The 247,500-nt window shown below is 42.4% G+C and overlaps 13 protein-coding genes across 21 annotated transcripts in view; 3 read left to right on the top strand and 10 right to left on the bottom strand.

Annotated features, from left to right (window-relative positions):
- The window catches only part of LOC308280952 (MHC class II regulatory factor RFX1-like), a 34,160-nt gene extending 12,224 nt beyond the window's left edge, over positions 1-21,936 (bottom strand). For 2 of the 4 annotated variants that reach the window (XM_080720980.1, XM_080720981.1), the window contains exons 1-7: positions 21,827-21,936; positions 19,752-20,104; positions 11,268-11,362; positions 10,277-10,342; positions 9,322-9,411; positions 4,393-4,469; positions 3,326-3,599 (exon numbers count right to left, since the gene is read on the bottom strand). In XM_080720980.1, the coding sequence (XP_080577106.1) occupies positions 3,326-3,599; positions 4,393-4,469; positions 9,322-9,411; positions 10,277-10,342; positions 11,268-11,362; positions 19,752-20,076 (927 nt within the window). In that variant the 5' untranslated portion in view covers positions 20,077-20,104; positions 21,827-21,936. Of the gene's footprint in view, positions 1-3,325; positions 3,600-4,392; positions 4,470-9,321; positions 9,415-10,276; positions 10,343-11,267; positions 11,363-19,751; positions 20,105-21,826 lie in introns of all 4 variants that reach the window. The other 2 variants (XM_080720982.1, XM_080720983.1) reach the window with 2 other exon arrangements.
- A 1,829-nt stretch (positions 21,937-23,765) lies between these two features.
- On the top strand, positions 23,766-29,517 carry LOC308282379 (relaxin-3-like; the record flags this gene model as incomplete). The annotated part of the gene is made up of 2 exons (XM_080722725.1): positions 23,766-23,925; positions 29,258-29,517. 2 exons carry the CDS (start codon positions 23,766-23,768, stop codon positions 29,515-29,517), a joined length of 420 nt encoding a protein of 139 aa, XP_080578851.1.
- mri1 (methylthioribose-1-phosphate isomerase 1) lies at positions 28,763-110,911 on the bottom strand. Of its 2 annotated transcripts, XR_013961810.1 has the most exons (7): positions 110,468-110,911; positions 108,720-108,943; positions 106,293-106,462; positions 104,313-104,489; positions 103,576-103,800; positions 98,558-100,290; positions 28,763-28,802 (listed from the first exon to the last, which is right to left on the bottom strand). XR_013961810.1 is itself a non-coding variant. In XM_080721151.1 (6 exons), exons 1-6 carry the CDS (start codon positions 110,597-110,599, stop codon positions 100,157-100,159), a joined length of 1,062 nt encoding a protein of 353 aa, XP_080577277.1. In that variant the 5' UTR covers positions 110,600-110,911; the 3' UTR covers positions 98,246-100,156. The 2 variants fall into 2 exon arrangements, 1 of the variants encoding a protein (XP_080577277.1); XM_080721151.1 differs by lacking the exon at positions 28,763-28,802 and having other exon boundaries at positions 98,246-100,290.
- Positions 34,546-50,841, bottom strand: dcaf15 (DDB1 and CUL4 associated factor 15; the record flags this gene model as incomplete). Its single annotated transcript, XM_080721876.1, has 13 exons — positions 34,546-35,114; positions 36,569-36,684; positions 37,547-37,651; positions 39,102-39,184; positions 39,284-39,406; positions 41,504-41,595; positions 44,862-45,536; positions 46,887-47,045; positions 47,579-47,724; positions 48,035-48,141; positions 48,569-48,707; positions 49,058-49,155; positions 50,743-50,841. 13 exons carry the CDS (start codon positions 50,839-50,841, stop codon positions 35,059-35,061), a joined length of 1,998 nt encoding a protein of 665 aa, XP_080578002.1. The 3' UTR covers positions 34,546-35,058.
- On the bottom strand, positions 52,037-67,174 carry khsrp (KH-type splicing regulatory protein). Of its 4 annotated transcripts, none has more exons than XM_080721863.1 (18): positions 67,072-67,174; positions 65,377-65,476; positions 65,227-65,280; positions 65,103-65,139; positions 64,896-64,963; positions 64,199-64,282; positions 63,624-63,681; positions 62,909-63,077; positions 61,708-61,806; positions 61,486-61,614; positions 60,525-60,627; positions 60,296-60,420; positions 58,923-59,219; positions 57,524-57,639; positions 56,437-56,534; positions 55,875-56,084; positions 54,995-55,185; positions 52,037-53,566 (listed from the first exon to the last, which is right to left on the bottom strand). In XM_080721863.1, the coding sequence occupies exons 1-18, from the start codon at positions 67,159-67,161 to the stop codon at positions 53,558-53,560; spliced, it is 2,037 nt and encodes a 678-aa protein (XP_080577989.1). In that variant the 5' UTR covers positions 67,162-67,174; the 3' UTR covers positions 52,037-53,557. The 4 variants fall into 4 exon arrangements, with proteins under 4 accessions (XP_080577989.1, XP_080577991.1, XP_080577990.1 ...); XM_080721865.1 differs by having other exon boundaries at positions 60,320-60,420; XM_080721864.1 differs by having other exon boundaries at positions 64,211-64,282.
- slc25a23a (solute carrier family 25 member 23a) lies at positions 71,855-84,033 on the bottom strand (the record flags this gene model as incomplete). The annotated part of the gene is made up of 11 exons (XM_080722724.1): positions 83,901-84,033; positions 83,089-83,334; positions 79,230-79,353; positions 78,634-78,721; positions 78,151-78,262; positions 75,879-76,037; positions 74,106-74,261; positions 73,771-73,884; positions 73,160-73,327; positions 72,565-72,712; positions 71,855-72,048 (listed from the first exon to the last, which is right to left on the bottom strand). The coding sequence occupies exons 2-11, from the start codon at positions 83,299-83,301 to the stop codon at positions 71,855-71,857; spliced, it is 1,476 nt and encodes a 491-aa protein (XP_080578850.1). The 5' UTR covers positions 83,302-83,334; positions 83,901-84,033.
- On the top strand, positions 84,909-86,853 carry LOC308281028 (regulator of G-protein signaling 5). The gene is made up of 5 exons (XM_080721084.1): positions 84,909-85,005; positions 85,118-85,210; positions 85,331-85,383; positions 85,693-85,856; positions 86,682-86,853. The coding sequence occupies exons 1-5, from the start codon at positions 84,962-84,964 to the stop codon at positions 86,844-86,846; spliced, it is 519 nt and encodes a 172-aa protein (XP_080577210.1). The 5' UTR covers positions 84,909-84,961; the 3' UTR covers positions 86,847-86,853.
- cUnh19orf53 (chromosome Un C19orf53 homolog) lies at positions 89,031-90,905 on the bottom strand. Its single transcript, XM_080721707.1, has 3 exons — positions 90,741-90,905; positions 90,149-90,204; positions 89,031-90,035 (listed from the first exon to the last, which is right to left on the bottom strand). The coding sequence occupies exons 1-3, from the start codon at positions 90,835-90,837 to the stop codon at positions 89,892-89,894; spliced, it is 297 nt and encodes a 98-aa protein (XP_080577833.1). The 5' UTR covers positions 90,838-90,905; the 3' UTR covers positions 89,031-89,891.
- Positions 110,912-116,391: 5,480 nt separating the features above from the next.
- On the bottom strand, positions 116,392-148,112 carry cc2d1a (coiled-coil and C2 domain containing 1A). Its single transcript, XM_080721051.1, has 28 exons — positions 147,987-148,112; positions 147,691-147,788; positions 146,682-146,817; positions 145,936-146,042; positions 145,468-145,698; positions 144,325-144,640; positions 142,589-142,698; positions 141,063-141,135; positions 138,520-138,624; positions 135,942-136,069; positions 135,257-135,329; positions 132,413-132,549; positions 131,024-131,123; positions 128,878-128,954; positions 128,204-128,299; positions 126,824-126,946; positions 126,013-126,071; positions 125,623-125,739; positions 123,784-123,857; positions 123,566-123,624; positions 121,968-122,119; positions 121,173-121,263; positions 119,785-119,940; positions 119,148-119,285; positions 118,152-118,278; positions 117,440-117,516; positions 117,142-117,189; positions 116,392-117,039 (listed from the first exon to the last, which is right to left on the bottom strand). The coding sequence occupies exons 2-28, from the start codon at positions 147,754-147,756 to the stop codon at positions 117,007-117,009; spliced, it is 3,009 nt and encodes a 1,002-aa protein (XP_080577177.1). The 5' UTR covers positions 147,757-147,788; positions 147,987-148,112; the 3' UTR covers positions 116,392-117,006.
- Positions 148,113-189,522: 41,410 nt separating this feature from the next.
- On the bottom strand, positions 189,523-203,755 carry slc26a11 (solute carrier family 26 member 11). Of its 2 annotated transcripts, XM_080722250.1 has the most exons (15): positions 203,557-203,755; positions 202,941-203,025; positions 202,403-202,625; positions 200,987-201,179; positions 200,053-200,138; positions 198,647-198,869; positions 198,171-198,349; positions 197,388-197,460; positions 196,483-196,594; positions 196,181-196,236; positions 195,132-195,272; positions 194,717-194,844; positions 194,200-194,299; positions 191,824-191,957; positions 189,523-191,202 (listed from the first exon to the last, which is right to left on the bottom strand). In XM_080722250.1, the coding sequence occupies exons 3-15, from the start codon at positions 202,622-202,624 to the stop codon at positions 191,098-191,100; spliced, it is 1,752 nt and encodes a 583-aa protein (XP_080578376.1). In that variant the 5' UTR covers position 202,625; positions 202,941-203,025; positions 203,557-203,755; the 3' UTR covers positions 189,523-191,097. The 2 variants fall into 2 exon arrangements, with proteins under 2 accessions (XP_080578376.1, XP_080578375.1); XM_080722249.1 differs by lacking the exons at positions 202,941-203,025; positions 203,557-203,755 and having other exon boundaries at positions 202,403-202,720.
- Positions 203,756-203,865: 110 nt separating this feature from the next.
- sgsh (N-sulfoglucosamine sulfohydrolase (sulfamidase)) lies at positions 203,866-213,851 on the top strand. The gene is made up of 9 exons (XM_080721276.1): positions 203,866-204,120; positions 204,944-205,104; positions 206,443-206,548; positions 207,762-208,141; positions 208,496-208,577; positions 209,048-209,251; positions 210,105-210,271; positions 211,103-211,320; positions 212,322-213,851. The coding sequence occupies exons 1-9, from the start codon at positions 204,036-204,038 to the stop codon at positions 212,503-212,505; spliced, it is 1,587 nt and encodes a 528-aa protein (XP_080577402.1). The 5' UTR covers positions 203,866-204,035; the 3' UTR covers positions 212,506-213,851.
- Positions 213,852-226,165: 12,314 nt separating this feature from the next.
- golga7ba (golgin A7 family, member Ba) lies at positions 226,166-230,711 on the bottom strand (the record flags this gene model as incomplete). The annotated part of the gene is made up of 5 exons (XM_080721000.1): positions 230,682-230,711; positions 229,422-229,547; positions 228,041-228,193; positions 227,821-227,922; positions 226,166-226,249 (listed from the first exon to the last, which is right to left on the bottom strand). The coding sequence occupies exons 1-5, from the start codon at positions 230,691-230,693 to the stop codon at positions 226,166-226,168; spliced, it is 477 nt and encodes a 158-aa protein (XP_080577126.1). The 5' UTR covers positions 230,694-230,711.
- Positions 230,712-231,044: 333 nt separating this feature from the next.
- Positions 231,045-247,062, bottom strand: zfyve27 (zinc finger, FYVE domain containing 27). Its single transcript, XM_080721869.1, has 12 exons — positions 246,760-247,062; positions 245,419-245,664; positions 244,945-245,015; positions 244,214-244,400; positions 243,275-243,370; positions 242,901-243,013; positions 241,800-241,927; positions 239,631-239,702; positions 234,469-234,610; positions 233,499-233,545; positions 233,304-233,385; positions 231,045-232,262 (listed from the first exon to the last, which is right to left on the bottom strand). Exons 2-12 carry the CDS (start codon positions 245,649-245,651, stop codon positions 232,192-232,194), a joined length of 1,242 nt encoding a protein of 413 aa, XP_080577995.1. The 5' UTR covers positions 245,652-245,664; positions 246,760-247,062; the 3' UTR covers positions 231,045-232,191.
- Positions 247,063-247,500: the final 438 nt, after the last annotated feature.

Here is a 247,500-nt window from a genome sequence, read left to right as displayed (position 1 = left end):
ATATAGGAAATCGGCCGCGAGGGAGAGTGCGATGATGTCATAGCACCCCCTCCCCTGCTGCATAACAGTGCAGTCTGTCAGACTAACCGAAAATGTATTATTATTATTATTTGTGTTGTTGTAGGCCTAATTAAAACCCAGAAAATAGCCTAAACTGAACACATAGTGATCTATTAGCCCAAACCTCATTTGAAAAATGTCAGGAGTATATGAAAGCCTTTTAAAAATGTCTATAGCCTATTGGCTATAAAACATTTATTGGTTTATAGACAAAATAATCAATTACAACTGCCAGCAGAAGGTCAGATCAATAATTACGCATGAGTCGCACCTGCGCTGGCCTGACAGAGTTGCAACAGCTCTCCTCTCCGCTAAACCATTAGGCTATGGATTGGTATTCAATTCTAAGCAAACTAATGATTAATGACTATTTTGCGTTCCCCTTTTTCAACTTCTCACCAAAAAATACTGGATTAATTCTTCATGCACCGGCACCGCATCACATCACAGAAGCAGCGAGCGGACTTCAGGTAATGAGTGAGTTATTGTAATATGCTGAGTCTTGCTGACAGACAGACAGACAGACATACAGACAGACAGACAGACAGACAGACAGACAGACAGACAGACAGACAGACAGACAGAATAAACAGTCCAGTGTCAGTCCACTGTTAGACTGAAATAAATCATGTCCATTATGAGCTTGCAGATCGGCTATTTCGCTTTTTTTCTCCAGTGCGTCCAGCCTCCTCTTAAGGCACGCATGTTGCTTTCATCATCATCATACCATTTAAATATTAAAACAGCGAAATTAAACAAATGTATTTGCTAATCAACATCAGACTCAGTAGCCTAAACTTGACATTTGTTTAAGACTGAGAGAGAGAAAGTAGGCAATTTACTTAAAGCCATAACAATTTATTCCGTTAGTTTATTTTGCACATAACAGACTGTCAGTGTGTATGGCGTCAGTTAGTTTTTTTTGCGACGGCTCATCATCCCCCATGCGCCGCGTCCCAGTGCACCAGTGCGTCAGTTCAGGTATGGCAGCATGACTGTTGTCTGGTCTTACACGTGTAAGGCACGCATGCAAGACAGTCATGTTGCCAATACTTAGCAACAGGCATGATGAATTTATTTTAAGAAGTACATTTTATTATTTTCCCTTGTAATCAAGGTATGGTAGACTACCATACCCATATGTGCCTCTGTAGGCTACTCCGTTCGACGCTGCCTCGCAGCATGTTGCGTTATAGGTCTACTTCTGTGTTGCAGATAGAAGACAGAACTCACTTTATATAGCCCATCCCCGTAGATAATGTCCAGAAATATGCTCCATAGGCTATAAATGTTCCGACCTTCATCTTCCAGGTGACTTTTGTTGGTGTTTCACTTCACCTCGCTAAAAACCTCCTTTTGCGGGACTCATTGAATATGCGAACAGACTATAATAATATGGATTTGGGAGCATAGCCTAATTACAAAGCATGTCTCATTAAAAACAATATATATTTTATAGTTGAAGGGTAAATACACAGTATAGGCCTATGTAGGCTGGGAACATGACACATTTTGCTTGAATTCATGCGTTGTCAACTTGTCGTATAAACACAGAAAAACGAACCAACAACCAGGTGTAAACGCGACGTTTTTTGGGTAATAAACCCAAAACGAGACCGGCAGCGTTTCCAATCGTCCTGGTATAAAGACCCCCTAATTAATTTCCAAAACTTTTCCAGAATATTTAACCCAATTTCCAGGACTATATAACAATAATTCAGCTCAATAACAGGTTGCTTACTCCTATGTGCAATGCCCAAAGACAGGTAGTGTATGCCAGTGGTTCTCGACCTTTTCAGGCCGTGACCCACAAAATAATCATGTTTTAACTGGGGACCCTAACACTGACGAGCACTAAGAGTTGATGAATTTTTTATAACACGGTTTTATTGTTAAAATAGCAGATCTACATGCATGTAGATTGGCTATTTTCACAATTTCTGCCTCTAATATTTGACAATTTGGCCCATGTTTAATTTGTAATTTCAGAGGTATTAACAAAATCAATAACCAAAGACAATGCATAGCTATTTTTTTCCAGTACTTTCCAGGACCCTTGATACATTCCAAAACCTTTCCAGTACTGGAAAAATATTTTTCTAATTTCAAAATATTTCCAGGAATTTCATGACCGTGGGAACGCTGTCTCTTCCATACATACAGAAACACAGTGCTTCATTTCTTCCATACAGAAAAATCTCTTTCATAAGTGACAGCAGACATACTTGACTTGACTTGACATACAGTATGTGTCTTTAGCACACTGACTGGAGGAAGAAGTACTCGAATGTTTTTTGTTTTTTTTTAAACTTAGCTAAAAGCAGCAATACCACAAGTATAGGAATAACTATATATAGGGTGCACACACACCAAAATATGTTCGCCAGCAGATAAACTCTTTTGGTGCACGGCTGACTAAAAACGCACAGAGCCCATTCTGTCCCAAAAACAGCTACACGCCTGTCAGTCACATTGAAATGCATTGGCGGAACGCGGATTCCACTCTCATAGGTACTTTGGTGTGTGTGCACCCTATAAGGTCTTTATACAAAAGTATTGTTGAGAAACTCTTTGTCACTTTATGTATATTTTGTCATTCACTCATTATGAATGGCCCTAAAGCAGGGGTTCCCAAACTTTCTTGTCTCAGGGCACCGTATAAATATTTTTTTAATCCGAGGCACCCCTACGCTATAATTTTCACTCCCAGCACCTTAAATTTATAGAATATCGTCGTTGTCGGGTGGAAACCTTGTATGTCCAAAAACCTTTCTTTTTGTATTTATCATCTATAAAATGTACTAAACTAGTGAAAACAGCAGATCTACAATCGGCTGTTTTCACTAGTTTTGTGCGACAGACGTTTCTGCCTGACAGTGACGATATTTTAGTGATTATTTTGCGAGGAAAACGTTGAGATAATAGCCATTTTGGTTAGAACTGACTGAAAATAACTTTGTACTTCAAGTTTAAAATGATACTAAATATTTCTCCAAGTGTCCAAATAAATTCCAAATATTATCAAATGATCTCGCGGCACCCCTGGACTGCTGTCGCGGCACCTCAGGGTGCCCCGTCACCCACTTTGAAAACCCCTGCCCTAAAGGTTTGAAATACTTGTAGTGGAATCAAAAGTATAATTGATCGAAAAATGGAAATATTCAAAGTAAAGGTACCTCAAAAATAGTACTTAAGCACAGTACTTTAGTAAACACACCACTGCTCTCCCAACATCACCTCCGTACATCTGCCAGGTTAAACTCACCGTGGCAGGAGGAGCGCGAGAGTTGGGGCTGGAGAAGCTCTGCCGCCCCTCTGCCGCCGCGGCCCCCAGCGCGTAGCCTCCCTGGATGACGTAGCCTTCCCCGCTCCCCGACCCTCGCGGCACCACAGACACCGCGACGGACTGCGGAGTCACCGACCCGCCGCTGATGACCTCGGAGTCTGTGGTGGGCGTGGCTTCATAGTAGGCGGAGGTGGACGTGGGAGGAGTCTGGGAGTAGAGGGGAGACTCGGAGTACGGGTAGCTGCTGGAGCGACTGGAGAGACACACGCACGCGCGCGCGTGCCGCGCAGACACACACACACACACACACACACACACACACACACACACACACACACACACACACACACACACACACACACACACACAGAGAGAGTAAATGAACTGCTTAGAATCATACATGTACAACTGGGGTAACCTGACTTTCGCCAGATAGTTGCAGCAGTGCGTAACGCTCTGCCTTACATCTGGGCTCTCTCGGACAGACTCGATGTAAGGGGCGGGCCATTTTTTGAATTTCTGTAGCAGGTGATTGGATGTGGCCGTTTCTATCACAGTCTGGGAGTGCCAACTCCAACCACTCATATTGGCCTGTCTGCATGACGTTGCACCCAGAATCCGCCTCCTGGGTTTCCACGTGGTCTGCAATCAGACTCTATTGGCTCAGAGCCGCTCAGAGCCCGCCCATAGCTGCCGCTGATTGGTCCGGCCCGGGACTTTACGAGTGTTATCAACTCTGGCCGAGCAAGCCCAGATGGTAAAGCAGAGCGTTATATACGCAATGCTGCCACCATCTGGCGAAAGTCAGGTAACAACTGGGGCACACCTTCACTTAATGCGGCCTGCAGGTTAATATCGGAATACTAGTATACTATTGATTTCACCTTTTCCAATTCCAAACATGCAAACATTACCCGCTTTAATTACTTCAGTATATATAGTAGCTTTATGACTGACGTTTTTTTATGTCCAATGTATTTGTATATACCAGTAAGTTCATAAGTAAATGCATTTGAAATTAAATTAAAATGTAGTTTTCTACTCACATAGTGGATGTGGCGGTGAAGTTGGGGTCTCCGGTTCCATCCACATACTGCACCTGGCCACTGTACACATTCTCCACCTGGACAACAGGAAGATAATTAACTCATTTAATGCCACCCTTTCACCACTAGAGGGGGCCCAGTGTGCCACAGACAATCCCATAGAGATATGCTGGTATATGCAGAAGCCCTGCAGCCATGACTTGCCTGAACACTTTCCTTTGTGCATGTACAGGAAGAGGATGAAGTTAGCTTGAAGTTAGCTATTGGCTACCAAGCATTTTAAAAGCCTTATTTTCGTCAACTTAGCCATGATTAAACCTTGCACACCTCATGCATGGGAAAAAAACAGAGAAGAATGAGCTCTAAAAAATCCAATGCAATCCTGGATTGCATTGTTGTGGGTTTGTGCAGTTTGTTCACAGCTTTCAAACAAAAAAATCCGATTGGAAATCCGTTCAGGCATTCTTGAGATAATGGCCATTATGTTTTACACTGTTGTGAGCTTGGAGGTCTGCTACCTGAGTTGTATGGGGGTTCTATGGGGGTTAAACATGCAAAATCGCGATTGAAATCATGTTCACTAGTTTTGATGGGGTCCAAAAAAAAATAAAAAATTTTAAAAATTTCAAAAAAAATTTTTTTTTTTTTTTTTTTTTTTTTTAAATCACGAGTATACACGTGATTGGCACTGTGGGATGCGCTAATATATCACGTGTATACTCGTGATTGGCACAGAATGAGTTAAGAGATCCCTTTCACCAACAGGAAGAGAATAAAGCCACTCCTTTCAGCAACATGAAGGGATCTAAGAGCCCTCCCAGACTACTGCGATATTTTATAAGATCCGGGAATGAAGCGAGATCGTAGGTCGGTGGTCATTTCAAATGACAGCGATCCTCTTTCTTGAATTCGGGGCCGATATATCCCGCTGTGCAAGTGAAATATCTGATACCTTTTCAATCGAGCCAGATATCCTGGATTGACCGCCCCTAGCGATCTCGGGCCGGGGTTGAGTGGAGAAAAAGTTTTATTTGATTTTTTCTGCGCAGATTGAATAAAGAAACAAGGCTCCAGCCTCCACGGAAAGACAAAGGGGCAGCGGTTCTCAAACTATGGGTCCCGACCCAACGTGGGGTCGCGGAAGGTGCCATGGGCTCGCACTAGTGATGCGCGGGCCGACCCGGTGCCCCCACCCGCCCGCCAACCCGCCCGCGTGCGGGTGGGTGGGTCAAGGTTTGAGACTCAATATTGGCGGGCGGCGGGCGGGCGGGTTATCACCACTCTCATGTGCAAAAAATAAATAAGAATAATCACCTGTTCTTATTTGCCTTTTATTCTTAATAAGAGTAGTCCTATAAGAATAAGAATATAATGTTTGAATACGAGCATGAGCGAGCGAGCATGTTTTAAAATGCGCCAGAGAGGAGCGAGGTTTCTCCTCCGCTCCTTGGTGCGAGGACCGTCCCAATTTCGCTCCTGTTGGGCCCGCGAACCGCATTTTGCCAACATTTGACACAACGTGAGCACAGCAGAAGAATGCACAAACAATTCAGCAGGATTTCACTTACCGTATGTGTCTCTGTCATCCACACAAGTCCGTTTATAGCTAAATACTTTGTGTCGGGTAAGTTATAGACTATAACCAGCCAGTCAACGGATACGATTTGAAACACAACTTTCGCAAGTGAGACGGATTTTTTGACTGAATGAACCAACCACGCTCGCCTCGAGAATTAAAAAAAGTATAAAAGCTATTTGAGATGTTTATAGATTAGAATCTTTACACACCTGCTCCCAAATAATTAATTATATAATTCCAGTTCACTGCGCATATATTATGTAGGTCATTTCAATTAAGCTCTCGCACTCAATTGTGTCAGTGCTCGTCTGAAGAGTCGAGCAGCTCCCGCCTCCCTTAGTTTAAACTAGGTTATAAAATGACATATAGGCTATATAGAATAGATTTTCAGCCAAGAAGTGAATGAAAACGTAGGCCAGTGCTTTCTTATTGTCCATGCTGGATTATTATTTCTTCAAATTGACTGCATCCATCCTGGATCACACAATAAGAGGTAACATCCAGGTCTTTATTATCCATCATGCTTTCAAATCAAACAAAGTAATCACTCATAGGCCTATGTGTGATGTGTGAGACCAAGTTTAACATCTTAAACATCACATGCTGCGCATCCAAAGTCAGCCGCCTCTCCTCCTCTTTCTCTCCTCCTCCTGTGTGTCTCCGCTCTCATAGCCTATAGGCTACTAAATTGAACAGCCTTTCGGACTTTAAGTCACTCGGACTTTAAGGCCATCGGAAAATCACCATGTGCCCACCTCGAGTCGCTCCCATGATCCCATCTCTCCAATCTGGTGAATCAATAACCAACAGAATGTAATATTGTCCGTCTTTTGCTGTCTGCGCTGTATAAATATGATTGACATAAAACCTGAAACGCCATTCTTCCCCGACGATGCCCCAGAGAGAATGAACGTCTTTGAATGAATGTCTTTTAGGCTAAACCCCAATTTGAACAACACGTTTGTTTATTTAGCCCATGACAATATTGTGCTACTGTAAACCTTTCTGTAAAGCGACGTTGGGTACTTAGAAGAGCCGTATACAGATGAGCTATTCTGGAGATGATATACCATCTTTTTTTTAAATGCGGGTTGCGGGGCGGGCGGATTCGTTGATTTGTATATTGTTCTGCGGGGCGGGCGCGGGCGGGTTACGTTTCGTGCGGGCTGTGGGTCGTGCGGGTTATGAAAAAAACCTGACCCGCGCATCACTAGCTCGCACATTGCAGACCAAAAAAAGAATTAATATATTTTTACCAAGAAACGCTTCAAAAAGTTGTTGCGACCAGCGTGAAGCGAACGGACACGTTCCCAGCCTACATATACTGTGTATTTGCCCTTCAACTATAAAATATATATTGTTTTTAATGAGACATGCATTTTAATTAGGCTATGCTCCCAAAATCATATTATTATCGTCTGTTCGCATAATGAGTCCCGCAGTGCTGCCAATCTGCTGAAGGTGAGAATCATGGAGGTTTTTAGCCAGAGAGAGAGGTTAAACTTGTCTGTGACTGTCCCACGCCAAATAATTTCCCTCATTATGGGGCCGTGGTATAGAACCCTGGACTAGAGTATCAAGACTAGAGTATCAAGGCATCTTTGGCTGTCAAAGAAAACAGTGATCCTTTCTGCCTATATATAGCCTATCACAATGTGGAAGTTTCAGTCTGCCTCTCTCGCTCGCTCTCCGGCCGTGTCCACACAGCTCCACACAGCCACTGTGTACTGTGTACTTTTACTCAAGTAAATTCTGAATTCTGGACTAGGCCTATCTTACTTGATGTGAGATAGACATGGTTACTTAACCATGTCTACAATGCAGTATTGATACTTTTACTTAAGTAAAACATTTGAGTACTTTTTCCACCACTGACAACAACATACAGCATGCATCACCGCACAAAGATGTTGTCGCATCCTATCTGCTATGACTCATACCCTCTTTACTGCCATTGAGGGAAAATACATGATATAAAAATATAAATCCGACCCCATGCTCATTTATACGTTCAGTCTCGTTAAACATGCTTGTCGCTCCTCTGGTCAAAGTGTAACTTTTACCTCTCCATCATTACGCATCGTGACGTGTATAAGAAGAAGGGCATAATAACGCAGCCATCCAGTATGATTTCAGTCACTTTACAGTCCTAACCAACGTATTTTAAGAGATTACAGTCTCCAACCCAGCCACTCTTCTAGAATGGTGCAGTTTGTACCCAAACTTTCGCAGTGTGCCATGCTGTGATGCGCATCCAGCAAGACACGGCTGAGACCCAGTGTCTCGCATCTCCAAAACCATTGATTTAATAAAATCCACTGCCTCATCCAATCCAAGCCTTCAACTAAATGTCCAAAAAGGAAAATGGACCTGTAGGGTTCATTTGGTAACTTCCATTACACTGTCAAGCTGCACTTGTATAGGTCAATTTAGAGCCCTTAATACACGTGTGTCTGCCATACATGTGATTTGACATCAACGTTAACGATGATGTCAAATTAGTATTACTCGTATATTGTGTGTGTTTTATTGTCAATCTTGACAAAATCATCGCACACTACGGCGACGCTGTCATTAAAAAGTAGCTTATATAGTTTCAAGCATGCAAAAGGCAGAGGAGGAGGAGGTGGCTTGGATTTAATCTGGAGTAATCCCGGGAGCTCATTCAGACGACAATAATTGCAACGGATTTCTACCCGATGGTGCGAGAATATCAAGCTTGCTAGAAATTCTCGGAGGCCCTTCCGAGGTCATAAAAAGTCCATTAACCTAATCCAATCGTGTCGGGGTCCCGTTCAAAACCAAGACCGAGTTCGTGGCCGAACTCACGATTTTCCCGGGGAGGTCATAAAATTCAGCCCGAGGTCTGATCGAGCGTCAAAAAACGAAAGCTACCCTAGGTTAGGTACCGTCACAAAAAGCATGCAGTAATCCTGGTCTCTATAATGCCTGATGGAGGGGAAAGGAACTGGTTGAGACTTTCCCCTGCCAGGTGAAGGAAGGAAGGAAGCATAATGTCAGGAGTGTAGCGCCCAGGATTACATTTGGGTTACAAAAATAGTGGGATAAAAATGTAGGTAAAAAATAAAAATAAAAAGAACGAAACAACAATGAAACAAATGTCATGTACCTCCTGGATAAGTCCATGCTTTTCTAAATATTTCAGGAATAGCCCATCAACTAAAAGAGCTAATTTATTTTCATAATTTGAAATAGCCCATCAACTAAAAGAGCTGAGAGGTTAAGGTTAGGGTGTGTGTGTGTGTGTGTGTGTGTGTGTGTGTGTGTGTGTGTGTGTGTGTGTGTGTGTGTGTGTGTGTGTGTGTGTGTGTGTGTGTGTGTGTGTTTACCTCCTGGTTGATATGAACAGGTTGAAGGTTGGTGATCTGAGTTGTCAGGCTCCGCTTGATTGTGTGAGAAACTGCTTGCAACACTGACCTCTGCTGGTCAAAATGCAAAATGTAATTTGGTGTTAGATGAATGTGTTTCCACTGGAATACCAGTACATTGCTGGGTAGAACCTTTTACAAATGAAACAAATTTCTTTTCATTCTTCATAAGCTCACAACATGATGTTTGTATATTGGCTATTTCTGCTACTTCTGTGTGATACTGTCATATGCCGAGATATAAAATAGAGCATTCATTTATGAAAAACATAATTATAAAATAAGGCATTCATTTATGAAAAGACCTAAAAAGATTAAATATGGAGATAAAAGGTTTCTGCCCAACACAGGGTTCTTTCAAAAGTACATTTTAGACCTTTTTAAGACCTCAACAATATAATTTAATACCCAAATAAATGTACATTACAACTGGCTAATGGGAGGGCAGGCCATTTTTGTCAGTCCAAGACTTAAATCTGTAATCTGTGTATCTGTGTGAAAGGAGCCTCTCATCTGGTTACCTTTATTCTGTTCATCTGAGGGTTTCCCTCTCATCCCCTTTACATTTGATATAGACTAATCTTAAAAGAAACACCGAATCAAGTATTTACTGAGTGGCAAGTCAGCAACGACAACCACATCAATCCCAACCACATGTGGCCTATGGCCTATGGATACACATTTTAGCACACAAGAAATAGCACCTGTACACAATATAACTGAATTGGTTGAAAAGGCTAAAAAAAAAAAGTATTATATGTCAAGGTGCTGAGGTGGAACTATCCCATTGAAATCTGCAGGGAGAGTCTAGGGGGCGGGGCCACATAACACACCGTGCTGATGCCACTTGTCACATGACTCCCAAATCATCAAAACTTGAGGGGGCACTTGCGCTAATTACCGCTCATCAACATACCGTGTATATGTACAGGGGTGGGCCGTCAGGACCTTCAAAGCCTTCTCTGCTAGCCCTGCTACTTGCCTGATGAAGACATTTATATTTGATAATATTTTTATTTTATTTTTTTGGGGGGGGGGGGGGGGGAAATGAAAATCGGGCTCCGTCACCGTCTGTATAATGCTAAGGGCCAATGCCATGTGAACTTTGGGATCAGTTGCTGAAGCGAGTGAATAGATAAACGTGGATGTTAGAGCGTTAGAGCGTGAGTGACTGAGTGAGTTTCTAAAATTATTATGTAAATCTGTTTGGCTAATATTGTTGATGACCGGAGGGGTGGCGGAGTTTAGAGTGCATTTCATTGTGAATCTAGCCACAGAGAGCTGACGCAGTGAGAATGCGAATTGTTATAACACAAATTTAAACTAGCAGTAACAGCTGTAAAAATCATTTTTTTTAGGTTTTCAACAAACAAGCGGTCAAATATTAGTATCCAGGCAGGGTCTGGCTTTCTGCTCCCATGCTCTGGACATATTTTGCGTCTGTGTCCGACTGTCTAATCGGTCTAAACAACCGGAGCGACCGTGGAGCTGTTGTTCACTGTTCAGCACTTCTCCTCTTCTCCCCACAACACTAACGTGTGTGTGTGTGTGTGTGTGTGTGTGTGTGTGTGTGTGTGTGTGTGTGTGTGGTGACAGAATATGACCGTGCTCCAAGCTCACAGCGCGTCGCGGACACGACACGTTGCGAGCTTGTAAAACGGCTATTTTGTATGTGCACGGCCCATGCGACGGACGAAGTATACAATACATTCACTACTAACTACGCAGTCACTCTGTGCAGAGGCGGATACGGTCCCGCCCCCTTTTCAGACTGTTTGCAGAAAGACCACGTGACCTACTGTAACATAATGATATTTTTCGGGGCGTGTCATCACATCTTAAGGACCTGTGTGTGTGTGTGTGTGTGTGTGTGTGTGTGTATTTATGCGTGTATGTGTGTGTGTTACCTGCGGTGGTGTGTGTACCTGCTGGACCACCTGCGTGGGGACCCCAGTGGGAGGGCTGGATTCTGATACACTGTCATTGGAGTGGGCAGAGCCCTCTGGGAAGAGAGAATGGAAAGAGACAGACAAAGAAAAAGCACATTGTCATGAGAATAGATAGATAGATAGATAGATAGATAGATAGATAGATAGATACGTTTATTATCCCAAGGGGGAAAATCAGTTGCCCAGAGGCAGCACAGCAGTATATGGTTATTTACAAAGTTACAGAGACAGACCTGCCAACCCTGGCAAATGTTTTTGAGTACTCATGCGCCCGCAGCGCCCGCGCAGCGCCCGCGGTGCAATTTTTGTTGTTTTCCCGCACAAAACAGCGTATATTTTGGGGGGTTCCATGCACCTTTTTGGGTGGGACCTTTACAGTTATGTTAACAAAATTTCACACCAGAAATGTAGCACATTGCATGTCTTGACTTAAGGCCACTTTTAACCGCACAGATTACACTAATAGGAGGAGGCAAGATAACAACCTTTTAAATAAAAATGCCATTTGGTCTGGAGAAAAAGTAGGCTAGTATTACCAGGCAATACAGTAGTTGCATTGGCAATATTGTTGACAAATCTTTAATAAAATATACTAACTGCACTTGCTCAGAGTTAGTTAACAATAGACTAGCAAAACAGCCGATCACCAGGAATGAACATACATCAATATAATCATGTTATTCAAATTGCAAAATAGCTTTTCATTGTCAAGTAGGCTATTTATTTACATAAACCTGTCTTTGTTAATTGAGCAGCCTAAATAAAACCACATTTCTGTGCAAGATCTGCATGAAGTTCAAAGTATTCAACTCATGTAGGTTTCTATTCCATCCATTAATTGACATATAGGCCTACATTGTGTATAGATCACATACAGCCTAGTCTGTATATTCATTCATATAGGCGGCAGGCTACTCATTGTTGATAGACCATTAATGTCTTCATATATTCACAGGTGATAAATAATTTGTTCACTGTTAATGTTTTTGACAATACACATAGGCCTAATATTCATTCATTCATACTCGAGTTAAAGTGGAACAGGCAGCCCAGTATTTTATCCAATCATGGCCAATGTATGCTTCAGTTCATTGTACTAAGAACTGGGTCACACGTTTTGACATTTTCCGACTGGTTGCTCGCTGCAACACCGTTGTATGACGGAGTATAACTCCAGGCGGACCGCAGCCGCTTGTTGTTTCGTTTCACCAGCGACGCCAGATAGGTTTAGGTTAGGCATAGTACAAGATTTCACCACTTCTCACCATCGTGGCTGCTATGACATATGAATGCACCTCAAAGGAGGGTTTTAAAAGTTTATTATTAGCCTACCTGTTAGATCGTTGGCAGCACTAAGAGGCGAACAGTCGCTGTGCATCGACTCGCACGACACCACGGTCATTCTCCGTATCGTCTTCTTTATACATTAATCTGATTAATATCGCCGTCATGTATCCGATCGATAACTCGTCGGCGTCGCTGTGAGATGAGTGCATGCTGAACTAAACCAAAACCACCTTCTTATAACTCTATGACCAAAACAAACAGACTCCGTCCGCCAATCGGTTCAATTCTTCTTCTGTTGACAAAACGAGCATCGCCTCTGTTCTAGTGCTCCCCAGCGCCATGCACCCCATTCACACACCATTCATGTGGTGGCTGGGAGGAACTACACGGCAAGGAGCAAAAATGTTTGGCTCACTTGAGCCACAACACAACGCAGAATGTGTTGTGTTACCATCCCCCGAAAATGCGTAGCCGTTAGAGGAGTTTGCGTACCTGCGTACAGAGACTAGAAATGCGTGCTTACTACGCAAAATGCGTACAGGTTGGCAGGTCTGCAGAGAAGTAAGAAAAAGATAAAAGAAAAACAAGAACAGAGTACAGTAAAGAGCAAGGTACATCAAGAGAGGGAACAAATAAATATACATAAAGTGTCCTTAAGCACAACTATCAAAATAGTATAGTGTCCAAATCAAAAGTGACCATAGCAGTCAATGCTAGTTAGTGCAACAAGTATCTCACTGTCATGTCAAACACAAGCAAAAAAAAAAAAGAAACTACTAACACAACCTAATAGTGCAGTGTCCAAAAAAGTCAGTGCGAAAAAAACAACTCGAAAGGAAAAGAAACTAGAAGGGTGTCACAGCCAGACGCACATGAGCACCCTCCCTGGAAGGTCCTTAGAGGTCAGAGTCAGTACAACTATAGTTCCGTCATCCTAGGTTAGGAAGCGCTGTCACCTCGAAATATTTATACTCACGATATACTGCCCCCAGCCCGTAGTAACAGCCACTATAGAACATTCTAGAGCACAGTTTGAGCTCTAGAATGGAGAGAGGACAGATAGAAAGCTGGATGGTGTGTTCCATCCTTATATGCTGCAGGTTGGGGAGGAGGCCGTGGACAACTAATCTCCCCAGACGGAGGCTGAAATCCCCCCATCATGTAAACACGCAGATCAGGTGAGAGCGGTCATTTAAAAGATAAGGATACGAGGGACGGAGAATGGAGGGCAGGTGGCAAGAGAGAAATTCAATTTCACTCTTTGATACACTCGCTCTCCACTCCACGGTGAGGCTGTGCGTTTACAGCTAAGACGAGCATGCCGATTGTTTTGCAGAACGTTGTGATTCATTGGAGCAGTTTTAGTTTCAACATCTTGACCATTTAGTCCTGCAGGCAATCTCAATCAAATCAACTAAAACGTTCCAGTATTGCTAATACTAGAAGCTGGGCCGCCCGAAGGCCCAGCTTCTAGTCAGCTTCGGCGACCTGGCCAACTCGGGAACGATGTAAATAGGGAATGAATCCCCCGCCCTTTAATGCAAACCCCATTATACCTGTTGTCATAGAACCTGTTTTGACCATCTGTTGTCCTGTGTCCATTTATGCCCATATATGGAGATATCTGTATCTGTCTGTCTGTCGGCGTCCATTTTATGTCCATATATGGAGATCACTGCAGATATAGTTCTGGGTCCATTTTATGCCCATATGCCCATATATGGAGATATCTGTCTATTTGTGTCCATTTTATGCCCATATATGGAGATCTCTGTATCTGTCCGTCTGTGTCCCTTTATGCCCGTATATGGAGATATCTGTTTATCTGCGTCCATTTTATGCCCATATATGAGATCTCTGTCGCTTTTTGTTTGTTTCTTCTTTAAGCAGAATACACAGCCTGCTTAAATCTGCATCATTCAAGTCATCCTCCCAGTCCCACGCTTTGTCGCTTGTCTTATGTTTGTTTTTGTCTCTTTTATTTTCTTTTTTGGAGCGGACCCCATGAATGCCCCATCCTTTAATGCAAACCCCAATATACCTGTTGTCATAGGACCCGTTTTGACCATCTGTTAGCCTTTGTCCCCACCCTTTAATGCAAACCCCAATATACCTGTTGTCATAGGACCCGTTTGCCTTTGTCCCCTTATGCCCATATATGGAGATCTCTGCACACACAGTACCGGTTGCGGAAAACTCTGATGTCAGACATCAGCTCCGCATTCGGGGATTCATTTTATGCCTATATCTGGAGAAAGCGTGTGCCGGTGGGAAGAACGGTTCTCGAGATTCACAAACATACATACACATTCACAGAGATTTTTTGTTGACTCATGTGGCGTACGTGATGTCACAGCCTTTTATGAAGTGATGTCACAATGAGTCAGCGCTTGCGCCGATTTCCTCCGGAACAGCCTGATGTCAACAATCAGCTCCGCATAAGGAGATTCCGAACGTTTTGCGCCGGTTTCGGAAAACCGCGAGTCAGGTCGGGTCGAGGCCCTGCACTGCACTCCGCGCGGCGGCGGGGAACGCGCGTGCCGAATCTGAAGCCGGTGGGACGAACGGTTCTCGAGATACGTGGATTACAAACAAACAAACAGACAGAGATTTGTCGCATTTATAGATAGATGCCAGTATTCTGTCATGTTTTATCTATCATGGAAATAAATACATAGAATTATATATGATTAATTGTCGATCTACAAGCACACAACGCCTCCCACCGCGAGGCGTTGTGTGCTTGTAGATCTAATGTTTTCACTACTGTTGTGCGACAGCCTTGTATGAGAAGCAGGGCTTTACTTTGCGAAGAAACGTACAAATTTGAAACTTGGAGATACAAGGTTTCTTCCCGACAGTGACGATATTTACACCCCCGTATTATGTTGGTGTGACCATGGATTCTTGGTACATGAAAAGTGTGCCCAAGCAGAAAAAAGGTTGAGAAACACTGCTTTAGAATAGCTTATTTGAAATCGATGTTAACCATCTTCTTCTGCTTAGATTAATGCCCAGCACTTAGTTCAGCTCAATAATGGATGGGAGTCGACAGGTGTTTACTTGATAGAATTAGCTGTCTCTTTGTGAGTCATCTTGGACCTCGACCAGAATGTTAATATGCTCCATGTTGCAAATCTTTGTCAGTTGTAGATCAGATTTCATGTGTTTGGTATTGTTGGTGCTAGCTTAACTTTGGATACATTCGCGTCAGGCAGTGAGGTGTAATTTCTCTCTGGCTTAATTTATACTCCATCTCACAACAACAGTGTTGCTTGCCTCCAAATTCTAGTCATAATGAGAGGCGTTATTAGCGTGATAATTTGTCCTTGTTGTCGGCAAGTGGCTCTGTCATACTACAGAGCATAATTTAGGCTTTACAATCATACATTGCTAGGTACCTCAGCACCATTGAAAATTAGGATTCGCCCTCAATGTATTTTCCAGGGCTTTTTAACCCATTTAGGCCTAGAATTATTGAATGCTTTAACCAGTGAAAAATAGCAGATACACAAGCTCACAGCGCTGCGAGCTGATCTGCTATTTTTGAAAAAGTTGTGAAAATGTGTGCAAATCTTTCAATATGTATTTTCAAAGCGAATGTTTGTAACTCAAATTTTGCTTCTGGGTGGTCCCTGGAACTAGATATTTTGAGATGTGGGTCCGTGGCCAAATAAATATCAGTTTGGGGGTCCTTCACATGAAAAGGTTTGAGAACCACTGACATAGTAGTCTCTTAAGAACAGACTAACTGAGCTCCATTTAAGTGAAAAAGCTTGGAAAAAGCTCGCAGCGCGGCACTCGGTGCCGTGCTGTGAGCTTGTATATCTGCTATTTTTCAATAGTTGAAGCATAAAATAATGATCCACAATAATGTGTACCCGACTACCCGTTCTAAATAAATAAACAACGATAAGGTAAGGTCGATCCATCAGCCAGGTTGGCTGTATACAACGTGTATAGTTTCCCTGTTGCAAAATGCAATCATTCCAGGTTCCTCTTTCTGAGGCTCAACATAGACCAGCAATCATTTACTGTTACTATAAATTATTGGAAGTTCATCCTCAACATCACAGGTCAACGTCTAGGAAGGCATAGCTCCAAACAGGTCTGTGATCCTCTCTCTCTCTCTGGGTGAGTGCATCTGCTACTTGACACCAGCTAGGGAAGTGATCTACTAATAGACAGTCCAAAAATAGACATACTGCCATGAGTCAATTTGGCTTTCATTTCAACCAGTTTAAAATAAAGGCAATTACGTGCGAGTGAGATTCATTATCAGTTCCTAATAACGTTGAGTCAACTGAATTGACTCAAATAAAAGTAATTTACAAATAATACTGAAAGCATCACACCATTTTGATTTGTCCCCATGTGTCTATTTATTAAATTAATGACCTGAGATCGATATGAAAAAACATAGAACCTATTTTGTCAAACAAATGTATTCTTTTGTTTTGGAAAAATGAATTGTCACCCATTTTCATGATCTTCCAAGATCAGATAGTTCAACTACTTTCATTAGAGAAATTGACATTTGAAAAACACAAACGACGACAGATATTCCAAGACCTTTGGTCTCCACTATTTTCTCAATTAAATAGTGAAACTTCTAATTGATATGGTATGTACAGTAAGATGTGAATCGCTCATTTGCCGAAGAAAGCATCACACCACCACCACCCCTAAATAGTGGATCATGTTGCCATAGTATGTGCCCAATATTTCTGGTGTACCAGAACTCCAGTTGCCATAGGAGTTGCTAACGTATGACCATGGTACAATAACACATAGTTCATTATACCACCAACTCCTTATCACAGCTGTACTGTAGCTGGGAAGTCTGCTAGAGTACAAGTGAAGCCTCGCTCAGTCACGGCCCACGGTGAAGTCCTTTACCCCGTCTAGACCGGTTCAGGTCGACCAATCAGTGAACGGGGTGTAGAGCCTGTCTGTCTGATAGTAAAAACAGAGATATGTGTTGGGACTCGCGGTGGAAAGCTCTCCACCGCGAGGAATGATGTAACGTTGTAGTTTCATGACTCAAAAAGACTCGAAAAGACTACACCGCGGTGGATAGCCTTCCACCGCGGACCCGACTATGATCCAGGCTTAAGAAACAGGTACTGGCTACACAGCGCTGCGTACCATTTACATATATGATCTACTGCAGCAGTGGTTCTCAAAGTGAGGTCTGAGGACCCCAGGGGTCATCGAGGGGGTTCCTGGTGGTTCCAAGCAAAAATGAGTTTATATAGCATAAGAATTTGGAATATGTTTTACACATTTTAACAACACAGATCTTGCATGAGGTTGTTCCCCGGCACAAAATATTTTCAATTTGGGGGTCCTTGACATGAGTAGGGTTGGGATCCTTTTATATTTTAACGATTCCGGTTCCTTTAACGTTTCCTATTATAGGGGGTTCTAAATGGACCCTTACGGGTCTCTAACTCTGGGAGCATACAAATGGAACCAACCAAAGGTTCCATTTGTACACTCTCAAGAGTTATGGTGGTCCTTGAAATGTAAAAGTTTGAGAACCACTGGTATTGTAATTGCATAGCTGACGTGTTCAAATTCACATAACCAGCTCTGGCGGTGTTCTGGAATCGGTCCTGGTTGCTCAACGTCGGCTCCGATTTCCGGATCCCAACCCTAGACCTGAGAAGGTCTGAGAAGCCTCTGATGTGATTGTGAGGTAGAGGGAACTAGAACAGGGGTTCCCAAACTTTTTTGTCTCAGGGCACCCCATAACATTTTTTTTTAATCTGAGGCACCTCTACATTATAATTTTCACTCCCAGCACCTTATACATATTTATAGCATATCGTCGTTGTCGGGTGGAAACCTTGTATGTCCACTCCAAAACCGTTTGTTTTGTATTTATCATCTATAAAATGTACTAAACTAGTGAAAACAGCAGATCTACAAGCACGCCTCACATCGTTGTGTGCTTGTAGATCGGCTGTTTTCACTAGTTTTGTGCGACGGTCTTGTATGATGAAGCAGGGCAAAAGACGTACACATTTGAAACTTGGAGATATAAGGTTTCTTCCCAACAGTGATGATATTTCAGTGATTATGTTGCGAGGAAAATGTTGAGATAATAGACATTTTGGTTAGAACTGAATGAAAATAACTTTGTACTTCAAGTTTAAAATTATACTAAATAATAATAAATAAGTGTCCAAATATTATCAAATTATCTCGCGGCACCCCTGGACTGCCGCCCATCGCGGCACCCCAGGGTGCCCCGTCACCCACTTTGAAAACCTCTAAGGTAACTAGAAGGATCTCAGGAAGCAGTCCTACACTCCAACCTGTGTCTGCTGGGTAACCCTGGCAACAGATTTCAATGAAGAACTGTGTGCCGTATCCAGACTGCATGCCACATCATGTCCTTCTGTTGCTAAAGTCAGCTCTAAAACCCAGTACTTCTCAAAGTGTGGTCCAGGGACCCCCAGAGGTCCTTGAGGGGGTTCTACGAAGGTTCCCCAAATAATGGACGCTTATTAGGTGTGTAAATTTTAGGGTGTAAAAAAGACCCTGAACCAAACAGTCCAAATCCACTGGTCTAAAACAGTGGTTCTCAACCTGTGGGTCGGGACCACCAGAGGCATCCCCAAATTATTTTGGGGGGGTCCCCAGATGATTAACTTAATTTTGCAACGTTGTTTTCTCACTCAACAGTAAACAAACCAACATAAAATGTACCGGTAAGTGTATAGAGGGTATCTGCACATTTCTAACGTGACAATTTAAGGACTTTTTAATACCTCTAAAGTTACAAATTAAACATTGACCAAATTGTCAAATATTAGAGGCAGAAATTGTGAAAATAGCCGATCTACACACTCACAACGCCTCGTGTTGCGAGGCGTTGTGAGCGTGTAGATCTGCTATTTTCACAACAGAATCGCGTGTTGTAAAAAAATGTAATGCCTCAACTCTTAGTGCTCGTCAGGGTGGGGGGGTCCCCAGTTAAAATATGATTGTTTTGGGGGTCACAGCCTGAAAACCACTTGTCTAAAAGGCGTGAGCATGATTTGTGTGTGTGAGTGTGTTTGTATGTGTGTGTGTGTGTGTGTGTGTGTGTGTGTGTGTGTGTGTGTGTGTGTCTGTCTGTCTGTCTACCATTCATCACTATCTCACCTGTAACCGTCACAATGATGTACTGAGGTGAACTGTTCTGACCATTATTCTTCTGGATCTCGGCGGACACGTACGGCTGAGAGTGAGTGGTGAGAATCACCGCCTTCTGGGTGGGCGTGGCTTGGGCAGGAAGCGCATCCTGGCCCGCCTTCGAGGCCGCAGCCGATTGGCTGGCCGACGCCATGGAGCTGGAGGCCGGCGAGATCTCAGACAGGAAGTGGGAGGGCTTGGAGGAGGAGGGCGCGGCGGCAGCAGCAGGTGTTGCTATGGCAACCGTGTTGGCCTGCTGAGGCTGGAGGTCCTCAGAGTATCCTGAGGTTGCCATGGCGACCAGTGCTCAAGACTCGACTCGGCTGGCGGAGGAGGAGAATATAAGTCAGTAAAGACAAGAGGGAAAAATGTGTTGAAAGAAACACGCGTTTTATGCATAGTATTTTTTTAATTATATTTGTCTGTGCTTTTACATCAGTGTTTCTCAACCACTGTGCCTGGTATCCTTTGGTGTGCCCCTGAGAAGGGTCAAGTGTGCCCCTTGAAACTGCTTGAAAGCCAGTATTGTATTTTAACATTTTAAAAATGATTTAAACTAGTGAAAACAGCCGATCTACAAGCACACAACGTGCGCTTGTAGATCGGCTGTTTTCACTACTGTTGTGTGACAGCCTTGTATGATGAAGCAGGGCTTTACTTTGCGAAGAAACGTACAAATTTGAAACTTGGAGATACAAGGTTTCTTCCTGACAGTGACGATATTTACACCCCCGTATAATGTTAGTGTGCCCATGCAGATCAGAAAAAAGGCTGAGAAACACTGCTTTACATGTCAGAGGATGTGTATGTGTATGCATGTGCATGCATGTGTGTGTCAAGGATATAAAAGGCAGAGACAGGAAGTAAGTCTTTTGTCTAAAGGCAAAGCATCACAGTAAAAACCTTTCCTGTTAGAGGAAAGGTCCTGTCTATTCTGGACACAAAACAAAGTAAGTGAGGTGGAACTATTGGATTCATTTTAGGATATGAGGCTTTAATTCACTCCAGTCACATGACGTAAACTTGCTTTAGAAAAACTACTAAAAGTGAAAAATGGATGGTGGGAGGCTACATACTACAATTCAGTGTTTGTTATTCATTTATTCAGTGTACAAATGTAGCCTATTTGTAAATGCATACAGAGTTAAGTCAGATACACTGAGGATTTCACTGTGTAACTGTGTAACAAATGAATGCCACAGTAAAAGAAGCGGCGGATGCACTTTAAAGCCAATATAGTAGCCTATGCAGCAGTACAGCAGCAGACAGGACATGGTCAGATGACCTGGCGACCTGGCGGGCACACTGTTCCTTAACGGGAGGCTCTCTCCATTCCGACATGTCGCCAATCCGAAATGGACTTCTTATTGTCGGAGCTGGCAGGTTCAATTACCGTATGTATGTCACACTGAAAACGTATAAGATATTACAAGAAGAAACACTGGCGGTATTAAACTTTAGTTTCCACGTATGGACCATCAGACACAACGGCGTTGGTTGCGTGAGCAGCACTTTTACAGATACAGTAGTAGGCTACAGTTCATAATGTGCAACTGACGCTAACGTTACTGGACGTTGAGTTGTGAAATCCACAGCTGCTGGCAGCTGTATAAGTTACAAAACCACTTCGTGTTGGTGTGTTGTTAGGTGTAAACACGTGACCGAGCGGCCGGGTTGGCCACGTCCCGTTGTTGTTTAGCACTGTTCGAAAACATATACACGGAACTGCTTTTAATTATGCTTAACGCGCTATAGAATTAAAGTACACGGATGTCGTTCCGTGACACCCGCCATTTTGTACTGTTATTATCAGAGACTTGACATCGCCATAACAACCAGCCGCTGCCGTCGCTCGGGGAAAGCAGCTGGGCAGCCACTTTCACCAGCGAACCGCCACGCGCTGCCACTTTGACCGTTTGTACGACAACGGCCAAAAAAAAAAGATGGGAAAAAAGAACAAAATTAAAGAAAAAAATAAATATTCACAAGTACTTAATTTCAGAGATATGAGACGATCGCTTTAGAAAATGTGTAACTTTTATCACCTCTGCTTTCCGTCAGCAACGTCCCTTGTTTTTTTGGTCGTTAAAGTTTTCCTTAGTGATTTTTAGGCAGGTTGTTGTTGTTGATTCTCGTTGCTTGGCTCTTGTCGCCAGGACTACCGTGTCTATGGCGCCCGCTCTTCACCGAGGCAACTGTTGCTACCCACCCGCCCTGGCCCCGCCCTCTTCGTCCTTCTCATTGGACAACTCGGGAGGCTGCTCGCTCTGTCATCGCGACTCCCGATCAACGATTGGTCGTCGATCGATGTCCCTCATTTTTCACCAGCCCATTTTCAGTCAAACATCACTTTTACTTTTAACACTCAACAACACAATATTCGAAATGGGTGACGTTTATTTTCTATTGCAGAATATTGTTTGTGAATATCAGTAGCTGACAGGATATTAACTTGGATCTAAGCTGTTCCCTAGCAACACAATTTCATAGTCTTCTTGAAGGCCAACTGTTGCTCATTCATCTCTCTCTCTCTCTCTCTCTCTCTCTCTCTCACGCACGCGCGCGCATGCACACACACACACACACACACACACACACACTTTTCTTCATCTGATGTTTCTACAACTGTAGCCTAATGTTGTTGACATTCACAAGAGATGGTGCAACACTGGAGTTTTCATAATTAATAGTTTGAGCTGAAGCCTGAATCTGTCTTGAGAGATTATATGTGTGGGGTGGTTGTGGTGTGAATGGGACTCGGGAGGGTCCCATAGCCTAGATACACTTGAAACTAGATTGAAACCCAAGTTTTAACAAAAGTTGGAGACAGATTTCTTAGATGTTTCCCAATGTTCCAAATCCTATTTAAACGCAGTGCAGTTCAGACACTGCTGGAGCAGTAAATAATGGATCCTGCATTGTTCCAGACTTCCAGTGTCATTGCCTCTGAAATCAAAAGATTTTGTGTGTGGAGATGAAGAATGTGAGATATTTACATGCAGTGGTGTAGAGGCCCCCCAGACGAAATGCGATATTGCATCAGATCAGAACTCGGAGCCGGGGGTTGATCGGTGATCATTTCAAACGACAGTGATCCTCTGTCTTGAATTCGGGCCCGGTATATCCCGCTGTGCCAAGTGAAATATCTGAGACCATTACACACGAGACCGACGTCTAGCGATTCTAGCCTCTTGGCGATCTCGGAGGGAATCTTTTTATTCCTCAAGAGGAATAGTATTTTTTAGTTTTTTTTATATTTAATGGGCCCAACCACCCTATTCTACGGTCTAACTAAACTACATTTACATAAGTACTGTAACAGATCTACCAGATGTAGATCTGCTATTTTCAAAAGAAAATTTCCCCAAACTTTTACTTTTGGTATAAGCACATTTTGATGCCAACATTTTGAATTCCTGACTTTTACTTGTAAAAGAATATTTCTATATTGAAGTATTGATACTTTTACTGAAATAAAACATTTGAGTAATATTTCTACGACTGTTTACATGTGTTTGTGAATGTGTGAATCATCCCAGTTAATCAAGAGGATATGTCGTCACTTTCCATCCATTGCCAACAAGAGAAGATAGCAAGACGGAGACGGTGGTGACCAAACTGATGCGTAGACACGCAGAAAAGGTCAGCCAAAGGTTGCAGGTAGATAATAGCAAACATCTCTCTTCCAACCACATACACATTTTATCATAAATCTTCTCTTTCCCAGGGCATTGTTGCCCCTAAAGGTCTCCTGCCTTATCTTTGGCAATGAATTTCCCTCCACCACGGGATCAAGGTTTATCTTATCTTTATCTAATATTAATATGAGGACGGAGGATGTCAGTCTTTGGGATACTAGGGGTATGATATAAGGGGGGAAAACCACACAGCAGCACTTGCAGGAGAAGTCACAGAGACTCACACGTAGCCTACACTCAGAATCACCTTCAAGCTTCCTCATCTTTTCTAATGTGGAAGGCTGCAATGTTAACGTTTGGCCTGTTGGCGATACTTGTTGACAGGACATGGTCGAATGAAGACCACCCGCCCTACTATGGAATGAAGCTGTGTGGAAGGGAGTTCATACGAGCCGTCATCTTCACCTGCGGAGGCTCTCGATGGCGAAGAAATGGAGTCGACTCAGGTGAGAAATGAATTGACACATACAGTACAGCAGGGTTCCCACACATTTTTACCAATTAATTTCCAAAACCTTTCCAGAATATTTAACCCAATTTTCCAGAATATTTAACCCAATTTCCAGGACTATATAACAATAATTCAGCTCAATAACAAGTCGCTTACTCCTATGCGCAATGCAGGTAGTGTATGCCAGTGGTTCTCAACCTTTTCAGGCTGTGACCCCCGAAATAATCATATTTTAACTGGGGACCCGGCACCCTGACGAGCACTAAGAGTTGAGGAATTTTGTACAACACGTTTTTATTGTGAAAATAGCAGATCTACATGCTCGCAACGCGAGGCGTTGTGAGCATGTAGATCTGCTATTTTCACAATTTCTGCCTCTAATATTTGACAATTTGGCTAATGTTTAATTTGTCATTTCAGAGGTATTAACAAAATCAATAACCAAAGACAATGCATAGCTATTTTTTCCAGAACCTTCCAGGACCCTTGTACTGCCCTCCTAAAGGTGTCCTTTAACTATTAGTAGACAGCAGCCAAACTCCCATGGAATAATACACAGAGAGTCAGGATGTAGCGTTCTAGCTCCGGTTTTATGACTTGATTTGTGCATGTACAAAGGAGTAAACTGAAATACAGAAAATAAAACAAACACAACATTCTGTCAGCAAACAAGACAAAAAGTAATCTTACATTACACATTCTTCAAAATGATGCAATCCAAATTAAAAACATTTACTTACAGACAATGCTTGCGCTGGTGTACACAGAATGCAACATGTGCTAAACAAACACTGGACTGGAGTACTGTTCTCTCCTCAAACTGCTGCTGAACTGACAGAAACTGGCCTGTGCCTTGATTACTCACTCACAACATCAGGTGCTACTCTAGAGATCAAACATGCTCTAAACAGGTGTGTACAAAATGACCCATCCCCCAGTCCCACTGCTGCTGCAATACCACACTAGAACCCAAAGGTGGTGCTAAACACAAAAATAACTGCCTGGAGGGCAGAACATTCCCCGTCTGGTATCTGAGATACCACTATCAAAAATGTTCACACACAACTTAGATTGAGTCATCTTTAGGCAAAAGAAGAATGACTTCTGTGACGGATCTTACAGTAAGAATGTCTTTGAACTCCTTTGAGTCTTTAAGTCGACCTTGCGGACCTTACCATACTGGCTTGGAAAGGTCGAGGTTTCCAGTGGTATGGGCCACTGGATTCCTACAGCTTGGCTGTCCTTCAACAGCACATCACCACCCTTCTGCAGGTTGCGGTGATCCTCAACCCACTTGCGGCCTTGATGTTTTACCAGCTTGTGGTGATGGCGTACTAGTAGAGTAGAGATGTGGCTGTGTTCGTGTAGAACGAGGGTGTTCTTCTCAGCGTGTTTTAGTCTGCCACCAATTCCCATGAGGTGTTCCTGGCACACAGAATTTAGCTTGAAGAGTGGACTACGTTTTGGCAAGGTTTTGCCATCCAGTTTGGGACTGATGAGGTCGAAGGACTCGGGTTCCTCTTGTATGTCCTCATATGGTCCATGAAGGAAAGCTTGTGCAGTCGACCATGGTTTTCCAAGGTGGGACGCTGAGCCTGCCCTGGGCGCATGATCAGCCGGCTTGTGCTCTGTTGCTCTCTCCAGGTTGGATTTGTGAGTGCTGATTAAACTACTCGGTTGTTCCCCGCCATGGCACACTTTCTTTTCCAGGTCCATGAAACTGTTGCAGGGTGTCAAGTAGGAAGGACGTCCATCTTCTAACACGTGAGTCTTGAAGGTGCTCGTGTTAGGCTTGTGGGCATTTCCAAGACATACTTCCCCAACCACTACCCAGCCCAAGTCCAATCTCTGTGCGAAAGGGGCATTGTCTGGTCCGTTAATGTGCTGTCTCACTTTGTGAACTCTGACAATATCTCTTCCTAGTAAAAGAAGGATTTGGGCATTTGGATCGAGCTCGGGAATGTGACCTGCCACAGATTTCAGGTGAGGATGTAGGAGAGCTGCCTTCGGAGTGGGTATTTCTGACCTATTGGAGGGGATCTGACTGCACTCAGTCAGTGGCGGTAATGCAAGGGTGTCTCCTCCGTTCACTGGCTCTATGTGGAAGCCTTCAGCCTTTCTACCAGACATTTTGATGACTCCGGCACATGTTCTTAATGAATAAGGAGAAGAGTGGCTCTTGACATCAAATAGCTCAAAGAATTCTGGCTTTGCGAGTGAGCGATTGCTCTGATCATCGAGTACGGTGTACATTGTGATCGCCTTGTCACGCTGTCCCCGGGGAAACACTCGCACCAGACATATTTTAGAACAGGACATTGCTGGCTGCCCGTTACCACAAATCTCTGTGCAGTGTGAGGTGACATTAGTTGAAGATGTAGGATCTTCTTCCTCCTCGCTGTGCTCCGGCGTCGTAGTTGGAACTGGTGGTACCTCAGGTGCAGGTCCTGGATGCATAGCAGTAATGTGGCGTTCACTTTCACACTCACTGCATTTTATAGAGGCTGTACAGTCCTTTGCTAAATGGGAGATTGATGCACAACACTTGTAGCATATCCAATGTTCACGGAGAACAGCCTTCCTTTCCTCCAGCGGTTTTGCTCTGAATTCGCGACACTTCCTTAAGGGATGTGGTTTGCGATGAATAGGACAATTCTTTCCTGGATCCTCAACTTGCTTTGGAGAGCTGTTTGTGTCAGATTCAGTATCTGGGGAGATGTTTGTCTTGTGGACTGACATTGAGATTCTTTCTGGCCGATAGACTGGTTTGTCTTTGGTGAGAGGATTGTTGTTACTGGGGAGAGTGAAGCTTGGGTCGTTCCTGACTTGTGCTTCATAGCAGATGAAGTTTGTGAAGAAGTAGAATGGAGGAAAGAGCCCCTTATGTTCTTCCTTGAACTTGGAACCTCGATACAACCACTTCTCCTGTAAGGCATGAGGGAGTTTCTCTAGTATTGGGCTAATGCCACGAGCATTGTCTAGGTAGCTCAACCCAGGTAGATATCCATCCTCTTTTGCAGACTGAATCTCCATGAGAAGGTCTCCAAGCTCTCTGAGTTTGATAGGATCCCTACTGGAGATCCTGGGAAACATGTCTAGTTTCTTGAAGAGAGCATTTTCGATTACCTCTGGTGAGGCATAACACTCGCTCAGTCTGTCCCATGCTTTCCTCAGTGCCGCCCCAGGATTATTGACATGCGCCTGACGAAGCCTCCTGACATGGTTGGATGATTCCTTGCCCAGCCACTTGGTCAAGAGGTCCAATTCTTCACTGGGTGAAAGGTCGAGACCTCTGATGGCGTTAAGGAAGGAAGACTGCCAAGCCCTGAAACTCTCAGGTTGGTCGTCAAACTGGTTAAGTCCTGTAGTCACCAGCTCCCGGCGTGCTAAGTACTTAAAAAAGTCTTGGCCAGATGGCGTGGTGTCGTGAGGAGGAGTATAGGACTTAAACGGGTTAGATTGTGTGGGGTGATGAGGAGAATAGGACTGAGCTGAAGGGTTCAAAAACGTAACTTGTTGTTTAGTATGTGGCTTTCTGTCATCCTGATAGGTATTATTGCCATGAGGAAGTGTTTTGGAGGGCGTGTGGTCGGCAACTGGGGTTTTAGTAGTGTGAGGAATTGACTTGGAGGGCCCGGGATCAGCAGCCGGGGTATGCTGATCAGGCTTTTTGTATGGGGTTCCCCATGTAACTAGGCTGTTATCAAGTTGGTCGGTCATGGGATCGGGAACATCAGGAGATGAGATAAACTCCTTCTTTATCTCATACTGCTGTTTTACATATGCACTAGTGCGATCTTCAATCTCTTCCTTTGAAGACTTCTTACTGTGTTTGCTGTGCTGTGATTTGTCCTCCCCTTCAGCTGCCTCCAACACCTCTGCCTGTGCGCTGGTGGCAGCAGCTTCTCTCTCGACTGCTAATGTTTCCAATTCAACCTCCACTCTTGCCTTCTCCAAAACATTGTATGCATCCTCCATTTTCTGTCTCGCCTCTCTCTCAGCCTGCTCCGACGTAAGCCTTGCTTCTCTCTCAGCCTGCTCCAATTTAAGTTTAGCCTCCTTCTGTGCATATAATGCACGTACGCGTGCTGCCTCTGCCATGGCTCGGGCCTTTGCTGCACCACTGCTTGAAGATGTAGATGTGTTCCTTGAGCTGGACATTGTGTAGCTTTACAAACTGTGTTTGATGTTGTATGTTGCAGTGGTTGATGTTGCACCAACTGGTCGCTTGTCTTTTACTGTACTGCCCTCCTAAAGGTGTCCTTTAACTATTAGTAGACAGCAGCCAAACTCCCATGGAATAATACACAGAGAGTCAGGATGTAGCGTTCTAGCTCCGGTTTTATGACTTGATTTGTGCATGTACAAAGGAGTAAACTGAAATACAGAAAATAAAACAAACACAACATTCTGTCAGCAAACAAGACAAAAAGTAATCTTACATTACACATTCTTCAAAATGATGCAATCCAAATTAAAAACATTTACTTACAGACAATGCTTGCGCTGGTGTACACAGAATGCAACATGTGCTAAACAAACACTGGACTGGAGTACTGTTCTCTCCTCAAACTGCTGCTGAACTGACAGAAACTGGCCTGTGCCTTGATTACTCACTCACAACATCAGGTGCTACTCTAGAGATCAAACATGCTCTAAACAGGTGTGTACAAAATGACCCATCCCCCAGTCCCACTGCTGCTGCAATACCACACTAGAACCCAAAGGTGGTGCTAAACACAAAAATAACTGCCTGGAGGGCAGAACAACCCTTGATCAATTCCAAAACTTTTCCAGTACTGGAAAAATATTTTTCTAATTTCAAAATATTTCCAGGAATTTCATGACCGTGGGAACCCTGGTACAGTACATCTATGTGTGTGCATGAGTTTGCCTTCAGTTCATGTTTTTGGTCTGTCTTCTGTCTAGTGTTTACTGCACTGGTTCTCAAAGTGGGGTTCATTGACCCTCAGGAGTCCTTGAGGGGGCTAAATGATTAATAGTGGATTGACCGTTATGAGTCTGTAACTCTACCAGAGTATTGGTCCAAATGGACCCATTTATACACTGTCAGAGTTAAATTGTCTTGACACTGAGGAATTTACGGTGTAGATTTGAGTAGCATAGAACACTTCATATCAAATGGGATCATATCTGATGCATATAAACCTGTGGGTCCCTGAAACTAAACGGTTTAAGAAACACTGGTCTGGTGAATCAGGCTGCCTGGTTACAAAATCTATAACAGGATTTTCTGTTATACAATGTACTATCTCTTTGGACCGCATAAATGCTAAACCAATGTATTTCTCCATTTTTTGTACAAGGTGGGGATGCAACCTTTGACCCATGGAACACAGACTCTGCCCCTGAAGTCAACAGTGAGAATCAACCCTCAGAATATCAAGTCTGGAAAAGAGAACCAGTGGATCATGTGGGTTCCAGTGCCACTGGATTCAGCCGCTTTACTCGCTTGCCCATCTCTCTAGGGAGAGCGGAGAGGGAAGGGCAGGACATGGTGGTGGGACTGTCAAATGCTTGCTGCAAAATGGGCTGCAGCAGGGGTGACATCAGCTCCTTATGTTGAAATCAAACTAGCTCTTCATTTTAACTTTCAACCACTCATTCATCCTAGTGCAGAACCCTTCTTAGTAAGAGAGGCTGGTCTGTTGTGTCTAATGGTTATCAACTGCTATGTCAGCTTAATAAAACTGCTTGGAATTGGTTGTATTGTTTGTGTCTTTCTTTGTATAAATATTTATTCTGTGTGTCAAAGATTCTGAAATGCAATATATCGTCGTTGTCGGGTGGAAACCTCGTATCTCCAAGTTTCAAATTTGTATGTTCTTTTGCAAAGTAAAGCCCTGCTTTATCATACAAGGCCGTCGCACAAAAGTAGTGAAAACAGCAGATCTACAAGCACACAACGCCTCGCAGTGCGAGGCGTTGTGTGCTTGTAGATCGGCTGTTTTCACTAGTTTAAATCATTTTTAAAATTATAAATGCAAAACGAACGGTTTTGGACATACAAGGTTTTCACCCGACAATGACGATATTCACACTAAGCATGTTCTCCCAGGATCCAAATTCAGGGGTCACGACTCACGACTTTTTTAGGATAATTTTTATACCTGTGTGGGACTGGGGAAGTGAACAGGGACTAAAGATCCACGAGGGAGGAAAAAGGGTAAAGGGATTGTTTTGTTTCAAGCTAATTGTTCATTCAAAACGAATTGTTCCATGCATTACTGTCTCTATGTTGGGAATAAAGGGAAAACACAGTGGTTATTAGGGATGGTCCGATCAGGTTTTTTGGAACCGATCACCGAGCACAAAAGTTTGATCACCCGATACCGATCAATCACCGATCCGATCAAGTTATTATTTATATATTATTTATATTTTCTAAATGTTAATGTTTTAACTTTAATTAATTCATTCACTCATGAATTCATTTATATATTTGCCTTATAGTTATTTACCAGCATTACTATGTATTTATTATCATAGCAGTAACTAATTATTCCTTCAGCACTGTGGAAATCAATACCCCAAAATGGCCTCAAGTGGGCATACTGAACGGCTGGTTGATCGGATGCACCGATCGGATCGGATCAATGAATTTACCTTTTGATCTAAACCACCGATTATCGCCGATCACGCTTTGATCGGCCCGATCCGATCCATTGCCGATTGATCTGTAACATCTCTAGTGGTTATGATAAACTTCCAGGAGAAATTGAGTTCCACTGTGCCTTAGCCAGGCATAGGCAGGTCTGTGTAATACAGAAACAAGCGTAAATGGTGCATTTATATAGCGCTTTTATCCAAGGTGCTTTACAATGATTGTGCATTACATTCCCACATTCCCACACACATTCATACACTGATGGCGTACTGTAGGTCGTAGGAAACCATGCAAGGCACCAACCTGCTCATCGGGAGCAATTAGGGGTTCAGCATCTTGCTACCAACTCTGGGGAAGCGGACGCTCTACCTCCTGAGCCACTGCCGCCCTCTGCATTGGAAATAAATACATAAATACAGAATCAGAGAGGTCTCTGATGATTATGTATTGACGTCGAAATGGTCTAGCTTTTTCTACCTTTTCTACAGTTTGTGTAGTCTCTGTGGGGAAAATAAGTTCTGTGGAAAATGTGAAACTGTATTTGTTAATACAAATGTAAAAAGGAAAAAGAAATCAATCAATCATGTATTTTGTACACTAAAGGTAGTCTAAGTTTTATGTTTCATATTATTAAGTGTGCCTGCCATGCAATGCAATGGCAAAACACTTATTGTAATCCGCCATACTTAAGTCAGTCATGTTCTGGCAAATTTCGGCGCGTAATAACTGCCGCACGATTTACACCACCCCCGCAATATATACATCAAAACGTGCGGCTCGGCCGGGAATGGGGTGCTATTACTTTTCTTTCCGATCCGCGTTACCATTGCGACGTAATTCGCAAAAAACGACGCCAAAAAACCCCATTCACTTAGAATGGGGGAAATTTCGGCACGTAATAACTGCCGCACGATTTACGCCACCCCCGCAATATACACATCAAAACGTGCGGCTCGGCCGGGAATGGTGTGCTATTACTTTTCTTTCCGATCCGCGATACGATTGCGATGTAATTCGCAAAAAACGACGCCCAAAAACCCCATTGACTTAGAATGGGGGACTCCGAAAAAAAAACAGAAACTTTGGCGCCACATAACTCTGCCATACTTTTGCCTAGCAACGTGATTTAAACTTTAAAATGCACACACAACTTTGGTCTTTTTCCGGCCAATAGGGATGAGCTGTAATTGATTAAGCCCCGCCCCCTCTGTAACAGGAAGTGCCTCTATAACTCATGAACCGTTTGTCGTACAGACTCGCGGCTGGTGTCATAATTTTTTTTTTTCTCAAATTTTTTTTTCTCAAAATTTTTTTTTCTCAAAATTTTTTTTTTCTCAAATTTTTTTTTTCTCAAATTTTTTTTTTCTCAAATTTTTTTTTCTCAAATTTTTTTTTCTCAAAATTTTTTTTTTCTCAAAAATTTTTTTTTCTCAAATTTTTTTTTCTCAAAATTTTTTTTTCTCAAAATTTTTTTTTCTCAAATTTTTTTTTCTCAAAATTTTTTTTTCTCAAAATTTTTTTTTCTCAAATTTTTTTTTCTCAAATTTTTTTTTCTCAAATTTTTTTTCTCAAAATTTTTTTTTCCTCAAAAAAATGTTTTTTTTCTCAAAAAACTTTTTTTTTCTCAAAAAACTTTTTTTTTCTCAATTTTTTTTTCTCAAAAAATTTTTTTTCTCAATTTTTTTTTCTAAAATTTTTTTTTCTCAAATTTTTTTTCTCAAATTTTTTTTTTCCTCAAAAAATCAAAAAACTTTTTTTTTCTCACAAAACTGTCGTTAAAGTGCGACCCGTGATAACGGCCAAAAATGCGCCAAAACGCCACTAATTAGTCGAAATGGCTGACTTCCTGTTTGGTTTCTGATTGGCTGCTGGCCTTGTGACGTGGGTAGAGCTGCGAGGGCCCGGTCATCGCTGCTTGCAGCTTTAATTCATTAATCGTCCATGACCTTAATTGGGGCCTATTTCGCCAAACAGGAAGTGCCCCTCACCAAACAGGAAGTGACCCTTGATCTCGTGAACCGTTTGTCATACAGACACGCGGGTTGCGTCAAATGACAAGATTAAGAGTCCTTAAACTTAATTGGGGCCTATTTCGCCAAACAGGAAGTGCCCCTCACCAAACAGGAAGTGACCCGTTTTCTCGTGAACCGTTTGTCGTACAGACATGTGGGTGGTGTCATATGAAGAACAATAATGTTAACGTTTATGCAAAAAAATGCTAATGTTAATAACGCTAATGCTAACACCAACCGCTACACAAGGTTGCACAGACTTAGCGAGCTGCAGGCACACTTAAAATTTCTTAGAAATTTTCTTTTCTAGTTTTCAACCTATCTTCATAATTGGTTCTCAATAATACTCATATGGTACCATTTTTGTCTACTCACTTTGTCTCTCAGAGGAGGGCTGTGGACAGTTCAGAAACCAGTGACATCATCGATGGGGAATCCAAGCCAATAGAAACATGCTCTCGCAACAAATAATGAAACTCACAAAAAATTTACACTGGTTTCAAATGACCAGCCCTATCGATGATATATTTATATTGAGATGTGACAATGTGTTGTCCGGACTCGACTCCGGAGGCCATAAAGAAAATATAAATATGTAAACATATAATATTAAATAACTCAACTCATACCCTTCTTTTGACCCAGAATCTTTTGTATTGCAAACTACCGTATTCATTTGATGTTTGTTATTCAGCTTTAAAGTGTAAAAATGTCATTCAGCATGACTGTCCGGGCTAAAATACATGACATAAGTAGTTTAAAAATAAGTGAACACCCATGGCATAATTGTTGGGGTTTACAGCAACATATAAATAAATTGGAAATATATTATAGAAATGTTATATTTTGTAGAATCACTTTAGCATAATAGCCTACAGTATGTTGTTAAACATGTGATAGTAGGCCATAACAAAGATAACCTATTGAAGTGTCAATGTACTGACTGTACATTTCCCCTGTAATATTTGATTATTTCACCCTTTAGTAATCTTTGGAAGAAAAACATAACTAGTAAATCAGTGCAAAGCAGAAAACACTTTCTCACTCGCACTCACACACACACACACACATCCCTATATAGCTACTAGTATATATTTAGTATTTGATGTTTTTATTTTCCTTTTTAGTTATATTTAAAATGGTCTGTACACTGAAGTTGTTTTAAGTAAACAAGTTAACATAGCACTGATGTCTGACGCCACCTGGTGGTCGTTTATGAATTACTCAGATATCTTGGTGATGAAACACTATTAGTGTTAATATCATAATAATGGGCACACGGTTTGATGAGAATAATATGAAAACACAGTATCAACTCGAGTTCTCAACGGGCCTGAAAATTAAGGGCTGGCCCAAACTGGACCCTAACTTGGCCCAACCAGTTGGCATAATAAACCCATCAGGCAGTCCTTGACATCTGGGTTGTCCTTTGTATTAAAATAGAACTTAATCCTAGATTATTTGATGCATATTGTTGCCTGGAACAAATAGGATTTTTCATGCAACAGATGTCTACATCAGAAACTACGGGATTCAGGTAGAATGAGTAGCTAATTTTGACAGTATTACATAAAGCACATACTATAAAGAACCTTTTATAAGGGACATGTTCCTTTCCAAGTTGTATTTTCTTACAAATTAGTTCTGTGTTGCATTTTTGCCATTGCTTACATGATCATAGATACTCTGTTCACAATATGCCAAAATGGTCATGTCAGTCCACACAGTGCAGAAAAGGTAAACCAGAAACGGCCAAACTATTGCAACATTTTATTTTATCAAAAATATCCCATGACCATACAGCGTGATGATGTGGGTAGCAATGGGTCCTTCTTTTTCAAATACCATGTAAAGGACTGAGCAGTCCAGAACCAGCAGAATCTCTGAGGCACCAGATCACACCTTCTTCATACACACACACACACACACACACACACACACACACACACACACACACACACACACACACACACACACACACACACACACACACACACACACACACACACACACACACACACACACACACACACACACACACACACACACACACACACACACACACACACACACACACAATGAAAGTATCTTTTGAATAACCCCAGTTGCACACAGTGAAATACACAGAAGACACGCTCACACGAGTGTAACTGCTCAAATTTATGTATAAAAACAAAAACTCATTTGTTCAGTCCAGCTCTTGGTTGACAGCTGCAGTTATGTAACACAGTAAACAATTACAAAACAATTTTGGAAAGGAACAAAAGGAAACAAATCATTTCCAAATCTTTATCTTTAAACTACAGTTTGCTCAATTGGACATATTCAAGTTGACAGGTGAAATAACAAACTATCAAAATGAAAAACATTAGTCGGTTTGCTCAAGATAAAGGTTATGTTCTGCACTTAAGATGAGGCAGTGTGTGTGTATCTTTTATTTCATTTTTTTTATTCTTGTGGTATGTTATATGCAAATGATCATTCTCCTTCATAACACAATCCAGGTGCATCGGTCGCTGTCTGCCAACACTTGCAGGGAAGAGCCTACACATCAGAGCAAAGGACATCTTTAGTATCACTACAAGCCCTTGAGCTTAAACCATTATGACCTAGATTATTTTATACCCCAACCCATTTTTGAAAAGTCGTGAAAATGTGTAGAAATCTTTTTTTAATTTATAATTTTTATCCCACGGTTTTTGTAACCCATTTTCACCCAGTGCCAATTGCCTATGTAATCTTGGGCTCTGCTCTCCCTCTGCCGTGCCTGGGGAGACAACGGACAAACCTCATGCTTCCTTCAATGCATGGGTAGTCCAAGTTGTTTCTTTTCACCTGACAGGGGGGGGGATCTCCCTGGGATGGACGTAGCACGTGGAAGGAACACGTTATTCCAACCAGTTCCTTTCCCCTCTATCAGGCGCCCCGGCTGGCCAGGGGGAGGCATTATAGAGACCAGGATTACTGCATGTTTTTGTGAGGGTATCAACCCTAGGAAACACGGGGAGAACATGCAAACTCCACACAGAAAGGCCCTATCGCCAACCCCACCTAGGGTGTGGGCGCTGATGACACGGTGGGAGGAACACGCCCCCAGCACCCACAGCGTCCCCCGGCGGGAATCGAACCCAGGACCTTCTAGCTGTGAGGCGAAGCGCTAACCACTGTGCCACCGTGCACCCAAAGCGAACATTTCTAACTCAAATTCTGCTTCTGGGCGGTCCCCATTACATAATATTTTGAGATGGGGATCAGCGGCCAATTACATATCATTTTATCATATCCTTGACATGAAAAGGTTTGAGAACCGCTGACATAGAAACATAGGCTTTTCAGAAACCTGTTAGGATTTAGGAGACATTTATAGAATCAGGTGAAAAATATTCAAAGACTTGCCCAAACTGTCACGATTTTTCAAATATTGCAGATCTACAAGCTCGCAGCACGCTGTGAGCTTGTAGATCTGCTACTTTTTAATAGTTAAAGGACAACTTTAGTTTTTTACAACAAGGGTTCATATTTTAGATTGTAATTAAAGAATATAAAAGATGAGTGTTAAATTGATTTCATTTACTTCTTTCTATTGTTTTAGAGATTCTTATTTCAGTGGTTGGGGGCAAGCGTAGTGGCTAAATATGTCATTTTACACAGAATAAGCCCATTCCCAAGATACCACGCAACCTTTCATGGTTGGATGTGACTTATGGGGGTAGAAGTGTTACTGTAAATAGCAATAAAGAAACTGCTGGCTTATTGTGTCTAAAAAGATATATTTAGCCACTTGTACGCATGCCCCCATGCGTACGCATGCCCCACATTTTAGCACGGTAAACGCGATAAAACAATAGAACGAAGCAAACGAAAATGTTTTAACATTCACTTTTTCTTTTCTCTAATTACAATCTAAAATATGAAACCTTGTTGTAAAAAAACAAAGTTGTCCTTTAAGGCATAACATAATGGTTAAAGTAATAATTAATAACAGTGTGTAAACTCACCTTTGTGCAGAGCCTCATTGGTCATGCGGTTGATATAACGGGAGCTGTTCTCAGGAACCAGCCACTTCATCACTGTGTTCACACAGGACTTCCTGTAGGAACTCCAAACACTCCCACTGACAGGGGAAGACAGAGAGAACTGGAATTAGACTGGGCTCCTCATAAATAACCCAGTGGTTGGGGCACCATGTACTCTGACATCCATTCAATCCCTTATTTCCACGACTTCTCAACTGTACTATCAACAAAGGCGTAAAAAGCAAAAAAAAACAAAAATTAGAACACAGATGTACATCTGCGAATAATAATAAAAAAAAAAAAAAAAAAAAAAAGATTCTCCAATTTATAAGATGTATGGTCCAAAACAAATATACGGTAGGTAATATCTAGAAGAAACAAGCTTTGTTGTCCAAAAGGTGTCTCCATGTTTATTATAAGGCATCTACTGCATTTTTAGAGTATCATACATTTGTCGACCCTTCATTTGACGTTCGGTTCATTAAAGCAGTGTTTCTCAACTACTGTGCCTGGGGACCTTTGGTGTGACCCTGAGAAGGGTCAAGTGTGCCCCTTGAAACTGCTTGAAAGCCATTATTGTATTTATCATTTTAAAAATGATTTAACAGCCGATCTACAAGCACACAACGCCTTGCGGTGCGAGGCGTTGTGTGCTTGTAGATCTGCTGTTTTCACTACTGTTGTGCGACTTTGCGAAGAAACGTAAACATTTGTAACTTGGAGATACGAGGTTTCTTCCCGACAGTGACGATATTTACACCCCGGTATTATGTTGGTGTGCCCATGGATTCTTGGGACATGAAAAGTGTGCACATGCAGAAAAAAGGTTGAGAAACACTGCATTAAAGACTGTTACTTGTTTTCAGGAATCCTCTTATAAATAAAACATGTTGAATTGTTAAAGAACGAGAGAGCAGTCGGAGCACAGAAGCAAAGTTGACGGTAATAACTGCTGCTCACCTAGTTTGCCCTTTGACTTCTGTGAGGTCCCCGACTCCGATGGTACGACACATGCCCGTGTTAAGGTCCCAGCTGACCTGCAGGTTGGAGTGGTACGTGTTGGGCCTGAGGACGAGGAGAACGCACCAACACTCAGAGAGGATTGAAGAACAGAAGTAATGCACCATGTAGATCAGTGGTTCCCAAACCTTTTAGCCTGTGAGCCGGATGACCCCCTTGCGACCCAAACAATCTTTGTTTTAATTTAATTCATGAAAATCTTTAGAACAAATGTTTGAATTTCTTTTTAACGTACAAAAAAAAAAAGATCATTTTTAGAAAATCGTATAAAATAAAATAACAAAGGGGGTATATTTACTCGCGAGTCGCGACCCACAACAATCAGTCAGCGACCCACAATTGGGTCCTGACCCATTGTATAGATAACATGAGCCAAAAAAGCACTATTGTGAAATAATGCTAAAAAGTTGCGCATAATAACTTCAAATGCAGTGCAACAACCTAGGAAGATAAAGAAGGAATCTGCAGAAGGGGTGTGTATCAAAATGTATTGCACATGCACAGTACAATCTGGCCAGCACCTACACTTTGGCTCAGTAGATGGCGGCGTGTGACCATTAAATGGTAGTGTTTGTTTTGTCCTACTTTAAGTGCCTGCTGGGGGCTTGCTCTTTGCTCAAATTAAATGTTCTTATGCCACAAAACAAGTAGGCTTATGGTGCCCTAATAGGCACAACTATGTGTTGCATATCCTGAATGAATATTAGCTCATAAGTTATAGAAATCCATTGGATTCTCATCTACTGCTGTTTTACTGATATTTTGTGTAAGTGCTTATAAATAAATTAAATTGTGGGGTCTGTTGAAATTTTTGCACCATAGATTAGTCTGACTACAAGTACGGCACACAGTAAAAGTTCTAAGACATATACTTCAAAGTACAGGATTATATAAAAGCATCCCTCTGAAGACCAATTATTTCCCACAATTGATTGAGTTAAAACTTTATTAGAAGTTTGCAAAGGAAAAGGTAGTTTCATAAGAGCTGGTACAAGGTCAACTAAAAGGGGAAACACCTCCAAAGAGCCTAAAAACACAGCACTATGCAGAAAATATAAGAAAACCTGCAGCTGTTTAGGTGATGAGTGGAGAGAGAACAAAACAACAAACACACACCTCGCTCTACTGAGAACGGATCATGATCTTTTTTATCTAGCGCCTCTGCTGGAACACTCCACCATGGCAGCTCCAGTTACACTGCGCATGTGCAATACCCCGCCCCTTATGCTCTATCCTTCTTTATTATCGTAGGCAACAACAAGGAAGTCACTTCACCCCTGAACCAAATGTTCTCATGATCTTCTCTGTGCAAAGGATAAGACTGCGTTACAGTTTTTCCACCATTGTTAACACACAAAAAGCGAGGTACACTTCATGTACTAGGGCTGCACGATTTTGGGAAAATATCTAATTGCGATAACAAAACCGTTTTTTGTTAAAAGGTTGATATAATAAATTATTTTAACCAAAGAAATATTCAAGTTTTTAGGGGTACCTGCAGTGCTCCTCTTCAGAGTTGGAAAAGGCCAGCAAAAGCAGGCCAATGTTGATCATCACCTTGTTGGTCTCAGGACACACCTAATAACAAACTACATTTTAATAATATATACAATGTGTACAATACAGTACACACACATACAGTATATACAGTATTAGTGCTTGTGTGCATTGGTTTACCTCCAGGATGACAACATCATAGTCGCTGAAGGAGCAGAACTGAGGGGCCCAGGCAGCATCGCTCCTGATCACCTCATTTATCAGATACTCAAAGTCCAGCGTCAACTGCTCCACACACACACTCTGCAATAGACGGCAGACAACAACCTTACGACAGCTCTCCAACACCACCCAAGACAACACCATACAGCAGGGTTCCCCAATTAGTTTTCCCCAAGGGTCGAATCGTGTCTAGGGTACCAAGCCGAGGGCCACAGCATTGCAGGGGGTGACGGTGGCGTTCCCGCTACTCCAGTGACAGTTCAGATATCGTCGTGGTTGGGTGAAAATCTTGTATGTCCAAAACCGTTCGGTTTGCAGTTATCATTTTAAAAACGATTTAAACTAGTGAAAACAGCAGATCTACAAGCACACATCGCCTCGCACCGCGAGGCGTTGTGTGCTTGTAGATCTGCTGTTTTCACTACTTTTGTTGCGACGGCCTTGTATGATGAAGCAGGGCTTTACTTTGCGAAAGAACGTACACATTTGGAGATACAAGGTTTCCACCCAACAACGTCAATATACTAGTGTTGTATATCGCCATTATTACTGGGGTTGGTGGGGGCCAGGCAGTAGCCCCCCACGGGCCACAAATGGCCCGCGGGCCGCCTATTGGGGAACCCTGCCATACAGCCTCCTAGTCCTATACACTTAAGCACCATTCCCACTGGGTACGTTGTTCCACCAAGCATATCGTTCATGCTAAGCCATCCTTCAGTATACCCAATAATCCTGTGAAACAAATGTCGCCACACAATCATTAAGGGCGATGACACACGAAAGAAGAAAAAGTCTACCCAATTCCCAGGAGGAGATTATCACTAGTCTATAGTTAATTCAAAATGTCGTGTGTGCTTCACATTCATTTTGATTCATGTAAAGCAGAAATACTAAATACTAGTAAGACGCCTCAGGTCGCTCCATGTCTTGGCCATCTGGCCAGTGATGTATATCGGACCAGTAACCCATATATGGAGATCCATGTACTGTATATGGAGATATGCTGTGAGAGCCCAAACATGCTTACTCAGATATTCGTTATGTGAAAGTCCTATGATGTCTATGACATCATACCCTTTTATGCCCTTACACGGAGATCCCTGTCTGTAGAACCAGCCACACAGGATAGATATGGGCCGTCTTGGCCATATATGGATTCTGTTAGTGTGGCATGTTGCCATGTGGCCTCCATATATGGGCATTCCCATATGAAGTCCTGTTAGACATGGGCTTAATATTGATGACATCAGGGAATTCCATATATGGGCATGAAGGGATTCTGTTAGTGTGACATCACAGTGAAGCCAGAGCGTGATGTCAGAGCGGCAAACCCATTCTGTTAGAGTGGTTCCCCTGACATCAGTGATGTCAAGAGCATGATGTCAGAGCGGATCCTTAACACCTTCTAAGCCAAGGGGAGCCCCTTAATGTTAAAACCGTACTATATCGCACATCCCCCCAGGGACTCTCAGCCACGTCGTACATTCCCGGACTTTGTCTTTAAAACCGGAATAAAAGCTTTTGATCCGAAAATCGGCGATCGTCTAACCTTCCCTAGTCACCACTCGTGCACTGATAGCTCATGCAGACCGTGCATGAAGCAGAGGTGACGTCAGCGCCTCTCCTTCTCCAAGGCACCTTCCACCCATCCGTTTACTGTCTACACACTCGAGCTCCTCCTGCAGCCATGCTTGGGGCTATGCTAGCGAAACTTTTCAGTTCTGTTCTTCAGTCACACATGGACTATTTGCGGGGACATTTACGTGAAAGGATCACGCACGCGAAACGCACGGGGACATCGACGATCGGCCAAAACCCCCATTCTATCCCAACGGAAATCGAGAAAATCATGGTGAGTTACTGGCCTGGGGGGAAAAAAAAAGAAAAAACAGCGGCGCTGTTCAAGATGGAGGGGCTGCGGGGTCATGTTTATAAACATAATATTATGTCTCAGATCACAATACAATAATAGAAATGTCACGGCTAATCTACCAACCACCATTCTATTTCGGACGTCAACGTGTTAAGACTGAAATCAGTCCCCAGGACTGAGAGCTTTAACCCCTGAATATGACAATGTATGATAGTATAGCTTGGGGCATAATATGTATGACGAGTCAGCAGAATCAGTTTGTTGTTGTCCTTTCAGTGCACAGATGTATTGAAACAAACACACACCTGTCCGTTATGTGAGCCAGTGACCAACTGCAGGTTCCTTCCCTTCAGGTCTGTCACAGTGAATGGCAGCTGCACCTTATCATCCACATAACCTAGACAAAGAGCAATGGCACATTATCATCCACATAACATAGATGGAGGGGGCTAAAAACATGATAGAATAAACATTTATATTTGACATTGAATATAAATAAATATTTTACATTTGCCGTTTTATTTTGGACACATTGGCATCAAAACTTCAAGACTTAATGACTGGACACTACAGTTTACTGGTCTAAAATAAATATGCTCAGAAGGCACTACTCATGGGGCGTCAATGGTCTAGTGGTTAAAGGTATATTCAGTGATTGTATTTCAATCAAAAATAAAAATATAATTGGTACATTTTCCATTCATTCTCCTCACTAGAATGTGTGCTGACCATATAAGGACTTCCACCATGGCCCGTGTTGCGAGCATAGCTAGATTCGAGATGGCCAGCCAGTCCTCGACCAATCAGGGTAGAGTATGGCCGTAGTTATGTTATGATGGTCAAAATAAGTTTTGAGAACCACAGTCGCTCTGAATTAAGAACGTCTGCTAAATGCCTAGATTGTAAACTACTGAACTCATAAAATGCCACAGTCTCGTAGTAAATCAGTATCATACATATCCTGAAGCTGGAGACGTAGGCCTACCGATATTCAGTGATTGGGTTTAATGATCAAAACGAGAACATTATGGTGTAAGAAATCTATAAGAAACTAAACATTTCCACGCTGTAAGGACAGTAAGGGACAAGATGACCCCCGGCCACTTTCATTATCAGTATCACTGAATATACACCTTTAAGGTGCAAACGACATATAGACCAATTATTTATTTACAAACATTGAGACTGCACACACAGTTTAAATACATTCCCAACAGATCCCCAAACCTGTTGTTTTGGGGAGCGCTGGTTTCTGTTCATTCAACCTCCTCATGTGTTGTGTATTATGCCTCAGAGAATAGCTGACATACAAGCTCGCTTCCGTGACGCGTTGAGTTTGGATGTCTGCTATTCTCGGCACAAGGCACATTGGCGTGCTGCTGCCGCTAGCGCAGGGAATGAGAAACAACGCCGCATCAAGGGGTTTATTAGGTAGGCCCTAAAAGTATTAGCCTGGCAAGCCAGTCCTGATACTGTGCTCAGTCACTCATTCCTTCCCCAGTGTCAGGTCTGGACTTTCGTCTATAGGCAGCGAGTATGACAAATCAGAAAATGATCGGGCCAATCAGTGACTGCGTTTCAACTGTTGCCCGCACAACAAGTGAGAAGCTTCCCCTGATTGGTCCATGTGTAGATGGTGACGTAGAATACATGCTGCGCATTTTCAAAACAACAATGGCTGCTCTTGATGCAACAAGTGTAACAGTTAACGCTGAAACGATGAAACAAGCAATAAGTGAAGTTATTTCAGAGTTGGAATCAATTACAACAATTAAAAAGGAACAGGAATATGCGCTAGCCGAGTTCATCGGAAAGAGCTCTTTGGAAAGAGCTTGTGATGACGTTAGGGGTGGGCGATATCCGGACAAATACAATATCACAATATTTTTCCAAGCTGTATCATGATACACGATCTTATCACGATTCTTTCTCATGTTGGGTTTTTATGGTTATTTGTCAAGTTACTTCCAGGTCCAGGGATTCTCTGGGTTCCTTTTGGGAGGTCTAAATGTGACCTTTACAAGTATCTAACTCTGACAGTGTACAAATGAAACCAAATGGACCCGTTTCATTTGTATATTGTCAGAGTTAAGGGAAGACCTTGACATTTTAAAGTTTGGGAACTACTGATTTACACCAAAATGCAGGTTTAAATTAATCTCTGTATTAACAATTCAAAAGGATCTTTTTATAAGGCTCCCTCATTGTATCACAATATATGCGATATCTCTGAAAAGGCATATCGTGGAGACATTGTATCTCTCAAGGATATTTATCACCATATCGCCCACCCCTAGATGACGTCAGATATTTTGCTAGGCTGATTGGTTAGATCATACTATTGGTTAGTCTGTCAAGTACTCCCGCCCACTTTTCAAGCTGCCTATAGCCCAAAGTCCAGACTCATATTGTGGGAAGGAACAAGTGAGTGAATGCACAGTATGAGGCTGGCTTACCAGGCTATAAAAGTATGTCCTTGAGCGCAGGGGAATTCTTTTGCGTTAAAACTGAATCCGGTTTGATCTTCCCTGCCAAATTGTAGTCCTTTGAGGACTATAACATGACGTAGAGTGGTTTCCGCTCCCGAACCGGATCAAACCCCAAAAAGTGAAGGGATCCCAGGCTAGTTCTAATGACAGCGACAGGGTTTGGAGGACAACTGCCAAGTGGGAATTTGGTCGGACTGTCTGTATCTTTCTCTGTCTGTCTGTCTGCAGGTCTGTGCACTGCAGGGGGTGATCAGAATCCCTAATCGGTCAACCCGACCCATCGGCTTCATGGATTGGGAAGACGCATTCAATCTGTGTGTGTGTTTGTGGGGGGATGTCCATATAGGCAATATTGAGATACAAATACTGTGATGTCCTCGGGAATTGCTAGCTATTTTAAAGCAGAGATACAAATCAACAGCACACCCATCATCCATATAACCTAGACACACACACAGAACAGCGCCCCTGTCATCCACAAATACAGATACAGAAACATATATAAGACCCAGGCAGGGTTCCCACACATCTTTACCAATTAATTTTCAAAACTTTTCCAAAACTTAACCCGATTTCCAGGACTATATAACAATAATTCAGCTCAATAACGAGTCGCTTACTCCTATGCGCAATGCCTAAAGACAGGTAGTGTATGCCAGTGGTTCTCAACCTTTTCAGGCCGTGACCCCCGAAATAATCATATTTGAAGAGAGTTGAGGAATTTTGTATAACACGGTTTTATTGTGAAAATAGCTGATCTACATGCTCACAACGCCTCGCAACTATTTTCACAATTTCTGCCTCTAATATTTGACAATTTGGCCAATGTTTAATTTGTCATTTCAGTATTAACAAAATCAATAACCAAAGACAATGCATAGCTATTTTTTTCCAGGACCTTCCAGGACCCTTGATAAATTCCAAAACTTTTCCAGTACTGGATAAATATTTTTCTAATTTCAAAATATTTCCAGGAATTTCATGACCGTGGGAACCCTGTAATAAGACCCAGGGAAAGAGTCTGGGAACGACACACAGCAAAGGTCTGTCAGGCTCAGGAATTGAACTTGTGACTCGCTGTCAGGCTCCATCAGAGCCTATGGTATGCGCCTCATTGGCGCCCCCTCATACAGTCTCTCTCCTTTCTCCCCACACACACAAGGACACCCCTTACCTCCAGCATCTTGCTCCGCTGCCCCTGGCTGTGGTAGGCGGTAGTGTAAGCGGGTGTAGTTGACGTAGCCAGGCTCGCTGAGACTCGCCTCTTGAGACGAGGACGACGGCGGGGTTGGCGGGGAAGAAGACGACGAGGACGAGGCGGCGGGTGACATCACCTGCTCCGAGTGGAGGGGTGAAAAAGCCTGGCTCCCAGCTGCTCCCGATGTGGAAGGCTGTGGTAAACCTGTCCGCCTTGCCTCCTTCTCCCTCCTCCCTTTACAGTCCTCCTCTCCCTCGTCCTCCTTCTCCTCAACCTGTGTCTCGCCACTTGTCCCTCTGTCCTCTGGGATTCGCCCCGGCTCTTTTTTCCCTCTGTCGCCATCCGGTGCCCTCCTCTCTCCATCTGTCTCTGTGGTGTCCCTTGCTCCTCCCTGCGCCCGTCGGAAGAGGTCGGCGGCAAACTCCCTGGCCCGCGCGGCCGCCTGGGCCTGGCCAGGGGACAAGGGGGACGGCCCTGGTCTGTTGGACGGATGCCTGCCTTCGGGGGATCCCTGAGGTAGTGTGGAAGTAGTGGAGGAAGAAGAAGCGGAAGACGGAGGAGACGAGGTGCAGGTGGAAGCAGAGGGTTGACCTGATGATGATGGAGCAGCTCTCTTGGTGTATAGTATCTGCGATGACTGGCTCTGTTCACCTGCAGGAGAAACAAAATACATAGATGAGAAATTTTAATTGTATATTATGACAGCCCTCTGCAGTTAACAAATGTACCATACTGGCCACACAGTCACTACAACTTCCATTGTAATATTAAGTCAAGATGTGAAATGATATAATGATAAATGTGCGATGAAAAATGTTCCTCGGTTAATTTTGCACAATGTGCGCGAAGGTTCACGGATCGTGTCCGCTCTACGATCCAACCATGGTAAGCAACAAAAAACAACAGCCCTCCATAGTCCATAGCGACAGTGTGTGCATGCCTCGTGTATGTTGCGTAACGAGGAAGTGAATGGCGTTCGGAGACAGGATACAGGGGGTTGTCCCGCACCGTTTCCGGTCTGGGAACATCCGTATTCGGTGTAAGTGAATAGTGCGGCTCTATAGAGAAACATCATGGCGGATCGGCAATCATACTTGTTTTATAGCGATTACAGCATATTAACAACTTGTCATAGGCGCAACGGACACATTTGTATAACTCATACTAGTCATAGGCAGTAAATGAGTTAAAAGTCCTAAGAAATATGTGTGTGTGTGTGTGTTAAGTACCATGCATAGTAGTACATAAGGACCGCAGGAATACACAAGAAACGGAGGGGGAGAGTGATTTAATCCGGTTGCTCCGTAGGTCCGTACGTAATTGTCTCTGTCCGTAACCTTACGGACAACACTCAACCCGACGGATTAAAACCAATAAAGACGTACGTACGCTTGAACTACCCGTGGCGAACTTTTGTCAACAGTGGCAGTAGTGAGGATAATTACTTATGACAGCGGTTCTGAAACTATGTGCCCCAACAAGAAATATAATTTAGCTAGAAACGGAAAAAAAGGAACGTCATTGCAATGATATGAAGAGGACGTCTGGACTCCTCAGTCACAGCCTCAAACGGCTTTATTGGCATGAGAAAACATACAAACAAAAATATGCGCGCACTCACACTCACACCGCCTGTCCTCCAACAGCGAGACGCGTGCTGCAGTGCACTGTGTTTTGTTATAATTACTCAGTCCGGGTGGTTAATCTGTACCTTGGTCCCTTGCGGAGTTGCATTTACCGCGATAACATTGCTGCCAGACAGCAGCTTATACCAAACATCACATCGGTCGTCGGGTCAAGAAATTCTGTGGGTCTACATATTTTGGCTAAAAAACCACCTCCATGTGGCGCGCGGCCCCAACGGGAGCAGAATTGGAGCGGAGAGTCGGCACGTAAATAACGTAGAGAGGAACTATGCACATCGACGGATCTACCGTACATACTCTCTCACCCAAAAATGTACACAAAATCACGCATACGTAACTATAAACGGCCCTTTACCTGCGCAGAGAGAGATACCACAGGCCATCAGTGAGTAGCTGGTGTTTAACAAGATGACCTGGTCTTTTTTCAGCTGGAAGGCTGGCTGGAAGGTGGGGAAGGGATAAACCACCTGGTACCTGCTGTTGAGCACATAGCCATGCTCCAGACATTCACCACCTGGAGAGACAGCAGGGAAAAGAGCACACGTTTATAACATGCCAGCAAAACCTCACTCTGTGTGGGCGCTTAAAACAAATTGATCTATCGCAAAATGGGGTCCTGCATGGGTCCGGCACACACATTTCTAACCCTGCATGTGTATTTTTTTAGGGGTTTTGAGTCCGGGTTGTGCTTAACTGGCTGGACTGGCCAAACTGTCAAATATTAAGTAAGCAATAGGCCAACATTGTGAAAATAGCCGATCTACATGCTCACAACGCCTTGAGCATGCAGATCATTTTCACAATATTAATCTGCAGAACCGAGTCACATTAAATACTACAATTCCAAGTGTTTGCCAGGGTGGGGGTCCCCAGTTCAAATGTGTTTATTTTGGGGGTCACGGTCTAAAAAGGTTCATTCACCAGGGGCATTGACGACTCATTCTTATGACTTCCTATCTAGCCAAGCTTTTCAAATATATATCGTCGAATAGTGACTTTGATATTCGAATATTCGGTGAATGCCCTACTGCCTAGTGTGTCGTTTACCTGTGCGTATTGTCGTGGCCGAGGGGACAGGACAGCAGAGAGAGCAGGATTTAGAAGGAGGCTTAGAGGCAATGGTGATGTAGATGTCTCTGTTGTTCTCATCGCTCATCATCAGGTGGATCAGAGGTGTGCTGGTGCTGCGTGCACTGGAGGCAGAGAGGGGCAAGCAAGAATAAGAAGGCTTTTATTTGTCACTTATTTGGTTTTGCAAACTTTTTGGGACAATGCATTCACCAACTGATTCATATCAACCCTAACCCTACCCTAGTATGCTGACCCCAATCAACTGATTTTCTGTCCAACATTTGACCCCAAATGTGGTCTGTCAGACACACACCCCATTTATCTAGCTCAAATTACAATCCATAGACAGATAAGTTAATTAAATGTTAATTAAATGTTCTTTACTGGACAGCTATTTCGAGTATGAATCTGGTGTTTTCTTGCATCTCTTACTTGAAGCCAAAGATGACAATCTTGGAGTCATCATTGGGCCACTCGCACACAGTAAGATACAGGTCACTGTAGATGTCCTCTCCTGCAAATAGCCGTACATGATGGACCTGGGTAGAAAGAGTCAGGAAAGAAAAGAGGCATAGCTCAGTGGTAGAGAAACCGTTATTGGAGCACGAAGGGTTCCCGAAGGGTTCCCAGTTCGAATCCGGGCTCCCAGTGAGTTAATGTCGAAGAGTCCTTGAGCAAGACTCTGAACCCCCTACCCGGTGAGCAGGTTGGTGCCTTGCATGGTTTCCTCCGCCACCGGTGTATGAATGTGTGCGTGAATGGGTGAATGTAATGCACAATCAATGTAAAGCGCCTTGGATAAAAGCGCTATATAAATGCACCATTTACCATTTATATGAGAAAAGGGACATGCCACTTTGTTCATTTTTACAGATCTACGCACATTTTATTTATATATACTGTAAAGAAATTCAAGCAAAACTAATATTGTGCATTTTTGCAGCATGTAGCATGCACATACATTACCTGTTTGAGTCTGCTATGGAGGTTAAACTCCCACCAATACAGATGGTAGGTATAGAAAGAGAAATCATCGTCCTCTCCCCAGTCACTGGTGTAGGACAGGACGTAGCGTCCACATTTCGTAAATCCAAGAAAAATGTGTCTGGAAACAAAGAGACAGTGTAACACATGCACCAGTTAGTACCACATAATAAACACTCAGTGGAACAACAGTGACTTGCAGGCTCATGATGCAACGCATCAAGGCAATGCTCTGTGAGACATGACCTTAAGGAAGTCTTGATTATAAAATAGTTCCAATTGAACCGTTTAATGCTCTACGGCAGATAATTCAAGGCACTTGCACTTCTTAACTGTATCAGAGATAAAAGCACACAAATTCGTTTTTTATGTGTAAGGCCAAGATAGGACCACTATGCAAGTCAAAGTAGATCTGACCACTCTGGGAAACCCCAAATCACCCATTCCCACTTGCACATAAAGCACACTTACCCTGCTCTGAGAAACTCTTCGCTGACAATGTTCTTCAAGGGGACACACACACGGGGCGGCAGTTTCCTGAAAAGGCGTTGAGAAAACTGGCCTGACAGCTGTGGAACATGTGGAAAGAGTGGGCCATGAGAGATGCACTGTAGGATGGGAGGAGTTGATGCATGTGTGGGTAAAAATGATAGCCACCAACCACCTCTGGCCTGTGATATGTGGGGTTACATCATGTAACTTACACGCTGCCATTCAGACATCCCCACCCCATTCACCATCCCCCCATTTCAGACACTAACCCTATACCCTAACCCAGTGTTTATAAACCACTGTGCCTGGGGACCTTTGGTGTGCCCCTGAGAAGGGTCAAGTGTGCCCCTTGAAACTGCTTGAAAGCCAGTATTGTATTTATCATTTTAAACTCTCAATCTACAAGCACACAACGCCTCGCACCGCGAGGCGTTGTAGATCTGCTGTTTTCATACTGTTGTGCGACAGCCTTGTATGATGAAGCAGCTTTGCGAAGAAACGTGCACATTTGAAACTTAGAGATACAAGGTTTCTTCCCGACAGTGACAATATTTATTACACCCCCGTATTATGTTGGTGTGCCTGTGCCCATGGATTCTTGGGACATGAAAAGTGTGCCCATGCAGAAGAATGGTTGAGAAACACTGCCCTAACCTCTATGGAAGTGTTGCCACTCAATTAGAAGTCAATGTCTGAATGGCAACACGTCTGAATGGAGAGCACTCAGAGCAGCCCCCGATATGTGCCTGGACACACAATCCTTCAACAACCCTTCACAGACCAACAGTAGCATGCATGCAACAAATAGGTTTGCTGTATGCTAAATAGAAGTCACTCAGTAACAATGGATTATAGATGATGAAAATGGTCCAGGGAATCGGACTGGTTATCTGCAGGCAGCCTAACGTCACCAACGTTCATGTCACTCACTAGCTAAGCTTTTAAGTCCATAAATCAGATGGAACTATTTTCATTTGATGTGGCATCATAATTAAACGTAATGTTGATATGGCACACGGACTATCAAGAAATTGCAAAACTTGGCATTTCATGACAAAAAGGTTGCCGACACCTGTTTTAAGCTAACATGAACCAGTTCTATTCAGTGTGTACTACTGTGTATGAGGAGGCTGCCAGCTTGGTGGCTAGCTGGCAGAGGCGTCAATTGGGTATGGCAAGCTATGGCAGCTGCCATACCTTGGCTACTAGGGGGGAAATAATAAAATGTACTTTTCATCGTGCCTGTTGCTAAGGTATGGCAACATGACTGGTGGGCGCGCGTGCAAGACTAGACACCAGTCATGTTGCCATACCATTAGCTTTTTCTGAACTGACGCCACTGCTAGCTGGCTAGCTAGAACTAGCAAACCAAGGCAACAACATAGGCAGAGAACGTAATACAGTTCAAACATGCCCTGCCTGGTCACTAATGAAGTTACCTGACTAACAGGCTGGGCGAACCCACAGTGGAATAATGGACGTTGCGACCATGGACTTAATTATGTTATGGTGCTAATTAGTTAGCATGGCTAGCCTGGTTAGCCCCAGGTAAAGGCAGAGAGGCTTTGCAGTAAAGAAACTCGTACAGCGTTCACACTGCACTGTTCTCCCGTCCCGTCTGCTTTTTACGCCACACGGCTAGTTCGAGGATTCGTGTCCCATACCTTTCCACGAGTGAGAAGCTTGACGACATGGTCTTTGTGCTTTCTTTGCGTTTTCTGTTTGTTTTTGTCGTCCTTCTCAGATTTCGAGCTGGGCGCCATCATCTCCCACTCTGAGCTGTGTTTTAGGCCCCGCCCATTGGCTCGTGGTCACACTAAATCTACTCGCTCACTGGCTGGAAGGCCCGTCAATCAAACCCAAAAACAAAAAGGTGAGGGAGAGACAGGAAGTGGTTGCTTGAACCAGTGGTTCTCAAACTTTTTCCATGTCAAAGGACCCCCAAATTGACACTTATTAGTCCACGGACCCCCAATTGAAAAGATATACCCAGGTCCCTCATAAGAGAAGACTTGTACCGCTCTAGCAGTGATTCTCCACCATTTTAATTTCAATAACCCCCAGTTTGACATGCATTAGGCCAGTGGTCCTCAACATTTTCAGGCCGTGACCCATAAAATAATATTTGAACTGGGGACCCCCCACCCTGACGAGCACGGAGTTGTGGCATTACATTTAGTTTAACACGATTCTATTGTGAAAATAGCAGATCTACATGCTCACAACGCCTCGCAACGCGGCGTTGTGAGCATGTAGATCGGCTATTTCCACAATTTATGCTTCTAATATTTGACAATTTGGCCAAAGTTTAATTTGTCATTTTAGAAGTATTAGAAAGGTCTTAAAAGTCCTTAAATTGACACTTTAGAAATGTGCAGATACCCTGTATACACTTCAACATTTTTTTTTACTGTTGAGAAAATGTTGCACATTAAGTTAATCATCTGGGGACCCCCCAAAATTATTTGGGGACCCTCAGGTTGAGAACCACTAGCCTCGCAACAGCCAAGGAAGCACATTGCTGATGACGTAACTCGGGATGGCTTGCGAGGCTAGAGAACCACTGCATTAGGCTACACTACAGACCCTCATTTAAGGGTATTTAATTTAGAGTGTAGCCAAATGGACCAACTCCACTTTAGATAGTTGGTCTAATATGGCATGTAACTTCATCCAGAAATACTTTGATAGTCCATGTACAGTAGATTATCAACCATTAAGCCGGGGAACCCCCGAGGGATCGGATCACTGGAGGCTCCTGGAGCCCCTATTGAGAAGCACCGTCAACAGAAAATAAATGTTCTGGTCGGGATACCAATTAGGAGACCCCATACAGGGTAAACCAGTGACATTGGAAGTGATTTAATTGAGAATTGTTTTAATTGAGAACCGTTATGTAAAAGGACTATATGAACATGAGGTCTTGTGTATAGAAGTCACAAGGAAAATACTATTTTAATGTGGTTTTATTGTTTAAGTTTTAAAAAACAAGCAGTAAAAAAAGAAAATCAGCATACAATAACATGACATTTAACTAAATCAAGTCTTTCAACCATAAAACTGAACGGAAACAGAGGGCCATGAGTTCTACCCAATGACATCACACACACACACTCACATAACTGACACAAAGGTCATGTTAGTGTCTTAGCCAACTTTCACACATTTTTCTATTCAGTAGCATACAGTACACATTTAACCCCTTCACAATGAAAATGAAATGCACAAGGGGTTCAAACCCTGCCGGCACCAATATCTCTTGCTACGCAACACCTTAGTTTATTGTTATGCATCGTTGCGGTAAGGGTATTGTAATATCTCCCCAGTGTATCCGTCTGTGTCCATTAAAAGGACAGCGAGAACAGCCATGGTTCCTTTCAATACCCTGCCCGCAGAAAAAGCATGTTACCCTGGCCGACTTCAGTAATGCATGGCAGGACAACAGTTGCTACGGTCTGCATGTGTCTGAATAATCCAACTTGGGATCAGATTTTCATGACCCTTGGTGGGAATGATCAATAGGCTGGGTTGAAGTATTAAAAAGGTCCAAATTACATAATGGGTCATATCTTGAACATTAAGATGAGGTTTCATGTGTTGTATTCCTGTGGGGGTGTGTGTCTCTGTTCTGACAAAATGGGTCGATTTTCATGAAATTAGGTGGGAATGATTAGTAGGCTGCCCTGAAGAGACCAAGGTGTTTCATAGCAAGAGATGTCGATGTGGGCAGGACTTGCACCCCAGGTGCGTTTCACGGATCGATTATTTTCGGTACCTGAGAAATGACCGATTACGTAATTTTGACCTCGACTGTGATTTATCATTTTGACCCAAAAAGGTAATCATGTCTTTGGGGCATCCTATTGATCATTCCCACCCATTTTGTTTTGTTCACAATCACTATATCCTGCCATGTGCATTGCTGATGGGAGGGTACAAATCTGAACTTTTAGCAGGTACAAAATATCTGCACCTTAAACACTGGGAATGTCTGAAAAGAAAAAAATAAGCTTTAAAAACAAGTAAATTAAAAAAAGTAAAAAAAAACAAAAAAAGTATTTTACAAACTTTTAGTAGTAATACTCATAGTGCTGCTGCTAAACAATACCAGTACTAGCTTGTTGTGAGTGTAAAAAAAATATGAACTGTTCAATTCATCCAAGCAATTACACCAATAACATTTGGGTTGGTTAGAAGGGACTGGAGTAGAGTCAAGCACATTTGATGCTTGGCTCCTTTTTTGAATTCTTGCAGAAAATGTTCACCTCCGCCTCTTTGATACAGATAAAGAAATGGAGGACAAGGGGAAAGCACATTGCAGATGCCAGGATGGATGGTTGAATAAAATGAAGGTTCAGTGGCGATCCAAAAAAGAAAAAACTTTACACGGGGGAAAATAAATTCATGATGGAAGCGTCAGTCCAGAGAACCATCAGTCCTTAAAATAGATAATCCAAATGGAAGACAGAAATCTCCAATTCACTGGCCCTGTAATAAAAGGCAGGACAGACAGTTGTAATTTACATGAATCTTTTTAACAAATCATGTATACATTGTCCCAACTATGGTGCTTTGCATGGGAAATCATGCAAATCTGGTTTATTGGCTAAATTCACAAACTGACAACTGAATGAAATAAATAAATCATACAAGAACAATGTAAATAGCTCAAAAGTAACATTCATTGTTTTTTCCAAATTCAATGCTAAATGCCACTTTCACTTATTCTACTCTTAATTACACCTGAAAACATCTGTAATCAACTGCAATCGACAAATCAAGGGCTTAAATAGTTGCATCAGATGTGCTATCTGGCCTGACTAGAAGTTTGTTGACTTGTTGACTGTGATTAGAGCAGTTAGAAACATAGCTAAGTCTAAGGTATGGTCAGAAAAGTTCAGAGAAGCGATTATTGCTTTGTAAAAAAAAAAAAGGAAAAGGATATAAAACCATTGCAAAGACACTGAATGTTACAAAAAGTACACAGTTTTGAGCATAGTTAACAAGCTCTAAGTCAAAGGAACAGTGGTTACACTAATGAACAAATATGTCAGAGGGGTTGAATAATTTCGAGTATAACTGTATGTGCACAACTGTATGTGCATATAGTCGCGGTCGGGTGGAAAGCTTTTATTTATTTGTAAATAAACACCCTCCTTTGTCATATCGCTGTCACACAAAAATATTAACAATAGCCGATCTATAAGCGTGGCACAATGGGGCTCGTTAGGAGGTCCGACCGAGATCTGTTATTTTTGCTACTTCGAAAAAGTGTGGGTGTTTGCCCCGTCTTTGGACATTTATAAATGTTTAACCAATGAATAATATTAAGAGCTTGCAACCAGGGTTCCCACACATTTTTACCAATTTATTTCCAAAACATTTCCAGAATATGTAAACCAATTTCCAGGACTATACAACAATAATTTAGCACAATAACGAGTCACTTACTCCTATGCGCAGTGCCCAAAGACGGGTATGCCAGTGGTTCTCAACCTTTTCAGGCAGTGACCCCCGAAATCATATTTGAACTGGGGACCCTGGCGAGCACTAAGAGTTGAGGAATTTTGTATAACACTGTTTTATTGTGAAAATAGCTGATCTACATGCTCACAACGCCTCGCGAGGCATTGTGAGCATGTGGATCTGCTATTTTCACAATTTCTGCCTCTAATATTTGACAATTTGGCCAATGTTGAATTTGTCATTTCAGAGGTATTAACAAAATCAATATCCAAAGACAATGCATAGGTATTTTTTCCAGGATCTTCCAGGACCCTTGATCAAATCCAAAACTTTTCCAGTAGTGGAAAAATATTTTTCTAATTTCAAAATATTTCCAGGAATTTCATGACCGTGGGAACCCTGGAGATATGAAGTTTCCACTCGACAGCAACGCTATGAGGGTTGTCCTACCTGATGACCCTGCTGTGGAGTGGCAGCCTGTCCTGGGGCCTGGCCTGCCTGTCCATAGTAGGCGGCCTGCTGTCTGTAGTACTCAGCCCAGGCAGCGCTGTAGTCCGGCTGGCCCCCGGCTGGGGCTGCACCACCTGCTGTTGCAGCTGTACCTGGAGCTGCTGTTGCTGCTGCCGCTCCACCAGGCTGGGCTGGATAGAGAAGAGGAAATCCAAGAGAACTTTAGCTGAACAGACCAACTAAAATACAATGGCACTCACTCATTCCATTAGGCTATAAAATGTCTCCATTCCATACTGTCTTTTTCCTTTATATATATTTATGTTATCTTGAATGATCATTTGTATATTTATAGTGAATGCATATTGTTCTTGTCATAAACCAGTTATCCCTGGTTACAAAAATAAGTTTTACTCTTATGTACCTGTACAAAAGATGTAACAATAAAATACAAGCTTGAACCTATTCCTCTTTCAGACAAAGAGGATTAACCTTGAAGGAAATAACCCACATACCCTGTACGTATCTATGGGATATCCATGTATGGGTATTACATTTGTCAACTCCATCTTCCATCTGGGTAATTTGCATATGAAGTTACTAAATTAGAGGTGTTTGGGTGACACATCGCCAGATGAACCAGTCTCCTAACAAAATGCTTGATTACAAGTGCAATCAGTCTAATCCTCCAAGGATAATGACCTTTTACAACCAAATTGCACCTTATCTAATGTATCTTTTGTATGATCTATGAAGTTTCATGGCTTTGTGTTTGATTTGATTACAATAGTTTCATTATCACATCGCAGCTCTACTAACAAGAGCAGTCGACTGATATTTGTAGTCAGACCAAGTTGTGCGTCTAACGGATCCGACTTACTCATGCCCATTTTCTTGTAGTATTCCTCCCAAGCTTTAGTATAGTCTGGCTGACCCCCAGCAGCCTGCGCTGCATGGCCCTGGTCCCCTGGTGCTGCTGCCTGTGGTGCTTGGGCTGGAGCCTGGCCTGGCATAGCACCCCCTGGCTGCTGACCATAGTATTGCGCATAGTAAGCTGCCCAAGCTGCATTTGGGTCTGCTGCCTGCTTACCTAGGAAGGGAGGAAAGACTGATTAAGAAGAGTAAATGAAGCCAAAGAAATCACGGACTAGATGAGAGAGAGAGAAGTCAGTGCCACACACTTAATCCTATAGTTTTAGCCAATCGCAGCAGTATCATAGCATGTCTTTTAAAATTCCTACCGTACTGGAAAATAGTCATGGTGATCATTACTTTGTAGTATACTTTGCTTAGAATGCCCACAATACTGTAACAAGTATCACAAACAATACAACATGCATACATACAATGTCTGTTAACTAAAGAAAAAAATACAAGTGATTATCACAATCACAAGTTTGCAGCTCATTTGGAAATACACCTGGGAAAAACAATATACTCACTGGGATCATGTGGTGCTGGAGCTTGCCACTGCTGTTGTTGCTGGTAAGCATTTCCCCAGCCTTGTGGAGAGTATTGGTGACCACCAGGTGGCGCACCACTATGGAGAGGAAAGGGTGGAAGGAGAGATGGTGAAAGTTAACTTACCGTATGCTTAAGAAATTACTTTTATGTCTCTTTTTTTTTCATTATCTTTTACTAGTATACCAGTCTAAAGTTAGAACAGAATCACACTAGTTTCTGAACGTTTCATAATATTAATAAAAGGATTCCCACACATCCTTACCAATTCATTTCCAAAACTTTTCCAGAATATTTCACCCTTTTTCCAGGACTATATAACAATAATTCAGCTCAATAACGAGTCGCTTACTCCTATGCGCAATACCCAAAGACAGGTAGTGTATGCCTGTGGTTCTCAACCTTTTCAGGCCGTGACCCCCAAAATAATCATATGTGTCCCAGCATAGCAGAGGGGCAGTCATTTCGGAAAGCACAGCTTTAGACCAGCCCTGAAATTACTTTTTTCTTTTTCTCTCTCTAAAATGTGATAAAGCCACAAAAGCATTTCATAAATATCAGGCTACATTTTACTTAAACGCCAGAGCTTAACTCTGCATGTAAATAAGACTTTTTTAAATTAATGTGAAGAGAAACCTCACATTTTGCAGGTTACATTTCATCTAAAAGGCTGAATTTCTCAGCTTTCTCATCTAGTATTTCTGCATGGCATAACTCTATAAGCCATATCTACAAAACTGTTGGGTCAATCTTCACAACCAATATATCACTTTGTAGCTATGACTCCCAGCTTTCAAATGAAATGAAAAGATGACAATGAAAAAAATTCAATGACTAGCCCTCAGCTGTGTTCGGTCAAATATTTGAACTGGGGACCCGGACACACGAGCATTAAGAGTAGAGGAATTTTGTATAACAGTTTTATTGTGAAAATAGCCGATCTAAATGCTCACCAGGAATTTCATGACCGGGGGAACCCTGTAATAATGGTTGCTTGTACTGAAGTCACTGGAACTTATCAGATGGAAGAATGCATCAAAACTACTGTTCATCTATGCTTGTACTTACTGGGGAGGTCCTCCAGGAGGTCCTGCATTGTATGGGTTGGGATTGTAGGGGCCCATCGGACCCCCTGGTCCCCCTGGACCAGGACCAGGACCACCACCAACTGGACACAAGGGAGCCTAAGACAAAAGCAGAGAGATGAGCCACGGATTCATTTTTGTGTTTTTCTGATCAGTTCAGGAGCCTAGTTTTAACACATTGCCCACTATTTTAAAGAGCAGTGTTTCTCAACCTTTTTTCTGCATGGGCACACTTTTCATGTCCCAAGAATCCATGGGCACCAACATAATACGGGGGTGTAAATATCGTCACTGTCGGGAAGAAACCTCGTATCTCCAAGTTTCAAATTTGTACTTTTCTTCGCAAAGTAAAGCCCTGCTTCATCATACAAGGATGTCGCACAACAGTTGTGAAAACAGCCAATCTACAAGCACACAACGCCTGTGCTTGTAGATTGGCTGTTTTCACTAGTTTTCACTAGTTTATAATTTTTAAAATGATAAATACAATACTGGCTTTCAAGCAGTTTCAAGGGGCACACTTGACCCTTCTCAGGGGCACACCAAAGGTCCCCAGGCACAGTGGTTGAGAAACACTGTTATAGAGGATGCCACCCCCACAGGGCTCCTTCTGAGGAGGTCGCTGGTCGAGTACGTTGTTTTGACTCTCTGGGGGAAAGCTAGTGGGGGACAAATGATTTAATATATGTCTAATTATAGTTTTGAGGACAGCCATGCTTTTAGGTCATTTTGAAATGTGGATGGGGAATTGAGAAGTTTCAAGATTCAAGAACTTTATTGCCATGTCAACATGGTTGATAGGAATTTGTCTTGGTTCTCAGACGTAAAACGTAAGACATAGGACGACGACCAGTGTAGCAGCACACCATATACAAAACCCATAAACACTACTTACTTACTTACTGGGGAGGTCCTGGACTGGAGGGGACCTCCCCAGCAAATCCCCAGTTAAGTCCAAAACCCATAAACACACTAGGGCATTCACGAATAGTGATTTTTAGTATTAGAATTATTCGACCTCAAAGTATTTGAATAGTCGAATATTCGACAGGACTGGCCTAACTGTCAAATATTAAGAGGCGAACATTGTGAAAATAGCCAATCTACATGCTCACAACACGTTGTGAGCTAGTTGGCTGTTTTCACTACTTTTGTGCGACGCCTTATATGATGAAGCAGGGCTTTACTTTGCAAAAGAACGTACAAATTTGAAACTTGGAGATACGAGGTTTCCACCCGACAACGACGATATACTGTAAATACATATTTTTAACTGGCGATTAAAAGACCCTGATCTGTGAATCCCTTTTCTCGAATCTACATGTCACATTTCAGCAGCTCTAAGCCCACTGTGTGACTCCCATCTCCATGAGTGTGTTTACCTCGATCTTCTCTTCTATAAGCTGCTTGGCGTGGTCGATCTGTTGCGGGGACCCACGGATAGTGAACAGCTTGAAGTTGGGGTCACCGTTGGGCGGTGGCTGGCGAGAGATCTCTACAAATGCACCCGTCTGTTGGTTGATGGACTTGACATTCTCCCCGCCTCTGCCAATTACGAGGCCACATTTGTGAGCGGGGATAGAGAAGGTCATCTCTCCTCCCGGTGGGCCCCAGTTCCCTGGGCCCCGTCCTCTACCTCGTCCAGGTGACATGTCTGTACCGGGAGGCCCTGGGGGACCCTGGGAAAGAACCATTACATCAGGATTAGGTGCAGCTTGGGAATCTTCTTCAGTAGTCAATTATAACATATTTTCAGATTGAGACTTGTGGTCAAAACTTGGAAGTTATTTTTTAACGCCGGATAGAGCAATTTATTAAAAGTAGGCAGGGCACACAGCCTTCTTGTTGAGATGAAGGCTACAGCAAAAGTAAAAAAAAATAAAAGTTTGCACGGCACACTAATAGTTCTGACAGACAATCGTTTAACATTTTGAGCCAGAGGTCTTCGTAAGGACATGATTAATTTGCTACGGACATCTGTAGCATAACATAACTGACTGCAAATAGTTTTGTGATGAATGCCCCTAGACACGGTTGGGCATTACATTATTAAGGTAATTTAAATTAAAGCCCTTTAGATTGCATGCACACAAGACCAACAATAATCAACTGGGTTCATAATATGTGCATAAGCAGCACACAATATTTAAAACCTAAAATATCCTTTAGCCAAATATCTATTTTCTTCCGCACAGACAATGCACTAGACTAGATTTAGCACTGCTTAAGGACACCAAGGCTCTTGTAACGGTGAACGGTCTGTAATCAGATGAACGGGGTCCACCCTATGTTCCCCAGGTTCTATGTTCCCCAGGTTCTATGTTCCCCACTTCTCCCCCAAAAAGGTTCTATGTTCCCCAGGTTCTATGTTCCCTACCCACCCTCCCCACAAAAAAGGTTCCATGTTCCCCCCTCTACCAAAAAAAGGATCTACTGCATCTTCCCTACAAAAAAGAAAAAAAGAAAAAAAAGGTATATGTTCCCAACTCAAATGCAGGAAATGGTGGGACATCTGGGCACTAAGAACATGTGGGCAATCCTAATTTAGGTGCCCAGTTGTCCCTAAATGCCCACTCATCTATTAACCCACTCGTCCAAATGCCCACCAGATGCCCAGTCATACCAAAAGTATGGTGTCCAGATGTCCCTAGTGCCCCCTGTCCCACTAGTATCCGTAATTTCCCCCCATTATTGGGTGTTTTGAGTTGTTATTAATAATTAGAAATGAATGTTTCCTGCTCTATACTATACTAACCCCCTGGCCACCTTCCTCTCGTACACGTATGCTCTGCAGCAGTTCATTGATGATGGAGGCAGCATGTGCACATCTGTCTGGAGGACCCATAATGTTGGCGATCTTTTCAGGGCCTTGACCATCGTCTGTAAGGAATATGAGAGAATTCAGGTAATGCACAGATTAACAGCAAGAGACGGTCCAGTAGTTAAAATCGTTGGCTCTAATCATTAATATTGAGAAGACTAACCTGGTTTGAATTGTATCTTGACTCCAGCATCATTCTGGATCTTCTTTATCATTTCTCCATTTCGACCAATTACAACTCCCACAGAGTGTCGGGGAACAGGTACCTACAGGGGCAGCGCCACATTTGCAATAACTTTAGAGGGAGTCATGAAACCAGTTAAAAAAGCAATTCCCAAGGTTCACATATTCACCAGTCAGGACTCCAGGAGCATGCATTGTAATGCAATCTACTATTTTTTCCTTCTTTTTTAAATCTCAGCCTTTTAGATTTACATTTTATTTCACAAACATGCATACATTTAAGGCGCCGTTCACACTGCGTTTTGGCAACGAGAATAACGCAAAAGGAAAAGTCAGATAGGCCTTTCGTTCAGACAACGGCATTTTCGGTTGTTAAAAACGGAACGATCTAGAAACGCAGAGTAGGGTGGAAAACCTGACTCTTCTCTCCCCTCGCGTCACCGTGTGAACAACAGAAACGCAAGAAGCAACAACGCATGCTAGGCTTTTCCTCTCCAACTAATACATACTAAGCAATGTGGCCGAGTGGTTAACGCATTCTGTTTTCGATCCATGGGTCCCGGGTTCGCGTCCCGCTAGTGTCACTTCTTTTCACTACCACAAACAACTTTTCTTTTCTCGTGGCCACAAAGTTATTATTATCACATTATTATCCATGACGGAGGCGATGAGCAGACTCAGCGCCGTTACAGAGTTATGTGAATAATTTAATAATAATAATAATAACTTTATCGCCAGCATTGAGTATGTATTAGTAGCAGAGAAAAAGCCTAGCATGCGTTGTTGCTTCTTGCGTTTCTGTTGTTCACTTGGTGACATGGACACGACATCATTTCGGCTTCATATGAACGCTTGATAAAAAGGAAAAACGCAACGGCAATATCCCGGGACCTCGACATTTTCTCTACAGAGCGTTGCCGTATGTATGGGGCCTTACTTACCTCTATGCCGCCTCCACCACCTCCTCCGCCGCCGCCTCCGCCTCCCATCCTAGATCCAAATTCATTCCTATCGCCAAAGTTGCCATGATCCCTCTCTCGGAGAATGTCATTCACCATGTCCATTGCTTGCTGCAAAAACAGCATGACAGAAAGATAAGTGTGAGTGAGAAGATAAAGACTAAAAAACGATAGGACACAGTTTCCTCTGTACACTTTTTGTACCTGCACTTTGTAGGGATCTCCAATGATGCGTAGGGGTTTATCAATGTTGGGTGGCTGGGAGGCATCTTGAATCAGAATCATCTTTACTCCAGCTCGCTCCTGTTAAGTAGCAGGGATGGGAATGTTAAGATTAATTACAGACATTAGCTAAATGTATCCAGCCAATGTACTTGAAAGTAAAATAAAAAGAAAATCAAACACAAAATCTGTATTTCTAACAGAACTAATTCAAACAATCTTTTATTTTGTCCAACAGCTCTTCTACATCTTTATTGATTAGTTTATTTCCGTGTCCTGCACACAAAGTGCCCAACCCTCATGGGTTTATAAGAGACCATTTTAAGCTTACAGCATGTTTTAAAATAATATGTATACATTCAATTACAACTCTTACAACTCAGAATTATACAGTGTTCCGTCTTCTCTCCCAAGCTTGACAAAAATATCTGCCACAATCAGTCGGTAGAGCTCTCGCCTTTGGACCACACAGTCATGGGTTAGATTCCGGTATGAGTAGCACGGCTTGGGTGCACATAGTCATGCGTAAAGTACTGGGAGCTGATGGTAGGTGTGGCGCTCCACCTCAGCAATACATCTCCCAGGGGGCTAGTGCATTTGTAACGGGGACAGATTCCCTCACGTTACTGGCTGATAACAACAATAAGCCACTCCCGACCTACATGACAATAAGCCACTCCCGACCGACTTGTACAATAAAAACACCTTTAACAAAACATATATCCAGTTTTTCTTAATCATTTAACTCAAGGAAATCACCAGAGATAGAAGACATTTTACTAACAAATACCTCTCTTATATCAACATATTTAGGGCCGTAAAACAAAAAGTGAACCTAATTTTCTATTTCACCAAGTTCACAAAACAAACAATATCTCTGGTCCTCTGGCATGGCATTAAACCAGCCTGTCGCCCAAGCTAATGGTAATGCTCCTATCCACCCGTTTCCACAAGACTTTACTGTAGCATTATCTGCCGGACACTTCCGGTTAACAACAGACATACAAGCTGCTCACGTCACGTCGCTGATGCAACCGTTGTGAGCTTGTAGATCACACTCGGCTGCGACACCGGAAATGCCGCTCACCTTCTGCACAATGGGATGTTGGAAAGTTGTGGATACATGACAGCGAGTCACCTCATTAATTGTTAATGTCATTGTAAGCAACCCTGTTATTGTCACCTGCAGCTGTTTGATGGTCTCTCCTCCCTTGCCAATGATGAGACCAGCCTTGCCAGCAGGGATCATCATCTCCTGCATGGACCGTGGTTGCCCATTGGATGAATCTTGGAAAGAGGGTGGAGTGCCACGTCCTCTAGACACTATCTCATCCAGAAACCTCTTGGCTTGTCTGGGAGGAAAAGGAATCAAAAGGGAGAGAAGGATTAAGGAAAATAAAGATAAGATGTAAAAGTGTAATGAAAAATAAAGGAAATAAATTTGTATCAACTAATGTAAAAAAAACAGTAGATCTACAAGCTCGCGTGGTGCAGCTGCTACATATTATCCCAGATGTCATCTAGTCACAATATTTATATTATATTTCCCAGGGAACCAAGTTTATTTATTTTTTTACTTTATCAAAAGTTCTTCAAATTGATTAGAAAATGGAACATTTGTCAAAATATTGGTCTCAAGGTAATCAGTAATATAATCGGTTATTCTAGACTCCAAAATCAGGATCAGACCCGAAATCTGGCATCGGCCAGGCTCTAAACAAAATGTTGTTTAAAGTCAAGGTGGAACACCAGAGCAGCTGCAACAGAAACTGTAAGGGATCTGTAGCAATGAGTAGATTAATTAATTTGACCAAATTATTTTAACGCATTTACCAATACAGATTCTACTGATGCATCCTTAACTGTGTTCAATTTGAGTGTGATGAAGAGCAACTTACAGTATGGCATCTGCACTGCCTGTGAGAGAGACACATCTCTCTGGGAGACCCCCACTGTCTAGGAGAAGAACATCATGCACATTTTAATCCATACTCACTCAGCATAACCCACTTGGAATGAACTTGATCAGACAATATACCCAGTACATATACAAGCACAAAACAGTCAACAATACAGACAATGCTCTAACTTCAGAGTAAGCACAGTAAGTCAACATCTCTTTTTTAAATGTCCAAACACATTTTTCTGTGAACACATGCCAGAAAGCCAAAGTCAATTGACTTTGTTTTACACAAAGAACATGGTAATAATGTTACAGTAGCATGCCAGTCTGGAACCACCAAGATTGATATAAAAGAATAAAATAAAAAGTATTGAGAATTTGAGATAGCATGCTGGTTCACACTTCACAATGCACTGCATCCTTCTCTAGCCTGACTATGTCATTAAACATATTAAATATAATTCTTTCCAACTATATAAAGACTTAAACTATTGACCACTGAAGCTGGTGCATACATTACATATTCACACAGAATTATTTGAATGTAGGGAATAGGAATAGTTGACTCACCACAAAACTCACCTGGTGCAATTTGGACCTTGCAGCCAGAATCCTGTTGTATTTTATTTATCTGCTCACCCCCTCGACCAATGACTGAAGAGGACACCACAAGAACGGGTTAGGCTTCGGTTTCAGACGACGTGTGAGAACTCAGACTGAGTGCAACGCCACTTACAGGTTATGAGAAAGTATATGTGGTCAAAGGATTCTGTGTGCAGTCTGTACTAGGGCATTCACGAATAGTGATTTTTAGTATTCGAATTATTCGACCTCAAAGTATTCGAATATTCGACAGGACTGGCCAAACTGTCAAATATTAAGTAAGCAAGAGGCGAACATTGTGAAAATAGCAGATCTACATGCTCACAAGCGTTGTGAGCATATGCTATTTTCACAATATTTATCTGCGGAACCGAGTCACATTAAATGTAATACCTACAATTTCAAGTGCTTGTCAGGGTGGGGGTCCCCAGTTCAAATATGTTTATTTTGGGGGTCACGGCCTAAAAAAGTTTGAGAACCCCTGGTATAGAGCATTAACAAATTCACCCACCAGGGGCATTGAAACTCATTCTTATGACTTCCTATCTAGCCAAGCTTTATAAACTATATATTTGACTTCGACTTCGGTGAACAACGTCGAATAGTGACTTTGATATTCTAATATTCGGTGAATGCCCTAGTGTGAATGTGTGTGTGTACTCACTGAGACCAACCATGCCATCAGGCACCCGGTACTCTTCAGTGACAGTCATGTTGGGAGGTCTGGAACCACTGCAAAGAGAAGGATTAAGAAGAGATTGTTTGGGGCATGAGTACCTCATCCCAGAGTCACTTCGTGAAGCATAACTTGTTGTTTGAAACTGGGTTTTTTGAACATGTTTCTAAAGGTTTAGTATAGTTGATACCGTACCTTTGTTGTGAAAGGGCAGCAAGCTGAGCTTCAATTGCTGGAAAGGAAGTAGAATTTGTTAGTGATGGAGACTGGATAGACATCGGGGTGTTTTCTAGTAATGGTGGGGGTGCCTTTAACCTACAATGTGTAGAATCTCTGTCACTCTGTGATGCTAACTTCTTAGCGTCTGGCTGATCTGAAAACAAACAAACAAATAGAAAAGATGTAGGAAAATGCTTCATTTTACTTAAAATGTGAGCAACATTCCTGACTGTTTTCTTAATTTCCAAACCTCCATCTTCAAGCGATCGTTTCTGTGCTGTGAATGGATAACCCTCAGCGCCTCCATTATTGCTCATTTGCGGGGCATCTCCACCTATTTTTGCTGCAATCTGAAAAGAGAAATGACCACTGTATGAAACAAACATTTGTAATAAATATACAAATCACAAGGAATGATTTATGGGACTTTAATTAATCTATCCAATATCAGCAGGATCAGACAGACCTACTATACATTGGTGAATTGCTTCTGGTCACATTCAACAAATCCTAGTGACTACACGTGAAAACATTTGGATTTGTTTCACCATTGAAGTAAGTACATTTATATGAGTTGTAAAAGGGATCACGATCTAAACAAGCCAAATACTTTGTGTTTTTATCCTTTTAGTTGACCTTGTACCTGTGAACTGTACTGTACCTTTTTCCTATGCAAACCTCTAATACAATCTTCAATCAATCAACAATCAACATGTTAGGCCCAGCATGTAAGACTATACCTGGCATCACCTTGGTTCTGATTATTCACACGACACAAGATGATGAAATCAATTAAATCTGCTGGGGGGGGTTTAAGGAGCGTTGAAAAGGCGTGTTAACAACAACGAGGCAGCAATCGATATAGTCTTTCTAGACGGCTAATTCTCCAAAAAGGAATAGTTTGTTGGATCCAATCTGTCGTGAGATGTGGGGCAGGTTACAGGTTTTTATCGGGACCATACAACCATGATTCACCCTACAGAACCTCACTAAAACGCCTCTAGCTTTGGTGATACATGTTAACTAGTCAGTAAAACAAAAACTATTTAGCGATCAGATATTTGATATACCGGACGGGTAGTACATTACTGTTTACAAGCGACCCAAAACACTGCATCGCGGATTCAGCTAAATGCCATGCTAACCTTGGGGCCTTGCTGCTGCGACCACTGCGACTAGTATGGAGCTAGCCAACCAGATTATGCTAACGCTACCAGGGCTGGAGAGTAAATAAGTACATGTACTCAAGTACTTTGTTAAGTACACTTGAGGTATTTGTACTTTACTTGAGTATGTCCAGTTTTCAGTACTTTTACTTCTACTCCACTACATCACAGAGGCAAATATTGAACTTTTACTCCACTGCAATTATTTGAAAACTTGAGTTTACTAATTACTTTGTAGATTTTGATTATTACAAAACACACATTACCCACTTTGGCCATTTTAAAAAATAGGATGCGACGCATTGTGAGCTTGTAGATCTGCCATTTTCAAAAGATTGTCATACATGTGAAAACTTGTGAAACAGGACACATTCTGCATAATGATTACTTTCTACTTTTGTACTGCTGTACTGCAAGTACATTTTGATGCCAATACTTTTGTAATTTTACTCAAATAAATGTTGATTTGCGGACTTGTACTTCTTGTAGCAGAGTATCTCTACATCACACAGTATTAGAGATCATACTTTTAAGTGAAAATATCCGAGTACTTTTCCCCCCACCACTGCTACATACTGGTTAGCCAAAGCGCTACCAGACGGTGTCTAGGCGCGTCCTAGAAGAAGCGTGCTGCCTGGCAAAGCTAGTCCTTGGCGATGCTTGATGTGTATTAGTAAACCCAACCAAGCCGAGCCGAGCCGGCCAGCCAGGCTAGCCTCCATTCACCTCCTCCACACACTCATTCATCACACACCGACACATATGCAACGTGTATTTACCTGTCTGGCTCGCTGCACAGCGTCCGCAAAGGCATCCTTCTTGATCCCAGCACCGGCCCCGTTAGTTGCTAAAGCGCCGTACTCAGACATGCTGCTGTGTGTGGAGGAGGGACGGGAGAAGAGCAGCACGCACGGCTAAAGCTAACGTGGCTAGGCTAGCGTGTTAGCTCTGCTGGCACCACTCGAGATGATTGCGCAGAAGCGGGAAAGACGAGAAAGGCAATAAAAAAAAGTGAGGGGGGAGGGGTCTGCTGCCCAGGCAAGGAGGCTTCCAAGTACGACGGTGTCGCTCGCTAGAATCTACCGCTCTAATGTCTTAGATACAGTATCCAGTGGTGTCAGTTCAGCAAAAGCTAAGGTATGGCAACATGACTGACACCAGAGTCATGTTGCCATACCTTAGCAACAGGCATGATGAATTCATTTTAAGAGGTACATTTAAATTCCCCCCCCTGTAGCTAAGGTATGGCCATACCCAATTGACGCCTCTGGGTCCATCTAAAAAGAAAATGCCATAGCACCCCAAATCATAACTGACAGAGGAAATTTACCACTGGACTTTAAGCAACTCTGACTTTCAAAAGGTTGACATTTCACCATTATAAATCATTGTTTTGAGTGTTCTCGCAAGTAATATTGTAATATTTTTGAAATGTGGACCTTTGATATTCATGAGCTGTATCCCATAAAAAATCAAAATAAAAAAAAGGTTTGGAATAATTCACTGAAAGTCCAATGTATCTAGAATAATATGAAAGTTTCAAGAAAATCTACTTTTACACAATATTCTACATTTTCATGTCAAGGACCCCGACATTGACATGTATTAGCCCGCGGACCCCATATAAGAGAAGATTTTTACGGCTCTAGCTCTAGATTTTCAACCATCTTAAAGTCAAGGATCCCCAGTTTGACATGCATTGGGCTACGGACGGTCGGACGCCCACCTCTGAGACCTCTACTGTAAAATCTATTTTAATTTAACTCTGAGAGATTTGTACACTCTCTGAGTCTGAGTTACAGACCCTGAGTTACAGGGCCCATTTGGTTCCTAACTATCATTTAGCTGGGGACCCCCTGGAACTCCCTCAAGGACCCCTGGGGGTCCCAGGACCCCACTTTGAGTAACTGTCTGATTAGTTTTATCCAAGAAAAAGTATCAATAATACAATGTTTATTTATTTTGTATTTTATATTTAGATAAAGTATTACCATGATCATGATGATGGCTTTGGCAATCATATTATCATAATCATATTATCATCATACTATTGATGGACAATTTCACAGCTAACCCATTAGATTTTGAGATATTTTAGATATTAACTGCAATTGTAAATTCTGGCTTACAGCATATGGGTTTAGCGAGTGCTAAAGCAAAGGGCACTGTATCACAAAATCAATATAGGCTACCCAAGTTCATAATTAACAAGTACAGTATGTGCTCAGTATGTTTCATGGCAATATGCCTTTTATATTTTGCAATATCTTGCAAATTATGCAAAATGTACATTTAGGACTAAGCAGGCATTGACACTAAGGCTTGCTCACCTGCCCCTAGCAGGTAAATAAAACTTTCAGGCAGGTGAAGTTTGCTTTCAGGTTGACCGACCGGGCAAGTGCACATTTGAGAGGGGACAATCGTCTATAAACACAACACCAGATATCTGTCTAAACACCTGAACGTGGTCAGCGCGCTCTGTCTTCTGGTCTGTGGAATGAAACAATTGTGAAACCAAAGACATATTTAATCATAGCTATGTAGGTATTTTAATTTGGAGGTATTGAGGTAGGACATGTTTTATCCCACAGCCCCAGAAACTAAGTAAGTTACATTGAGCGGTAATTAAAATCTTTCCAATCATTTTATAATGGACAATTTACTTTTCGGGCAAGTGGGCATGACCTTCGGGAAAGACAAGTAGAACATGACCTGTACTTGCCTCTGAGACCTTAGTTTCTACCCCTGCTAAGGGTAGTAGGCCATGGGGTCACCAACAACCAGAAGGGGTCATCTCTGGGAAGTATAAAGGTGCACAGCAAATCACATAGCAATTCAGTCATTTTTTCTTTTTTTGCATTGATATCTTAACAAAGAAAATAATTATTTGTTAACATTTTTCAAATTTGAATTTGATTTAGTGAAAAAAAATGTTGTGAAAAAAAAAACAAGAATAAGATTCATGTGTTAAGAACAACCGAAGAAATATATTACAAATTAAGGCTCATCATAGCATTATTTTATTTGAAGGCACCATCATGCATGCATGCAATAGCATGTTACATAATAAATATGAATAGGTTGAAGTCATTTTAATCACATCAAATACAAATATTCATTGGAATAATACATTTCAGTGTAGACAGATTAAAACTTCAGATAAAACTCTTTTGTACTGCATATGTTATACACACTTTGAAAGGAGTGAACTCTATGGCAGTTAAAGCTGAACTATATGACCTGACTGACCAGAACTGTGTATTGAGTCTGGCTGCTGCCTTCCACCCTGAGTCAGTTTTGATAACATTAAGCACCTCATTGAGGCGTTGGAGGGGTTGATGAGTCACACACAATGGGTGCTCGACTACAGTCAATTGTTTACTAAGTACCCACTACAAGCCAGGCAGCAGGGGCCAGATATCAAGAAATCGGCCTGAGTGGCTGACTGACTGTCCAACAGATACATAACGGTTCTTTTCTTTCTCCAACCGAAAATAATCCCAGATACGCAGCTCCAGATTGGATCCGCAGGCCACCAGTTTGACACCGCTGTATGACCACGACTACAATAAATACTACACCACTGATGACCTTTTATATGCACTAGCCTACCATATCAATAATGTGTGGCAGTGTTTATTTCAATGTTTACCAAAGCTGAGGATCATTTATTTAAAATTATATTATGTATCACTATTTACAAAATCATTTACAAACTCATGTAGATCTTTTTTTTTCTGATGAAACCAAATTGTATTAAAACAATCATTCAGAGATTATGTGAAGGAATACTGCATTGATTGAGATTCTTAAATACACAAACATCATTATGGTGAATATAATATGCTTATCCTTGAATGCTTCAAGGATAATTCCTCCAGAGCAGCAGTGCGCCCATATGGTTTTCACAACTTCACTCCTGTGAAAATATAAGTCTTGGTGTGTTATATCCAGAAACAATGCCACCAGGATACTTCCTGCAAGTTCCTGGTGGCATTGTTTCTGGATATATGCTTCAAAGGGCATGTGATTTTAAGGACTTCCTTGTTGTATAATCCAACTGGAACACAGAAGACTGCAGACAAGTAAGGACCACAAAAAGGGGGATGGAACAGTCCTCTTGTCATTCCAAAGCACTTTCTATGCGCCACCTAAAGTTGAATGGGGGAAAGATTGTCATGTAATAATCCTTTCATTTTTAAAAAGGTCTGAATGTCACACGTTCCAAGTTGTGGTCACAGGCAGCACTTTTTATATTGTTAGTTTTCAAGCAAGTTCAAGTCCTCACCTAAAAAATCACACCCAGTGTGAAGTGAGCAGTGCTTTTTTTTAGTTCATTTCCTTAACGTGCCGCGAAGCTTGGCCAATGAGCCAAGTGTAAGACATACTGCACATACGTACAAACAGACAAACCCAGACGTAGGGGCGGTTAGTACCGCTCAAAGAAGTAGTCTAGCTTTAATATAAAAGACAACTCTTGGCATGCTTTGCATGCAAAATATCAAACATGACATTTGAGGTTGCAGGAGCAGTCAATTCAGGTGAGGTTTTCCAATTCCAAACCATCCACTCCAGATTGTGCTTGGGTCTTGTTTGCTCCATTCCTTCCATCTTGTGCCCTACTCCCTTTCCTTCATCTCCAGCTTTTCCTATAGTTAAAGGAGGTGGGCTAATGGGCTAAGGTGGGTTCATAGTAATCATGCATTGAAATATGCACATGGCCTCATGCATTGCTGGAATACTTCATTGCCTATCATGTGCAAGCTGACGATTTCCTCACCGCTTCTCCAAGTCCATACCTACCTGTCTTGTCCACGTGTATTTATAAAGCATCTTGGGTAAGGCAAGACCCACCCGCGGAAGCTTGTGATTGTCTGAACCGGAGGTAGGAACGCTGTGTTCACTTGGACGAAGATTTACGATTCTGACTAACAGGACATAACTCGGACGGCGCTGAGTCGGTGTCGTATCCTATGAATCCATATTCACATATTTTGTACTTACTGTACTGTCATTTCTACCCCGAACTTAAGGGTGTGTACGTCAGTGTATCGAGGAGATGCCAATCTAATCAACATGTCTGGAGGTCTGGACCAATAGAACGACAGAATGTGCAAAATAATGTATTTGGTGTTCTCCGCCGGACGCCGGAGGACTGAGCTCTGTGGTCCATGCATCTCCTACAATAAACCTGGAACCTCTGATCAAACTCTCTGCTCCGTCTGCATCTCTGCCTGCCTGCTTCTCTGCTTATCTTCTCTTCAAGCAACAAGGTTGAGAATGGTTAAATTCAACCCACAGTAACTCCGGGTATTTCTATTATAGTCTCTTTGTCTATTAAATTTAATATATACTTCATCGGCTCAAGCGGACTTCGCAACGATCGACGCAGCGACCCGCTCGCTTGTGGATCAAGTCCGCTTGAGACGGCGTGCCTCTGTCATCTCCACTGAAAACAAGCGCAACTTTACAAGAAACATCCTTACCCCAGATGCTTTATAGATACACACCTCTTTACCTTGTCCCTCCTTCCCACCCTGCTTTCCCCCCCCTTTCCCTCCCTCATCTCCCCCTTTCATTTCTCACTCCCAGGACCTTCCTCATGGATTCGTAGATGACATAGGAGATGCTGACAGCAGGGATGACCTTGAGGAAGTTGGGGGCAATTCCCCTGTAAAGTCCAGCCACACCATCCTGCATCACAATGGTCTGGAATAGAGCTATCATGGAGGGCTGGGGTCCACCTTTTATAGAGGCTGGTGGGGAAACACAACACACAATGTCAGCTAATGTTTTTTTTTGCTTGCATGATAAATGTTTAATTCTGAACATTTACAGTCAACAGCCAAGCATGTAAACAACATGCTATAACTTGCAACAAAACATATTTAGAGTAATTCAGAGAGGAAGCAACCTACAGTAGTTTTTATTTCTTGTTTCTTTTTCTTTTCTTCTTCTTTTTTTATCAATGCTGTCGGGTGGGAATTGATACTTTACAGGAACCGATGTACTTATTATTTAGCTATTTAAGTTATTGTGACTTATTGTGATTATTTGCAATGGTTATATATATATTCATAAAACTCATATAACCAAATCCCTAACAATAATAGATCTACAAACGCATTACAATGTGGCACATTGTGCGCTTGTAGATATAGAGAATCATTTGTGCTACTTTTGCATGACACTGTCACACAACAAAGTATAAAATAGGGCATTCATTTATGAAAAAAAAAATGAAGGAAAAAAAAAAGATTATTTATTCACACCTTGGGCCTGCATGCGGGTACGGACCAGGGCTAGAGGGTAACTGGCCAACTGTCCACAGGTACTTGACATGGCGCCGCAGCCCACCAGAACCAAGACTCCTGGGTCACCTGAACCTTTGTTTCTTTGCAACCAAGCATTCTTCAGAGTCTGATGGTAAGCAGGGATGAGAAGGTTAAAGGCTTTGTGTGTGTGTGTGTGTGTGTGTGTGTGTGTGTGTGTGTGTGTGTGTGTGTGTGTGTGTGTGTGTGTGTGTGTGTGTGTGTGTGTGTACTTGTATTACAGTAGAGGTATATGCACATGCATAAACTGAATGGCAAGTGGCTGTGTGAGTTTAACATAATTTCACGTCATTTAATGCAATCAAATAGGACTTTTCTTTTTGGATGTATGGGCTGTCAAGGCCAGAAAGTAGTTTTTCCCGCATAACTTCCAGGTATGATGATGATGTCACGTGCATACCCTCTATACTAGCATACTGTAGTAGAATTTCAGAAATAGACGTTGTAAGGAAAACCCCAGTTAGGTAGTTAGGTTTACAATTAGGAAAACATTCAGGTTGTAATAGAAACGTGTGTGTACATGCATGTGCCTGACCTCATAGACAGCTAGGTCGATGCCAGCATATGGAATAATGCCCAGAAGGTTGGGTATATAGCCTTTGTAGAAGGCCTTGAGTCCCTCCTTCTCGAGGATCTGCCTGGCACAGTCTGTGATCCCAGAGTACTGGCCCGTTTTCCTCAAGGTCAGGCGGGTTTTCAGCACCTGTCAGAGGGAAAGGAGGAGAAGGAGAAGTTAGTTGAAAATATCGAACAGGAGGCCTTGTTCTTTGTCTTATCTCTAGGGATGGGAGATGATGGGACGATAATCTTTATTATCGTTTGACACGTGATAAAAAACACTCACAATAATCGTATCGTGGAGATTTACATTTATCGTGAAATTATCCTCCGTCATGCACTGGGATCAATTCACCTTTTATTTGCCGAGCTGCATATCCGGTACAAAAAAACTACTCTTTACCAAATCTCTCTACAAGCTCACGACGCGTTGTGAGCTTGTAGATCTGCTATTTTTTGGCAAATGTTCTGCCTCAGGATTATGGATCCTGGGGATATTGTGATTATCCCGATAATATTGTAAATCGCAATTTCTTTGGTCACAATAAACGTGACTTGGAATATTCATGTTGCCCCATCCCAACTTACCTCCATGGGATAGATGGCAGTCTGAGCAGTCGCTCCAGCCAATGAGCCGGCAACAAATCTTTCGTGAACCCTCAGAGTTTGTCTGTCCCCTTTGTCACGCATCAGGCACTTGATCTACGATAGAATGATGGAGCATTTAAAACATGCTACATTTGAAAAGTTAGAGAAACTGTATTATGTAGAAGGTATAAGTTGTATTAATGATGAGCCAAGTGACAACAATTATTAACTATCTACAGCATAAAATATGAAGATGACAGTGTTGGAAAGATTGAAAGATGAAGGACAGGGAATGAATCTTTATGCAAAGAAACACATCATAGATGCCAGGCCACCTTTTCATAAGCCGCAAACTTGATAGCAGTCTCTGGGGCGATTTTGAGAACATTGACTCCATTGCCTCTCCAAAGAGATTGCAGTCCTCCCTCCTTCACCATAGCCTTGAGACCCTCCCATAAACTCTGTTTTCCTGCAGCAGTGGAACCATGTACCTGGGCGAAGGAGGCTTAGTGGGTATTGAGTGACTTTATAGTAACCAAAAGGTCTTAGCTTTGAATTCACTTCACAACCAACGTGTTGATACACACACAGCCACATGCCCTGTTGAAGGGCACTGAACTGCCCTAAACTCACTACTTCGCCACTCACTCATTCATGCACGTATGCACACACACACACACACACACACACACACACACACACACACACACACACACACACACACACACACACACACACACACACACACACACACACACAGTCAAATTATTGTAAATCGTACTTTATTGCCTACCTGCGATGCGGCAATAGTATGATTCTGATTCTTTTCTATTGTATAATTAATTATCTATTTTCATTTATTCTTTCTAAATGAAAAGTAGATCTCTGAACTCTCTTTGGCACATATCAGGAATAAAATTAGAATAATAATACAAATTAAAATAAATCATTAAAGGCAGAACAACAGATAAAGAACAACTGATATTTACACACTAGTCCATATCTAGACAACAATGTAGGTTTATGTTTTAATATGATTATATGGAAATTAGGTTTTGAAAAGGTGACTGGAAAAGGAAACTGCACAGTGATGACTTCACAAGTGGTGGAAGTAGCTAAATGTGAATAATGTATTGACTGTTCTTAGCATAATATTGGCCTATAAATATACATTGTAAATGTACATTCTTCCACTCTTGATATCACCTAACTGCTCAACTGTATGATTATTGAATGCTGGGGCGGGGCAGATTTAGCTTTATAAAACATTTATTATTTATGGTAAAGCCAAATTATAATGATAACATAGGTGCACATTTTACATTAATACTATAGGATTTGAATTTCCAGTATTCCAAATGATCTGTTGCCCTGCCTTTAACCACACAAAGGTGTTCTAAATGGGTAAATGATTGCTGATGGTCACTAGTTTGCATGGGATTCACTTTGGTTTGCAACATAAAATTCCAGTGTGCCATAGGGCATTCACAAATGCCCTATTAGTATTCGAATTATTCGACCTCAAAGTATTCAAATAGTCGAATATTCGACAGGACTGGCCAAACTATCAAATATTAAGTTGCGAGGCGTTGTGAGCATGTAGATCTGCTATTTTCACAATATTTATCTGCGGAACCGAGTCACATTAAATGTAATACCTACAATTCCAAGTGCTTGTCAGGGTGGGGGTCCCCAGTTCAAATATGTTTATTTTGGGGGTCACAGCCTAAAAAGGTTTGAGAAGCCCTGGTATAGAGCATTAACAAATTCATCCACCAGGGGCATTGACAACTCATTCTTATGACTTCCTATCTAGCCAAGCTTTATAAACTATATATATTTTAAAGAGAAAACAATAAAAAAAAATTAAAAAAAAGCGAATAGTTACATATTTTAGTGACATAACAACGTCGAATAGTGACATATTTTACATTAATACTATAGGATTTGAATTTCCAGAATTCCAAATGATCTGTTGCCCTGCCTTTAACCACACAAAGGTGTTCTAAATGGGTAAATGATTGCTGATGGTCACCAGTTTGCATGGGATTCACTTTGGTTTGCAACATAACATTCCAGTGTGCCATTAGAGTTCCCTGAACCCAAACCTGGAAGAAAACTTTGACGCGGTCCAAAGGAGCAGTTCCAGTTCGGGATACAGATCCAGCCATGGCTCCAGCCATCAGCTGCCTCCACATGAAGCCAGACTTCTTCTCCTCCTCTGAGAACTCAGTTGGGACCGTAAGCTGTTCACCAATATCCAACATCTGATTCAAACCGGGGAGGGAAGGTACAAGAAGAATTAGAATGTTATGGGAACAAAATGAGCAAAGAGAGGAGAAAAGAGAAGGATTTCCAATTGATCTCACTGTGGTGGAAAGATTCACAAAGGACAAGACAACGCTTTGTCCAGAGAATAGAAAAACTCTTTAAAACTATTTAAAAGTATCAAATAAAGAAGGTTTTATTACGACTGTTCATGAACATGTCAGTGCAGAGAATGACAATGACAGTTCAAGTTTGAAGCAGAATGCGAATAGTCTGGATCCAGCCTGTTCGCTCCGTTCCACATTTTGTATTGTCTCTACGCATCAGACAATACAAAATGTGGAATGGAGCGAACAGGCTGGATCCAGGCTAGAATGCGAAAGCCTCATAGCGCGGATTCACACTGCAGTCTGATTGATTTGAACTGTTCCCGAAAACAGTTGCCTTGTCCCCGCTGTCCACCATTCACATTGGCCAAAATTCGTCTGTGCCTAGACTCCCTGGAGTACACTTCATTCAACTGTAATTGTATTTGTGTGCCTCCCGGGGGCGCTGCTGACTAGGGGGCTTTGGGAGATATAAAACGTCATGTCATAGAAGAAGAGTATCTTCTATCTTGTCAGAATTTAGAGCGAATATTAAAGTTTTTCTGTGTTACTGACGCTATCTTGAGTTGTAACAATAACAGAACAACAATACACAACCAAAGCAGTGTGTGCTGGCTGTCTTTGAAACATCACAATGTAACGCTGTCTGTAATCATCGCACAACAGTAACGTTACTGGTGCATCCTTGGTATCTTAATAGTGATAGTGATATAATGATCTTGTAAATTTCATCTTAGCTGAACCCGACCGTCACCACTTCCTTGTTCATGGAACGATAGCTTCACATTGCAGCACACTGTTCTTGGGAACGCACCAAACGGACTCGAGACTACCTCCGGAGGTGGTCTCGGGGCGGGCGTTTCTGAGGGCAGTACGCAGGCTTCACACTATCAAAACATCTGCCAAGTAGCCACGAGTGCGCACTCGAGACCAGTAACGTTACTGGTGCACCCTTGGTATCTTAATAGTGATAGTGATATAGTGATCTTGTAAATTTCATCTTAGCTGAACCCGACCGTCACCACTTCCTTGTTCATGGAACGATAGCTTCACATTGCAGCACACTGTTCTTGGGGACGCACCAAACGGACTCGAGACTACCTCCGGAGGTGGTCTCGGGTGGGCGTTTCTGAGGGCAGTACGCAGGCTTCACACTATCAAAACATCTGCCAAGTAGCCACGAGTGCGCACTCGAGACCGCAGTGTGAATCCGCCCTTATATACTCTTTCACAGGTAATGTATGTGAAACATTAAGGAGAGGAAGGGAGTATCGAACAGCATTGACAGATCTTGTGTGGTTTTGCAAGGTTCACATATCATATATCAGGATGTGAAGTGATTATATTTTGATATCTGTGATGCGCTATATGACCCTGAGATGCCAACTGCTGGTGGGGGTGTCGCTCAAGATTATATTTTGCCTCTACAACAGGGCCGGGGTGGGCAACTTTGATGATGGCGAGGGCCACTATATTTCCACCTTCACTCCAGAGGGCCACATTGCATATTGCTACTTCCTACTTTGTCATTCTAGTGTCTCATACAAAAGAAGCAAAATGCGTTTTGAGCTTGTAGATTGGCTATTGGCTATGCGTTTTGAGCTTGTAGATTGGCTATTGGCTATTTTTGGCGATTGGCTAGTTTTGCTTCCTTTGAATTGGAATCCTGAATTATTTTTTTGTTATTTTTTTAATTGGAATCCTGACATTTAACATTTTGATTTAATTTCAAACACATTTAGTTATATATTCATGTTGACTCTATGAACCTAAATAAAAATACCTACATTGGACATAAAAGAAAATACATTTGAATACTACTATACTAGTCATTAAGCTACTAATATAGACTGACAGAATTAAAGCAGGTCATGTTTGGAATTGTAACAGGTGAAATCAATAATATATCAGTATTCCGGTATTAACCAGCGGGCCGCATTAAGTGAAGGTGAGGGCCGCATGTGGCCCCCGGGCCGCCAGTTGCCCATGTATGCTCGACACTCACCGCTCGCTGTCTCCAGCAGTGCGCCACATCCTCCATGCTTCGAAGAGATTTAAACAGGAAGTAGTCTCGCCACTCATTCCAGTCAATCGTCATGGTGCTGTCCTTGTCCATACTAGCTGACACGCACGAGAACGAGAACGAGAACACACACACACACACACGCACACGCACACGCACACGCACACGCACACACACACACACACACACACACACACACACACACACACACACACACACACACACACACACAGCTGCTGAGCCAATGGGAAGCTCAACCTGAGCAGGAAACAGGTATGCCACCTTCTGGAAAGCCAATTCATAAATGTAATGATAGTGACCACTGCAAGCCCCTATCATGTGTATGTGTATTTTGTCCAAACATCACACAAATTGGAACACAGTATCTCTATAGTCATGTGATTAAGACAGATCTGTCCCATTTTTTTTAATATATAATATTATATAATATTTCCTGTAACAGACCTCTCCAGTATCCTGGCAGCATCCTCCAAACTAATGTCCACACCAATAGTGTGTAGAGAGTGCTGTATCTCAGCTGCATCGATGATACCTGCAGAGAGCCAGAAAAAGAAAGAACGGAGACTAATAATGAAATCCTTTGATATTGGTCTCATATGTCATTTTGGGATCCATATAATATTTGGAATTATAGCAGGGGTCTTCAACGTTTTCAGGCCAAGGACCCCTTAGTTAGAGAGATGAAGCAGAGACCCCCACAACTTTTCATAGATTCCATATTGTCATCGTTTGACAGCTCAATCATCCGTGTATTTTGGATTCATGTCAATTTGTGTTTTCAAATATTTAACCACTTGAGCCGTCACTACCTAATAAACTTGACCTTTTACTCTGAACTTAGTCTGCTCTTTTTAAACCTCTTTGCAAAAAATAGCCGATCTGCTACAGTTCTTAGAATATGGACACTATAGGGTTCAAGTTGTTAATATAAAAAGGATTGGAAGATTTGGAGGACCCCCTGTAGTAACTCTGAGGACCCCCTAGGGGTCCCGGACCCCCAGTTGAAGAACCCTGAATTATAGTATCAATACAGTACAGACCATCATTGTTCCTGTCCAAGCTGCGGAACATGAGTTTGAGCTGCTTCTCATTGCTCTGCAGGTACTGGCTGAATTCTTCCAGGTCTAGTTCCCCATCCTGGTTGATATCCGCTGACTTCGCTATCTGCAGGGGTTTTGGGCATAGGATAGGACAGTGTTTCTCAACCTTTTTTCTGCATGGGCACACTTTTCATGTCAAAAACGGACTTGGAAATAACGTACTTGATACAGTCTTTTTTACACTCTCTACCAAATCACTTTGCCAAAAAATAGCCGATCAACAAGCTCAAAAGGCGCCGCGCTGCGACACGTTGTGAGCTTGTAGATCTGCTATTTTTGGGCACATTTTCCACCCCAGGATAATGGATGTTGGGGATATTTTGATTATCGCGATAATATCATAAATCGCAATTTCTTTGGTCACAATAATTGTGACATGAAATTTTCATATCGTCCCACCCCTAGTATAGGACGGTGATGAAGGGGGGGAAATGTTAAAACACTGTCTGTCTCTCTCTCACACACGCACGCACGCACGCACGCACGCACGCACGCACGCACGCACGCACGCACGCACGCGCACACACACACACACACACACACACACACACACACACACACACACACACACACACACACACACACACACACACACACACACACACACACACACACACACAGTAAGTCGTCTTGATTTATGAGCAATGAATAATTAAAGCAGAGAGCTCTTTTTGTTCTCGTACTCATTCAGTAAATGTGCTTATTGTGACTGGTGGACTGTGTGGTAGGGACAGGACAATATGGTTTAACACCTGCTCTTCAGCTCATTGCCAACTTACCTTATACTGTACGTGAGCAAATCCCACCGGCTCCTGAATATTATTATACTAATACAACCTCAGTCAGACCTACTTATGAGTGTGTGATATACAGCCACAAGTGAGTTAATGTCTACAAGTGTGTATGTGAGTGGGACTATCTATGTGCTCTGTTGTTCACCAGTCAACAAAGCGGCATTATTCTCCTCTGCAATCACTAAGCACAAGCCGCTGTTCCCAAGGGCATAGAGCTTCATGTCATGTCTCAACATGATTAGAATTCCAGGACTAGGAGAAACAGGAAGAAAAAGTGAAGAATACGGATTTACATTTTCAGCATTAAGCTGGCAGGTTTCCAGGTATGCATTCAAACTGGTCGATGCCTGAATACTAGAACTCGCAAGTGAAACTGGGAGTGATGACAAAGAAATAAGCGGACAAATTGGAAATTGAACGCTATACATTTGATAAATGGGGACTCTCTCTGATTGGCAGAAATGTGGCCACCCACCTGCAAATGAATTTTCTGTTTATTAAAATACGATACTGAACAAACACTATTATATAGCAATGAAGAAAATTGAAAAGGAAATTATTTTAATATGACTGGACACATCATAATGGCTCCAACTCAATCTACTACACTTGCCTTTCTGTTCCACCTACATTACATAATGCATGTTGATCCTAGAGTGACAGCTGGCCCTGGCTAGGCCTAATACATAATACTGAAGGGCACAGGTTCAACTGCCAATGTGATATTTTGAATTCATATTCAAAATCCCCCCCCTTTCATTTACACATTACCCCTTTCAGTATTACATATCGCCGTTGTCAGGCGGAAACCTCGCATGTCCAAGTTTCAAATTTGTATGTTCTTTCGCAAAGTAAAGCCCTGCTTCATCGTACAAGGCTGTCGCGAAAACAGCAGATCTACAAGCACACAACGCCTCGCAACGCGAGGCGTTGTGTGCTTGTAGATCGACTGTTTTCACTAGTTTAAATCATTTTTAAAATGAATATGCAAAACGAACGGTTTTGGACATACACGGTTTTCACCCAACAACGACGATATACTGCAGGCATAGACACTAAAATACAGTGTACCACTCCTGTCAACTTGCCACTGTGTTCTGCTAAGTGCTGAACACCAGTGCTGGAAACCTTCACGCAGCAGTCAACAGCACCACCTGACACACTCACTTATGCAATATGCAGCCTGCCACTTAAAAGAGTGGGGTAAGGAGTGTCTCTATATCATAGGGCTATACCATGTTACAACAACACTGATCAACCAATCAGAAACAGCGCCTATAAGGGAAAGCCGAAAGTAAGATCAACTGTGAGTGACAGAAAGAGAAAGGTTAGATCCCTCGTCTTAAAAAAGGCCTTCTCCTAGTACCAAAATAGACAACACGCTGTCCAGCACATGAGTCACACAACATCCTCGTTATACTGTACAGAGAGAGAGAGAGAGAGAGAGAGAGAGAGAGAGAGAGAGAGAGAGAGAGAGAGACACAGACAGACAGACAGAGAGTGAGAGTGAAAGAGAGTCAATATTTTTGTTTTAGGCATATTTAATCAGAGAGGATCAGAGTGGGTGACAATGATATCACAAGGAAAGAAGATATTTCCGGAGATAAAATGGCAACAAAAGTATCAGAATACGATTTTTGAGCAGGATCTCCTCACACCTATGCTATAGGACTCACCTAACAGGGTTTTCAAGATACTCAAGGGACCAGTGCCCATGTACCTCAGAACTGTCCAACTATACTTCAAAAGAGTGAGAAATGTCCATGGGTACAACACCAGAGGGAGCTCCACTGATCTCATTTCCCCCCAGATTCGGCATGAGAACATGGGGATGTATTTTATTATTATGCCACCAAAAAGTGCAACTCCCTACCCTCCTTCAAAACTGCCAACAAGAGCATCTGTCTGCAACTTGCAACTGCAGTGGACCTAGACTAGCCTCGCGTAGCAAGGCTTACTCATCTGCGAAGAGAAAAGCCTGGGAGATATATGAAGCAGAAAGAGTTCTAGGAGATGGGAGCTTGTTTGTTTCGCTGGGGGATGTAAACAAGACTGCAACGCATGACATAACTTCTGCTAAACGCAGCACTTCCGCCACTTCAGCTAGAACCAACCGGAAGTCATATCGTGCCCAGGGTGACCTAGACAAGTCTTCAAGCTTGCCAAAATAAATTACCCCCCACTGTTTTTCTGTAGATATACTTTTACTTCTCCTAGTATTGCATTTACATAATCATAGTCTAGTAGAGTATTTGTGTGTAAGGTACTGTGTGTGTAGTTCCTCTCTCCTCAGTCTCCTGCCTTATACTGTAGAGAGAGACTGCTGTTGACCCACACACCTCTTGCCAATACAAACAGTCTCAGACAGATAGTGGGGGAGTGTAGGCTACTGTAGGTATTCACAATAGAGTGTTTCTGTTATTAACAAACAGCAACACATTTGACACATGGAACAGTAATCTGAAAGCAAAGTGAAGCTGCAGAAATGCAACACATTGTGCCATCCCAATAAAGAGATAGTTTAGATTTTTTTTAATGCATAAGCTGCCTGATAAGTTAACAGGCCCTTGTTGCCAGGCAACTACTGCTCAAAAATGTTTCAGATTATGTCAAAGGTTACACCATAACCACATGTGAAGTTGAAGATATCCATTACCAAGCATGGATAGAATTTCTTTTTTATATAGCTTATTATTTTGTTCCCAATGTTTTCTGTATTAAAGCATATTCTTGGTGAGCTTTCAGAAACTGATAAATATATTTCATGAATGAAAGTACCACATTAAGAACTACACAACACATAGGCCTAATAGTCTTGGTTGTTGTGGATCAGCAATGTAAGGTGAGAAAAACACAGAGAATAGAATAGAGCATACACACACGCGCGCGCAGAATGTGACACCACCGCGCACGCGCGCCATCTGCCATCGCGTGCCAACAGTGTTGTGGGTGTAAAGCAGCCAGCTAGGGCATGAGGGCACAGTAGGAGGTTAATAACGGTTTACCTTGTCCACAGAGCGCCGGGACAGCCCCCGGGCTGCCAGCCCCGTCCGCAGCTCATGGATGTCTATCCGTCCATCTTTATTGAGGTCCAGTTGATCGAACAGGTCGGCCCACCTCTTCGCCCTCCTCTCCGCGTCCGAACCGCTGCCACCGCTGGCGCTGCCCTGGCATCGCGCGCATAGGAAACCATTCCATGGTGGTCCCATGACTCCCATGTCTCACGGGCGGATAAGGTTGGCCGATGATGGCTGCGGAGCAAATTCAGGGTTTCACCAAAAGGATTGTGTTTCGGTGCCCAGCACACTGTAGCCTATACTGATAATACTGTAGATTGTAATATTCTGATTAAAAAACAGTTTTGCGCGCGTCTGTGCGCCTGTTTTGGGGTTCCTTTCCTCTCTGATCACAGTGCGCAAACCGTCAAATTATTAAGACAGCTCATTTAAACTAGCTGTAAAATATTATTCTGTTTATTTGTGAACGAGGAAGCGAGAAACTCAACACCAGTCCTGACTATTGTTGTAGCTTACATTAGGAGACGAGTCAGACGACAACCCCGTTTGAGTAGGTTTATGAACAATCCCACGATCCGTAACCAATACAGAGTAGGTTCATCATGTATTTAATGGTAACCGATATCTTCATATAGTACCCAATACATGCCCTTCATTCCGCAAGTCGAGCCAAGAGCTGGATCGTACTGGTCACGTCCGCGACGCAGCGAACAGGCGCACGTAAAAGGCAGGGCAGAGACATAACGCATCGTAGAGGAGAATCCTTGTAGCTCAATCCATACACTGTATAAGCCACTTACACAGAAACACTTTGTCACAGTAAGGACAGTGGGAGAACATCCTGATGCCACATGATCCACACTGTGTCCTTGGTTCTTCGTCAATGTCCTCCACTCCTTGTCTCCTTCCGCAAGTCAACAGCGCCTGTGGATCATATTATCATAGTATTCGTGTTTTGAGTCTGCGCCTTTTAGAGTGGCTGCAAGACTAGAAGAAAAACACGATTGATGTTCTTAGACAAAAAAAAGCAAATAGCTAGAGTATACGTATGAATTAAAATGGAGTGGGTTTATTATGTATTGTAACATACTGTTTAATTTCATTAGATTTCACAGTCATCCACTATATTATATAGAATAGAACGAGCACATCATTTCAAACTAAAGTAAGGGCGACCAAATTAAACGGGGCAGCTTCTCAATGGAGAAGCGCGCTGTTCTATTCGGTTCCTCAAGCTCTGTGACTATGTCACTGTGACATGATGAGTCAAGAAAGTCTAGGCTATCTGTTCTCCCTGATCCGTCGTTAATCAGGTCTAAGTAGGCCTTAATTGCTCAAATCAAAAGCCATAAAGTTGACTGCAATAGATAAAAAACGCACCAAACTATGATTTCTTTCCCCAACAGATGACATAATGAGTGATGTGTTGCTGTTGCCAATAGCCACCTGCTCTTCTGTCATCAAATCACTCTTTTGTGCAAACATCTGCTCCAGAGCAGGCATCAGGATATATTGTTGATAGACTGTATACAGAGTGCTCTTCATCCCTGACCACACACAGAGACAAATTGCCCGTGGTTTAATTTCCTTATTGTTTGTCCTGGCTTGTTTTATACCACCCACCTGTTAACAGATCCAGCAGTGGTCCCGGTACATTGCGTCCAAAGGCAGCACAGCACGTACACCTACCTTTTAACTCCTCATCTCATCTGCAGTCTGTTAGATCGACATACCAGATAAACGAGCCTATATAAGGCTAAAGTCTGGGAGGTTGGCAGAACAGAAGACAATTGGAGAACCTGCAGTTGTTACAACAAAGTGTTTCTTAATTTCCTTCTGACAGAGCTCAGCTCAATACAAAATGTGCAGGGGACTGGCCGCTCTGCCTTCCTCCTGCCTGGAGAAGTATGTATCATATATGGGTTACTGTGTTTAGTAGCCTACAAAGTTTTCAAACAATTAACTGTGTTTTCCAGCATCTATGTTCATCATGTGATTTTGTGCTGCTTTTTTTCAGGGCAAAGGGGATGCGGATGAAGTTAAGTCACCTTGCTGAAAAACAGGAGTGGACACATCACAGACACCAATGGATTCACCACAGACACCACAAGTATGCTTGCTGGAAGACCCATTTTGACACCGAATTAGACTATCTTATTCAAGGATGTTGCTGTTCATCTGGCTATATTATTCTCACTGCAACATGGCTGTATGTCTCATTTTCTGTCAGGTCTCAGGAAGACAAAGTACTTCAGGATCTTGAATCTCTTTTAAACAATGAGGGTAAGAACTTTTCTCTTTTTACAAATTGTATTTTGTATTTGCAGGCTCATTCCCCGCCTACTGTTGCAGACAGGTGGGGGCAACATTTATTCTTTTGCAGGGGTGGTCCTAGTGAAAGTCAAACTGCTAACAAGGACCTCTATTGCTCAGTCTCAAACAGCTTGTGACAAAATTCAGCATGTTGTCATCTTCTCAAGATAAAAGGACTGTTTTTTTCCCTTTACACCTCAAATTAATCTAATTTCACACATTACTGTACGTTCTTTTGTTCGTGTTGGTCTTCCCTGCTTGTCCCATCCTCCGGTAAAGGTGGTCTACAGGTATTCCGCGGTTTCCTTCGCTCAGAGTTCAGTGAGGAGAACCTGGAATTCTGGCTGGCATGTGAGGACTACAGGGTCACCCCCTCACATCTGCAGAGTGCCAAGGCCAGCAGCATCTACAGCCAGTTCATCCAACCTGATGCCCCACAGGAGGTTGGTGTTGAAAGCAGGGTGAAAACGCTGTGTGGCTGTGTGTGGAGGGGGGGGTACACGGTTAACTTTGTTTTCTTTTCTTCATGTCTCTCGTTTGTTGAATTTATACATTAGCCACTTCTCCCATCTTTTTTGAAAGCATTTCATGTCTTGAATATTGTCTATGAAGGTCCGCCACTGTTTATAGTCTGGTATATCACGCCAAAGCCTTCTTTCCAGCAGCTATAGGAGGATCTTGACCAAGTTGAAAGCTGACATATTAGTCATAATAATCTAGCTTTCATCAACAATAATACATAGTTCCTACAAGCTGAACAGAGTTGTAGCAATCCAGACGACCAGTAAACTTTATACTGTAAAGCAGTGGTTGTCAAAGTGGATTCCAGGGACTCTGTGGGTTCATTTATGGGGGTCTAAATTGACCCTTACAAGTCTGTAACTCTGACGGGAGAGTGTTTTCTGCTGGTGTTTCAGTCCGAGTGTATCAAAGGGTGCGTTCGGAAATGTGCACCGGGTGTGTGCTCAGTGTAGTGAGTGCCTAAACCCAACCCTAATCCTAAATTCCTAACCTCAGTAAAACTATGCCTAAAACTAACCCTAACCAGACCCAGTGCGCATTTCCGAACGCACCCTTTGATACACTCGGACTGAAACACCAGCAGAAAACACTCTCCCTAATTCTGACAGTGTACAAATGGAACCAAATGAACCCTAACAGGTCCATTTGGTTCCATTTGTACACTGTCAGAGTTAAGGGGAGACCTTGACATTTGAAAGTTTGAGAAACACTGCTGTAAAGTATACTTTAACAGTGTTTGTTCTCAGGTAAACCTGGATGCAGAGACCCGTGAGACTCTGCTGAGCATGATGGATTCTCTGGCAGTGGACTCCTTCAACGAAGCACAGCAGAGGATCTACAGCTTAATGGCCAAAGACTCCTTCCCTCGTTTCCAACGCTCTTCTTACTGCATGGAAGCCACCAAGGCCTAACTGCCAAGAACTATCAACATAACAGTTTATTATCATAGATATGCCTTATAAGTGCATATGAAAGTGTATTACTCAACATTTTGATTGTGCTTTAAATCTGTATATCAAGTAGATTGTTCTAGGATTGCTTTATACAATATATGGTCCTTGGGCAATGTAAACAGTATTGCATGCTCTAAAGTGGTCTGGAAAAAAGATGCAGTCACTATAGTATTAACGAGATCAGAGAATTCAAGTGGCACGAACCCTATAGTTAAACAACAGGCTAAATTGTCAAGTAAACATAGCGCAAAGAAAATAATGCAGTGCTACAAAGTCATTATACCTGGTAAATCATCAAACCTTGCATCTGTCTAAAATGTAGAAAGAGGCTAGGTTTGATGTTTACTTGTCCTAACTTTTAGACTCTAAAAAGTCTAACTTGTTTGCTTACATTACATACATAGCATATGTGAACAAGTAACCAACATACATCTGCAAAGTATAACTAGCATCTTTCAAAAATAGTAAACAAGCTGGAATGAGTGATAAGGGTTGAGTCCGAAGAGGTGAGTTTTCAAACTATTCCTGATTTACGGGGCGGGTCATTCCACACCTTGAGTGTCAGGAGGGAGAAGAGTCTCTATAGTAGGGTCTCAAACCAAGGTTCTGTGACCATCCTCGGCAAGGATGTTTTGATGATTGATTTGACCTCTATGGACCCTTTATAAAAGATTTAGCTCCCAGGTCCCTCGCAAAAATCCTGGGCTTTTTTGCTAGAAGCTGCTAGAGTTGGTGTCCCATTAACTTTACATTACAGGGGAAAAAAAGCAAAAAAATAATCTGCTTTAAGTAACATATGAGGGGTCAAACTAGGGGTTTCTCATGATTCTGAATCCATTAGAAGCATCTGTTTTGCACAAAAAACATTCCTTGGGCTAAAAAACAGCCCCACAAGACGATGGTTTAGTACACTTCTGTGGGGGCCGTTTTAGCCCAATGAATGTTTTTTATGCAAAACAGATGTTTGCAATGGATTTAGAATCATGAAAAACCCATAGTTTGACCCCTCATATGTTACTTAAAGCAGATAATTTTTTTGCTTTTTTCCCCTGTAATGTAAAGTTAATGGGACACCAACTCTAGCAGCTTCTAGCAAAAAAGCCCAGGATTTTTGCGAGGGACCTGGGAGCTAAATCTTTTATAAAGGGTCCATAGAGGTCAAATCAATCATCAAAACATCCTTGCCGAGGATGGTCACAGAACCTTGGTTTGAGACCCTACTACTAGGGCCCTATATTCCCATTTTAAAGTGAAGAAACAAAACTAGTCAAAATAGCCGATCTACATTGGCACGTACTTTTAGGCAGCTATTTGAACCATTTAAAAATGTTTTTGAATATACAGCAGTAAAAGATGGCTAAATGGTTTAGGCATGAGGAGTAAGATCCTATAGTGTTGTCCAGGGTGTCATAAGGAAAGGAGAGACAGGCATCCTGCGTTAGCTGTGCAGGAAGGATTGCAGTCATCACTCAAACCCTAGAGGCAGAGGGGTGCCATGCCCCCAATTGCCTTGCAGGAGTCACTTGTGTTTTGAATTGGATACATGCAACCAGAAGTCAGCAAAGGGAACGCATAAGGGGAAAGACATTTTTGGGAGGTTGTATTCTAGTTCAGAAAGTATTCTCAGAAAGATTTGAAGATATGAATGTGGTTATTATAATATTACAATTGAATTATGAAACTGCATAACTTGTAATATTTACAACTTATAAAATAAATATCTAATTTAAAAGATGTATTTTGGCTTAAACCTAATTTATACTGTTGGACAATGGTACAGCAATTAATCGCACATTATTTTCTCTGAGCGATACCATCATGCAATTTTATATCCTAGGTGAAAGAAGGGTGAGTTTGACCAAATTGGTTGAAAACAGTTCAGTGGATAATGTGGTCAGGCCTTGTCCTTGAACGACAGATGACCTTGAGAACTTTCACATACACTGCAAAGGATCATGGGAATGTAAACACACGGTTGATAGAAGAGGAGGGATAACCGATTAACACAGGGAGAAGTGTGTGCATGTGGAAAAATAGTTTAACAGTCATGTAGGCTACATAGTACATACACGACATACCTGCAAACACCAAAAAGAAGAAAACACAAACTTCATATTACTCTCACTTTTGTATTTGATCATGTGGACATTCTCTGTACAGTGAACAAACAAAAATACATATGTTGATAGAATGCCACCTTCAAAATGATCACTAAAGTGAAACTAAGATATTATGGAGTGACCACTGAGGTCACTTCTGCAAGGTGAAAGCAATAACGTCATGTCAAAATCTCCATAAGGTTCCTTTAAGTTTGATCAGCTATGTGGTGCCCCCTGGTGAAGTGGCATCAGCTCACAGTTCAAGCTGCTACATACAAGGAAAGACAAAGCCTGTCTCTGTCCATCAAGGGGAAAGAAGGCCTAAATTGATTGTTGTAGTTTGTTTTCTGGTTCAGGTTAAAAACCACATACAGGGAAAAACATGGCAGGCTGCATAAAGCTGATCTTAAAGCACATAACAATAATGGTAACAGCATTGTGTAGCCTACAGCTGGTTCATTGATAACTGCAAGTGCATGGGACCTTGTCATGATGTATCCCCGCCCCCCTCCTCTCTCTCTCTCTCTCTCCCTCTCTCTACTGACCCCCTTCAAAACATTTTCTGGACGGCACCCATGTTGGCAACACTTTTTACTACCATCTATGCTTGCACATTGGAACACCTAAATATAACGCATAGCAGCTGTGTTAAACATTACTAACCTGCCATATTTTCACCCTTATGTACTGTAGTGTTTAATGTGTACAAGGAAACAAACTACAAAATCATCCTAGGGTTAAATGCCCCTTTACACTTGTAGACATCTTACAACAGGACATTGTAATAAAGGGAAGAAACATCTTATTCGATGATGATCATGACTCAGGCACTTGCACTTAGCAGCTCAGCATTTTCAATACTCCTGTCTCCTGTCCCATAGGTGAGCAGTTTGTCCATCTACTCTCATGTGGAGCTGGTAGCTGGACGGGGGGCTCCAGGCGGGCCCCTCTCTGGTCCTTTGAGTACGCTGAGGCGCTTGTGGAGGCTGGAGCTGGCCTTCTGAGTTACCTCATGCTCGATGTTTTTCCTGATGGCAACTTCGAGGTTCTTGAAGGGAGAACAGAGGCGGACATGTTAATGTGGAGTCATTCATCCAGTCTGATATGTTAGTTCTCAAACTCTGCTATAATACTGAATCACTTTGCGTGTCACTTTCTTACCTTCTTCAGTTTCTGTTGCTGGATCACCACTGTCTTTTTAGGTGCAATTTTCTTCCCTGTTGAGTAGAAGCACAAATTGGGTAAAATCTTGTTCAGTCAGAGATCTCCATTGCCTATACTGATTTCTCCAAAAAAAGGTCTATATTATGTATATGGGCAAACAGGAACAAGGACAAAGATCTTCATAGCAGCCAATATGGGCACAATACAGTTACAATGGGTACTCTGTCAATGCTTAACGGGTTCTAAGTTATAACATTGTTCCCACATTCCCAATTTGGGTGAGGCTTTTTCTTACCTGAGTGACATCTTTGGCATACAACAATATATAATAAAAATAAAACACTAGCACAATATTTCCACTTAAATTATAGAAAACGTTAATTAGTTAGCACGTTTCGGTCAAGCAAGTGAAGACAGTGTACAGTGTTTTTATTTTTACAGTTACAAGATCAGCAAATTCAAGCAACTCTATCTTCCCAGCCTCCATAATGGCTACTGCCACACACGTTTGCAACTGTTAATATTTGTTATTTCTTCCCCCTTTAATGTGAAGATTTCTCTTTTTTACCGAAAGCTATTTTATACATACCTCCTCCTTTCTTGGGTCCTTTATTCTGTTTGCTTTGTGTGGGTTTCTTTGATGAGCCAGGGCGCTGCGATTTGAACTTCTGTTTACCTTGCGCCATGTTTATTTGGAATTTAGAATTAGAAATGAAGCAGCTGCATGAGCAGCTCTATGGAGCAGCTGCGTGGTTACCTCCTTTGACCCGGACACAGATCGTCTGACTCGTCATCTTGCTCCTAAACTCTGGCGCCACCATCAGGACAAAAATGGGAACTGACCAATTCGGTGGTTTGAAAGAAAGTCATGTTATCTGGTGGAAAAAGTACTCACATGTTTCACTTAAAGTATTAAATCTGCAATATAGAAATTCTGTTAGGGTGCCCACACACCAAAATACCCAAAGTGGAATCCGCCAATGCATTTCAATGAGAATGGAGCAGTTTCATGCCAGTAGAGGATTTCTGCAAAAAACACTCCATTCTCATTGAAATGCATTGGCGGATTCCACTCTAGGTATTTTGGTGTGTGGACACCCTAACAGAATTTCTATATTGCAGATTTAATACTTTAAGTAAACACGTGAGTACTTTTTACACCAGATAAAGTAAAAGCCCATACTTTTACTTTGGGTACTTTAAGTACATTTTGATGCAGATACTTTTGTACTTTTACTCAAGTAAATGTTGAATTCTGGGCTTTTACTTTATTCTGGGCTTTTTACGTTGGAGGTGGGTGGGGGGGTGAACGTGGGTGAGGTAAAGTGGGTGGAGGTGGGTGAAAGTTAAATTAATGTAAATTTCGGAATGGTGGTGTTTCGGAATGGTGTTTCGGAATGGTGGGGTTTCGGAATGGAGGCCCGTCCCCATGCAGGGTAGTCGATCCTATTTAAAGTTTTCAAAAACATACTTTGAAAAGAGCAGATCTGCAAGCTCACAATGCATCGCAACGCATTCTAAGATTTTAGATCGGCTATTTTCAAATGGCCGAAATGTATATGGCTGAAGTGGTTAATGTGTGTTGTTTAATAATAATCAAAATTACAAAACGTTTTCAAATACTTGAAAACTAATAATAATAATAGTGGAGTAAAAGTACATTATTTGCCTCTGAGATGTAGTGGAGTAGAGGAGTAGAAGTAAAAGTACTGAAAATTGGAAGTAGGCTACTCCAGTAAAGTACGCACTTACTTTACACCACTGCTTAAGGTAGGCTACTGTTAGGCAAAATAAAGTATTGTAGAACTGGTAAAATAAATGAAATAAATGAAAACAGTCAATCAATCCACCTTCGGAGAAATAAATGCAATTTGGATCACAGTGGCTTTATTCCCTCTTTATTGTACTGACGTGAAAGAGAAATCTCTTGATTCATGACTGCACTTTACAGCATTATATTCATATACATGTATATAAAAACATCCAGTTTTGAACTATATCCACGTTACAAAACTAAACCAGATCAAATGATTATCAAGAAGAACAACATACTTGCACTTAAAGAGGCCCTCTGAACAACACTCCTCCCAGGTCACGCTAATCAATGGCTAGTAGAACACAAGCAGGGCGGGTCAGATGACGTGGGTAGGATGGGACAACCAGCACTAATCATTTTGGCACCTCATTACTAGGGCATTCACCAAATATTCGAATATCAAAGTCACTATTCGACGTTGTTCATCAAAGTCGAATATTCGCTTATTTATTTTTTTAATTCTTTTTTATTGTTTTCTCTTATATAGTTTATAAAGCTTGGCTAGATAGGAAGTCATAAGAATGAGTTGTCAATGCCCCTGGTGGATGAATTTGTTAATGCTCTATACCAGGGGTTCTCAAACCTTTTTAGGCCGTGACCCCCAACATAAACACATTTGAACTGGGGACCCACACCCTGACAAGCACTTGGAATTGTAGGTATTACATTTAATGTGACTCGGTTCCGCAGATAAATATTGTGAAAATAGAAGATCCACATGCTCACAAGGCCTCGGCTATTTTCACAATGTTCGCCTCTTGCTTACTTAATATTTGACAGTTTGGCCAGTCCTGTCGAATATTCGACTATTCTAATACTTTGAGGTCGAATAATTCGAATACTAAAAATCACTATTCGTGAATGCCCTACTCATTACTAGCCATTTCCTGTACCTTTTCAGGGGAAGTTGGCAGGACACCATTAGTAATAAAGTAATTACACTGTGACATCAAAGGCTAAAATGGACGATACAATTGTTTAAAACAATGTGTTGTGATATGCTCTTGTGAATCTAAACTACTTTGGCAAATCCATCCCTTTAGGTTTGGGTGCAAGATATCACTACTCTCTGGAGAATCGTAGCTTATTAACCACTTAAACCCTATATTACTGTGTTGACTGGAGTCTCCCATGGGGGTCTGTATATGATGGTCCCAATCCCAAATCTCCAAAAATAGCTGAACAACAACCTAAATGCACAGGGACGCTAGGGTTCATGTGGTTAATGATGATGATCATGGCTTTGTCCGAAATCACTCCCTACTCACCAGGGGTTTTGATTGATTGATTGATTGAATAATTTATTAGTCAGAAATGTAAACAGCATGACGTACAGTCAGACATTAAGGCTGAAAGGATACAAAAAAGGCCTGGGAACTTGTTTCCATTGTGGTCCTATGTATTCAATGTATCACCATAGCGTAAAAGAATAACATAAAATGTATCTGACACTAAAGTACTTGCCTGATGGGCAAGTACAGGTCTTGTTCTACTTGCACAAAGATCATGTTCACTTGACTGACATTTTTAAACCGTGCAAGAGTGTGTGTGGTGGGGTCACAGGGAGAACATGCAAACTCCACACAGAAAGGCCCTTTCGTCAACCCCACCTAGGGTATGGGGGTCAGGACCTTCTAGGGTCAGGACCTTCTTGTGGCAACAGCGCTACCAACTGCGCCACCATGCCCCTTCGATATTCAACATCTTAAATGAAATCTGGAGAACAAAAAATATCTTACACAAGACCATAATGCAAATCTTCAATTCTAATGTCAAATCCACCCAACTAGTACCGTACCCTACAGTTCAGAAACCTGGAAGATAACCACCAACCAACATACTCAAAAAAAGACTGACATTCCTCAACTGCAGCCTCTGACGCCTCCTAGGAATCTACTGGTCCAACTTGCCAACTTGTGGGACCTCACAAAACAGGAAATAATAGACAGCCAAATCAGGAGGAGGAAATGGAACCAGGCCACACGCTTAGAGCATGTTTTGTTATTGAACTATTTTGTCTACCAAGGAGGAACCCGCAAGGCAGGAGGAAGAGAGGAGCCACCTGGAGAAGGACCACAGAATAGGAGATGAAGGCGCAGGGACTGGCAACCACTGGATCGGAGGGCACAAGACCGGAGAGGATGGAGAGTTTCACCCCAGTTCCTCTGGGAATTTCAAAGGCCTGTAAGTAAGAAAGTAAAGTTGCCATGGGAAAAAGGGCAACCCTTAACTGCTACCTACTCACTGTATATTGTGCCAGTGATCATAATTATACCCTATGTAGTGGAATAATCTTATCCCACAATGCAGCATGTAAAGTATTGTATCATCATTATGCAATGTACTAAAAGAAAAATTAAGATTATCTGTCTGGTGACCAAATAGTTTTTCAATTCAGCCAATCACTACATAGTTCCCTACATATAACAACCTATATAGGGTGTAGGGAGATGGCCGTGGAGTAAGAGGTGGAAGAGAAAGTTCTGGAGGAGGATGCCATGGTAAAGATGGCCAGAAACCCACTGATGGCCATCATATAATTTGAAGTGGCAGAACCCACTCTGCAAGGCCCTGACAGGGAATATGAGCAAGTCCGGCCCTGTGAAGCCAACTCCAGTGCGGAACCATGGCATCCCCATCAGCACAGTGGGCAGAAACCTCATGGCCTGTGCCAAAACTGGATCAGACAAGTCGTCTGCCTTCCCGCTGAAAATCTCCATCAGCTTGATGACAGAGGTCATGATCATGGCTTCAACCAAAGAACTTCTCAACCAGATCTACATGGAGGCCAGGAAGTTTGCCCACGGGACATGTGTGCATCCTGTTGTGGTGTACGGTAGCATCAGTACAGTGTGGCAGCTGTTGCCGAGCAGTTAAATAGGCCACCTGGTAATCAGAAGTTAACCATATGCTATACGGTACTTCGAGCTAGAAAGCCGACTACCTGAGTTTGACATGCAAGTGGAAGATCAAACAGTTGGACCCCCAGTCTGGGGCCAATGGAGCAGCACAGCCCAAGGCCTATTCCAACAGAGAAAGACATAAACCTCAGCATTTATATGGGTTTAATGTCCAGTATCCCACAAAGTCATATTGAAGGGACACTTAACCACTAACAGCCCCCCTCCCGAGTGCCCACCCAGGACACCTGAAGTGATGCAACGTGTTGTACAGGACTCCAGGAAGGCTGTTGCATGTGATGGGAAGAGGACAGGTGGATCTGAACACCAGATAAGGTGTAAGACGCAATGTCAGACCAGTCTACCCTGATCCGATTTTCTAAAGACTACTTATTCCTGGCTGTGGTTGTGGCAGGGCATTGTGTGACGCTCCCAGAACTGGTAGCGAGCAAACTGAAACTGAGAGTCAACAGTCAACCCAAAGCACAGCTAGGAGGGGAAAGAGGCACACCACCTACTTGACACACTGCAGCAGTGTAGCTAACGACACTGCAGAACTGAGGCTAGACAGGAAGGTGTGGAGGGCAACGATTCAGGAGGAGTTGGTGTCGGCTAGTCTGCACTCTCGTATCACACAGGGTAGAGCCTGCAGTGATGTGGAGCATGACTAAGGTCGCCCATGTCTCAAAGAGAGATCAACAAATTGACCCCCTCAAGACCGCTGTAACTGAGAGTACAATAGTGCTTGTGGAGATGAAGAGACAAGCTGATTTCATCACAACCTTCTTGTAAAAGGAGAAGGTTCCAAACGTAGCTAGACTGAGTGCAGGAGCAGGCGCTACATGACCTCAGCTTGGGAAAATGTCCTGTCGGCCATGTCTGTGGCTGCTGCACAAAGTCTGGATAAACCAGATGTGCAGCAAACCATCCCAACTACAAATTCTTCTTCAAGTCTATGGACCCAGCTGATGGCTGCTCATGTACACAGAAACGAGAGACAAAGCGATAAAGCAGAACGGTAACAGCAACAACATCCAAACCTGAGTGCTGCAAGGAAACACCCTCGGCTCCTTCCTTTTACATAATAGTACTGGACTACAACCTTAGACAGGCTATTAGAGGACGGTAGCAAGAACTCTGCTTCATTAACTCCCAGAAGGTCTACGAGACACCCTGACAGACCAGGACTATGCCACTGACATCTGCCTGCCATCTAATCGAGTAGGACAGGCACAAGAGCTCTTAACCAGAGTGTGCCACGGTTGGGCTCATGCAAAACGCAACGAAAACCGAGGTCATTAACAATAACATTCCCCAAGAACATCCGCCTCTAACAACGATAGGGGGTACTGCACTAAATACCTGGGTGCATGGGTCAACTCCAGAGAGAAGGACATTAAAGTGAGGAAAGAGCTTGCATGGACCAGAGTGTGGGAATTCAACCACGGATCAATTTCTTTTCTGCAACTGTGGAGTTAGTTTTCCTTTATGACTCTGAATGCTGGACACTACACCAGAATGCTGTGAGTGAGTGGTACTGAACATCAAACAAAACAAAAACATTACCAACAAGCGTCTATACGGGAGGCTACCAAGAGAGGATACTAGCCAGTCACTGCCTTCTGACACCGGATGGAGGGCTCGTCTGAGGACGACGTAGAGACTAGAGAGCCATATTCCAGCTACTCTTTGAACATTGTTAAAATGTTAAATGGTGTTGTTAACCTGATTGTTATTAATCTTTATAGTTACTGGTCTTGTTCAAGTTAACCATAGATACAAAAAGGGTAAGCATACACATCTGTGTACTCAACTTACAATGCAGGGATGTCCACCAAAGCTTATTCAATCTGTACATGATGTAAATAAATGTATTCAGTCATGGGGGGAAAAGGGAGCAGAGTAGTGAGTGAGTGATTTCGGACTCTGCCCATGATTCTACAATCTTCGGATATACAGTATGCTCATGTGTTTGAAGTCTCTGTGAATGTTTGAAAGCTCATGAGTTTGAAGTCTGTGTGTGGGCAGATGGAGAGGTAGTGTGTATGGTTGAGGAGGCCTCCCCAGTGTGTCGTACTAAACAGCTTAATCACTATGATCACAATGAAATAAAATAAAAAGCAGATCACAGTCAAATAGTTATCGTCATGACTTAAGTAAAACAAAAATGTGTACCTCTATTATCTTTAGAGAGAAATAATTTGCACGTCCGATGGGCAAACAGTTGCTACATATTCCTTACTCCCAACTTCCCCCGGTTCTCTTAGATTTCTTACAAATAATATTTAAAAAATAAACTAAATACAAACTCAAACACAAACACACAAGCATATTCTACCCTTGTGTGTGATTTAACAGCATCGTTGTGAAAGGGGAGTGATGTGAAACAGGACAGACTTGAGAGAAAGGAGGAGATTTTAGGTTGAGGGCAGAAGAAGGTGAGGAAGATAAAAATGATTCTCTTTTACCGCAATTCAAATATATGGGACAGACAATGACACTTACAATGCATCTTTGAATTCTAGAATTCAAAGGTTCTTCTTTTTTTTCTTTTCTTTTTTTTTTTGTTACATCAAGCTTCTATCTAGAGTGTTTTCTGGACCCCGCAGTGGTCCCGAGCGTGGCTTAGAACATGACAAAACACTTGCAATATTAATACAGGTTTTTGATGGTGATGCCCCTTTGAACAGTCAAAATCCACAAGGGGAGGATGTGTACTTATTAAGAGAGGTGTGGTAAGAATTGGAAGGACTGTTAGTCTCTCCTGTTTGTGTGGTAGTTCAGACAGAACTACAACACTGCAATGTGCAGTGTTAGCTGCTAACTAGGTGAAGTCCATGTTGTGAGCTTCATTAGTGCTGTTCTTGCTGGTTATGTAAGGCAGTGAGCAGTGCGGGCCCCCCCGGGGTCTGGGCCTTGGACATTCAGTACAGCGAGTAGGCATGTCTCCTACAGACGTTTGGATCTGTATCTGCATAAAGCCTCGGAAAAAGGAGAACTGTTGAAAGGATCACCTGGGTCAGGTCACATCACCTCAAGAGTCAAGACCCATACCCAGGGTTCCCACACATTTTTTCCAATGCATTTCCAAAACCTTTCCAAAACGTTTCCAGAATATTTAACCCAATTTCCAGGACTACATCGTTGTTGTCGGGTGGAAACCTCGTATCTCCAAGTTTCAAATGTGTACGTTCTTTCGCAAAGCAAAGCCCTGCTTCATCATACAAGGCCGGCCCGTCGCACAAAAGAAGTGAAAACAGCAGATCTACAAGCACACAACGCCTTGCGGTGCGAGGCGTTGTGTGCTTGTAGATCGTCTGTTTTCACTAGTTTAAATCATTTTTTAAATTATAAATGCAAAAGAATGGTTTTGGACATACAAGGTTTTCACCCGACAACAACTATCTAACAATAATTCAGCGCAATAACGTGTTGCTTACTCCTATGTGCAATGCCCAAAGACAGGCATAGCAAAAATAAAAGTAGCTATTTTTTCCCGGACTTTCCAGGACCCTTGATCAATTTCAAAACTTTTCCAGTACTGGAAAAACATTTTTCTAATTTCAAAATATTTCCAGGAATTTCATGACCGTGGGAACCCTGCATACCAGACGAGCTACTCTCTGGTCCCAGTTCAGTTCTCTTCTGGTGTCATATACTGTTGGGCTTATGGTCAATCTCTGATAAGACGACAGATGACAAATGAGTCTGAGAGACTTAACAATCCAAAAAAAGAAGTCAATGATAGCCTAAGCAGATCACAAAGACAATAAGTGACCGTTTAGCTAAAGCATGGCTTCACAGCTGCTGTATCAAAAACATCCACAAATCAATCTGTAACAGTATTACCATCATTCTGGACAGATGGTAATTACTGTATGCCATAAAGCATTTCCAGATACAGTCACAGAGCTGTTCAGAATGGAAATAATCCCACCAGTCTAAATACCTATGTCTCTTATTACAGAAATACAATACAATAGATAAAAATGGACATTTCAGAAGCTGTCATTGGTGAAAATAACACCAATTACCCAATTTAGGTTTGTGTCATGTTGTGTTCCGTTTTGTGGTGTTGGACATTTATATGGAATGGCAAAATATGATATGGAACAGCAAGATACAAATGTCAGGTAAATATCGCCACATTTCATGATAGGCTTCAGCTGACCAAGGTGGACTGATCTAGGGGTGTCCCAAATTTTGTATTAAGTATTACATTATGGGAATGAAATACAATTCATTATATGGTTATAATTCCGGCTGCCCAAATATACAAGCTAACAATTTTTTTTATAAAAGTTTTTACATAAAAGAAAATTAAAACAAATGTTAATGTAACATTTTCTTTTTTTTTAATTCAATGGATTAAACAATTTGGTTAGAATTATGCTACCGTGAAGTATTTAGGGGTTAGTTTGTACATATGTACACACTACGCATTTAGGGTTATATGTATTTACAAGTAGGTAGCAGCACTTATGTCTCACTTTAAGCGCCATGAGTTCAGAATCATGACATCGAATTCTTAATTTACACTCCGTCATATGAGGTGTCCGGCCAAAAATAGCAGATCTACAAGCTCATGTACAACGTCCGTTTTTTGCACGCGACACCCTAACTCTATGGAAACTTTAGTAAGAAATACAGAGTCACGTCTGTAGCCCATGAATGCCCACAGTGGCGGCTATCGCAATTGTTTGCCTGGGTTTCGTGTAATTATAAATTGGGAACGCGTGAAGCTGAGCACTATTGATCATCGCAGAAGCCATTGAGAGAAAGACAAGAGATAATGACACAGAATGAGCTTTGCCTTGGTATGTGATGAGAGCGGAAGAGAACATAGAAATAAAGAAGGGAAGAGAGGAAAGGAAAGTAGTGTACTTGTGTCTCTGCTTGAGTCCCTGCAGTGTGCGTGCGTGTGTGTGTGTGTGTGTGTGTGTGTGTGTGTGTGTGTGTGTGTGTGTGTGTGTGTGTGTGTGTGTGTGTGTGTGTTTTTTATGTGCGCAGCTGATATCTGTGCATGGAAATGTAACAATGACTCACCAATGTAGTAACGTAGCACTACTATGGCAGTGGTTCTCAAAGTGGGATCCAGGGAACCTCAGGGTACCCACGGGGCTCCAAATGGACCCGTACGGGACCATGGGGGGTCCTTGAAATCACAAAGATTGAGAAGCACTGTCTGTGTGTGTGAGTGAGCTCTGTGAGGGACTATGAGTGGGGGGGAAGTTTGATCGCTTTAAGGTGCAGTAGCGCACATGGACCAGCAGGGGAGGCTGAGCAGGACTAGAGAGCGGTGAGGCGGCCAGTGAGCGCTGCCTGAAGCTCGGAGGGCAGGAAGACTCCTAACTCTGTGATGATTCCTCCTGTGATTAGCTGATGGGGGGTCACGTCAAACGCTGGGTTCCACACCTCAATACCTGCAGAGCAGAAGCATTACAGAATGACTCATATGAGCCACACACAGACTCCTTACGCAATCATGACATGTACAGTAAAGGCGCTAACCCAGGGGTCTTCAACAGGGTGTGCGGGACCCCTAGATGGTCCTCAGAGTTTCTACAGTGGGTCCTCCGAATCTTATATTAACCACTTGAACCCTAGAGTCCATATTCTGAGAACCTTAGCCAAAAATAGCCGATCTACAAGCTTGTAGATCGGCTATTTCCGGCAAAGAGGTTTGGTGTAGAGGGGGAAAAGAACAGACTACAGTAAGAAATGTCAAGTTTATTAACTATTGACGGTTCAAGTGGTTAAATATCTGAAATTGACATGAATCCAAAATATAGAGGATAGTGCTGTCAAATAATGAAACTACTGTATATGGAATCTCTGAAAAGGTTGTGGGGGTCCCTGCTCCATCTCTCTCTCAACTAAGGGGTCCTTGGCCTGAAAACGTTGAAGACCCCTGCGCTAACCCATTGCAGTAACACGCCATGCTGTGTCGTGTGGTGCCACTCCACACCGTGCCGTATCAAGCTGATTGTCTTTTTCCGCCAGAAAGGGAGTTAAGAGTCCGGAAGTTTGGGGAAAACTACCATGATGTCAATGATGACGACATGCATATGCAACGTTTAGTGTGAACCGTGTCGGCCGGTATGCGACAGTCTACTCTACAGGAACACTACACTGTGGAGTTCGTCTTTATGTTTGTCGTAATTTTTTTAATTATTCTGAGATTCTATCCTGCCTCCTTAAAATCTCTTAAAACCCTCTAGACTAAAACGGGACCCGAGTTTGTACTTCTTGTCTTTGCCAAAAATGCCGCTATGGTTACTCTCTTTCTCAATCCAAAGTAACGCTCTTGACCATGAAAGTGGTTTGCTCTACTTCTCCCTCACTTTCTCTCTCTCTATCTCTCTCAGGGGGAAATCAGTGGCCTTTTTAGCTAAATCTGGCATAGAAGAAGATGGGTTCAAGCGGTTTATAACCAGCATCAGATTATCTGTATATTTTTATTGCATGCGTCAAGTTGCACAAGCACCATTGAGATACATAATGCACACACACAGTGTCGCCTGGTAGAGACACCATTACAAGATATGATCAATTAAACTTTACATAATACCAAAAAAACAACAGCCAGCCACCAAGTCATCAATAATGTTTATAGAACACGTAGGGAAAAGTACAGTTTAGAGACCAGGGTTTTCAGACCGGGTGGTATCGCCATTATAATTTGGTGAAGTGCGCCATTTAATATCATACATGTTGCTTTACCAACGCATTCACGTTGATATCCTTCTGCTTTCTGTACAGGAGTTTCAACTTTTAGATTTTCTCTCTACACCGTTTAGAATTGCATCTCATGTGCTTGTTTAGATTCCATGCTATTTGCCCATTCCGTTTCATGCCTTCCTAGCGTTGGTAAACAACACAACGCTTCCATGTTATTTAACCAATCAGTTATTACCTACATCATTTTAACCCTCCCATCAGCCCGGTTCCAGATGTAATTACCGGGCTAACCTGGTAATGATTTTGATGCCAACGAGCCCAATTCAGCACGATTGCGACCGAAACAGGGGCGTCAATTAAATTGGGTATGGCAGGGGTATACAGCTGCCATACCCTGGGTCCAGGCCAGGGGGAAAATAAAAGTTACTTTTAAATATAAATCCATGAATGTCTCTTTGTCTATCTGTGCTGGTTATTATGTTGTTAAATTACAGTAAAATAACTACAAATGCAAAATTTAACAAAATGGTCACTTTCCAGGCTGCCATATCCAGCCCAAGAAACCGTAGAAACTGGGGAGAACATTTTTTAGTTCTTAAAATAAATGTATCATGCCTGTTGCTAAGGTATGCGCGCGCGCGTGCAAGACACCAGTCATGTTGCCATACCTTAGCTTTTTCTGAACTGACGCCACTGGACCAAAACCAGGCTGAGGTGGAAAAGCCATCAGAACCTGTTCTTTACAATGCCGTACCATGCATGCCGTGCTCAAAAGCCTAGTGGAAAGGTCCTATAATAGACACACTCAAACCCCTCAAGGGGCCGGTAGTCTCATTAAACCAGTGTGCTTTAATTACAGTGATGTCACAGAGCACCTCTTCACTCAGCCTCGTCTAATTAGAGATCACATGACACTGCTCAATCAGCTCTTGCAAACTCACTCAGGACCCATGTCCTCTGTTCCCTTTTCCTGGGTCTTCAACAGGGGGTCCTCAGAGTTACTACAGGGGGTCCTCCAAATATTTGTGTGATAGAAACCTTTTGTTTTCTCCTGTTTTATTTTAACAGCTTGAACCCTAGTGTCCATATTCTGAGAACTTTAGCGGCATAGCTCAGGGGTAGAGAAACCGTTATTAGAGCACGAAGGGTTCCCAGTTCGAATCCGGGCTCCCCCTGAGTTAATGTCGAAGAGTCCTTGGGCAAGACTCTGAACCCCTAATTGCTCCTGGTGAGCAGGTTGGTGCCTTGCATGGTTTCCTCCGCCACCGGTGTATGAATGTGTGCGTGAATGGGTGAATGTAATGCACAATCTATGTAAAGCGCTTTGGATAAAAGCGCTATATAAATGCACCATTTACCATTTTTAGCCGAAAATAGCCGATCTAGATCGGCGGGATTGTAGATCGGCTATTCTCGGCAAAGAGCTTTGGTGTAGAGGGGGAAAAGAGCAGACTAGTTTTTTAAGTATTGACGGTTCAAGTGGTTAAATATCTGAAAACACAAATTGACATGATTCCAAAATACGCTGATGGCTGTGCTGTCAAAAGATTAAACTATATGGAATCTATTAACATGTTGTGGGGGTCCCTGCTTCATCTCTCTCTCTCTCAACTAAGGGGTCCTTGGACTGAAAACGTTGAAGACTCCTGCTCTATAGTAAAAACCTTTTTCTAGACTGCTGGACCTTTTGACACCATGAGATAAAAAAAATCTCACAAACTAACAACTAGGGCTGTCACAATTATTACATAATCGTCTAATCGCGACGCCTTGTGAGATTGTAGATCGGCTATTTCCACTATCAATGTTCTTTTTTAAGTATAAAGTTGTCAAATATGTCAGTAATTTCTTTGTATATTTAGGTTATGTGTCATATCTACCACGTGCAACTTCAAAGCCAACAAGCCAAACAGGAATGTAATTGTCAAGGACAGAAACACAATTAAATCGCTAATCGCAATTTTGAGTGACAATCGTCATGTAAAATGTCATAATCGTGACAGCCCTACTCAAAACACTCTTTATACCTGGAGCTGCAATGGGGATTCCATTTATGCTGGTGAGCTCCTCCGGGGGGCGCACTTCAATGACAATATCCCTGCCACTCTCCAGACTCAGGTCACAGGACGTGCTGGGTGCCGCCACATAGAAAGGAATCCCGTGGTGCTTAGCAGTGATGGCCAGCTGATACGTGCCCACCTTGTTGGCTGTGTCGCCGTTGGCAACCACCCTGTCGGCCCCCACCACCACAGCTGAGAGAAAAGCACACAGGTTGGTTGAAGTAGAGAGATGTGAGAATGGTGCAAGAAAGAGAAACAGGGAAAATAAGAAGAGAATAGTAGGGATGGGACAATATGAAAATGTCAAATCACGATTATCGTGACAAAAGAAATCGCGATTTACGATATTATCACGTTAATCAAAAACCATTATCCTGGGGCGGAACGTTTGCAAAAAATAGCAAATCTACAAGCTTGTGAGCTTGTAGATCGGCTATTTTTGGGCAAAGACATTTGATAGAGAGTGGGAAAAAAAAGACTATATCAAGTACTTATATCAAGTACCTCTTACGAATTATAGAGGGTTTATGTGGTACCGGATATGCAGCTAGGCAAATAAAAGGTGAATTGATCCCAGTGCATGACGGAGGGCGATATCACGATAGATTTTCCACAATACGATTATCGTGAGTGTTTTTTTTAATCACGATAAACGATAATATTGCTTATCGTCCCATCCCTAGAGAATAGTGGAAACGACATACCTGTGATGCCCCTCTCCCTCATGGTCAGGGCGGCCATGCTGTCTGTAATGAGTGTAGCAGGGAATCCTTCAGCCACAGCCTCGTAAGCCGTCAGTCTGGCGCCTTGGTTGTACGGCCTGGTCTCTGTACAGTAGACACGCTTCAGCCTGCCCAGCGCATGTAGACTACGCACCACACCTGCAACACACACACACACACACACACACACACACACACACACACACACACACACACACACACACACACACACACACACACACACACACACACACACACACACACACACACACACACACACACACACACACACACACACACACACACACACACACACACACACACACACACACACACACACACACACACAGGTCCTGGTTACTATGGTTGCAACGGTACTCGGTGTTACCGGTGAGCGAGCACAACACAGAGTAAAGAAAACGCATCCGCTGCTCTGCTCTGCCCCGAGGAGCGCAGTAGAGATGTGACGTTCGCCAACGATTTCGCTCTTTTGAACAGCTCTTTTAAATGAACGATGGGATTCGGTTCTCAAGCGCGGGAGGCCGGGAGCTGTTCCTTGTGTGGGAGTGTCGAGAACAGATTCAGAATCAACGGATCATCCACGGGGCGAGGCACAGCCCATCAGACTGCATGATGTCTCGTCCCCACTCGCAGGGCACGCTACAGGAGACTAGTTGTGGCTTTATAATGTCACTTTATAATGTCACAGCTCGCAGTTGGCAGTAGGCTTAACAGTGTTGTTGCTTTTTTACAAAGCTGAATTTTGAATATGGTCGGATGGTTGTTGTTGTAGCTTGAGGTAGCATTGGCTGCTACTGAGTGCTCACAAGACGACAAGACACGCAATGGTGGTTGAAACGTTGTTACCAATAACCGCGGTGTTGACACAGACAATATTTTTGGTGTTAAAAATCTCATACCGTTAATGTTTCGACTCATGTCTTCATCAAGACAAAGATCTAACAATCTCTCTCTTTCTCACACTTTGTCCCCCAAAACGTAAATATTTTTTTCCTATCATCATCCTGTGAGGACTTGAAATAATGTAGTTTTCTTTTTTTATCGCATTCCTTTACAGTGGATTAAGAATATGAAAATACTTGATGAATTGAACAGAGGTCAATACAAATTTAATTTACATAAAAAAAATACATAGGCCTACATAAACTCTCACAGTATAATTCAAGTGGTGGATATTCACTATAAATTCTCCAATACTTCAAGTGATCACTGGGTAAGAAATCTACCTTTGTGGGAGTGAGGTACTACTTCACAGAACAAATCACAGACTTTCATTCAATAGCTGCAACAACAGGTGATATTTCGCATGCACATACATATGCATGCACTCATTGTTGATTTCGTCAACTAAAACTATGACGAAAAATGTTTGTCGACTGCGTTTTTTTCACTGACAAAAACTAAATAAAAACTAAATAAAACGTAAGCTGTGATGACTAAAACTAAGACTGAATATATTGACAATTTCATCAACAAAATAAAAACTAGACTAAAACGTTAGGGAGGGACTAGTGGAGAAGAGAGCCATTTTATGTTTGGTTGCTCTCAGGTGTTGCATGCTGAAAATAGCCGATCTACAAGCTCACGTGTCGCGCTGCGACGCGTTGTGAGCTTGTAGATCAGCTATTTTCAGCACACAACGAAGTGTAAAATCAGTCATTATGATGCCATCAAGGCCTACCAAAATACATTTCAGTTGACTAAATCTACAGTTGATTTAGTCAACTGAAATGTATTTTGGTCAACTGAAATGTACTATGTCGACTGAAATCTTATAATATTTAGTCGACTAAAATCAGACTAAAACTAAAACTTTTCAGGTGACTAAATTATGACTAAAACTAAAATATATTTTATTCAAAAGACTATGACTAAAACTAAATCAAAATTTGCTGTCAAAAACAACACTGCATGCACTCTCTCACACTCATCCAGCCTCACCCAATGCCGTCCCGTATCCGGCGGTAGCGAGCGAGCCGGTGTTGCAGTGCGTGAGGATGGTTACGGAATCCCTGGGGACGCCAGACAGGATGTGCTGGGCACCATAGTTACCAATCTTCCTGTTGTCATTGACATCACGTTCCAGCATGTCTTCGATCCAGGCAATTACGCTGTGGGATAGACGTTTTTGCGTGTCACTATGGACTTGGGTAGGCTATGTGATCATTGTTGGTCAAAAGGTTAAAGCACTATATCGCCGTTGTCGGGTGGAAACCTTGTATGTCCAAAACTGTTCGTTTTGCAGTTATCATTTTTAAAATGATTTAAACTAGTGAAAACAGCAGATTTACAAGCACAAAACGCCTCGCACCGCGAGGCGTTTTGTGCTTGTAAATCTGCTGTTTTCACTACCTGTGCGACGGCCTTGTATGATGAAGCAGGGCTTTACTTCACGAAATAACGTACACATTCTGTGATACTTGGAGATACAAGGTTTCTGCCCGACAATGACGATATTCTGATAGTATTCATTGCTAGTATATAGAGCCTTTGATCAGCAACAGGAGTCTCCCTTTTTCTCCGGCTCTTTGATAAATAGAAAATATATTTTCTATTATTTTCTACTTGTTTCTCTATATCCAGCCCACCTTTCCTCATAATAATAATGGATGGCATTTTTATAGCGCTTTTCTAAGCAATTTGTGAACTAAAACACTACAAATCAGAACACAACATAATTGACATTCATTCATATTGGGAAGTGAAGTGGCCAACAGTCGACACCAGCGTCCTCACAAGGGAGGCCATGATGGCCATGGCCGTCGTTGCTCCTAAGTTTGGCCTTGTGCCCCTCAAATAAATGGCATGCCCAGAGGCCACAGTGGCCTTAATGCCCCAGCTGACTGTACCACTTTCTCCTGTCTCTTGTCTTGCCAACATGTAGACACCAGTGTCTCTTTCTTGTCATGTAGACAGTAGACACCAATGTCTTTTGTTGAGTCCACATTTTTAAACCAATCCAGTGTCTTTGATTGGTGCAGGGCTGAGCATGGATCAGATTGTAAATACCAATTTATTTATTTCACAGCAGATAGTCTACATAGCCCCTAAAATGACGAAATTCCAGGCCAGGTCCTCACTTCCCACATTCACATGCCAATGGTGGCAAGCTAACACCGAGCGACTCATTGGAGGCAATGTGGCATTCAGTGTCTCAACCAAGGACACTACGACATGTGGACAGAAGGAGCCGGGATTCGAACCGCCGACCCATGGATCATTGGACGACCTGCTTTACCTCTTGAGCCACAGCCGCCCCAGGCGGTAGAGCATCATCCTTGTTCATAAACATGCAGTCTCCTCACCATTTATGTTCCTTACTGTGAATTAACATTTAAATTCTGAAGATTTCCCTCCCGCATTTTCATTCACCCACAGGCACGTGCACACATAGACATCAAAGGGGGCTTAAGCCCTTGCCCTTTTATCTGTCGGTAAAAACTGCCCTTTCCGGACCATAAATGCAATTTTTACTATGGTGAAAGAAATGCAAATGTCCTCTTTCCATGCCATACCTGAAGGCAGCATTCAATAGAACTGCTTGTCAAAATTCTCCTGAACTTGAATGCAGCATCTTATGTTGAAAGAGTCAAAACTCTCCTGAACATGAATGCAGCATCTTATGTTGAAAGAATTGCCCTCTCTCGGTAGAAATCCACGCAGTCAAGTCACGCCACATCGCCAGTATTGACTTGATTATGCTTAGTTCAGTGTGGTTTCAAACACCAAAAATAGCAGTTGTGAGCTTGGAGGTCGGCTATTTTCGGGGCTTCCACTAAAAGGCCCTATTGGAAATTCCAGCCCTCTCTAACATTCTCTGCACATCCCTAATCACCCATCCCTCTTCTTTCCCTCCTTCTTTCCTTACATGTACATTTATGCCCCTCCCTGCTTCTCTCTCAGGTGCGTCAATTGGGTATGGCAGCTGCCATACCCTGGGTTCAGGGGGAAAACAAAAGTTACTTTTAAATATAAGTCCATGAATGTCTCTTTGTCTGTGCTGGTTATTATGTTGTTAAATTACAGTAAAATAACTACAAATGCAAAATTTTTCAATATGGTCACTTTAACAAGGTATTATACTTTTCTCCCCATCTTGACAAAATGGTATATTCCCAGGTTCCGCAGGTCAGCCGCACAGGTGCAATGCATTATTGTTAATTGTGGCATGTTTACTAAAACATGCCAAGTTTAGCTGCCCAAGGAACCGTAGAAACGGGGGAAATTTTTAATGTACTTAAAATAAATGTATCATGCCTCGCGCGAGTGCAAGACACCAGTCATGTTGCCATACCTTAGCTTTTTCTGAACTAACGCCACTGTTCTCTCTCTCTCTCTCTCTCTCTTCATCCATCCCTTACTTCCTACCTTTCCCGGAGCTGTTCAGAGTTCTTCTCCATGCTTTCATTCTCGGCAAACTCCATCAGCTCGCGGGCAGCGCGGCCCATGTTGACGGCGGTGGGCCGGGCTGAGGTCAGGTGGCACAGGGACTCTCTGATGAAGCTCACAGGGTCATCACCGCCGGCACCAGCAGTCAGCTCCACCGCCAGGCTGAGACAGCCCACGATGGCAATGGCGGGGGCACCTCGCACCTAGAAGAGGAGGAGGAGGGGAGAGGGGAGTTACTCATTGTCAGGTTGTCCTTTCCCATCTGGTTAAATGCTATTTTTGTGTGGCTTGCTTTCTTCATGGTTTTCACATGCGTGCGTGTTCTAGATTTTTTCGGAGGGATACGATAATCTACCTGCGCTATTGGTCGTGGGGATACGCTACCACGTTTTCAATGGATGGAATGGTTAGTACTTAGTAGAGGGCTACGCTTTCTTCCAAAACAAAATCTGCACGTCTTACTGTGTAGTACTGTATATAGCGTAACACAGTAGAACACACCACTCTGTGTGTGTGTGTGTGTGTTCATCCTCGCTACTGAGATCTAGGAAGGAAGCACTGAGGCAACAATGATGAACCAACAGTTGTCATAAGTGGCTTGAGAACACCAGACACTGGCACACACACACACACACACACACACACACACACACACACACACACACACACACACACACACACACACACACACACACACACACACACACACACACACAGGGCCATGATATCATCTCTGGTTGAGAATCATTTCTCTCTCCCGGGAGGCACTATTATCATGACATCATCCTTTGTACTTACGGTACATTCCATCACTTCTGACAACACACCAAACGTGTGTGGTGCTGTAGTATATCTGATATAACCCCAGGGGGGGCAGATTTTAAAATGTTCTTTCCAAAAACGAAATAATGTTCCATAATGTTCCAATATCAGTACGCTTTTCCCTGAAACGACTACATCACAGAGGGCGAGAGAAATCGTGTTAAAAAGAACGGAACAGCAGGACCAAAACGCGAACAAAAACCCTGGTAAAGATCATTAATAATTCATCAATAATCTCTCCCGGTGAACGAGGGGCGATACATTACATGGGTGGATGATGGTTGTGTGTGCAGATACCCGGCTTGTCGTGCTTGCACATCATAATGCGAAAACTATAAATGAATAATGGGCTGCCAGCGGTGCCAGGTCATATATTTGGGATGCCCGTTAATTGGGAAGCAGCGGATGCGGTTGAGGCAGCCTCGACCATTCATTCAATCATATATTCCATCATCATCCCGGGGCCTGAGAATCCACGCGCCGTTAGACGAGACAGACACCCAAAACAGTAGTGTGGCTGGTTGTAGCTAGTGGGTGCCGCAGATGCATTCAAAACAAATACAGGCCGCCGGGACCCCCGGAGCGGACGGTGCCCCGGCGTCAATAAAGGCAAGAGCCCGACCAGCTATAGGGCGGCGGACACTGGGGAATCAATCCAGCGATATGAACATGATCATCTATACGGCCGCAACAGGAGCACAAAAGATCAAGCTGTTAATAATGTAACCATATTAACTAGATAGTTGGGCAATACACCGTTTATAAACAACATAGCGGCACACAAACATGATAGATCAGATTCAGATCACATGCAGCATTCTGGGGGAGGGGAGGGGAGGGTTAAAGAGTGTGAGAAGGAGAAAGGGAGATGCGGGGGGGGAGAAAGGGATCTCATCTCCAGCTACCTTCATGGACTTTATGGCCTCATATCCGTCCTGGACCGAGCGGACCTCTTCAAACACGGTCTGTTGCGGCAGCAGCAGCTGGTTGAGGATCTGCAGGGATCCGGCCCGGTAGCGGATCGCTTCGAGCGTCATGACGACCCGAAACACAAGGAGATCGGTGGATGCGATGCGATGTGATGTGCGCACACACTCTCTACTAGTCCACAGTCTCCACAGTCACACACGCACGCACACGTCGTCTCTCTCGTCTCGACCACGGCCTGGTTGTTGTCAGCGGTAGAGAAAGGGGAGGGTGGAACCGTGGAACGGAGCGACAGGGGGTGTGGGTGGGTGAGGGTGGGGAGGAATAAAACGCGGTGATAGCTGGTGGTGTGAATGAGAGGAAGAATAGAGATGGGTTCGTTTCTCCACACAGAAGACTGACTGACAGCAGAGAGCAGCAGCAGCTACGGAACCACGTGTTCTGTTCCAACAGGAAGCCCATCCTCCTCCCTGCACTCAGTGGCGTCAGTTCAGTTGCTAAGGTATGGCAACATGACTGGTGTTTTCGCGGGCGTGCAAGACACCTGTCATGTTGCCATACCTTAGCAACAGGCATGATACGTTTATTTTAAGAAGTACATTCTATTTTTTCCCTGTTTCTACGGTTTCTTGGGCTGGGTATGGCAGCCTGGAATGGTTGTTCAAGTGCAGGTGCAGCTAAACTTGTCATGTTAGTAAACATGCCAGAATTAACACTAATGAATTGCACCTGTGCAGCTGACCTGCCGAACCTGGGAATATAGGCTACCATTTTGTCAAGATGATGGGGAGAAATTGGGAATACAAGTGTGGAGAATATAATTACTGTATAATACCTTGTTAAAGTGACCATTTTGTTAAATTTTGCTTTTGTAGTTATTTTACTGCAATTTAACAAGATATTAACCAGCACAGATAGACAAAGAGACATTCATGGATTTATTTTTAAAAGTAACAATTTATTTTCCCCCCTGGACCCAGGGTACGACGCCTCTGCCTGCACTGTGTTCAGCTGTTCACGCCCACCTCAACTTTAATTACTTTACTGTATTATTATACAAGTCTGGCTAATATACACAGTGGTGTAAAGTAACTAAGTATAATTTTGAGATGATTGTACTTTACTCGAGTATTTCCAATACTTTTACTCCACTACTGCGCTACATCTCAGAGGCAAATATTGTAGGCATACTTTTACTCCACTACAGTATTTGAAAACTTTAGTTACTAGTTGCTTTTTAGATTTGTATTATTAGTACAAAATATACTTTCTACTTTTAGTCATTTAAGTACATATTTATACCAATACTAATTCATTATACCCCACTCATTTAGCGTAAGGTACAGGTACAATTTACCTGTATTTACGTAAAATTAGTGGGGTACCTTACGTTAAATTAGTGGGGTACAGGTAGAAATTGTACCCCACTAATAATTAAGGTACAGGCAGGGCTGTATTAGCCAGTGGGCCGGTGGGGCCGTTGCCAGGGGCCCTTGGCTCTCAGGGGCCCTTGGGGGAACTGGGCCACGTGGTCATTGACAATTTACTAAAATTAAATGTATACATTAATTAAAAATCAAATGTGTGGGCCCCTCCTCTGTTGTCTACATGTGCTTTCTTGGCCCACAGATGATCATCATGGCTTAAAATCCGAGCTGAGTAGTGCGTGTCGGGAGGGAGGGGGGGTTATGGTGGAGGGTGCGGTATAATAAATTAATTAGAAAAAATAAATACAAATTGTACCTGTACCTTACTTTAAATTATAAGGTATCCGGTCACCTCGCCAAAAATCAGACTCGCCAAATTGTCCACGCTCATTGGGCAGGCTTGTCAATGATCCTGGATTTGCCAGGATGATTGGCAATTACATCTACTATGTTAATTCTTTTTCTGAGGGAGGACCCCCAGATGATAAGTCATTATTACTTGGGAGTTTACACCTTTTATTTTACACACGCCCCATGGGGAAGTTTCGCATCAGCCAGCAGCTAAAACCGGACTGGTTGCCTACGGCCAATCATTGCGACTGTTCGTCCATTCCGGCTATGGGATCTAGACTTTACCCCTCCCCCTCTATTCTTTCCTTTCAGATAAATTATTAGCATAACAGCAAAGCCTGGAGATTCCCCCCCAACAACAGAGCATGGCCTCTTCAAAGGCGAGTGGGCCTATTGTTCCAGATACAAGGAAAATCAAATGTGGAGTTATTTTCATATTTTATTTAACCAAGATCCCTCCAAATAAACCACAGTATTAAACCATTAAAGCCTAAATAATCGGCATTCATACATTTCCACCTTGAGAACACAAAACATCACATTTTCCTTGAAAAAATAGTGCCAGAGCAAATGTATATATATATTAACACAATGTATACTGATTGCCATTACATGACATTTACCAATAAAAATGCAAGACTATAGTTTTCCAGGAGGGCGCTCTCCATTCCGACATGTCGCCACTCCGACAGTGACTTCTTCGAGTGGCAACACTTTCATAGAGGTTAAGGTTAGGGTAAGAGATGGGGTTAGTGTCTGTCGGAAAGGAGACATGTCGGAATGGAGAGATGCACTCAGTTTTCCAACCCTGCACACCTGCATGGATACATTTTTTTTTATCAGAGGAAAAGTCCACCAATACATTACCCTTTATAAATGCTTAAGATAAGAAAAAAGAAAATAATTACATATCAAAAAGAGAATAAAACAAGATAACATAGGAACAGCTCTGCCATCTAAATTATAGTCTGATAGTATGAGTACTAAATATCCATAAACTTTGTTGCTATTCCTGCCATTGTCTAATGCGTCACAGAAATGTTTTTTGATTCTTTAAGTGTGTGCTAGCGACTGGCCAGATTAACTTCCATGTGTCCCCTGTGCCTGGCCACTACTCAGCCATCCACCACACAGAATACTGATTTGACTGTTGTCACGGACACTGGGATTAGTTCAGAGGTCATAGGGTTACTGAAGGAATGGGCTGACTTTTAGGAGCTTGTTTGGGGGGACAGGACCAGGGGTTAAAGTTTATGCCCTCTATAGAGGGAAATAGACGTCCACAGCAACACCAAAATTGGTGAAAAGGAGTATTGGATTACCCAAATGCAAAAACAAAATGTACCGGTATTTCAAGATACCACAGTGCTGTGGTGAGCCCAATGGTGGCTCTGAATGGCATCCTATCACCACTTCCCCCAATTTTAGCTGAGGGTTAAGATACGTTTTTGCACCCTTATTTCTGTTAGCTGTGCTGTATCATGCTCTATTTGCCCTCTATTGCCTTGCACATCTCAGAATCAATAAGTAAAATCCAAGAGACTGAACTGACATAAGTGAGTGGGTGGATGTTGCCTCCTGAGAGAGAGCGATGCGAACTGAGGTGGCAGAATGTGAGCAATGAAATCTTCATTGAGTAGGAAAAGGTGATGGAACGCGAGAGGGGGTTACACCCCGCCACTCCGACATGTCTCCTTTCCGACATGTCTCCATTCCGACACTAACCCTTATCTCCAACCCTTACCCTAAACTTAACCTCTATGGAAGTGTAGCCACTCCGACAATAAGAAGACAATTTCGGAGTGGCGACATGTCGGAAAGAAGAGCGACACCCGCGAGGGGGGAACATAGAGAGTCCGATAAAGAGAAATGGGTACTCTGCAAAGGACCTCTATGGACAGCCAGGCAACCCATTTCAGGCCAGCTTTAACCTGGATTAAGTAATATGACACTGACATGGGGCAAAGGGTGGATTAGGGTAAACTCTGTGCCCTTATATATGCCTGACAAATTGTTGTCAGAGTCAACACTTTTAGCATCATCAAGGAAGACAAGTACAGAGGAAAAGTGCTTTCTTACAATGTTCAACATACATTGTAGAATTATAGTGAAGGAGGACACCTATGTATTTCTAAATACATAGTGGATGATATATTGGAGAATGCAAAGAAACAGGCTACCACGAGCATATATTAATAATGCAATAAGTTTACTGTCTGTCATTTACTGTCATGGTGAGGCTCATAAATCATTCCAGTTAGTCTAGATATGTCAGCTACTGTTCACCGATTGTGTGTCCACGTAAAATATATAGTATATGGTAGTCCAGATGCATTCCATAATGTGAAACCCCCTGTCCTGTCATATGGACAGACATATGCATTTCCACCCATAACCACTTGCATGACGTGTAGATATCACTACACTGTTGCATCTCTGTTGGTGTCAAGAGCTACTAAATCTGGCGAGCCATCGCAAAGAAAGGGCGACGCCCACTCGGTCTATCTCTATGGCATAGCCATCATTGACTCTGTCTCGAGAGATTGAGAGAGCTACTTGACACACATCAGTGACAGACGGGGCAGGCATTTCAGGGAGGCCATGAAGGCCATGGCTGTCGTTGCCCCTCAGTTTTAGCCTAGCTGCAGCTATACCATCATCCACCCATGTTAAAACAAGGAGAGAATGATACTGCAGTTAGTTAGCTAGATGCATTAGTATCTAGGCTGGTTATACCAGGCTACCTCAGTTTGGCCTTGTGCCCCTCCAAAAAATGGCATGGCTGAGGCCACAGTGGCCTTAATACCCCAGCTGACTGTACCACTTTCTCCTGTCTCTTTCTTGTCAATATGTAGACAACAGTGTCTCTTGTCAATATGTAGACACCAGTGTCTCTTTCTTGTCATGTCTTTTGTTGAGTCCCCATCTTTTTGGCACAGGGCTGAGCATGCTAATACCATCATTTACACCATTACATTTTAAATTATCCTTAACCCTTAAAGTCAATAAATTATTTCAATGGACCAAAATCTTGTTTTAGTTGATGGCCTTCCTTCCCCGGCATTTGGCCTTTGTGCCCTCAAAAAATGGACGACACCAAAGGCCAAGTGGCCTTGCCCCTAAAATGACGAAATTCCAGGCCTGGTGACAAATCACGTTTATGTTGGAATTTGTCAGTTTCTTGACAATTGGAAGTGGTACATAGTGGTCAATATTCCAACAAAGACATACAAGTTAATTATGTCACTAACCTCTGAATCGATAAGCGATAAGTTAATGCTAAACAAAGTGTGGCAGGGAAAAAAAAGCAAATGAGGTCAATGAAGAAGTAGCTGACTAAAGAAAAATAAGATCCATCCCCAGAGCTCAGCTTTTACCATAACATTCACAGCAAGCCATAACCTCAGCCCCACCCCCCACAACTAACCCCAGCAGGCCACCCTCCTGTCTCCTTGGTGACACAAACACTAATCCCCTCATTATGGGATGTGGCTGTGACGCCCCGGAGCCCCACTTTTTATACCCATATCACACCCTTCCAAACGGTGCAGATTACTGTAATCTTGGAATACTGGAGCAGACAGATTAGATTAAGCTCATTACACACACACACACACACACACACACACACACACACACACACACACACACACACACACACACACACACACACACACACACACACACACACACACACACACACACACACACACACACAATATAAAAGGAAGGAGTTAAAGATACCTTAGTCCCCAAGTTACACTTTCTCTCACACACACTTTTTTTGTGGGGTGGGGAGGGGCATCTATAGATACCAAATCTCTCCATCTGAGATGATGTATATCAGGGTTACTGTCAGGCCCACACCAACCCCAGTACTAATGGTGGTATAAGAGCAGCAACAACACTAGTATATCGTCATTGTCGGGTGGAAACCTTGTATCTCCAAATTTGTACGTTCTTTCGTAAATCATACAAGGCCGTCGCACAAAAGTAGTGAAAACAGCAGATCTACAAGCACACAACGCCTCGCATCGCGAGGCGTTGTGTGCTTGTAGATCGGCTGTTTTCACTAGTTTAAATCATTTTTAAAATGATAAATTCAAAAAGAACGGTTTTGGACATACGATTTTCAACTGACAACGACGAAAACTGTCGCTGGAGTAGCAGGAACGCCACCGTCGCCCCCTGCAATGTTGTGGCCCTCGGCTTGGTACCCTAGACATAATTCGGGCCTTGGGGAAAACTAATTGGGGAACCCTGATGTATATTAATCAGGTGTAACTCATCCCAGCTCACTCCCAGGCAACTCACAAGTCGAGAAGAAGAGAACAGAAGGGATAATCTTTTGGGGGCAGTTTTCTGTAGTGTTTGGATTTTCTTTTCTTTTTTTTTTTGTCGTCTTGTGTTTAAGTGCAAATAAGCATTCATCTCCCACTAGTATAGTTTTAAATGCTTGATTCTACTGTACACCATTTCTGGGTCCCTTCACTATGACCATAAATGTCCTCCGAACCGAAATGCCACCACAAGGTTAAAAAAACCTGGCGACGTAAACAGAGGGATCTTCATGCATGAGTCACAGACGTGGAGCAGCATACCGTAGGAGTGTCATTATGCTAAAGGTAGCCTAATTGAAGCTGGTCTTGTTAGTGTTATGTTGTGTTGTGTTAGAGCTAATATAACTCCTCCAGCCGACTCTTTACTCCTTTGTTCTCCCTTCTCCTCTTCTTCTCATCTCACACAGTGCGTCTCCTTTTCAGTGATTCCAGCTAAAAAGAGAGTTGGGAAACAAGAGGATTAGCATACTGATAACTGTAGAACACGAGGGACAATAATAGCTCTACAGGAAGGCATGCAGCTACTGTATTTACCTCAATCTCTACCATCTTCAACCTGCCCAGAGCATCCTTGGCAGCTTCCTGTGAAGGAGAAAGAGCAAAAGGAAACATTTAATTACACAACAAACACACACACACACACACACACACACACACACACACACACACACACACACACACACACACACACACACACACACACACACACACACACACACACACACACACACACACACACACACACACACACACACACACACACACACACACACACACACACACACACACACACACGTGTGCAAGCAGCAGCAACGGCCACCTCTGCACTCACCCTGTTTCCTTGGCTGGAGAATTTTTTCACCGAGTCAGCAAGCCCATGAGCAAAGCGTCGCAACACGTTCTCATACTCTGCACAGACGGGGAAAGGGAAAATACATTTTTACATGAGTGAGAGTAGGGGTGGGCGATATGGAAAAATACAATATCACGATATTTTCCCAAGCTACAGATACACGATTTTATCACAATTATTTTTCACATTGGTTTTTATGGTTATTTTTCAAGTTACTTGACAAAAACTAGACTCTCTGGGTTCCTTTTGGGAGGTCTAAATTGAACTTTACAAGTATGTAACTCTGACAGTATACAAATGAAACCAAATGGACCCTTACGGGTCCATTTGGTTTCATTTGTATACTGTCAAGAGTTAAGGGGAGACCTTGACATTTTAAAGTTTGAGAGCTACTGATTTAGACCAAAATGCAGGTTTGCATTGAATTCTGCAATGAATCTCTGTATTAACGATTAAACAGTATTTCTTACAAGGCTCCCTCAATTGTATCACAATATATATGATACCTCTGAAAAGGCATATCGTGGAGACATTGTATTGTCTCAACGATAATTATCACCATACCGCCCACCCCTAAGTGAGAGTGGTGTACTTGTATCTCTGTGTGTGTGTGTGTGTGTGTGTGTGTGTGTGTGTGTGTGTGTGTGTGTGTGTGTGTGTGTGTGTGTGTGTGTGTGTGTGTCTGTTTTACCTGCCAGCTGAGTGGGAGAGCCTCTCTCTAGGTAAGCTTTCTGCCACTGCAATCTGTGGGTAATCTCTTTGTGTTGATGTATCAGGTCAGACGGTGGATCTCGTCGGTTCTTTCTGAATTCACCAAGCTGAGCGAGAAAACATGAGGACCAACAAGACCTTCAGGTCACTAGTAAGACGCCTCAGGGCGACATGCGGCCTCGCCCTAAAGGGCGAGGTCACGCCAATTCTTGGCCATCTGGCCAGTGATGTATAATTTGACCAGTTACCCATATATGGAGATCCATGTACTGTATAGTACATCCCTTTTATGCCCATACATGGAGATCCCTGTCTGAACCAGCCGCGCAGATATGGGCTGTCTTCCTCCATATATGGGCATTCCCATATGAAGTCCTCCTGTTAGATATGGGCTTATTATTGATGACATCAGTGATCTCCATATATGGGCATGAAAGAGATTCTGTAAGAGTGGTTCCCATGCCATCAAAACATACAATATCTTGTATGCCCATACATGGACATCCCTATCTGAACCAGCCACACAGATATGGGCCTTGTCTTGGCCATCTGGCCAGTGATATATATCGATGACATCAGGGATCTTCATATATGGGCATAAAAAGAGGATTCTGGGGAATACCCATATGTGGACCTTTACATAGGTGATGCCACCTGTGATATCACCTGTGATGTCACAGTGATGTGTCAAGGGAACCAACCCATAGACTGTAAAAATGTGTACACACACGTCTACACACACATCTACACGGACACGGACAAGCTGTGACATTTCTCTTGGTAAACTGCGACAACTATCCAACTATTGATTGATTGATTGAAGATTTGATTAGAGGTTTGCATAGAAAAAGGTACAGGACAATACAGTTCAGTTCACAGGTAAAAAAGATAAAAACCACAAGAAAGCTTTTGGCTTGTTTAAATTGCGGTCCCTAGAGGCACAAATGAAGCTCATGGGTTAACAAAGCACTCGTACCTTTCTCTCCAGCCTTTCCTTGTCATAGTTCAGAAGACTGAAGCTGTGGAGTTTGTACTGAGGCGGAGAGCTGCTGGAATGACTGCTCCTTGGATGACCACCCGGGTCATGCCTGGGCTTGGACCGAGGAGATGGGGCCTGATGATTAGAACAATAGAGGGTATGCATCATATGCCACTCAGGATCAGCACCATGGACATACTGAGTGGCAAAACATAAAGCAGCATTGGAGTTTGGAAGCGCTCCTTCTCGTTCCTGCTGACTCCTCATGACTCTGTTTTTTGCCACTCAGTAGGCGTGCCCACATAACTTCCGGGTACGATGATGTCACGCACATAACCTCTATACTAACTTGATTGATTGAATGCATTTAAGAAATAAAAAAATGAAATACATTTAACATTTAAAAAAATATATATATTTTAGAAATAGTGACCTATAATATAATAGGTGAGTTTGTAGATGAGCTTGTAGAGCTTGTAGATTGTCTATTTTCACTAAAGTATTGCTAATGTAGATCGTCTATTTTCACTAACGTATTGCTAAAGTAGATCGGCTATTTTCATTCATGTATTTTTATCTTTAGGGACATATGGGTCTCGAGCTGAACATTTTGGGAAGCAGAGTTCTAACTCACCCTGTCTTTCTGTCTCTCTGGGGGAGAGGGGGAGGAGATGGGGTCGAGGACCAGCCACTTCTCTGTCACAACCTGGAGCTGAACCCCACCCAGAGGTTCTCTGATCTTCACCCTCACCTCCAGTTTGCCCCCTGTGGGTTTACGACCATCCAGCACCTATAAACACATGTACATGGTTAGATGGGCTGGTGCACGCAGTGATGCCTGACTGGCCAAACGGGCACAGACACACAGGATGTGTGGCGTGAATAAACCAAGCATATTTCATATAGCATACTGTACCCATGCACATCGCGTGTATCAAAACAACATCCCGCTTCCAGCAGTGGAAGCTTGTGATTGGCTGAACCGGAGGCAGGGATCGCTCCGTTGTGTTCGCCTGGACCGCGCGGAAGTAATATAATAGGCCTACATGCAATGTTTCATAACATATAACACAATAAATAATCATAACACATTATAAACATTTATAAGGTCAAGTATTCTACTTAATAATTGGGACTTACAAGAACCATTATCATAGTTATAATAGACCTACATTTACAGTAGTTTAGGCATTTTGGTTTGATAAAGTTGTGGGCAGAACAATTTGTCCTTGTTATTTGACTATTTTAACTTGAATTATAATTAAAGACACTTCATAGTGAATTAGTGATTATAATAAATAGCCTATGTCATGATTGTTGTTGTAGCTAGATCAGATTGTGTTTATAATATAACGTCGGCGCGCCTCCGTCATCTCCACCGAAAACAAGCGCTCCGCCCTTATTCCATTATTGGAACCCGGGATGTTGTTTTGATAGACGCACATCAGCTTCCCAAAGTTGATTTCCTGTATTTATTCGTATACTACTTTTTAAAATTGGTTCATTACTGTATCCACTTCTCTTTACACTGCTATTTTGCCAAATGTTAATTTGTGCAAAACATACTGATAAATACAAATTAACAATTTGTAAAACGTGTTAAATAAGTTAGCTAGCGAATGAGGCAGGAGGACTGGAGGTGTGGTGCCAGATTGTGGCCATTATGTTAGCCACTTGATTAGCATTGATTGACAGCTCTCTAGGACAGTGTTTCTCAACCTTTTTTCTGCATGGGCACACTTTTCATGTCCCAAGAATCCATGGGCACACCAACATAATACAGAGTAAAGCCCTGCTTCATCATACAAGGCTGCCGCACAACAGTAGTGAAAACAGCAGATCTACAAGTGTGCTTGTAGATCGGCTGTTTTCACAAGTTTAAATCATTTTTAAAATGATAAATACAATACTGGTTTTCAAGCAGTTTCAAGGGGCACACTTGACCCTTCTCAGGGGCACACCAAAGGTCCCCAGGCACAGTGGCTGAGAAACACTGTTCTAGAAAGACAGATTCACACTCACCTCTATGATCTCACGGATCTCACACTGGTTTTCTAGAGCATCCAGCTTAAGCTGAGCGCTGCCCACCACCTTGTCAGTCTTAAACAGACCCCTGAAAACAGTAGGAGACATACAGCACATGATGAGGCCATTACAATTCATAGCACATATCGTTGTTGCCGGGTGGAAACCTTGTATGTCCAAAACCGTTCATTTTGTATTTATCATTATAAAAATGAACTAAACTAGTGAAAACAGCCGATCTACAAGCACACAACAATACCAAAATGCCCTTTGTTGGCAATGGGGCGCTGTCTTTGGGCTAAAATTGGAACGATACAGAGAAGATTAGCATGGTACCACGAAGAGAACCATGTAGAGTCAATCCAATTCAAGACAATTTTAGTACTTTACCTCATGGTTCCACCTCATATATAGTCTCAATAGAATATAGCCTCCCAAAAAGTACCGTCCCCTTCTCGAGGGGGCCCAATAGTAAATGAGCCCCTTTGTGACATAAGCAAGGGGCCGATTTCAAAAGAGTACCATTCAGACACGCCCATTCAGAAAATCACTGAAATGAAAGGCAAGGCTTAGAGTTAATGAAAGGGGTCTTTTTGGGCTGGAAGAGACACTGGGAAGAAAAAATGAAAATGAAAAATGTGAAATTCATGGTGGGGAGCCTTTAATCTTTACTCACGTACGTCTCACCTCCAATGACAGTGCCATGTCCTTTTATGAACATGGTAACGACTCTCACTGCATTCAGTAACATGCATTTATACAGTACTAGAGCTGGGCTCTATTTGGTCTTACCCCTTATGGATGATCTCAAACTTGATGCCTTTAGACTGGATCACCCGTTTAAAGGCTCGATGAGTACGGTTTATGTTCAGTTTGAACTGTTCCTTGAACTCTGGACTGTTGGTGCTCTTCAATGTGCTGGTTTTGTCCCTCTGAGCCTCCTCCTATACACACAATAAAATATATGTAGATAGATATGTAGATCGAATCTAATGTAAACTCTTAAAAGAAAGTTCTGAAACGTAATTTTGGTTGATTATTTCTCCCCTTCAATAATACATAATACCAGATCAGTCACGTTTACAACGAGGTAGAACTTCTAAGGATTGTGCATTCGAAGAATGAGCAACACAGCTAACCGTGTGTGGGTAGCGCCCCCCCAAATAATATTTTGACACATATTATGTGTCAAAATCTCCCAGTTTCCCTATAGAGACACACGGGCGCCTACAAATTAACGCCCACAATTGTGACAGCGGCCCCACTTCGGGTAAGGGAGAACAGTGTACTGCAAGCCAGCCCATTAAAGAAAGTCATTGCAATTCAACTGTAGTTAACCTAATATTAAAATAATCCTACATGAACTGAAGACTATATTGATTTAAATAAAAAATATGTTTCCAAATATGTATGGACTGACTCTGCCAACATATCTTCTTGTTTTCTAAATAAATGATGCGTGTCACATTTAATTTCCACTTGAATGGGTTACCCATAATGTTAACAGAGCAGAGGGGAGACGGCAAACAGAGAACCTGTCGCTTTTCAGTGACATCACTGTCTTTATTGCTGTGCGTTTATGAGCGCCGACTTTGAAGATCCTGACTTTTTCAACTACAGAGTGAATTCTCTAGGTTAGTAATGATCAAAAAATAACTTGCAAGACACCATTTGGAAGAAGTGAGATGCGATCATTTTCCAAAAATAAATAGCCTAATTTAACATGAGAAACAAGCGTATCTGGGAATTGAAAACCTCAAGGGATGCGTCCATGACGTGTGTACCACGCGGCCACTTAAACTTAAGAATTCCAATTCTAGCACTTTTGACTCACTGATAAAGTATATTAAAGTATATTGTAGGTAGCTGATCAAGATGATAGATATGCCACTTTAAAAGGGCCAAATTAAAAACATGGGACACTTTATTAGAACACAAAAAAATCACTACGGCCTCAGAAGTCAAACAATGAAATGATGTTATTTCATGATGCCTCTCATTGGCATTGCATTGGCAGCTGCAGTACACCATTCCCCCTTACCTGAAGTGGGGCCGCTGTCACAATAGGGGGTGTGAATATTGATGCTCGGAACACACACAAACTCAAAAAGGTGCAGGACCCATGCTCAGAGAAAATACCAACAGAAGAATATTACAGGGGATTTTGGCAAATTCTTTGGGGGTGTTGCCCACATGGTTACTCATTACACAATTGCACGATCCTTACAAGTTGAAGAGGAGAAATAATAGACCAAAATTAAGTTTCAGAACCTTTCTTAAAGGCGTTTGCTTGCATTACGTGCATTATGCAATTCATTGTTAAATCTGAAAAGACATTGAAAACTCTGGTGGCAGAGTGTGGAAGATTTCTGTGAAAACATGCTTCTCACCACACTAGGGAAAGCAAACTCAAACTTCACACTGGGGTCCAGATCACTGGCAGAAACACCTGTTATCAGAGAGAAGAGAGAGAGAAACAATCTAGTTAGCAGTGATATACAACTGTAAAAGTGACACAGAATTCATTGGCACAAATTACTATTAAAAAAGACAACTTGTGAAAAAAAATCACATGTTATACATGCACATACAAAACACACAGGGTTACCTTGGGGAGTAGGTAGATTAACACCCCTCATGATGTACAGTACCATGTCATTAGCCGTCAGGTTTGGAAATATCCTAAAACAGAAAGGAAATACACACACTGTGACCAATCACAACCAACATCATATGTCTGCAGTCAGTCAGTAGTATCAGTATTGGCTAGGGGTGGGCGATATGGAAAAATACAATATCACAATATTTTCCCAAGCTGTATCACGATACATGATTTTATCACGATTCTTTTTCGCGTTGGTTTTTATGGTTTATGGGTTCCTTTTGGGAGGTCTAAATTGAACTTTACAAGTATGTAACTCTGACAAACATACAAATGAAACCAAATGGACCCTTAAGTGGAGACCTTGACATTTTAAAGTTTGAGAACTGATGATTTTGACCAAAATGCAGGTTTAATTGAATTCTGCAATGAATCTCTGTATTAACGATTAAACAGGATTTTTACAAGGCTCCCTCAATTGTACCACGATATACGATACCTCTGAAAAGGAATATCGTGGAGACATTGTATCGTCTCAACGATAATTATCACCATATCGCACTTCCTTAGTATTGGCTGAACAGACCTCAACACTTTGGGTGAAATGCTACAGTCCCTGAACAGTGAAGTGTGACACTTTTGCTAGAGCCAGACTGCGACTGTGGTGGGTATGAGTCACTGAGTCCCCCAGCTTGTTGCTGTGTGCTGTGTCCATCTGGACAATAAAGTTGACTCATCCATAACAATGCTATGAGCACATGGCATGCTGAGTAACAATATTAATAATCAGTGTGCACACACAAATGCTAAGCATATTACCTCTACCAGACACCATGGCATGTACATGTACTACTTTTTAAATGTTGTTAAGCACTTTGTAACATTGTTTAAAAAAAGTGCTATGCAAATAAAGTTTATTATTATTATTATAGATAACTGGTCTGCAAAGGAAAAGTGAATAGTGACCCATTCCCACTGGACAAACAAGCCCTCTAATGTATGACTCTTGTCTTTTGTGGGAATGGTTGCAATCATTCCGACCAACCTGTTGGTTGGTACAGTATCTCTAGTAGAGAACACTAGGGTTGCAACAGGAGCGCAGTAGAGATGTGACGATTGCCAACGATTCCGCTCTTTTGAACAGCTCTTTTAAATGAACAATGGGATTCGGTTCTCAATCGCGGGAGGCCGGGAGCTGTTCCTTGTGTGGGAGTGTCGAGAATCAGAATTAAGAATCAGCGGATCATCCACGGGGCGAGGCACAGCCCATCAGACTGCATGATGTCTCGTCCCCACTCGCAGGGCACGTTCCAGGAGACTAGTTGTGGCTTTATAATGTCACAGCGCGCAGTAGGTGGAAAAACAACGATTAGCGAAACAAGAAAAAGCAGGGCTGTTGTAACACTAACAGTGTTGTTGCTTTTTTACAAAGCTGAATTTTTAATATGGTAGGCGGATGGTTGTTGTTGTTGTTGTTGTTGTAGCTTGAGGTAGCATTGGCTGCTACTGAGTGCTCACAAGACGACAAGACACGCAATGGTGGTTGAAACGGTGTTACCGATAACCACAGTGTTGACACGGACGATATTTTTGGTGTTAAAAATCTCATACCATTGCAACCCTAGAGAACACCTTCCTCTACAATTTGTAATTCGTGTTTGTTGGAACACCAGGCCAAACTGTCAAACCCCAGTCTTCATGGTTCAGTCGCATAATTATTCTTTGTGGGTTTTCCTGTCTTTACAAAACCTCAGAAACCTGCACTTAATATTTCTAGATTGGAGCAGGAGTGAATGGGGACACATGAATGGAACAAGTGGACATTATTTCGAGTCGGTTGCTTACTTGACAGTGTTAAAAGTCCTCTCCTCGCTGTGACACTTGGGGACAGGGTGGCCCTTGGCGTGGGACTTCTTCAGTATCTCTATGCTCTTCATGCACTCCTCAGCCAGCTTCTCAAACCTGTGTAGAATAAAGGGTCTATCTGTATGAGGCTACATTGTTGCAGCAGTAGAATCAATGTTTTAAGCAATTCCTATGTACACACATGTACACACAGAAACAACACACACACACACACACACACACACACACACACACACACACACACACACACACACACACACACACACACACACACACACACACACACACACACACACACACACACACACACACACACACACACACACACACACACACACACACACAGACTACAAAGATAAAATGTCTTACTTTGCCGTCTCTGCCACACTGCCTATGTGTGTGAACTGTTGGGAGTAGCCCAGACATTTCTGTACATGAAGAGAAACAACAATGGCTAAGTGATTCGACTCATTTGACTCAAAAGCAAGTTGTTCAGAAAATTACTGCAGACGTGATGTGATGGGATGGTATATCCCTATTAGTCTCAATATCCACCACCAACGTTGTAGATTACACAAAAAAAAACACCACTTTGGCATTATTTATTAAATACAGTAGATCTATTTAAGTGGTGCATTTGCCCATTGTTAATAAGTAAGTGTCTGAATGGGTTTGGGAGCAGTGTTGATTTCGTCGACTATGACGATGTTTGTCGACTGTTTTTTTCACTGACGAAAATTAAATAAAAACTAAGCTGTGATGACTAAAACTAAGACTAAATATATTGACAATTTAATAAAAACTAGACTAAAATGTTGAGGAGGGACTAGTGGAGAAGAGAGTCATTTTATGTTTGGTTGCTCTCCGGTGTTGCGTGCTGAAAATAGCCGATCTACAACTTGTAGATCGGCTATTTTCAGCACGCAACCAAGTGTAAAATTAGTAATTACGATGCCATCAAGGCCTGCCAAAATACATTTTAGTTGACTAAATCAACTGTAGATTTAGTCGCCTAAATCTAATGAAATTCAGTCAACTAAAGCTAGACTAAAACTAAAACCTTTCAGGTGACTAAATTACGACTACAACTTAATGACCTTTTATTCAAAAGACTATGACTAAAACAAAATCAAAATCTGCTGTCAAAAACAACACTGTTTGGGAGGCACCAGGTCCTCACCTCATGCTGCTGCCGCAGGAGCTCCATGAGGTGATTGTACTGCTCGCTGGAGCGAGGGGAGAGAGGGGAGACACGGGAACGAGACAAGGAATAGTCCTCCTCGCTGACTGGCGCGCTGGGAACCTGCAGAGAGAGCAGTGGCGTCAGTTCATCAAAAGCTAGGGTATGGCAAAGATGGGAGTCCTCATGGAAAATGGGCATTACATTTTGGATAACACGGTTCTATTGTGAAAATAGCAGACCTACATGCTGATCTACATGCAACGCCTCTGCGAGGCGTTGTGAGTATGTAGATCGTCTATTTTCAAAATGTCTGAAAAAAAAAAAAAAAATACACAGGTTTCTTGGGCTGGATATGGCAGCCTGGAACGGTTGTTCAAGTGCAGCTAAACTTAGCATGTTAGTAAACGTGCCACAATTAACAATATAATGCATTGCACCTGTGCAGCTGACCTGCGGTGCGGAAACTGGGAATATACCATTCTGTCAAGATGGGGAGAATACAAGTGTGGAGAATATAATTATAATACCTTGTTAAAGTGACCATTTTGTTAAATTTTGCATTTGTAGTTATTTTACTGTAATTTAACAACATAATAACCAGCACAGATAGACAAAGAGACATTCATGGATTTATATTTAAAAGTAACTTTTATTTCCCCCCTGGACCCAGGGTATGGCAGCTGCATACCCCTGCCATACCCAATTGACGCCCCTGACAGAGAGGAGAGCAACAATCAGAGGTGTGTGAGGTGAGGTTCCCAAAGAAAATGCAGAAAACAGAAGGCATGAATGATGGGAGGTGTTGGTGAGAGATGTGAGCAACGTTTCAGGCACACACAGATGCACAAACACACGCACATCTCCATCTCACCCTTCCATACGTACATTTTCTTTTCACATTTTAAAAACTGGGTAAAGCGTCAGTGTCATTTTAGATTGTTTTTTAGAAATTAGGTTTTAGACATTACTTACTTTTAGACATTGTCTATTCCAATATATATATAATATAGTGTGTGTGTGTGTGTGTGTGTGTGTGTGTGTGTGTGTGTGTGTGTGTGTGTGTGTGTGTGTGCGCGCGCGCGCGCACACAGGCGTGCTCATAGCGCAGCATTTGTAGATCTGCCATTTTGAAAAATGCTGAAAATTTGTGGAAATATAGATATATTTAATTTTTTAACTCAAATCACTGCTTCTGGGGGGTGCCTGGAACAAAATATTTTCAAGTGCGTCCGCAGCCAAATACATCCTTTTTGGCAGTCCTTGGCATGAAAAGTTAGAGCACCACTGACATATACGTTTTTCAGAAAACGGTTTAGACATTTGTAGAATACATATTGTATGGCCCAACACACAACCAGACAGGTATCAATACATTACCTTGGATATATCTACAGGAAGGCCAGCCTTAGCAGCATTGATCATGGGGTCCAGTCCCTTGGCGTGTCTGAGGTGTTGGGCTGCTCCTGTCATGTCCTAGAGGAAATCATACATTCAATCAAGTGTGTGTGTGTGTGTGTGTGTGTGTGTGTGTGTGTGTGTACACAGTATGTGTACACAAACACACACACACACACCTGTACTATAGTATATAACCAGTAAATTGCGTAAGGGCGAAAAGCGACCTCGCCATCTGTCAAGGATCTCCATATATGGGCAAAAAGAGGTATTCTCTTAGCATACGTCTAGTCTCTCGAGAACAGACTTCTATGCTCCACAGAAGTGAAAAGGACCGTTTCTTTGACGATGGCTAGCCAGATTGGCATACGTCTGACATCATACATAAAATCCCTTTTATGCCCATATATGGAGATCGCCGCTCTGAGTATCTGACATCACTGTGATGTCACCTGTGATGTCACAGTGATGTGTCAGGGGAACCACTGTCTCAGGTGTTACAGACAGAGATACGGTCAAGCTGTGACGGTTCACATACTAAACTGCGACCTACGGTCGCAATAAACTATAGTGAAAAGGTAAAGACAAAGAGAAAGAAAGAAAAAGTCTTTAAAAAAATAAATAGCAGAAACACATATGACAACACGACAGCCTACCTTCATCTGCTTGGATCGCAGCGCTGCACGCATAAATGCCTGTCGCCGTAGCAACAGGAAATCCAGTTGCTGCTGGGCTACAGGGATGATTAAGAAAAAGTTCAACTCTGTCTAAGGACACACACTCACAGTCAAGTCAAGGGCATAGTCCCCCTTCCTTTTTCTGGGGAAATAAAAATACTTTTTATTTCATTTTATGGCCAATATCATTCCAAAAGGGATTGGAAAAACTATATCCATTTTAATTGAAAACGTTATACACTGACTAGACAGTATGCCTTTAATTTGATTAGGTGCAGCTAATACAATAATATACATAAACATTATGTTCATATATATGTTTTTTTTATCAATAGAAATGTAGTCAAGTCTGTCAATCAAGCTAGTGCTAAATTGTTTGCTACCTGCCATATTTCAATCTGCTATAGTTTTAACTGAACTTAACATAAAGACGTAGCGTGTTTCGGTAAAGAATGCTGGGCCAAACTTTGTAATTTTGTAATTTTACCATGACTGCAATTGAAGTGATAGCCTTCTTAGTGCTGGTGTAAAAGCCATTCAGAAAACCATGATGACACTTATCACATTCCTCTCATCTGTGCCGCTGGCATACACTTTCTGTCTCTCTGTCCCTTTCTTCCCTACAGTTGCTGCCAAGTAGCGGTCCAGCATATCTGGAGCCAACATCTCCCCTGCCCTTCTCCAGAGCTGCTTGGGTGGCTTTTCACATCATTCTCTCCTCTGCCCTTATTTGCATCCTCATCATCTGTATTCTTCTCACTGGTGTAAATATTACTGTCTAGCCTAGAATTATTGAATGCTTTAACCAGTGAAAAATAGCAGATATACAAGCTCACAGCGCTGCACAGAGTGCCTCTTGGTCCCTGGAACAGAATATTTTGAGATGGGTGTCCGCGGTCAAATACATATAATTCTAGGGGTCCTTGACTTTAAAAAGTGTGCTTACCACTGATATAGAAACAGTTTTTTCAGAAAACCATTAGGATTTAGGAGACGTTTTTAGAATCGGCTTCAGGTCTTAATGGGTTTAAGAAAAAAAGGAAAAAGGTGATATGATTGATCAGTGATTGCCTATCCCTTTTGGGGTTGAAGCCTCTGCTGTTCAGAATGAACTTGGGTCAGGTAATGTAAGCAGAAACCAGCCAACTCTAAAATGTTCATTTTTCAGGAAATGAAGAAACATCCAGCTCAAGTGAAGTTTTGTCCATCATTGATAAGAAAATCAATGCAAATCGACCCTCCACCCCCACAGTACCTGCGTATCTGATAAATCACCTTCAAAAAGTTAGCGACAGCCACAATACCAGAGGGAGCGTACATAACGACCTGATTGTACAAACATGTCACACAAATATGGGTAGATTCTCTTTTTACAATACTGCCACACAGGTGTGGAATTCCCTGACAGTTTCACTTAAGACATGTAGCTTGCTGGGCCCCATCAAGGTGGCCCTGAAGATCCACCTTTCAGGAGGCCAGAGATAAAGTAGTCAACACTTATCCTAGTAAACACCCACCACCCTCTCATTTTATTTTATTTTATTTCATTTCTTTATATTTGATTGCATTACATGTAGTTTTTACTCCCTACATAAAGTATTATTAATGACATTAAATGATGTTCATGTTCTACTAGATGATAAATTTGTTTAGGACTTCCAACGTAAACAAGGCCGAAAGGCCTTATTGGGATGTTCCTTTTTTGACTTGATGTGAAACCGGACAGTGCTGCAATGATTGTTGTTTGTACTTGTATATATATTCATTATATGTCCAAATAAATTATTCAATAAAAAAAAAACAGCTGACCATGGATTTCCAAGCTAATTCATGCCTCTGCAGCTGCTCTGTGACGCAGGGGAGAGGGCTAACCATTTTTGGCAGCTTTTTAAAAGGCGGTGTATGAGTTAAGAAAACCATAGACCACATACTTCCACTGTCCTTTTCTGGTTACCCCTCTTCACTCATAGTCTTAATGTATGTGTCATGGAGGATTCACCAGTTTCCTCGCTTCCTCCAGTACATCAAATTGTGCTTTTTTGAGTGCAGAGGTAAGGGACTGTGTGCAGACACATTTAAACTAAACACCCAGGATGTTGCTGTGGACACACATGGACACACCTACCTTTTGGTCCCAGTTTGACATCTTGAGCAGGTGCTGAGGAGCCTCTTGGTGCCTGAGGAGCTGGAGCCTTGGCTGTGTGGGTGGGAGGACGAACTGCAGGCTGAAGAGAGCCAAAGATAGGAGCTGTCAGATTAGGGTATATGCACATACGCCATTTTGTTCTACTTCCGGGTGTCTTTCGACTTCCTTCACAGGTGTTTATCAAGGGTCTGTTCCATTCTGGTCAAACAGAGTCAGGGTGCTGCTATTGTGCATGTTGGCCCACTGCTACACCAGTGGCTCTCAAAGTGTCCTTGAGTGGGTTCCAAATGTCCCCATACAGGTGTGTAACTCTGAGAGTGTACGAATGGAAGCAAATGGAGCTGCAAGGGTCCATTTGATTCCATTTGTTGATTCCATTTGTACAGAGTTTATGGGTTTCCTTGAAATTAAAGAACCACTGTACAATAAATCAAACAGACCCTTAATTAGTATCATCAGTAACACCTGTGAAAGTCGAAAGACACCCGGAAGTAGAAGAAAATGGCGTATATGCATATACCCGGGCCGAATCATGTCTAGGGTACCAAGCTGTTTTCACTACTTTTGTTGCGACGGCCTTGTATGATTTGCGAAAGAACGTATACACATTTGGAGTTACGAGATTTCCACCTGACAACGACGATATACTAGTGTTGTTGCTGCTCTTATACCACCATTATTACTGGGGTTGGTTGGTGGGGGCCAGACAGTAGCCCCCCCGCGGGCCACAAATGGCCCACGGGCCGCCTATTGGGAACCCTGGACTATGGCATAAAAAACGATCCAGTGTCCGTCCGTCCGTCCGTCCGTCCGTCCGTCCGTCCGTCCGTGCGTGCGTGCGTGTGTGACCAGCTAATCTCCGGCACAGTTGGACCAACACTCCCAGTAGGCCAAGGAATAACCTCTGCCCCAAATCTTTCAAATCGGCCCCATGGTGGTGCTGTAAAACGCTGATTCACGTTTGGCCTATAACTCTAGAACCATAGGTTGTACTAAATGGTTTCCCCCTTGGATCATGACAACTCCTTTCACCTGGTGAAGGCCATGTGTGGCCGAAACCTGTACTATAAAAAACAAGGGGGCGCCCGCTGGCCTACCGGTCCAGGCGCATACCACATAGGCATTGATCAGACTTTCAGACTTTTCATATTCTATTCCAATTGGCTTAAGGTTTGCAGGCCCTGGGTAGGCATCCCAGCCTGGCGGAGACATGTGCTCCAAAGAGCACACTTTTCTAGTGGACTTTGTTATCAGTACTGTCAAGATTACTTTTTATTGATGTGAGGCTGTCGTTTACCAAACATTAGTTAACTATAAGCTGTGTGTGTTGATGTCAGTGGTGTATTGTTCTGATTTTGTTTCCGTTACCTTGCCAACCTCTCCTGCGCCACCCTCCTCTTCTTCTTCATCTGCATCCGCGTCCTGATTGGCTAGTTTCATGGCTGTTTCCAGGACACCCATGAAGTTTTGCTGACCACCCTCGGAGCCCTGGATTGGAGGACAGCCTGGAGGAGCAACACGACACCCACACAATACATCTAACTAAAGGAACACATAACACACGTCACATAATACATCTAACTAAAGGAACACATAACACACGTCACACAATACATCTATGCAATAGGAAAAATCCCTCTCCTCTCACTAATAGTCAAATGAACTTGGGAGATTCACACGGGAGCCACAGGGTCATTAGACCCTGTCTTGGTCAGTTATAAACAGAGAACTCATCTCTTCAACCCATCTTACCCCCACTCCCCTTAAAGGGATTACACCATGAATTTTCATTTTTCCAATTTTTATGTATTTTTTTGGTGTCCCAGCAGCACGTTCTGTCCTCACAAAGTCCTATTTCTGACCATTGTTTTTCTCAGTTTATGGGCAGATCTATGTAAGCAGGTCTCAGTAAGGGCTGTCTGATTTTAGGTCCGATTGTGACATCACAATCGGGACCTACTGCTACTGCTGTTCTGAGTGGGGGTTGGGGAGGCTTGTATGTGTCTACAGGACGGCATGAGGCAGATCGCCCCCCACTACCCCCGCCTCCCCGTTTTTCGCTCCCAGACCACGCCCCAGACCATCGCGATTGGCTGGCTGTACTCGGCTGTACTTCCTGGCCGTGTCCTGTGTGTTCTGTTGCTGTCACGTCGCTCTAGTGTGTAGAAGGCTACGCATGCCGCTGGTGACAATGCATTAGTACTAAAAAGGATGTATGAATACGCGGAGACTTGTCAAAATTTAAATGTGCGTGATTTACAACGCGGCCGATGAAAATGATGTTGTTGGACCATCACTAAATACCATCTAATGATGTATAATTCGATTACTGTACCACATGAATAGCGTGACATTACTGCCCACAGAAAAGCATGATATCGATGTTGCAGTATGCAGTTTATAGCTTCATGTTTGGGGTTTATTTTCAGACAACACAGTGTGACTGCAGGGCCAATTTTGGAAAGAGAGAGAGAGGGGGGGAAAAAAACATCTGGAGACTCCAAGTAGCCAGCGTGGGAAAAGTAGTCTCCTAAATGTATTTCTAAAAAGTAAAAGTAGGCTGCCAATAGCAGTTCATTCATAAGTCTGTACTAGTCCAACTTTGATCGGTTGGTCCAAATAGATCCAGGCTATTTCGAGTTTATTTTATTATTGTTTTCAGGACCAACTGTAGGAAGCGCTGTCTTTTTTGAGCGACGGTCGGGGGCATGGTCTGGGGGCGAGAAACGGGGAGGCGGGGGTAGCGGGGGGGCGATCTGCCTCATGCCGTCCTGTAGACACATACAAGCGTTGGGGAGGGGTGGGCAGGCCTGAGAAGGAGGCAGGAGGTGCTGGGAGAGGGTTGGGGAGGGGTGGGCAGGCCTGCTGAGCAGGAGGTGGGGTCGGGAGGAGTGTGGGGCCAAAACTGGCTCAATAGCGCAGTCCTCCCACTCAGGACAAGGTGGTACTGCAGCTGAAAATGCTCTGAAAGCCAGGCAGAAATGACAGGGGCTCTGTATTCAGGAGTGGTAATTTAGCGTTTTTGAAAAACGTTTTTTTTGGGACACAAACAATGTTATATAAATTATTTTTTAAATGCATGGTATAGAACCTTTAAGGTCTGGGTGATGTTGCTCCAACTACTGCACAGTACACTTAACTATTGTCTACTTGTGAAGCTACTGATCAAGGAAGTGATGTTACTGATACAGTTAGCGATATGACATTACCAGGGTTCCCACACATTTTCACCAATTAATTTCCAAAACTTTTCCAGAATATTTAACCCAATTTCCAGGACTATATAACAGCAATGCCCAAAGACAGGTAGTGTATGCCAGTGATTCTCAACCTTTTCAGGCTGTGACCCCTGAAATAATCCTATTTTAACTCATTGCATGCCAGGCCCGATAGTCCCGAGATTATTTTAATGTCTTTCCCTGCCAGGCCCGATAGTCCCGAGAATTTCCGCCATTTTGGGGGAAAAAAAAAAAAAAAAAAAAAAAAAAAATTTTTTGGACCCCAAAAAATGTAGTAGGCATGATAGAAATCGCGAAATTGCATGTTTAACCCCCATAGCAACCCCATCTATCAAACATGGCAGCCATCTTTGTTTACATTTTAGGAAAACATAATGGCTTGTATCTCATGAATGCCTGAACGGATTTCCATTCGTATTTTTTTGTTTGAAAGCTGTGAGCAATGTGGACACACGTGGTGCATTATCTAGGCATGGGTGTGCATGATCCGTGCACTATGAATTACATGGAAGTCTATGGAGACCAGAGGCACCATAGAGTACGAAGGTATTGTTAAATGGCGGGGAATGTGTTAACTGGGGACCTGGCACCCTGAGGAGCACTAAGAGTTGAGGATTTTTGTATAACACGTTTCTATTGTGAAAATAGCAGATCTACATGCTCACAACGCCTCGCAACCCCTCTAATATTTGACAATTTGGCCAATATTTAATTTGTCATTTCAGAGGTATTAACAAAATCAATAACCACAAGACAATGCATAGCTAGTTTTTCCAGGACTTTCCAGGACCCTTGATCAATTCAAAAACTTTTCCAGTACTGGAAAAATATTTTTGTAAATTCAAAATATTTCCAGGAATTTCATGACCGTGGGAACCCTGCATTACCGATACAGAAAGTGAATCTACTATTAGTTCTACAGTTGTCATAATGTACAGTCTGTCTAAAAAATTCCATGATGACATGTATTGACCTGGTGGCACGGGGAGGTCTGCCAGGTTGACTGGCCGTCCAGCTTTGTGAGCTCTGATGGCATCCTGGTATTGCTGTTAAGAGAAACAGAATGATGAGATTAACTGTTATTCAAAATAGTTTTTTATATCATTTTGATTTGAACTACTCTCATAATATTTTTAGGGAGACAAATGTTGTCTATATATATCGTCGTTGTCGGGTGGAAACCTTGTATGTCCAAAACCGTTCGTTTTGCATTTATCATTTTAACAATTTAAACTAGTGAAAACAGCAGATCTACAAGCACACAACGCCTCGCACCGCGAGGCGTTGTGTGCTTGTAGATCGGCTGTTTTCACTACTTTTGTGCGACGGCCTTGTATGATGAAGCAGGGCTTTACTTTGCGAAAGAACGTACAAATTTGAAACGTGGAGATACAAGGTTTCTGCTCGACAGTGACGATATATATAACTGCATCACACTGTTCTTACAAGTACAAGTGAGCACAGTGATGTGTCCTGGGATCCACACGTTCATACGTTGGACAAAGATTCCAACAGTGCCTTCCCTCTACTGCCCCCAGAATGCTTTAAACGTTCCTACCAAGTATAACAATACAATATAAAAAAATTATTAATTACAAAGAGGAGTGAACCCCCAACCTGAAGAGGTTCATTCACATACTGTACATAAGTTTGTGTACCTTGACAATGCGCTGGTGCATGCGGGCCTTGCGCTCATCTCCTTTGCTCTTGGCTCCCTCTGCTGCCGCTTTGTATCTGTCCATCCTCTGCTGCAGGGCCTCTGCTATACTCCCAGGTGCAGGCAGGGCTTTGGAGCAGGCATGGACACACACAATATAACATACCGGTAGTACTTGTTATGCACATCAATGTATACATTACACAGCTAGTGGCGAAAGATCACACCCACAAGCCAACAGTAAGTGAAGTAAGGTGGCTCAAAATGTTACAAAGAAGTAAGGTATGCGGACAACATGAGCCACAGCATAAATGTGCCTTGGTATAGATTGTACAAGTCTCAAGTCTCTGAAACTCTACTGGAGGAACACTATTCTTTGGTGTTTTGATTATGGGGGTGGGGAGCGCTGTAAACACATCCAAAATCTTCCATATATTCAATTGGGTTGAGACTGAGAGCTGCTGCCTGTTAAGGCCATATAATAAGATCGACATACTTTTCATACTCATTAAACCATTCAGTGACACATCATGCACTGTGGATGGGGGGGGTGGCTTAACAGAGTCGCCGGACGCCCTCACAATAGGGGTTAAGCATTCAGGCATCCTGTACCACTCTCTTGGTATACACCACACATACACTTGCCCACTTGGGAAGATTATGGTGAAGGATGACTTTTCTGAACCATCACTTTTTCCACATCTCTGCAGACCTGTGGTTTTTGGCCCACTGAAATCTTAAGGTGCGCATTTGTCTTTGTAATCAGGAGTTTATGCACTGCAACCCTACTAATGGAAAGGGGTGCCCAGTGGAGTGTACACCTCCGCCAGGCCAGGTGGCCTACCCATGTCAGTCTTGTACAAATACAGACAAGCAGGTGTCGTTAAACAATGCATAAAATATTTGCCAACTGGCAGCTTTCTCAAGAAGCTTGTCAGGACAGACAGAGGCGAACACATAATCTTATCTTGTCCCTGCCCTCAGTCTAGTAGAGATAATGACATCCCTCTCTATGTAGTTGTCAACAGACTGTTCTTACTGACAGTCTGATCATGTCCTGAATTGACATTCCCAGTCAACTGGAAGGAAGAGTTTCTGTTCTGTTTTCCAATGACATATGATATGGTACTATTACATATTGCATCACTGTCATCAAATGTGTGCTTTTGACCATAATGACTGTGACCATAGATACTTTAGTCACCATTAGGGTTGGAGGCGGTAACCGCCGTACCGCCGTACCGCGGTATACCGAGGTCTACCGCGGTGTCATTGTGCTTACCGCGGTAAAAAGACAAAAAAAAGGTCTATTTTTTATTGGAAAACAAGCGAGTTTTAAAACGGGGGAGAAGCGAGGACCGCATGCGCTCCATGCCGCTCTGCTCTGGGCCGTGTACCACACGTTGGAAGCCACATACGTCACTCAGACACAGACCTGCACACGCGTGATTCCTAAACCCACCAGGCTTGAGTTAAGACCCGCCTCGTGGAAACGCGAGGTCTTCCAGGAGTGAGGCGGGTCTTAACTCAATCCTGGTGGGTTTAGGAATCACGCCCTGCACACAGTGCACAGAGCAGGGTACGGAGCACAATTTATGACGGAGCAGCAGCATACACTTTCTCTGTAATCCACTCGACACAAGGATGTTAATACATACCTTGTGTTGTGGCATATCTTTTTTTATTCATACGGATTACTGGCGGAGCGCGGGCCGCGTGGAGTAAAACCGAAAATGAAACTATTTTACTTTCTCCACGCGTCGCACGTTGTGCCCCGTACGGCGCGTCGGCGATTTTATAACCTTTTCTGTCAAGTCTTGTAACTAAAACCTGTATATAGCAGCACTCAATCACTGCGATTTGAGAGTTGAGACGTGACGTGAGTTTACAGAATCACTGTACACGATCTGACTACCCTTCCTCTTCTGGTTTGTTCACACAGCTGTTTGTGTCTGAAAAGCCCAAGTAGCTAGCCTACGTTACTATGGTAACCCGACAGTGCAGATCTAAAAGCTCAGAACGCGTCGCGGATGCGATGTGTTGTGAGCTTGTAGATCTGCTCCTTTGAAAGCCAGACCCGCTGTGCTGTACAGAGAAGTATAACTCGGGCAGTCAGGCTGTGTCTCCTCTCCACTGTGGAGAGGCGACTTTTGGGAAGATGATTGCAATATTTTGGCTTATCGCCGAACCTTAATTAATAGATACGGGGGTGCGGTAATTACCGCAGTACCGGCGGTAAATGGGAAGACGGTAATCGCGGTAACAAAATGTCCATACCGCCCCAGGCCTAGTCACCATTGACAATAATGAACCCTCCTTGTCCAAAATCAAGGTCAACTGGACCTGCTAAACATTTTTACCGGTATACATGCCACAGCACGCTAAGATGCCAATTGCATAAATGTATCATGCAATGCTCCTGTATGGAAGCATCTGCAGCTTCACCCATTTAAAAAAAAAAAGTTGTAAGCCGCCTGCATCTTTGTAGACAACATGCATTACACTGAACTGTGCAGTATTGCTTTTTTGGCTAGCAAGAGGGATTCACATAAACTCACAGTGGTTTACTGGGACCTTACCATCATTTGCCACCGGGGGCGCTACAGCAACAGGAGCAGTTTGAGGAGCCGGTCTGGAGGAGGACTGAGGAGCAGCGGGAGCGGAACGCTCTACCATCACATCTCCTGAGAATGACAGCAGGAGAGTTGAGAAGCAGTGGTGGAAAGAGTACTCAAATGTTTTACTTAAAGCAGTGTTTCTCAACCACTGTGCCTGGGGACCTTTGGTGTGCCCCTGAGAAGGGTCAAGTGTGCCCCTTGAAACTGCTTGAAAGCCAGTATTGTATTTATCATTTTAAAAATGATTTAAACTAGTGAAAACAGCCGATCTACAAGCACACAACGCCTCGCGGTGCGAGGCGTTGATGAAGCAGTGCTTTACTTTGCGAAGAAACATATACATTTGAAACTTGGAGATACAAGGTTTCTTCCCGACAGTGACGATATTTACACCCCTGTATTATGTTGGTGTGCCCATGGATTCTTGGGACATGAAAAGTGTGCCCATGCAGATTAAGGTTGAGAAACACTGACTTAAAGGACGACTTCACAACTTTTCAACCCATCTTCATGTAATTGGTCCTCACTAATGTTCATGATAAAATAGCATAATCTTTTTCTACTTGGTCTGTGTCTCAGAGGAGGGCTGTGGGCAGGTCAGAAATAGCCTCGCAAGCCATCCCGAGTTACGTCATCACCAATGTGCTTCCTTTCTCGGTCTGGTGTCCCTCCCATCGAGTCTCTTTATGAGAAATAGGTTCTCAATTTCCAATCAAAAGGCTGCATTTCGAGCGAACCCGCCTCACGCCGCTCCTGATTGGTCGAGCGGCTGCTACAGCTCTCGCATTTAGTAAACAAACATGGCGGACCCCATGTCCGATGCGAGTTCACAAATCGCAAAAATAAAAGCTGCATTAAGCTAAGTTTTATCTGAAATCAAAGGCTTCTCATTACTTAAAAACGAACAACAGTTTGCTCCTTTGGAATTTCTGTCTGACGATGATGTCACACGATGATGGGTTTCTGAACTTCCCACTGATCTCCTAAGAGACTTGGACCGAGTAGAAAGAAATTGTGCTATTTTACTATGAACTTTAGTGAGGACGTATTATATGAAGATCGGTTGAAAAGTGGCAAAATCATCCTTTAAGTAAAAGTATAAAAAGTGCAATGTAGAAAGAAACACTCAAGCAACAAGTAAAAGTCCAGAATTAAAAATGTACAAACGTGTGTTGGTATAAAAAGGTGCTTGAACAAAGTACCAAAAGTAGAAAGTACTCATTATGAAGAATGTCCCGTTTCAAGTTTTCAAATGTATACAAATCTTTTGAAAATAGCAGATCTGCTTTGTGAGCTTGTATATCAGCCCTATATGTATATAGGGCTGAATTAATTCATTCGTTTTGTAGTAACTAGCCCTTACCCGTTAAAAGATGAGCTCCGAAATGATGTGCAGTGTGTGGGTTATGGGGTGTGCACTGTGCACACAGTATACAGTATGAGGGATGGAAAGTAACTTTAACTGGTGCTTGCATGATAATATGTAGGAGCATCAATGTAAGAAATACCCGTTTCGTTTAATGGCTACAGAGATACTGTGTACCGATCTGCATGATTTTTGGACAACATCTGTAACAGGGCCAGACAACCCACCCCCTCCCCCCACCGCCCGCCACACACACACACACACACACACACACACACACACACACACACACACACACACACACACACACACACACACACACACACACACACACACACACACACACACACACACACACACACACACACACACACACACAGCTGGTTAAACATGTTGCCTCATGCTAGATGCAGAATAGATAAGCCTCATGCTAGATGTAGAATAGATAGTAGTACAGCATGATTTGTGAAAGTGACAAACGGGCTTCACAGTTATGTCAGGTGTGTTCATATGCTAATGGTGATGCGATTTCAGATCAATTGCTCCAGCCACTGAGGAGAAACGCTGTGACAGACACTCAGACAGACAGACAGACAGACAGACAGACAGACAGACAGACATTTGGAAAATTACATGTTTGATAATCAAAATCTACAAAGTAACTAGTAACTAAAAGTACAATAATTACCTCTGAGATTGAGTAAAATATACCTCAGAATTGTACAGTACTTCAGTAAATGTACTTAGTTACTTTACACCACTGTTGATAAGTTGTGATGGGCTTAGGAAGGAGACAAGAGGAGAGGGGATGTGAGAGAGGGCAGCAAAGCAGAGTTTCACTGTGATCGTCTTTTTGTCTAAACCTTCACTAAATTCTCTCTGATGTGTTGCCAGAGAGTTCTGGCTGTGGTTGTAAGCAAGAATGCTGCCAACGGAAGGCTTTGAAAATGCCCTTTATGTAGTGAAAACGATTTGTGCTCATGTAACGTGAAACCTCTTGATCTACAAATACAGATTCTTAACAGACTGATTACTATGTTCTCTAACCTAGCTTGTTCATGTCATCCCCATCAAATGTAATGCATACAATTAATTATTATCCCTATTATGACATGCCATGCCAAGAGATTTCACAGACCAGGTGATGGAGGTAGGGAGGTGAGATCTACAGGCTCTCCTCTGTCCAACCCCGCCACCACTATATCCAGTTTCTGCAATAAAGAAGGTTACACAGTGATTAGGATCACATTAGCACTGACACTGCTTCTCCTTTCTCTCTATGCATGCACATTCTTCCCCACCTTTCCTTCCCATCTATCTCTACCTCCATCTAGTGCAGGGGTGGGCAACTTTGATGATGGAGAGGGCCACTATATTTTCACACTCACTCCAGAGGGCCACAATGCATAATACAGTAAAAAATAACCGATCTACAAGCTCAAAACGTGTCGCAGTGCGGCGCGTTTTGAGCTTGTAGATCTGCTATTTTTGCTATTTTTGAATTGAAATCCTAAATATTTTTTTTGCTATTCTTGAATTGGAATTCTTCTCTTATGTTAACTTTATGAACTTAAATACAAATACATTGGACATGAAAAAGACTAGTACTAGTCATTAATGCTAATAACATAGACTGAAGTAATAAAAGCGGGTCATGTTTGCATGTTTGGAATTGTAACAGCTAAAATCAAAATAGTCATTCACACAGGGCCGCATTAAGTGAAGGTGGAGGCCGCATGTGGCCCCCGGGGCCGCCAGTTGCCCATGTATGATCTAGTGACTAGATAGAGGTCAGACTAGATTCTAGCCTGACCAAAATAGAGATTTTTCAGTCCGATACTGCTGTTTGGGAGTAAAAAAGAAAAATCTGGTTACAAAATCTGGCAATACTCCTGTTTTTACAGTAAATTGTCATACAAAAACCTAACTTTTTTCTTTCTTGGATGGATGCCTCAAACTTGCTTATCAAAAACAAGTTGTGATAAAGGCTGGATACAGTTGAACAATAAACTTTATTATAAATATTTGATGCACAACATAGGAGCATAGTAGATAATGCTGATATAGCACTCTGTTGGGCAAACTATGTGATGAGGCTTGTTCCATGTCTCTCAAACTGTATCGGCCAAAGTAGACACTGATACCGATACACTGCATCTGCTATGGGCCGAAATCGGTCGTTAATATCAACGTTCTGATATACCAGTTAGCCTCTGATGAAAGTATGACTAAATCGAAATCACTAATTTGCATTAAGGCTATTGTTTAAAAGCAAGTAATTAAGAACTTACTTACTGTCTCTCTCAGACTATCAGCTAAAAAAGGCTGATACAGATTGTGACAGCAAACCTCTCGTGTATGTACTATAAAATTCATTATTCCTACCGTACAGTGGTGGATGGTCTTCATAATATACTCACCAAAGACTAAGTTTACAAACATTTGACTACACTTTGTTCAACATTCGTCCAATCAAAAAAGGTTTTAATCTTGACAGTTAATTAACCGGTAATGAGTTTCAGTATGCCATCCCTAATACGGATTTATCTGCTATAGGGCAATATCAGCCGATAATATCAGCCTTCAAATAAATCAGTTAGGCTCTAGTAAAAATATAAAAATCACATTAACAATAGTAGTACACCGAAATAGCCTTTGTGTTACCTTGGCAACGAGGTAGTGTCGTTTGGCCAGTTCTGTGTCTCCACACTGTTTGGCTTGAATGGCAGCTATTTTATACTCCCTCTGCCTGGACAACACGGTCTGTTTCACCTCTGGAAGGGGTGGAATGGTGGTTGGAATGAATGGTGTAGTTGAGCAGAAAGACACACACACCGAAAGGGAAATCAGCATTGAGAAAATGGTGGTCAAGGCAGCAAATGACACACAGATGAAATATGTGAACTAGAAGGTCTGATTGCTCACGGGAGCCCAGTGACATTAACCACATTAACAAACGTGACAGGGTTGTGTGTGTGTGTGAGTGTGAGTGTGTGTGTGTGTGTGTGTGTGTGTGTGTGTGTGTGTGTGTGTGTGTGCAGAACATGGGTCTTTATGCTGCCTTTATCAACCTCACAAAGGCCTTCAATACGGTCAGCAGGGAGGCCCTCAGGAAAATGATGTACAAACTCGGCTGCCCCCCCAAGTTCCTCACCATCCTCCAACAACTTCATATAGGGCAGAAAGGCCAGGTCAAACACACTGGTAGTATCTCAGAGTCCTTCCCCATCAACAACGGGGTGAAGCAAGGGTGCGTGCTTGCACCAACCCTATTTGCCATATTTTTTTGCATGATGCTTCAAGAGGCCACAGCTGGTGTAACAGAAGGCCTTTACATCAGATATAGAACTGATGGTGGTATTTTCAATCTACGCCGGCTACTGGCAAAGACGAAGACCACTGACAGAAACATCACAGAACTACTCTTTGCCGATGACTGTGCCCTCTTAGCACACACGGAGGAGGCACTACAGCTCATGGTGAGCCGTTTCTCGGCAGCAGCAAAGGCTTATGGACTCACCATAAGAAAATAGAAGTGCTCTACCAGCCACCACCCCGTGGAGAGTACAACCCACCATCCATCACCATTGACACTACCTGTCTAAGTGCAGTAAACCAGTTTACCTACTTGGGCAGTGTAATTTCAAATGATGCTTTAATAACAAAAGACATCGACAATATACAGGGCTGTTGTACTCAGTACGCTACTGTATGGCTCAGAATCCTGGGTACTTTACAGGAAGCAGCTGAGGTTGCTCGAGTGCTTCCATCAACGTTGCCTGCGCTCTATCTTAAACATCAGATGGCAGGACCATATTACCAACATGGAAGTCCTGGAGAGAGCCCAGTTACCCAGCATAGAATCCACCCTGCTGGTTCGTCAGCTGCGCTGGACTGGGCATGTCTATCGCATGGAGGATACCAGTCTGCCAAAAGCAGTCCTCTACAGTGAGCTGCGTCAGGGGAAGCGGGACAGAAGTGGACCTCGCAAACGCTTTAAAGACCAGCTTAAATACCAACTAACTGTAGCAGGCTTGGAGGCTAAAACGTCCACAGCCGCTGATAAAAACTCTTGGCGTTCTGCAGTAAACAACGCTGCCGTTAAGCTCAGCAACATCAAGAAGACGGCTGCAGCTCACAAACGTGCTCGTTGGAAAGAATCCACCCAGACCTCTACCGCAGCCACATCAGGACAGAAGTTCAAGTGCACCAGTTGCCCGAAAATCTGCCTGTCAAAGATCGGCTTATATTCACATCAACGTGCCTGCCTCAAAGCAAAGCAAAAGGACCCCAAACTCTAAACTCCTCCTATGATCTTCGCAAGCGAAGAACCAGTCATCGTGAGTGTGTGTGAGTGTGAGTGTGTGTGTGTGTGTGTGTGTGTGTGTGTGTGTGTGTACCTGAGTGCTGCACATGGGGCTGGCAAGGGGTGAGAGGAGAGATGGCAGGTGTATCTGGGGTCAAGGCAGCAGCAGGTTTCTGTGGTGGAGTAAGAAACTGGGGCCTAACATTAGGGGCTGGAGGGGCAGCCTCCCTCAGAGGTTTCAGATTGGTGGGCGGGGAAGGTGCAAGTGCCGGAGCTGTCAGATCCCGCTCCTTGATTGGTTCAGGTTGAGACGCAAGGTTGGGCTTTCCACCTGTAGCAACAGGAGGCGGGATATCCTCCTCGTTGATAGCCTTTCCTTTTTTGACAGAGGCAAGCATGGACTGCAACGTCTAAGATAAAATGGGAAAAAGCATAGTCAAGGTTGTGATCCGGGCGTATCCAATAATAGTCATTCTACCACTTTTTGTGGTCACATGTTCAGATACTGGATTCTGATTGGCTTAAAACAGTGGTAAATCAGTCAACAACCTTGAGTTGGCTCATGGACCCCGCCCACTGTTGTGTTGCAGTTATATAACTAAATAACCTTGCAAGTTATAACTGTGTTTTCTACTTTTCTTTCATTTATATGGTAGAAGTGGTAGAAAAGCAATTTACCATTCGAGGGTCGTTGGCTGATTTACCACTGTTTCAGGGTTGTGGCACGAGGCGAAAGTGCCACAACCCTGAAACAGTGGTAAATCAGTCAACAACCCACTCCCTCTCATGGTAAATGACTTACTTCAACTCCACAGCACATTAGCAGTGACATTCATTGACACTGCTAATGTGCTGTTTTCTATTTAAATCCACATCTTTGGACACCAGCTTGTCTCTTCTCTACACAATCTTCTTTTAGTATTTTGTATGGCTTCTCATTTGATAAGCATTCACCACTTTCTGGAGAACAGAGCTAAACCTGGCTGTTTATTACTACTACCAATATATTAAGGTGCTATTATGTATATTAGTGTAAATGCCAATTATTTTTGCATTGTGTTTTTACAGCTGTTCTTATTTTTCCTGCATTGTACTGCATTTATTTGTCTGTCATTCAATGTTATACGAGTTAAAAAAGGACCCCAAAAGCTTTTTGTGTCGATCCTTTTAGTTGACCTTTCATGAAACTGTGCCTTTTCCTATGCAAACTTCTAATAAAGTCTCACATTTCTTTTACCTTCAGACCACGGTCATATCTCCGGGCTTTGCTGGACTCCCCTGCTGCCTTGGCATTGGAAATGGCTGTCTGATACATGTCAATGCGCTCCACCAGGCGGGACTCCACGCCGCCTGGCCCACTAGGAGTGGTAGGGCCGCTGCGGGGAGTCACACCGGGGCTGGGAGTGACGGCAGGAGGTGCCGGCTTAGGAGCTTCATCATCATCCTCCAAAACCTCGTTCAGTTCTGCCTGTGTACACATTATACAATCACAAAATCACAACATTATGTATTTCTAATCATTTTAGTTGTTTAAAGTTTATGAGCATTCCTTTGATTTCACTAAGCCAAGAAGCTATATTGAAATGTGCCAATTCCTAGCACATTCAAATTCAAGCATAATCTTGGATTTCTAGCACCTGTCCTGCACAAATACTCTGTACATAAAGACAATACATGAGAATAAAGGAATGTGCAAGTCTGGTACCATTAGATCTTCATCATCATCCAGATCTTCATCCCCGCCCTCCTCATCATCCAGGTCTTTCATACAGAGAGCGGCCATTCGCTCTATTTCCACCATAGGCACGGGAGCTAGATATATAAATGTACATTAGAGGGATCACTCCATTATGAAGTAGCTCATCATACTAACTGCAGGGTTCCCACACATTTTTACCAATTAATTTCCAAAACTTTTCCAGAATATTTAACCCAATTTCCAATACTATCTATATAACAATAATTCAGTTCAATAACGAGTCCTATAAGCAATGCCCAACGACAGGTAGTGTATGCCAGTGGTTCTCAACCTTTACAGGCCGTGACCCCCGAAATATTCATATTTGAACTGGGAACCCCGGCACCCTGACGAGCACTAAGAGTTGAGGAATTTTGTATAACACGGTTTTCATTGTGAAAATAGCAGATCTACATGCTCACAACGCCTCGCAACGCCTTCACACTTTCTCCCACTAATATTTGACAATTTGGCCAATGTTTAATTTGTCATTTTAGAGGTATTAATTGTTTCCAGGACCTTCCAGGACCCTTGATCAATTTCAAAACTTTTCCAGTACTGGAAAAATATTTTTCAAATTTCAAAATATTTCCAGGAATTTCATGACCGTGGGAACCCTGTAACTGGTAATAGGTGGCATATAAATTGTCCGGACATCTATGTCTCCCAAAAAGTATATTATCAACAAACAGGAAAGTGTTTTTCTTTCTCACTTCTGCCTCCACTCTTCTTCGCCGGTGTCCCTCCACCCCCTCCTCCCATGAGCGCCAGGAGCTCTGCTTCCAATTCTTCCTCATTCCCTCCATCATCCATCCCTCCATCTGGGGAGAGGTCAAGGAGCAGGCCCAACTGAAAGAGAGTGACAGAGAGTGTGTGAGCAAGCGACCGAGCGAGTGAGTGATGAATAATCATACATACACTGTAAAATGCTCAGTGATAATTTATCCATTTGTAACTCTGATAATGTATAAATCGGGTTGCTCTCTCCATTCCGACATGTCGCCACTCCGACAGTGACTTCTTATTGTCGGAGTGGCAACACTTCCATAGAGGTTAAGGTTATGGTTAGGGTAAGAGATAGGGTTAGTGTCTGTCGGAAAGGAGACATGTCGGAATGGAGAGATACACCTGTATAAATCTAACCAAATGGACCCAGTTACATTTGTACGTGCTCACAGGATTCAGTGTAATGTGGAGACACTTGCACAACTGTCTATTGGTGGAACACAATAGTTCCTGATCACTATTTTGTATATTTTATATTTTGTATTTCCTGATGTTTAAGATTCATGTATATATGAAAACATGTTGGGTTTGTGTTTACTATTGCCTTTTATTAATGGAGAAACGGCCTGATTGATTGGTACAAGCCAATCATAGTGGAAGCTAGTCTTTATAATGGTAATCACCTATTTCCCTGTATACTATTCCTGAAGAAAATCCAAACGAATCGAAACATTGAACTGATTGAAGCAATAAAACAGAGCTTAGTATACCAGTGTTGCGTACTCTATTCTTCTCCGGACAGTTTTAAGCCATGCCATTATTATTTGTTAGGACTTTTAGCTGTCATTTTATATAGTCAGGATGTGTATGTGTTATACCTGGACCATGAGTCTATATTAAAGTTTGAATTAATGGTTAAATTGAATAACTGAATAAAGCATATTGCAAATGATGCATTGCAATGTATTGTAATGTGAAGAGCAAAGGGTGAGTTACCTGTTTGGCCCTGGCTGCACCCTGTCCTGACCCCCGGGGAGGAGGGGGGGCCCGACTGCGACTCATTGACAGTTGTGTTGTTGATCTCTAAACGGTAGCTGAGCAGAGACAAACCATGTTAAAAAGGTTAACATTAACACAGTACTTTTAAGTTTAACACCAGCTAAATCATGGATTAAACGTGTAACTTTTAGCTGTCGCATAGTTGGCTCGGCTAAACGTTAGCTCCTAATAATAGCTTGCATCAGGTACCCTGTAATTTTATAAAAAATGCCAGTGAACAGCTTGGTATTTACCGTGTCTCACCACGATCTTCACGGATTGACAAGTTGCGGACTTATTCAACTATACACAGTGTAGAAATGTAAAGAGAACATTTGGAAACAGGCAGACACAGATTTGTATTCTTGGGTTTTGAGTGTCAAAATATAAGCACGGAGTTATGGAATTTACTTCCTGCATTGCGTCTCCAATAGCAACGCGAGTCGTGGTTTACGGCTTTCGCGGAACACGCCCATTACTGACGCAAAACCTGTAAGCATCTTCCAACTACCTGCCTGGGCAAATTATATAAACAAAACTACAGTGTCCTCGCCTTGAGTCTATCCATCAATTTTCCAATTACTTCCCATTCTCACTTTTGCTAGCTAACGTCATGTATTAGCGTCAGTTAGGAACATTACATGAGCTGGTTCATTAAAACGTGTTTTTCAGGAACACAAAATGCCCAAAAGAAAAGTGAAGACCACCTCAGACATAGGTAAAGTATGATTTCTGTCAACAAAGTGAGCTACCTTGTAATCCATCAAGGACAACCTATAATGTTTCCTTGCCTGGTAGTCATGTCAGACTCAGAAGATAGGCTACTATTTAAGATGGTAACTGGATGGGCACATTAAGATACATTAATAGATTTATCTTTTATTTTATTTTTTAGAAGATCTCCATCCACCCCTGCTGAGGTCACTGAGGTCTAAAAAGAGAGAACACCCAAATGAAGAAGTTTGCCTATCTGCTGATATTTGTACCACATCCCCCCAGCAGGTAAGTTGAGATTAATACAACTGAGTTGAAAACAGGGGAGTCAATTGGGTATGGCAGGGGTATGCAGCTGCCATACCCTGGGTCCAGGGGGAAAAATAAAAGTTACTTTTAAATATAAATCCACAAATGTCTCTTTGTCTATCTGTTCTGGTTATTATGAATGAAATTACAGTAAAATAACTGTAATTAACCACAAATGCAACATTTTACAAAATGGTCACTTTAACAAGGTATTACAATTATATTCTCCACACCTTTATTCTCCCCATCTTGACAAAATGGTATATTCCCAGGTTCCGCAGGTCAGCTGCATAGGTACAATTCATTAATGTTAACTGTGGCACGTTTACTAACATTCCAAGTTTAGCTGCACTTGAACAACGTTCCGGGCTGGATATGGGCTGCCATATCCAGCCCAAGAAACCATAGAAACGGGGGAAAAATAGAATGTACTTCTTAAAATAAATGTATCATGCCTGTTGCTAAGGTATGGCATGGCAACATGACTGGTGTCTTGCATCTGAACTGACGCCACTGTTTGAAAAATAAACTATTCCTATTAAAAAATGCTGTTTGAACTCTCTCTCATGTCCCCAGGACACTGGGATAAATGCCACCACAAGTGCCGCTTCTCTTCAAATTCTCGAGTCCAGTGTACAAGGCTGTACCGAGACCGCTCAACTGGAGGAGGGGGAAGAGCATACAATTACCTCCAAGCAAGAGGGTGATGTAGAGGACAAATCTTCGATGGCAGTTAGCGTTTGTGCAGAGAATGTAATAGCTGACACCGTGGGAGAAACTGTAATGGCATCACCCTGCAAAGATTTTCAGCTCAAGAACCTCAAAGTAGTATTAATCAAGTCAATTCATAATAACGAGGGTGACGAGAAAGAAGAAAATAAATCAAAGTCCCCAACTCACTCACCAACAAATCAATCGCCGCCTCACCAGCCAGCCTCCCAAGGTGATGATATCGGGGATGCAGCCTGTCCAAATGTCTGTGAAGAGCAAGAGTGCACAGGGGAAAACGTGGACCACAGAATGGAGAAAAGCCAAGAAAGCGAACAGGTGCCGCCTAACAGGCTTTGCATTGGTGATGAAAGGGCCGCTGCTGTCGGCTTACCAGCCAAAAAGAGGAGAAGAATGGGAACCTGTGGTATGACGGGGAAGGAGAGGAGTCACTTCTTTCAGGCACAAAACCGTGAAAATACAAAAAGCTGCAGAGATGATCAAGCTGTTAGAGATGGAGGAGGCGGACAATGGACAGTGACACTGAAGAAAGATGACCCATGTCAGGGTTGTTCTGATGAGACTGACCTGGTGACCGAAGACAGTGTTTTGTCATCCTCTGCCCCACCCACAGTAGGGAGGGTCACAGAGCACTGGGAGATGGAGACACAACAGCTGTCAGGATACTGTAGTAGAGAGGACAGGTTAGGATCTTTTGTTGAGAGCCAGTGCACGAGGAAACACCTCACTGACTGACACACTTTTTCTCCACACACATAAGTGCATCAAAGAAGCCAAAACTAAACTAATTAAATGTATTTGCTTTCACCCACATCATTTTAACATCATTGTGTTTTTTTGTATCTCACAGGGCAGGCACAGAAGTCCATGTTTCAATGACTACTTCAGATATGATCAGTAATGCATTGAACCAGGCTGGTGGAGCTGTACCATGCCCAGAAGGGGAGAGCCACCAGGCTGACCCTAACACAGAGCCTGGTCCTGGGCTAGTCATTGATAAGCTCAAGAACGATGCATCTGCAGAGAGTAAAGGAGGGCTAGCCATAACCATTCCTGTGATTGGGGAGGAGCAAGAACTAGAGGAAGCCACTGATGAAAACTGTGAGAAGAAGCCGAGGAAGGAAACAGACGATGGATGTGGAGGACCAGACTGTTATTCTGCCATCACTGTTATTACAGCCACCGCTCAGAATGCAGGGGTTGAGACAGGGCATCAGGAAGACCAGACATGGTCTCCACAGAGGGAGAGCGTGGCCAGGGATGCATCTATGGAGGTTGTTGGAGATGAAGCTGTGCCTCAGGAGGATGCAGACGGAGATGGAGATGGAGATGGGGCGGAGGCTAGAGTTCCATCCACCGAAACTGGTATAGGAGGGTTCAATGGTGGTACAGAGGAGCCTTGTGAGGTTGCAGCGACACCTAGTGGCTCAGAGGAGAATGAAAACGTGAGTTAGTGGTCAAACTGCACAAAAACTGATTTCTGTTTCTGTGCCCAGACTGCCCACCCTATTATGTTTTGCCTTTTATTATGTTTTCTAGAATTTTGAGATATTTGGTGTGTGTGTGTGTGTGTGTGTGTGTGTGTGTGTGTGTGTGTGTGTGTGTGTGTGTGTGTGTGTGTGTGTGTGTGTGTGTGTGTGTGTGTCAAATGGTGCTGTTCAACTGTAAACCTAATAATAATAACCTTGGCACTCACCCCTTTTACTGTTACCTCTTAGGGCCCCCAGACCAGGACCAGCCCATTTGGATCTTGGTCCCTGAGTTACATATCTGACTCTCAGCTGAACAACACTGTGATGTAAGTTAGAGGCAATGGAGTTGTGGATTGGGTGTACAGACTGGACACACACTCATGGGTGGAGGGACTCATCAGTCAATTAACGGGAGGTGTGGGTCTACAAGCTCACAACGCCTCGCGCTGCGAGGCATTGTGAGCTTGTAGATCGGCTATTTTTGGCAAAAAGGATTGGTGTAGAGGGGAAAAATAGCAGACTAAGTACAGAGTGAAAGGTCAAGTGTATTAAGTATTGACGGTTCAAGTGGTTAAATATCTGAAAAACACAAATTGACATGAATCCAAAATACACTGATTGTGCTGTCAAAAGATGAAACTATATGGAATCTATGAAAAGGTTGTGGGGGGTCTCTGCTTCATCTATCGCGCAACTAAGGGGTCCTTGGCCTGAAAACGTTGAAGAACCCTGCTCTAGGTAATGTACCGGAGAGCGGAGATTGAGAAGATCTCCATTTCAGGGACAAGAGCAGAGTTTGTTCTGTTGTCCTTTGTTCTGAAAGAGGCATTGTCTGAGCCATTTTCGGCACTTAGCTCATACACTTATCTAGATATAATTACACTTAGCATATTATAGAATAGTATTAATCAATTTTAATTTATATATAACACTTCGAACATTTCAATGCTTGACAGACGGTAGTGTGATTTACTGCCACGTAAAATAAAGTTAATTCCGTGCAGAAACAGGAGCTGTGTTTGTTTCAAAGACACCTTTGTAACCCAGGAAAGCACTTTATACAGTAAATTCAGTTCATTACCCAACCACCATTGAGATCCTTCAGATAATTTGCCCTGAGAGAAAACTTTCATCAAGGCTTTGCTTTTAATCTTTAGAAAGTAGAAACTAATGTCCTCAGATTTTGAACAAACTTCTTGTTGATTGAAGTGTTGTAAATCAACTAAATTGGCCAGCAGTGCTGTTGCAGAGAGAACCGTATGGAGCTGCTCTCAAGCATATTGGAGCAAATAAAAAACAATTCGCTTCCATCGTCTTCTCACTGCTCCTGTCAAACTATAATCAAGAAAGACAAATTCACTTGTGGCACAACTACAAGGTAGCAACACCGTAGTGCCGATTTAAGTAGTTGTAGACATGTTTATCCCAAATATGTGTAGTAGCTTCTAGGGCATTCACGAATAGTGATTTTTAGTATTCTAATTATTCGACCTCAAAGTATTCGAATAGTAGAATATTCGACAGGACTGGCCAAACTGTCAAATATTAAGTAAGCAAGAGAGCGAACATTGTGAAAATAGCCGATCTACATGCTCACAACGCCTCTATCTGCGGAACCGAGTCACATTAAATGTAATACCTACAATTCCAAGTGCTTGTCAGGGTGGGGGTCCCCAGTTGAAATATGTTTATTTTGGGGGTCACAGCCTAAAAAGGTTTGAGAAACCCTGGTATAAAGCATTAACAAATTCATCCACCAGGGGCATTGACAACTCATTTTTATGACTTCCTTCCTATCTAGCCAAGCTTTATAAACTATATATATATTTTAAAGAAAAAAAAGAAGCGAATATTCGACTTCGGTGAACAACATCGAATAGTGACTTTGACATTCGAATATTTGGTGAATGCCCTAGTAGCTTCTTGTTCTTATGTTGTCCAACACTACCCTCTCCCCTGTCCAGTGAGAAAGAGGTGGTAGAGAGGGATGAAGGTCCTGGTTCTTTAGACTGCCATGAAGATGCTACGGAGGTGGTCTGTGGGATGATCAAGGAACTCGCTGCACTGAAGTATGTAATACTATACCTGATCTACCCTCTCCCATTTCCAATGCAAACCAATCATTCAGGCAGATGTTATGTATCTTTCACCCTGTTTTTTGTATACACAATTGTTATCCAATTGATCTGTGCTGTGGTCTTTCAGGGTTTAATGAACACACTTAGTTTTATTTTACTACCAAAAATACTTAAAATAACACAGAAAGAAATACCACCTCCCTATTTCCCTTGAACCAGTACAGCAGGTGAAGGCTGTTATCCAATTAGGCATTTGACAGAATAGTTTCATTTAGGGCAACAATCATTATCTTTAGAAATTTCACAAATGAACATTCTTAAATATTTCACTTTTAAATGTTTTCTACTCAAATCAACTCTAAAGTAGCTTCAACACCACGTGGTTCATGGTTTGTTTTCACCCTGTTCATTTCTGCCCCTCCCCTCCCTGTGGTGACCTTTTGACTTGTGATGTGATTGGTCAGTGCTTTTAGTCTAAACACAAAGTGTTTCTCAACCACTGTGCCTGGGGACCTTTGGTGTGCCCCTTGAAACTGCTTGAAAGCCAGTATTGTATTTATCATTTTAAAAATGATTTAAACTAGTGAAAACAGCAGATCTACAAGCACACAACGCCTCGCGGGTGTGTGCTTGTAGATCTGCTGTTTTCACTACTGTTGTGCGACAGCCTTGTATGATGAAGCAGGGCTTTACTTTGCGTAGAAACGCACACATTTGAAACTTGGAGATACAAGGTTTCTTCCCAACAGTGACGATATTTACACCCCCGTATTATGTTGGTGTGCCCATGGATTCGTGGGACATGAAAAGTGTGCCCATGCAGAAAAAAGGTTGAGAAACACTGTTCTAGACTATTGCCTGTTTGATGATTGTAGACTGCCTGGCACCATCTGCCTTATTCTTCTTTACCTTGATAGTTTCTAAGCTAAACAGGCTAAATGAAATGGCAGACATTGCCTTCAATTATGTGACTCTACCTACTCTACTTTCTAGTTGGATGGTGATGGTCGCCCAAGATGAGTTGGAGAATTTCGACTGTGACCCATGCTCTGACTAAATGCACACCCAGGGCAGGATTCAAGTCAAGAGCACCCCCACCTTTCAATGTTAACATCCGTCCTGTAAACCTCATTCCCCAAGTTCAAGTCATGTTAATGTTTTCTATACAGTTGCTAATGTTCACTTTGATGTGGTTGATTGACCATCATTGAATAAACATTGTTTAAATACCATGTTCAGTAGTGATTTTTACCCCTTTTCCATCTAGAGATGTATTAGACACGTTTCTTGTTTACAAACATTGAGACTAAATGCACAGGTGACTGTATCATGTAGTCAATTCCACCAATCCACAAACCTGTTGTTTTGGGGACCGCTGGTTTCATTGACTAATTTTGGTACCGACCTGCACGCGCATCTAGTTTTTATCAGTGTTACGTGGACCACAGTGTCATATAAATAGAGAGTTATGACACTTACGTCGACTCCCATAGTGAGCGTGGAAAGCCCATTTACTCTATGGTGGGAAGCTTACGCATGCGCACGCATGGAGCCTGTTCTCATTCCTAGCTAGCCTCTGCTGCTCTTCATCCCATCCGCCCCCCATTATAACCGAGGCATTTTCACTCGCTGGTAAGTAGACTAAATCACGTCTTTTTCACCCTTTTAATAATGTTATCTACCTTGGAGAGGCCCGTGAATGCGTTAACATGGTGAAAAAGACGTGATTTAGTCTACTTACCAGCGAGTGAAAATACCTCAGCTAGAATGGGGGCGGACGGGGCAGGAGAGGAGCAGAGGCTCGCTAGGAATGAGAACGGCTCCATGAGACGGCACTTCCGGTCTGCGGCGAGTTCAAAGCGGGACGCCACTCTCCCTAGAACACACTGGTGGACCAGAAACGCATTAATACAGAGATGCTATAGTGTTAAATACAACAGAATAAAAAAGACAAATACACAAGTAGTCAATTATTAAGATTCATTTTAACGATAACATGACCAACAATGGCACACCTGAGTAACTGTTGACTATAAAGCACATCTAGATTTAAAACATTTAAAATGCTGACATGGTGGCCCAATGCTTGCAGTTTACTTTGTAGCAGTTGACTGTAACCCATGTAGTATTATTGCCTTAGAAATTGTTATTGTCATGATCCTTCAAATGCATGCAGGAAAATATGCATCTGGCCACCACGCGTTAAAATAAATAAAAACATCAATTATTTTTTTCTCACCCCAAACACAAATAGGGTTGTCGTTCAAAGAATGTCGTTCAAAAGAATGTAAACGCCAAAACAAAATCCAGCAAACATGCAAATGGAAAATAATAAAATCAAAATTAGACACACATAAGATAATAAAGATGCTTTAAAATATAGCAAACATGCAAATAGAAAACAAATCAAAATTAGTTGACACACATAAGATAATAAAGATGCTTTAAAATGCAGTAAGAAAAAACAAGAATGACAAAAAGGGTTGCATTTTCAAAATCTCAACATTAACTTGTGATGCTGTTTGTAGCTACAATAGGCTGACAACACACAAAAGAAACACGGCAAACCAACATGCAAATAAAAACCACTCAAATCAAAACTATAATATCCTAGGCCCTAGAGAGAAAACACACGTAATAAAATAAAGCCAACACACTCGGTTAACGCTGATGGTCTTGTTGAGTGAACTTCTGCTGCTTTGGCGTGGGTCTGGTGTACACGGAGCTGTACGCGCTGTCGACCAGGGGACAGAAGCGCTTGGTGTGCGCCCGGGCCCCGGTGGCCCCGCAGAGGGGACAGACGTACTGCCGCAGATAGGGACACAGCACCTCTCCAAAATCGTTCTTGAGGCAGTGGGAAGTGAACACGTCCTCCGCCTCTCCGTTATGCTTACAGAAGCTGCAGCATCTGCGTTCCAAGGACTCCTGCGATCCCTTCAAAGAAGACTTCTTGTTGCGCTCCTTGGGGCCTCCTCGGGGGCCAACGGGGTTGGGCAGCAGCAGTAGGCCTGGAGGAGGTGGAGGAGGAGGCCTGGGTTCCGCCTCGCTCCGTGCGTCGTGGAGAGAAGCGATCGCGCTCCAACGCGCCCCCCTTTTGGCTAGAGGAGGAGGAGGCCTGGATTCCACCTTGCTCCGTGCGTCATGGACACGGAGACCCCCCATCGCGGTCCAAAGATCGGTATGTTCGGGCAGAAGATGCTCCTCGAATCCCACCTCACTCCTCCGTGCGTCATGGCGAGGGCCTACCGTGTGGTTTGCAGGTCTGGGTATGAGAGGATGGGAGGATTCCACCTCGTTCCGTGCGCCGCCACGGAGAGGACCCACAGCTCTGTTCCAACGCGCAGTTGAAGTGTTTGCCAATGGAGGCCCAACGCTGCTCTGCGCCAGCTCCCTACAAAGTTCTTCGATGTCCCATTGAGGAGTGACAGTGGAGGCCCTCCGCACCAGCGAGGCCTGGGGCTGGAGGTGATGATCATCATTGAAACCTGGGTCTGCTGCTGCGTCGACACGGTTGATCTCTCGAACGGCGTCTGACAGACCCATGTAGTCTCGCCACGGTTGGAAACTTTGCTTCTTGTTCGACTCCATGAATAGCGATAGATGGTGCAGGCAGACACCGTTCATTCTATCGATGAACAATTTGTTGGTCCCGAGTCGTTTACTACAGTATTCTATTAAATTTCTGTCCCTTCAAGCAGCGATGTTATGAAAACTTGTTGCACACGTCTGGCACGCACAGGTTCTTTGATTGGCAATTGTCTGGCAGCAAGTGTGCACGGGATAACTTATTAAGAGGTTCACGCCCCTATGAGTGAGGGGCCAATCACATGCATGACCCTACAACAACATGTATCAGCATGTTGACTGGTGGGCAACTTTAGATGATGGACACATTGGAGAGGGCCACTATCACTCAGTCACTCCAGTGGGCCACATTGCATATTATTACTGTTGAGCAGAAACCTCATCTCCAGTATTATAAAGCGTAGCAAAAAAAGCCACTTTGAGCTTGTAGATCTGCTATTTTTGCTACTTTTGAATTGGAATCCTGAAATGTAATATTTTGATTGATTTTTAAATGCATCTAGTTATACTTGTTTTATGAACTTGTATACAAATACATTGGACATAAAAGACTAACATGTTAATAGGCTATACTAGTCATTCAACTAGGCTACTAATATAGAATAGTTTGGATTTGTAACAGCTGGAATCAATAATACCAGTAAGACTCCCTAATCGGGAGATAAGCGACCTCCTGTCACACTGCTGACATCAGTATGACATCACACCGTACACAAATGACCCTTATATAAGACCGGCATTATCTACCGACAGATTAGTAACAAGATGTCAAAATCGTTGAAGGTTGAATCTCCAGATATGGAGATAACCAACACATCCCTCCATATATGGAGATAACTGACGAATCTCACTAAGTCTGACCTCACAAGCCCCATATTTGGACACGAACAACATATAACTCCATATAGAGAGACATAGCTGCTGACATCAGTATGACATCACACTGCTGACATCAGTATGACATCACACCGTACACAAATGACCCTTATATAAGACCGGCATTATCTACCGACAGATTAGATGCAAGCAGGATCTCGACTCTGACACAACTCATCGGCTCATAAGCTGGTTCTCCCTCCATATATGGAGATAACCGACGAATCTCACTAAGTCTGACCTCACAAGCCCCATATTTGGACACGAACAACATATAACTCCATATATAGAGACATAGCTGCTGACATCAGTATGACATCACACTGCTGACATCAGTATGACATCACACCGTACACAAATGACCCTGACGGCACACACCAAGCAGTGTGATGTCATACTGATGCGGAGATATGAGCAGGGCAAAGGTGTGACGTGTGACGGACGGACGGACGGCCGGTGGAGGTTTTGATACTAAACTGCGACCTGACGGTCGCAATCAGTATTCTGATATTAGCCTGCTGGCTGCATTAAAGGTGGGGGGCGCATGTGGCCCCCGGGCCACCAGTTGCCCATTATGAATAAGAATCAACCTGGGGACCACTGTTGTGTTGGTTGGGTTCCGCAAACATGGTCTAAGATTTTTCTTTTTGAGTTGCACAGTCTGTAGCCTAGGGACCGTATGTGTTAGGCACAGTCTCATCTCATTTTCTGGCTCCAACCAAGCTCTGAAATTAGATATGCCCAATGCCAGGCAAGTCTGTCTGACAACTCATCCAGAACGTCACAGGGAACCGTTTCCTACCTGTGATGTGCTCTTAATAAAGTGTGTGTGGCTGAACATGTCAATGAGCTGATCCTCTTCTGCAGTATTTAAGCTTGAAGTACTGATAATATTATACAGTGTACCATCTCTAAATCCACAAAAGACAAGCTATCCACAAGTTTCCCCGGGGGTTTACTGGAGACTATCAGGACCAAACTTCCGGGTTTAACAGCAGACATAGAAGCTCACGTCGCGTCGCAGATGCAACCCGTTGTGAGCTTGTAAATCGGCGGCGGAACCTCGATGCAGACGTTTGCGCAATGCACTATGGGGCGTTGGAAACTCGTGGATAGATATCACACAAGTATCCCATGCATGTACATAGACGCATTTCTGGTCCACGTTACACTGATAAGAACTAGATGCGCGCGCAGGTCGGTACCAAAATTAGCCAATGAAACCAGCGCTCCCCAAAACAACAGGTTTGGGGATTGTTGGGAATTGATTACATGATACAGTCACCTGTGCATTTAGTCTCAATGTTTGTAAACAAGAAACGGGTCTATTGTGTAGGTACTCTGTAGGTGATGAATACCTCCAACTGTATATATGGACAATTTACTTGGTGCAAGCCCCTCATTTGCAGAGACTTACACTGGTCAGAGATAACTTGTGTGTAAAATGGGCTTTGGAGTGGTTTATATCTGCTAGAAATGTCTGTGAACACCGTTATCCCAACCAAGGTTGTAATCTGGAAAACATAACTGTATTCATCATGTCTCAAATTAGCTCTGTGAATCAGAAACACAAGAAAATGAAAAAAGCAACACTTTATTAATAATTCACATTAAAAATGTATGCCATTATTGCAGAAACAGCTTATCTTATGCCATCCTCACTCAGAACTAAAATGACCGCTCTAGGTTTTGAGCACGGGGTGTGTGCAGCAACATCCTCTCACTTCCATCATTACAGCTCTCGTCTGCATGGGGTTCTCTGACTCTGAAGATGGGAAGAGGAATAGGGTGAAATATAAATGAATAGTGATAGGCTGGTAAAAAAAGTATTTGAAGGGTCCAACATCTCTATGAGGTGCACACGTTTTCATAAGACCAAGCTATACTGAAAAACATGCATGTCTAACGTGCCAATTCATGTTTTAGTGTAACCTGATTTATTACAATTCAATAGTTAGTCACATTCATTTTTTGTAGCACAAGTTTTTAAACCAAAGACCTTCCACAATCATGGATTATTTCTTCACTAAATTTGTATAACATGCATTTGAGTCAAACACAAAACATACCACACTTAATTAAAATGGTTTCTGATGTCGGTCTTGTCACTTATATGTCACTTATGCATAATTGCATATGGGATTTATGGATTATGGCACAAGGACCTAAATTGTGAAATCTAATGAGAACACCAACATCAGAATAGCATTTTGATAAATTGTGGTTAAGTTTCATGTGAACATGTGTAGTGATATATAAATTAACAACTCTAGTCTTGTGTTAATTAAGCTCTTCCAACCCTTTCAGAAAATAAACCGATACATGCATGATTGTACTTCTTAATTATGGCAAAATGGAACTAAATTACAAAAGTGTAAAAACACAAACAAAAGAAGAGCATTTTGAAGAAGTGTGTTACGCTTTGTGTGTTTAAGTTGTTTTGAGAAGCATCACACTTGAATAATTACGAATAGGCCAATATCTTCATCCTACTCCTCCCGTTGTCTAAATTAAAGGTGTTTAACAGATACTGACCAAGAAGTTCAGTTGAAACCAAGACACCCCAACTTCAATTGATTTCATGTATCAAGTTGGTGCCCACTACACTAAGGCCACAAGCAGGTCATTGACAACACCTGCAGTGCTGTAGTAGCCTGGGGCCAGCCTATATACAATGCAGCTAACTAGTAACTGCGTATAGATCGTACATCCCCTCCATGTTTTAACCATAGGTTTTAACATGTGTGGGGATGAAGTCTAGCTCCAGCTAGGCTAGTGCTGTAGAACAGCCAGATACCAAGTCTGACTGCATAACTTGAACAGCACCATCTAGTGGCCAACAGTGGACTCTGTCAAAGACTTTGGCAGGGATGGTTATGTAAGCCTGTCTCGTCTATATGTCCATGGCAGTAAATGGGTTTAACACACCTGCTGCCGTAGGAAAGGCCTAGGGCAGAGTAGAGGTCAGGAGTTGCAGGGGTTTGAACTCCAATCGTTTGCTGGACCAATCTTTCAGAGAAACCTGCAAGAGGACTGATCTGTGACTCTTTGGGTGAAGCTGGGATAAGACAACAGCCAGGAACCACCATGGGCCCCAAAACAGAGAGATCTGCAAAGAAATACATGTTGTTTTTTTGCTTTTACAGTGACATGAAGGACTAGTTACGTATGATCTTCCGACCCTTTCAGCAACCACAAAAAAAAGAAGAAAAAAGTAAAGAAAATGCATACTCACCAAGGGCAGTGCTCTCCCCTCTGTCGCTACCATGTGCTCCTTGACCTTTATCAGACAGTGGCGATTCTGGCGAATCACACAGAAACTGCTGCCCCAAAACAGAGAGATCTGCAAAGAAATACATGTTTTTTTTTTGCTTTTACAGTGACATGAAGGACTCTAGTTATGATCTTCCGATCCTTTCGGCAACCACAAAAGAAAAAAGTAAAGAAAAAGCATACTCACCAGGGGCAGTGCTCTCCCCCCTGTCGCTACCATGTGCTCCTTGACCTTTATCAGACCATGGCGAATCACACAGAAACTGCCGCTTAAGCAGAGAGCCTTTCTGTTGATTAAAGTCAAGCCGCTGTACAGGCAGATGGGTACACAAACACAGAAAATGAAATATTTGTCTAATGCCTTAAGGTATATATTATAGCCAGTATGTTAACCGGTCACAGGTACTCTACCATACTCAAGTACTACATCTTGCATTTAGGGCTTTGCCACTCATTTACCAAAATGCATTTATCCAACTAGAAAAAGGCGCTCCTTTTGCAGTTCCTACCTTAAAGCCCCCAGACACTGTCTGCCCTCCTCCCAGCTGTCTCTCATCACTTTCAAGTGTAATCTAGTCTCATGGGATTTTGGGTGGACAGCCTTTTCTGGTAGCCTCGCAACAGCGCTACTTTTCTGGTGGAAGCACAGAGAAGCTAAATGCTGCAACTCTGCCACTTTCTTCCGACTCACCTCACGACTCAATTTGATGGCAGCCTCAGTGAAATTATGCCTTTCTCTCTCAAAAGTCCTCCTATGGTGAGTCAGCTCTGCCCAGCGGAGATGAAGTCTCTCCCACTCCTCCAGGAAATAGGAATCCTCCAGGACGGGCAGGGCAGGCGAGAAAAGGCTATCCTGCAAATACATAAAGTATAGAAAAGATTGAAACAAGCCATAGGCTTTTTTGGGTATATCCTTTTAGTTGACCTTGTACGAGTAACGAGTGAACGGAACTGCACTGTCCTGTCATGAAACTTTTTAAATATTCATGTTGTCATTTGTATTGGCCTAGTATATGGAAACAGAAGGAAATACATACTTCATCAACAGTTCTTTATTTTAATGGTGTGGCTATGCAATAGACTAGCCATCTTTCCGTGTGTGTGTGTGTGTGTGTGTGTGTGTGTGTGTGTGTGTGTGTGTGTGTCTATTTGTCTGGACTTAATCTCTTGAACTGCTGGACTGATCAGTGCCAGATTTCTTGTGCACACTGGTAGTAGGCTAACATAATAGCTCCACATTATACTTTTCTTTTCTCCCCATTGCAATTTATTTCTCCCCATTGCAATTTACTCCCGTGTCACCTGGACTCACACTAACAGAATCCCTTTTATGCCCATATGTATGGAGTTCCCCGATGTCATCAATATATCTAACTTCATATGGGAATGCCCATATATGGAGGCCACATACCACACTAACAGAATCCATATATGGCCAAGACAGATGGCCAAGAGAGCCCATGTCTGTGTGGCTGGTTCTACAGACAGGGATCTCCATGTTTGGTCATAAAAGGGTATGATGTCAGATATCATAAACATCATAGGACTTTCATATAGGGCTCTCACAGCATATCTCCATATACAGTACATGGATCTCCATACTGTACAGGTACCAGAGGTCTCCATATATGGGTAACTGGTCCGATATACATCACTGGCTAGATGGCAAAGAATTGGCACAACCTCACCCTTTAGGGCGAGGTCGCATGTCGCCCTGAGGTGTCTTACTAGTAGTTCATATTGAGGTGTGTATTATATACGGCATGATAGGTTCTCACTTGTAACAGCTGCTGCTGTAGTCTGATCAGCTCCTGGCTCGCTTTTAGCTCCGTTTCTAGCTCCAATAAGAGCTTGTCCTGATCAGAAGCCAGAACGCCGTTACCTACACAGACAAACCCAAAGAATATTTACTCTTAAACCAGTATTTTACCAAACATTAGTTATGACCAAAAATCTGTCCACATGCAACAACAGGAATGTTTCATAAGACTATAGGAAAAAGCTCTTAACCACTAAAATCTTCGTATGACAAATAGTGAAAATAGCCATCTACAAACAGGTGACAAACTGTGAGCAAGCATAATGAAATTTGCCCAAAATAGGCAAGACAGATTTTAATTAAGTTTGAATATTTAGAACTGTTTTACACACACACCCACCTGTGAAGTCTTGTATTCTCTTCTGCACTTTCAGCCAGCCCTGCACAACGCCTCCCGTCACATGCTCACCCAATGCCAGCTCTGACTGGACTAGGCTCTCCTTATCAGTGACAATGTGAACATCTTCCTCATCCCTGCAGTCCATGACAGTCTTTACAAATCAAACATAACATTTGGGAAAATTAATGACAACACAAGTGAGTGCAAGTTGTGGTCATCTCACATACCGTGTTGACCGATACTAGTGGCTCAACTAATTATAATATCTTTATTTATAGAGCACATTTCAGACATATGTAGTTCAAAGTGCTTTACATTTAAGTTAAAACACGTTATAACATGTAAAGTTAAAATCTAGTGAAAAAGGGGGAATAAGAAAGAAATGGGACATACTTATGGGGACATCTGACAAATGCGAAGGCTAGACCATTAAATGCTTTAAAAACAAGTAAAACTTTAGAATGGTATGCTTGGCACCCAAGCAGTCCACAAGATGTCCCAAATGTGGCTCTTGATGAATATTACTGCCACATCCTCACATACAGGCTCAATTGTAATAGCTTCTCCATCCACTCCCCGCTTTACCTGCTGCATGTTGACCCTCAGTGCGTGGAGCAGAGTGGTGACACGGTGCCGGAGCTTCATGGCCTCTCTGAGCTCTGCTCCTTGCCGTTCCAGCATCAGACGAAGTGCTGCCGTCTCTTGCCTGGCTGCCACGCTGTGATAGTGGAGTATAGGAAGAGGAAAAGAGCACAGCTGAAGGTGTTCTAGTGGTTCTCATCCAGGGTCTTCAGTGACTGGTTATGGTTATTGTATTCTGTTAGGTAGCTAATGGCATTAACATTCACCTGGTTTTCCCCAGGTCCTCGATTAGACATGAAACATGGTAGAATATAATGGAATATGCTTGGAATATGCTTTGTGCAGCAACATAATGTATGTGTAACTTCTGTAGCCTATGATTCATGTTGTCTGTGTCTAGTTCTTAATAAAACATCAGCAATAACCAGCCTACTGTACCTTCCATTAGGCTGGGCTGATGATCTGCCGGCCTGATCCCTCCTCACTCTTCCTCTGGCTACAGGTATAAGGTTCAGCACCTCCATGGCTAGACAGACAAGGAGCATTGTACAGATCTAATATCAACGTGTGGAAAAAAGCATCTACATGTTCACAGAAAAGGACGAGATAGTGACTTGTGTTGAGTAGGTATGAATACAACTGATGAAAGCAGGAGTCTTCAACAGGGGGTCCGGAACCCCTAGGGGGTCCTCAGAGTTACTACAGGGGGTCCTCAAAATCTTTGTGTGATAGAAACAATTTGTCTCCCTTTTTATATTAACTGCTTGAACCCCAACTTTAGCCAGAAATAGCAGATCTACAAGCTCACAGCACGGGCGTTGTGAGCTTGTAGATCGGCTATTTTAGGCAAAGGAATTTGGTGTAGAGGGTAAAAATAGCACACTAAGTACAGAGTGAAAGGTGAGTTTTTTTAAGTATTGACGGTTCAAGTGGTTAAATATCTGAAAACAAATTCACAATCACATGAAATCTAAAATGCACTGATGATTTTGCTGTCAAACGATTAAACGACAGTACATGGACTCTATGAAAGGGTTCTGGGGGTCCTGGCCTGTAAATGTTGAAGACCCCTGAGCTAAAGCATTAGTAGATGCTATGTGTGCAAGTCTCACAGAGGCCCCTCTGCTTGTGTTTGTTAGTGAGCAGGGACAGTCGCTGCTTGAGTCTGTCGCAGAGCTGTTCTTTCTGTCTCAACTCTGCCTCCTGTTGGTTACACTGCAGCTGCAGACGGGTACCCTGCCAAGAGGAAGGAGAGGAGAGGGGGTTCCTGAGGGAATGAAGAGCCATTATGCAACATGTCATGTGCACAAACATGCACATCTTACTTTCTCCCTCTCATGTTGCAGCATCTGCTGAAGCCTGGCCACATGTTGATCGCTCTCCACAAGTTTTCCCTACGGGAAGAAACCATTTAATGCGTTTGTACTGTAGGTCAGTGGCTCTCAAAGTGGATTCCAGAGACTCTGTGGGTTCCTTTATGGGGGTCTAAATTGACCCATACAAGTCGGTAACTCTAACAGGGTACAAATGACGGGTCCATTTGGTTCCATTTGTACACTGTCAGAGTTAAGGGGAGACCTTGAAAAATAAAAGTCTGAGAAACACTGCTGTAGGTTCTGCAAGCTTTTAGTTACAGATACTAATCTCTCTCTTACATACCTCGAGTGAGAGCAATCTGTCTCTGTGTTCCTCCCCGTCTGTCCCCACTGAGGTTCCATGGAAGATCTCACCCCAAGGAGGACTGGGCTCCTTTCCATGGTACATGTCAGTGTAATGCAGATCTGAGGAAAAGGGCAAGAGGGTTGGATGGAGGGATGGACAAACAGAAAGACAGACGGTATAAAGGACACTTGGAGAGGCTGCGTTGCCACAGACAGGATAGTTTTGCAACATACGAATACATCTGGGGTCCTATTACGGGTCATCTATTCATGACACTGACTTACTTCAACCATGTTTGTGCTATATATTTATATATTGTATAACTGTTATACCTCTATAGGCTATGACCACTCCATACTTCAAGTGACTGTCCCAAGTTTTTTTTATATATAAATTAAGACTTTTGTACTTTTTGTATGATGGGTTACTACGCTCGTTTATATTTCTCTCCAGTCTGGTTTGTATTGTCTTGTTATGTCTTGTCGTTGTATTGTCTTTTATAAAATCAAATAAAAATTCATATATAAAAATAAAAGATACAGTAGAAGAAATATGCAACTGCATTATGACAATGATCCGATTGTTCTACATTAGCACATATTGATCAATAGAACAAAGTGTTTGCATCCAAGTTAAATAATACTCCCAACCTCTCCTCTGTGGGCCTACAACTCTTCTCTGACCACACCGTCCTGGACACCACCTGGTAACCATATTGTGACATTAGCCATTAACTCACATTAAATGCACATGTACCTGTATTCACTGCTCTATCATTTTTGAAGAACACACTATTAAACAAAAACATGACAAGGATAAGAGGAAATGTTTTTGGTACCTTACCTGAGCAAGTCAACTTGGATAGGTAGACACGGCCATTTTTATTTCCAGGTGATGGTATTTTGGTTAATGAGAATCTAAAAGACCATGTGCTTAAAGATGTAAATGCAGTAGTTTCACAACTGGCTCATGCCACTGTGTAACAAATAATGTTCTCAAATCATTTTGCAGTGAGGTTGATTGAGACTGGTAATCCACAAAGGAAAGCCAAACACCAGGTAAGCTCAGTGATTTCAGGTGAGCAGACCTACAACTTATTGGCTGTAATGTAAGTCACATAGAGAACTGAAGCCTACCTATTGGTTCATTAACTGATTGAGTGATGACACCCACTGACTCAGACCTATGTAAGGGTTCTAATAAAGCCATACCCATGTAATTTGAAAAAGCCCTGCTGGGGGAAAGGCAAAACTTAACACAAATGGCTTGGGAAGAATCCTGCCAGAGCTGATTTTCAGTATCTATCATCAGTGGTGGAAAGTAACATTAATCAAGTACTGTACTGTAATTGTACGGTACTTTTACTTTAAGTATCTGATGACTTTATACACTACATCCCAGGACTTCCAACGTAAAAAAAAAAGACCGTAAAAGGACTTATTTGGGATGTTCCTTTTAGGCAGGTGTTTAACTGTACTTGTACTGTAACACATTTCTATTGTATTGACTGCACTTGTACTGTTCTCCATTTTTGTCTAATAAAATAATCAATCACATTGTGAGCTTGTAGATCTGCTATTTTTGAAATGTTAAGGAATTTTACTTTTGCTACTTCCAAGTATATTTTGATGTAAATACTTTTGTACTTTAAATGTAGGCCTTTAACTTTCAACAGGGACTAACTATTTTTACTCAAGTAAAATAGGAATAATTATGTGGCATCCCTTCAAATAGTTTGATGTTCAAAGTGGGCGGTATGAGTAGTTGTATACATATGTGACATGCACAATGCACATTATGATAGACATTAAGTAGACAAATACAGACAAAGCTCAAGTGATCAAAAAAGTAATTTAATAGTGTCTGAAAAAGCCACCAACAGTATAAAGTATTAAGGCAGATTAAGTGTTAAGACATTTTACAGCAGGTTAACACAACAGGTGTAATGTGATTACAGTGTTGAAAATGGTTCATCTTAAACCATCAGTGTATTTATTTAGTGTATGTTTAATTTCCATATAAGATGTGATCGTTTGCTGTTTAACAATGAGCTCATGTTTACTTTTATTTCAGATGAATGCGTTGTCTTTAAAATGGGTCAACGTCCAAATAGCCTATTGTTTTAGGCATTGCCATTTGAACTGTTTTACAAAATCACATAAGAGGCAAATAAAAGCAATGTCTTCAATGGAATGCACAAATTGCCCAATAAATACATATGTGTACATCAAAACAAAATGCATACAAGACAAACAAATTGACAGCCATTCAGCATAATCGTCACTGTGGCGCAGAAACCTTGTATGTCAATACCTTTATTCTTCAGGTCATTGTAGTCACAAGCTCTTGGGAATACTTTTCATTCATTCAATATTTATAAAACCCAAAGACACACCTAAAAACACTGACTTTCACAATGTTGCGAAACAAGCAGACAGTCTCGTATGACAAAGTAGGGGCTTAGTTTCAGGAAAAAACAAGTTAAAATACAGAGATACAAGGTTTCTGCCGACAGTAAGGATACTGTAACATCAGATGGCATAATGTAGTGTCCTGCACATGGTTAGGATTAATGTTCCTGTAACACTGATATCGTACCTCCTAATGTTAGGCTTGATACAACTAATATAAATGTTGGGTAATGACTGACTTTGCAGAGTAGAATAAAGTGTGTCAGTGGCGTCAGTTCAGAAAAAGGTAAGGTATGGCAACATGACTGGTGTCTTGCGCGCGTGCAAGACACCAGTCATGTTGCCATACCTTAGCAACAGACATGATACAATTATTTTAAGAAGTACATTCTATTTTTTTCCCAAAAAATGTCTAAGGTTTCTTGGGCTGGATATGGCTAAACTTGGCATGTTAGTAAATGTGCCACAATTAAAAATAATGCATTGCACCTGTGCAGCTGACCTGCGGAACCTGGGAATATACCATTTTGTCAAAATGGGGAGAATAAAAGTGTTGAGAATATAATTATAATACCTTGTTAAAGTGACCATTTTGTTAAATGTTGCATTTGTAGTTATTTTACAGTAATTTAACAACATAACCAGCTCAGATAGACAAAGACATTCATGGATTTATATTTAAAAGTAACTTTTATTTTCCCCCTGGGACCCAGGGTATGGCAGCTGCATACCTCTGCCATACCCAATTGACGCCCCTGAAGTGTGTATACATTATGGGCCCTATTTCCATCCATGCTTTACCCCTTACCCCAGGGATGTCAAACTCAAATACACAGTGGGCCAAAAAAAGAAAGAAAAGAAAGGTACAAGTCGAGGGCCGGACTGGTTCAATGTTTATTGAAAACGTATTGAGCATCTAACACCTATTGTTGGCTTCCTTCTATCTCGCAAGACAATGGAGTATGCGCCAGGGATTAGTCTGTTGTTGGGTTACAGGTAGCTTAAAGTTGACTACAGGCGATAAGCTTCCGCTGCTGAAGAATAGTTAAGTGAGGATGCAGGCTTGTGCACATGTAGTGGGTTACAGTGTATCTTACTGTGGTGTGTATCTGCTATCAATTGGTTCCGCCTGGCGAGATTGTCGTTCTCGTCGTTCAATTGCTAATGCCTTTCTGGCCCACACAGACATGTTGCTTCACCGTCACAGGAGCAAGAAGCAAGCATTTTAGTCTTATTTTATCGTCTATTTTTACGGTTTCTCGACCAGACTGCAGCAATCATGGCCTTCCTGGAAGTGACACAAAACATCTCCAGAATGATGATGCAGAGACTAGAAGACTTTGTGTCGGAGATTGACAACGTCCACATGGTCTGGCTGAGGGAGATTGAGCAGGAGGCCTACCGAATGTTCTCTGGGTTTTCTAAGGGGAGGCGCAGCAACAAAATAGCAGATCTACATGCTCACAACGCCGTTGTGAGCATATAGATCGTCTATTTTCACAATTTCTGCCTCTAATATTTGACAACTTGGCCAATGTTTAATTTGTCATTTCAGAGGTATTAACTCATTGAGTGCCTATCCCGAATTAGTTCGGGATATATGATCGTATCACAGGGTGCCTATCCCGAACAAGTTCGGGATATAAAAAAAAAAAAAAAAAAAAAAAAAAATTTTTTTTTTTTTTTTTGAAAAAAATTTTTTTGAATTTTTTTTTTTTTTTTTTGGACCCCATCAAATCTGGTGAACATGATTTCAATCGCGATTTTGCATGTTCCACCCCCATACAACCCCATCTAACATACAGGGCAGCCATTTTTGTTTACATTACATGTAAAACATAAGGGCGATTATCTCAAGAATGCCTGAACGGATTTCCAATCGGATTTTTTTGTTTGAAAGCTGTGAACAAACTGCACAAATCCACTCTGGATTGCATTGGATTTTTCAGAGCTCATTCTTCTCTGTTTTTTTCCCATGCATGAGGTGTGCAAGGTTTAATCATGGCTAAGTTGACGAAAATAAGGCTTCTAAAATGCTTGGTAGCCAATAGCTAACTTCAAGCTAACTTCATCCTCTTCCTGTACATGCAGTCATGCACAAAGGAAAGTGTTCAGGCAAGTCATGGCTGCAGGGCTTCTGCATATACCAGCATATCTCTATGGGATTTTCTCTGGCCACTGGGCGCCCTCTAGTGGTGAAAGGGGTGGCACTAAATGAGTTAACAAAATCAATAACCAAAGACAATGCATAGCAATTTTTCTCCAGGACCTTCCAGGACTCTTGATCAATTCCAAAACTTTTCCAGTACTGGAAAAATATTTTTTATAATTTCAAAATATTTCCAGGAATTTCATGACCGTGGGAACCCTGCCTCCACCTCCACCATCTCCGTGCAGCCCCAGGCTCCACCTCCTCCGTGCAGCCCCAGGCTTCCAGCTCCTCCATGGGTGTGGTCTCTCTGGAGGTAGTGGCTGAGCCCCGTAGAGCAGAACACTGACATGAACGAGCATCGTCCATGTCAGGTGAATATCTCCGCCAGCGACCTGCGCTCTTCGGAGGCAGCCAGATCTCTGCAGCTGGCGGCCGCAGTGCCACAGCCCTCCCCCGGCCGCAGGTGGGAACAACCAATAGGCCGCGGGTCTCGCTGACGCTGCGCTACTCGGCTGGCGTTGGCGGGCTGGGCCTCCAGGAGGTCGCAGCTGCTGAAGAAGGTCAAGGCTCACGCATCCAACTCCACCTGCCGGGAAGACACCTCTCCAGATGAGGATGAAAATAAAGATGAGCTCCAACCAGAGAAGCAATCGGAGGCTGAGGAGGGGCCACTGGAGAAGCTTTCTGCCAGTGGAAGAGTGACTCGGCCACCACTCGTGGCTCTGCTGGCAGGACGGCTGATGAACCAGTTTTCCAGCCATCCGTAAACGTCTTCTCTAGAGCTTCCAGGAGCTCCAAACGAAAGGCTGAAGAACACGCAGGGAGCAGCCAGAAGAAGACTTCTGTGGAGGAGTTCAAACGGGACCTGCAGCAGGCTCTTGCAGCCTCTCTTCTGCCCAGTGTCTCGGCCCATCAGGACACTGAATGAGGCCATGAGGAAGACCGTGGAAGAGCAGCGAGCCCTGGCTGACAAGGTGGAGGCATAGCAATGAAGGAGGTCAATGTGTTTTTGACCAATCAGGTTCAGGAGCTGGCTGAGCGGAGGATGTCCTCCCTGGACACTCTCAGCTCATTGGAAGCTGAACATCTCAGTCTGGCCCAGCAGATGGACAAAACGAAAGAAACACAAAAAACTGAGATGGTTCAGATGGTCCAGTCTACTCCAGTGTCTTCAAGGTCACCTCAGCCTGCTGGCCAGTAACAACAAGGCCCGGATGAGCGGCCTTCAACAACAGCTCAGACTGCTGGCCACTAACAGCAAGGCCCGGATGAGAGGTCTAAGTAAAGTCACCAGAGCTCTGCAGAGGCCCACGCAGGCTGTGAAGGATACAATAACGCGTTGCTGTGCAGCAGAGAATCGGCTGGCAGTCCGGGTAGCAGTCCAGGCAGACCTCCTGTCCTCCACCATCCCCTCCCTGGCTGCCACTATCCGCCACACTGCCCTGGAGGCTGAGCAGAACCTGAAGGAGAGCACAGGCTACTGCTCCCTCCTGCACCACTCCCTCGCTGGCCTTGGCGAGCGTAACCTCAGCCACTGCTCCAGAGCTCAGGAGAGCTTCCAAAAGCAAGCCCAGGAACAGCTGGCCCTGCAGGGGCAGACCTTTGCTGCCACTCCACGCACTGCAGCAGATCGCGGAGAGCCACACCTCAGCCCTGCTCCCAGACTGCAGGGCCCAGCTGACGGGCCAGCAGGAGAAGGTTCTCCAGACAGTGGGCTCTCTCTCCAGAGACACAGTTATCCCTGGATCAGGCTGTAGTGGAGCAGCAGCAGGCTGACCTCCAGGGGCCACGTGGGGAGCGCTCAGGAGCTGCTCAACAACTTCACCCGAGAGCTGAGACAAGATGTCCCTACTGGTCTGAGCCCTCAGCCCAGGGCCTTTGTGTACCTCAGGGAGCTCCTTTGATTTTAATTCTGTGTTTTATGCTGACATTAAATAAAGTCGTTTTTTCCATAAAAAAAAAAAAAAGACAAATAAAGGGGGGGGGGGGGGGGGGGGATATGGACCATATGGACCTTAATGTGCAGTGATAGATATTATGTCGGGACAACATCTTTGTTTGTAGGGGAGTGTGTAGTGGGTTACAGTGTATCTTACTGTGGTGTGTATCTGAAATCAATTGGTTCCGCCTGGCGAGATTGTCGTTCTCGTCGTTCAATTGCTAATGCCTTTCTGGCCCACACAGACACGTTGCTTCACCGTCACTGATTCATTATAAAGTGACGTGCAGTCTAACAACAGCAGCAGCTCCTGTGTCTGTCTGTACATTATTTCATTCACTCTATTTCCCCCTTTCAGGGGTTTAACACACACAGGCCCTCGATACTCACCAATGCACTCGCAGTGCATTGTGGGACTTACTGTATGGCGGCGCTTGCAATATAACAGCGGGACAGTTCTAATAGTAATTAAATATCATCCCGCGGGCCAAAGATAATTCATTCGCAGGCCTGATTTGGCCCCTGGGCCTTGAGTTTGACATATGCCTTAACCCTAAACTTCTTTGCCTTTTTTACCATTTTGACAAACATTTACTAGTTCAAATAGCTGAAATAGTATTTTAAAATGTTTAGGGACATGGGGTAAGGCACGGACAAAGATAGGGCCCTATGTGTACCTCTGTGAGTGTACATTGCCCCAGCTAAGTGCACTTTAAAAACTCATTTTGTTGACCATATTTGTCAGTTTAATTTGACTCTACAGAAACAACTGCAGTGTACTGCAAAATACATAGGAAAAGCAATTTATACTTCGTACTACCAGCAGCCCTCATTCTGGAGAGCACCAGCTTTGTAATAGTGTTATTTTTCTCCCAAGTGCCTCAAAACACAAGTACAGTCCGAGCCCACGGCATGGGCCTATATTTACTTAGTTAGAGCTGATATCAGTTATTTATCATTGGGTAAAACAATAAATCATTACTAAATTATGAACCGAGTGGCAGTCATAATTTCTCCTCAGTTTTGGAATATTTACAGTTTGGCACACTGTAGAACATTCAAGGTGTATTTTCTTTTTTTTTTAAACAGTTCGATCAGATAGTCCTAAACAAACAATTCCATGTCCCTTCATTCCAAAGGACTTGCAGTGACATCAAGTAGGAGTAGGACAGAAGAAGACAATAGGGGTGAGAGGTCAAACTGCAGAAGACTTCCATGATGCTTTCTGCTCTAATAATCTTCTCTGAAAAGAGAGAGTACACAAACAAAAACAAGACAACTCTCATTGTTTAACGGGCAAATGACTTGATGTTAATAAATGTCATTATCATCTCACTCATTAATTTTTATAACATCAAAGCAAACTATAAAATAAAAACAGGCACCAAAAAATATTCCCCAATTATTGGCCAGTGGCCACTTGAAATCACTGTAAAGATCCCTAAATGACACTTGCAGGTTCAATCTCCACAAAGTGTGTCCTGTCGAAGTGTCATCAAGACACTAAACCCAGATAATTATGCTCAATAGTACTGCACTGTTACATGTCAAGTCACATACATAACTAAAAGTAACAAAACTCAAATGTACGAAGCATAGTATACCTTAGAAGAGTGAGCAGGACTTGGGGGGTCTAAATGGATTATCACTGGAGGGGACTCCCACCAGAAGAGGGTCCTTCTGTGCATTTTGCAGACAGAAGTTTCTCAACTCAGTAGCAGCCTGTGACACCTGGAGAGATAGTCAGGGAGATAGTCAGGGTTAAACTTAATTGATGATATTACAGCATGCACGATCAACATATCAGTGTCTGTCCACACACATTATTTTAAACTAGTGTGGCCATTTCTCACCCTGTTCCATAGATATCTACCGTATTTCTAACCCCCACACACGTTACAACTGTTACTTACTGGCCTACATCTTTTGCATAATATTTGCAAGCAACGCGCGAGTATTGTACAGTGCAAACGTTCTATGAAAACATTTAGAACGTAGCTGACTATGACATGTTAAATCTAGCTATCTAGCTTCAACAACAGCTGGTTCGAAGGAAAGTCGGATGTTTTAGGTTAACTATTAAAATAACTTATTGATGGAACAATTAACATTTCTCTAGATTATCATTAGACTATGTGGTTTTCCATTTTATATAATTTAGCCAGCTGGGCATACAAAAGGGATGGTCTAATGAGATGAGATCATGAACTGTCAACTTGTAGCGATGATGATTATGATGACTGATGACGATGGCAGTGGAACTATTTCACAGGGGACAACATCATTATTAAACCTATAAGCAATGCGACAGAAACAAACCGTTTTTGTTGTTTCCATCGTTCAAGTTCGCTACCCCCAGCTGGCTTCCGCATTTCTAAGTCAGTGTTGTGACAGTGAATCCATATCCATACCTTCATTCTCCGGACGCTGGCCTCCAGGCGAAGCTGTTTCACAGCCCTTTGAGCGATGACCAGGTTGTTGTTTGCGTTATTGTTTGACATAACGGCGTATGGAAGTGTCGATCCAGTGAAGTTCAGAGCGTAATGAAGAGTTAAGTCGAGTCTCACTCACTCAGCCTGTCTAAAGTTGGAAACACATCTACCCGAGGCCCCGCCCTCCACATAGCCATGAGTTGTTCTGATTGGCTGCGGGTCAAGCCATCAAAAAGTACCTCACCCCACCCTTTCCGTTTAAACCAAAAAAAATAAAAAATAAGGAAAAAAGGTGAAAAAAAGTTATTTATAATCCACAAATTGAATTAAAGCATTTAAATAAACAAATATACACAGACACAAAAGGCACAAAGCCACACCACAGCATCCACAAAAACATAATCACACAACCATGGCTAAAGATAATCCAAGATTGATTGATTTTTATTATTTTTTAAACAAAAAAATACAGGGGATGTGTATTTCAGGAGACGATCACTTGGGTTAAGATATACTTTATTGACCAGAATGAAGCAGAAAGCAAGCATCACACAACATGGCATATTGAGCACCCTACTATAGAGACAGCATAGAATCTAAGCCTATATCTAAGCGCATAGTATTGGCAGTCTACCTTAGCTCTACTATAAGACAGCATAGAATCTATATGTATTTTTATTAGTTTTTAGGATCTCTATTCTCTACTATACTGAGGTCTGGCCCTCCAGAACAAAACTGGACAGTACAGTAGCCTGCATCACACATGTTTTTTCTTTTTTAAATTTATTATTATTATTATTATTTTAATATATAATGTCACCACCAAGTCAACAAGTTAAATGTGACGGTTAAAGTTTGATATCACACTCACCTCACCTCACCTCACCCCTTTTCACTTTTCAAGCGTGGGGTGGCTCACAGTAGATAACAGAGTAGGCCTATAGCATACTGGGTCTGCTCTGGTGTACAGGATACACCACTAAGATACCTATGTACCTGACAAAATACTTCCAAAACATAAAGCATGTCCACAATTACAATTACAGGCAGCACCACAGATCATGTTCAACCCAGATTCAGCTCAAACAAAGGGTCAAATTTGTTCTCCTGTCCTGCTATCGCTATCCCACTAAAATCTGGAAAGCCCTACTGAAGGCCTTAAAGGAGTGTAAATCCCTAACTTCCTTTAAAACCGCTCTGAAAAGTTTCAGACGGCTGCTACTCGTCGTAACTGGTAATAGTAAACCTAGCTTAACCTTACCTCCCCCTGACCCGGCCTTTATACTTTTATTTTTGCATCATGTTTTTTTACTTGTTTTTCTCTGCATAGTACTGTGTTCTGTCTGTCATTCAATGTTATATGAGTTACAAAAAGGATCTCAATGTAAATAAGCCTTCCTGAGCAATTTTAGTTGACCTTGGCATGTGCTGTCATGAAACTGTACCTTTTCCTACACAAACTTCTAATAAATACTTAAATCAAACAAACTTTGATGTCAAACTAGATCTAGAAAACTTACTACAATAAATTAAATGATTGTGTGCTGTTACAAAACTATGGATACCGTAATACAATTTTAAAGCATTTTAATATAAATTCACGACATATTTTATTTTGATTAAGATTTCTTAAAATATATAAATAAATAAAAACAGTCTAAAAATGAAACAGTTTTATTTGGGACTTGCGCAGATGCAGACTTCACCAACATCTTTATTTAAATTTGTTTATTGATTACAAAAACATGAGGATAAAATTCAAAATATAAAGTGTCAATATAAAGTGTCAATATATTAAAAAAAATAAAAAGTATTATAAGTAGGGGGTCACCAGGTGCCACATGAAAACAATAAGGGAATACACCACACAGGAGAATACACCTATGAGACAAGGGTCATAAGTAACACTGCAAATTCCGAAATGTAATGCACTGTCTGGAGTCATTTCAAAATCCACTGGTTCACTCCGCTAGCTTGTCCCTTAAAGAGCCAAAGCAAAGAGAAACAACTCATTTAGCTCACTCTGCTGAAATGTTAATAGATTCACATTCTTAAAAATATATTGTTCTCGATACTCACAGGTGATCGGCCCAATGGTGAGGGGCTTGATGGGTACAGATCTGGAAACTGTGCGATATGTCCTCCTCGAGCAAACCTGCGTATATCGAAACATTTAAAACAAAAGCACACAGTTTGAAAAATTGGGTCACAATTTTCCAAACATCTATTCATAGTACTTCACGGCTATCTGTATTTCTAATGGTAAACTGAGACGGAGAAATGTGAAAATTACAGGAGAGCATGAGGAGGTCATCTGGTCACACAGGCTGAGGCTGCAGTGAAGGAAGACATCTCTGTAGTCTCCCTGGAACAGGAAGAGCAGAGCAGAGAAACGAGCCTGGAGGGACGATCCACTCTCATCCACTGTCACCTGACGACGGTCGCTAGGACACCTGCAAGAAGGAAGGGGTTTGGCTGTAGGTCCATGACACTATTATATCCCTCCTTCTTTTCCTTTTAATTAAATACTTTTACATTCAATAAAAACACTTGAAGAACCACTTATTTTCTTCTTCATACTATTGGTTCTCACTAATGCTCATAACAAAAAATAAGATTTATTCTTAATGTAACTGTACACAAGATGAAACTATAAAGCACAACTTTGAACCGTTAACCTTGAACTCATGGTCTACTTACAGTACTTACCAATTACATCATTGGTAGGTATGTTCAAGATAAATATAAATATATATATATGTAAGAACAATGGCATCTATTTAAGCATGATAACCTTTCAGGAAGATAAAGTCTGTAGTTTCTATTAGCTGGAATGCGTCATAATGTATTGGCAGGCAGGTTTCTTAACTGTCCATAGCCCACCAATGAGTAGATGGAAATTGTGCCAACTTATAATGAACATTAGTGAGGACCAGTTATGATGAACATTGGTGAAGTTCTCCTTGAACAATAAAACCCTCTCTTTCGATTATTGTTTGTTGTGGGCATAAACCTGTCTGCTAAGGAATGAAACATACTTGTTCTGAATGAGGAAGTATCTCATGGGGTCATCAGGACTGGAGGAGTGAGTGGCGTAGCAGTCGTCCAGAACAACCACGAACCTTGGGTCCGACTCATCGACAGACACTCCTACATGCAGGGCAGAACCCAGTGGCAGGGTGACATGGCCTGCTGGGTAAAGCTCTGTGTAGTTGGAGTTGTGGAACAGAGACATGGAGGCTCTTGCTTGTGAACCCTGACCTGACATGCCTCCAGTAAGCCTGTCAAGATAATAAGACAGTTGACTTATTTTTTAAAGTTCTACTATTCTGTATTATTTTAATTATTTTGTTTTGTTTGTGTCCATTTGTCTCCTGTGAACATGTTGAGTTTCTCTGTGTGTAGAATGTGCTATAGATATAGTTTTCATTAACCAACCACTGAAAGATAAATCAAAGCCAGAAATGTAACGCAATTAGAGTCCATTACAACAATAGCAGATTAACACTTCAATTCATATTCAAATCAATCAAATAATCATGGGCACGTGCATGCATCCGCCTGGGTGACGACAGAATGCTGGGCGAGCGCTGGCGCTTTGACATGGGATCAACTTTGACCAAAAAAATGCACAGACCAGGTTGGTTGTTTAAGTTGCACAAAATGTGGCCATACTTTCCCAAATATGGCACACTGACATGTGATGCTTCATTAACTTTTAATGAGGCGTCACGCCTCAGCGTGTCATGTGATGGATGGACAGACAGACAGACAGACAGACAGACAGACATGATCTGCAGGGTTTTCATACTAAACATGCGACCTACGGTCGCAATTAACTGAATTATCAATGTCAACAATAGCTGTTTAAAGCAGGTTACTTACGGAAGATTTGGTCTGATGGCCACGTTTAGACTGGTCTCTGTGTCCAGAGGATAGCCACAGGAAAAGGGAACTCTCATTGGAAGACTCAATGAGACATTATTTGCAGGGTAGACAAATAAACTGTTGGAGTAGATGGCATGAGTGCTGTTGGTCTGAAAGACAGAGGTTAACTGAGTGATCAGTCAAGCGAATCATCAAGCCAGCTTGAAGCAATATACCCACTAGAGGATGACATTTGACAGGAATTCCCGTGGGTCCCGTGGGATTCCCGCAGGACAGGAGTCAAATTTGTATTAATGCCAGGATCGGGACGGGACAGGAAGGAAAATCAACAGGAGTGGGCAGGAGCGGGAATCATCCCAGACCAGTTCATCAAATCGCAGAAATAAATTGCACAGGAAAGTGAGGTCTTTGAACTGCGAACATTATAAAATTATACATTATATAATAATAAACATGATATTAAATGGATCAAAATAGAAAAACATCTGCGCGATTCTATTATAACTTTTTTTTCCGGGAGCGGGATGTGAACGGGAGTGAGACTCACCACCAGCGTGTTCCCACAGGTATCAGCCTGACGTGGCACATGGTACCACACTGTCCCATCACGTACTGTGAAATCTGAGCACCGGCGGTCGGCTAGGTGACCAGAGAATCCATTTAAACCAGAGGATTCCAGGCTAGCCAGTCGCAGGCCATATTGGATTTGGCTTCGGCCACAGACAAGATCAGTAGATGGAGGTTGATGGGCTAAAGAGTAGAAAGTGAGGAAGATAATGGGTAAAAGAAAAAAGAGGAAAATATATTAAGTATTTTATAGTATACCAGGGAGGTGTGAGAATATGTAGGCAACAACACATCCTTAAATTTGCACATTTGCATTTCAATATATTAAAAGGAAACTTACATTCACAAACAACACCAGCATCTTCGCTGTGACCACAGTTGTGCGACCCAAACCCTCGATGTCTACATTCTGTTATAGATGTCTCATTTCCTGAACAGACCACATCATCCAACCAGATCGGTCCTCTGCCCTGTCCAAAATATGCTGCAGATGTTGCTGACACGGCCCGACCACAGCCCAGCTGTCTACACACCACCTGCGCATCTCTCATATCCCAGCTATCATCACACACCGTCCCCCACTGTCCACGGAAATAGATCTCCACTCTGCCAGAACAGGAGCTGTTCCCTCCATTCACCAGACGAATCCCACCTTCAACAGCTGTGATGTTGTCAGGTGTTGGTATTGTGCTGACATTCACTTGTACGGTGGGATTGGTCGATGGCCTTGGTATTGCTGTAGTGTTGGCCACTGGCTGAACTGAGTAAAAAAAGGTTCTGTGAATCTACAAGTGTGTAAAGGCTGCATGGACACCAAATATACCAGGACTATCTCACTGATACGTTTGTTGTACACACAGTTACCTTATTAGCTCAACTCCATCTAGTAATTACATTCTTTACTGTGTTTTAGCACAATCATTTCATCTTACATACAGATCAATCTCAGAAAATTAGAATATTTTATAAAAGTAAATATTCTTGAAACATTCATATATTTCTTGACACTTTCATATATTCTAGATACATTGCACATTCAGTGAATTGTTCCAAACCTTTTTTTGTTAACATTTTGAATTTCTATGGCATACATGAATATCAAAAGTCCATATTTCAAAATATTACAGTATTACACAAGACTCAAAACAAGGATTTATTTAGATAAATGTCAACCTTCTGAAGTCAGAGTTGCTTGAAGTCCAGTGGGAAGTTTCCTAAGTCTGATTTGGGGTACTATGGCATCTACAATGCTTTTTTACAAAATATTCTAATTTTCGGAGATTGATCTGTATTTGTACAGACTTTCATTTAACTCCATTGAGTATAAACAATTTAACATGGAATAGTTTTCATTGCGTACAGTATTTGGTGTTATGGTCATGCAAAATCTGCTTCATTTCTAGAGGTTTACATATTTTGTGCACAAAATAACATAATATTCTCCAGTTATATTATTACATGAGTAGATTTAATTCAGTGTATATTGCATGCATTTACCTTCACAGATGACTCCAGCATCTTCACTGTGACCACAGTTGTGCGACCCAAACCCTCGATGTCTACATTCTGTTACAGACGTTTCATTTCCTGAACAGACCACATCATCCAACCAGATCTGTCCTCTGCCCTGTCCAAAATATGCTGCAGATGTTGCTGACACGGCCCGACCACAGCCCAGCTGTCTACACACCACCTGCGCATCTCTCAGATCCCAGCTATCGTCACACACTGTCCCCCACTGGCCACCATGGTAGATCTCTACTCTGCCAGAACAGGGGTTGTCAGAGATACCATTCACCAGTCTCACTGGAGAACCAGCTGAGAGAGAGAGAGAGAGAGAGAGAGAGAGAGAGAGAGAGAGAGAGAGAGAGAGAGAGTTGTTAATATGGCACAATCAAACAACACTGCACAGTGTGCAGGGACAACAATCTTGTACACATTGAGGTCAATGCAATTCTAACAAATGGTAAAACAAAGAGGAACACAGCCATTCATAATGCTATGTGTATTCACATTTACCTTCACAGACAACACCAGCATCTTCTTGGTGACCACAGTTGTGGGTTCCCAACCCTGGATGGCTGCACTCTGAGAGCTTTGATTCACTGCCTGCACAGCGGACATCATCCAACCAGATGGGCCCACTGCCCTGTCCAAAACGTGCACTGTGGGGTGCTGACAGAACCCTGCCACAGCCCAGCTGTCTACACACCACCTGGGCATCATTCAGGTCCCAGGCATCGTCACACACCGTCCCCCACTGTCCACGGAAATAGATCTCCACTCTGCCAGAACAGGAGCTGTTCCCTCCATTCACCAGACGAATCCCACCTTCAACAGCTGTGATGTTGTCAGGTGTTGGTATTGTGCTGACATTCACTTGCATGGTGGGATTGGTCGACGGCCTTGGTATTGCTGTAGTGTTGGCCACTGGTTGAACTGAGTAAAAAAAAAAGAAGTTCTGTGAATCTACTAGTGTGTAAAGGCTCTGTTAGCACCAAATATACTAGGACTATCTCACTGATACATTTGTTGTACACAGTTACCTTATTAGCTCAACTCCATCAAGTAATTACATTCTTTACTGTGTTGCAGCACAGTCATTTCATCTCACATATTTGTACAGACTTTCATTTAACTCCATTGAGTATAAACCAGGGGTCTTGAAACGTTTTCAGGCCAAGGACCCCTTTGTTGAGAGATGAAGCAGGGAACCCCAAAACCTATTCATAGATTCCATATAGTTTCATCGTATGACAGCACGATCATCAGTGTACTTTGGATTCATGTCAATTTGTGTTTCATATATTTAACCACTTGAACCATCATTACTTAATAAACTTGACCTTTCACTCTGTACTTAGTCTGCTCTTTTTCCCATGTACTCCAAATCTCTTTGCCGAAAATAGATGATCTACAAGCTCACCACGCCTTGTAGCGCGAGGTGTGGTGAGCTTGTAGATCTGCTATTTGTGGCTAAAGTTCTCAGAATATGGATGATAGGGTTCAAGTGGTTAATATAAAAAAGGTTTCTATCACACAAAGATTTGGAGGACCCCCTGTAGTAACTCTGAGGACCCCCTAGTGGTCCCAGACCCCCTGTTGAAGACCCCTGGTATAAACAATTTAACATGGAATAATTTTCATTGCGTACAGTTTTTGGTGTTATGGTTATGCAAAATCTGCTTAATTTTGAGAGGTTTACATTTGTGCACACAAATAACACAATATTCTCCATTTACATCATTACATGAGTAGATTAAATTCAGCATATATTGTACATGGATTTACCTTCACAGATGACACCAGCATCTTCACTGTGACCGCAGTTGTGCGACCCAAACCCTCGATGTCTACATTCTGTTATAGACGTTTCATTTCCTGAACAGACCACATCATCCAACCAGATCTGTCCTCTGCCCTGTCCAAAATATGCTGCAGATGTTGCTGACACGGCCCTACCACAGCCCAGCTGTCTACACACCACCTGGGCATCTCTCAGATCCCAGCTATCGTCACACACTGTCCCCCACTGGCCACCATGGTAGATCTCTACTCTGCCAGAACAGGGGTTGTCAGAGATACCATTCACCAGTCTCACTGGAGAACCAGCTGAGAGAGAGAGAGAGAGAGAGTAAAAACATAGAATGTAGTGTTGTTAATATGGCACAATCAAACAACACTGCACAGTGTGCAGGGACAACAATCTTGTACACATTGAGGTCAATGCAATTCTAACAAATGGTAAAACAAAGAGGAACACAGCCATTCATAATGCTATGTGTATTCACATTTACCTTCACAGACAACACCAGCATCTTCTTGGTGACCACAGTTGTGGGTTCCCAACCCTGGATGGCTGCACTCTGAGAGCTTTGATTCACTGCCTGCACAGCGGACATCATCCAACCAGATGGGCCCACTGCCCTGTCCAAAACGTGCACTGTGGGGTGCTGACAGAACCCTGCCACAACCCAGCTGTCTACACACCACCTGGGCATCATTCAGGTCCCAGGCATCGTCACACACCGTCCCCCACTGTCCACGGAAATAGATCTCCACTCTGCCAGAACAGGAGCTGTTCCCTCCATTCACCAGACGAATCCCACCTTCAACAGCTGTGATGTTGTCAGGTGTTGGTATTGTGCTGACATTCACTTGTACGGTGGGATTGGTCGATGGCCTTGGTATTGCTGTAGTGTTGGCCACTGGATGAACTGAGTAAAAAAATCACACTTGTGTGAACTGAGCGGTGGAGGCTGTGTGTGTGTGTGTGTGCGTGCGTGTGCGTGCGTGTGTATGTGTGTGTGTGAATGTGAGTGTGAGTGTGCCTGGCCTGGCCTGAACAACAGCGCCCCTCCCTTAACATGTGTGGTCAAAAAAGGTATAGCAGGCTACATACACCACAGGCTACATACAGACAGACAGACACACACACACACACACGGATACACACACGGCCACGCTATGGAGACGGTGTGACCACCGCTCAAAAAGGTTCTGTGAATCTACAAGTGTGTAAAGGCTCTGTTGGCACAAAATATACTAGGACTATCTCACTGATACATTTGTTGTACACAGTTACCTTATTAGCTCAACTCCATCAAGTAATTACATTCTTTACTGTGTTGCAGCACAGTCATTTCATCTCACATATTTGTACAGACTTTCATTTAACTCCATTGAGTATAAACCAGGGGTCTTCAACGTTTTTCAGGCCAAGGACCCCTTAGTTGAGAGATGAAGCAGGGACCCCCACAACCTATTCATAGATTCCATATAGTTTCATCGTTTGACAGCACGATCATCAGTGTACTTTGGATTCATGTCAATTTGTTTCATATATTTAACCACTTGAACCGTCATTACTTAATACACTTGACCTTTCACTTTGTACTTAGTCTGCTCTTTTTCCCCTGTACTCCAAAACTCTTTGCCGAAAATAGACGATCTACAAGCTCACAGCGCCTCGCAGCGCAAGGCGTGGTGAGCTTGTAGATCTGCTATTTGTGGCTAAAGTTCTCAGAATATGGATGATAGGGTTCAAGTGGTTAATATAAAAAAGGTTTCTATCACACAAAGATTTGGAGGACCCCCTGTAGTAACTCTGAGGACCCCCTAGGGGTCCCAGACCCCCTGTTGAAAACCCCTGGTATAAACAATTTAACATGGAATAATTTTCATTGCGTACAGTATTTTTATGCAAAATCTGCTTCATTTTGAGAGGTTTACATTTGTGCACACAAATAACATAATATTCTCCAGTTATATTATTACATGAGTAGATTAAATTCAGTGTATATTGTACATGGATTTACCTTCACAGATGACACCAGCATCTTCACTGTGACCACAGTTGTGCGACCCAAACCCTTGATGTCTACATTCTGTTATAGACGTCTCATTTCCTGAACAGACCACATCATCCAACCAGATCTGTCCTCTGCCCTGTCCAAAATAAGCTGCAGATGTTGCTGACACGGCCCTACCACAGCCCAGCTGTCTACACACCACCTGGGCATCTCTCAGATCCCAGCTATCGTCACACACTGTCCCCCACTGGCCACCATGGTAGATCTCTACTCTGCCAGAACAGGGGTTGTCAGAGATACCATTCACCAGTCTCACTGGAGAACCAGCTGAGAGAGAGAGAGTAAAAACATAGAATGTAGTGTTGTCAATATGGCACAATCAAACAACACTGCACAGTGTGCAGGGACAACAATCTTGTACACATTGAGGTCAATGCAATTCTAACAAATGGTAAAACAAAGAGGAACACAGCCGTTCATAATGCTATGTGTATTCACATTTACCTTCACAGACAACACCAGCATCTTCTTGGTGACCACAGTTGTGGGTTCCCAACCCTGGATGGCTGCACTCTGAGAGCTTTGATTCACTGCCTGCACAGCGGACATCATCCAACCAGATGGGCCCACTGCCCTGTCCAAAACGTGCACTGTGGGGTGCTGACAGAACCCTTCCACAGCCCAGCTGTCTACACACCACCTGGGCATCATTCAGGTCCCAGGCATCATCACACACCGTCCCCCACTGTCCACGGAAATAGATCTCCACTCTGCCAGAACAGGAGATGTTCCCTCCATTCACCAGACGAATCCCACCTTCAACAGCTGTGATGTTGTCAGGTGTTGGTATTGTGCTGACATTCACTTGTACGATGGGATTGGTCGATGGCCTTGGTATTGCTGTAGTGTTGGCCACTGGCTGAACTGAGTAAAAAAACGTTCTGTGAATCTACAAGTGTGTAAAGGCTCTGTTGGCACCAAAAATGTATATATATAGATATAAATATATCTATACATAATTTAATATTTGATCCTTATATCTATCCTAATATGAGGACTTTAGAGGCAGTTTACCTGGGCTGGGCTGTCCAGTAACTGTCTGTATGAACAGGACTAAAAGAACATCTGATATTCTCACCATGGATACCATCCTGGAGATCTGACACCAACCTTCTGAAAATATACAAAAAATAAATACATCTTTAGACAGATTTAGCAATATAAAGAAAACTAACATATCTGGTTCAGTGCTTCTACGCCACTAGAAAACTGTAATTGCAAAAATATGCCCCATAGTAGTAGTTTAGTTGTACATTTATATTTTTGCCCATTAAAAATTGCAAATATACATACATACAGTTAAGTCCACTAATGTCAGTGGCACCAAAAAGGTGTAGGCTAAAGCCCAGGTTTATTTTGCCTACCCTTGTTGAAAAGTAAGTAGGCCTACATTTAAAAAACGTATTTTCTCAAACAAAACGTAAGTTATGTCTCTTCTTACCTTGCAGAGAGGTTGTGGTAGAATAGAGATGCAGCCTGGAGGTGAGAATTTATAATACCGTTGGTGTCATAGGGACCATATCACGTGAGACAAAAAAACATTAAGGAGCATGATGTCAAAGGTTGTGAATAATTAACTCATCCTTAGCAGATGAAATTGGCAAACAAAAATGACATATTTCAAATACACCCTGAGTCAATATGTCTAATGCGGCCACAGTCATGCAAGACCTTGATGTCCTTTTGAAGAGCCAAACCTGTTCAAACCTTTCATGGTAGTTTTGCACAGTCTGGCCCTTTTTGTCATCTAATCACCTTTAGTCACAGAATGTGAAGGTAAATGTTCGCTGCTTTTTCCTGATGGTACTGCTTTGTTTCAGCTCAACGATTAATTATTTACAAAGGTTTCCTATGTAAATAAGCAGAAAGGCTTTCTTGGATCTCCTTTTAGTTGACAGTGTACCTGTGAACTGTACTGTCATGAAACTCTACCTTTTCCTATGCAAACTTCTAATAGTCTTCAATCAATCAAAACCTTTATTTATCCTACATTTCAGAGGTTGCCTTGTTAATTATATTAATTGTAAGCCTTTGTTGGGCAACCTGTGTATGGATATTGTCATCTTGTGTCTTTGCAGCCTTTGTCTCCTTAGGTATTTACAACGGATACATAGTTGTCCTTGGAGTTAATACAAACTGGACGGTTGAACCATAATGTCATAAACCTGGAAACAAGGTTGCACTTCATCAGCTGACCTATTTTATTTCTTGACGGATGTGATTTAGTGTTTGAATGCCTGCCACTTCTAATCATGATTTATTGAGAACATACATGACATACATTACTTCCCGTAAATGTGTACATTTAAATTCTTCCATTACTGTATGTCCCAAACTTAAACTTCCTTATTTGTGTTTTAGTGGTAAAAGTCTATTGACATAACACATTCACCTAATACTGAAAGGCTGTACTGGAATGGGGAATGTCTTTTGCAAACTTATATTATCTAAAATGTACCCTCTAATGCAATTCAAACACAGTAGTCAAACATAGCCTGAGGTGATATAAAGTAGGTTAGGTGATAAGCAGCCCAATCACATTTAAAGCGTAAATCTCACACACCTCAATGTCCAACTAGTGAAAATAACAGATCTACAAGCCCCCTTCGCGCCGCATTGAGAGCTTGTAGATTGTCTATTTTCTTAATCATTACTATATTTTATTTATGGAATTTCTTAGATGTGTTTGTTTGTTTGTTTGAACAATTATAAAATTCGTCATTTTTTCCCCCTAAAAAATAAATGATATATTTCAAAAGATTTTCCCTCTTTTAAATATACATTTTATTTTTTTGTAGGAAAATAAAATAAGACTTGTACTATTAGTCGTGACCCATAAAAATGTGTCCGCGACCCACAATTGGGTCCCGACCCACTGTTTGGGAAACTGAACAGCTGAGCTCAGCAGAGCAACTATCCATGTCAGCTGATTCACTCAAGTAAACTAAAAGAGCATCTTCTTTTCAAATGGGCTAAGCAGGTATTCAGGCTAAAGACAGTGAATAGTTATTGGACATGAACTATTTAGTTTTTACGTAGTTATATATTAGGAAAATAATATGAATATTTTGAGGCTACTTGCATCATTGGGCAGCTGATTCAGTCTGCTACATTGTGCCCTGAGGACCTGAAGGGGGGGGGGGGGGGGGATAACTGGAAACAGAACGAGGTGCCCTCCTCGAGCAAAACCTGCGAATGATGTAGAGTAGCAAAGTGAGTGAGCTGATAGTTGGGGAAATAAACTACTGAAGTCATAAGACCAGGGGTGTCACTCCAAATTCTGGGCCCTGGGTACACGGATTCACTGCGGGCCCCCCATGAATGTTCATAGGGGGACGGGGTTTAACCCATTTAGACTGGGAACGCATTATTACTCGTTATTTTGTGCTTTAGCTATTTTTGAAAAATCGTGAAAAGGTCTTTGAATATTTCAAATCCTTGTTTCTATGTCAGTGGTGCTCAAGCCTTTCATGTGAAGGACCCCCAAAATGATATGTATTTGCCCACAGACCCCCATCTAAAAATAATTAGCTCCAGGGACCCCCCAGAAGCAAAATTTGAGTTACAAATGTTCGCTTAAAAAATACATATATTCAAAGATTTGCAGAAATTTTCACAACTTTTAAAAAATAGCAGATCTGCAAGCTTGCAGCGCGGCACTCGGTGCCGCGCTGTGAGCTTGTAGATCTGCTATTTTTCAATAGCTAAAGTATAAAATAATTAAGGCCCCTCCACCTTGGGCCCTAGTAACTCAGTCCCACTTTTCCCCCCCTGTGACGCCCCTGCATAAGACACCACTACTTCAAACTGATAACCACCTTAACATCCATGAGGTGAAGTGGTGTGAGAATTACAGGAGAGCAGGTGGTCATCAGGTCACACAGGTTGAGAATGCAGTGAAGGAAGACATCCCTGTAGCAGGAAGAGCAGAGCAAAACAAGACCTGTTTTCTGCACTGTGCAAATAGTTGTCGTCTTTGTATTGTGGATGTGGGTTAAGGGTGCATTTCAAAATGTGTTCCTTGGACAACAGCAGCGAGCACGCCTATGTCCTCCTCACTATAGTATCTTCCTTAAAACCTTTACGTTAGGCCAGGGGTCTTCAAAGTTTTCAGGCCAGAGACCCCTTAGTTGAGAGATGAAGCAGGGACCGGGACCCCCCACAACCTTATCATAGATTCCATATAGTTTCATTGTTTGACAGCACGATCATCAGTTTATTTTGGATTCAAATTTATGTTTTCAGTTATCTAACCACTTGAACCATCAATACTTAATAAACTTGACCTTTCACTGTACTTAGTCTGCTCTTTTCCCCCTCCAAAACCCTTTGCCAAAAATAGCCGATCTGCTATTTTTGGCTAAAGTTCTCAGAATATGGACGCTAGGGTTCAAGTGGTTAATATAAAAAAAGGGGGGGGGAACCTTCTGTCACACAACAAGGACCCCCTGTAGTAATTCTGAGGACCCCCTAGGTGTCCCGGACCCCCTGTTGAAGACCCCTGCTTTAGGCCTTTCAGGTGTTCCTATACACACTAATGGTGTTCATTATATCGCCTATAACTATTTCCAACACCAACACTGACTATTTGGCTTAAGAACTTTGTATTGGGGCCACCCACTGGCCTACCGGTCCACTACCGGTCCAGGCACATACCACATAGGCTCTGATGCCTGACAGACCTTTGCTGTGTGTCACTCCCAATCTCTCTCCCCATTTCCTGTCAGTCTACTGTCCTGTCAATAGGCCTAAAGGCATAAAAGCCCAAAAACTAATCTTTAAAAAAAAAAAAGAAAACATTGGATCTAATACGGATGGATGCCTATTTGTTAATATAGGCATCCGTTAAATTTGTGTCAGGGAACTGTTTTGAAGCTGCAACAAAGAAGTTGATAATCACTAGAATTACCGACTGTATCATTTCAGTATCTGACAAAGATGTGGAACCTAGGGTGAGAAAAGCATTATATAGGACATAGTGAGCAGCCTTTCACGTTTGTAGTGTGCAGAATAGGTGAAGTGATACAGTAGCATTTATTTGTAAGAAATAGGCCCCTAATATTTTAAGCCAATTACAGGTAAGTAGTATGTTTTGCAAGCATTTCTTTTTGTAAAATGAGCCTCCTCAGCAGAGTGTGATGGCATTAGCAATCGATCCAGCGGTGTCGAAGATTAGCTGCGCACAGATGCACAGGGGTGAAAGTCAGGTCTGTCAGCCTGGCAAAGACCCCCCCCCCCCCCCCCACCCCCACCCCACACACACACACACACACACACACGCGCTAAACGTTTTATTTTATTTTTTATTTTTTTTAATGAAAACTGTTTAGTAACAAACAGATCACAATTTCTACAATCTCTACATTTAAAAAGAATCATAATTAAGTGTTTTACAATTGTTGCAAATTAGTGTTGTTTTTTTTTTACAACATAATTTTACTGCATAACAGCAATGCATGTAATTCCTTAAGGGTCATTCCCACCGGGCAAGATAAAGATAAAGATAAAACAATATTGTTCTCAATTGAAGTGGATGGTAGCGCCCACACTGGACGCTACCATCCACTCCCATCCAGTTCAATTGTGAAAGATTCTTTTAATCTTTATCTTTATCTTGACCGCTGGGAATGGCCCTTTATTCATGTTGAATTCACCACAGGTAACGTCCAGATGTTCTGTTGGTCTTCCAGGAAAAAGGTCATGTGATAGTAGCTGCAAATAGCAACACTAGATTCTTTTTTAATCTGATGAATCTAGGGTTGCAATACCTCCCATAGGGATTCAATGCATCAAAACAGTTTTTTTGCTATCTGATTGTGTTAAACAATGTCAAACTCACCAATATTGCAGCTCTATGGAAAGCTTGAATTATGCTCTAGTGTTGAACTTTGGAAGCGATTGTCTTCAATACCGTAACGTCCTACTGCCTCCTGCATTACATTTAGAACCAGGTGGTACACAGGACCGCTGAGTGACTTCCCACGAGCGCTTCCAAACTTTTCTTGACAGAAAGTAGCTCATAACATGTCTATGGTGGATCGTTCTGAAACAAACACTTTGCAGATAGAAAGAGCATAATTCAAGCTTTCCATAGAGCCGCAATATTGGTGAGTTTGACGTTGTTTAACACAATCAGATAGCAAAAAACTGTTTTGATGCAGGCCATGCCATGACGGATAAGACCCAATCAGGAAGCAAACGTATGTCTGTGTACACCGTCCGGCATTTTCAAAACAAAAAAGGTTCAGCAGTGTTTTCAAAAGTCTCCTTTTTAAGGCTTCAGAAACGCGAGAGTTGTCTGGTCTGGATGCTACTGTAGTAGGTGCAAACGAATTAATGAAATGTAGCAAAAGTTTTCAAACAAAAACATCTTAGTGTGTGGATGTAGCCTCAGTATGGATGCTTGTAGGTGCAAATGTAGCAAAAGTTATGTTTTCAAAGCAAAATATCTTAGTGGATGTAGCCTCAATATTATTCCCACGGATCCCTCCTGTCCTTTATAGATTCAGTTCCTACTCTTTCTCTGTCTGAAGAGACACTAAATACTTCAATAAAAAAGGTTAATATAAAAAAATGTTGTACACGCTTTAAAATGTGATTATATAATCAGACAATGAAAACTTTGAAAAAGGGACAAAAGAAGAAACTGAAATTCAGGTCCGATTTTGTAGTGCAATTAGAATGTAGTAATGTAATAAATCAACTATTATTTCAACAGTGTGGCAGATGCAAAGGTGAAAACAGTGTTAGAAAATCGAGTTATCACTTGGTGGGTAGCTGCCATCAAACCACTTGGCAGCTAGCATAATAAATCTATACCGTTGTAATTCCTGTTGAACACCACTGTGTTCTGTTTGGCCCGAGATACACAAACTGACCGTAAGTCGCATTTAATATGAAAACATGAAGCTCATGTCCGTCTGTGCATCACGCCTCATATCACGCTCCATATATGGCCTAGACATCTCCATATATGGAGCTTGCCAATACGGCTACACCTGACCTCACGGACTCCAGAGGTGGATATAGCTGACCTGTTCTGACATCACAATGATGATTCGACCAGCCAGATTAATAGTGTAACTCCTGCTTCTTAACTGTTCCGTATTAAGAAGCACTGATGTTTCAGCGCGAGTCGTTTCTCGCCCTCAGGGTGTCTTACAGGTTATTGTATAATGGTGCTGAGTGGGCTCTGCAGCGCTGCCTCCACAGTGTCTGAATGCCGGAGACCTGGTAGATCTGCTGCTAGGAGAACCTCCAGAACAGAAGGCTGAGAAAAGAGAAAGAAGACAAACAGATAAAGTCAAAAAAGTCCTAAAGTCCTTCATACATTGATGTACGCGAGATTTAGACCCATCTCTGTGCCGCGCTCGGGAATCAGTAGTGTTGATCTAACCCCCACAAGTGCCAAGCAGGGAGGCATTGGGTCTGGGTCCCATTTTTACAGTCTTTGGTATGACCCGGCCGGGGATCCCCCACTGAGCTGGTCTTTGGGGATGTGAGTTAAAGGCCCAGTTCACCTCTGGGACAACCATTTTGCATCATATGATGCAGCATGATGCATCATAATTATGATGCAAAATGCACCATAGTTCATGCTAAAATACTAAAATATCTCAAAACACAGATTGAACACAAAAAATAACTCAGGATTGTGTTGATCTTGTCCCAAACAACAATAAAATAAAGATCTGGTTGTTCCGGAGGTGAACTGGGCCAAGGGTAGATACATACTGTATGATAGTCAGAACTACAGAGATAGACTTATGTTGGCATTAACATAATTACATTTTCCAATTAGCTCAAAGGAATAATGGTAGATTGATGTTCCTCAACTGATACATTGCATGACTCTACTTTAACTGGAATACAGAAAAGGTGATGGCTGTACCTGCAGCCTGGCGAAGACCATGCTTGTTCCCCGTAGTTTGAACTGTCTCAGCAGGTCTCCGAGTTCGCTAACCACTGTGTAATCTATGGTACTGACATGATGGCAGTCTAGGACAACTGACCGGGGTGGAGAGGCTGGAGGAGAGAGGGAGAGAGAACTTGAAGAGAGAGGACTGTACTGGTGACAACGGTTTTTCTTATATATTTGTTCTACCAATTTCTTGGCTTGGGGAGGTTGCAGACAACCACATGCCTCATCCAGTACACATGGCAGTCACCAAACATTTATTTTCAATTTCACCTGACAACAAGACATTTTCAAGGCAACTCAGTTCCAGAGGAAAGGCACACTCAACTTGAAAGGGCAGTCTAGAAGTATGGTCTCTTGAGGATAAACCGGATGCACCATTATACAATAAAGGAAATATCTGCGCTCTCTTAAGACGTTTTTAGTGGAAGGCCTACGTGGCCAAAACGTGACGTTTCTCTGCTGCTTCTCCTGCTGCTGATCTTAATGAAAAACTTCTTAAGAGAGTGCAGATAATTTCTTTATTGTATATCAAGACATTTTCCCCAGGACAGTTCCCCTCATTGCAGAACACAGAAGCAAAAACCAACGCGTAGGAGTCACTGGTGTAGTGACTCCTGCATGTGATCATTACTGTAGCTCTGGGTTTTCCAGATAGTGGCATACACATGTCCTGTTCCTGTTAACTTTCCTATAGTTTTGTCTGATTGGCTCTGCAGATTTCTTTTTTTATTAATCATTTTTATCCCACGATTTTGTAACCCATATTCACCCACAGCGGACAAACCTCATGCTTCCTTCAATGCATGGGTAGTCCAAGTTGTATCTTTTCACCTGACAGTGGGGATTTCCCTGGGATGGACGTAGCACGTGGAAGGAACACGTTATTCCAACCAGTTCCTTTCCCCTCCATCATGCGCTAACCACTGCGCCACCGTGCCCCCTGGCTCTGCAGATTTGAACCGTAAACACATGTGAAAGTGTCATGTGTTTCTGTGTCAAATCTGATGCCGAGCCAATCACATAAACCTATAAGAAACTGAACTGGAACAGGAAATGTGCTAGGTGTGCAGGAAAAAATCGATTTGAACTCGAATCGAGTTTATAACATGGTACGATTCAGAATCGATTCTCATTTTCCAAAAATAGATTTTTATTTATTTTACAGCAGTTTTATTACTTTAATGTAACATTCTTGTGACTGTGTAGCTTGAGTGTCAGACTCAGAAGATATTATATGTTGTGTTTGTACAAGTTAAAAGAATGTGTGCAAGCATGAATAAATCAGACATGTTGTCTTGGATTTACCTTTACATTATAGCAATAAGTTGATAAACCTTTACAATTATAAAAGCTATGTAGATCTACTCTGCTTTCATGCCAGCAGACTGGAGTAGATCCTGATATCCTATGAATTGAATAGAGAATTGTTTTGAATCGAGAATTGTTTTTAAATCGGAAAATAATCGTTTGGATTTGAAAGAATCGGAAAATAAAAAAGAATTGTGACCCCAAGAATCTGAATCTGAATCTAATTGTGGGATACCCAAAGATTTGCAGCCCTAAAATGTGCACATGTCACTTTCTGGAAACCTAAAGTGTTTTGTGTTTGTGCTGGAGGCAACGGTGCATATTGAACCAAAGCCTCTGCCATGGTGAGTGTTTTACCTCTACTCCACCCTTTTGTCTTTTGTTTTCATTCCGTGTCTAACAGATAGCAAGGCACCAAATATGCATATCCTTGCATGTGAACATATACTATTTAATGATTAATTGATCACATGGCTTTGTTTAGCCAGATCTACTATAAAATACATTTTTGCAGTACCACATTTCCACCACACAGTGGCGCTCAGCTCACATAAATCGTGCATGTCTTTTACAGGTGGTCTAAACCACAGATATAAAAAGCTAGATGCCTCATTCACCTCTGCAGTTCATTGGAGCGACATGCAACAATAAGTAGCCCGGACTTCCTGGAAAAACCAAGGGATAGCTGCCAGTGAAAGTGACTACTGGCCAATCACAACACGTCTTTTCCGTGACTTATGAATCCATCCATTTTATGATGTTGCGCGGCTGCGCAGCTCAGCTGTTCTTACAGGCTGCGTACGAAAATACCCGCCCCCACCTGCCTCTGATTGGCCTAGGAACGTCCGTATGTGTGACGCACATGGAAGCGATGCACACGGATTCCCTTGGTCCCCCGATGCATATGCACCAGAGCCGAAGGAGGCGTCTACCTTTCTATGTCTATGGTCTAATATGGTATTGCTATGGTATAATATGGCATGGCAATGTCTCCACATGTATGGTACCCCAATAGGAGGACAGCAGGCAGATCATTACCTTGTAGAGCCTGGGTGTGGATGACATGACTGAGGTGCTCTGTGGCAGGAAAACTCAGTCCACTGCCCAGCTCCATCAACAGCACATCGTGATCAGAAACCTGTAAACAATATATACACACAGTTAAGAGTTGGGTACATAGACAAATGCAAATGGACAATTGGACACATATAAACTCATACAAATGTGCACATGGTACATGCATGCACAGACACACATACTGCAGAGTGACCTGATTGTTAAGAGAAACCACCCTCTCTACAGGGGGTCCCGGACCCCCTGTTGAAGACCCCTGGTCTAAGGGATGCTACTTTCCATTTACACCAACCTGTGTGGGCACGATACCCGTTGCCATGGCAGCCAGTCTTTACCTGTCACTGGCTATTTTATCCTGCTTACTGTGTGTAGTGTTAATGATGAGTGTGCAGTCGGAGTCTTGTGGACATACTGTACAGTATGTGTGCAGAGCATGCAAATCCCAAAGTAACCCAAGCTAGTTTACATTAGGTTCCAGCACCTTTAACTTGGGCCTGGCTATGTTGTAGAGCAGCAGCACTCCAGACACAGCCACCCCTCCAATGATGCCATACTGGATCTCCCAGAGGCAAACCAGTAGTGTCACAAAGTAAGGCAGCAGGTCCAGCTCTGTCAAACACATTAAACAACATCATTTTAAGCTTGTGTCAAACACATTAAACAACAACATTTTAAGCATAAGTTGTTATGTTTAATGATACGCAAAGTAACACAAGCTTAAAATATGAGCATTATTCTTTTTTTACTAGTAAACAATACAGGGAACAGGGACAGTAAATAGAGGGGCATGTGCATGCAACATACAAGGTCCTGGGTCAGTAAAACAGGTATGATGTAAAATATGCACCAACTACCTGCATGAGTTAAGAGGGCATTTAAAAACCATACACACTTACTGCGTATTCTCCACAGCTTGGCTACTACATGGTAATCCGCCATAGGGGCTACAGCACATATAATGACCGCTGCCAAACAAGCTTTTGGGATGTAGTAGAATGCTGGCATAAGGAACGCCAAGGAAAGCAACACTAGCACGCCTAAACAAGAGAGAGAGAGAGACAGAGAGAGAGAGAGAGAGAGAGAGAGAGAGAGAGAGAGAGAGAGAGAGAGACAGAGAGAGAGAGAGAGAGAGAGAGAGAGAGAGACAGAGAGAGAGAGAGAGAGAGAGAGAGAGAGAGAGAGAGAGAGAGAGAGAGAGAGAGAGAGAGAGAGAGACAGAGAGAGAGAGAGAGAGAGAGAGAGAGGAGAGAGTCATTCTACCACTCTAATAAGGTAGTGCATTTATTGGCCATTTTGGTGGTCGAAGCTCTGATTCTGATATCTCAGACACCACTAGTCTTTTGTTCAGTACCCAAACATGTCAGAGATCTCCACCTCCCAGTACCAATATGTCTGGTAACATCTTAATAATCTTTAACATTTCTTACAATTTAGGTATTTTGCAGAGCCTCTTTATCAATATCCAGAGCGATTTACAATAAGCAACGTCAATACATGTCATGCATAAAACGCATAGACAGTGTAGTGCCTAGGATCATAGGTAAACCAAGAACCTATTATATTATATGTCCAAATAGTAATATGTAAAAAAGAAAAAAAAAAAGAAACCTGTATGTTTAAATGCCATATAAATTACATTTTGACTTTTGCACAAGACTGCATAGTCGTCAAGTACTACAGGTTAAGGTGGAGCCTGAAGAGGTGACTATTCAGTTTATGCCAGACCCTGATAAAGTATTCCAGTTTCATGTCAGTGTTTTATGCTTTTAAAAGCATTTCAATGCCCTTTTATGCCTTATATAAAGCACATTGCTATACGAATAAACTTGCCCTGCCCTGCCTTGGTCCCTGAGGACTGGAGTTGACACACACAACATGAATAAATAATGAATATGAATATTCTAAATTGTCACTAAGGTGTCATACAGTAGGTATTGTGACTTACTAGTGACGATCCCGCCAGCTGGAGTGCACACACCAGTTTGAGAATTTACAGCTGTCCTGAATGAAAAGATGACATATGATTAACACACTGTGCCTGTCTACAATGTTGTGTACGCACACACGCACGCACACACGCGCACGCGCACAGCACACGCACACACACACACACACACACACACACACACACACACACACACACACACACACAGACACACACACACACACACACACACACACACACACACACACACACACACACACACACACACACACACACACACACACACACACACACACACCTACCTTCCAAAGCTACCAGTGACTGGGTAGGCTGACACGAAGGAGCCCATGATGTTTGTCAAACCAATGGCAAACAGCTCCTGGTTGGCATCAATCCTATAATCATTCTGACTGGCTAAGAACAAGACCAGAAGCCAAGGTCAGCCAATCAGCAATGAATCGTAACCATAATTCCATGTTTTTTCAAGTATTTCATAAGGAACACATTTCCATTTACAAACAGAGCATAAAGGTTGGACAGATATACTAATAGTGGTTAAGACACATTTTCCACAAGCTGGTCTATGGATTGAGTCCTACTCTGTGTCTGGTGTCTCCCTCTCCCTGTCTCTGTAAAGAAAACTATACAAATTGGAATAAACCACATTATATTTTCTATAAAACATGAGGCTTTGTTTAACCTGATTGTTAATAGTTGAGGCCAAAATACCTTAAGCCGTCAAACAACAGCGGGGGTCCCTTGTGGCATGCATTGACAATAATCCCTTCAAAAAACATCAGCTGTGGCCATTAATGTTAAAGAACATGGTATTTAACAAATGCAAATATGAGTAGGCCATGTCTCCTGCCACTTCCACCCCACACTTCTCCTACAGCAACATTCAACTGTACACTGATTGGCTTGAACTTGACCTACTGTAGGCGACAGCCAGTTCCCGACTACAGCCAAATATACACACACACCTTACACCTAGCAGACGACCCGCAACACACAGGACCCCGCTGTGATCAAATATGGTACTACGAGAGACCCCCACTGCCACATGCTGTTAGATTCATTGTAAAAATTACCCAAATATAAGCATAGGGCTAAACTTTGACCTTGCACTGTGACCCTGACCTTTGCCTTAAAGATAGTAGAGAGAGAGGAAACAAAATGCAACTGTCAAGTGTAATAATAAACTCACCGAAGGCTTTAGCAATGGCGATGCTCTCCAGCAGACCCATAAAGGGAATGACAGCCAGCCCACCCCCAAAACCCTGTCCCAGTAGAGACGCAGAGTGGGAGAGAAAGAGAGAGAGCAAAAGAGCTTGTTTAGAACGGGTACACATTATGGTGTATCATTATTTTATGCTTTAACTATTGAAAAATAGCAGACATACAAGCTCACAGCGCGGCACCGAGTGCCGCGCTGCGAGCTTGTAGATCGTGAAAATTAGAATTTTGACCCGATTCTATAAGTGTCTTTTGAATCCTTCTAAGATTTTTTTGAAAAACCTGTTTCTATGTCAGCAATCTGGCTATTGCCATCGTCAAAGAAAAGGTCCTTTTCACTTAAAAGGAGCTCAGTTGGTCTGTTCTTGAGAGACTACTATGTCAGTGGTTCTCAAACCTTTTCATGTGAAGGACCCCCAAAATGATATGTATTTGGCCACGGACCCCCATCTCAAAATATTTAGTTCCAGGGACCACCCAGAAGCAAAATTTGAGTTACAAACTTTCGCTTTGAAAATACACATATTCAAAGATTTGCACACATCTTCAAGACTTTTTCAAAAATAGCAGATCTACAAGCTCGCAGCGCGGCACTCGGTGCCACGCTGTGAGCTTGTATATCTGCTATTTTTCACTGGTTAAAGCATTCAATAATTCTAGGCCTGAATGGGTTAATCAGTCGTCATGCTCTTGTTATTAAATCAGAGAAGCGTTATTATGATAGCACCGCTGTGACGCACCGACTGCTGCTTACCTCTACGATCTCTCCAAAGGAGATGACGGTGCCATTTGGCGTTGTGTCCGTGGTGGGTGGGGGCTCGAACGGAGGGAGGCCCTCTGGGGTTTCCCCAGTGATGGTGAAGATTTGGGAACCATATGCATCCCATGAGAACGCCACTAAGGACGCAGCTACCACCACCAGAGCGTTGCGCACTGCGCATGACAGGAGACAAGATAAAGAAGTCATAACTGGTGAAAACAGTGTGCTTGTAGTAGGGCATTCACCAAATATTCTAATATTCGAACATTCGAATATCAAAGTCACTATTCGACGTTGTTCACCGAAGTCGAATATTTGCTTATTTTATTTTATTGTTTTCTCTTTAAAAAATCTATAGTTTATAAAGCTTGGCTAGATAGGAAGTCATAAGAATGAGTTGTCAATGTCCCTGGAGCTTGTAGATCTGCAATTTTTGGCAAAAAAAAGGAAGTACAGACACCAACACTGACCAGTAGCAATGCCCGCAACTATTTTCCTGGCAACTCTGGAGGAGGTGGGAGAGTCCTCAGGAGGAGGTCCTAGTTTCTTCTTCATCAACATTAACATGACCAGCAGAGCAAGACACAGCAGCCCCAGGACCACGTCTCCTATCCTAGCCTCAGGGAGCTTGTAGAACGTGTAGTAAACCTGCAGAAAGAACTGCTGGGGAATACCTTTGAGCCCCAGTATGTTCTGGACACAAAAGGTACACAATATCAACTAACAAACTAGTATGCTGACAGGGAAACAATAATGATAATATAAATTATAATAATCGTGATTCTACAAATACACAACATTTCTGTGTGCACGTGAGTGTTTTTGTGTGAGTGTGCGTATATCTGTCCATATCGAAAACTACCCAACCGACCGACTTCAAACTCGACGTGCAGAGGACCTGAGGGAGTGTGGTGCCCGGTACAAAGTTTTTTTTTGCCAAATGTTCACATATAATGACATGCCCAGGATCAGGACGCAAGGGTTCAAGTGGTTAACTGGGTGCAATAAAAACAATGGGACACAGTCTGGTCTAATATCCTGCTAATTTTCAGGAATCCAGACCATCCATCTGAACTCTGTTCCCAGAACATCTGACTCCCTGCAGGCTGTGTTATGAAGACGTTAAGTAGTGCCAATTGTTTTCTTGTGTATCACATGCTTTCTTTCAAATGGTCTGGGAGTGTCCAGTGGCTTCAGACTTATTTTCTAGCATGGTTGCCTCCAAACTCTAAGTACTTTTATTGGTTGGCATACCATCATTCCCACCCGTGTTAATTTCGAATGATGCACCCCAGCTACACCACACCTGCTATGTATGTACACACACTGTTCAAGAATCCAGCTCGGGTGATAACCTATATGAAAACCCCATTAAAGTCATAAACGAGGCAACAACAAGTACAGCACAAGCCATACGTATTAACTTAAACAGCCATAATTATTATTTGAAATTACTTTTGTTTATATGATTTATTTCTTATTATTTTGTTCCATTGCAACTGTATGAGAAGTATATTTATGCTGTAACGGAAACCATTAGTGTCGTGGCCAGACTTCTAATGTGGTGTCAGGGATGGTGCCATGGACTGCACTTCCTCCCATTCAAGTGGAGACGCGGGAGAAAGGATTGTTTGTTTTTTTGTATTGAAATAGAATATCAATCAAAGTGAATATTGTAAGGTTTTTTAACGCTTCAAACAACAAGATATTTTCATTCAAAGAGCAATAAGGAGGCATGTATATGTATAACTTTCTCTTAAATGGGAATAACATGACCTAAAACTACCTTATGCGTGCGTGTGCGAGTGCGCGCGTGTGTGTGTGTGTGTGTGTGTGTTTGTGTGTGTGTGCGTGCGTGCGTGCGTGCGTGTCGCACCTTGACCTGGCCAAAGCCTATGGTTATAGCAGCAGCACAGGTGAAGCCTTTTATTACAGGATAAGAGATAAAGTCCAACAGGAACCCTGTAGGGTAAAACCACAGCATAAGACACCATATGATATGATCTGAGCAGCAATCCAGTCACCCACTGGCTTGGTCTCCTCTTACTGCTGTAGTTAGGTAGCATGTTGAGGACACATAATGGCTAACAATTACAAAGAAAAGCTCAGAGGCAAACCTGCTACATTGGGGGTGGCTATGAGCTCCATCGCATTTTACGTGAATCACAAGACAAGACAAGACAAGACAAGACAAGACAAGACAAGACAAGACAAGACAAGACAAGACCTAAATTGATCCCGGGAGGGGGGTCTCAATTAGTGATGGGACGATAATCGCTATTATCGTTTATTGTGATAAAAAAAACACTCACAATAATTGTATCATGGAGATTTAGATTTATTGTGAATTTATCCTGCGTCACGCATCAATTCACCTTTTATTGCAGACTCCGAGCTGCATATCAGGTACCATTTAAACCCTCTATAATTGGTAAAACGGACCTGGAAATAACATACTTATTTTTTCACTCTCTACCAAATCTCCTTGGCAAAAAATAGCAGATCTACAAGCTCACAATGATCTTCTATTTTTTATAATGGATGTTGGGGATGTTTTGATTATCGCGATAATATCGTAAATCGCAATTTCTTTGGTCACATCGTCCCATCCCTAGTCTCAATTGATGTAACGTTTTGGACAAAACAGGTAGCTAATAATGCAGGGTCCTCCTAATTAGGTACCAAGGTGACAGGAAGCTTCCTTGAAAATGAGACAGAACCACTGTATCAGCTAGTCTTCTCCTCACCACGCCGACAGGCTAACTTCACAATAAAGTGTTACATCCGTTGACAGACATCTCCATCCTTACCTAACCTCAGCAAGGCCAGAGCTGCCTGAATAGCTCCACAGAGCAGACTGAGGAGCACAGCTTGGTTGGGGCGTCCCCCCACAACTGAGAAGCACAGCAGGGACATGATGGCCGTGGGACCCAGGGTTATGTCCTTGGAGGTCCCCAGGACAGTATAGATGAAACCGCCCATAAAGGCAGAGTAGAGGCCATACTGTGGGAAGTCATATCAATTGGACAGGAATTAATGTCGTTCTTGACTCAGTAAAATGTCATGTAAATATTAGTGGAGCGAGATGGAGCAGGAAGCAGGCCAGGTGTAAGAAAAATGACAAATCTTTTGGGATAGACTAGCAGTCATTGATATCAATATACTTTCACAAAACATTTACACAATTGACATTCTTTTTATAAATAATCATCAGTAATGCCTATATAATAACGGATAAAAGCAAATAATAGAACAGTCAGCTATTACAACACTTTACTGTAATGCAGCCTTTAAAACCAGGAAAAGATAACACTTACTGTATGCCATATCATATTACAATATTGATATAATGTCGCTATAATGCCCAGCCCTACTTCAAATAGGGCATATCAACGGGATCCTAATCCCTCAACTATACCACACAGTCGACCCGACGTGTGTGTATTAGGGCATTCACAAATAGTGATTTTTAGTATTCGCTATTAGTATTCGCTATTTTCACAATATTTATCTGCGGATCCAAGTGCTTGTCAGGGTGGGGGTCCCCAGTTCAAATATGTTTATTTTGAGGGTCACGGCCTAAAAAGGTTTGAGAACCCCTGGTATAGAGCATTAACAAATTCATCCACCAGGGGCATTGACAACTCATTCTTATGACTTCCTATCTAGCCAAGCTGTATAAACTATATCTTTTTTAAAGAGAAAACAATAAAAACATTTTTTTTAAAAAGCGAATATTCGACTTTGGTGAACAACGTCGAATAGTGACTTTGATATTCGAATATTTTGTGAATGCCCTAGTGTGTATACACACATAACCTTTGTTTACATAAATGATTAGCCAACCAACCAACACCCTTCTCAGAGGGGTTTTGTGCATTCTTGATTTTAACATGGAATCAAGAGTTTTCAAGAGACACCCTCAAGTCACCAGAGCACACAAACACACAAACACAGGGTTCCCCACTAAGAGTTGAGGAATTTAGTTCAACACGGTTTCATGGTGAAAATAGCAGATCTACATGCTCACAACGCCTCGCGTTGCGAGGTATTAACAAAATCAATAACCAAAGACAATGCACAGCTAATTTTTCCAGGGCCTTCCAGGACCCTTGATCAATTCCAAAACCTTTCCTGTACTGGAAAAATATTTTTCTAATTTCAAAATATTTCCAGGAATTTCATGACCGTGGGAACCCTGAACTCAAAACCAGCCCCCAACTCACTTGCACAGGAAGTCCTGCCACTTCAGCATAGGCCAGGACTTGTGGGACGGCGGTCAACCCCACCGTGAGGCCCGCGATGATGTCCATCCGTAGCCAGCTTAGATTGTACCTCGGCAGCCATGACAGGATGGGCAGCCATGCCTTCACGGTGCTGTAGGAGCAGAGGGTCTTCACCCGGTCCTGGGCCGGGACCCCTCCCAACAGGGGCATGGTGTCTGTCATACTGGGAGTGGGAGGAGTTGGGGTGAGAAGTGTCTCTAGTGAGGGGTGCAACATTTAACTGAACTAATCAATTTAATCAATAATAAAATGGAGTAAAAAAAAACGTCCGTCCGTCCGTCCGTCCGTCCGTCCGTCCGTCCGTCCGTCCGTCCGTCCGTCCATCCGTCCATGTGTGTGTGGCCGATTTTTGCAAAAACATTTTTTGACAGTACGCCAACAGATTTAGTCCAAACATCACGTAAATCGGTACACACTCATGTGATCATGTGTCCGATTCTTCATATTCCATCAACATTGCTGGCCCACAATAACCTACCTGACCTGGCGGAGACCTGTGCTCCGCGGAGCACTTTTTCTAGTTGGATCTCATGTCTTCATATCCATGCAGTCAACTTTGACCTCTGTAATGAAACAAATCGGTCAGGAACGTGGATTACTTTACACACAGTTGGTTTGGCTGTTTGGATGTTACACCACTTAATTATAACACAGGTTTAGCAGTCATTTCAAAACTGAGCCCAGTGATAATATATGACAAAAGCCTGTTTCTGAAAATAAAACAGGGTATGGCTCTATGTTTATAATCACATGACATTTTGGCTGAAGTCAGTGCATTGCACAGCTCTTCCAGACCAAGTTTACCTCACAAGACCCAGAGTTAAAAACAGCAGCCACAGTAGCCATTGAATGTCTGTGATCTTACATAATTACATTTAATGTATATTCCAAATACATATGTGCATAGACACAAATGAATGAAATCACAGACATTCTAGGGTTACTGTCACAGCAGCTTTGTAAAAATAAAAACTATTGGATATTGAATGAAATAAGAGGCAACAAACATGTATACGAATGAAGACCAAATGACAGAATATAACAGAATAAAATAGACTAGAACAGTATAGAATAATAAAAATCGTTAATTTTACCCAGTCAGATTCCTCTCTTGTCTTGAAACAATTTTTCACTTCTGCTGTGGTGTTCATGGACGGATTTTTCAATCAAGTCTCTTCCTTTACTTGATGAAACCACTTCCCCAAAAAGATCCCGCAGATTCATCACATTGCAGAACAAAAAGAAAGTAATTAGGTCTACTCCTTTGCACAATCTCACTCTGACCATAGACTGTCACCCACAGTCACAGAGAACCATCAGTAAACAGACACTGTTCTTCACGTGACCACTATCATGTGACTAAAAAAAGGTGGGGCTTAAGTTGTTTCAGGAAGGCATGTGATGTTGTGACTGTTTCATCTTTGTTAGTAAAACAACAATATTGATTTTTGATTCACTGGAATTTACCATAATGTTGCACATGTATCCGGTGCAAAACGGTTGACATGTTTCGTCTGGAAATCGTGCAGAATTGGCCTGCTTAGTGATTCAATAAGGAGATTTAATTGACACTATGTCGAATGCATTGGTTCTCTTTCTTGTTTTGGCAATATGTCACATCGGAGAGTCCAAGAAAAGAAATGTCCTTCTAATAATCGGTGAGTGATGACAGAGTATTTGCCCTCTCGATTGACCAACTGTGAATAAATGGAGTGATTGAAACGAAATGCAAATTCAGGCTGATAATCAGGCTATCTGGCACCTGGATGAAAGTTGTCTTCATTCAGGATGTATGTTACACCAGTGGTTCTCAAACCTTTTCTGGTCAAGGACCCCCAAATTGACACTTATCAGCCCGCGGACCCTCATTTGAAAAGACATGCCAGGGACCCCCATGGTGAGATAAGATGTGTATGGCTCTAGCAGTGATTCTCAACCATCTTAATTTCAGGGACCCCCAGTTTGACATGCATTTAGGCTACGGAACCCCATTTAATGGCATTTCTATCTCTGAGACCCCAATTTAAAATCCATGTTGTGTAAAAATGGAAACAGTGTCCATTTGTACACTCTCAGTTATTTGTCATTTCCTAACTATCATTTAGCTGAGGGCCCCCTGGAACTCCCTCAAGGACCCCAGGGGTCCCCGAAGCCCACTTTGAGAGTGTTACACTACACATCACATGCAACGACGTCTAAAAGCAATATGATACTGACATGCACTATAATGAATGCACTGCATGTGATACAGTACCTCTTTTAATTACAACATGCTCCAACAAAACATGCTGCTTCTCAGGCTTTTTGTGCTCATCTTGTTTTCCATTCTTAACTGAGAATTCTCTTCTTTTTGCTCCCTGAGCTGCAAACGTGGAAGGCCTGCATAAGAGTTTCACCTTGTGACTATAACGTTGAATAAAGTTGATTGATTGACATGCACACCTTGTTGTAACCTTTGTGACTGTGTCTCCCCTCCTACAGCGGATGATGCAGGTTTTGAGACGGAGGTGTATAACAACTCTGTGGTCCACACACCTCACCTGCGCTCCTTAGCACAGCGCAGTGTGGTGTTCCAGAACGCTTTCACCTCCGTCAGCAGCTGCTCCCCAAGCCGCTCCGCCATCCTCACTGGCCTGCCACAGGTAGGTAGCGCACACACACCATCACTCAGGTAGCACACACTCATCCGTCCCTCATCCACTAAATCAGAGGTTCTCAACCTTTTCAGGCCGCAACCCCCAAAATAATCATATAGGCCTAGAATTATTGAATGCTTTAACCAGTGAAAAATTGCAGATATACAAGCTGCGAGCTTGTAGATCTGCTATTTTTTTTTTAAAGTCGTGAAAATGTGTGCAAATCTTTGAATATATGTATTTTCAAAGCGAACGTTTGTAACTCATATTTTGCTTCTGGGTGGTCCCTAGATAGAATAGAACTAGATATTTTGAGATGCGGGTCCGTGGACAAATACATATAATTTTGGGGGTCCTTCACATGAAAAGGTTTGAGAACCACTGACATAGTAGTCTCTCAAGAACAGACTAACTGAGCTCTAGTTAAGTGAAAAAGGACCTTTACTTTGACGATGGCTATAGCCAGATTGCTGACATAGAAACATAGGTTTTTCAAAAAAATCTTAGAAGGATTCAAAAGACACTTATAGAATCGGGTCAAAATTCTAATTTTCACGATTTTTCAAAAATAGCAGATCTACAAGCTCGCGCTTGTATATCTGCTATTTTTCAATAGTTAAAGCATAAAATAATGATACACAATAATGTGTACCCGTTCTAAATGGGTTAACTGGCACTGGGGACCCCCCACCCTGACAAGCACTAAGAGTTGAGGCATTACATTTTGTATAACACAGTTCTATAACCTTAGGCACGGGTGCCAACATTGGCACAGGGATGGGTGATCACTCGCACACTGGCAGAAGTGTGAGAGGATGTTTATTTTAAAATCAAATATTTTTTTAAACATGGTCAATTTACAGCAAATTACGTCCTGCACATAATTCTACATTCATTAAAACTCTGAACTCTGACTGGGGAGGGCGTCGGGGAGAGGTGGATTATTGCTCGTTACAACAATGTCCTGGCAATCAAATTATGTCAGAATTCTTCATGGCGTGTCATTAAAATGTATGTTGACATGGCACACTGACTATCTAGAACAGTGTTTCCCAACTTTTTTTCAGGGGACCCATTTTTTTAAGATGAAATTCCAGGCTCTATCTATCTATCTATCAATCTATCTATCTTGTAATACATCTTTCTTTGAGACTTTTAAACTTTATGTTGGTTTGTTTACTGTTGAGTGAGAAAACAATGTTGCACATTAATGCACAATAATTTGGGGACCCTCCTGGGGTTCCCGACCCACAGGTTGAGAACCACTGCACTAAATCAGTAGATTTCTTTACCCCTTATTCTCTCTTTGGGACACAGTTACACAGTTTCTTTATGTGTCCCCAGCATCAGAATGGGATGTACGGACTGCATCAGGGGGTCCACCACTTCAACTCATTTGACGGAGTACAAAGTCTGCCTCTACTCCTCAGCCAAGCCAACATACATACAGGTAAAGGATCAACCGTATAAGGAGAGCAACAAAACCACATTGTTGTTTGTGCTTTTAATGTGCTTCCCCTACACCAGGGATGCCCAAAAGGTAGATCGTGATCTACCAGTAGATCACAAAGGCTGTGCAGGTAGGCCATATAACATGCCCCTAATATAAAGGGAAATAATTATAAACTAAAATCACAAAACCCCTCATTTTGGCATCTGTCACTTGAATTAAGGTGACTTGACTTGCTTGTCAGCTCCCTTCACTGCTTCTAAAGTAGGCAACCCCCCACAATGCAATGCTTTGGTTTCAAGTCAGTAGCATTACAAAGAACCCAAAAACCTATCACTTCCATTTCCCATTTCAAGTGGGTTTGTATCACTTCCATTTCCCATTTCAAGCGTGTTTGTATCACTTCTATTTCCCATTTCAAGCGTGTTTGTATCACTTCCATTTCCCATTTCAAGTGCGTTTGTCTTATATGTAACGCCAGTGCCGCTGCTATTCCAAAGCCCCCCCAGGTAATTTTTTTGGGGTGGGTAGATCATGTTGAGCTGGTCATTTTAAAAGTAGCTCTCCAGTCAAAAAAGTGTTGGCACCCCTGCCCTACACTGTTCCAAAGCAGGTGTGAAAAGAAGACTTTATCCGAGTGTGACAGGAGTGTCAATATGTCAAAAGTTGTTATTTTTGTTGCCATTACATTATAGTTTGCATTGTGTGCAGTTTGAATGGTGGGTGGGGTATTGGGACACAGGTCTGCATTCATTTGACCTCGTCACAAGGACAAGCGGTATAGCTGTGTAAATCCCATCATTAATGACTTCAATGTGCTTCGTATTACTATGAAGATTCATTGCCTACGTGGTAGACTTCAGGGGTGATGGACTACAAAGAAAAGGGGGCAACTGTAGCTTGTCAGTGCACACTGACCGTGCGGGGTGTGCACCTGCCCTGAGTCTGGTTCGTGACTGTCATGTCTTGCGTGTCTATTTCCACCACCTCTCTACCCCTCTCCTTTCTCACAACACAGTCCTGTGTAATGAAGTAGCATTTGTCAAATACACTTTGATAGAAATGTAATGCACATCTAAAATGTCATAGCCCCAAAGAGTAATAACCCTTTATGCTGGAAGAATCTGTCTTGTTCTGGTTCATTGATTAATCTTTGGTCATGCTACTCTCGCTCCATTTTGTTTGTCTGACTCCTTCTGTGTATCATATACAGGTATAATTGGGAAGAAACATGTTGGTCCAGGACCGGTCTACCCTTTTGACTTTGCCTACACAGAGGAGAACAACTCTGTCCTCCAGGTGGGGCGAAACATCACCCGCATCAAACTATTGGTCCGCAAGTTCTTCCAGACCCACAGAGCGGAAACCTCAGAGGGAAGGAGAAAGGGAAAAGAAAGTAATAATATAAAAAGGCAGGAAAGAGGAGAGGAAGAGAGACCATTCTTCCTATACGTAGCATTCCACGACACCCACCGGTGTGGGCATTCCCAGCCCCAGTATGGAGCCTTCTGTGAGAAATTTGGGAATGGTGAAATGGGAATGGGAAGAATTCCTGACTGGACTCCAGAATACTACTCTCCAGAGCAGGTTATGGTCAGTCCCAAAATTGGTTCTATCTTACAGAAGTAGTAAGTTATCCATATACAGTACAGTATGTATGATGTTCGGCCTGCCTTGCCAGTTTTAATATGCGATTTATTTGATCAAAAGATGTACATTCATCACTCACAAACACTTGTATAATTCTGATTACTGTCTCTACCATGACGATTGTTTCAATGATTACTGTCTACCATGTCTGTTTCCTCGTCCCTCCCATTTGTTTTTGCGAGAGCTGGCGAGAACATCTGGAAACTCAGATCATCCCTACTGTTCGTAAATATCAGTCAGTCAGACAGTAGCATGTGTTCATTCAGGTCTTGTCTCCTCTGTTCTTGTGTTCCTCAGGTGCCCCACTTTGTACCCGACACGCCTACATCACGAGCTGACCTGGTAGCTCAGTATACCACTGTTAGTCGGCTGGACCAGGGTATGTGACACACACACACACACACACACACACACACACACACACACACACACACACACACACACACACACACACACACACACACACACACACACACACACACACACACACACACACACACACACCAGCGTCTTCACTTCCCACATTCACACACCAACGGTGGCAACTGGCAACCTAACACCATTGGAGGCAATGTGACGTTCAGTGTCTTGCCCAAGGACACCTGCTCTAGAGTCACAGCATCCCATCATAAGGATTTATAATAAATAAAAACTGTGGTATAATCACTACTATACTGTGAGATATTGGCTCTGGTGTGCTAGCAACATCAGCAGTGACAATATATCACTGTATAGCTCATACACCCCTTGTGTATTTTGGTAAGAAACCCTATCCCTGCAACAATAAACAAGACATCAAACTAAACAGAGCTTGTTTTTCCATCTCTCCCACCATGTCTTCACTGGAAGGCATCGGCTTGGTTCTTCAGGAGCTGAGGGATGCTGGTTATGAGAACGACACGTTGGTCATCTACAGCTCGGATAATGGAATCCCTTTTCCTAATGGCAGAACCAACTTGTACCATTCCGGTACAGCAGAGCCTATGCTGGTCTCATCTCCTGAGCACAGGGAGCGCTGGGGAGAAAGCAGCCAGGCCTACGTCAGCCTACTGGGTGAGACATGGAGTGGCTGCAGGAAACATAATGTTGACAGTACAATTAATAACAATATACATTTTATCTGCATTGCAACCAAGGTTTAAAATGTGCTTTACAATCAACAAAGGCAAAAATTATGAAATATTTGAAAATAAAATGACAATACAGCAGCAAACATATCATTATATTCTGACAGTTGTGCCTCCTAATTTTCCTCACTTTTTATACCAATTTACTTTCAATTTAACCACTTTCTTAGAATTATTTGACAAGTTTGATAAAATGATTATCGATCCAATCAACCTCTTTAAATGTGTGACCACTGTGTCATTTTACCTATTTGGTCGAATTATATTCTCTCTACAAACAACAACATCTTTTCAATTCAAAGTGGGGGTGAAATGACCTCTGTGAAAGAGGACCAGTTGTATGGTGCGAAGATGAGTTTGACCTAACTGTTTTAGTAAATGTTTTATTCAACGGTACTAAAGAAGGCAGGAAGTGTCTTTTGACAAAGTAAAATGAAAAGGGAAGGGAAAGGGTTACTGACAGGAATTTATTTTACTGTTGCTCGAAATTGTAAATAAAGGCCAAAAAGGCAGATATAAATGTGTTAGTAGTAAATGTGTGGAGATGTGTGTGTTATGGTCTTGTGACTGTGTCAGTCTTTATGTTAATCAATGACAAGATCAGCATGATTTATCAAAGCACTAACATAGCCACAAGGGGGAGACTTCATACTGCTATGTCTGGAGTACATGAACCATATGGCAGGAAAAGGATGATTAGAAAACAAACTTTGAAAAGTTGAATAATTCCTCTCCCTCTTTCCCTGTTGTTTGCGTTGTCCTTTTTTTTCCCTCCTCAGACATCACCCCAACCATTCTGGACTGGTTCTCTGTTCCCTACCCTTCCTATCGGCTCCTTGGGAGCCACACGGACCCAGTCCATCTGACTGGTCGCTCCTTGCTGCCTGCCCTGGTATCTGAGCCCAGCACCTGGCACACCGTCTACGCCAGCCAGTCTCTCCATGAGGTCTGTGGGGCTCACTATAGGCCTAGACCAGTGTTTCTCAACCACTGTGCCTGGGGACCTTTGGTGTGCCCCTGAGAAGGGTCAAGTGTGCCCCTTGAAACTGCTTGAAAGCCAGTATTGCGGTGCGAGGCGTTGTGTGTTGTGCGACAGACTTGTATGATGCCTTGCGACAGCCTTGTATGATGAAGCAGGGCTTTGCTTTGCGAAGAAACGTACACATTTGAAACTTGGAGATACAAGGTTTCTTCCCGACAGTGACGATATTTACACCCCCGTATTATGTTGGTGTGCCCATGGATTTTTAGGACATAAAAAGTGTGCAAATGCAGAAAAAAAGATTGAGAAACACTGCACTATAGGCCTAGACAGGAAGGAGTAGTGTCATCAGTCTACTGCATGGTGCTGTACTAAAGGTCAAATTACATTGGACTACAATGGAAACAAGACCCCTGGACCTTTTGTGTTATCATTTTAGCCTTAACCAGATATTTTTTATTTTTATTTGTTCATTATTATTGCAGCCCGAGAATCTGTATAGAATCATGTAGTGTGTGATGTCCCTAAGATTATCTGATAAAACAATCTTGTAAGATATGAATGAATCCTGTAGTGTTGCTACCAGATTTCAAAATAATTTAAGATTGGAAAAGTCCTGTAGTGTAAAGCCAGCTTTAATGTCTGAAAAATATACAGGGCATTATATAGTTTAGTTGTATTGCTATATGGTGAGTTGCTGATGTCCAAGCTCATTTCTGGTCATAATTGCACAAACAGTAATGTATGTAATACAAGTCCAGATAGTGCTGACATTTATTTCATTTCCATTTACAGGTGACCATGTACTACCCAATCCGCTCTGTCCACCAGGGGGCATACTACCTACTGCACAACATGAACTATCGCATGCCTTTCCCCATCGACCAGGACCTTTATGTGTCGCCCACCTTCCAGGACCTGCTGAACCGCACTCATTTGGGACAGCCGACATACTGGTTCAAAACCCTGGAGCAGTACTACTACCGTGACCGCTGGGAGCTCTATGACACCAGGTCTGACAGAAATACACACTCGCTTTTGACATTGTTTTCATAGTCGTTTTCTCTTTCATGTCGGCACTTTACCCATTTAGGCCTAGAATTATTGAATGCTTTAACCAGTGAAAATGTTAGCTTGTAGATCTGCTATTTTTGAAAAAGTCGTGAAAATGTGTGCAAATCTTTGAATATTATGTATTTTCAAAGCGAACGTTTGTAACTAAAATTTTGCTTCTGGGTGGTCCCTGGAGCTAAATATTTTGAGATGCGGGTCCGTGGCCAAATACATATCATTTTGGGGGTCCTTCACATGAAAAGGTTTGAGAACCACTGACTTAGTAGTCTCTCAAGAACAGACTAACTGAGCTCCAGTTGAAGTGAAAAGGACCTTTTCTTTGAACGATGGCTAGACAGATTGCTGACATAGAAACATAGGTTTTTCAAAAAACCTTAGAAGGATTCAAAAGACACTTATAGAATCGGGTCAAAATTCTATTTTTCACGATTTAAAAAAATAGCAGATCTACAAGCTCGCAGCGCGGCACTCGGTGCCGCGCTGTGAGCTTGTATATCTGCTATTTTTCAATAGTTAGAGCATAAAATAATGATACACAAAATGTGTACCCGTTCTAAATGGGTTAACATCATAAACTAATGGGGAACATATAAGAGGATAGATACTAGAGGAGGACTGGATGTGTTGGTTGTCCAGAAATATCTATACATCCACAAATCAATCACTGCATCTTAGATTCTTTCTGTCACTCTATCCGTATCCCTTTTTTGCTCCTTATATATAGAGATCTATCCTTATTGTCTGTCTGTCTGTCTGTCTGTCTGTCTGTCTGTCTGTCTGTCTGTCTGTCGGTCTGTCGGTCTGTCGGTCTGTCGGTCTGTCGGTCGGTCGGTCGGTCGTCTGTCTGTGTCCTTTTATGCCCGCATATGAAGAGAGGTTTTTCCCTTTGGTTTGTAGTCCTCTTCAAATAATCACAAAATGTATGTACACACCAATGCAGGGCTGACCCCGAGGAAAGGAGAAACCTGGCGTTAGACCCATCCTACACCAGTGTTCTGGAAAGCCTGAGGCAGGGCCTGCAGAAGTGGCAGTGGGAGACTGGAGACCCCTGGGTCTGTGGACCAGACTATGTCCTGGAAGACAAGCTGGAGCCACGCTGCAGGCCGCTCTACAATGGACTCTGATGAGCACTGTAGACCGATACACCACCCATCTACTGTATAGTATCTATATGATCTGCAGACACAACGGCTGTATGTGTGCTGGGAATGTCTGGGCCATCGTGATCAGTGTAGGCCAGTTTTCTATTGCGGTAGACTGTGGTTTGTGCTGATCTGGAGATATGACTACCATTGTTAGTTTAGTATATGGAAGACAAATTCACACACCCATCTGAAATGTACTAGAAATTGTTGGTAAAAAATAAATCCATGGGCCTGGTGTACACATTGTTGTATTTATGATATGCTATAGGCATGTGGTTTTGCTTTCCAAGAATAAGCAAAATACTGTTTTCTACTTACAAGAATCCCTACATCTCTATGGCTAATCTTTATGTTACTACTTAATTTGATCTTTTATGTCAGTTGTCATCTTAATCGTTTTCAATACATTAAGAGGTACATTTACGGTAGTCCAGGCCTCCACATAAATATAATTGCGACCGTCAGGTCGCAGTTTAGTATCAAAACCTCCACCGTCCGTCCGTCCGTCGGTCACACGTCACACCTTTGCCCTGCTCATATCTCCGCATCAGTATGACATCACACTGCTTGGTGTGTGCCGTCAGGGTCATTTGTGTACGGTGTGATGTCATACTGATGTCAGCAGTGTGATGTCATACTGATGTCAGCAGCTATGTCTCTATATATGGAGTTATATGTTGTTCGTGTCCAAATATGGGGCTTGTGAGGTCAGACTTAGTGAGATTCGTCGGTTATCTCCATATATGGAGGGAGAACCAGCTTATGAGCCGATGAGTTGTGTCAGAGTCAAGATCCTGCTTGCATCTAATCTGTCGGTAGATAATGCCGGTCTTATATAAGGGTCATTTGTGTACGGTGTGATGTCATACTGATGTCAGCAGTGTGATGTCATACTGATGTCAGCAGCTATGTCTCTATATATGGAGTTATATGTTGTTCGTGTCCAAATATGGGGCTTGTGAGGTCAGACTTAGTGAGATTTGTCGGTTATCTCCATATATGGAGTGATGTGTTGGTTATCTCCATATCTGGAGATTCAACCTTCAACGATTTTGACATCTTGTTACTAATCTGTCGGTAGATAATGCCGGTCTTATATAAGGGTCATTTGTGTACGGTGTGATGTCATACTGATGTCAGCAGTGTGACAGGATCTCCCGATTAGGGAGTCTTACTGGTCATATCTCATGGAAAGGAAATACGATCAGAAATGATTCAACTACTCATTGGTATTTTCAGGTACTAATGTAAATGCCCCCTGGTCCTCTTTTTTGCATCCCCTCAATGAGGAAAACCAATAAGGTAGATCAGTGGCGTCAGTTCAGAAAAAGCTAAGGTATGGCAACATGACTGGTGTCTTGCACGCGCGCCTTCGTGCGCGTGCAAGACACCAGTCATGTTGCCATACCTTAGCAACAGGCATGATACATTTATTTTAAAAAGTACATTCTATTTTTCCCCCGTTTCTATGGTTTGTTCAAGTGCAGCTAAACTTGGCAGGAAATAGTAAACGTGCCACAATTAACAATAATGCATTGCACCTGTGCAGCTGACCTGCAGAACCTGGGAATATACCATTTTGTCAAGATGGGGAAAATAAAAGTGTGGAGAATATAATTATAATAGCCTACCTTGTTAAAGTGACCATTTTGTTAAATTTTGCATTTGTAGTTATTTTACTGTAATTTAACAACATAATAACCAGAACAGATAGACAAAGAGACATTCATGGATTTATATTTAAAAGTAACTTTTATTCTCCCCCCTGGACCATGTATGGCAGCTGCATACCCCTGCCATACCCAATTGACGCCCCTGAGGTAGATGCCAGTGACTTGTGGCAAGTCAGTATGGCAATGGCAGCATAGTAACAATGTTTTATTGACTTTTTGTCTTGAACATTTCCTATGTGTTCATGTTAGCATATTATTACATATATTATGTCATTGTAATATATTGTATAATGGGTTTAATAAATCCAATTCTTTAGCTCTTTTTAAGTACCATATGCATTTCTTCTGTAAAGACCATCAGTGAAGGTTGTTTTATATTTTTGAATAAAATAAAATAAATTGTGCCACGAGTTGTGAGCTTTTAGATCTCCTATTTTCAGCACACACCGTTGTAAGCAGTAATAATAAGCAGACAGACTGTGAGAGAAAGTGGATTAACCAACACTGCTGCCTGGTGGTCAAAATGAGAAAACATCTAAACATGTGCTTGTTATAGGTTTCCAGATATCTGTTATCCATTATTGCAACATTAACAGAGATCACACTGATGTGATGCCTCCCCTGCAAACATAATATCTATATGATTGTGAAAATATTTATTTGTGTATTATGAATTTTGTACCAAACCTTGATAAGTTGATATACCACCCAAAGTGAGTTCGAAAACATGACCAACGACAAAAAAAAAAAAACTCCCATACCTACGAGAAATACAACAATGTGCAAACACAGCAGCAAGATGTGTGAACTGTTGCGATAAATGAAGGCTAGAGACTGGAACACAACCACCCAAACCATTGATTGACAACGACATCTAGACCTACTGCACATACAGTATTAAATAAAGCTGCTAGCTTTAAACACATTTTAAATCAGAGTTTTTCTTTTTCTTATACTACCGGTATTTAAATCGTATTGAGAAGTTCCAAAAGCTTTATACCCTGTATAAAATGACAATGCGACATAGCTCTGTTTACGCAATGCTGTACCCCCTCAAACTGTACATATGTTCCCCATTTTCAACTGTTTTTATTTTATTTTGACACTTGCTTTGGCAATGTAAGCAACTTTTTTCTTGTTGGTTTGACATTTTTAAACATCTGTATGGGGTCCCTGGCACTAAATATGTTCAGATAGCACAGGGGCCCGTGGCCAAACACATTAATGTTGGGGTCCGTGACATGAATCAGAATCACTGCTGTACATCTTTCTGTCTATCAGTCCCTTGATGCTTGTCCCTTGTTTTGCCTGTCTGTCTGCTTGTCTTTGTTGTACAGTACATGCATCTTACAGCAAGTATTAAAGCTGTTCCTGTTCTCTATTAGAACAGAAACGTATTTTGGAAAACGTTTACATGATTATAGAGAGTGATGGAGCAAAAACTGGAAAATGCAATAGAGCTGGCCAATGCCTCTGTCTGAAATAAAACCTGTGAAAATTGTTCTCACTTGTGGTAGTAGAGTGAATCATAACTTGATATTTGTATCCAAGAAGTTAATCCTGGAAGATCTTTTTATTCAAATTATTTTATTTGACCCAAGTTAATACTAAAATAAGAGCACAGTGATTGCTTCTTCCATAGATCTTACATTATATTAATTATGTTGGGATATTAATGTTAATACATTCACTATGACTCCAAACGCCAAATGAAATGAAAGAGAAAACAAAAATAACTTTGTTTAAACTATATACATTTACAATGTGTACATAATGTATAAAAAATGTACTGATTGACATTTTGAAGAAAAATAAAATATTGAGAACTGAAAATTAAATTGAAAATTAAAAGTCAAAGCCATCTGTTGACAGGACAATAACTTGCCTTTTGGCTGAGGGAAAACAGCTCTTCCATCTGCTCCTGCAACATGTCCAACAACTGCATTCTGCGCTCACTCTTCCTCAAGCCCATGTCTGCTGACTGCACTGCTCTCCATCTTGCCATCTCCTTGTTCAAGAGGGTAGAGAGAAAAGACATTTCGGGTCAGCTAAACACAAAGGACCCCAGAATAGGACATTGATGCAGGGGTGCAACAGTTAATGGAATATTTCACCATGAAACATGTTTGGGGTCATTTTAACAACTACTCAGGGTTTTGTGTGCACCCCAGACAGTTTTTAAGTTGCTTGATTCAATATTTAGATATTTGATATTGATTTGTATCAGACAAGCCCCCTTCCTATAACCCATAATTCAAACTCCATTTTAACCATGTTGGATTCACTGAATAACACACATCCTTGGTTCTGTTGACTGATATGTCTTTCCAAGTAATGTCTTTGTTTATTTTATTTTTTTCATTTCCCACATAAATTAGATAAAAACAACACCACACAGGTCCCTTAAGTTAGAAACGTTATAAGCCAAGACTCACCCTGAGAGCTTTCCGACCAGCAATGGAACCCATCTTTCGTACAGGCATCAACCAGAAACCTGAGAAAGCACACACATGAAAGGAAATTTGCCAAGAAATAAAACTTTTTAACAGGAACATTAACAGACATCATTTTCTGCCTTTTTAAATACGCTGTCTCCACCTACCTAGGTATGTCCCCATGTGTTCAGTATTATACTGAGGTAGGCTCTCTAGTGGTACTCTGAAAACCTTCAAAAATACATTAAAACAGAATTTTAGACAAAGACAACTGGACAAATTATATAATCAATCACATTGATTGAATGCGCAATTGTGCATTTTAGACTCTCAAGCCCAATCAAACATGTGATCTTTAATTGCGACCGCAGATTAGTATGTGAACGGTCACAGCTTGTCCGTATGTATGTATCTCTGTCACGCCTGACACTGTAATTCTAAGGGTTTGCCGCTCTGACATCACGCTCTGGCTTCACTGTGATGTCACACTAACAGAATCCCTTTTATGCCCATATATGGAGTTCCATGATCATCAATATTAAGCCCATATCTAACAGGACTTCATATGAGAATGCCCATATATGGAGGCCACATCGGCCACATACCACACTAACATAATCCATATATGGCCAAGACAGCCCATATCTGTGTGGCTGGTTCTACAGACAGGGATCTCCATGTATGGGCCTAAAAGGGTATGGTGTCAGATGTCATGGCCTGGACACGGAACACCATATGTGGGCATAAAAGAGAGACAGGCAGACAGAAACAAAAGTGCTCCATATAATGTATGGGCATGAAATAAATCAATGCCCATGTCGGGCAGAATAGTCCTATATAGCTCAAAACCAGCAGTACTGTGGGTCCTCTCCTCATGATAGGAAGAAACCCAGCAGCACGTACTGGTGGTCCAGATTGGCAGATTGTTATCACATCAGTTGAGTAAAAACCAGTATGCTGTGATCATCGTTGTTTAACAACTAGTCTTATTACTGTGTGTGTAATGCAAACTAAATGTTGAGTAAAGCAAGCATTGTGAGCTTGTAGATCTGCTATTTTCAAAAGATTGTTATACAATTTATTGAAAACTTGAAATGGGATATTCTGCATAATGAGTACTTTTTAAAACATTGAGTAGGCCTACTTTTACCACTGAAAATGACAGTTGCTGGTCACTGTCAGTGTCAGCTAGGTGTGTTTGGTTTGTCCACAGACTACACATTGAAGAATTGATTGAAGAATGTATTAGAAGATTGCAATAGAAACACGTACAGTTTCATGACAGTACAAATCACTGGTACAGGGTACAGGGGCAACTAAAAGGAGATCATAGAAAGCCGAGGCTTATTTCCACAGGAACCACACTTTAAGTAGACCTATCTCATATAACATTGAAAGACAGACGGATAGAACATGGTACTTTATCTAGACTAGGATAATATCAATTTCAAAAGCATACAACATACACCTCACTTGGTAGTCTATATCTTGACACACATTTTAATCCCAAGTTCTGTGGGGAAATATAGTATTACTACTACTAATAATGGCTAAACAGTGTTGTCAGTGTTGTTAATGTTGACAAACATCTTCCAGTTGAAAAGTAACGTGCTATGCTAACCTGACTCCGCCAGATGGGGAGAGTGTTTTCTGCTGGTGTTTGTCCGAGTGTTAAAGGGTGCGTTCGGAAATGCGCACCGGGTGTGTGCTCAGTGTAGTGAGTGCCTAAACCTAACCCTAATCCTAACCCTAACCTCAGTAAAACTATATGCCTAAACCCAACCCTAGTCCTAACCCTAACCTCAGTAAAACTATGCCTAAAACTATCCATAACCCTAACCCTAACCAGAACCGGTGCGTATTTCCGAACGCACCCTTTGATACACTCGGACTGAAACACCAGCAGAAAACACTCTCCCCCGCCGGATGGTGGCAGCAGTGCGTAGAGTAGGTCGGACTGGGCGGTACGCACTGCTGCCACCATCTGGCGGAGTCATAGCGCTATGCATTATGTGAAACAACATGTTGCATTTTAAAAACAAACATCGCGTTAACTGCGCCGAGAACACAACAACAGCAGATCTACAAACTCTCAAAGCAGTGCAGGTGCGGCACGTTGTGAGCTTGAAGGTCTGCTGACTCCGCTCTCGTTCTCTCGGCACGCGACGGGGGCGGTTCCAGATGTGACTGACCAATCACAGCGGGTCGTAGCTGTCAAATGGACCAATCAGACGACGGGTCTGTCTCCAGCTGATAATATCAAACTGTTTTCTCTGGTGTTTCTCAGTCTATCACTTTGACACCTGCGGACTGGAAGTTCATTTTTTTCAAGCAGAGTTAACAGTTGACTAGGCTACTTTTCACCACTACTTCTACTACTACTACTACTACTACTCTTACTACTACTCTTACTCCTACTCCTACTACTACCACGAGTTCGAGTTCGTCAACAACAACGGACAACTGATATCACGGAGATGGTATGTTAACCGTTTATTATTATAATATGTACTGTAAACGTGTAATTATGTTTTTTTTACCGCACGTCGTTGTTTAGACGGACGGTTAGTTAGCATACGGTATGCTAGCTTAGACGTTATGTTAACATAATATAGGCAACTGTAAACGTACTAATGTTATTTACACGACGTTGTTTGACAGACGGTTTGTTTAGGCCCTATAGTATCTGGTATTAGACTAATTTGAAACTTAGTTAGCACACGGTATGCTAGCATAGACGTTATATTAACACAATATAGGCAACTGTAAACGTGTAATGTTATTTACAGCACGTTTTACAGACGGTTTGTTTTGGCCCTATCATCTGGGTACGGCTAATTTGAAACGTTAATTAGCATGAGGTTGTTTTCGTTCGATGTCGTTTAGATTAATGTCGGTTTACCTTTTTCGTTTACTAAATGCCTACATTGTAAATTGTAATAATGAGTCGTCGTGCATCTGGTACGTGCTTTCAAGCGAGTGTTTGTTCGTTTCATTCAATGTTAATTTAACTCTGGAAAACAAATTTAGCCAAAGGGACTGTCTGGTTCAAATATTAATGTTACCGAACGTAAACGGTTACATTAATGACTCTTTGGTCCGGTTTGGAACCGATTGACTCGGATGTAGAGTGAGGTTCAAACGGGGCTTAACTGATCTGACTCTCATTGTTACTAACGGCCATTTATCACCGAACGAGGATGTTACCATGTCCTGTCAACGACCCCCAGATTATTATTATTAGGCTATGTATTTGGCTATGGACCTCCCCATCCATAAATATGTTGGTTTTTTTTAAGATGTGTGTTAAAATTCAACATTTCTTTCAAGCTGTCTTGAAAATAGCAGATCTACATGCTCACAATGCCTATAGCAGCATAATGAGTCATGACACATAGTGAGTTTGTACATCAGTTATGTATTAACTGATTTTGTTTGGCCTAATATATTGTGCTGGGGACCCCTTCAAGGACCCCTACAGTTCTAACCAATGGACCTGTAAACGTTTACAGTTACTCCCTCTCAGAGTTACAAATGAACACTGAGGATTTTACTGATGTGCAAATAACCAAATGTTCTATCCATCTTCAACTGCTTATCTGGAGTCGGGGTTGAGGGTGCAACAGTTCCACCAGAGAGTTCCAGACTCTTCCCTGGCACCATTAGCCACTTGTCATCCTGGGGGTTACCAAGGCCAGCATGGGGATATAATCTCCTCATCTGGTTCTGTCTTCTCCAGTGTCTCCTTCCAGTGGGACATGCCCAGAGCAGCACCCTAAGGAGACCCCTCAGGAACATCCATGCCCGAACCTTTTCCACCTGAAGGAGCTTATGGCTCCTGGCTAAGTTTCATTCATACATTCTTTCTAATCATTATTGATAAAAACAAAAATGCTGTCAGAGTCCTCTTAACTTTTTGTTTTTTTTTTACCCTACTTGATACAGCTTCACACAGAACAGAAGAATCAAAAATAGCAGATCTACAAGCTCGAAGAAGCGGCGTGTTTTTTACATTTATCTACCTATCTACATTTGAATCCTGAAAAGTATCACTTTTGGACATTGATTTAGTACTTGAACTCAATTTACTAATGTCTCCATTTTCTCCCATAGGATGCTGCAGCAGCTACCAGCTTCACCTGGACGTCTGCCCTGATTCAGGACCCCAACAACCCATCAAACACCAGGGTGGTCTTGAAGAGGGTTTGGACCCAGCGCCGTCAGGACGACTGGACGTGTACCCTGGTCGATGACCCCCGGAATCCCAGGGTGACACAGAGGAGGAAGGTGCCAGAGAACGATGCCTCAGCAGGAGACGCAGCCAAGCCACAGGTGAGTTGGTTTCCGTGTCTGACCGACAGTTCAGACACGGAAACTGACTCTCCTCTTTCTTCTCCCCCACAGGTCACCACCAGGAAGAGAGTTGCAGTGGCCAAGAAGAAGCGTGCACCCATGACTGGCTGGTTGAAGTAAGGACAGTTTCGGTCACTTGTTCTCATGGTTTTGTTATTCTTGACCACAAATGTTTAAGAATCATGTTTAGATGGTATTTAGCATGTTGTATAGACAGATGCTAGGTTAATTGGTTACCTGAGGCACTACATTGTTCTCTCTGTGCTGTATTTATGTGACTATTTACCTTGTTGTTTATTGACTGGAGTTCATAACCCTAACCCTCTGCTTATTGTCATCTCTCTCTTTTTGCAGGGGTATGCAAGGCTTCCTCCAGCAGAAGCACATCTCTCAGACCACAGGTGCCAATCGTAGGCCAACAATGAGAACCTGCCAAGGAGACTCCTGCCAGGGACAATGCCATCAAGGTGTTGCCTGCAGAGGACAGAGGCCACCGCCACCCAAACACCACCTGCTGATCGATCAAGATTATGTCGCCAGCATCAGGACGTGCATCGTCATCGAGGACCCCAACAACAGCAGGATGGCCCAGAGGAGGAAGGTGAGGCAAAACGTTCATATAGAGAGTTTACAATAAGTGACACAGTTACTGGTTACATTGTACACACATTATGTACTCAAACTCTAAATGAGAGAGCTTACCGACCTATACGAGCACCAAACAAAGCTTCATTTTAGGGCTAATGCTACAATATGTACATATCTGTAAGCTTGATGAAATTAAAATAAATATAAACAAGGATACAATATTGTGATTAAATGTTTTGTTGTAGTTGTGAATTGCATTGTTTGAATATATAATAATTAATGTAACTAGTAACTGTCTTAGTTATGGCGAGACATAACTTACTCTATGTATGATTTACTCATGTGGCAAGATATTACGCATTGTAGTCGAGAAAGAGCTGGACATTGATACTAAAACACCTGTGTTTCTTCTCCATCCACAGGGACCATCTGCTGCCGTCGGCACCAGGAGACCACCTGGACCCTGTCAACGATTGAGGTTGTTGAGAGCCCAGATGCAGGCACCGCTCCCCAGGATCTCCAAGACCTGAACTTCAGGACATTTGAGGATGGACACCTGGACGTTTACTTTGAGTAGTGTACTCAAGTACATTTTTGGAGTGTTTTTTATTTATTTATGTTTGTATTTATTTTTTTTCCCTCCCAAGCACTTGACTTTCACTGCAATTCATTTCAAATAGAAATTTACTTTTTACTCAGCATTTCTTGGAACAAAAATAGCCTACTACAGTTGTGCCCCCTCAACCCCCTCTGAGAATTAGGTTCATTAGTGTAGCCACTGTTCCTTTGACTTTTAACTTGTGAACTATGCTCAAAACTGTACTTCTAGGAACATTCAGTGCCTTTGCAATGTTTTATATCCTTTTCCTTTTTTAATCTCTTTAAAGGACAATAGATCAAACTCTTGTGTGCTGATTAAGTAATTAATGTTTCATTTTGGTTAAAATGATATGGCAACAGGGTTGAAATGACAGTAACGGGGTTAAATAGCTACATTACCTTTGACCATAGATTATTGTTAGTATGACAAATACATGTCTTATAATAACTTGAATATTATTTGAAAAACGTTTTAATGTTACACATAAGGATGGTCAGCACACAATCAAGCAATGAATGTTCCTAAAAGTACGGTTTTGAGGATACCGGTAGTTCACAAGTTCAAAGTTAAAGGAACAGTGGCTACACTAATAAACCTAATTTTCAGAGGGGGTTGAATAATTTTGAATATTGTGAATTAACAACTCATGCCCTTTTCAATTTTAGTGACACTAGCTGATCTACAAGCTCCCAACATTACACAGATAGATAGTTTAGATATTTTGGTTATTTCTTATTGGACGCCACTACGAGATGGGTCCTAGTTTTTCTTTTGTTTCATCAAATAAATTGCATCACAGTAGATATTTTGGTTATTAGTTCTTATTGGACACCACTACGAGATGGGTCCTAGTTTTTCCTTTTATATTTTGGTTATTAGTTCTTATTGGACACCACTACGAGATGGGTCCTAGTTTTTCCTTGATTCATCAAATAAATTGTATAGTGATGTTATTTTGTACAGATATAAGTATATTTTCATGAGCCTTTGTTTTTGCACTTTGATTATTATTGCATATTTAACAGTTCTGTAAATATTGGTGTTATATTGTACATTGACAATGGTTTAATCTTTTATTTCTCACTTTTGTTTTTTAATTATCTTGTTTTATACATTTAATGTTTTCTTATACAGTTTAAGTTGTGCTTGTGTAATAAATAATGCATTTTATTTGATAATCATATATCAAGCTTCATCTCGTTCTTTTCTTTGACTTTTACTGTGAAATATAAGCAATGCAAAGTGGTTCATTCCAGTAACTGAAGATTGGCAATAACAGTTGTTGATTTATTTTTTATTCCAGGCTTGAGGTTTGACTGACTATACACAACTAACTGTACTGCCTCCTTGCAGGTCTGGGTATGGGAGTTGTATTCTATCTAAATGCTAGATAAACATACCATTTGGACTGTTACATAAGATGGTTGGTAGAAAGGTCTTTTGTCTCCCAGGGTGACAGGTGGCACGGTGACAAGAGTTTGACAGCGATGGGCAGCTGGACCTGCTGCTGGCCCTGGACACAGTGCATCACATCTCAGTCCGCAAGGTCACACAGTGCCTCTCTGGTGTGTGTGCAAGACAGGATAAAATTGTATACCATATATTCTGTAGAGGTCTATATTACCTTTAAATATCTTGCTCCATAACGGTTCTAGAATCGATTGATCTCCGCCATAAAAAAGGATGTATTATCTTATATCTATATCTCTATAATGTGCATAGGTAGCTTCAAGTTCCCTTTTTGAGAAAAAGCCCCCAACTTGAACTTGAGCCTCATATCTCCTAATATAAATCTATTCATTCACATGAAATAATGGGTGAAGGTTTTGGAGGTCTCTGGGCCAGGTGGCATTTTGATGACCCCATTCAGCCCAGAACAAATTAACTCCTGCCTTCACACCTTCACCCCTCTTCTCCTTTACTGCTTCTGGTCCCTCTCCTCTCTTGAGTTGTTCTGTGTTGCATATCGTCACTGTCGGGCAGAAACCTTGTATCTCCAAGTTTCAAATGTGCATGTTTTTTTGGGGGATGTAAAGCTTCATCACACAAGGCCGTCGCACAAAAATAGTGAAAACAGCAGATCTACAAGCACACAACACCTCGCAGTGTTTGCTTGTAGATCGGCTGTTTTCACTTGTCTAAATCATTTTTAAAATGATAAATACAAAACGAACGGTATTTGGACATGAGGTTTCCACCCGACAACGACGATATGGAAATCTACTCTATTTGCTTGTCATGAAATGTCAACGGTGTTGCACTCCTGAAACACAAGGAACCAAACTTGATTAAAAGTGTTCCAATCAACATCTTCAGGGGGATTATTATCGAAAGATGCACAAAAAGAAAACAGATTACATTAATATTGTGGTGATGAAGCCGTATTTATTTGATGTTGGTCATACAGTACACACCTCATTACCATGTGTATTAAACAAAAAAAAGCAGTATTAAAATGTGTTTCTTGAAGGCTAATTTATATTTTGTTGCACAACACTCTTGACACATGTTGCTTGATAAAAATGACTCATTTTCAACAGGGAAAAAAAGTGTTGCATTGACACTTCTTTAAAAAGGGTTATGTGATTAAGTATACATTTGCCTTTCAGTTATGCACAAATATTGTACTGTAACACATTCACATTTAAAGGAATCATTTTGGCAGTTATGGTTCTTTGGAGGTTTAGACCATAATAAAAGGAAGGAAGGGTTGTGTATCTTGAACATGACACAAGGAAGACTTTAATTCATTCTCTCTTCAAGGACTGCTACATTTAATGTACACAATGTATTTGCATAATCAACATTTAGGAGGAGTTGGTCCCGTACATTGTAACCAAGAGGTTACTGTACAGTTGTGTCTATGAGCATGTGAATGTAATTTAAGATTATGTAATAAATAACATGGAAGCTGCAAGTGAGAAAGACTACAGATCAGCTACAGAATGTACATGGGGGTACTGACCTACATTCAATAGCTACCAGACAGATACAATGATTTAAATCTCAGCAGATTGGCTGCTGCTGTTCTCTAGCACATCTGGGCGCTAGGTTCCAGGTAGGTAGATGTGCTTGACCTCATCAAATCTTTGCATATATCAACATAATTTGCTCACAATTCGGTAAAATATCATTCCACATTCCAGCACGTTTTGGAAAGACTGTATGGCCAATGTTTCCCTTTTCTTTTTTACACTTCATTAATCCCCTAGCACAGGGGTCTTCAAGGTTTTCAGGCTAAGGACCCCTTAACTGAGAGAGAGATGAAGCAGGGACCCCCATTACATGCTGTATAAAATTATGTTTGTAGATTTCTTAGACAGAGTAGACTTGTTTGACAGCACTATCATCAGTGTAGGTTGTTGGTCTAATGTGTATTTTAGACATTTAACCACTTGAACCATCAATACTTAAGTCTGACTGTCTTGTTTCCCTCTACACCAAACATCGTTTCCAAGAATAGCAGATCTACAAGCTCACAACGCCTCTTTGCCAAGAATAGCAGATCTACAAGCTCACAACGCCTCGCAGCATGAGGTGTAGTGAGCTTGTAGATCTGCTATTTTGTAGCTTGGATATTCGTTCCACACATAATAGGGGTACTAGGGTTCAAGTGGTAGTGTAGAGGGAAAAAAAGGTCCTATCACACACAAAGATTTGGAGGACCCCCTGTTGAAGACCCCTGCCCTAGCAGTTGATGGTAATGAGCTGCAATAATGAGCGTTCTGTTGGTTGACTCTAGGTGGGTTCTCATGTGAAGTCTCTTCCCTTCTTGGCAGCCTGCACATGAGTCAGAACAGGACAACTTTAGCAGTGAGAGATGAGGAGCAACATGCCTGGCCTTGTGTTTAGTTTGACATGCTAGCCTTTATGGGAACTTAGCCAAGAGCTCTAGTGTCTGTTGTCTAAGCTTCTCCAGGTGGACCATCCATGGTGGTGAGTGAAAAACGGGCCTAGAGGTATGGTTGAGTGGTTGTGTGTGTGCCTCGTCATCGACCGGTGCTACCGGATGTTGTGCTGCTGCCTGAGCTGGAACCACTGGAGCCTCGGTCCTCGTAAATAGAGATTTCAATCTGATGAAAGAGGAGTTAAGGAGGCTGCCGACATAAGAGGTATGAAAGTTGATCAATGATCACACATGGTAATCAGGGGTGTCGCACCAAATTCTGGGCCCTGGGTACAAGGATTCACTCACATTTTGTGCTTTAACTATTGAAAAATAGCAGATACAAGCGCTGCGAGCTTGTAGATCTACTATTTTGAAAATTTGTGCAAGTCTTTGAATATTTCAAATCCTTCTAAAGTACCATGCATAGTAGTACATAAGGACCGCAGGAATACACAAGCAACGGAGGGTGAGAGAACTTTACTCTGTTTGGTCCGGTTTGACTTCCAGTAAGTAACACTCCGGATGATTTCTCTCCGTATACAGACCTTTACGGACACCTTTAGGCACCCAACTGGACGGACTGAAGATTTATCCGTAGCAAGAAGTACCCACGGCCACCGTTGTCAATCGTAGGCGCAGACGCGCAGTAGTGAGGAAAATTACTTTTCCTCTGCTCTATGACAGCAGTTCTCAAACTGTATGTCCCAATGAGAAATATATTGTATCAAGAAACGGTAAAAAAAGTAACGTCGCAACACACACACACACACACACACACACACACACACACACACACACACACACACACACACACACACACACACACACACACACACACACACACACACACACACACACACACACACACACACACACACACACACACACACACACACACACACACACACACAGCCTATCCTCCTCCGACAGCTGCCAACAAGACGAGGCACACAAGAAGAGCTGATTAATTAGCTCAGCGGCTCATCATATACTTGGGAATTATATGCGGGTGTGTTTTGTTCCGGATCCATATGTGGTTAAATCTGTACCCTCGCAGAGTTTTACATTTACCGCGAATCCGCGAAGCAACTTTGCCGACAGACAGCAGTCTGGGTCAAGAAATTCTGTGGTTCTACATATTTTGGCTGCTTCGCTTTTGTTAGCTATTCTGTTCTGTGCTGCGAGGCACAATATGTGGCGCACGGCCCAACGGAGAGCGCTTGGCACGGACATAACGTATAGGAGGAACTATGTATGTCGACGGAATTACTGTACGTAATCCCTCACCCAAAACGTACACAAAATCAACCATACATAACTATAAAAGGGTTTTTGAAAAACCTATGTTTCTATGTTTCTAACCCTAACCCTAACCCTAACCCAGGACCCCCAAAATGATATGTATTTGGCCACGGACCCCCATCTCAAAATATTTAGTTCCAGGGACCCCCCAGAAGCAAAATTTGAGATACAAATGTTCACTTAAAAAACACATATATTCAAAGATTTGCACACATTTTCACGACTTTTCAAAAATAGCAGATCTACAAGCTCGCAGTGCGGCACTCGGTGCCGCGCTGTGAGCTTGTATATCTGCTATTCTTCAATAGCTAAAGTATAAAATAATTAAGGCCCCTCCACCTTGGGCCCTAGTAACTCAGTCCCACTCCCCCCACCCTTGTGACACCCCTGCATGGTAATACATTATCACATGCATACCCCCCCTGCCACACACACACACAAGATTAAGGATACAACCCTCATTCCCCTTTCAATGGGATCTGTGATGAGCAGCCCTCTGGGAGCGTAGATCTTCTCATTTTGTTCTTGGATATACTTGGCAATCTTCTTCAGTACCTGAATCACAGACAGATCATAATGGCAAGTTGACATGAGAGAATGAAAGAACAAATGGCACCAGATTATCAACCCAGGTAATCCTGGGCCAGTAAGAGACATCTTCTCCAAGTCTTACTTTCTCATAGCGTGTCTCCATGCAGAGGAAGATGAGGTAGGCAGTGGAACAGGCCAGGCATCCCTCCAGGTAGGACTGGCCTCCAATCTTCTCCGCCTCGGTGTAGTAGTTATTCAACGTCTTCACAGTGTCCTCAAACAGTGTCCGCTCAATCTGGAGACAAGCATGAGCATACAGTATAATATGTTATGCTACTGCGAGTAAAGTGTGCATAGAAATGTTGCCAGATACTGATAGGTAGTTAATTTGCACCCATAATAAAGCTTGAGTAGTAAATGCACTTTATATGTGAAACAAATCTCAAAGTGCTACTTTCAAAAAGGCAAAGAAACAAAGCAAAAACAAAACAAGAAGATTTAAAAAGGCCTAAAATGGTCAAAGGCAGTTTAAATTAGTAAATTAAGAACAGTGCACAATTATACACAGCTCAGATAAGGTTTAAAAGCACATGGTGGATCACCTATATTACACAGCCAAAATAATACGGTTAAAAGGCTGTGAAAAAGAAAGGTCTTCAGTCCCCATTTAAAAGCATCGACTGACTGTGGTGCTCTCAGGTGGTCAGGGAGGGCATTCCACAGCAGTGCAGCAGCTGAGCAGAAGGCCAGGCAGTATGACAGTGTCGGTCGCTGATAACAAGCAAGTGACGCTATCATTATTACGAAATGAGGTAATTCAATGCATCCACACTTTAACACACATCCTCACTTTTCTTCAAATATTTTATTACTGCTGACCGACACTACATGGACACAAACAGTAGTGCTTTCGAGGCCGGACGGCGTCGGGCCAATACATTTCCCACATGCAAGCGCAGGAAAGGCACGGAACAGTGCATGCTATTACCATAGACTTATAGACTATAACACGTCCCCATAGATTCAACGAATGATGGCGCGCCATATAGCACATCTGATCAAACGGCTATTTGCATAACAAGTTTACCAGGTTTACCAGTGAGTGGTGGGCTTGCTTGCGCATCCCCATAGATTCACAAGCCCAAGTAGGCTACCCTTATTCATATGGATGGCACTTTAACACCTACTGCAGGTTTCCAGCAGTGACTGTATGTGCGTACGTCCTCATAGGCTACATGGCTCCAGTACTGTTGTAGGTAGACCTTCTGTTTCAGATTCGTTCAAAGCAAACCTTTTAGTTTCTCTACTGCAGCACAGTATTTTCTATTTGCTACATGCGCACATGTAGGCACACGCACACATCTAGAGTCGTGTGTGCACGTGATGTCAATAAATGACCGCCCCCCCTGAAAAGAAAACACCAAAGCACCACTGGACACAAATACACACATGTACTCACTGAATCACACACATTTGCCATTGAAGAGAAAACAAATGAAAATGTTCCCTACACAACCCCTCACCCTGCTTTCCAGTTCAGAGGGGAACTTAGTTTGGAACTTGCAGGTGGTGCCTTCGCTATAGTCCCTCTGAACGAAGACTTTGTTGGCCAGCGATGCACTATGCCTCAGCTCCTGCAGGTTGTGGAACTAGAGGACAAACAGCACACAGAAAGCATATTCAAATTCAAGGACATTATCACCGGACAGACCTGTATGTTGCATCATGACATGTTGTTAGATTGTAGCAGTTCTTTTTTGGCGAGTGACACTGTCATATTAGAGAATCCATCCCCGTACCCATTCAATTGTAATGTTTGCAAACAACGGCAGATGCTGTTGCCTTTAGGGATATTGGATGATAGAGGACAAGCACTCAGCATGTGATCAATCACTACTCTAGCTGTGTGGACTCCACTCTGCCTTGTTGCGTGTTGGACCTGAGCCCAGTACTGGACATACTATCTTATCTCTCATTCTCTCTCTGGCAGCCAGGATATGGAAGCAAGCTGGGAAGGAGATGGTACAACATTTCACTACAACTCACAACAGATCAATTCAGCAAAACAGGATTAAACAAACTGACGAAACATTTTTCTTTCTTTTTAACAACAAAAGCTTCTTATTTTTTGTATATATATTTTTTTCTTCCTACAGATGATAGTGGGGGTGGGAAGCGGTGAATCCCAATTAAATGTCGTCGCTCGTTTTATTTTTAACATTACAGGTTCAGAGGAGAGATTATTGTGAGGATGGAATAGCAGAACGGTCGCTGTCCGCGGTGCTGATCTCCATATAGCGTGTGCAGTCATATTGCATGATCATCATAAACATCAGTGGCGACATGACACTGGATTAACGGGACGACTCAACAACACACAAAAAGAGATCTGCTTTCACAAAAACAGCTTAACACGGCGATGTCTGCGCGATGATCCGCTGTTTCTGCCCCACTTGTATTTCCATTTAAAAAAAATCAAAGCAGTTCCTCTTCTTCACCGAACATTCGCCCAAAGAAGCTAAAAGCAAATATGCTTGATACATTAGACGAAAGAAAAATTATATATATAAAAAACATACATTTGTTTCAAGCGTGCTGCGATTGTCTCACACAATTTAACCTTGTGTAGCCTGTGGGGTAGGCTGTGCCATGCCTAGACTGTTGGCAGCATTCGAGCCTTCATTTTCGTAGATAGCCTAATAAAATTATAAAAGCTGCTTTTCAACGCTACAAAAACACATCAAGAGATTAATTGTCGTGTATGTTATAATATATATGCTCACCTCCGTCGCCATGTTGCCATCCGTGGCCGTAGGGACGCGTCCCAGTGTGTGTAGTGTACCGAAATCGCTTTGGAGACAGAAAGGATTGGAGGACTGGAGGGGGGAGGGGAGAAGGCGGAGAGACGAGACCACACGAATAGAGGAGGAATATGGGCGTGAAAACACTATGTGCGTTTATTTTACCGTTTTAACGACGTCATGGCAATATTTCCAGTGAGATGAGTAGCCTACCTCTGGAACGAGTCTTACTGGCATTTAATTAAAAGTATGAATTAACTTGTACTGAATAACATTAGGCAACAAGTCCCAATTGTCAGGTTTACCAGGCAATACCTACAGCCCAAATGGGTTAAAAAAAAAAAGAGAAAAGACCGCACAGAATCTGTTTTTTAGATATCCAAATTGTCAGAGTTTAATATAATCAATGATATATGCATATTTCATCCTTTAAGTGGTCAAAATATACAGAACAAATCATCATTTAATGTGCATTTTCTGGGGGATTTAAATTAAATATATATTAGATACAGTAGAACATTTTACAGTAACAGGTTTTATAGGATTACAATACAATAAAAGCATAGCAACAACTACAATCATCTGTGTCTGAATCGGTAAAAAAAAAAAACACACACACATTTCCCTCGAATCCCCTTTTTGGGTATTGACACCTCTATGGCAATCCTTTTTCTAACGGTCTCCTTTAAGCTTTTACAGTACAGTTAAACTGCTACATCGAGCTTGGTATCTTGACAAGACTAGAGATGAATCACTTTTCTGCAAGGGAGGGGATGAGCAAAGCATGTAAAAAGCACAACATTATCACCTAAGCTCACTGCCCCAGCCACCACAGTTGAACCCTAACAGTATTCCTTCACCCAGCAAAGGGAATAGTAAAGGTCCTTGCTTTTTGTTTGCAGGCATCTAAAGATAGATTGGGGGAGGGGGCCAAACTGTAACAAGTCTCAGTCACCATGAAGGTCCACTTCCTGGGATGGTGGGATTAATGACACCGTTAGTCTCCATCATGACTGGAATGCGGGGGGGTCAACGGGAGGTCTTACAGTAACAGTGCAGGGAGCAGTCCTCTTCAATGTATAACGACAAAATGTGACATAGCTCTGTTTACACAATGCTGTACCCCCTCCAACTGTATCTATGTTCCCCATTTTCAACTGTTTTTATTATGTTTTGAAACTTGCTTTGGCAATGTAAACATATGTTTTTTTCGCATGCCAATAAAGCTGCTTTGAATTTAATTGAATTGTATAAGCCCACTACCACAACATGAACAACTAACCAGGCAGCTGTTTAGCATAGTGAGGGTGTCAGGAAGTTTAACATAGGGACAAGCACTCTCATCGCAGATAGAAGTGCTTGAACGTTTGGAAGTCAAGGCGTTGTACGAGCCGTAGGTACGCTGAAGAGCAGAAGGGGTAGAACAGTGAAAGGTCCGCTGGTCATCTTGGGAAAACGAAGATAAAAAAAATGGAAGTTCTGTCTTGCTCTCTCATAGCATCTTGTTGAGGGATACGTTGCAGGTGGCGCAAACAAACACGGTTTCTCTCTGGGCCTCCGGAGCTAAAGAGAGGGGAGACGTAAGAGGATAAGAGTTAAGGCCGAGTGTCCACCAAAGCATTTCTTCCTGAGCGCAGCGTATGTTTTCTGTGCTGGAAATGCAATAAATTCCGACGTTTTATCTGGTCACAGAGCGCAAGGAAAATGGCCGTGGAGGAGACTGAACGTAATGAAGATAAAAGAAGCACAGGACCATGGTAGGTCGTGTTTCTGTCAGTTAAAGTAGTTAACCGAGTGGCAAACAACCCCCCCTCCCCAGGTGTATTCATTCTGGAACAATAGACCAATTATTTGTTTACAAACATTGAGACTGAATGCACAGGTGACTGTATCATGTAATCAATTCCCAACAGATCCCCAAACCTGTTGCTTTGGGGTGCACTGGTTATTCAACCTCCTCTTGTGTGCTAGTGAGGTGCGCCCATGGGTGCGCCCTTATCGAGACATATATACTTCATTGCGCAACGGTATTCCGCGTCAAGAGTAGCTGATATACAAGCTCACATGGCGTCACCAATGCAACCCTTCTGAGCTTGGAGGTCTACACGCGACACCGTCGCAGGACGGAGCATAAATTAGGCTTCATGGACTGCAGCTGGGCCAGCAGTAGACGCTCCGTGATGAGGAGCGCTCCCTCTGTTCTGATGACGGTGAATGGAGGTGGGGTTTGAAGGACAACTGTTTTGAATCACAATTATTGTTTACAATCAACAGAAACTAAGGATTATATATTTCAAGAGTGAGAAATTACAGTAAAAATCCTAAGCATTCTTCCTCCACACTGGGAGAAAAACGGCATCTGAAAGTTTGATGGAATGCATTTTTAAACGCGAGTGCCATCCATTACATCCTATGAGCGGTGGGGTTCATTTGGTGCCGACCCGTGTGCGCATACTGGTTTTTATCAGTGTGACGTGGACCATTAAGGCGTCTATAGCAGTAGTACAGAGTAAAATCTGGAACTCTCAAGGTGCAGAAATTGATATTTTTAACAGTGTAGTAGTATTAATCCAGGTACTTCTGGTTGTATCCCCGGCTTCTCACCTGTGGCGCCCATGCAGGATCTGAGCACCTTGAAGGAACAGCATCGAGAACAAAAGCTGTTGCCACAGTTACTGCAGCTCCTCTGAAACGGGCAGAGAGACAAGGTCTATTATCATCTCTGTAACATGTGAGAGGACACACATAACCACTGAATGCGTCTCTGACTCTTGTTCATAGCAGGCTTGTCAGTCTCACCCTTTTCTTCAGCACTGAGAAGACTGCATTGCAGCTCGAACAGTTGCCTTTGGGGAGCGGGGAAGAAAGTAAAAGAAATATGGACATGGACATGAGCATATTGTGATCAGGAATGTTTTTCTTTTTTTTTAAATATTATTATTTTTTTTTATAAAAGACAATACAACACACACCAGACTGGAGAGGATACAGTATAAACGAGAGTAGTAACCTATCATACAAAAAGTACAAAAGTCTTATTTAAAAAAACTTCTGACAATTACTTGAAGTACAAGTAATGAACAATTATAGCCTACAGAGGTATACAAGTTATCCAACATATTACGGTACTATTAAACGTAAACTTGATGTCATGGGCAGTCATAGTCTATGACTCATAGAGAGTCGAGATGACCCGTTATGGGACCCCAGACATATTCATATGTTCCAAGACTGTCCTGTCTGTGGCATCGCAGCCTCTCCAAGTGTATTACTGATACAAACTCATTAAGCCATTTAGTGAAACTTGGAATGACAGCGGTCTTCCACACGTTAGAATGATTCGTTTCGCAATAAGTGTGCCAAGCATAAGAGTCTGCTGGACCGCATACGGCAGAGCGAGAGAGGCTTCGGAGCAACCAAACAGGACAGTTAGTGTGTCAGGTTCAATATGAGTGCGGTATACATTGCTGTACCATGCAAAAATACTTTCCCAGAATGGAACAATCCTTGGGCACGACCAGAACGTATGTCCCAGCGTGCCCTTGGAAATGTTGCATCTGTCACAAGTGTCAGAAACGGTTGGATACATTTTGTTCATTTTAACCATGGAATAGTGTAATCTATGGATCACTTTGAACTGGACAAGCTGCAATCTGGCGTTGATTGTGCCTGAGTGGATTGTTTTTTTTCTTAAACGTTATCAATACAGGACTGGTTTTGTGGGAAGAATGAAGCGATATAGTGAGTATTGTAATCAGAGCCAGCTGACCTGTGGCCGTGGTGGGGTAACGCTTGCGTAGTTTCTCAGTCAGCATGGAGACCTTGCTGCGGATTGGTTCTTTGCGGCTAAGGAGGCCATTGTCAGAGATGTTATCATAGTCTGGAGTCCCCAGATGGACATCGTCATCCTCCTGAGACATAGAGACACAGAGAGAAAGAAAGAAAGGAGATTATGATCCACAAACTGAATTAAAACATGATCATCTTTTTGGACCATTCCAGGAAATGTTGCCAGACGGCTCAAGCTTCAGGTCAAGCTGGACGTAATTCACTGTGAAAACAGCAGAGGGCATCGCAATGATATCATTTTACATCCCACCATGGGAGCAATCAGTGGAGAACACCAGATCAAATAACTCTTGACACATTAATGCAGGCTTTGGCTTGATCGATTTTAACTTTTTTTGTAGTGGACAATCTTAAACACTCCCTCCCCTGTATTCTTTAGCCTTATCCCTTTTACTGTGACGGGAACTGTAGCAGAGATTTCAACGACTGATCCATCCATGTGATAAATTGATTACTCCCCAAAGTCGCTGAAGCAGTATAAAGGAGGTAACGAGAATAAAGAATAAAATACAAGCACAGACTGCCGAGTCAGTCCATAAAATTGACAAAGTCTGCATGTCTAAATTAGACTATCAACTATTACACCCATGGGGAATTACATTTGGCAATCATTGCAAATAATGTTTCACATGGGACTAAAATCACACTCTCTCCACACTCGGAAAGTAGCCAAGAAATTAACAGGTCACTAGCAAACAGAGAGGAAAGAATTTGAAGAGACTGGTAGGGAAACTGAACCCAATTTGTCCAGATTCGGACAATATTGTCAGTTTTTTTCTGAATTCGGACCCTGTGTGCCTTTAGTCCGAGATTTTCAACAAATGTATTTAGAGCTCAAACAATCCATGAATTGCAAAAGCCTTTATATCATAAGCCAAACAAACTGTCACCACTAAGCTGTGAACTGAACACCGATGACTGCATGGTGTCATCTTTCATTTCAGATTTCAAGACTTATAATATACTCACTTATTAAGCACCAACCATTTAGTGACATTTGGAGGACAGAAGGGTCATATTTGCCTCTGCCCAGAGTGTGTGAAAGTCTTCAGCCAAAGGGCTGCTAACTTTCATACCATAGCCAGTCATCAAAACTCTATGTTGCAGAATGCCTACACAAATGTGCATTAATACATTTAACATGCAGTCATTTACCAAACACACACACTGCATGGAGATGAAGAAGACAGGACTATAGATTGGGAATATTTCCCATCTTTTATCAGACTTGCCAACATACAAGAATGCCCACCTGATAAGAGATGGGAAGATGAGCAACACAGCTATTTTAATTATTGACATTTGTACAACCACTGGTTTCTTTGTTGCTATTTCACTGATGATGGAGGGAGGGGGGATGGGTAAATGAGGGACAGGGGGAGGAAGAGAGAGAAACCACTTACCACTAAGACCAAAGGCGAGACCTTATAAGGGAAGCAGAGAGAGCAATACAAAAGAAAAATGTCATACAGTAGAATGTAATAGTAGATGTAAAAGTAGATGTAGAAATTCAGACACGCATACATCTTCAAAACGACACATAAACAGAAGGATTGATCATCATGAGCATAGAATGTGAAAAGAAAAGCTATAGTTTCAGAGAATCAGGGCTCTATTTTGATTGTCCTAAGTACCAGCTCTTATGCCTTAACTTAAAGGCCTGTCCATGCTGTCTCCGTCCACCAAACATTTCGTCAGAAAGGTCCGGTTCAACTACAAAATGACATCACTTGCATCTTCTGAAAAGCATTACCCCGAATTAGAGTTCGGAAAGCTGCACGTCGGAAAGTCGGAACTCTCAGACGAATAGTTTGGTGGTTGGAGACAGTATGGACACTACAGGCCTTTAACTTATGGCATAAGAGCTGGTGCTTAAGACAATTAAGATACAGCCCTCAGTGTGGTGGCCTCTGCTAAACAGAACACTCACCTGCAGAGAAAGAGCGTGCTCCTGAGTTCAAAGCGCAGCAGAGAAAGAACAGAAGAGGAGTCATTTGGGTAAGACCTCATCACTCATTGACAAAAAGCAGCAGCAAGCAGCGGAAGCAAACATATTGACAGATGTGTACAGTATCTTCTTTTCACAGCCGTCCTTTGTTACTGCTAATCTATGACTATTAGAAGATATCAAATAACTTGCTACCTCTTATTCATCACATCAGGTTTGCAACTATATGCAAAGAGGGCACAGGGTGAGGAAGGTGCTATCAGTATTATACCAGGACATTTCATTTCACACCAAGGCAATGAAAAATCTGACAAATACTAAAATTGTTTAAATAATTCATAGACAAATTAGGAAAGGGTAGACACACAGCCATGGTAAAGAAGGAAAGAGATAGAAATGAGAAGAGTTGTGAAGTTGTTTTTACCTCAACGTAGTGATTGACCGATATGCGTTTTATTCAGCTGATACCGATAATTGGTCATTTAAGGATGCAGGCCAATATGCAAGATAAACGTTTGAAGAAATCAAAGTTAAACATTTTGCGGGGGAAATGCTGAGAAACATACTGTATTCAAATCAATTCAAAGAGACCATGGCTCAGACTCTGGAATGTATCAATTACAACTTTAGAAACACAGGTCTGTCCATCTACATCTATAGTGGCGTTTCCATAAACTTATTCGAATTAGGGAAGCGAATTATCAGAAATACGCATTAAGACAAAGCGAATTTAGCATGTTTCCATTTGCGGGTGTCATTCGAATTAGCGACGGTCGCAAGAGTTGATCGGGCTGATTTTTTTCAGACCGAACCTGAGCACTGCACCGTCTGCACGTCTGACTGCTGTGACTCGGTCGCTGTCTAGTAGTGGGAAGAAGGGATTATCAGTCAATCATCATGGCCCCAAATAACTTTTGGAGCTGTGTGAAGCACAGGCTCCCTATACGTGGCTGTGTGGGTCTGTGTGTGTGTGTGTGTGTGTGTCTGTCTGTCTGTCTGTGTGTGTGTCTGTGTGTATGTAGCCTGAACTTCGGCACGCCACTAGTCCCACAGTTTTGCCACCACACACTCGCGCCATATGTCAAATCGACCGGCTTACTCGGGAATCGTGGGCTATTACTTTTCTAAGAGAAAGGTTCTATAGTTTAATTGATATTAATTTATTAGTGAATTAATTTTCCCCATTGACTTATAATGGGAATTGCAAAAACTCACATTCAATTATTTGTCTCTCGCAAACCATAGGGGCTAGAGTTTCAAGACTTGGAGAGGAGGTTCATAATGATTTCAAGGATTAAATAAAAAATAATTGTGTCATTTGGCCGCATGGTGGCGCCATAACACCCCACTTTACGTTTTGGCCTGTAACTCTTGAACTGTAGGTCGGAAAATTAAAAATATTTTTTCCCTGGATTCCTTGGGTCATGACGCATCTCCCCATATAGGCCACGCCCATTTGCGCCATGATAGATTTTCCGCCATCTTGAATTTTCTCCAAAACACACTTTTTGCTCCTTCTCCTACATATTTTCTTCAAATGTCACAAAAGTCGGTACACATGATCCACACACACACACACACACACACACACACACACACACACACAGCTCCACTTCACACGGGTGTGATTTTTAAATATATTACAATTGGCGACGAGTCTCTTACGAAATTGGCAAGAGTTCCTCTCAATACATAAAGCTACCGGTTCACCGGGAAAACCGCGGTCGCGTCGCTGCACAGTGCAAGTTTCAGCGTCCTCTGGAAGGCCATGTGGCCGATCTGCAAGCTCACAACGCGGCGCGGAGACGTGGATGCGAGCTGCTGTGCCTGTGAGCTTGTAGATTGGGTGGGCACTTCAGGCACGCAACACCGTGGGATGAGGAAGGGTTCGCTCGCCACCGATGGCTTGAGGTGAAAACGGGAGGAATTTACACATGGTCCGTGTCACTCCGTGTGTAACAAACAACAGGTTTGTTTTGTGGGCTAACGCTATACCATGGACAAAGCGGCAGGGGAAATGGACCAAGAACGTCATAATCTATTCGCATTTATTGTCTGACCCGTTTCCATTCACTTAAGCGCATTTAGTTTATTCGATAAAGGCTCAAAATCCTCCTCCTCCAAGCGGATAACTTTTTTTGCGGATAATGAAAGTTTATTCGAATTTTGAAGTGTTTCCATAAAAACATTTTGCGAATAAGCCGTTAATGCGCAAAAAGTGGCTTTATGGAAACGCCACTAATGACTGCTTCTCTTCAGAAGTAGAGATGTGCAAATGAAAATCTTTCTATAAAATACTTAGAACTAAATTTAACCTGGCTGTTGGGACATCTACCCAGATTGTATCTACTATATAGGGACAAATCTAGCAGAAACAGGGGACCTCTAAATGCAATGTTGTAGCCACATTTCTAGACCATTTGTGGGAACACATAAATGTGTGACTATGGGGGGAGCCGTGGGAACTTTCAGGAATATGCTCAGTTGCTCACTGGCAAATAATCACACAACTACTAACAAGACAATCTGCCTGGCAGTACCAGGGACGTGCTGGCCATTGGGAAAAGCGGGACCACTCCCGAACGGCCGGTTCATTCCCGGCCGGTCCAGGCCGGCCATTAGGAAAAAATTAAACTGTTTGCACAAAAGTAAAAATTAAACTGTTTGCACAAAAGTAGTGAAAACAGCAGATCTACAAGTTCTTGTAGATCGGCTGTTTTCACTAGTTTAAATCATTTTTAAAATGATAAATACAAAACAAACGGTTTTGGACATACAAGGTTTCCATCTGACAACGACGAAATATAACTCATGTAATTGGCCCACTGGCTTGTCACTTTGTCACAAATCTTTGAGTAGCAGCAGCACTATAGAGAGAGATCTCTCTCTATAGCGCGCAATGAGGGCCTCTCCAACTCTTTTTCCCGGGCTGAATCAGGGGCCCAGCATGTCCCTGGGCAGTACCCTCCCTCCAGTGAACATGTTTGCAGAGAGACTGACAGACATAAACACACATACAGGCAGGTGTATTACACTCGCACTTTGCATGGCTCAACTAATTACTCCAATACCATGATGCCAATATGATATGTGGAGGATATAGGCAGGCATGCCGGTCATCGGTCGATCAGTACCTCAATGGCATCTTTAAACTCGTCATCAGGCTCCGCCTCCTCTGCCTCCTCCACACTGCCAGGCGATAGGTCCTACACAACGGCATACACATATTAATGATATCATACACGCACAGACACAGTTATGTATTATTCACAAACTGAGATTATATACATGGTATGGAATAGCAGGGGATCAACAACATAAGCAGCTTACAAAGTGCATGTGATCTCTGTGTTAATGTGCAATCATTATGTGCCGTCCAGTAACAACCCCTCCCACCCTGAGAGATCCACCCTCTCCCTCAATCTCCTCCCATCTCCCCACCACCTCAGTTAACAACCTGAACCCTTTCTAGTATCGCGTGTATCAAAACAGCATCCCGGTATCGGCAGTGGAAGCTTGTGATTGGCTGAACCGGAGGTAGGGAGCGCTCCGTTGTGTTCCCCTGGACCACGCGGAGGTGACGAAATTCGGGGGGCTGAAGATTTACTATTTAGTCCATAACGGCACATAAGTCGGCACATGAATCGGCTCATGCAACCGTCGCAACGCTCTACTATGCGATGTTTCATAACATATATAATCATAAACATTCTATATTTATAAGGTCAAGTATTATACTTAATAATTGGGATTAATTAAGAACCATTATCATAGTTATAATAGGCCTACATTTACAGTAGTTTAGGCATTTTGGTTTGATAATGTGGGCAGAACAATTTTTTCCTTGTTTGTTATTTGACTATTTTTACTTTAATTATAATTAAAGACACTTCATAGTGAATTAGTGATTATAATAAATAGCCTATGTCGTGATTGCTAGATCAGATTGTGTTTATAATATAACTATTATTTATAATATAACTATTATAACACAGACACTATTCTGTGTCTGTGTGGGGGGAGGGGGCATATACATTTGGTGTGTAGAGGGAAACAAGTCGATTAGAACAAGAACTCAGGTCAGTTTTACTCTTTCTTATGCAACGTATTGTCTTGACACAATGGAAACAAGTCCCCCCAGGGCTTTTTGTGTTATCCTTTTGGCATAGTTTTACTGTACTGATTCAAACTGCTAATACAGTAATCAGTCAATGAAAAGAATACAGAAGGGGTTTACAACAGAGTTACTACAGGGGGTCCTCCAAATCTTTATGTGATAGAAACTTTGTTCTCCTTTTTTTATATTAACTCATACAGTGCCATCCGGCCACAAGGGGTGCTAGAGTGCCAGAGATTTCTCCATAGACCTTCTTTATAGCTTTCGTCGACCCTCTCCCAACTGGCTTGTGTTTTCACTCCAGTCAATGCTATGGGTGTCGAGAGGAGGAAGCTAGCTGACACGTAGCCAAAATGCTAACCCATTTAGAAGCCCGATCTAAAGCTATTTCAGCCGCAAAAAACTTTCTCTTTGGGTCTGGGGACACAATCTGGAGAAAATCCTGTCTAAAGATGTGATTTATTATTGGAGTGGGCGGCGCGATGCGGCCGTTAGCGCGAATACGGCCCGTGGATGGCCGAGTCTAAGTCCCGGCCAAGGATGGACGTCTAGACCGGGGCTTCGTTGAGGCCTCCGATAAAATAATTCATTTTATTAAATATCCCGGACATGTTCGGGATAGGCACCCTGGAATACGTCGCGCCGCCTACAATGAACATTCGGTGAACATTGGGGGGGGTCTAAACTTTATTTTAAACCATTTTCAATGGAATAAATCGTCGGAGCATCTAGCGTCTCTCGTTGGTGAGCGCTGGGCGAGCCGGGACCACCCACGTTGCTCCAAGCAGCTCGGGGTAAGTAAAATAGCAAATAAAAAATTGTTTTTGATCCCGAATATCCCGAACATGTTCGGGATAGGCACTTAAAGGGTTAACCACTTGAACCCTAGCGTCCATATTCGGAGAACTTTAGCCAAAAATAGCAGATGTACAAGCTCAGATCAGCTATTTTCGGCAAAGAGGTTTGGTGTAGAGGGGAAAAAGAGCAGACTAAGTACAGAGTGAAAGGTCAACTTTATTAAGTATTGACGGTTCAAGTGGTTAAATATCTGAAAACACAAATCAACATGAATCCAAAATACACTGATGATTGTGTTGTCAAACGATGAAACTATATGGAAATCTATGAAAAGGTTGTGGGGGTCCCTGCTTCATCTCTCTCTCAACTAAGAGGTCCTTGGCCTCACCTCCAGACTGGTGGGTGTAGGGGGCCAGTCCTGCAGGTTGCCATGGGGATCCTGCTCGCTGTGCTCCGTCTCCGTGTCTGAGGCCTGGGTCCGACCCGAGTTGAACATCTCCAGAAGGTTCAGCACAACTGGAAGCACAAGAGAGACGTTCCTTCTACAACCTACAACATTCCACAGGAGCTTTACATCCCAGTGACTGACAGACAGTCCACAGTCTGCTGTGACATCGTAAGAGTGAAAACGGCCAAACTACAAGTGTGTGACGTGTTATGGGCTTGTAGATCTGATAATTGCGCTTTTAAAAATGTGTGGAACTTGGAAGTTCACGTATAACCTGACCATGAAATAATGAGCTGGAGGCCACAGACCGATGATGAAATCAAGACCACTTCCTCTGCAAAAAGCAGTGATGCAATTCCACCGAGCTCACCGAACTGTAAACCCTCTACGACAGTGTTTCTCAACCACTGTGCCTGGGGACCTTTGGTGTGCCCCTGAGAAGGGTCAAGTGTGCCCCTTGAAACTGCTTGAAAGCCAGTATTGTATTTATCAATTAAAAAATGATTTAAACAAGTGAAAACAGCCGATCTACAAGCACACAACGCCTCGCACCGCGACAGCGTTTTCACTACTGTTGTGCGACAGCCTTGTATGATGAAGCAGGGCTTTACTTTGCGAAGAAACATACAAATTTGAAAGGTTTCTTCCCAACAGTGACGATATTTACACCGCCGTATTATGTTGGTGTGCCCATGGATTCTTGTGACATGAAAAGTGTGCCCATTCAGAAAAAAGGTTGAGAAACACTAGTCTACGACATGAATGCGCCTTGAGATCCTGGCCATGAATACCACAAACCGGAAACGTCACAATTGAATTTGAACCCTGACAAGAGGCCAACCCCTACAAGAATGAGTATGGGTTGGGACATGGACTTGCACTTTGAGCGTACAGAGATTGTAGGATATAAACCAAGCAACAAAAACAACACAAGAATCCTTGATGTTAAATCTTCAACAAAAGCAATGCAGGGCAAAAAATATCCCCAAAGGCTGTTTGTGAGAAGGACATAAGATAGCAATTTCTATGTTATAAAGTAACCTCTGCAAAAGTCTTTGTTCCACAGGAAGAGGGCACTGTTGAGCACAGCCAGCATCCAGGCCAGTGGAGTGGTGTACAGCAGACACATCACCAACAGTATCCCTCCATAGAACCTAGAATAAATATCACACACACACACACACACACACACACACACACACACACACACACACACACACACACATCAACAGTTGATAGATTAACTTTTAAGAAAAAGTAAGTGTGAGTGAGTGAGTGAGTGAGTGAGTGAGAGAGAGAGAGTGAGAGTGAGAGTGAGAGTGTGTGTGTGTGTGTGTGTGTGTGTGTGTGTGTGTGTGTGTGTGTGTGTGTGTGTGTGTGTGTGTGTGTGTGTGTGTGTGTGTGTGTGTGTGTACCTAGAAGACTTGGAGTGATTGTCCCAGTATAGGACCTTGTACACAGATTCTGCTGACACACAGGCGGTAGACAGCATATCATCCAGATGCTTCAATCTATTGAAGAATGGACACATTGAGTCATGAGAACTCAGTAAAGATAAACAACACAATCTAAACTCCACATAGTAATGCAAAAGGAAAAGTCAAAATGCATAGAAATGGCATAAATTATAACTGGTTCACTCTGTGGTCAACACAGGAAAGAATCGTAAAAAGTTATTTTCCTTTACTTACAGCAGGGGTCTTCAACAGGGGGTCCTCCAAATCTTTGTGTGATAAGAAACTTTTTTCTATTTTTTTCTATTTCTATTAACCACTTTTTAAACTTTTTTATATTAACCACTTGAACCCAAGTGTCCATATTCTGAGAACTTTAGCCAAAAATAGCAGATCTACAAGCTCACAACGCCTCGCACTGCGAGGCATTGTGAGCTTGTAGATCGGCTATTTTCGGCAAAGAGCTTTGGTGTAGAGGGGGAAAAGAGTAGACTAATTACAGATTGAAAGGTCGAGTTTTTTTTAAAGTATTGACTGTTCAGGTGGTTAAATATCTGAAAACACAAATCGACATGAATCCAAAATACACTGATGATTGTGCTGTCAAAATATGAAACTATATGGAATCTATTAACAGGTTGTGGGGGTCCCTGCTTCATCTCTCTCTCTCTCAACTAAGGGGTCCTTGGTCCGAAAACGTTGAAGACCCCCGACTTACAGGATTGACGTAGTGTGATATCATATCATACAAGTGCACATCCAAATTCCTACAACCACACACACACAGTACACACACACACACACACACACACACACACACACACACACACACACACACACACACACACACACACACACACACACACACACACACACACACACACACACACACACACTTACAGGTCTTTGACTTGCAGCATGGCGTCCTGCTTGGTGAGATTCACCTGCAGCAGATCTCGGCGGTGCACGCCATTGTAGCGCCTCCTCTGGAGCTCTGCCTCAGAGGCCTCGCCGCCGCACATGTCCTGCAGGTAGCCCAGGGCAGCAGGCGCCGACACGCCCACTACACACACCAAGAACCAGCCCACTGACGAGAGAGGAGGAGATAAGACATACATAGGGCTGTCACGATGAGGACATTTTACATGACTATTAATTGTCACTCAAATAATTGCGATTAACGATTTAATTGTGTTTTTGTCGTTGACAGTTTCTGTTCTGCTTTTAGGCTTTGAAGTTGCACATGGTAGATATGACACATAACCTAAATATACAAAGAAATTACTGACATATTTGACAACTTTATACTTAAAAAAAGAACATTGATAGTGGAAATAGCCGTTCTACAAGCTCACAACGCGTCGCGATGCGACGCGTTGTAAGCTTGTAGATCTGCTATTTCCACTATTTTTAAATTTTATTTAAAAATGTAATATATGAACATTGTCAACGAGTATGACGATTATGAAAAAGAATCGCGATTATGTCAAATAATCACGATTAGACGATTATGTAATAATTGTGACAGCCCTAGACATACACGCAGTTAATGAATTGTGCCATGGTTTGTAGGCATTCAGAAATGAGGCACACCAGTGTTAAAACCTTCTGTTGGACCGACGTCACCTTACCTTCACTAACAGTGAAGAAGATGATGTTCAGGAGTATATAGACAAGCAGAGAACACAGGGGCATCCTCCACCTGAGAGGCAGGAAATAGAGACCGTTTCAGAATTTGAAGCACTTTAACTTTGCAACATCCTTTTTTCCAACTATGAGTATGAACTATGAAGTGCAACCCAGAACATTCCATAGCCTGACACTTCAAAAATCAGTTAAAAAAGAATTCCTTCTTATAAATTATAACTTAAACAACCCTTCTCAGGGATCTACAAGGTCACGACACACAGCTTGTAGATCTGCTGTTTTAAAAAGATGTCATGTTCTGAGAAACCTATCTGAAACCGAGCTGTAATGTATGGAAACAAATCCAGAACACGTGTGAAATACGTTTCACGGCACAGTTCACATATTTCTTGCAGTCGAAAAGAGACGATAAATAATGTGTGTGGTTGTTGTCAATGGTGTTTTTGAAGCACACGCACCCGAGTACATAGCGAATCAGCTCCACTACATCTGTGACTGGCTCTAGAAACATAGCCATTCTCTTGTAGGACACCACCATGTTGAGGAGGTCAAAGTTCTGGACCGAGCGTGGGCTTCCCAGCTCTGAGGCTTCAGGGGAGCCGGGAATCTCTTTGGAAGCCATGCGAACGAGCTCCCCACGTTCCCCTGCCCGCTGTGGGGGGTCCTGGGACACTCCGGCATTATGGGCCATTGTTATTGTGCAGCTTGGGAAAGGAAACAAAACACAGATAGTAGTCAAAAGTAAAAGGGAGAGCCGGGTGTTGAATGGCCAACATGAACTAGAGTAAAAATACACAGTAAATGTGTGAATTCACCCACTGAGCGTACAAAATGTTCCATTTGGCTCCATTTGCACACTCACACTCAAGATTTGACTGTGTAGTCAACAACAAAGATTTTACATGCCAAAAGTATGATGAAACTGTCACAGGTGTTGACTGACAAGTGACAACAGAGTTAAGTGACATTAGTTTGGATACAAAACTTGAGTGATACCGAAATGTAGGTGCTTTTCCTGAGACTTTTACAGCAGTGTAGCTGGTATTGCCAATACCTGAGACATCTATAGCAGACAGTGTAGCCCATATTACCTGAGACAATGGTATTACCTGATACTACCACTACAACAGCAGTGTATAATATGCTACTAGCTGGTATTACCTGAGATAAACTGTAGGTGTAGGCAGGCCTGGAATTTCGTCATTTTAGGGGCAAGGCCAATTGGCCTTGGTGTCGTCCATTTTTTGAGGGCACAAAGGCCAAATGCCAGGGCAGGAAAGCCATCAAATAAAATAAAGATTTTACCAATCAAAGTCACTGGATTGGTTTAAAGATGGGGACTGGGGAGTTAAGATTTCAGAATCTCAACAAAAGACACTGGTATCTACATATTGACAAGAAAGAGACAGAGGAGAAAGTGGTACAGTCAGCTGGGGCATTTAGGCCATAGTGGCCTCGGGTCATGCCATTTTTTGAGGGGCACAAGGCCAAACTGAGGGGCAACGGTGGCCATGGCCTTCATGTCCTCCATGAAATTCCTGCCCTGGGTGTAGGGCAGGCTATACTTCTACAGTAGTGGTACTAGCTGGTATTACCTGAGATATACTGTACTATTGATTGATTGATTGAAGAATGTATTAGGGAAAAAGTACAGTTTCATGACAGTACAAATCACTGGTACAAGGTCAACTAAAAGGAGATCCTAATAAGCTTTTCGGTTTATTTACACAGGAACCACTTTATGTATCTCCTACAACACTTAAGTTCAACAGACAGTAGTGGTAACTAGCTGGTAATACCTGAGAGTGATGCAGATGAAAATCACAAACACGGTGTCCAACAACTAGCAGGTGAGATGTGACGAGTGCGACACGTCGCTAGCTATAGCAGACGCTCCAGCTGATAGCATCAGAGATGAGAGAGATCAGACCTTCACCCAGCCTTGGGCAGACAGTAGACAGCCATCAGAAGACCCACGGTGACATCTGCTGCTTCACAGTATCAGACTGTTTAGGGGTTATCGGATGTCTTGTTGAGACAATGCTAGAAAACACTGGGGTTTGTTTTGGACAACTGGCTGTCGCCAGCTATCGCTAGCGTTGTCACACTTCCTCTATGGATGCAGTTCAGTGCAGGCAGGCTGGCCAGTAGAATGCGGAAAAGGAGCTGATGTCCGATCTGGTCGATCGCAGGTTCGTTTCTATGGTTACACGATAATAAATAATCACAGCATGACAGGGGTACACACACCATAATGTAAAACTCATAATACAATATTTTGTACTTTTGATTCACAGCTGAGGTAAATGCTATAAGCGGCCATCATCATTCTAATTGAGCAAAATATATGAAATAGCCTAGTTTCAGTTTATTTTTGAGCGGTGGTCACAACGCTCCTATACGTGGCCGTGTGTGTGGGTCTGTCTGTCTGTCTGTCTGTTTGTCTGTTTGTTTGTCTGTCTGTCTGTCTGTCTGTCTGTCTGTCTGTCTGTCTGTCTGTCTGTCTGTCTGTCTGTCTGTCTCCGGGTATGTAGCCTGCA

This window comes from Nannobrachium achirus, assembly GCF_963921795.1.
Source record: "Nannobrachium achirus genome assembly, chromosome: 3".
Classification (NCBI taxonomy): Eukaryota; Metazoa; Chordata; class Actinopteri; order Myctophiformes; family Myctophidae; genus Nannobrachium; species Nannobrachium achirus.
Note: the sequence above shows the minus strand (reverse complement) of the source record. Positions and strands in the feature narration are given on the sequence as shown.

Coding starts and splice junctions, on each gene's coding strand:
- khsrp (XM_080721863.1), bottom strand. CDS start 67,161: ATGTCTGAGTACGGCGCTTTAGCAACTAACGGGGCCGGTGCTGGGATC. Junction 65,281..65,376: donor ACGATCGCTTGAAGATGGAG/GTTTGGAAATTA, acceptor GTTTGTTTTCAG/ATCAGCCAGACGCTAAGAAG. Junction 60,628..61,485: donor GTGGTGGAGGCGGCATAGAG/GTAAGTAAGGCC, acceptor CTGCCCCTGTAG/GTACCTGTTCCCCGACACTC.
- LOC308281028 (XM_080721084.1), top strand. CDS start 84,962: ATGTGCAGGGGACTGGCCGCTCTGCCTTCCTCCTGCCTGGAGAA. Junction 85,006..85,117: donor CCTTCCTCCTGCCTGGAGAA/GTATGTATCATA, acceptor GCTTTTTTTCAG/GGCAAAGGGGATGCGGATGA. Junction 85,857..86,681: donor AACCTGATGCCCCACAGGAG/GTTGGTGTTGAA, acceptor GTTTGTTCTCAG/GTAAACCTGGATGCAGAGAC.
- cUnh19orf53 (XM_080721707.1), bottom strand. CDS start 90,837: ATGGCGCAAGGTAAACAGAAGTTCAAATCGCAGCGCCCTGGCTCATCA. Junction 90,205..90,740: donor AGGACCCAAGAAAGGAGGAG/GTATGTATAAAA, acceptor TCTACTCAACAG/GGAAGAAAATTGCACCTAAA. Junction 90,036..90,148: donor AGCAACAGAAACTGAAGAAG/GTAAGAAAGTGA, acceptor TCTCCCTTCAAG/AACCTCGAAGTTGCCATCAG.
- mri1 (XM_080721151.1), bottom strand. CDS start 110,599: ATGACGCTCGAAGCGATCCGCTACCGGGCCGGATCCCTGCAGATCCTC. Junction 104,490..106,292: donor CGGATACGGGACGGCATTGG/GTGAGGCTGGAT, acceptor TGTGTGTTGCAG/GTGTGGTGCGTAGTCTACAT. Junction 103,801..104,312: donor GAGGGAGAGGGGCATCACAG/GTATGTCGTTTC, acceptor CTTTTCTCTCAG/CTGTGGTGGTGGGGGCCGAC.
- cc2d1a (XM_080721051.1), bottom strand. CDS start 147,756: ATGAGTCGCAGTCGGGCCCCCCCTCCTCCCCGGGGGTCAGGACAGGGT. Junction 131,124..132,412: donor GCGCAGGAGAGGTTGGCAAG/GTAACGGAAACA, acceptor GGCTCTCTTCAG/CCTGCAGTTCGTCCTCCCAC. Junction 117,190..117,439: donor TCTCCAGCCAAGGAAACAGG/GTGAGTGCAGAG, acceptor TCTCCTTCACAG/GAAGCTGCCAAGGATGCTCT.
- slc26a11 (XM_080722249.1), bottom strand. CDS start 202,678: ATGTTGCACCCCTCACTAGAGACACTTCTCACCCCAACTCCTCCCACT. Junction 201,180..202,402: donor TGGCAGGACTTCCTGTGCAA/GTGAGTTGGGGG, acceptor GACTTCCCACAG/TATGGCCTCTACTCTGCCTT. Junction 196,237..196,482: donor GTCACTGGTAGCTTTGGAAG/GTAGGTGTGTGT, acceptor CTTTTCATTCAG/GACAGCTGTAAATTCTCAAA.
- sgsh (XM_080721276.1), top strand. CDS start 204,036: ATGTCGAATGCATTGGTTCTCTTTCTTGTTTTGGCAATATGTCACATC. Junction 204,121..204,943: donor AAATGTCCTTCTAATAATCG/GTGAGTGATGAC, acceptor CCCCTCCTACAG/CGGATGATGCAGGTTTTGAG. Junction 210,272..211,102: donor CCAGCCAGTCTCTCCATGAG/GTCTGTGGGGCT, acceptor TTCCATTTACAG/GTGACCATGTACTACCCAAT.
- zfyve27 (XM_080721869.1), bottom strand. CDS start 245,651: ATGGCCCATAATGCCGGAGTGTCCCAGGACCCCCCACAGCGGGCAGGG. Junction 243,014..243,274: donor AATCACTCCAAGTCTTCTAG/GTACACACACAC, acceptor TATTTATTCTAG/GTTCTATGGAGGGATACTGT. Junction 234,611..239,630: donor AGTTTAAAGATGCCATTGAG/GTACTGATCGAC, acceptor TCTATGTCTCAG/GAGGATGACGATGTCCATCT.